Source organism: Amphiura filiformis, chromosome 17 (genome assembly GCF_039555335.1).
Source record: "Amphiura filiformis chromosome 17, Afil_fr2py, whole genome shotgun sequence".
Classification (NCBI taxonomy): domain Eukaryota; kingdom Metazoa; phylum Echinodermata; class Ophiuroidea; order Amphilepidida; family Amphiuridae; genus Amphiura; species Amphiura filiformis.
Window position 1 is genome coordinate 10,946,644 of NC_092644.1, and position 259,902 is coordinate 11,206,545.

Genomic DNA, 259,902 nt, shown 5'->3' on the forward strand with positions numbered 1-259,902 from the left:
TTTCCCGATTTTACTACGAAAAAAGAAATATTAATGATGATTCTTTCTGGACACATATATTTCCAATTTTAAAATGAAAATTCCTTAGAACCCTGACTTGATGACTGGGCTAGATAATCGTACTCATTTAACATGCATGTGGTCAAATCAGAACACCTTTTCATGCTCAAAATTGATGCATTTTGGTCGATTATCGGACCAGCATGTTATGCTGGTTGTGTCGGGTTTTTGCGTTCAAAAACTCTCGTTTTCCTCAATGAATATTACCTTAGTAAGAAGTATGTAATGTGTATTATTAATCAATGAATGATGATGTTTGAGATGATGCTGGACTGATGTCGTATAGGCCTATAGTATATACTCTAATATCAAGTCATGTTTAAGTCAAAAATTGAAGCAAATTTGGGTCAAAGGTTTGATATGAACCTTTTAGCTGTATCCTTTGGCTTTGTGCGGCCGTCAGTCGGGGTGGACTTGGGGGTGGGGTGGCAGTGGGGTGGGGGAGGTTGGGTGGGGTGGGTGAGTGTGTGTATGTATTTCCTTGGGATAGGCCTACTAATTTAGTCCCAATTTGTAGTGACATCACTCTGTATGTTTAACATACCGAATTTTACTATCATACATGTATTCTTGATGCACATTAGTACCCCCACGTGGGCCCCTGCCACATACCCGAAGAGGTGGGGGTTCAAAAATTTGATGAATCATTGTTTTTATATTGCGCATATCAATTTCAGTCATGTAGGCCATGTTATTAGGCAAAAAAAAACTTTGAAGAATGTCTCTCATGTACAAAAGTATAGGAAACTCAAAACTTGCATGTTTTCTGGAAGAACGAAGCACTTTTTATTAAAAGTGTAAAACAAGCCAGGAGCTTTGAAATGTACCACTACATCTTGTACCTCCAGGTCCCCCACTGTAAAAATCGCACCAGCCAAATTTGCACGCCAGACAGAGCCTGAAGAAAAGATCCCATGAACCACAAATTGACACACGATGGGCGCTGCCATGGGGTGCTAACGGCAATGCGGGGGGGGGGGGGTCGCTGGGGTGCTAACGAACACGTCGCCAGCTCAAATGTCCAACGCGATCCGTAACGCGATAGGGCGATTCGCGCCAACGCTGGCCGGTAGTTCCTGGGCACGCGATTACAGCATACAGGGTCAATGGCCGCTTCCACGCAGTAACATACTTCTGAACTGAGTACAGCTTGTCTGTACACAGTGCGCTAATACTCATACATGAGGCCAGCACTAATAAGGAAGAAGAAATTTAACTACATAGGCTGCATATTAACTGAGAAAATTAAAAAGATGAACCCCAAAATGTCGTGCGCATGAAATATCTCCACCTACATGTATTTACTGGCCCAACTCAAAACCAATGGCCAGATACAATACTTCCAAGCACGCCCCAACCTCTTGAGACAAGCCTAATCTTAATCCCTGGTTTGTGATTTTCTTGAGTAGGTTACAGCTGCCAATCAGCCAATCAGAAACATTTATTGTGGGCGAATATTCGCATGAGTTGAAGAAAATCCAACTCAAGCAAATTTATTGCACAAAAGGTTATTATATCGCCTCAAGATTTAACATTTTTCAAAACATTTTATTTTCATATGTACATTTTCTTTATATAATTAGCATTAATCAAAATCACTTAAAATCTGATTAAAATCAATCTATAATTTTCCTAAATTTTCAATTTACATATACATGCTGTATCAAAATGATTGGTACCCATCAGTTTCCAGTGATATCAGGGTCTTAGCTAGAAATTGAGGGTTGCCCGTCATTTGAATAAAATTGCTTGTCCTAATTTGACCTTTAAAACATTTACCAGACATCTATAGCCCATTGGGGGTTCAAAGAGTTCAAATATGTGCTGATATGGCCTTGTTCTACAAATTGGGTCTACTAAAAAGGTCAATTAGCTTCTCAAAACATGCAATTTATAATATAGCATCTGTCAAAGGCATTAATTTTGCCCGTCCCAGGAGCAAACTGGCCGTCTAAAATGACGGCTAGACGGGTGGCTAGCTAAGACCCTGAGTGATATGGATATGACTGTCACATCAAAATGCAACATAGGATTGACATAATTTGTTAATCAATGTGATAAATAGTCATAACTATACATTACGGCCATTTCAAGAAGACCCTATGTTGCATTTGGAAGAAATAGGCTTTTATCCCGCACCCTAAGTTCTTCGTTTGGTATGGTCATCACTTTTTCTTCACTTTCACCTTTCTGCACTTTGCCTGTTGACGTCACTTCTGCACCATCCTAGTTTAGCTTTTATAGCTGCATAAGGATTCACCATTGAAGAAGATTGAAGATTCAATAACCATCAAAACTGATGGGTACCAACCATTTTGATACAGCCTGTATATCTAACCTACTATGCACTGACAATAGATATTGGTGATTTTAAGCATAAATGTTACCATTCATCCAGGCTCTAATTTTGTTTTAAAAGTGCATTGCACATTTAGGTTTTCAGGCTATCTATACTAACAAACTTGTTTGTTTCTTTTTGTCTTAATAATTATTATTATTATAGATGGAGTCAGGGTGGGCCAAGATTTGTTCTGGTGACTACTACAAAGGATTTGATGAGCTGTGTTCTGTGTCTCCATTAGCTAAGGAAGCACTTGTCAGTACTGCTATGCAATACTTGGGCCAAGGTTAGTGAGTGTACAACCCTTGTTACGTTCATATTTTTTTAAAGGTTTGCGTATCAGAAATTGATTTGATTGCACTTGGTAAGTTGGCCTGGTAAGTTGGCCCAATCCTTATGACATTATAATAAAAAGAGCCAGAAGTGGTGTTAGTGGATTTAGGAACACAAAAATTTTGCACACAGTTTCTGGTACTATATTGGTGCACACTTGAAACCCAAGATAGTCTGGGCCAACCTCATTATAAGTATCAAAAACATGGTTCAGCCCAGACACGAGCCAATTCTCTTCTGTCTAAAAGTGGGTTTTCTTATTTCTAAAGATTTGTTGCGCATTCATGAGATGCTAATTTCTATTGTGTTGATTTCCTTTGTGACAAACACGCATCTATTCAATTCTCTCTCACTTCACTGGTCATGGTGTATAGAAATGATAGCCATCAAGGTCGCGTCACTGAAGTCATGAAAAGATTATGTGTTTGTATTGTTCTCAGAAAAACACAGATTTTCTACCTATGGTGCTCTAGCTGAAATACAGCAAGAAAATGTAAGATAGTTAAATGTAAATCTGTATTTTAGATAGAGTATCTCAAGCTAGTGCAGCCCGAGTTATTTTGCCCTATTAAATAAGGAAATTAAGATCATTAAATCATCTCCAATATGGATCCAAATTCAAAATGAATCTGATAACTTTGCGCAATTTGTAGGCCTGCGTTTACTCATTTGCTAATGTTTGCTGTTACCTCATGACTAGCCCAGTTCCTGGTGAAACCTATATTAATGTTCTGTGTGCTGGTATTTTCTCAAAAAATCAAAAGCTATCTCCAGAGCCTCTGAGCAAAATACTAGGTTTGTTTGTACTCATTTTAAAAGAGTATTTTGTGATCCTAGTATCCTCTTTTTATGACATTTTTCAGTAGATATCCACAAAAAGATTATGTGTATTACACTGCTCCATAGACATTGTGTTGTAATTTTGTTCTGGTATGCCAGAACGAAATTCAAATATCACGATATCTTTGCTAAACGAATTAATCGAATTAATTAATTAAGAAATTTTTTTTTACATATGTAGCCAGAGGTTTCCAGTGATATAAAAATCTCAAATTTTTTTGAGAAAAGTGTGAGGATGATGCTGTGGATCACGAAATGCCCTTTTAATGCATTTTTCATGTTTATATAAAAAGAATTGATTTTTACATCTTTTTTTACACATGAAGCTCATACTAGTATATCATATGCAATATACTCTGTCACATATTTGTTTTTCTAGATATGGCTAAGTTGCTGAAGTACAGCAAAAGACTACAACGGTTAGAAAATGCACAAGATCTGCAGAGTTTTTCTTGGGAAGAGGTCCTTCATGAAGCCAATGACCTTTGCCCTGACCTTGTGACCGTAATAGATCATTTGTTGCAACAGGTAAGTGGATTGCTACCGTATTTCCTTGAATAGTCGCTCCCTCAAATAAACGCCCCCATCACTTTTTCAACCAAGATGTTTAAAAAATGCTGATATTTCCATGCTATCTAGCTCGAGATACTCTAGCTAAAATACAGGTTTACATTTACTATCTTACATTATCTTGCTGTATTTCAGCTAGAGCTCCAAACGACAAGCTTCCGGGTTTTTTGGAGAACAATACTGTTACGTAAGATGAAGAAGAAACCTTCCTCGGAGCCCGCGCTACTCATTATTTCATTGTAATTATTGCAATTTGCCTCCACGCATTACGTAATCAACACAAAGCTTTTGTGAGGATTAGTGAGTGGATAAGAAATTGACAGTGGAGGATACGAAGGACACGCCGATTGTTAGTTGTCAATCACGAATTGCCGCAACGTATTAATATTTTACTGCATGGCATTCCGCAAACACCAAGACAAATTATGCCGTATTTTTCCAAAGATCATCTCATATGAAGTAAGCTGAATGCGATCTGCTCTTTTGTAACATTCCGATCGCTTTTGATCACCTATTATCGGCGAATTTGCTTAAAAACACGTGAGTTCATGTTGTGTAAACATAATTAGCATAGACACAAATGAAATTACGATGCAATACAATGCAATTTGAATGCGCAGCAGATCTATAGAAATAACGTTGCCCGGTTTTATGCAGAATTAGACCCTGTCTGATGCTATCTTGTGTAGTAAGCTTACCAAGTTGCCCACATGGTCGATAATAGCGTCTATAACTGGTGAAAATCTGATCGGAAACCCTGAAGTAATGCCGGAAGTGAACCAGAAGTCAGTGATTCTAATTCATAGTTTGTCATGTCAACATGAATTTTAAGCTTACCTAATGATTTTAATGGGAATTATCGTTCTAAAATGACCTTAAATAAATGCCCCCCGCCTGGATAATGCAAGGCCCCGGGCGTTTATTTGAGGAAATACGTACACAGTGTCAACACCCTATATAATAAATATTTTTTTCATACCTGCTCCATACTCCGTTGGTGATCAATATTCTATTGTTGACACAGATAAAGAAAGTTTACATATGCATTGTGACATAGACGTGTGATTGAATATATTCAATACAAGCACCTGGATTTATAAAGGTGAATGGGCTAATGTGTTCCTTTATATAATTGTAATTCTCAAAATTAAATATATCACAATTTCAACTTACGATTTAAAAATTGTTACTCCAAAAATGCAGTAAAAATGTATCCAGAGCAATTGCCAATGGCCGCTAATTAGTGTATTTAATTTCAAGTTAGTGTATTAAAAACAAAACCTGTGTTTAACCTGAAAACAAATCGAATTTCCTTGTAATAACAATACTACATGGGGTACAAGAGCATGTACGCAAATCGTAATCATGTGTAGAATAGCGTAATCATGATAGTCGTATGATGCTTAGCCTGAGTCGCTCGGCCCATCTCGAACAAAATCGCCATGCTTAGCTATTGAAAAACGAAAGGATTCGCCATACTATCGCGGCAATTTTTGACACGAAGATATAGGGATGATGACACTGTGCGGTATTAGGTTAATGAGCACAGAGAACCAACTAACTTGGTTTGGAGGTGGAGACTACCCCATGTGGAAGGGGAAGTTATATTCCATGTACTGTGCCTGGAAAATGTAATCCTCAGATCCTGCCCCACTGAAGGGGAGGCACCTATACTAGTGATTAGAACAATGTGAGATGTAGGTTGTGAGACTCCACCCCCTTGTCTAGACAGGGGCAAAAATGGAGTGCGCACATGCGCGCAGACATTTTCACTGGGACTCGGAGCACATACATGTACACTGCAGAGAAGGATGGTTATCAGTTCTGTCATGTGTATGGTCAGGGTTTTCTTTAAGCATTTTGCTTAAGGGGTATTTTCAAATTTTTTGGACCCTTTTAATTGTGAATTTTTACTCTGAAGGGGTCCAAAACATTGCCCAAGGGGTATTTTTATAATATTATTTTTGAAGACATTTTTAACAATGTGCATGTGTTTTTGGAGCAGTGGCGGATCTAGAGCAGTCAGAAGGGGAGGAGAATTTTAGAAGAAAATAATATAATAATAAAAAAAAACTTTTGCAAATTGAAGACCTAATTGAAGCGATTTGGTGGACCATTTTGGCACTATTAATGTGTAAAATTTTAGTTTAAAAAAAAAACAAAAAAAAAGTGAAATGGGCAGTCCATGAAGCCTTTCGTGAACGGCAAGTTTTCCCTATTATGGTAGGCCTATAAATTGTGTTAAACATAAATTGGCAAATGTTGAAAGCAGAAGTGAAAGTGGCCATTTGTTTATCCACTACGCATGGGGGGATGTACCCCCTCAGAACTTGGAAAATTGTGCAATTATGAAGACCTAATTGAAGCGATTTGGTGGAACATTTTGGCACTATTGCTGTGTAAATTTAAGTTTGAACAGTTGAAAAAGCCGAAAATTTGTGAAATGATGGTCCATGAAGCCTTTCGAGGGCACTTTTTTGGGCCCTGCATATCAGGAGTAGGTCCTAAATGCCAAAAGCAGAGAAAAAATGCACAATATCTGGTGTTTGTCTATTCAAATCTTGCAATTATTTGAACGCGTACGTTTTCAAGATTTTGTATGCGTTGGACTTTGAGACTTTGTCTTTGGATTTGAAGGGGTCCGCAAAGTGTCCGAACACGTTAATATGTGTGTTTTGTGCATTAAAGTAAACCCTGTGTATGGTCCAGTGATTTTGGCCACTCCCTTTTAATTATATGCCCGGGATCATCAAACTAGTGCTACAAATAGCCCCAAAATCTTGTGTACAGATTCTATGGTGTTTTGGTGGTCACTTTTTAACAGTATTGGCCTTGATAACCCTAGCATCATCAGAGTGGTTTGGTCAGGGGTACCCTGATCCAGGCTGTAGCAGGGTTATGGCTAATTAATCCAAGTGCATGTTTTGCTGTGATCTGTATGTACATCCTATGTTATGTTAATTATACCCACTAATGCCACATGTACTAAAGTGTGTAGCACACATATTTTGAGATATACAAAAAAAAAATGTACCAATTATCATTTAATTTTGGGTCTTTGCTAAAAATGTTGGGGATAGTTGAGGATACACATCTGATTAATAACTTCTGTATAAGATGTCATAAATAATAAACAAAACCTGAAATAATAGGTTATATTTTTTTCTCCTGCACAGGGTAAACGTATGCATGGTAGGCCATCAGCATCCCAAGTGAAGAGACCCAATGTTGCTGTAGGCATGGTGTTATCTCTGCTACTGCACTATCAAGATCCTAGTAGTTACAGAGCCACACAACAACTAACATCACTGCTCTTACATCTGTCTGGATGCAAAGAACAATTGGTAGATATTATTTGTTATTATAGTTTGTCGGGTTCATCAGATAGTGGCGTATCATAAACAAAACTGTAAAGTGCATTTTGGAGAAAAACGAGTTAGAAAAAATGGTGATTTGTAACAAACTTGTGTTGTTGTGTTCTTGCAATAATTTTGAATTCGTTACATGAAAACTATTCCCAAGTGTTCAAAGTACATTATTGTCCTATATTTACTGCATATTTAATAGCTTTTAAATGGGTAAAAAAGGATTCCAAATTTATATGTTAGTATGTGAAACGGAAAAATACCGTAAACATAGGACAAAATGCATCACATAGTGGCGTACTATCCACTATACGCCACTATATGATACGCTTTTTATGAAAAAGGTGCATCACATAGTGGTGTATCTTGACCACATGATCATGATACACCGTTATGTGATGCGCTTTTTCGTAATAGTAGATACGCCACTATGTGATGCTCCTTTTTCTACTTTGTGTACAATTTTTTTACTATACAGGGTGTAACAATAAAATTTGTACAATTTTGAATATAGAATGACACAAGTATGCCGCCTATTTTTTGGTTTGATATTTATATCTCTATCAAGATAATTTCTTTAGCCACCAGATAAGCTTTGTCCCAATAAAATTGATGGTATACAAGTGAAGATATAGCCAATTATGTAACCTAGTCTTAAAACCGCTTGGGCCACTTTTGTCTAAGTGTTACAAAAGTGACTGAATAGAGTTGAGCCATGGACCAGTTGGACGGTGCTCTTATGATAGGTCGATTTAAACAATGGGGTATTCTAAGTGGTAGAAATGATTACATAATAGAATATCTCCTTGAGGTTTTGATTGAAAGTCACAACTAAGCACTGACATAACAACTTCATTTACTAGAAATTGTGGCTGCAGCTCAACAACTTCAACCCCAATTCACGTTGGAAGAGCGTATTTTTATGGTTGTGACATTCGGTAGCACATGGAGTCAAGCAGAAACCATAAGATTGTTTATAGCTCATTTTCCAAACTCACCTCTTCCATCAAGGCATACAATTAAGTATGTCAAATTTGTTGACAGACATGCTTGCAATAGGGGTCGCCCCAGAACAGCTAGAAGCCCAGCTGAAATTTATTTCAAATTTTTATTGTTTTGTACTTATGGGTGCAAAAACTGTTCTCAGTTTTACCAATGATATCTCAGGGATATGAGAAATTACTTTATTTATAAGATAATTTCCCGGGATAATTTGAAAGCAATTTCATGACATTTATAGATTTTAAAGAAATATCATATTATTATTAAGTTCGTGTTAATTATAATGAAGAAACACCACTTATAATTCTTTTTTGTTAGTTCTTTGATGTTCAATGCACAATAAGCACAATCTACGCGGTTCAAACATTATATACGCTAACATGGCAAAAGTGGCCCAACACGTTTTCTGGACGATTTAATTAATCGGACATAACCTTTGAACCCAAGCCAGTAAAGAAACCAACTAAACGTCTTCTTTTAGCCAAGATATTACTGATTCTATTGCATTAAATATTTGTGCCGTAACTCTTTTAGTTTTTCCCTGAGAAGTCAAAATGCAATTGTACAAATTTTATTGTTACACCCTGTACACCAACTTAATTATTTAATTACTAGTTAATTACAGGTTAATTTTCAGCTTTGGGACTTATAACGATATTTAAAACCTATAGGCCAAAAAAAAAAAGTGTTTGTTTGCCCAGACATGGGGTAGCAAGGAGTGGGTCCGTGAGGGTCGACTTCCTTCTTTTTTTTTTTTTTTTTTTTTATAGATCTATGCATGTGTTGCAGCAAGTGGGGTAAGGGAAAATATACGGAATTCAGCCTTACATTTTGTACTTGTGTCAAACTTTAATTATAGGTTAATGAACACGTATTTCTTGTTGGGAGACGCGGAAATATAAATGCATCAACTCGCCCGAAAAATGAATCAATCCTACGCGACGCGAACACGTGCAAAAGCACCGCGCATAGTATGCGGAGTGCACTTTATACACAATCAATGCACTCAGCGTACTTTTCTAACCGCTTTTTGATTGGCTGCTTTGATATAGGATTGTATGAATGTATTTCAACCTTACCATATAAAGATTAATCTCTTTTGCAAAATTCAGTATTTAAATTCAGTATAAATGCAAGCTTGTTGCAAGGGTGTCGGGCTGGAGTACAAAATCCCAAACCCTACTTGTCATGCTTGGTTCTGTATATTGATGATGTTGATTGATGGTAAAATATTGTTGGGGAGGACTAAATGGGAAAAAAACATCATTTTCTTTATTTTTATACCATTGTAAAAAAAAAAAAAAAAAAAAGTGTTTGAAGTTTTTTGATTTTTTGAGTCGGTCGTGTCTGGGCAAACAAACACTTTTTTTTTTTGGCCTTAATGAAAATTGCAATTGCCAAAAATCACGATTCGTCACTATGTGATGAACCCGACGAGTTCATTGGAGACAGTAGCGTCCATGTGTGATACCTGTGCATGTTCTTTGTAATTGCAAATATAATATTCTGTACTCTGTATTCAATTCTGTCCCCATTCACAAAGGACATTGACTATAAAGAACATCAAATCAACAGTTGGAATATCTCAAAAACATAGGCATCAAAATTGGCTGATTTCAGTTAGGTGTTTAGGCAACATAACAAATATGCAGGGCAAATATGCCAGAAAAAAATATGTTTAAAAAAGATACAGTACATGTACATCATGGTCTTTTAGTCTTGAGGAGAGCGAGTTGGCACAACTCGAGGTCCTGTGTTCAAGCCCCGGCCATTCCCAAGGACTGTATATGCACTTTGTTTATCCCGATTTATCCCAATATTCTCGCAGGTTTCCAGGATCTCTGGTTTCCTCCTGCTTTCAAACAATCGGTGATTAGTTGTTTGGTTATCAAAAATTTCCTTCACCCAATGGAATTTGGGGAGCTGAACAGATAATTGGTGGATGTTACAATCTAAGTGCGGATAGGTTTGCGCCGTGTTCAGCTGCAACTGGCCTGGTTTATGCAATCTGATTGTGATGATTCACCATGGCAGCGAAATTACAGCGCTTTGAATCCTCCAACCTCTTTTTACTGACATACGTAACATTTTCTATTTTGTGTTTTTTGATAGACATACCTATCCCTAAGTCATCTTGGTGTCTGCCTGGGTCCAGCTAGCACACTGGATTTTGTCAGCAAATTCAGGGGACACCCTGGCGTATGTGAAATCTTCAAAAACACTGATCTAGGAACACTAGGTAAGTGGTTTCCCTCTAGGTAAAAACCACAAGCATATGTTTGTCTCAGAAGAAGCTGGAAAACTGTTTTCCATCTTAGGTTAAGGCCTACCATTAATAAAGCAATATGTTTACAAATTTTAGGTTGTATTGCTCCAGCAGTTTTGATATGAGAAGCAAAATTGTGTATAACTATGCCTCCTAGAATAGTACATACACTTCAGTGTGGTTACCACAAATCACTAATTTTTGTTCACACCAATAAAACCAAAAATGATGTTAAATTTCACTGGGATAATCAGAAAAATATGACCTTTCTTCTGATACGGCAATCTCAGTTTTAATGAAGAAAAATGGGGATGAGGCTGTTGATCGGGTCAAGGATGCAACTTTTAGTTCTAATTAGTAGCAAACTAGAATTACATGGAATTGTTAGTTGTGATTTCTTACGACTAGTCCAATAAAATATCCACTTACTTGCAGACGTTTCGGAAACTGTCAGTTTCCTTTATCGATGCTATTGATGTAATGACGATCTGTATACAGCTGATGTTGACTGCTGCTTAGCAACTGAGTTGCCAGTTGCTCAGCAACTCAGTTGCTAAGCAGCAGTCAACATCAGCTGTATCAGATCGTCATTACATCAATAGCATCGATAAAGGAAACTGACAGTTTCCGAAACGTCTGCAAGTAAGTGGATATTTTATTGACTAGTCGAAGAAATCACAACTAACAATTCTACTATGAACAGTCCTGATGAATTTGTTCAAGAATCTAGAATTACATGGTTCGCAAGGTGTGTAAATAACAAAGGTTTGTAAATACTAATAATAAGCAATATGCAAATAAGCTCATTGATATTCATAAATATGTAAATAATAACAACACATCAGCCCACTATATACTACCGGTATCATAATACTAGGCCCCGGCAAAAAACGCAATTTTTGGAAGTAAAAAACGAGATCCAAAATTTTAAAAAGCGAGAAAAGCGAGATTTTCCCCGAAAAATGGCACAAGAAGCTTTAAAAACGCCAGAAAATACGAAAATCAAATAAAAAAAATAAATAAATAAAAAATGTTGCCTGCCCTCTATTGTTCAGATTAGGTCAGTTTAGATTGTATGTAAACAGAACTGTCGATGCTGGCGTGAGTCGAAGAAAAAGTGACAAAAATTTGACCTTGAATTATGTTTTATAGTCAAAATATTCCAGTAATTCAATAAATATAATGATATTTGGCCTAAACTTGAACTCATTTGCAATGAAATGTCATTTTTTATTAAGTAAAGCATTGGCTTTTGCAATTGCAATGTGGTTGCAATGCAGCTGTTGAATTCTGCACACTTTTCCGATGGAGAAGTTCATTTCGTGGAATTCGGTGAACTTTTATGGCATAAAGCAACATTTTTATAGTAAGTATACTGCTTGGGAACTTTCTTAAAAAGCGAGATAATTGGTTAATAGCGAGATTCGCGGCGTGAAAAGCGAGATCTCGTTTTTTGCCGGGCCTTACATAATACCAAGTGTGAAGTTGATCGGTTATTAGGTTTAAGCTGCAGAGTTGATTAATGAAAATATAAGCAAAATATGCAAATGATAATAATATCTTATTTCTTCTATAGCGCATTGATATTCGCTCATTAATAAGCTCATTAATATTCATTTATATGCAAAAAATTGCATGATTTCTAGGTACCCGCAAATAGAGTAAGAAGATATGATATGATCTGTGACAATGAAATTATTCAAGTTCAACACATGTTTAATCAAACTCACTGTTCAGTAAAGCTTAGAGAAGGACCAAATTCATGTCAGTAATATGTAGCCCATAGTTTCAACTTGGTAAGAATGTCTTTAATGGAAGCTCCTGGACACCTTTTACTCTTACTTTAAGTAAATTACAGAATAAACAACAGGAATTTTTGTTTTTACTATCCTCTACTGTGTGATAGATGACAGACAGGTCCAATATTTTGAATAGTGGATGCCGGCATACCCCATCAGTGTCTTAGCTAGCCACCCATCTGCCGGTCATTTTAGACAGGGTATTTGCTCATGCAAAATTAATGCTTTGACAGATGCTACATTATAAAAAAAAAGTGCAGTGATTTATAGTGCGCTACGCATAGGCACAACGCCTAGACGTTGATCCACAAGCCTCAGCACACTTTACATTAGGTGTTGAGAAAGGCTATTGACCTTTTTAGTAGATCAGATTTGCAAAACAAGGCCATAGCAACACATTGTCGGGCATATCACATAGTGACGTATTGGACATTTTCATGAATTTTGGCAGAATAAATGGGTAGATAACACTCTTCAAAATTACCAAATCCTGGCTAGGGATGATGTTAATTTATTACTATTAGTGACATAATTAATTAATTAATTAACCTAGTTGTATTTGCTATTTTTACTATTGCCTGTTTCACATAGAGGCGTATTTGTAAAGAGCTGTTCAATTACACATGAACCGCCGTTTCACATACCGATGTATTTACATGGTGTATATTTTGTATTTTTTGCGTACAATTTTGTATTTTTTGCCGCTTCACAAACCGACATACCGTAAAACCTTGTCTACAAGCATATAGAGTGTTTTTAATTCAAGCTAAATTTAATAATACAAAACTACCGCAAACATGCCAATACAATAGATTGGTCTTGCAATATTACTTGTTTGTATACACTTGTATAAACTTATTTGCTCAAACTCCATAATGTTATAGTTTTGTTTATAAATGGAGGGCTCCTGGATTAATTTAGCTTGAATCAAATACACTATAATATGCTTGTAGACAAGGTTTTACGGTATTTTGTCGCATTGAAACACAACAATGTCCAGTCAGATTTTGTGGCCGTTAGTCTGCAATCTAGACCACACCCATTAAACAAGAATGTCTGATAGATTTATAAGTCCACTGAAAAGCTTACCAAATAATTTGAATATCTTCTCCTATTTAGGTAATAATTCCATTAAGTTAAAGCAAGGATGCCTAGCACAAAAGCGAAAAGAGAAACGAGAACAGGAGGAACTAGAAACACTGCTGAAAGAGGAAGAGATGGATGTAGAAGAAGAATGGAAAGAGCAACTGAGACAAGTCGCTGAAGAGATGGGATTAGATGAAGAAGATACAAGCAGTGAAAGCGATGATAGTACAGACAGTACAGAATATTGCAGTGAAGAGATTAGTAGCAATGAAGTAGTGGAGGAAGGTAAGACTATAGTCCTGAAATGCCCTGGCCTACGGGTGTCTCTCTACCTTTTCTGGCTTTCCTTGTTCACATTTTTTATATCATTGATTGAAATTGTGTCTGTCAATCATTTCACTACAATTTTGATTCCAAGAGCTCTTTGATTTCTTCAAATAATAATGATAGAGTGAATCAATCCCCTGGCCCTCTATAATTATGCAGAAATGGTCTTGATCCTGTTTACATGATGTGATAATTATAGGTTAATAAATGCGTATCACTTGTTGGGAATGAAATTGTACAAAATAATGCACTCGTACTGAGATGTTGATGTGTCTAATGCATATACATGAGAAAAAAATCCAGTGATTTTCGCTATTTTTATAACAAAGTTGTCACTATAAAATATGTTGGAAAATGCAAGCAAATATAAATGCATCCACCCGCAAGAAAATGAACGCGTCTGAAAGCACTGCACATACTACGCTACGTGCGCACCTGTGCAATTATACAATATTTATACACGGCTAGTAATTAATTAATGTGTGCTCTGATTGGTTCTCACTATCTAAGAGTGTATGAATTGTTTCACAATGATCTTACGGTTTATTTACTTTGAATCAATATTATTTTATTTTTTAAGGTGTTGGAGATGACCAAGTGGATGAGCTTGAATTTTATGAACAGTGGAAAAAAGAGCTGAAAGAAGCAGCAGAAGCAATGGGAGTGGATAAGGCAGATCTTCTGTCAGGAAATAGTCACCATGGAAACACAGATGAAGATGGTATCAAAGATGACGAGCCAGATGTACAGATTATTGATGATAGTAGCGAGGCAAAACAAAAGCTTGATGAAGATGATGATGAGATGGGAGTAGAAACGATTGATATCACACAGAGTATAAAGTTGACTGAAATCAGTATGGGTGTAGATCAAACAGAACTGCATCCAAACGGAGGGAGTACCAACGGTAACAGCAATGGCAGTAGAAAGGACTGGAATGTTGCCACTAATTTTTACAGTAAACGTTCAAAACCAAAGCAAGGCGTATGTAAAGAAGTGAAAAATACTGGAAACGGATCGGCAGCAATGGTTGATGAATCAACATCACCTACGAAGAACGCTAGATCCTTATGTGCCAAAATAACACAGATTGATTTGACGCCTGCTGAGGAAGACGACGACGATGATGATGATGGTGGCGATCGGAGTAAAACAGATGAGGGAGGAGGAGATGAACCAAGGATGGAAGTTGATGATGTTGGAGATGAGACTGGGAGAGGACGAGAAGATGACAACTCAATGTTTTGCAATTCTTGTGAGTAGTGGTAACAAATTTACTTGCAAATATTCTTTTCTATGGTGAAAATATTAAACTTGTGTCTCTTAACCACGTAGAACTGAAGCAGTGCGCAGACAAGGGGGGTTAAGGGGGTGCGTTACCCCCAGGCCCAGGGTCCTAAGGGCCCCATAGAAATAAAGAAAACATACATTAATGGGCCCATAACAGCAAAGAAAAGACACCTTGGGGAGGGGCGTAAAAAAGGGGGTGTGTGCGTACATTTTACCCCCGAGCCGGTAATGGCTCTCGGCAGCACTGAACTGAAGTGATCATCGTGACATTTCTCATCTTCTGTATAGAAAAGTATGGTTACAATATTGTTTGTTACAATACAGTTTGATCACTGTTACATTAGAACTCATCTTGAACATTTTTTGAAAAAAAAATTTAAATCTCTGTTTTTCATCTTTTACTCCTTATACAAAACTGTAGAATTAAAATGTCTTGGACACATAGCTAATGTCACTCTTAGAACATCAACTCTTTTTTTGTGGGGGGGGGGGTCCTTTTTAAGGGGGTAAGCACCCTATTATAATACAGGGTGTAACAATAAAATGTGTACAATTTTGAAAATAGAATGACACAAGTATGCCGCTTATTTTATGGTTTGATATTTATATGTCTATAAAGATAATTTCCTTTGCCATCGGCTAAGCTTTGTTTCAATAAAATTGACAATATAAAAGTGAAGATATGGCCAATTATGTAACCTAGTCTTAAAACTGCTTGGGCCACTTTTGTCTAAAGTGTTACAAAAGTGACTGAATAGAGTTGAACCATGGACGATGCTCTTATGATAGGTAGTTTTAAACAATGGGGTATTCGAAGTGGTAGAAATGATTACATAATAGAATATCTCCATGAGGTTTTGAAAGTCACAACTAATATAAGCACTGACATGGCAACCTCATTTACTAGAAATCGTGGCTTCAGCTCAACAACTTCAACCCCAATTCACGATGGACGAGCGTATTTTTATGGTTGTGACATTCGGTAGCACATGGAGTCAAGCAGAAACCATAAGATTGTTTATAGCTCATTTTCAAACCCACATCTTCCATCAAGGCGTACACTTACATAATTATAACTATGAGAAGTATGTAGAATTTGTTAACAGAAATGTTGGTAATTGTTTTAATTAATTGGACATAACTTTTGAACCCAAGCTAGTAAAGAAACCAACTAAACATCTTCTTTTAGCCAAAATATTACTGATTGTATTGCATGCAATATTTGTGCCATAACTCTTTTAGTTTTTTCCTGAGAAGACAAAATGCAATTGTATAAATTTTATTGTTACACCCTGTATAATTCCACAATTTTTGAATTGGGTTAATTAAATAGATTTTCATTTTACTTTTCTTTCTTTTACATAGACTTGAATAACAAGAGATTCTCTACTAGAATGCCAGCAAGCCCACCGAAAAGACCCAAAGCCAATGAAGACTCCATGGAGGGGCCCAGGTGACATGGCCATGGTGAATACTGTGCATTGGTGAACAATTTTATTCCATAATTAACATATACATCAAATCCATATTACTTATTTGTGTATCATATCATTAAAAGACGATAATAACTTAAAGAATGGGTTGTTCCAGTTGAAATTCATATACCCACTGTGAAAGACATGAACTTTAAGATGTAAATTTCAAATGGAGTCAGTCTTCCATAGGGGGTGTATAAATTTCAATTGGAATGGCCTGATAGCATATTGAGACTAACCAGGGTTGTATTACTAAGTTGACTATTACAGACATAGTTACAAATGCCCCCTCCCCCGGGGATGTTTCTGTCAATGCAATTTGCCAGGTGGTATTTATTCATGTACAGATAAATCACTTTTAAGCTGAATTTATACTCGATCGCTTTTGCAGAAAAGCGATTCTCACGCATGCTCAGTGTTTACATACATTTCAAGAGCGTCAAGTCGATCAATCAATTCAAATCGTTGAGGCAAAAACGATGTCGGTTTTGCAAGTTGAAAAAATCTCAACTTCCCAGCGATATCGCTTGACACATGAATGCGTCAACCAATCATATACAACCAACTGGATCTATTATTTTGCTATTTAATTTACCTTTCTCGATTATTTTAATAACTTTTGGCGATGAATTAATTCAAAGCAATAATTATTGACAGCAACTGATGTTTTAAAAATGTATCTTGTGGTATTTAGAATATTTTAATTGTTGTCTGCAAACGCAATCGCCGTGATAAATGTATAAATGCAAAAGCGACGAGCGATGCACCGTAAAAATCAGCGATTGCCCATCGGAGATCAAGTATAAATTCAGCTTTACAGTAAAAACAGCGAGTGGCGATTACATCTTCATGTTTTTTACAGATTGCTGTTAATAAATCCTCCCTATCGACAGTCTATTAGGTTTCCTTGAGAGAGTCATGTCAGTGTGTACTCCAGTGCGAGTAATAATAAATTGCATGCATTGACTAAAAAAATTGCCATGTTTACAGGCATGATTAAAGGCAGTACATCTGCACATGCACAAAATAACTCTGATAAAGTACTGACATCAATCTCTAGAAGAAGCCAAATGGACTATAATGCATGAAGATCTTTACGCCAACCACGAGTATAATATGCCCAAGACAAAAATGATGTTTCAGTGTTAAAAATGGTAACATAGCGCTCTGTAGGCAAAGTAATACAGCGGGATGCAGACGCAGATGTTTTATTGTGATACAGTCGGTCTGCACTTGTGTGAAGGGACACCAAACTCTTTGCCTGGTCCATGGTTCCAAAATCTGTAAATGAATTCAGTCTTGTTTTTTTTTTAATGTCAAGCATATGCTTCTCTATACTAGTATTGTCATCTTCATCTAATGGGTGGGGGGGGGTGAAAGGAAAGTGATGGTGCCAACTTTCTATGCCATGTCAATTTTTTGTTGATGAAATTTAAAGTTCATACAAGATACTGTAAATTAAATTTCCACATTTCAGTACCCTTTTGTTTCCCCACAAAAGCAATACAAAGATGTATGCAGAATCTTGTATTATTTGTACCTATTAAATTATGATGCATCACTAGCAACAAATCTTTAGAGCAATAACATCTGCTGAAGACGCCGATTGACCCGGTGAAAGCGCTCCGGTGAGTGAAATTTGAGTAGCGTAGAAGTCTTAAATTGCTTCCTATTATGATGATGTTTATATATTTTGAAACTTAGTGCTCTTAAAGTTCAGGATATGCCTTGAGATATACCTATATGATGTAAACTGCAATCTTGGTATCTTCTATGAACCAATTTCTAATCATCATCATTGATAATAGTTACATTTTAATAAATAAATGTAATTTATTTAAGGAACAGTCTCGCCAATATCAGTACCAAAAAGCCCACCATTCGTCATGCAGGATGGATTTTTAGTGTGTTTAAAGTTCCTGTTGTACAATGTCTTTATAAAATACGTAACCTAGCTGTGACAATAATCAAAATCTTTGGAAAAAACACAACCCATGTTTTTATTGGTCACAAAATATTGACTGCTTGGAGCCCAAAACAGTTTAACTACTAAAGCTGCTTGGCACACAGACAGGATAAACAGCCTGTGTTTCATACATTCCTTTTATAGCGAATACCAATCGGAGCAGATTGATTGCTCAGTGCCACAACTGGGTAAGTGCAGTAGCTGCCATGTGTAGGTGAGTACAATATACTGTGTGTAAATTGCCAAATGTTTACAGGGCAGCTATTGCACTTAACCCACTTCTGCTGGCACTGAGCAGTCAAAATGTTAGCAAATGCCATGAGTGTATTAATAGTTTGTAATTGCTAGGGCATACACTACGTGCAGTGTTTTCGGACACATTCATTTTTGATAATTTCTGTAATTTGAAGAAGTCAAAAAGTGATCATTTATTATCTGAATGACCTAGATGATAGCTATTGAAGAAGTAAAAAATTATTAAAAGTAACCAGTTACAGGCTTGAATTTCAACCTGCTTAATTATGAAACTCTAATAGTTGAGTGGTTAAGGCATAGGTCTTGTAAACCCGAGGTCCTGGGTTCAATCCCAGTGCTGGATCACTTTTTCTACTTCTCTCCTTTATCATTTGCTACAGCAAGATAATTAAGGCACAGGGCACCTAAGTAAAGCCATCTGAAGAGGGTGGTTAATAATTGCTATATTTTGGAAATCAAACGGGAAATTTTTTACCTGTAAAACTATGTTATATTTTAAGAAAAGAAACATTCTTGCATTCATATTTTATTCATCAATCATCAGAATGAATACATTATTTGTTGCAGTATTATTGCAAGTATCAACAGAGAAGTCATTGATCTTCTTGTAATGCCAGTGGCAATGACTAACCGACATATGATTTTTAGCTTGTTTTGTTGTTGAAAGGGATTCAATCATGTTTAAGCGTTGTTTATCACCCTTTAACAACTCACGTCTGGTGTGTCTTGTATTTACCTCACTAAGTAAACCACGCAGACGACTCTGACGCATCATTGTTAAACGGTGCACGGATAACGCTGAAACATGATTGAATCCCCAAGTGATTCAACTACACTGTAAAACTGGACATTTTTGTGTGTGTAATTTTTCACACTTTGCCAATTTTGAACTGTTTCCCTTATTTTTAAATTCACATTCTATGCATTAAACTATGCACACAAGCAATATATTCACACATTGTTGTTGTTGAGGTAGCTGCTGCTTAGAAAACAAAAATAAATGTATCATGAACATTTCCACTTTTCCAGTACTTAAAATCTTTTCAATTGAATGGGATCACTTAAAAAGTGTGAGTTAAAAAGGCACACAGGGGACAGAATGTTATAATTTATAGGGAAGGGGGTGCTATTGACGGGGCTATTGGATCGAATACAGTATGCTGGATGTGTGTGCAAAACTGTAATAAACCGTAGTTATAGGTTAATGAACGAGTATTACTTGTTGGGAGAGAAATTAGACAAAATAATGCACACGCGCTGATGTTGATGCGTCTAATGCACGAGCCCCGAAGGGGGGGGGAGTGCATTATTTTGTCTAATTTCTTGAGCAACAAGTAATATGAGTTCATTAACCTATTTCATACACAAGAAGAAAAAAACACGACCGTGATATTTGCTGTTTTTATAATAAAATTATCACTTAAAATATTGGAAAATAGAACCAAATATGAATGCATCAACCGCCCGAAAAATGAATCAAGCCTCACGACGCGAAGCAGCTGAAAGCACTGCGCGTAATGCGGAGTGCAATTAGACACAATCAATGCATGGTTTGGATTGGTTCTCGCTATCAAAGAGTGTATGAATTGTATATAAATTATGTTAAGAAATTGTACATTCATAGTAGCTTGTTTCAACCTATTGTATTGCAATGTTTTAAATAAAGGCAGATGACCTTACTTTACATCGTCATCAAAATTGCCATTTTGGTATCTGAAGTAAGCTCATATTTGTTCATATAACCCCAGTAAATATTTGGGTCCAAGATCTTTGCTTCAGATGGTATGTGAACAAAATGTGGTAGCCTCATCCTCCCATGATAGTGTTCTAGTAGGTCCTGCGTTTGAAACCAGAGCAGGATCCCTTTTTCTACTTGTCCTTCCTACAGAAGTCCCCCCTCCTTCAACAGTATGTACCATTTTATGGACCATTTTATGGACCATGTGATACACATGTTTGCTTCTATTATCCAAACCACTTGCTCTAATGCCGTAGGTGTCAACATCCAAAGTCCAAAGTTTCAAGATATTTTCTCAAAATATCAAGAGCTATCTCAAAAACCACTGAGCCAATACTAGGCTTGTTTGTACTCATTTTAATGCATGCTGATTCCAAATATGGCCATGAAAATGTACAATTCTGAAATGTTAGAATTTTCAAAGACAATTTAGAACTTATCGTTTGCATTTGAGAGATTTAACCCAAAGTTGGGAATCGGATTGTTTTGGTGATAGACCCTATGCATGCAAAACACCAGAGTACATACTGTTGGGGGAGGGCACACCACCATGGAAGGGTGAGGGGAACTCCATCATGGGAAGATGAGGCTACCACATTTTGTTCGTTACCAAATTGGTAATTTTGATGAGCTAAAGTGGGGTTGAAGCTGTCAATCAGGTCATCCAACTTTAGAATTGAAAAGATAGGAGTACCCACCTTTAAAATTTAATTGATGGAAATTATTCTAAAATGATAAGAAAAATTATCATTTCAACTAAGGGCAAATATGTTACTGTAGGGTATTTTTAGTCTCATGTATAAAACATAATGCTATTTCAAATTGTGTTTAAAAGTGTTCCGAGTTTATTTGTACTATTTTCTAACAGAGTTACACTATTTTTTTGTTTTGTTATAAATGTAAATTTCTTTTCAGCAAGCCAGTATTAAGCAATTGTGTTCTTGTCTTCCATTTTAAATTTGTATAATTATGTAAATATATTGAGTGCACAAATATATACATACATTGTACATAGGTAAATCTATATATGTGACGTGTCATGTCAAAAGGAGACACTTTTGGGCAGGTTATCAATTCTGAGGTTTTTATATATCTTAAATATGAAGATATTTTGCTCCACAACGCGCGTTTACCCAAATAAAATCGGACGTTCCTAAGCGAAGATATTGAGTTCGTAAGTTATGGTATTATAAAATTGGAAATTGAGATATCAGTCTTTAAAAATATTATTGACAATGATGAGAGTAGGAATTACCTTGAAAAATGTCTCAAAAAATACAAGATGCCAGTTATATTCCGGTCTGAAATTATCAGACAATATTTTTAACATTAATAACGTTACAAATTCGCAACAATCCCAAACTGTGAAAAATTCACCATCGGGCAGATTTTTGGCTATATCTCCATTTGCGATCCTGCCCAAAAGTGTCTCCTTTTGACATGACACGTCACATATGTGAGGACAATATGTATGTATGTAAAAACATATATGAGAGGACATTTTTTGACACCATAGAATATATATATATGCACTTTTGCAACACTGTAGAATCAAAGATTAAGGATTTTTGGTAGAATATAATATAATCTATTATTTTTATCAGTAAATTCCAAAATGGGGTATGGGGCTGGCTGGGGTGTTAAAAAAAGATCCAACTAACTGCTAAATTTGGATATCCAACTAGATTGCCCCGCAGGGGAACAAACAAAGAACCACTAACCATGAAATATGTATACATCCAAGAAGCTTAAACTGTAAATTAGCCGCCCCCACCCCGATAGAGGGCAGGACTTGAAAAATGAGGGAAATTATGGGGTAAAAGTTTTAAAAGGTGGAATATATATATTATATGGTGTCAAGGCCAGTGACCTTGACAGCATAGAAATGTGAGGACATCAAAATTGTCCATACATTTTTTACTGTCCTCACATTGTACATGTAGTGTAGAATAATGTCCTCACTTATGTTGATTTACAAATACAAATATGTATGTGTGGGGAACCAAAAGTTAATATTAGGCCAAAAAAAACACCTTGGTCTCAGCTCCTTCAGTTCAATGCAAATGCGGTTTTTTTTCATCTTAATGTGACACCACCACAGTGCAATGAAAAATACAATAAATATAAAATATGTAATTTCTTCCCTTTGTATACTGTATTTAATCTACAAAAAAATCCTTTAAAAAGAGCGACACCGGTGTTATAATTTTTTTCTTCCAGTTTTTTTTCTGGCAATATTAAAAAAAATGTGGAAAAAGAGCAATTTTTAAAGCTATGTGAGCGGGAAGCAAAGGCTTTTTTTTTTGCCTTAAGCAGATAGCACTCCAATGCAGGTGCAAGAGATGAAATGCTGTACCCACTGTTCCAGTACCAGTAACCGCAAAGGTGCAACACTCTGCATGATTTTTCAGACACGGTCGATAGAATTAATGGCCCTTTAAAATTCAAGAATTCTTATTGCACACAAAGTGGACTTTGCCTGTTGGGGTGGAGTGCCATCTGTATGTTAATAATGGGGGCCCCCACTTGCTTATAAACACATACACCCATGCAAATGGTATCGGTAATAACTTCTTATCTTTATTACTTACAAATCCAATCTAAAAATTATAATGTACAGTCTGACATCTTGTTGTGGCAAATATGGCGCCAATTTTTAGATTTGAGGCAGTTGCGGTAAAAATTTGCTGCAGCAATACGTCAAGAACAATTTGGTGATATTTTATGGCAGCATAATCCATGTGTTAAAATTAGCTGTTAATGTATTGTTACTCTTGATGTGTCAGTAACGTCACATCCGCACACATTTCATTAGGCGTAGTTTCAAATTTAGAGCATTCGTTCAAATCTCTGGCGTATGTGTACAAAACAGCTGTTTCAATGCATTGTTGTTCCTGATTCACCAAGAGTAAAAATATTATAATAATAATTAGTATTGGCTTATTTTGCTGATTTCCCCAGCACCTCTGGATCCAGTCATGATTTAAAGCCATAATGTGTGATTTGCTTCACAGCGACACCCTCAATTTTACTCTGATTTCTACTTTTTGCATAATTATAATGCCCAGTGGTGTACTAAAATACCACGTAAAAGACTAAGCCTGAGCCTGAAGTGCTTTAATTACAGTAAAATTAAACTTTTTATATTAAAACCGGGTCGACCCGGTTTTATTCAGAGTTCATCGATCGACTGCTTGCTAACATCTCCCGTGGTTGTCAGCTTTGTGTACACACGTCAAGCGCGATGTTCTGTGTAGTATTACATGTTACGATCACCAAGCGTGGTACACGCATTGTGGGCGCTGGATGAAATCGCAGGTTTCTTCGTTATACCTCATTTGTTCGGCTCGATATTAAAAGGGGGATAATGTGATCAGTGAAAACAAACATTTAAATAGGAATCTATTCTTTATGCAAATCACACATTGCTTTAACATTGGGTTATTCTAGTTGAAATCCATACATCCAACGTTTGAAATAAGCCCGATCGCAGTGCAATTTGCACCCCAAAATTAGCCTGTTGCGATACAACTTTAAGTGTGGTGCAAAATTGCAATACCACAAAATTGGGCATAAGGCAATGGACAATCCTGTTCTGCAGGCCCAACTGACCCAGACTTTCCGTTTACCAAATTTACCAATTTTTGGCCAAAATTGGCAAATTTGAGGATTTTGGAGTCATTTGCTAATACAAATAAAACCAAAAAATGCCTGACCGACCAACCACCCCTACTTGAAAAAGTCTGGCCACTTGTAGAACAGGGTTTTTTTCAATGCCTAAGGTACAAAAGGAGAAAACTTTTTAAGGGTGTTGTAGAACTGCTTGGTTACAATGTGTACACATACCTAATTTGTGTATAATTTAACTATGAACAAGAACAAGATCATCTATAAATATGCCATTTGAATAGTTATTAAAGTTGATAAAATCACAAGAACCACAAGAAATAGTGACATATTCATGCTTAATGCAGTTATTTTTTAGTTAAATAAAATGAAAAAAAAAATACAACCGGTTTTCATCTCTGAGCTGACTGATTCTTTTGTTTCAAAAATTCTGTTACCGTATTTCGTTCCATTAACCGCCCATGCCCCTTAGCGCCCACCCAATAACTTTACAACAAACTGCCCATGCAAATCTGGATCATGGCCCAGAACATATGGCACACTGGTGATGATGATTGAATATTCAATTATGTAAACAATGTAAAAAAAAGCGCCCACCCAAAATGACTTTGTTAAGCGCCAGGCCTGGGCGGTTAATGGAATGAATACGGCAGTTGTTTACTTTAATGGGTTAAGGGCTCGGTCACCCATCAAATGTCAAAAATGTCAATTTTTATATCGCAAATTTAAAAAACAAAAATCAAAATTAATTGATATCAGAAAGACATTCCTCGTATTAAGAATGCAATTTGGTGTGTCTGATGTGCTCTCAGGTCCCACAAAAATACTGTGCAAAGGTGGGTGACAGAGCCCTTAAATACACCTGTTTTTGTTGAAAACTGGATTGTTAGTCTACTGAACAATTGAATACCTGACTGGAAGAAGGGCCAAACTCCATCAAAACTGTTTCTGGCTCCTCCTGGCTAGCCTACTGGGACAATCTGTTATAATTTTTATTTTATGACATGCTTTGTATGTGTATTTTTGATGTATTTTAGCCAGTTATGTAAATAAATAAATAAATAAATAAGCTTAAAAAGTTACCTTTTCAGAGTCTGAGTTGAGCAAAGACGTAGCTTGCGACACCCTCACGGCGTCTTCATTCAGCGTAGTGATTACCGGTCACCTGACCACCCGATCGTGTCCTCCCGATCGTGAGGCGGACGCTCTAATATGAGTTTAATATAAGTGAAGAATAAATACAAAGAGTATGCTGTGATGGACTTGCCCTTTTGTTGATCATTGGCGAGTTGATCATTTGTTGATCAAAGGGCAAGTCCATCACAACATCCTAGGACTTCTTCTGATGAAGATGTGTGTCACACATCGAAAATTCAAGGTTAGTTGGATTTTTGTGCTGAATGTCAGTTTAAACTTTTAGAAATTGTTTATCACCAGCACGTATGAACTTACATTCGAGAAAATGAATAATAAATAATACAGTATAATAAATTAAAACACTATACACTTTGTAAGATTGCATTTTAAGCAAGTACACTCAATATGAGTTGGGTAATAAACTATTGACCTAATTAATAAAAAATTAATTTTAAATCAAAATATCAGTATCATGTAAATGAAGTATAAACAGCTGAAAAATAAATATATTTCTAAGACAGGTACACTCAATATAAAAGTTGAAGTAAATCCTTCCCAAGCCTTTCGGCCCATTGGGCAGCGCCTATCTCAGTTTCATAACCCTAGGCCACATGTCTGCAAGCAGAAAAGCTACAGCAGGGGGTTAGTCCACTGGTAGCCATGTGTTTAACTTTCCCTATTCCATTCTTGATGCCGAACGCCTGGCAAGAAGGCAGTAGGTACCATTTTTAAAGCCTTTGGATTTGAACCCGCGTCCTCCCGATCGTGAGGCGGACGCTCTAATATCAGTTTAATATAAGTGAAGAATAAATACAAAGAGTATGTGATATCATAGCAAAAAAAATATATAAAATACAAAAACTATATACTAGGCCTTAATAGTAACTCAATTTTCAAAAATGCCTCCTTTGGTCCCCATGCATGGAGCAGATTGTGTTACATATTAAACCAATAAGAATACTACTGCCGTCAAGAGGGATACTAATTTTTATTTGAAATTGCTATATTCAGCAGATATAATGTTATGTGTCACAGAATACCTTCAGAAGAAAATGCTGTTAAATGTGGGAACATTGTAAAATTATGATAATATTTCAAAGTATTGAGAATGTGCTATTACTAAATGAATATACTATCTCCTAAATGGCTATAATACAGACCATCGAAATAAGTTTGCTTTTCTGGGAACTAACAAGCCAATTTGAGCAAATGTCAGAAATTTACTGCAAGTTAAAACACTTTGTTTAAGGAATCAGATATTAACATTTGCACAGTATATTTTGTGGAAACTGAGAGTACACCAGACATATCGAATTGCATTCTGAATACCAGGAATGTCCTTCTGATATCAAATAATTTTGATTTTTTTGAAATTGTGATATAATATTTTGAAATTTGTGATATAATACAAATTTTATGACAAATTTAATATTTTTCAATTTTTGATATTTAACAGTCCTCGAAGTAAACTTTATAAATATAATGATGTGTACTTAAAGTGTATATAGCTGGGATGAAAAGCCAACAATCAATTTAAAATTTTGACCTTTCATATTGAAGATATACATTTTCCCCCCAAAAGACCTTCTTTTTGTGTGTGTTTTGGGGAAAATTCATATCTCAGGGGTGTGAGTGACTTCTATTGAAAAAAGAGGAACATTGTTCAAAAAAGAGGAAAAGCACCAAAATATGCTAAAAATGGGCTGAAAATGAAAGAAAAAGCTAAAATTTTGCCTCAAGAAATTTCCAAAAAAGAGGACTTCAGCTTAAAAGAGGAGATATCACACCCCTTCAACAGGGTCTGCCTTCAATAAAAATGGTCAAAATGTTCAATTTAAGCTACATACACACATACGTACATATCGGTATGAATTCGGTAGATGGCCGAAACCAGATTCGGCTTTTGGTAAATTCATTTTACGCATGCATTATTTTTGAATTAGAGAACAAGGGATCTATGCTTTATCTATAGAGGGCAGCATATCGATTTTTTAACGGTTATCGTCGTTGACCGCACTGCGATGCACCGTTAGGTAACCCTGTATGTCGCCCTCTTTTGATTACTTAAATATTATGCTGTTATCATTTGATCTCCTTTAAAAAATTGACATGCTGCCCTCTATTATGTACATCATTGATCCCTTGTTCTCTAATTCAAATGTTATGCATGCGTAAAATGAATTTACCAAAAGCCGAATCCGGATTCGACCGTCTGCCGAATTCATAACGATATCATTAGATTTATAAAGTTTACTTCAACTACTGTTAAATATCAACAATATAAATTTTTAATCATTTGCCATAAAATGTGATTTAAAAAAAAAAAATTCGTGATATAATACATATTTTATGGCAAATGATCCAAAATTGATATTTAACAGTCCTCAAATTAAACTTTTAAAATGTAATGATGTATGTAGCTGGAATGAAAAGCCGATGATCAATTGCAAATTTTGACCTTTCGTATTGAAGTTATGGATTTTTTCCCCCAAAACACCAAAAAATTGTTAAGTCTTTTTGGAAAAAAACCCATATCTTCAATATGAAAGGTCAAAATTTCCACTTGATTGTCAGGTTTTCATCCCAGCTACATACACTGTAAGTACATATCATTATTTGCTCCCATTGAGTTGAGACACAGCTTATTTTGCTTTGAGCTTGCTGTCTTGTTTGCTTCTGAGTTCTATATGAACTTGCCTTCAGTTTTTGACTTGAATTTGTTTTAAATTACAGCATGTAGTTTTTGTTGTTTGCTTTTATATTTTGTTGTCTGTCCCTGAAGAAGAGCAGTTTATCTGCTTAAAACATCAATTGTTTTTTTGTCTGTTTGGCTTTGTTTGTCTGCTACATGTATGTGCACAGTGATTTTCATCACTTCCAGTGTATTTTTGTACTGTTTTCCTGACACTTCTGTGGATCCGCGATTAGGGTCTCAAAACACTCATTTTACTGGAAGAAGGGGTGTTTTTTTAAAGAACAATCCTCACTTAGCTTAAAATTACCCAATTAACGGTCATTAGTGATGACATTTGTCAAGTTTTTCTGCACAAAAAAAGTTGTTTCCGAGCGATTTCACACACCATATTTAATAAATTCAGAGCCGACTTCAACAGCACTTTGAATAGCCGATCATCATCACTGAATGACACTCATACCGACACGCAATGTCTATCCTTGCTTAGGGGCAAATTTCAAGCCAATTCCTTGCTTAAATTTCAGCATTTTTGAAAATCAATTCATGCGGATGCTTACAACTTTTATACATGAGTGGCCCCCGGGCTCTTATCTTCCACAAAAAATACTGAGCAAATGTTAATATCTGATTCCTTTTTACACTTTATTTCTGTAGGGTAATACATTAATCAATAGCCACTGATTTGTACCATATGGCATGGCACTGTGTGATATTAGAGTGAATCATCCAGTGTGCTTCCATTACATCATCGATATGCTGTTCAATTGATTATTAAAGGGATGCGAGTGAGGGGTAATATTTGGATGCATGTTCAAGGCTGTTTGCACATATGGGTTCTCTGCTTATTATAGTGCTAGCTCACTAGCATCGGGTGAATACTGCTCACAGGATGAATCATGTCATGGGATGTATAATGCAGGCACAATTGAGAAGATGAAGATGAGTTGGTATTGATGACATCATCTATTATAGTAAGTGCCTGCAATTCTGAGCTTTGGACCATATCTATTCCATTCAGCAAATGTTCTTGGAATATATATTATATTTACTCTTTAAGCGCATGGGAGAAATGTGATATGACGGACGTAGCAGTAACTTTATTGATATTAAAGTCATAATGTACAATCTTATAAAAATATGAATTTGGTCAATTTTTTTCAAACCTGATTTTTTTTGCATATTTGTAATGTTTACACATGTCACAACTTGCACCTAAATGGAATCAGCCAAATTTGTTGTGTTTGTAGGTAAACAGAGCAAAGTTCGACATAAAGCCATAATTCAAGAAATTATGACTTTATGTCCGCCCATAGAACTGCGTGTTAAACGGTCAAAATAACAAGCAGTGTTTCTTTCATGTTACCACGTTATTTCAGCTCAAAATGGACAGAAACCATTCTCGATCATTATTACTAGTATTATTTCAGCATTTGGAGTATATAATGACAAATTTAAAATTGGAAGGAAATCGTACATTAAGCCTTTAATAATTGCTAGCTTATGACTATGTCTTCATCATCAACTCAAATAGGAAGTGGACACTTAGATCAGAGCGATGAGATTATATTTACTCTTTAAGTGTAGGTAAAAGGCAGCTGCAAGTAAGCTGCATGGTGCTACGAACTGATACATGTGCATATGCATGTTCTAATACTTACTTCAGTGGTGGCTGTTTCTACTTGTATGATATTTTACAACGTACAAGCTGATGCTGTGTGAACATTGTGAAAATGTCACAAGATTTTAAATTAAAAGGGCATTTCGTGATCCACAGCCTCATCCCCCACTTTCTCAAAAAAAGTTGAGATTTTTATATCACTGGAAACCTCTGGCTACATAATGTTTATGTACAAAATATTTCTTGCAGATAATTTGTTTAGCAAAGATATTGTGAAATTTGAATTTCGTTCTGGTGCACCAGAACGAAATTACAACGCATTGTCTATGGAGCAGTGTAATACACATAATCATGCATAATTCATGAGCATAAAATCGGAATCAACTGAAATTTTGGGAATAGGTTTTTTCGTGGATATCTAATGAAAAATGACATAAATACAGGATGCTAGGATCACGAAATACTCCTTTAAGTCAAATACTGGAACTAAATTTTTGCAACTTGCTTTACGTTGCATCTGAAACCATCAGACTTCATCAGGCAAAACAAATGAAATTTGACTTAATTCAAAATCTTGTGATTCTAACGACTGGATGACTGAGAATAGTATACAAATATATACTGCCATGAGAGGTTCTTGTTAAAACTATGGGCCCGAGGTGAGATCAATAGTACTATTTTCCTGAGGGGCGCAGCCCCGAAGGAAAATTGTGTTTCTCGTTTGTTTGTTATGCTTTGTTTTGTTTTTTACTTTTTTTTTTTTTTTGATGGTAACATTTCTTTGTTAAGGGGGGTGACTTCCTCTGTCCTTACTGGCCTTCTGGTCATCCCCTCCATAATTCGTTTGTTTGATATTGCCTTTGTTTTTTAAAATATATACTTGTGTGATTTCATGTGAATTATGGGAAAATAAAATATCTTGTATCTTGTATCTTGTAAAAATATCTTGGAAAATAGTATTAATTGATCTCAAAGAACTTCGAATAAAGGCAGTATATATTTGTTTTATATACTTCATTAATATATTCTTTGTTTATTGATTGGTTAAAAGAAAATTATTTGACGTTTGGACTCTCCAGCTTCTATCCTGAGTGAACAGCACGACCAATTTAAGCACAACCTATATTTTGCCCTTCAAAAAAAAATCGAATAGGCTAAAATCGGGCTAACCAATTACAGCAGCGAAATCACGCTATGGCAGTTTCAAGCGTGCGTGAACCGTTCCGTCGCGCATCGAATCGCGCTTTTCGGAAGGCATGGTCAAAAGTACTATTTACGGCTTGGAGGTACTATTTACGGCTCATCCGGGACATTGAAAATACTATTTACGGCTTAGAGGTACTATTTACGGATAGGAGTACTGATGGTAGAACTATTTTTGGTCATGTGATCCACTTTTAACCAATCAATGAACAAGAATATATTAATGAAGTATATAATATTCACTATTTGATTGTATTTGTGAAAATGTGACAATCATCAAGCCCAAAGACTTGTATGAAGACTATTTCAAGTCATGTATTCTATTTTGGGAAACATTTTTTTGAATCTATTTCATAACCAATTGTTAAAAATAACATAAAATATTAAAATTACGAGCCAACTCTTAGCCTATATACTCAAGATTTTGAATGCTTAGACTTTTGTTAAATCTTAGAATTTTGTGACTACAATTGTATTTTCCCTAAAATCAAAAAAAAAAAAAAAAGACTTTTATTGTCATGCAGTTAGATTTAAACTAAATGATGACTAGGATTTAGCTCATGATGTTTCATTTGGCAAAACAAGTTTAAGGTTTTTTTAATTAGTGCTGTATTTTTCGGGAAATAGGAGTAGAAATAACTTGAACTGCTTGAAATAATCAAATTAAAATTGCTACTTTTCATTACCCTGAATATGACCTCTATTATCAGCATGCATCACTGATCCAGACTGTTAAGCAAATAAGCAGCACCTGCTTGACTCAAAGAGATTATACTCGCTTTGACCTGACCTTTGTTTATATTCCATGCTTCAAGTTCAACAAATCACTTTAACCATTGGTCACATTTCAGTGATTCCAAATAATCTGACTTGTTTTCTTCATTTACCTACACCAAATTTTCCATTTTCAGAGTGTGCACACATATATTCTGCATAGTACGCTTTTGTTAAATGCCAGATACCGACACTGTTAAGCTTTAATAATACATGTATAGTATCTGGGTCATTTTGTTGACCAGTCCATCCTTTGCTGTGCTTTTAACCTGTAATTGTAAAAGGTGAGTTTAATACATACATATCTTATGTGGTAATTGCCATCTCATGACCCTGATTTTCAAACAGAGTTGTGCATGCATAATAAGACCATCATTCACACACAAGGAAGAACAGTCTGCTGGCAATAAAATGCTAGGTCTAACTCATTTTTGTAAAAAATTGGAGTTGGGCCCTTCTTCCACTCAGGTATTCAATTGTAAAATGTCTGCTTCAAACAAAGTTTGATTGGGGCCAGAGGAATGGGCCCTGATGAACACTGTTTTTGCAAATTGTTAAATTGACAGTTTCGCCCAGCTATTCATAGTGCCATACAGACCAATATAATTAATTTTTTGCCAATTAGATCGTTATAAAATTGAAATTAACACCGCTTCACAGTCCCTCGTGCACGCATCTATGGTGAAATTGATTGCCGATATCTTCAAATTTGAGCATGTTTTAAACAGATTAATTGAGAGCAAAGCCCATGCACTTACTAATATCAATATGCCTTTTGTTTGGAGCAAATCAGACATACGGTTTTTATATATCAAATTAAATGGAAATAAAAGTAAATAGGGCCAATAACTACGCATCTAGTCATTTATTTTCAATATTGTGGCCATTTTGACTTTTAAACCTTCCGAATTCGGCACATTTGCAGTACATGCAATCATAAGAAAATGGTCAATTTTGGGCTTGTCGTTTTATATAAAGTCAACCTATAAAATTACTGGGATTAAGCAAAGTTGTAATTTAAGACTAGTAGTCTTATAAAAGTGATGTTTTATAAATTTTGAAGGTTGACCACATCGACTTTGGGCCCCCATATGGAAAAGTAGTCTCTTTGCTCAAATAAAAGGGGTTCCACAGTTAAGCAATGGGAGAAAATTGTCTTTTTCATTTTCAACTTCAATTATTATAAAGGGAAAGTCTTTTATTTTTTTTTTTTTTTTTAATTTTGTCATGTATATATTAAACTTTATTTTCCCCAATTTTCAAGGAAATCTGATGAAAGACCCTCTTCGTACAGGAGCACTAAACACTGAAAGGTATTCCCAAAATCTCACTTTCGATTCTGGTGAAATACACTGACATGCACCCGTGTCATTAAAGTAGCGTGCTATAGATGGCCCTCACTTGATAATAGTCAGTCCGATTGACTTGGCTCAAACGGTATTCCCTAGAAATACTTTGCCAGATTCTACTCTCTAAAGAGGAATCTGATTGGTTACAATATGTCGTCGTACCGTACGAAAAACCATGCCCTCTTCCATACAGCCCTGCTTAGTGTGTTGTGTGGTAATGTATGCATTGTGCATTGACCTCGAACGCCTCTGTACACACAGTGTGCACACCCCTACTCGTAGCGCAGTCTAAACGAGGAGACAGAAAAGCATAGTGTGTGAAGTGTGTTAAACTGTGCACACTTTATAGTAGGTCAGCTATCTACTGCCACCGTACACCCCTAGCGGGATCCTCCGACTTGGTCAGGGTGACATGCCATATGGCCTGGTAAACAAGAAAAATGATGTACAAAGCAAAAATTTTGGGATGCATAGGCGCAGTGTGGCGTCATTTTGATGGCGTCATCAAATTTTGAGAAAAATGTGTCAAATGTACCGAAATATTTTTTTTGCCTGATAACATAGCAAATGTACTCATCTTTGCATTTATTGGTATTAGAAATAAAAATTTTGTTTTTACAAATGTGTTCTGAGTGTGCCACTTTCTCTTTCTTCATTGACTTGTGTACAAAAGTCTAAATTAAAACGTGATTTTCTCGATTCGCGAGTTTTTGTTGTTTTTGGACACAGAAAAGTTATCTATTTTCTCTGACGCAGATACTTTTCAGTAAATTATTCAATCATTTTAGCTAATTTTACAAACATTGGGATGTATTAACCAAGAAAATGTCTGAAATAAAAAAAAAAAATTACATAAAGGGTTCCTTTCGGTGAAAAATGATGGCGTCATCAAATTTGGCCAATAAGGGAAAAATTACCGAAATTCAGTTTCTCACCAGAATATGTAGATATTATAAGAATCTTTCGTTTTAACATCATTCGGAGTCATTAATGCAGTTTATAAAAGATAGGCAAGCTTAAATATAATTAATTTTACATAGATCTGTATACAAAAATTGAATTTGAAATGCATATTTCTCGAATTCTTATTTTTCATCCCTAGAACCACTGCTAACCCAGTTTTCCTTTTCCGCTTAGTCCTATAGACTGGAAGAGGCCCTTAAAATCAAGCACAGAGTGTTTAAGATGTGAATGAACACGTTCAGGTATTGGAGAGGGGCACAGTTTGGTACAGGAGCATTGATGGCGTCACCCGCTTACCTCACATATTAAGCTCCAAGCTCCTTTTCATCTACATACCTTATTACCGTAATATTATTTCTTTCTTGCGCGATCGATCTCATCTCTCATATCCTGAATTTTATCTCATTTCTTGAAATCGTCTCATATTACATAATAAAATTAGATACATATGACCCTTACAGCTTTCCGTATATTCAAAGACTGTCCGCTTCAGTGCGATAATCTCTGGACATGTATGTAGACCTGGGCAAAATATATAGTTCATCAAAATGTGTGTACTTACATTAATAACGTAACATGTTTCATAGAAAATGATTAAAAACACCACGCCTGCTTTATATATGAAGTAGCATTTATTATATGAAGGATGTTTATAGGGTTTGAATTAAGTAAAATAATAACTAATGCTTATAAGAGCACAAATTGATGGAGTTGATCATCGTGATGAAGGCCAGCGATTGCGCCCATCATTTTGTGCCAAGAAAACTTCTTCGAATGAAGAATTATACATGCTGGAAGGTGCGAGTTGGGGAGAAGAGTTTGGGTCCTGGACTGGAATTTTGGATTGAAGATCTTTGCTATTCTCTGGTAGGAATACAGGTAAGCCTAAGCACAGTATTCGTGGATTATAAATTACAAGAGATAATATTCTTAAACCCTATTTGCGTAAATCGATACACAGTGTGCATGTGCTAATATAAGTAATACAAGTTCCCCTAGCGGTCTGTTAGCTATAAACATGACCATTTGCAGTTGAAATATCGTATTATGAGTGATTAATCACATTTTTTTGTTATTGTTGAGCATTGGCTTAAGTGCATTAGGCCTACAAAATAGTAATCATGATGGAAACGTATATAAATACTGGAGTCCCAAATAATTTTTTTATTACGTTAAGCCTTATCGGACAATCAAAGTGTGACATATTACAGCAAAGCGGGTTTGATTAACTGAAATAGGATTGATGTACAATTTAACCAGAATATTTTCTAAGATACTGTTCGCGATTTTATATTCCAGAATGTTACTACCCAACTTCTAGTGGTCTACCTTCATTGCAATCATAATGGAACTTAGAAGTGGGAAAGTGTCCAGCAATGTGCCTTCAAGAAAGCGTAATAGTGCATATGATAAAGATTACGATATTGACGAAGAAAAAAGACCTCGTAAGATTAGTCGGCGAAACAAGACTGATCCTGGTACTTCTACGTCAGAACCAACTGAGCCATCAAGTAGACAAAGATCGGCCCGTCGAAGTGGTGAATGTAAAGAAAGCACCATATTTAAACCTGACTGTATATTTTGTAGGAAGCAAGACCGGAAGCATGTTAAAGTTAAAGGAGTGTGGACAACAGAACCTACAAGCAAGTTTGAGTTCGGTGGTGGAACAACGATAGAAGTGGTTGCCAAAAACACAGGAGACGTAGCAATGATGACCAGAATAAGCGGGTATGATCTTTTTGCCTGTGAGGCGCAGTTTCATCCATCATGCGGAAAAAATATCTTAAGAAAGATACAGGGTACAGAGCGAGGCGAAGTGCTGAAGAATCCTCAGAGCAAAATGAACTGATGGATGCCCACAGGACGGCATTTTCTGCTGTTTGCACTGTAATTGATGATGACATATTGGGTAACAGTCATGTGGTGAAATTAAGCGATCTGCAGAAAATCTATATTTCAAGTCTAGAAAAAAGTAAGTTCCCAAATCCCAAATACCGAAGTGAAAAGTTCAAACGTAAAATTGAAAACAGTGCTGAATATTCTACCAAGGTATCGTTCACCCAACTAAGATCAAGAGGAAAGTATCAGTCATATTTGGTATATAACTCTACAGATATTGGTTCAGCAGTAGCATCTGCTTATACTTTAGCCAAATATGATCCATATAAGACATCCAAAATTGAGCCGTCTTTCCAAGCTTTCCACGTCTGATGTCGTCTTTGTATCTGTTGAAGTCATTTATACATACTCCTGTAAGAGATTGTCATTAAGCACTGCATCCAAGGCCTCTTTGGACGGTCGTTCGTCCAGCCTCAAGTAAAACATTAGCTATGCCAGACCCGTACATCTTCTTCCCTACCATTTTCAGGTAGGCACAGAAAGTATGGAATGTGCCGATCATTACAATGTGGTTTGTGTATCTAGTTGGGTTGCTGAACAACAGAGGATACGCTTTCATGCAGACGCCTAAGTCAAAAGTAGTAATGACGTACTTCTGACCTACTTCTTGTAGCCTCTGAATATCGAAGACATTCTTGTACTGTCTCATAATCTGTAATGGGGTAGTTGATTACAGGATAGTAATCAATGGTCGTCAGATTAGTCGGTCTTATTCCAGTCGACGAGACAAACACATTCCATCTTGGTATGGCCTGATCTTGTCCAGCTTTCCCATTCAATGACCTTAGCAGCATCCAAACTTCATTTTCCATCATTGCTGACATCATTGCATCTTTACCGTTTGGGTACTCCCATTGCTCCACTTCATAACTCGGGCTCTTTCGGCGTGTTACATAACATGCGGGAAGAGATTCAGCAGGCTGTATGCATTCATCGACCGGGCACCGGTCTTGGGAATAATTGATGCTTCTAGACGTGTTCCACCAGAACTATCAACGTCTGCAACTTCTTGAAGCATGATACCATGCGCTGTGTGTTTTCCTGATAAGGAATTTAGGTTTTGGTCAAAGTTGTCAAAATCTGAATGAAATAGGGATGTGCATTCTGGGTTTCTTACAATCTGGTCAGACACCAAAGATGATGACTGTTCTAACGCCTCTGCAATAGCCGTTTCCAATAATCATAATTCTCGGAATGACATAATCTATTCAACATAGTGATAAGTTGGGCACTTCTGAATAGATGTCTCAACGTCATGCAGATTAGAACATGCTTGGGCATACAAACAGCAGAAAATGCCGTCCTGTGGGCATCCATCAGTTAATTTTGCTCAGAGGATTCTTCAGCACTTCGTCTCGTTCTGTACTCTGTATCTTTCTTAAGATATTTCTTCCGGCATGATCATGATGGATGAAACTGCGCCTCACAGACAAAAAGATCATACCCGCTTATTCTGGTCATCATTGCTACGTCTCCTGTGTGATTAATCACTCATAACACGATATTTCAACTGCAAATGGTCATGTTTATAGCTAACAGACCGCTAGGGAACTTGTATTACTTATATTAGCACATGCACACTGTGTATCGATTTACATAAATAGGGTTTAAGAATATTATCTCTTGTAAGCGAATTTATAATCCACAAATACTGTGCTTATGCTTACCTGTCTTCCTACCAGAGAATAGCAAAGATCTTCAATCCAAAATTCCAGTCCAGGACCCAAACTCTTCTCCCCAACTCGCACCTTCCAGCACGTATATTTCTTCTTTTGAAGAAGTTTTCTTGGCACAAAATGATGGGCGCAATCGCTGGCCTTCATCACGATGATCAACTCCATCAATTTGTGCTCTTATAAGCATTAATTAGTTTTTACTTAATTCAAACCCTATAAACATCCTTCATATAATAAATGCTACTTCATAATATAAAGCAGGCGTTGTGTTTTTAATCATTTTCTATGAAACAGGTTACGTTATTAATGTCGGTAAGTACACACATTTTGATGAATTCACTATATATTTTGCCCAGGTCTACATACATGTCCAGAGATTATCGCACTGAAGCGGGCAGTCTTTGAATATCTGGAAAGCTGTAAGGGTCATATGTATCTAATTTTATTGCGCATATGAGACGATTTCAAGAAATGAGATAAAATTCAGGATAAAAGAGCCTGGGGAGAGATCGATCGCGCAAGAAAGAAATAATATTACGGTAATAAGGTATGTAGATGAAGTGGAGCTTGGAGCTTAATATGTGAGGTAAGCGGGTGACGTCATCAATGCTCCTGTACCAAACTGTGCCCCTCTCCAATACCTGAACGTGTCCATTCACATCTTAAACACTCTGTGCTTGATTTTAAGGGCCTCTTCCAGTCTATAGGACTAAGCGGAAAAGGAAAACTGGGTTAGCAGTGGTTCTAGGGATGAAAAATAAAAATTAGAAATATGCATTTCAAATTCAATTTTTGTATACAGATCTATGTAAAATTAATTATATTTAAGCTTGCCTATCTTTTATAAACTGCATTTATGACTCCGAATGATGTTAAAACGAAAGATTCTTATAATATCTACATATTCTGGTGAGAAACTGAATTTCGGTAATTTTTCCCTTATTGGCCAAATTTGATGGCGTCATCATTTTTAGCCCGAAAGGAACCCTTTATGTATTTTTTAAAAACAAATCAGACATTTTCTTGGTTAATACATCCCAATGTTTGTAAACTTAGCTAAAATGATTGAATAATTTACTGAAAAGTATCTGCGTCAGAGAAAATAGACAACTTTTCTGTGTCCAAAAACAACAAAAAATCGCGAATCGAGAAAATCACGTTTTAATTTAGACTTTTGTACACAAGTCAATGAAGAAAGAGAAAGTGGCACACTCAGAACACATTTGTGAAAACAATATTTTTATTTCTAATACCAATAAATGCAAAGATGAGTACATTTGCTATGTTATCAGGCAAAAAAATATTTGGTACATTTGACACATTTTTCTCAAAAATTTGATGGCGTCATCAAAATGCGTCACTGCGTCTATGCATCCCAAAATTTTTGCTTTGTACATCATTTTTCTTGTTTACCAGGCCATATGGCATGTCACCCTGACCAAGTCGGAGGATCCCGCTAGGGGTGTACGGTGGCAGTAGATAGCTGACCTACTATTACATACAAAACGAGGAGTTTTCACAGGAATGTGAGGAGGTGTGTGAGGAGAACTTAGCACAAATACAATTATGGATCTCCTCGAATTGAAGGCAAAAATGCCAGAAAAAGACGTCCTAACCCCCCTATAGGGTTCTCCACTTTGAGAAGCTTCTCGAATTACTGCTTTTTGGGTCTAACCTCCTCAAATTCCTGTGTTTGTAAACACTCAACTCCTGGTTTTGCACGCGCTACACACGCACACTGGAGTCAAGTATAATTTATTTAAAGAGACTTTCATAGGAAAACTTTTCCATATGTGAAAATGGTGAATTTGCATTAATTTTCATCTTCGCGAGGGCGCTGTTGGAAATGTAAATAAATGGTCACCTCAATGTTTTGGATATACATTGTATTTGTCCTATATATCGCATCAGTGACAACAAAAAACAATTAATCCGACAAAAAATGTGAATTTAGGGGGGGCTAAACTTGCCAGTATACAAAACATTACATTTTGTTTGCATATTTAATGACCCAGTGACACAACACGCAATTACAGTCATTTATTTTTTTTACTTGTTGACAAATTGGGCATGCAATTAGTGTGTATACAAGGTTTCAGACCTCTCTCTCTTTTTATTATGAAGGTACAGGCTCCCAAAGATGAAATTTATTCAAAGGGAACTTTTGGGTCCAAATTTAGATTCCCCTACTCCAACTTCAAATAGCTATACCATAGAAAATCTGTATATGAAGAGCTTATTTCCAAACCGTGTTAAGTCCACAAGATTCACTGTGAAGAAAATCAGGAATTTTCTTTATGGCAATGAAAAAAAGTTCGATTTCTATAAAATTACAGTGAAGTGAAGGTGACATATATAGGACTATAAAAATATGTTAAGTTAAAATCTAGAGACTTATGATTTTTTTTAATGAATTAATTTGTTTTAAAAATAGCATGGACTTAACACGTTTTGACACAAAACACAATTTCTGGCATGGACTTAACACATTTTGACACAAAACATAGCATCTGTAACACAGAACTAATCATATTTTTCTCAAATTAGTCTTAAAAGATAACAAATTTATTAAAAAACATATAAAATGCGATTCTCTCTACTATAAAACACAATTTTGCCACAAAACACCTTGCATCTCAAACCCCCTCCTGCTGACTATTTTTTACCAAAATTTGATGTTTAAAATAGTTCAAAATTCGAAACTGAGCACTTGCATTTCTCAGAATTGAATAAACATCATTTCACTGACAATAAGTGATGACCTGAAATATCCACTTGTTTTATCACATCATAATTTCCCCCTCCCCCATGCTGCACCCTGAGTTTTTTTATACCTTTAACTTTAAATAATACCTTGAATTTATTAGCACATTTTGATAATCATACTAAATGATAATATCAAAAATTAACTCTACCACTATCCTCTTACCATTAACCTCTCCCTCTCCCTCTTCCCACCCTGTTCATGTCTTTTGGAGATATCTATCAAATATTTAAGAAATCTCATACAAACTAGGCCTACTAATATTTAAAAAAACAAAAAACAAAAACAACAACTTTTTATGCAGGCCAAATTCAGGTACAATGTATAGTCTCAGGACCAAACCAGGGACCAAACAAGAACGAAGATGCAAGGCAATGTTATCAATTATGCAGAACTTGGGCGATTAACTATTGGAAGCCCTATGCCGTGCTACTTGCCTACAAGCTGCCCACAAGGGCATTGTTTGTGGACTTAACACAGTTTGGAACCAAACTGGATTGGACTTAACACGTTTTGGAAAAAAAATCGATACTTTGTGGGTCAATATTTCGGGACTTGACTAATTTTAGGGAAAAAACACACATTGCTGGATAGCCCTAGTTACTCACAACCCATTTTCATCAAAATCTCAATTTTGAAGGTGGGTGGACTTAACACGGTTTGGAAATAAGCTCTTCATATATTGAAAATGAAATGGAAATAAAAGTAAATAGGGCTAATAACTACTCATCTAATCATTTATTTTTAATATTGTGGCCAATTTGACTTTCAAGCCTTCCGAATTCGGCACATTTGCACTACATGCAATCATAAGAAAATGGTCAACTTTGGGCTTGTCATTTTGTATGAAGTCAACCTATACAATTACTGGGACTTAACAAAGTTGTAATTTAAGACTAGTAGTTATATAAAAGTGATGTTTTATAAATGTTGAAGGTGGACCACATGGACTTTGGGCCCCCTGAAAATGTTGAATTTGCAATAAATTTCATCTTCGTGAGGGCGCTGTTCCAAATTGAAATGAATAAGTTATGAATGGATTTCGGTCAAGGGGGTGTGTATTTACCCAATGCTCATGATGCAAACTAATACACGCATTGTAGACGCTAGAATGAAATAGTAATTTTTTTCATTTTACCTAATTTGTTTGGCTGGAAATTAATAGGGGACAATCTGATGAGTGAAAAGTAACATTTGAATAGGAATCTATTCATTATGCAAATCACACATTATGGCTTTAAAGTTTTACCTTTTTGTAAAGCGTGATGATCTTACGATCTTAGCTATGGTGACCCCTTACTGGACAAATTCCATTCAATGTCAGAGGAGGATGGGTGTAAATGCAATGGAGCAAATAAACAAGTAATCGATCAAAACAATGATCATTGAGTTGCTAAGAATTGAACAGGGCACCTGTCTCATCAAATCATTCTAACACCTCTTTGAAAGTGACAGAGGTGTCATCAAAACTGGAACAGATAATAGCTAGTACAACTTCTATTATTTGATTCAATCACACAATAACAGATAACTTGTTTGTTGTCATTCTCTACAGGACATGGGTGCCAAAGTGTGGCTATGCTTGGTTATTCTCAGGTTCATGGTTTGTTTTTACCCAGGACAGATGAAAGGATACATTCACCCTGATCAGTTCTTCCAAACTGTTGAACCTTTAGCAGGTAAATAGTGTTGATCATTTGATCTATCAATTAAGCAATCAATCAATCAATCAACTGCCCATTAAGTGTTAATGTTTGCTGCCTTAATGCCCTTTTTTTTGCTAAAGGAAAAGGAAATAAGGACGGAAGAAAGCAAGGTTTAGCTGTTTGCTTCAGTCCGGTAACCAGGGACAAGACTGGGTGTATCCTTCGTGTAATACCAAACAAATCCCAACTCTAATCCTAACCCTAACCCCAATCCTACCCTAAACCTAAACCATACCCTAACCCCAATTCCTAACCCTAACTCTTATCTTATTAGAATTTTATGCTCTCTTACACTAAGAATAAACCCAAGACTGGGGATAGCAAGCCATGAGTGTAACAGATTTTACTGCTGTCCAATCACCCTACACTTCCAATCAAACTTTGCCTACAATCTATTTGTATGTTATTCCCAATCTGGAGTAGTACCATCCAGAAAGCGTAGACATCCACTGTTCCTATGCATTGACCCCATACAGCCATCACTAGCTTATGTGTGTCTTCCATTTTTGCCGTTTAAACACACACCCACAGACACACACCTCCAAACATGGACACCGTTTACGACTATGCAAACACAGTCATCTGAATCTGTATTCGATCAACATACCGAGGACATTTTCGACCATTTTTTTGTGTATTTTATCCAGCAACTGCAGATGTTTCATTTCGCATACGATAAAGGGCGTATTTCGTAAATACATTACACATGCAATTATGGCCATTTGCAGACCTCCTTGAACTGAGAACGATCCCCCATTGCAGAGAGGTCCACGGTTTAAACGTGAAATGCAAATATACTGCTAACAAAAACAAAAACATCAAAAGCAATATAACAAGAAATGTTAACCCTTGTTCTGCCATAATAATTTTGTAATCCTGGTTTCTCATTACAGGGGACATATTTGGATTTGACCACTTGCGCACTTGGGACTGGAATGCCACATCACCAGGACCAATCCGCAACATTCTCTTTCCATATGCCTCTGTTGGTGCCAGTTTCTTTGCCTTAAAACAACTCTCCACATCTGGATATATTGACATCAGTGGTTACACCCTCCAAGCTTTTCCTAGATTAGCAATGACAGCAGCTTCACTGATAGCAGACATTGCTGTATATAAAACAACAAAATCATTAGATCTAAATCCATGGAACTGTCTTACAATCCTTGCCAGTTCTTATGCGACGTTGGCTTTCCACACACGGACATTTACTAATGTCTTTGAGTGTGCCTTGTTTGCTCTTGTGCTCATGTTAGTTGTTATGTCTCATAAAGATGATTTATTGCAAAACAAAAGGCATTTTGAGGGAAACACAACTAATACGAAATCAGATAACAATAGGCATGTTGGGAAGAAAAGAAAGACAAAACCAAAATCATCGATAGAAAAACAAGCTGTGCCACATGCAGCCATATCTTCGTCTCCAAATGAAGCTCTAGTTGGTTTCTGTCTTGGTTTCATAGTAATCTTAGGCAGCTTCTGCAGACCAACATTCCCTGCATTCTTCATCATCCCTACCTCATTTTGGATAACTGGATCAGTCACCAGTGGTGACATCAAAGCTGTCTGGGAAATTTTCAAAAGGGTTGCATACATCGTACCAGGAGCGTTCATGACATTTGTTGTATGCGTAGTAATGGATTCCATTTATTATGGGACTTTAGATGCCGCCATTTTGAATAATCCTACCCTTCTGGTACAGAATTTGAATCTAGATTTGTTACATAACATTACCATCACACCACTGAATTTTATTAAATACAATATACAAAATAGTAATCTCTCGCCGCATGGAATTCACCCTAGAATCACTCATTTTCTTGTTAATGTCCCAATGTTATTTCTGCCACTCTTTGTTTGCTTCCTCAAAGATGCTGTCTCATTTTACAAGACATGGCATGATCGGAGTCTAGAAAATGAGATAAGCTTAATTACAAGTCATAAACTCTTTGTGTTAATGTTTCTGACTCCCATCATGCTCCTGTCTCTCATCCCTCATCAAGAACCACGCTACATATTGCCTGTCATCGTCCCTTTAGTCCTTCTCTACTCGGACTCTCTAATGAAGCCACTTTCCTCTATACCAAAGATGTACTGGATCCTATTCAACCTCATTGGGTGCATCATATTTGGTCATTTCCACCAAGGAGGCCTTGTCCCATGCATGGAGTACCTCCACAAGGTAGCCACAAGACCTATCGAGAATAACCCTACATCTTTTCACTTTGTGTTTTTCCATACGTACATGCCACCACAACATTTGCTGCATCTTCAAGATCAAATCTTGCCTCCTTTTGCCAATTTCTCAATGGAAAAATATCAACACATATTGCCAAAACAAGAAAATGTTGTGACAATTCACGATCTCATGGGTAGTGACCAGCTCACAATGTTTGATAGAGTCGATAAGATTCTATCTGATATCAAGACAGTTACACCCAAACCGTACCAGAAAGAGATATACGTCATAAGCCCCGCATCACTTGACACCATCTTCTGTCGGTTGAATGTGAAATACAATTTTAAGCTCATCAATCAATTTACGCACCACCTAAGCATGGAAGACCCACCTGAATGGTTTCCATCTTATGAATGTGTTGCGCAACCAGACAGAAGTTATAGTCGTATGAATTTTGGTGACAAATTTCAAGCAATGTTGTCTTTATTTGTGTATAAAGTGGAGCATGTCACTTACTTGGATAATGCAGCCAAGTCCTAATTTGCTCCATGTTTGTGAATACCGCAGAATTCCATCTACAAGCATATATGCCTCTAAATGAGAGTTTTTTGACAAAAGACCCTCCACAAAAACATTATTTGGAGTTTGAACAACCATGTTACTGATACAGGTGGCTGTACAAACATGTATTATTGTAAAACCAATCTATTGTAATGGTTTTGTAGAGTGTCTGCCTTCCGTCTCTTTCGTCAAAAAACACTCATTTAGAGATATTTTGCTTGTAGATGGAATTCTACGGTAATAGATAAGAGGTTTACATGTACTGTATTCATTCCAATAAGCGCCCATGGCCTAATAAGCGCCCACCCAGGGTATTTTCAATTTGCTAAAGGGTACCATTAATGTTGAAGTGACGGATAGACATCGATACAGTGAAATAGCTGGGGGATTTAAGTCCTGTGTAAACTTGCAATACATTTTCTGCATCAGAAAAGCTACTAAATAAGTAGCTAATAAACGCCTGTTAGGAAAAAAGTAGCAAACCATGTAAAAAAATAAGCGCCCACCCAAAATGACTTTGTTAAGTGCCCTGGGCGCTTATTGGAATGATTGACAGCACTTGGGAGTTTTCATGACATATACTGTTGCATTAAATTTTTGTCATGTCTTTGTACTCTGAAACAACATAGGTGATAAATGACGATGTCATTTTTACTATTTCTCACTGCCAGAGCCATAGCAAGGTTGAAAAATGTGGGGTTGTCATCACACATGTGGGGCAGCCAAAATACAAATATATGCTCAAATTGAAATAAAGATATAAAAAAAAATATAGCCAATTTCTCATGCCCCGCTTGCTCACTGCTGATATCTTTGATGCTATTAATGTTTCTTTAACATAGGTATTCTTACTTTCACATAATAATTATCCTAACTATTAGAATGACATAAGTGCATGCGTAAAAAGTTGTATCACAAAATAATAGATACAAATATCCAGTTTGTCATTCATAACATACATGTAGGTGCATTCTATTGTTATTGTGATATCCATGGGTCATATCATCCTTTGATATGATGATAATTAGTCCTCCAAGTTATCCTGGAAGTTGTAAGTGCATTGATCATTATAATCAATCCAATAATATCAGTAAAACCGAGTAACAACTTAACATAAATGTTACATGCTGACTCACATGCAAGGTTCATCTCCTTGTTTCTGTATAGACCTTTTTCCCTCTTTCCCATCATGCACTATTCCAGGGGGTATGAGTGTATAAACTACATCATCTCCCGGGGAGTACAGAGTTAAGTTCATTACATTCTGGAATACGGATATTTCGGCTGGTGCCTTCATCACAAAAAAGGAATCCCTGATAATCACGATAATGGCGCCGCGATCACTAATACCTTTCGGGGGCAAAAAACAACATTTTTATGCCTTATGGACATGGTGTCATCACTCAAAAAAGTTTCCTGCTATTGAAACCTAACTTTGTATACATTTTATAGACCTAATGGTGATAAACTAATGACGGGACACGCCGTGATATTTTGTCGGCGTCCGTTTCACTTTTTTTTCGGAGATGAAAATAAAATATAAACAAAATCTCTTACACAGATGTTCTGCATCGCTCCGTAACTGCATCACTCGTGTATTCAATAATTGCATAATTAGTAACATAGATGGCCTTTACGATAATCCGCATATATGGAATCAGTATGCCCATATTAAGACAAAATAATTGCAAAGGTATGGCAAAGACCATCGGATGGACACGATCTATGAGGTTGATGAACTACGTCATACCCCCCTGGAATAGTGCATTGTGGGATAGAGGGAAAAAGGTCAATTGACCAAGGCAAATGTGGACCAAAAATGAAAGCCACTATTGAAAAGTCAGTATTGAAAACATACCTGTCACTGTTATTGTTGATTATTTGGCCTATACTTTAGTTAGTTAGTTCTTGTTAGCAAACAATTTTCTTTGCAACATAATAATTGTATTTATTTCCTATTTAGTTTTAGATTAATTGTGGAAAGTTAGTATATAAAAATCAATATTAAAAACAAATACCTGTCGCTGTCACTGATTGATTATTTAGCCTATTTTAGTTTTAGGTCTTGGAAGCAAAGTAATAATTGTTTTCTTTGCAAGGTTAGTTGTATTTTATTTATCCCCTTGTTTAGATATTTGTTTACAAGCACATGTAGTTAGCCAGGGAAGGTACTCCTACTTTGGAGGTAATGCATACACATCGATGTCACTCAAGACCCCATATTTTGTTATGAGCACATGCTCTTGTCACCTAAAGACAACTTTTATTGTTTTTTCCTCCACATATAACCCATTTCTGATATCTAGGGTCCACGTTAGTATTTAGCATAAGTGACATAAAAGCAAAGCACTGGCCTGTGTGGCTTGAAATTAGAGTTGTGGAATAGTCCCTGTACATATAACCACCAAAGTGAGGTTGGCTTGACACAATATGTATCACAGTTTTCCTCTTTCCAAAATATGGAATGCAAAATAAATGCTTTTGCTGAATATCAAACTGACCATGTTTCCTATGCCATCACCTACACTAGCTATGACCAATACAAACAATTTTCACCACCATGTGTGACCATAGGTAAACAACCTTGATAACCCCAATAATGTTTGCTTAACCAGTCGGTCTGGGTGGACACACACTTGGGTCCTGATGGGACCATGCTCAAGCAAAATGCTCAAGCCAAGCTTAAAAGCTTATATAAGCATGCTGGCCTGTATGAAGAGAAAACTAGAAAGAAACAGAATTTTCAATACATAGGCCTATTTTCATGGACATTCCTTTGCTCACCCTTTTCCTTTTAAAAAGATTTTTTGTTACACAACATGATGACAATAAATAAATAGGATGTGTACACTGTTTTGCTTTTTCAGGGGTAAGAACCCTTTATAAGTAGGCAATACTGTAGCTTGGCTTCTGAGCCTTGATATGAGTCCTGAATAAAGTTATTATCTTAAAAATAAAATGGGTGAAAACCATGACCTACACTCTCTGAGCATGCCGAGCTGTTCTAGATATGCTAGCAGCAGTCAGTAAATATAGCATGATCAGAGGAGAGGTCTCAGGACCTGTGGTGGGGAAAGAGTGAATTTCGGGAGCAAAAATCAACAAATTTTCATTTTCATAATTTGGATTTTCACTTGGGGAATCTGGGAGGGGGTGGGGCAACAGTTCTGATGAGGGCAACCCCTCTCCACCGCCACTGATTGCTGTTGGCAATTGAGTATAATTTCAGCTTTATTCTGCCATGTACCATGAAGGCATAGTTCAATGTACCTGATGCTCATCAATCTGTACACATCTGAGTCTACCATGCTATACTATCGTCATCTGTTACACAAGGACATCTTTGAATGCTTAGGCATGTAGGACATGATGGTACCTGGAATGCACATCTCATTCTGAAATGAAATATAAAGAAAAAACTTGTTTATTTCACAATTCATTTTTAAAGTTTTATTACCATTACAAGTTTACAGGTATCTGACTGATGATATATAAAACTATGAAGGGGAACAAAAGATCTTTTATATGATTAACATGACAACACAATTAACTCTAAACTTTTACAAAAATTTAATCAAACTTTCATTGACATAGTACTCAGCTTCTTAGATTTTCACTCACCTAGAATAGTGTTACGAGTCGTATTTGACTCAAGGCCAAAATCACCTTTTACCCGAACTCACACGAATGCACAACACAAATACACTGTTTGATTATGCTAACAAAATCTAAGTCTTTAATTGAAAGCACGTTATTATTGGTACAATATATGACAACAAATGCACATACACAATAATCAAATATAATCACTATTTATCTATTTTGTACTTAGCCAGCATTCTTCTTCTTGGCGATCATAAAGTTCTTGCAATGTTCTGGACGACTGATGTAATATATCCTTATTCACTTGTCCCGCGAAAATCAGCGAAGTCCTTTGAACACTTGCATTGATAAATCCTTCATGTATAAAATCCTCATACTGAAAATGGTGTTACTTTCTCCCAAGTACTAAACTCCTTGCGTCGTTCTCCAAACACATTCGTAACTCTTTGCGCAGCTCTCCAAATCACTTTACTCCTTGCGCCGTTCTCCAATATTAAACTCCTTGCACTGCTTTCTCCAAACTTGGTGCTATTTCCACCTTTCACACAATATCTTCAGGAAGCAGGACTGCGATGCAGTTGTCCCCACTTATTTTGACAGTTGCGTTGAATCAGAATACCAGACTTCAGCAAGTCGACAGAAGAATATATTTCCTTTCTTGGAAGAAGTACGTTCTTTGGACGCATTCTAGATCTTCTCCGACAACACTGGCAAACAGTAGTACTTTGACCACATAAAATATTTCTGGTTTGCAATTTCCTTTCTTTGAAGGAATTGGACTGGAAGCATATTAGCTAGCTAGCCCAGATCAACACTATCAACTGTGTCAATAATAAAGGCTATTGCAGCCTGTCAGATCTGTATCCAGATGATAATAATTGTAACAAAATTTCTTAAAGTCGCCTCTACAATCCGCAGTAGACCCTGATGTCTTACTTTGGTCCATTTTAAGTAGCTCGAAATAATAATCATAATTTCAGTCAAGGCTGAACTTGTAGCACTGTAGGAATCCTCCATGGCCACACTTTGTAATACTCTCTGAGTACCCAGCTTAATTATTATTGATCTCTCTTTTTGAGAGATAACTACACCAACCACATATTACAATCACATCGACACAGGTCTGCCTAGAATTATTATTAACATTGTGTTTTATCCCCCATCTGGGATTTTCCCAATGTTCTAATCATAGACATTAACATTTCACCTTACATCACTTCCTGTGGGTTTTTCCCATGATGTCATCATCTTTCTTTACAGTCTCAGGGATTTCCCCTTGACATAAATAGTCTTGACAAATGATGTTGTTATTGCATTCATCTGGGTTTTCCCTAGATGTAATAATAAACAAACTATTGCATGATTATAAAGGTAACTTCCCTATTTCATGATACACAATTATACAGGGTACATCACACCCTCCCCCTTAAAAGAAGAAAGTTTGAATGTAATGAACACTTTCTTAAAGTCTTTCTATTTCACATGAACTTATAACAACATCAACTTGCAACTTGGAAGTTACATTACAACTCTTACACTTTGTACAGTGACTACTCGCCACACACATGTGTTCCTTTTTAAAGGAATTTTTTGTTTATCAGTTTTTATGCAATTCTGGACAAGGCATCAGCCATTACATTCTTTGTAACATCAAACCCTGACTTTGAGGAGAAACTTGATGAGTATTTGTCACCTAGCTTTGCCAACTTCTCTTGTTCAAACTTGTACTTTTCTTCAATTTCTTTTTGTTTCAAATTTTCTTCCATTTCCAACTTTTGTTTTTCAAGTTCCAATTTTGCTACCTTTTCCTTTTCTTCTGTTTCTAATTTGTGGTGCTCAAGCGCCATCTTTTCTTAAGCGTGCTTTTTCCTCCATTTCTAATTTCTTGTTTTCCATGTCTAATCTTTCTTGTCTTTCTTTATTTTCCATATCTAATCTTTCTTGTTTTTTCTTTATTTTGCATATCTAGCTTTTGCATGTCCAACTGCAATTGCATTTTCATTTTTTCCATTTCCACCTGAACTTCTAGTTCTTTCAACTTAACTGCATCCCCGATTTCAGTTTTGACCTCTTTTCTCTTCTCCAAAATGGATTCTTCAAAATACTCTTCATCAACCAAAACATCAATTAAGGCATTTTTGATTATTTGTTTTCTGTTGGCTTGCTTTACATCCAATTCATAGTACTTTGCAAATGCTAATAAATCAGGTTTCTTCAACTTATCAAACTTCTCCCAATCTATAGTTTCAAGAAACTCTTCTGCTTTGAACTCCATACTGTACTTTCACTTTTAAGACTCAGTAACTTAATGTCAACTTTTTTACAGTGTATTTCCGGACGACAAGCCCCCAATTTTATTACTGAGTCGTACTTGACTCAAGGCCAAAATCACCTTTTACCCGAACTCACACGAATGCACAACACAAATACACTGTTTGATTATGCTAACGAAATCTAAGTCTTTAATTGAAAGCACATTATTATTGGTACAATATATGACAACAAATGCACATACACAATAATCAAATATAATCACTATTTATCTATTTTGTACTTAGCCAGCATTCTTCTTCTTGGCGATCATAAAGTTCTTGCAATGTTCTGGACGACTGATGTAATATATCCTTATTCACTTGTCCTGCGAAAATCAGCGAAGTCCTTTGAACACTTGCATTGATAAATCCTTGCGTATAAAATCCTCATACGAAAATGGTGTTACTTTCTCCCAAGTACTAAACTCCTTGCGTCGTTCTCCAAACACATTCGTAACTCTTTGCGCAGTTCTCCAAATCACTTTACTCCTTGCGCCGTTCTCCAATATTAAACTCCTTGCACTGCTTTCTCCAAACTTGGTGCTATTTCCACCTTTCACACAATATCTTCAGGAAGCAGGACTGCGATGCAGTTGTCCCCACTTATTTTGACAGTTGCGTTGAATCAGAATACCAGACTTCAGCAAGTCGACAGAAGAATATATTTCCTTTCTTGGAAGAAGTACGTTCTTTGACGCATTCTAGATCTTCTCCGACAACACTGGCAAACAGTAGTACTTTGACCACATAAAATATTTCTGGTTTGCAATTTCCTTTCTTTGAAGGAATTGGACTGTAAGCATATTAGCTAGCTAGCCCAGATCAACACTATCAACTGTGTCAATAATAAAGGCTATTGCAGCCTGTCAGATCTGTATCCAGATGATAATAATTGTAACAAAATTTCTTAAAGTCGCCTCTACAATCCGCAGTAGACCCTGATGTCTTACTTTGGTCCATTTTCGTAGCTCCGAAATAATAATCATAATTTCAGTCAAGGCTGAACTTGTAGCACTGTAGGAATCCTCCATGGCCTCACTTTGTAATACTCTCTGAGTACCCAGCTTAATTATTATTGATCTCTCTTTTTGAGAGATAACTACACCAACACCATATTACAATCACATCGACACAGGTCTGCCTAGAATTATTATTAACATTGTGTTTTATCCCCATCTGGGATTTTCCCAATGTTCTAATCATAGACATTAACATTTCACCTTACATCACTTCCTGTGGGTTTTTCCCATGATGTCATCATCTTTCTTTACAGTCTCAGGGATTTCCCCTTGACATAAATAGTCTTGACAAATGATGTTGTTATTGCATTCATCTGGGTTTTCCCCTAGATGCAATAATAAACAAACTATTGCATGATTATAAAGGTAACTTCCCCTATTTCATGATACACAATTATACAGGGTACATCACAATAGGCCAATCAATTGAGGGTGTTGTTGTACTGATTTTATTACCTTTTTTCAGCTCTCAATATAATTATTGCAAAAGATATCATAGCATTGTGAAACATTGCATCGTGATATTGGAATTAATTTTATTGCCAGGTTCGATATTACAAATGTTTATAATCCATAGTTTACTTAAAGCTTCCAACAAAACATGAATCAACTTACTGTGTCTTCTGCTAATTGTTGAAATGCTTCAATTAACACTCCTGTATCAATGAATTGTCCATGTACCTATTAAAACAAAAGAAGAAAGACAATAAGATTTGTTAATTCATATAAAAGCCAAACCGCTTGAATTAACAATGAGGTCGCATTGAAATACTATATGGGTCAAAAACTAAAAGTTCTACAACTCAGAGCTGTGATCCAGTTTTAAAAAAAGCCAGAAACACTGCCCAAATTGCTAATTTTCCTGTAACTTGCATGCAGAAATAACTAACAAGAGCATGGATTGTACAATAGCCACGATTGAATTGAGCATTCACAAAAATGCATTGTTTGCTCTAAACAAGAGATTGCCAACCCCATAATGGACTGATGATCCAGGAAATTTCACACCTGTACCCAGTATCAAAGAAATCCTCCAGAGACTGGCCGGCCCAGGGCAAAAAGATAATTCTAGCATGTTCTCTTCATGGTAATTTCCACTAATATTAAGCTGTTCAATATTGGATATGCCTGGCTTTGTGCCAAATGTTATAAAAAATTGGAATGATTTACAATTTGACCTCTGGATGACCTTTGATCTTGGATGACCCCTGGTTGTTTTTAACTCATCTCCCACACCTTCAAAGTTATTTCAGAAAATATTGGCCCAAATAAAGCCATTTCATGTAATCACACCAAAAATTGTTTACGACTCCTGGCTGGGACTAGTGTTAAAGGCATGTCCATTACGTATTGACAATAAACATGTGGTTCTCTAGAAGTTAAAGAATTAGTGTCAAAATAAATAGACCAAAATGACACAAGATGCTAGGACCAGGTAGATATGGACAATGAGTATACAGGGTGGAGGAACAAGTTGCTGCCTGGTTCTCTAGAAGTTAAAGAATTAGTGTCAAAATAAATGGACCAATGAGTGTCTTATTAGGGTGGAGGAACAAGTTGCTGCCTGGTTCTCTAGAAGTTAAAGAATTAGTGTCAAAATAAATGGACCAATGAGTGTCTTATTAGGGTGGAGGAACAAGTTGCTGCCTGGTTCTCTAGAAGTTAAAGAATTAGTGTCAAAATAAATGGACCAATGGGTGTCTTATTAGGGTGGAGGAGCAAGTTGCTCCCTGGTTCTCTAGAAGTTAAAGAATTAGTGTCAAAATAAATGGACCAATGAGTGTCTTATTAGGGTGGAGGAACAAGTTGCTCCCTGGTTCTCTAGAAGTTAAAGAATTAGTGTCAAAATAAATGGACCAATGAGTGTCTTATTAGGGTGGAGGAACAAGTTGCTCCCTGGTTCTCTAGAAGTTAAAGAATTAGTGTCAAAATAAATGGACCAATGAGTGTCTTATTAGGGTGGAGGAGCAAGTTGCTCCCTGGTTCTCTAGAAGTTAAAGAATTAGTGTCAAAATAAATGGACCAAAATGACACAAAATGCTAGGGACAGGTAGATATGGACAATGAGTGTCTTATTAGGGTGGAGGAGCAAGTTGCAAAGACAAACTGGAAAAGCTGATATGATTATCTTGTGTAAGTTTAGGGTTTTTCCCAAAATAAAAACACACCGGGACAGTGTAATATTATTCTCATGTGTCCTGCGTTCGAGTCTATGAGTCTTATCTTGTTACAATTGCAAGTGATTTAATCTATTTAACGCGTTAACGGGAGATTCTATTCAATTCACTCGATAGCCTTATTAATTCTTTGTACATATTCGTAATATTAATAATGAATATGTAAATAGTCATGTAACACCATAAAATATATATTTATCTTTAATATACTTATACAACAAATGGCCTGAACCAAATCAACGCATATTCCTGGGTACCCTCCTCGACCTATTTTGGTTGGGGTTAGGCCGCGGATTGTTGTAGTTACTAGTTTTTCTACATCTAGTCTTGTGGCCTGTAATGTAAAATATCCTTGGTTGAACTTAATTTGTAAGACCTTGTGGCTCTGTTTTGTTACCTACTTTGTCGGAATCTGCGTTAGTTGGGAAAGGGGGGGGGACAAAGGTAGATTGACATCCCCGTCATAATTATACAGGCTTTAAGAGACATAATACAAACTTCATAATGTACTTTGATGCATTTTAAGTTTGTTGAAATGTCCAAAAAATCAAATAATGTGCCAGTGTTTCTAAATATGAACATTTATTGATCTGACCAAGATTATCTTGACCTGTCCACATTATCTTGACCTGTCCACATTACTTGATATAATCGACAGTTGACCAGACTTTGAACAAAAGAAATACAATAGATAATGGAACAAAAGAAGAGGGCTAGACGTATATGGCCAGATAGATATGTGACCATCCACCACAACTGAGCCCGGATGTCGCCAGTGCCACTATTGAGATATGCTCCATTGAACCGTAGGAAACAAAGGTTTTTTTTGGTTTTTTTTATGTCGGGCATATCTAGGCATTAACAGCTGAAATCTAGGAGATAACGCTGTGAAACTTCGCCAGATACAAGTGACCTGGTGAGCGAAGGGGTCGCCGTGAGATAGCTGGTCGGGTATTTTTACAGGACAGGCAAGTGTAGCCGACAATCGGGGTTACCCTGATCGGAACCGCCTGTAAAGCGAGGTCTTTTATCATGGATCATCTGCCCGCCATTAATACCAGATGAACCACGGGAGAGCGGAGTTTGTTTTTTTAATTTTTTTTTAGGTCCTGCGGGGAATCGAACCCGGGACCTCTCGCACCAAAGGCAAAGACCTTAACCAGTTTTATTGCTTTTCACTTCTTAAATGTCAAGTACTATAGACATGATATAAATCATTTTAAAGCTAATTTCAAGCAGAATATTTTGGTTGAATTATCTCATAAATGATGATTGGCGACTTCAGGGCTCAGTTGTGCTGGATGGTCACATATGGAAAATAAGTGCCTTATTAGCATACAGGTTGGAAGAATAAGTTGCTCCTGGTTTAACTTGATGGATGATAGTGTGCATCTTCCAAAAGGTCTGGTTCAGACTGAAATTCACCTCTTTTTTGGGCAATATGAGCATCTACCAGCCTACATCTACCAGCCTACTAATATATGCCATGGAGAGCATGGATGATTGGAATTTAACGGTTATAATCATTGGTCCAAGTGAAGATTGAAGCACTAGAAGGTGTGGCCTAATGCAGTCAGTGACATTACGTGTTGTAGAAGATGCATCTATGCGGTGTCTCTAAGTTCATTGTTATGCACTTTGTGCGAACGCAAGTGATTTCAAAGTTGGACCTAATGAAATTCATGTCAGTCACTGCACTTGGCTAAAAGCACTATGGGCTTGATTGTCCCAGCATATGAAAAATGCCCTAAAAATGCATGTGTTTGGCCCTTATTTCTAAAATTTGACTTTCATTGCCAGTTAGAACTAACTCAAGGATTAGGATGTACGGAAAGCAAGGCAATAATTCTTTAATCCCAAAAATTAAGTGCTGTATCTTCCTGGAATAGGGAGTAGTGGTACAAAACTTATCGATCCAAAACGAGATCTAAATCCTTGCCTCAGTTTGTGAGTCACAATGGCACGTCAGCTTCCCGGGGGGGGCACTCACATTTCCCAGCTATACGGGTATGTGCCGCGGCGACGACCCCCTTTTTCAGAGCCGCTAGCCGTTCCTTAGACCCTCTGAATTCATTTATTGCCCGCTCTGAAGCCCCGAAATTTTTCTAGCCGTTCCATAGACCCTCAGATCATTGATTTCCGCTCTCATTGGCATCTTAACAGGCGTGTTTTCTGTCCTACTATTTCAAGCCCAAAAGCTACTTTTTTGCGAGCCCAAAAACTTCAAAGGGAATTTTCCATAAATTTCTTCCCCATTGAAACACATTGTATTAGGAATAAGGTGAACTTTGGGCGGGATTTTGGGCTCCTTTAGTAGTGGCAACACTGGTTTGTTGTTATAAACAGCACTGCGCTGCTGAGTGCCGATGCCTTCAGCCGATGAACATTTTGTTAGAAATAAATGATTTTGAGATCTCTTTTGGGAATAAAATTGCCAAATATGAGGAAAAGTACCTCAAATAATTGTGTGCACATCTTTGCAGCTGGCCATAACAGTGAATTAAAAGGTAATTCACGATCTACTGGTCTAGTGGAATGGTGTCAAATTCTGCACACTTCACACAATCATCTCATGCAGTTCAATGTAGTCAAAATGTTTTTCTTTTCGCACTGAAAAAATATTCTTGTGAGTTTGTTTTTATGGAGGGCTTTTATGTAATACTGCTAGCTGCTGCTATAATTATCAGTAGGCTAATAGCATAGATTGTAGGTCTGCAGGGTCTAGTAATTTTGATTCGAATGCTCGGCTAGCTGTTTTGCTTTGCTGAGATTTTCATCGTAATGAGGCTCCTGATTTAATAATTTAATGCACAATTCAAAGTGAAATCGATTCCTTCAAAAATCTGTGGCAAAAACGCAACAAAATTGAACCATGGTTTGGCCTGCATGGTTTAGTTGCCGAGATTTTTCAGATTTTGGCAGCTGATCAGTTCCCAAGACCCCCCCTTTTGGCCGGTCAAACAGTTCCCAAGACCCCCTTTTGACCGGCCGATCAGTTCCCTAGACCCCCCTTTTTGACCTGCCGATCAGTTCCTTAGACCTCAAGTTGAAACTGGCGGTGGCACACCCTACCCAAAAAAAAACTTGAGTGCCCCCGGGGTCAGCTTCCACTCCCAGTGAGAAAGCCACACTTTTCAATAACTATTTCTTCTCTGTTTTTACTCAACCTAGGGTCCGTGCTAGTCTTCCTACAGTTTCCATCCGTCACCATGATCTTTTGGGTACTACAGTAATTCAGGAAGATAAGGTGCTTAAAATCCTTAAAAAGCTTGATGTATCAAAGGCTATTGGTCCGGATGGATTGTCACCTAGAGTGCTTAAAGAATGTTGCCATCAAATTGCATATCCTTTATGTTATATCTTTAATGTATCTCTAGCAGAGGGTAAACTCCCCAGCCAGTGGCTTGATGCTAACGTTGTCCCTGTGTTTAAGAAATCTGACAAACAGCAAGCCAGTAACTATAGACCTGTCTCATTACTATGTATTTGTGGTAAGGTTATGGAGCGTGCCATTTTTGATACTATTTTTCCTGTAGTCAAAGACCAGATTTACCATCTCCAACATGGGTTTATTAAGGGCCGCTCCACAGCTACTCAGCTTATTGAGGTATTCCATGACATTAACTCTGTTCTTGACAACTCTGGGCATATCTAGGCATTAACAGCTGAAATCTAGGAGATAACGCTGACGAAACTTCGCCAGATACAAGTGACCTGGTGAGCGAAGGGGGTCGCCGTGAGATAGCTGGTCGGGTATTTTTACAGGACAGGCAAGTGTAGCCGACAATCGGGGTTACCCTGATCGGAACCGCCTGTAAGCGAGGTCTTTATCATGGATCATCTGCCCGCCATTACCAGATGAACCACGGGGAGAGCGGAGTTTGTTTTTTTTAATTTTTTTTTTAGGTCCTGCGGGGAATCGAACCCGGGACCTCTCGCACCAAAGGCAAAGACCTTAACCAGTTTTATTGCTTTTTCACTTCTTAAATGTCAAGTACTATAGACATGATATAAATCATTTTAAAGCTAATTTCAAGCAGAATATTTTGGTTGAATTATCTCATAAATGATGATTGGCGACTTCAGGGCTCAGTTGTGCTGGATGGTCACATATGGAAAATAAGTGCCTTATTAGCATACAGGTTGGAAGAATAAGTTGCTCCTGGTTTAACTTGATGGATGATAGTGTGCATCTTCCAAAAGGTCTGGTTCAGACTCAAATTCACCTCTTTTTGGGCAATATGAGCATCTACCAGCCTACATCTACCAGCCTACTAATATATGCCATGGAGAGCATGGATAATTGGAATTTAACGGTTATAATCATTGGTCCAAGTGAAGATTGAAGCACTAGAAGGTGTGGCCTAATGCAGTCAGTGACATTACATGTTGTAGAAGATGCATCTATGCGGTGTCTCTAAGTTCATTGTTATGCACTTTGTGCGAACGCAAGTGATTTCAAAGTTGGGCCTAATGAAGTTCATGTCAGTCACTGCACTTGGCTAAAAGCACTATGGGCTTGATTATCCCAGCATATGAAAAATGCCCTAAAAATGCATGTGTTTGGCCCTTATTTCTAAAATTTGACTTTGCCCTTATTTCTAAAATTTGACTTTCATTGCCAGTTAGAACTAACTCAAGGATTAGGATGTACGCAAAGCAAGGCAATAATTCTTTAATCCCAAAAATTAAGTGCTGTATCTTCCTGGAATAGGGAGTAGTGGTACAAACAGGTAATTTAATATTAGAATCTTACCGTATGTACAAATCTTCTGTTTGATTTATGTTTGGTTAGATCTTCTCCCTCACCGATATGACGAATCTTTAATCTCCTGCTAATGTAATCTGTACAGCTGTACACACTGGCAGCCTAGTAACAACAATAACCACATAATTCAGTATTACACAATGGGTCATATTATTGTTCATATCATTATGAATTCGGCTGTGAATTAGTATTCACCTTTTCGTAAATTCATGTTATGCATGAATTATGAATTATTAATTAGCGAATTAGGAATGAGGTAACACATTACCACAAAACGTAAACTGGCAGTTTTCAGTTAAAAGCTGTTAGCAGATACATCAGTACCATTAAAATCTGTCAAATTTAATGGGTATTCAGTGCTATGTAATTGGAGAAATGTGCTATTCTGGTTGAAATCCATACACCCACTATGGAAGACAAATGACCTTAATCTCCCACATCGGGAGTGTGAATTTCAAATGGGATTATCCAAATGGGCGACTCCATTTGGAATCTACACTCCCTGTGTAGGAGGTTAAGGTTGTGTCTTCCATAGTGGGTGTATGAGTTTCAACTCAAATAGCCCAATATATTGCTTTATTTCTCAGAGTTTGCATTTTTTGGATTTTAACCAACCAACTGGGGACTGATTTTTATCTCAACATTATTATAGAGGACACATTTTAAGGCTGTTTGCAGTCACTTGCACATCTCAGCTAAACAGGAGCGGTCCCGGTTGCAGTAACATCTATATTTGGGATGTAAAGTTTCATAAAAACTTGCTAGCAAACACATACACACATGCACACACCCCCACACTATTAATTTCCTTACCTCTACATACTCAGCAGTCTTAGGTAGCCATATTTCTAATGTACACTTGCGATACATGCTTGGAAGTAGTTGCGATGATGGGATCTCTAACAGCCTGTGAAATTTGAACAATATCATATTGGGAGTTGACTACTCATAATAAACAAACAAACAAGCAACTCTCTTTAAGCCTTACACCACCTGAGGGCTTCCCCGTGGAACCCCATCAGGACTTTCCCCTGGCCATCTCTAAAACATGCCAGATGTATACTATTTGTTCTCCAAGAGTAACAATTCAATGTGGTATGTTTATTGTCCATTTTCCTATACAAGCCACACAGTGCACTTGCAATAGACCTTTTCAAATCGAAGTTTTCCCTAGTTTGTTTATGGATGACCCTGTTTACAATTTCGGGTCATTGACGCTAACGCAAATGCAACTATTATGTCTGAACACAAACTGCTTGAAAGACACGGTCAAGCGTTGGGTATGGCTTGTGCAAGAGATTGATATTTATCGGAAAGATCAGAAAATCCACAGTATTTATTCAGTAAGCTGGGGGGGGGGGTCAAATTGGTGCACAATGAATCAAGTGGAATCACACACCCTTTTGAGTGAAAATACAACATATTTAGCCAAAATCAACAGAGAAATATTTTCAAAAGTTATTGAACTAACATTCCACTATTTGGCACTTCACAATGTGACAGTAAAAGATAGAAAAATGCAAATGTTTGTCGACTGCGGCACATTTGATTTATTCTCCAAGAGTAACAATTCTATGTGGTATGTTTATTTAGAGAATAAATGATAGGAATTTTATTTTGCCTATCCTCTACCGTGTGATAGGCGACAGGCAGGTCCAATATTTTGAGTAGTGGATGCGGCGCAGCGGTATCCACTACGATAAAAATATTGGACCTGCCTGTCATCATAGGTAGAGGATAGGCAAAATAAAAATTCCTATCGCTTATTCTCATTCTTAATCAGTTAAATATTATTTTAATAACTGTAAACAATGTTTTTAAAGCAAAAACTAAGTTACCGTCATAAAAACTCCTCTCATTATAAAATGAACGAAACTTGTTTACAACTTCACGTATTCTGTTGCGGCGTACTGCTATCGCGTCAGCGTATTTCGCACTAGTCACGCATCCAGCGCGATACATACGCGCACCTCTACACGCGTGAGACGCATTATCAAGACGCATGATGGCGTGGGGGTGGTATGCGGCCTGATAGGCGGCACCGAAATCATGCGATTGTCCAATCAGAAATGTGTCTACGAACTAGACCACCCCCACTGACTAAGAATGTCCTATACAAGACACACAGTGTGTCTGCAATTGACATGTGACCTCAGCACACAGCTCTGTGTTGTAGATATAAAACACTTTCTTTAGAATGTTGTGGAGGTGTCAATTTAAATTCAAAATCTTAATAACTAAGACCAGTATTTGCATAAATTTGTTGTGGTTACTAATATCTTTTCAAAGAATAACATAGAGCATGTTTTCAAGGTACCACCATGGTTTATACAACACGTAGTGCAATAATCACAGAGAATCGTGTACTTATTTTAAGCCATATTATAACATTTGCTGAGGAAGACGCCCTCACTGAATTTTTAAAATTCCTTTTTTTACACGATTAAATTGTACTTTATTAAACCAATATACCCTGCAAAAATCAAGACTCTAGGTGCTGTAGTTTTGTCAAAATCCGAGATTTTGAATAAAACACTGGATTCGGCGCTTTATTATTACGATGGAATTATTAGTCGAACGCATACACGATGTTCATAACACACAGTACGTACACGGCGTGCGTGACGGTGATATACACAACATAGGGTCGTACCACAACATGACCGAAGGAGTGGTACGTATTGGCGACATGTGCGCTGGTAGTAAATTCCAATTTTCTTTGCTTTGTCGTAGTTGTTCGGCTTAAAAATAAAAGGGGATATATCTGACAGTAAAAGCTAACATTTTATGGCAAAGAAATGCTAATCTATTTGGTTTGAAAATGTTATAATATGGCTTTAATTGAATTGTGATTTCATGCCTTATTTGGTCTGCATTTACAATAGCGCCACAGGCGAAATATTAATAATACAAACGATACCTTAGGAACACAGATGTCATTCATCCCTCTTTTCTTCTTTATCTTGTGTCCAAAAAGCAATTCCATTGGACACTGGATTTTTGGTACCAAATCGATTTCTTTAATTTTGGGCTAATCTGGTGATATATCATGTCATATTATGAAATCTTACCTGCATTTGAGAGGTAGTTCAGAATACAGATCTTTGAGTAAGCTTACATACTGTCTGAATATCATGTCACTAGTTGCAATGGATTCTTCACTTAGGCCACACACCTCCACCTACAAAATACAAAATAACATTTTTAATAAATGTACCGTATTTCCTCAAATAAACGCCCGAGGCGTTGCATTTTCAAACAGGGGCGTTTATTAGAGGTCATGTTTAGAACGATAATTCCTGTTAAAAATCATTAGGTAAGCTTAAAACTCACGCTGAAATGACGAACTACGAATTAGAAACACTGACTTCTGGTTCACTTCCGGGTTTCTGACCAGATTTTCGTTGATTATCGACGCTATGTGTGCAACTTGGTAAGCTTACTACACAAGATAGCATGGAAATATCTGCAATTTTGAAACATCTTGGTTGAAAAAGTGGTGAGGGTGTTTATTTGAGGCATATGGAAAAGTAGTCTCTTTTGCTCAAATAAAAGGGGTCCCACAGTTAAGCAATGGGAGAAAATTGTCTTTTTTCACTTTCAACTTCAATTATTATAAAGGAAAGTATTTTATTTTTGGCTCACTCTTAATTGTCTCATGTATATATTAAACTTTACTTTCCCCGATTTTCTAGGAAATCTGATGAAAGACCTCATCGTACAGGAGCACTAAATCCCAAAATCTCACTCGATTTATAGCGAAATACACTGACATGCACCCCGTGCTATACACGGCCCTCACTTGATAATAGTCAGTCCGATTGACTTGGCTCAAACGCTATTTCCTAGAAATACTTTGCCAGATTCTCCTCTCTAAAAAGGAATCTGATTGGTTACAAAATGCCGTCGTACCGTAGGAAAAACCATACCCTCTTCCGTACAGCCCTGCTTAGTGTGTTGTGTGGTAATGTATGCATTGTGCATTGACCTCGAACGCCTCTGTACACACAGCGTGCACACACTGGAGTCGAGTATAATTTATTTAAAGAGACTTTCATAGGAAAACTTTTCCATATGGGGCGACTATTCGAGAAAATATGGTATTCGAATTTCACAGCAGGATTGTTCTTGAAGCTTGTGATGAGACTTTGAATTTGGTTTAAGTTGCCAAAATGTGAATGGGGGTGATATTGTGTCCCCAATATTTTCTTGACTCCCCCAGTTTGGCCCCACTTTCGAGGCAAAACTGCCAAAATTACGTCAATTTCCACTTTTTCCCCCCTGAAATTCACTTTTCCCCCCATCCCCCCGAAAAAATTCCTGGTGCTGCCACTGAAGAAAAGACCAATGCCAAGTACACAATATGGTGGGAAATTGTTTTGGGTGGGGGTTTACACCTCAATCTAGCTGTAAAGGTTCAGGATAAGGAATAGCTGATAAAGTCTTATGATACGAAGGGAGAAGAGGAAATATATAATAGAGAGTCTTTCAGCATTACCTTATTGGTCTGAAAGCTGTTGTGAAAACCATCAAATCTCCCAGTGTCTGAAATACAAGAAAACAATCTGATATAATAAAGATATTATATTTGTATTGCTATTGACATTCAAATCCCAATTCAAATTGACCAAACAGGGAAAACTCTTTTAAAAGTGCATATTTTTCACATCCCAATCTTATGAAATAAGGTAGCACTATGTTCAGCATTGTTTTGGGGTGATATTTGTTGATACTATACACACTGTGACCAATTTTGACAGACACCCTATTGCTTACCATTTTTAGAATTGTAATGTTTTCCAACTGTATAACACCTGCAAATAGACAACAAATTGCATAAATTTATTATCTCTAGGAGAACTGTGAACAATCAAGATGAATCTTGAAACCTGATTTGATTTTATTTGATTCAGCATATTAAACACAAATATACATTTACAGACATTATATTGCGCTTTCAGATATAAATTAATAATATGTGACCATCCACCACAACTGGGCCTGGATGTCTTCAGTGCCACTATTGAGATATGCTCCATTGAACTTAACAATAAACAATAGGAAACAATGGATTTATTGACTGTTTTATTGATTTTTCACTACTTAAATGTCAAGTACTATTGACATGATATACATCATTTTAAAGCTAATTTCAAGCAGAATATTTTGGTTGAATATCTCAAAAATGATGATTGGCGACTTCAGGGCTAAGTTGTGCTGGATGGTCACATATAAACAATTCATACACTCTTAGAACCACATAGCCAATCAGAAAAGCCATTATTTCGAAAAATATGCGGAGTGCATTAATAGTGTATAATTGCACGGGCGCACACACCTTTTCAGGAGCCATCGGAAATGTTCGCAAAGTAATCACATGGACGCGAGCATCTTTACATGCCCGCATAAATACACATAAACGCTCCTCAACTGTGTGCATTGATGCAATGCACAACTGACGTAAGTGTGCGCCCAAGGCCTGTGTGTATGATGACCGGGTTTTTAAAACTGGGTCATCACTTCGGAAAACTTCGATATGAAAAGGTCTATTGTTCACTGATAAGTCTTACCTCTGTGGCAAATTAGTTGCATCAACAACAGTCATCATGAAGTAAGCTGTAAACAATGAGGGTAACAAACATCAACAACAGTCATCATGAAGTAAGCTGTAAACAATGAGGGTAACAAACATCAACAACAGTCATCATGAAGTAAGCTGTATAAACAATGAGGGTAACAAACATCAACAACAGTCATCATGAAGTAAGCTGTAAACAATGAGGGTAACAAACATCAACAACAGTCATCATGAAGTAAGCTGTAAACAATGAGGGTAACAAACATCAACAACAGTCATCATGAAGTAAGCTGTAAACAATGAGGGTAACAATCATCAACAACAGTCATCATGAAGTAAGCTGTAAACAATGAGGGTAACAAACATCAACAACAGTCATCATGAAGTAAGCTGTAAACAATGAGGGTAACAAACATCAACAACAGTCATCATGAAGTAAGCTGTAAACAATGAGGGTAACAAACATCAACAACAGTCATGAAGTAAGCTGTAAACAATGAGGGTAACAAACATCAACAACAGTCATCATGAAGTAAGCTGTAAACAATGAGGGTAACAAACATCAACAACAGTCATCATGAAGTAAGCTGTAAACAATGAGGGTAACAAACATCAACAACAGTCATCATGAAGTAAGCTGTAAACAATGAGGGTAACAAACATCAACAACAGTCATCATGAAGTAAGCTGTAAACAATGAGGGTAACAAACATCAACAACAGTCATCATGAAGTAAGCTATAAACAATGAGGGTAACAAACATCAACAACAGTCATCATGAAGTAAGCTGTAAACAATGAGGGTAACAAACATCAACAACAGTCATCATGAAGTAAGCTGTAAACAATGAGGGTAACAAACATCAACAACAGTCATCATGAAGTAAGCTATAAACAATGAGGGTAACAAACATCAACAACAGTCATCATGAAGTAAGCTGTAAACAATGAGGGTATACTAAAATGCAGAAAACCTTTTACGAGCGCGACTACCGTGATGTTGCAAATTCGGCGCTAACAACGCGTACGGCGCACAGTTCATTCATAAATTTCCACTCGGCAACAACAGATCGCCTCAGCAGCCAATCAGAGACAAGTGCGTGCAACGCAGTAAATACGCGATGTATCCTTACAATATGCGCTCGTCTAAGGTTTTCTGCATTTTAGTATAACAAACATCAACAACAGTCATCATGAAGTAAGCTGTAAACAATGAGGGTAACAAACATCAACAACAGTCATCATGAAGTAAGCTGTAAACAATGAGGGTAACAAACATCAACAACATTTATCATGAAGTAAGCTGTATAAACAATGAGGGTAACAAACATCAACAACAGTCATCATGAAGTAAGCTGTATAAACAATGAGGGTAACAAACATCAACAACAGTCATGAAGTAAGCTGTAAACAATGAGGGTAACAAACATCAACAACAGTCATCATGAAGTAAGCTGTAAACAATGAGGGTAACAAACATCAACAACAGTCATCATGAAGTAAGCTGTAAACAATGAGGGTAACAAACATCAACAACATTTATCATGAAGTAAGCTGTAAACAATGAGGGTAACAAACATCAACAACAGTCATCATGAAGTAAGCTGTAAACAATGAGGGTAACAAACATCAACAACAGTCATCATGAAGTAAGCTGTAAACAAAGAGGGTAACAAACATCAACAACAGTCATCATGAAGTAAGCTGTAAACAATGAGGGTAACTAACATCAACAACAGTCATCATGAAGTAAGCTGTAAACAATGAGGGTAACAAACATCAACAACAGTCATCATGAAGTAAGCTGTAAACAATGAGGGTAACAAACATCAACAACAGTCATCATGAAGTAAGCTGTAAACAATGAGGGTAACAAACATCAACAACAGTCATCATGAAGTAAGCTGTAAACAAAGAGGGTAACAAACATCAACAACAGTCATCATGAAGTAAGCTGTAAACAATGAGGGTAACAAACATCAACAACAGTCATCATGAAGTAAGCTGTAAACAATGAGGGTAACAAACATCAACAACAGTCATCATGAAGTAAGCTGTAAACAATGAGGGTAACAAACATCAACAACAGTCATCATGAAGTAAGCTGTAAACAATGAGGGTAACAAACATCAACAACAGTCATCATGAAGTAAGCTGTAAACAATGAGGGTAACAAACATCAACAACAGTCATCATGAAGTAAGCTGTAAACAATGAGGGTAACAAACATCAACAACAGTCATCATGAAGTAAGCTGTAAACAATGAGGGTAACAAACATCAACAACAGTCATCATGAAGTAAGCTGTAAACAATGAGGGTAACAATCATCAACAACAGTCATCATGAAGTAAGCTGTACACAATGAGGGTAACACACATCAACAACAGTCATCATGAAGTAAGCTGTAAACACCCCCTCTTGTAAATGCCGCCAAGTGTGGAGGTGTGTGTATATTCCAACTGGGGAGATTCACACACCCACATTCAAACTGGGGAGATTTTTTTACACAAATCTCACAGCAACCACCATACTGTGGAGGTTGCTCTAATCAGAAAATGACAGGTGGTATACCCCCCTCTATGGCCCCAAAACCCCATTTTTGAGCTTATCTTCAACTGTGGAGCTCCACGGTTGTTAGCAGACTCCACAGTGTGAATGTGACAAGACACACACACCTCCACAGTTGGAGGCATTTACAAACGCAATGAGGGTAACAAACATCAACAACAGTCATCATGAAGTAAGCTGTAAACAATGAGGGTAACAATCATCAACAACAGTCATCATGAAGTAAGCTGTAAACAATGAGGGTAACAAATATCAACAACAGTCATCATGAAGTAAGCTGTACACAATGAGGGTAACACACATCAACAACAGTCATCATGAAGTAAGCTGTAAACAATGAGGGTAACAATCATCAACAACAGTCATCATGAAGTAAGCTGTAAACAATGAGGGTAACAATCATCAACAACAGTCATCATGAAGTAAGCTGTAAACAATGAGGGTAACAAACATCAACAACAGTCATCATGAAGTAAGCTGTAAACAATGAGGGTAACAAACATCAACAACAGTCATCATGAAGTAAGCTGTAAACAATGAGGGTAACAAACATCAACAACAGTCATCATGAAGTAAGCTGGAAACAATGAGGGTAACAAACATCAACAACAGTCATCATGAAGTAAGCTGTAAACAATGAGGGTAACAAACATCAACAACAGTCATCATGAAGTAAGCTGTAAACAATGAGGGTAACAAACATCAACAACAGTCATCATGAAGTAAGCTGTAAACAATGAGGGTAACAAACATCAACAACAGTCATCATGAAGTAAGCTGTATAAACAATGAGGGTAACAAACATCAACAACAGTCATCATGAAGTAAGCTGTAAACAATGAGGGTAACAAACATCAACAACAGTCATCATGAAGTAAGCTGTAAACAATGAGGGTAACAAACATCAACAACAGTCATCATGAAGTAAGCTGTAAACAATGAGGGTAACAAACATCAACAACAGTCATCATGAAGTAAGCTGTATAAACAATGAGGGTAACAAACATCAACAACAGTCATCATGAAGTAAGCTGTAAACAATGAGGGTAACAAACATCAACAACAGTCATCATGAAGTAAGCTGTAAACAATGAGGGTAACAAACATCAACAACAGTCATCATGAAGTAAGCTGTAAACAAAGAGGGTAACAAACATCAACAACAGTCATCATGAAGTAAGCTGTAAACAATGAGGGTAACAAACATCAACAACAGTCATCATGAAGTAAGCTGTAAACAATGAGGGTAACAAACATCAACAACAGTCATCATGAAGTAAGCTGTAAACAATGAGGGTAACAAACATCAACAACAGTCATCATGAAGTAAGCTATAAACAATGAGGGTAACAATCATCAACAACAGTCATCATGAAGTAAGCTGTAAACAATGAGGGTAACAAATATCAACAACAGTCATCATGAAGTAAGCTGTACACAATGAGGGTAACAAACATCAACAACAGTCATCATGAAGTAAGCTGTACACAATGAGGGTAACAAACATCAACAACAGTCATCATGAAGTAAGCTGTAAACAATGAGGGTAACAAACATCAACAACATTTATCATGAAGTAAGCTGTAAACAATGAGGGTAACAATCATCAACAACAGTCATCATGAAGTAAGCTGTAAACAATGAGGGTAACAAACATCAACAACAGTCATCATGAAGTAAGCTGTAAACAATGAGGGTAACACACATCAACAACAGTCATCATGAAGTAAGCTGTAAACAATGAGGGTAACAAACATCAACAACAGTCATCATGAAGTAAGCTGTAAACAATGAGGGTAACAAACATCAACAACAGTCATCATGAAGTAAGCTGTAAACAATGAGGGTAACAAACATCAACAACAGTCATCATGAAGTAAGCTGTAAACAATGAGGGTAACAATCATCAACAACAGTCATCATGAAGTAAGCTGTATAAACAATGAGGGTAACAAACATCAACAACAGTCATCATGAAGTAAGCTGTAAACAATGAGGGTAACAATCATCAACAACAGTCATCATGAAGTAAGCTGTAAACAATGAGGGTAACAAACATCAACAACAGTCATCATGAAGTAAGCTGTATAAACAATGAGGGTAACAAACATCAACAACAGTCATCATGAAGTAAGCTGTAAACAATGAGGGTAACACACATCAACAACAGTCATCATGAAGTAAGCTGTAAACAATGAGGGTAACAAACATCAACAACAGTCATCATGAAGTAAGCTGTAAACAATGAGGGTAACAATCATCAACAACAGTCATCATGAAGTAAGCTGTATAAACAATGAGGGTAACAAACATCAACAACAGTCATCATGAAGTAAGCTGTAAACAATGAGGGTAACAAACATCAACAACAGTCATCATGAAGTAAGCTGTAAACAATGAGGGTAACAAACATCAACAACAGTCATCATGAAGTAAGCTGTATAAACAATGAGGGTAACAAACATCAACAACAGTCATCATGAAGTAAGCTGTAAACAATGAGGGTAACAAACATCAACAACAGTCATCATGAAGTAAGCTGTAAACAATGAGGGTAACAAACATCAACAACAGTCATCATGAAGTAAGCTGTAAACAATGAGGGTAACAAACATCAACAACAGTCATCATGAAGTAAGCTGTATAAACAATGAGGGTAACAAACATCAACAACAGTCATCATGAAGTAAGCTGTAAACAATGAGGGTAACAAACATCAACAACAGTCATCATGAAGTAAGCTGTAAACAATGAGGGTAACAAACATCAACAACAGTCATCATGAAGTAAGCTGTAAACAAAGAGGGTAACAAACATCAACAACAGTCATCATGAAGTAAGCTGTAAACAATGAGGGTAACAAACATCAACAACAGTCATCATGAAGTAAGCTGTAAACAATGAGGGTAACAAACATCAACAACAGTCATCATGAAGTAAGCTGTAAACAATGAGGGTAACAAACATCAACAACAGTCATCATGAAGTAAGCTATAAACAATGAGGGTAACAATCATCAACAACAGTCATCATGAAGTAAGCTGTAAACAATGAGGGTAACAAATATCAACAACAGTCATCATGAAGTAAGCTGTACACAATGAGGGTAACAAACATCAACAACAGTCATCATGAAGTAAGCTGTACACAATGAGGGTAACAAACATCAACAACAGTCATCATGAAGTAAGCTGTAAACAATGAGGGTAACAAACATCAACAACATTTATCATGAAGTAAGCTGTAAACAATGAGGGTAACAATCATCAACAACAGTCATCATGAAGTAAGCTGTAAACAATGAGGGTAACAAACATCAACAACAGTCATCATGAAGTAAGCTGTAAACAATGAGGGTAACACACATCAACAACAGTCATCATGAAGTAAGCTGTAAACAATGAGGGTAACAAACATCAACAACAGTCATCATGAAGTAAGCTGTAAACAATGAGGGTAACAAACATCAACAACAGTCATCATGAAGTAAGCTGTAAACAATGAGGGTAACAAACATCAACAACAGTCATCATGAAGTAAGCTGTAAACAATGAGGGTAACAATCATCAACAACAGTCATCATGAAGTAAGCTGTATAAACAATGAGGGTAACAAACATCAACAACAGTCATCATGAAGTAAGCTGTAAACAATGAGGGTAACAATCATCAACAACAGTCATCATGAAGTAAGCTGTAAACAATGAGGGTAACAAACATCAACAACAGTCATCATGAAGTAAGCTGTATAAACAATGAGGGTAACAAACATCAACAACAGTCATCATGAAGTAAGCTGTAAACAATGAGGGTAACACACATCAACAACAGTCATCATGAAGTAAGCTGTAAACAATGAGGGTAACAAACATCAACAACAGTCATCATGAAGTAAGCTGTAAACAATGAGGGTAACAATCATCAACAACAGTCATCATGAAGTAAGCTGTATAAACAATGAGGGTAACAAACATCAACAACAGTCATCATGAAGTAAGCTGTAAACAATGAGGGTAACAAACATCAACAACAGTCATCATGAAGTAAGCTGTAAACAATGAGGGTAACAAACATCAACAACAGTCATCATGAAGTAAGCTGTAAACAATGAGGGTAACAAACATCAACAACAGTCATCATGAAGTAAGCTGTAAACAATGAGGGTAACAAACATCAACAACAGTCATCATGAAGTAAGCTATAAACAATGAGGGTAACAAACATCAACAACAGTCATCATGAAGTAAGCTGTAAACAATGAGGGTAACAAACATCAACAACAGTCATCATGAAGTAAGCTGTAAACAATGAGGGTAACAAACATCAACAACAGTCATCATGAAGTAAGCTGTAAACAATGAGGGTAACAAACATCAACAACAGTCATCATGAAGTAAGCTGTAAACAATGAGGGTAACAAACATCAACAACAGTCATCATGAAGTAAGCTGTAAACAATGAGGGTAACAAACATCAACAACAGTCATGAAGTAAGCTGTATAAACAATGAGGGTAACAAACATCAACAACAGTCATCATGAAGTAAGCTATAAACAATGAGGGTAACAATCATCAACAACAGTCATCATGAAGTAAGCTATAAACAATGAGGGTAACAAACATCAACAACAGTCATCATGAAGTAAGCTGTAAACAATGAGGGTAACAAACATCAACAACAGTCATCATGAAGTAAGCTGTAAACAATGAGGGTAACAAACATCAACAACAGTCATCATGAAGTAAGCTGTAAACAATGAGGGTAACAAACATCAACAACAGTCATCATGAAGTAAGCTGTATAAACAATGAGGGTAACAAACATCAACAACAGTCATCATGAAGTAAGCTGTAAACAATGAGGGTAACAATCATCAACAACAGTCATCATGAAGTAAGCTGTAAACAATGAGGGTAACAATCCAGGTCAACTCAGAAAACTTAATTGAAACGTACTGGCATAGAATCAATTACACCCCATCCCTGGAAGTCACCTTGTCCCTGCCAGCCACTGCACTAAGCATCATTATATACTGCGCCAAAAAAAAGCTTCATTGAAGAAACTGTGTTGCCTCTTTGTTACGCTTGTTGGAATCTTTTTGCACCTTGTATAGGCCAGTTTGTCACTTTTAAAACTGGACCTTCGTCTATTCAATTGCTTGTAACTTTACTTCTTGAGGTCATATTGGATTCAATGTGGTGTCATAATGTGCAGGATTAGATAGTACATCTATTAAAAAAACAAATTTACCCCAATATGGTTCAGATTTGAAATTCTGATTATTTTTCCAAGTGTTAGGACACTTTTTTGGTGCAGTATATTAGTCATTACAAATCCTAATATTTATCTTAACCTAAACCTAGACTCCACTCTAGCCAATATAAACCTAAAGTCCTTACCCTTAACATACCCCTGACTTTAATCCTAACTCTAACCCTAACCCTATCCGTAATAATAACCCTAATGTTAACCCTAACCCTAACCTAATGCTCTAAAGGCGTTATTAGTTTTGTTTTTCTTATACCTTCATTCCAAATTTTGCACAAAGATATATTTGACTTCTCATGATTTTTCCCTTCCTATTGCCCTTTATATGCACCAACTTCTAGCTTTGCTTATGTATGTGAGCAAAAATTGTTGAATCAGTGCAATTTCTTGTCCTGTTAGGGCTAAATAAGTTAAGATAACCTGAAAGAAGAGCCCCTAATAATTGGAAAAAAGTGTGTGACCACACAGCGCCATTGTTTGCTATTTTATAATAATTAAAAGTTGAAGATATGAACACACTGGAATTAGGTACATTCATGTACAGGCACTCTATAAATGAGCTGCCCTGTTCATTTGATAATTATTTTACCAAACGTTCTGACATACATAACTACAAGACACGATATGTAAATGACCTAAATCTAACCAAAAATAAGAAAGTCTTTTCTGATCATGCAATACGTACAAGAGGTCCCATTCTTTGGAATTCTTTAGATAAAAATCTAAAAGCTTCAAAATCTGTTAAACATTTCCGCAATCAATTCAAAACCAAACTTATATTTAAATATAATTAATCTTTTCCGCACATACTCCCCCTTCCCTTGTCTTGTCTTTTGGTTATGTTATGTAAAGTTGCTTTGTTTTGTTAATTTCATTTGATTTTAGGGAAAGGCTAACTTTCAGACCTTTTGGTCTTCTAGCCTTTTCCTCCATATGTACAGTGTTTGTATATAATTTTTTATGCAATGCCTTTGATTTTTATGAAAATAAAATATGAATGCATGAATGAATGAATGAAAATGAATGTGAAGTTACCTGCAAAAGCAATAGGACTCGCCCCTGTCAAGTATGTTGAATCTTCATTGGTCTTTACTGCATAAGTCTAAAACACATATAAAAATGAAAAAAAAGCATCACTGATATTGTTATGGCCAAAATACGTTTTACATATGATTTGGCATGGCAGCGGAAAATGAATTGACTAAATCCAGCAGGAATATCACGCAAAAAATTGGCAATTTTACTAATGGGAGCGGTGGCTTCGAGAAAACCTATTAAAAAGATTGCCTAAGAGGCACAGTGTTGGTTATGTCATATATGATGGTGTTTGAGATATGATTTTTTCGATGAATTCTGTTGCAGTAGGTAGCACAAGCATTGTTTTTGCTTTGCATGTCTTGTGATAGCACCCAGGATTCATTCATGTCAGGTAGTAATTCCTCTAGATTACATGTATACTCAATGTCTAGCTTCTACTTGGGCAATGGGAGATGTGTGTTGGGTATAATATTTTGTCCAAAGTTGAACAGAAAAATTGAAATGAATAAGTTAAGACATTCCATATTCTGTGGGTCGGTGCTACCATAGGCGTAGATCCCGGGGGATGGAGGGGATTTATCCCCCAATATGTTGCCAGGGGGGTGGTCCATACAATCATACCCCCTCCCCCCAATGTTGATGCCTGAATATGGGGTTCTGATCAAATTAACCTCATATTTGCCCATTTTAGCCCCCAAAGTGCATATTTTTCACATGCATTTATTCCACTTTTGCACCATATTTCATCAGTTTAGCTTCAAAATAGCAATTTTTTTGCGCGCTTCACGCGCATTTGTACCATACTTATTTTGTCGCCAAAAGGTGTTGGATTCACTATACTTCAAGAATGTTTTTCAACTCCATCCCCCCAATGTCAAAAAGAAATCTACGCCACTGGGTGCTACGTCACTTCCGGTTGATGATGCGACTCACTGTCGACTGAAAACATGTCCTTAATTCGATTTGTTGTTGAAGATTGTTGTCATTGCAAGGTGTTGCGTTCATTTCGATCGCAAATAGTCAGTAGAATCAAACAAGTTTCTAAGTCTGCAGAGTGGAAGTTACTTACTTGATTTACCATTAAATTATACTGACAAACTTAAAACTTTATATTCCATGGCCCAGTGTTGGTTTTTCCAAAATTGAATTTGAGTTGAACAACATCGCTATGTAGCCTCCTTCACTGCCAGTTTCTGTCATGCATAACAAACTGTGAGCCATGCGCAGTTTGAGCCTGAGACTAGCAATAGCCCAGATGTCGGACCAACAGAATAAAAGTTCATCAAGTACATTGACCATTAAAGGTAGATGATCAGATTTTTTATATTGTGTTTTGTACCTCACATTGAGGCGGATGAAGCTATCACTTTTTCATTCATAACATCTAAATGGAATATATGTGATGTGTCATGTCAAAAGGATACACTTTTGGGCAGGATTGTAAATGGAGAAAAAGCCAAAAATCTGCCTGGGGGTGATTTTTTCATAATTTGGGGTTTGTTGCGAATTTGTGATGTTATTAATGTTTAACATATTGTCTGATAGTTTCAGACTGGAATATAACTGACATCTTGTATTTTTTGAGACATTTTTCGAGGTAATTCCTACTCTCAAAATTGTCTATAATATTTTAAAGGCCGATATCTCAATTTCCAATTTTATAATACCATAACTTACAAACTCAATATCAAAGGAATGTCCGATTTCATTGGGGAAAATGGTGTTGTGGAGCAAAATATCTCTATATTTAAGATATGTAAAACCTCAAAATTGATAACCTGCCCAAAAGTGTCTCCTTTTGACATGACACGTCACATATTTCAGGCCTAAAATTTTACTGGGATTATGAGAAAAATATGAACTTTCTTCTGATTCCAAAATCTCTTATTTTTATAGGAAAAAGTGGGGGATGAGGCTGTTGATCATCATATCACCCATCTTTAAGGGTCAATAGACAATTGGTATGGATGTTTGTATGTTAGAGACATAGAATTTAGTGCAGAAAGTTACATTTGAGCCTTTACTGAAGGCATGGAGTGGATGAACTATCTGATTTATTTCCATTGGGGTCCATTTGAACACCGGGACGGGTTGGGAACAGTCAGGGGTTAACCATGTTAACACCCTACTCTTTTCGAAACCAGCTGCGACATACATGTACAGGTATGGCTCTCTGTACATGGGACCGACGGCTTAACGTCTCCTCCGAAGGACGGAGTACTTTCATGATTCATTTACCTAATTCTAAATGAACCATGGGGAGAGCAGAAGTCTGAATTTAATCTACAGAAGTTGCCAATTAATTTCAGACTTTTTTTTTTCCAAGTAAATATCCCAGCAAATCGCCACCGCCTAGAATTGAACCCGGAACTCATGCACTAAAGGCAAGTACCCTAACCATTGCACCACGCTCTCCTGGCTATGAGCTTGTCATGCCCAAAGCTGTTATCATACAGGATGAATACACCAAATGTGCACTGTACATGTCAACCACAACAGGCTATTCCATTTAAAATCAACACTACCCCTGTGGAAGATTTTGGAAATATCTTCAACAGAGGGAGTATGAATTTCAAATGGAATTTTCACATTAGCAGCTCCATTTGAAACTCACTCTCCCTCAGGGGAAGATTGATGTTGAATCTTTCTCAGAGGGTGTATGAAATTCAAATGGAGCTACCTAATGTGCTCATTCCATTTGAAATTCATACTCCCCCTGTGGCAGATATTCCCAAAATCTTCAACAGGGGTAGTGTGGAATTTAAATGGAATAGCACATTACCACAATATTGCATTCACTACAAGTCTTAACTACAGCTTGTAATTTTCAAGACGAGAACTGAGTAAATTGTTTCTTACCTGGTTAGTCCCATCTGGGTCTAGACCTAATGCTTCCTGTTAAAAAAAAAAAAGTTCATATTAATCAGAATTATATTATCCATCAAGTCAAACTTGTTAACTGTAAAATAATCCCTACTCAACAAGCTTTGCTTTTTTTGTTACCCAATTTAATAATTAGGTACCCTAATCAACGCAATGAGACTAATCGGTACAGCCAGATAAGCCTGTGATTTTTTTTGTTCCCGGGTACCTTCTGTAATTTACGGGCGGGTACCCAGGGTAAAAGTATCACCAGTCAAAGTGGAGTGCCAATTTTGCACTAACTATTAAATGATCTCCAAACAGTTGTGTGCGTGTAGCAATGATACCTGCAAAATATTGCATGTAAATAACTTAAACAACAGCTTTCTTTCACACTGAACTCTGGCTTCATTGTAATTTGAGTATGTGGCTACTATACACCACAGGGACCAAGTTTATCAACTCTCTATGGTGCCACTGAACTTTGTAAGCAAACTTTTCAGACAAACTGGGTAATGGCAAGACTTGTTAATACATTAAATAATGTCCTTCCGATATCAAGCAGCTGGGCATCACAAGTTTTGAGCGGGACTCGATTTCCTGGTTATTACTAAACCGTCACAGCCAGAATCAGCTACTTACCAATGCAATAGGTTTGAATTTGTCAGGACTAGAGAATCTTATGAAGCCTTTCTTGTTGAGTTGATGTGCAGCCCATCTTAGTAATGCCTGCTCCAAGAGTGCGCCCTCATCTTCTAGATAAACAAACCCAGGATGTGCAAGTTCATGGCTACAATAACAAAAGAATAGAACAAGAAATATTACTATCATATTTCACTAGGTGTGTCATACTAATGTTCCCAATTTTAATGCAATATGTTTTGGTCTACACAAAAAAAGGGACTAGTTTGATATTTTTATATTAGATGCGAGCAGAATAGCATTTCTCTTTCAAATAAATATTCGCAATACCTCTGACCTGTGTCTTACCTCTCTTGCTTTCCAAATCTAACTGTCTTCAACTCACCTGCCCATGGACATGTAAGAAAAAAATGATTACAAAAACATGATAGAAATTGTCAAGAAATAATGTCAACTTAATGCTATAAATGGCAGTCTAAGTCATTTTTAAAAATATCACAGATTATCCAGTATTAAACTCTGGAACACAAGTAATCTTATATGTGACATGATCTGGTCCATGGGGCCAAAGGTGGCAAATTTGAAACTGAGATAAAGGTAAAAATATGGGAGTAAAAAAACAATAAAATACATAAGAAAATAGAAAACTTCATTACTTTAGAACCAAGTATGTTAGACCTCAGTAAACGATTGCCTATTGTATGTATAATGTATAATTTTCAAAAATGCCTCCTTTGGCCCCCATGGACCAGATCGTGTCACATATATAGATTTCATCAGCAGTAGAACTTCATAACTTACTACATTCTTCACAATAAGCTCCTACTACTAATATTTTGGTAGAAACATCAATTTTAGAGAACAGGATTTAAAAAACTAATTGGAAGCAAACAACAGAGACAGACAGAGAGACAGAGATATCAAAATATCCTACCTACCTCCATGACCTGTGAATGATTCAAGTTCAACTGGGTCAGTGCCAAGAGGCTGTAGGAGAAAAAATGAGGACAATGCTACAATCAATGCCTACAGAAGGGTACTGTGTAATAATTATGAGGCCAAAAATTGCTTAACCCCCTTGCCCACTCTCAGTCTGCCAAAAATCTTTGCCCCCCCTCCCCCCATTGCGCACTATGCCCAATTTTTGGGATCCCAATTTGCAAATCTTAAATGGTCTATACGAGGGGGTATCGAAACAAAAAGTTTTTAAAATCATCCAGAAGTGAAGGAGCTATATCGATGAAATTTTGACAGTGTAATCACTGGTCCTTATGTCCATTATGGTCCAAAAATGGTCTCATAAGTATGTTTACTTTCTTTATAGGTGGCGCTAGATTGGCGGTATGCGCATAACCTGCAAGATGGAGACAATTGAGGCACGCAGTGTGATTAAATTAGACATACTAACGAGGCCATTTTTGGACCATGATGTACATAAGGACCAGTGATTACAGAGACAAATTTTCATCGATATAGCTCCTTCACTTCTAGGCGATTTCAAAAACTTTTCGTATAATGCAAGCACTGCAAGCTGTTTTCCGGATCTAATAGAGTGCTTCATTAAAAAGGTGCCCCAAGAATGTGTGCCAAAAATAGCCCCCTCCTCTTTCAGCTTGCCAAAAATTACTTGGCAGTTTGCCAAAAATTACTCCCCCAATTTTACCCTCCCCAAGGGCTCATAATTGTTGCATAACCCCTTAATTGAACAACGTGAAGTATGAATATTCTTTAATTGTTTGTTACACCATCAGATTCTAAGAAATCTATACTGATTTGTGATTTGTATTATGAGACTTAATATGCTTTCCAATAATTCAAATATTTGCAAATGTTTTGTTATTATTTGTCTTGAATTTCAATAATTTTTTCAATTGAACATATTAATAATATGCAGTGTGTATGTGTGGGGGTGTTCATGTCATGTCCAAATATAGTAATTAGTAATCATCATCAGCTCACATTGGTTGTGGTTGGTTGTTTTACTTGTTTTAATTTATTTGTTTACTCACCACATCACCGTGCAGAAAGTTTGGTAATCTGAGGGCCATAGGATACAGCTGATCAGTAAGCTCAGATATTCTAGACTGGAATGCAGAAAATAAACACAGTTTCATTAAAGCAATCACTCTCTACTGCTCCCCTAGTATAGGAAAGTGATTTTTAGCTCGCCTTAGTTGACCATTCTATCCTTACATTCTATTTTAAATACTCTAAACAGCTCTCCATGAAGACTCCAGAAGAGCTATTTAATGCTCTCCTGCAAATTCCAAAAGACAGTCTCTGTTAAAGTAAATAAGCCATATTGTTTTGATCTAAAAGGTCTACCCACATCATCCCTGTGATGAGTAATAAAGTTGAGCCTCAACATATTTGTTCTTATCATTTCAAATTGTTAACAATTCCCTTGCCATTGGGATATTTCCTGTTTGAAGCATACATTTTGTATGACTCTATTTATTATTAAGAACGCCGACATCTTAGAAAATTACAGAACTGCATCAAACATATCATTTGTCAAACATAATTGAGAAAAATCTAAAAAAATAATTCTGACATGCTATGTGCACATTTTTAAAGAAAAAAGTTGTGGATGGCAGCAGGCCTCGAATTTTAATTTTTGTGGGCAACTGGGCAAAGACAAAGAAGGGCCTCAAGGCCAACAAGTGATGAAGAATGCCTTGGAGTGGACAAAAGATCTGGGGCACCAAGACCAAAACTGCAAAAGGGCAGGCAATAGCCTTAGTGGCCTCCCTGAAATTCGAGCCCTGTATGGCAGAATTTAACAATTTGCCATTTCATATCAACAGTTGACTGCAAGTAGGTTATGTGTAGTAAATTGAGACATTGAGATTTCTTATGCCATGATGCTTAGACCATGATGTGACAAACAGGAGAGTGCTTCAGAATAGTTACATGGAAGCAAGGCGACGAAAAAAGAAAACCCTGTTCTACTGGCCCGACCAACCCAGATTTTGAACAAATTGGGGATAAAAATTTTCTTGTACAAATGAATGCCGACCCAAATTTCAAATTTTTAAATTTTTTTTTGGATTTTCTCAAATTGCAAATTATTTACAGATGTTGGTTATTTTTGGGTCATTTCCAAAAAAACAAAAAAAAAAAACAGGCCGACCGAATGTCGCCTAGGTACCAGGGCATAAGAAATTACAATTTGCCGCCCCTTGGCTCTGAAAAGTTTAGCAACACTGTATCGTATTAACTTACATTAACAGTACGGAGCTCTTCTCTCAATGCCCTGCCTTGTGCTTTTGCTTTCTTCATGTCTTCATCACTCACTTTGTCCTGGTGTGTACAGAATTCAAATTACTCTATTATAACTTGAGGAATATGTTGACTGATTGTTCACAACAATGTTCATAGCACCTTACGGTATTATAGCAGTAAATTATTACATTATATCAAGGAAATACTTTATTTCACTTGAAGCTACTTCACAAGTGTCTAAGATTGTCTAGGATTTTCAATATTTCAGAGTATTAACCCTAACTGAACACAAGGGTTTTTTGCTATCAGAAGGGAAAGAAGAAACAAAAAAGGAGAGAAGATGAACAAAGAAGTCACTTGGTACCCCAGGATTCGAACCTCAGACCCCTCGCATTCCATGCAGAAGATCACTGACCTGTAGCCACATGGGTGACGCTGCGATTCCGTGGGTATACATGTATGACTTGGGCTAATTTCACCATCACATCACATGCAATGAAAGCATGAGCAGTGGTTTTAATAGCGAGGTTTAGTGAGACCTGGTTCAGTTAGGGTTAACATGCTTTAGGGTTAAAAAAATTATTTTAAAGATATCAATACTAGTAATAATATTTGATTGGGCCAATCAAAGGTGAATCATTGCTTCATGCTCGACCAATTTTTTTCCATTTTGCCAACAATATTTTTCATTATTTCATTGTTCCTGAAGAAAAATGTGGTGATTATGTCATGAATTGGTACAGCAAATAATAAGGTGGCATAGTTATTTTTTGTGTTCAGACATCAATTTAAGTTGGAAGTGCTTAAACTATTGCATGAAGTAAGGTATCATTTTGTAGCTAATATTGTCTTCCTTTAATTAAAAAAACCCAGATCATTTAGATAACAAATAAAAAAAGTTAGACCATTAAAAGTCCAAATCTGATTTTTTTTATGATACACCCTGTATAATTCATACACACCCTGTATAATAACATTTAATGTTAACATATTCTGCATCCTTATAGAGTAAGCTTTTTAAGTATCTCATGTCAATTGGATGTATAGAACAAAAGTTATGTTCATTTGAATCCAAATTTGGCGACTTTTCTCTCAATTTGCAAAGTGTAACTTTTTTCAAACATTTTTGGGTCGATCCTTCATGTAATTATTTTGTGTAATCTAATCCTAACTCTAACCCTAATCCTAACCCTAACCCTAAGCCTAATCATAACCCTAATCCTAACCCTAACCCTAATCCTAACCCTAATCCTAACCCTAAACTAACCCTAACTCTAACCCTAATTTCATGTAAAATTACATGAAGGAATAACCCATTTTTGTACCATACCAACTTATGGCATATGACCATACCATACATATATTTGTCAATATTACTAAGTCACACCTCTCCTCTGATTTATTTTAACAGAGCTTTGTATCAGTGGGGACTTAACACAGGGTTAATAATGAAAACTTAAGGTATACATGTATTTTGCAAGAATGAACACAAATTACCCAGCTCCAAAAACAAACAAAAATGAATGCCACTTACTCCTTTCCTGAATTTGATCTTCTTCCTTTCATTTTCTAGTTGTTTCTTTTGCTCTTCCATTTGCTGGATCTCATCCCACATGGATATCTAAAGAATGAAAAAGTTAATAATTTTCTGTATTTGTAATGTTGGATAAATTGTAAACTAAACATTAAAAAATACTCAATTGCAAATTCTGCTCATAGAAGTCAATTTTTAAGAGATGTTGTGATTTTTTGTTATTTCTGAATGGTTAAAATTGCTTTACAACTTAGAAATGGTCATTAATTTCATACCAATCAGGTCAACATAATTCATATCATTCAAACTGTTGAATAAATTATGGCTGAGATCATGAGACATCTTCCCATTCTTTTAATGTTATTAATTTTGTTAATTGTTTACTGCCTTGTTCTATTTTACAGTGTTGAGGACTCGGGTCATGGATCATGCAGGGGCCCATGACCCATTTTTCGAGGACAAGGACTCGGATTTAAAGGACTTGGACTCGGGCAGGAATGACTTGATGACTCAGCTTCGAGTCCTCTACGAGTCATGCAAAATGTGATATTTTAGGCCTTTAAATATTTGAATATTTACTTTACTCAGAAGCTGATGACTCGTACTCAGAAGCTGATGACTCGGACGTTGATGACTCGACTACAACACTGCTATTTTATAAAACCAAGCATTTTAATTTTGTCAAAGGCTCCTCTTTAGTAAAATGTTCTAAAAGCATTGTAAATCTGAAAAGTACATATTTCCTTTTTAAAACCGGTTGAATTTGATCTGGAGGCAACTTTTTTCAACAAATTGTCGATTATGCTGCCAGTGCTTGATTTACCAGAAAAAAGTTACTTGCATTTGTGCAGGTAACATAAAAAAATCTACCTGCACAAAGTGAAAGTAACTTGCACAGAATTTAACTATAAAATAAGAAGTTTGTGCTGTGAAACTAATTCAGTTTTTTAAAGTTGCAAATCTTTTAAAAACTAGATTGTCTCAGCAGCAGGGGACATTAGGCTGTCATGTGCATGTAGAGGCTTATATCCTCTTATTCCCACTTGAGCATTCTCAAGTACACTTGAAGTTTTTGGTCTCCTGGTCAAATCAGTTTTAATTTAGGGGTTGTTGTTATTTTTTTTCTGTCCAGTCAGCTGTCACTTTAGTGGCGTGCAGCCATTCAGGTCTCCCGTCTTATTTTTTCATTCCTTTGTTATGTCCATAGTTCTCCTAGTGATGCACTTGCAATTGTTCCTTCGATCTTGATGGACCAAAAAATCCCACCCACCCTCCCCAAAGCTGGAAGGGTGAATCAGTTAAATAAATATGGTTAAAGATACTACAATAAAATGGTATGTCCAAATATGCTGCTTTATGCTTAAAAATAGAGGTTTTGTTTGGAATTTCTTCAAATCTTGAAGAACATCATAAGTAGATTGTCTCCACTTTCTACTGCGTTTTATAGAAGGGGAATGAATGCTTTGTATGGAGTTTCTTCAAAACCTAAAGAATCTCGTCAGTAGATTGTCTCCACTTTCTACTGTGTTTTTATAGAGGGTGGTGGAGTTTCTTCGAAACCAGAAGAATCTCGTCAGTAGATTGTCTCCACTTTCTACTGCGTTTTATGGTATTGATTGGTTTTATTGGGCTATTGAATGCTTTGTATGGAGTTTCTTCAAAACCTGAAGAATCTCGTCAGTAGATTGTCTCCACTTTCTACTGTGTTTTATGGTATTGATTGGTTTTATTGGGCTATTGAATGCTTTGTATGGAGTTTCTTCAAATCCTGAAGAATCTCGTCAGTAGATTGTCTCCACTTTCTACTGCGTTTTATGGTATTGGTTGGTTTTATTGGGCTATTGATTGCTTTTTATGGAGTTTCTTCAAAACCTGAAGAATCTTGTCACTAGATTGTCTCCACTTTCTACTGCGTTTTATGGTATTGAATGGTTTGGGCTATTGAAAGCTTTGTATGGAGTTTCTTCAAAACCTGAAGAACCTCGTCAGTAGATTGTCTCCACTTTCTACTGCGTTTTATGGTATTGGTTGGTTTTATTGGGCTATTGATTGCTTTGTATGGAGTTTCTTCAAAACCTGAAGAATCTCGTCAGTAGATTGTCTCCACTTTCTACTGCGTTTTATGGTATTGGACTATTGGTTGGTTTTATTGGGCTATTGATTGCTTTTTATGGAGTTTCTTCAAAACCTGAAGAATCTTGTCACTAGATTGTCTCCACTTTCTACTGCGTTTTATGGTATTGGTTGGTTTTATTGGGCTATTGATTGCTTTTTATGGAGTTTCTTCAAAACCTGAAGAATCTTGTCAGTAGATTGTCTCCACTTTCTACTGCGTTTTATGGTATTGGTTGGTTTTATTGGGCTATTGATTGCTTTTTATGGAGTTTCTTCAAAACCTGAAGAATCTTGTCAGTAGATTGTCTCCACTTTCTACTACGTTTTATGGTACCGGTATTGAATGATTTTATTGGGCTATTGAAAGCTTTGTATGGAGTTTCTTCAAAACCTGAAGAATCTCGTCAGTAGATTGTCTCCACTTTCTACTGCATTTTTATTGAGGGTGGTGGAGTTTCTTCAAAACCTGAAGAATCTCGTCAGTAGATTGTCTCCACATTCTACTGTGTTTTATAGTGGGCTATTGGTTGCCTTCATGCTTTCCTCCCTTTCTACTGCGTTTTTATACCAGGGTTATAAATGCTTTGTTGCTTATTTGGAGTATCTTTATTTACTTGGTTGTAAATACCGGTGGATTTAATAACATCTATATATCAGTAAATGGTTTAAGCATTGATGCCGGCTCTTGCTGAATACAAAATGAAGGTTCTCGTCACTAGATTGTCTCCACTTTCTACTGCGTTTTATGGTATTGAATGGTTTGGGCTATTGAAAGCTTTGTATGGAGTTTCTTCAAATCCTGAAGAATCTCGTCAGTAGATTGTCTCCACTTTCTACCGTTTTATGGTATTGGTTGGTTTTATTGGGCTATTGATTGCTTTTTATGGAGTTTCTTCAAAACCTGAAGAATCTTGTCAGTAGATTGTCTCCACTTTCTACTACGTTTTATGGTATTGAATGATTTTATTGGGCTATTGAAAGCTTTGTATGGAGTTTCTTCAAAACCTGAAGAATCTCGTCAGTAGATTGTCTCCACTTTCTACTGCATTTTTATTGAGGGTGGTGGAGTTTCTTCAAAACCTGAAGAATCTCGTCAGTAGATTGTCTCCACATTCTACTGTGTTTTATAGTGGGCTATTGGTTGCCTTCATGCTTTCCTCCCTTTCTACTGCGTTTTTATACCAGGGTTATAAATGCTTTGTTGCTTATTTGGAGTATCTTTATTTACTTGGTTGTAAATACCGGTGGATTTAATAACATCTATATATCAGTAAATGGTTTAAGCATTGATGCCGGCTCTTGCTGAATACAAAATGAAGGTTCTCGTCACTAGATTGTCTCCACTTTCTACTGCGTTTTATGGTATTGAATGGTTTGGGCTATTGAAAGCTTTGTATGGAGTTTCTTCAAAACCTGAAGAATCTCGTCAGTAGATTGTCTCCACTTTCTACTGCGTTTTATGGTATTGGTTGGTTTTATTGGGCTATTGATTGCTTTTTATGGAGTTTCTTCAAAACCTGAAGAATCTTGTCAGTAGATTGTCTCCACTTTCTACTACGTTTTATGGTATTGAATGATTTTATTGGGCTATTGAAAGCTTTGTATGGAGTTTCTTCAAAACCTGAAGAATCTCGTCAGTAGATTGTCTCCACTTTCTACTGCATTTTTATTGAGGGTGGTGGAGTTTCTTCAAAACCTGAAGAATCTCGTCACTGGATTGTCTCAACTTTCTACTGCGTTTTTCATTGAGGGTGGTGGAGTTTCTTCAAAACCTGAAGAATCTCGTCAGTAGATTGTCTCCACTTTCTACTGCGTTTTAGGCCCAAAAAAAAAATTGTTTGTTTGTCCACGTCCGACCGACCGTGTACCCTGGTCCCGACCGCTTTTTTTTTTTTTTTGGAATTTTTTTTTTTTTTTGGAATTTTTTCAAAAAAAAAGTTTTTTTTTTTTCGGTTTTGTAGTGTCCCAGGACATAGACCTAGATGCTAGGATCATTCATGGTAAAAAAAAAAAAAAATTTCAAGATGTTTTGTATTTTTAATATGAAAATTGATAATTTGTATTCATGTCATAGTCTATTAATGATTTCAAAATGCATTGAATTTGAATTTTTTTTTAAATTTTTTTTTTTAGATCAACCATGAATGATCCTAGCGTTTAGGTCTAGGTCCAGGACACTACAAAACCGAAAAAATAAAAACTTTTTTTTTTTTTTGTGCAATTTTGGGTACCGGTTACCGCGCCGAAAAATGCGCCTGGTACCGGTACAAAATTACCCGAAAATGCCAGGCCTATGCAGAACCATCTCAAAATGAAATTGCACCCTCCTACCTCAATGATCTGTTTCGTCCAGTTAATATCATTCATTCTGTTAACACTAGAGGTAGTGTAAATGGCGATCTATATGTTCCAAAGTGCAATACAAATTATGGTAAAAGCTCTTTCCAATACAAAGGTAGCGTATTATGGAATGTTATTTGAAAGATATTCGTCAAGTCAACTCACTAATGCAATTCAAAAAGAAACTCAAAGAAGACCTGAAATTGTAGCACAACTAATTCTGCAGCTCATACATGTCATATGTTTTTAAATACTTCGTGTAGCTTTTGAATTATTTTTAATTACAAAAACTTGGTTTTCATGCTGTATAATATTTATATAAGGTATTTTAATGCTGTGTAATATTTATGTAAGCTCAATTTTGTATGGTTTTTAATAATGTATAATCTACGTGTATTTAATGCTTTTATATGTTTGTCTCAGGGCCCTACTGAAAATCAACATTGTAATATTTGTTGAGTAGGTTACCCTGTTTAAATATGGTTAATAAATAAATAAATAAATAAATAAGAGTTAAACCAGTGAAGTGCTGTGTGTTTGGACTTATTTACCAGTCTTGTCAGTTGTCAGTTTCAAGTGCAATATCTGTAAAAAAAAATTTAAAAAAAAAAAAATCCGACCTACCGACCCAACTATTTCATAAGCCTTTATGGACAAACAAACAATTTTTTTTTGTTGGCCTTATAGTGGGCTATTGGTTACCTTCATGCTTTCCTCCCTTTCTACTGCGTTTTTATACCAGGGTAAAATGCTTTGTTGCTTATTTGGAGTATCTTTATTTACTTGGTTGTAAATACCGGTGGATTTAATAATATCTATATATCAGTAAATGGTTAAAAGCATTGATGCCGGCTCTTGCTGAATACAAAATGTTCGTTTGCTAGTGTTGGCATTGTTTATTCTTTTCGAGATTTCTAATTATTTAATTGCGGTTAAAAATGCTGTTTTCCAATCCAATCCTCTGTTTGATCCAAAGATGTATCTGTTTAAGATATGCTTAAGATTTGCTTAAGATGAAATTTGGTAAAATGTGATTCAGAAGTCAACTTTTGTTTGTTTGTCCAGCCTGTATGGTTGCCTTGTACACATTTTCCCAATAATTCTTGTATTTATTGATTTATATGAAGATAATAAATAATTTTAAATGCTTGCTGCAATTAATTATCTCAATGTACCGTATATAATTTGTATTTAATTGATATGAAATCTGTTATTATCTTAATAGTCTTAATTTCTATGAGATTGTGAAATTGTTATAAATAAGCTTATGTGTATTAAATGGTCCTCATGATCGTGGGGGCAATGCGGAGTCTATTCTTTGCGTTGATGTGCTTCCCTGCTGTCTCGAGACAATCATTTTTTTACAGATGAAAAGTAAAAAATGGTGTCATTTTGCTTTGATTTGGAGGCACATTGTTATACAATGTATTATACATGTGTATGTTTCTGATTCCAACTGTGTACATGTAATTTATGACTAAAATTCTACATGCACTTGTGCAGAGTACATTTGAAAAGTTACCTGCACAGAATCAAAGTCACCTTTATACATGTACGTGCAGGTGGTAAATCGAACACTGTAAAATTTGCTTTGATGAAGCATGACACCGTGTAAAGCAATGGAAGTTCGGAAGTAAACATACATACATGTACATGTAGGCGAGTCACGCGGTGGGTGATCATATCAAAAATGTTGCTAAATTACATTTCACCTAAATTTTAGACTATTCAAAATAAGCAACCTTTGCTTAAAGTTGACTCAGCAAAATAAATTTCATCAATAGAATGAATTTACATCCGTTGCAAAATAGGCAAAAAATATGCTAATCTACCCCAAAACGGACAATGGACTCTACATTCACATTGTAGCATCGATTGTCACTTGTGTTCTAAGCTAGAGTTCTTGTGTAACTAGGAAAGTTTAACCCTCCTGGTCTCGAGAAGATGGATTTATGTGCCAGCCACTGTCTTGTCTTGTGTCAGTATCCCAAGTTTGATGTACCGTACATCATACTACATGTACATATATTTCATTTTTCAAAATCAAAAAGCCTGTATTGTAAAAGATGTAAAACTATTTGCCCAAATTTGCTTATTTAACTACTTATTATATAATTTTATATCTAAACCAAGTGAGAAATGCTTACGACTACTTCTACATTGACATCCATACTTCGAAACTTTACAGAATCTTCCATTTCTTTCATTTTGATCCGTAAAGTTTCAAAATCTATTTCTGGTTTCATAATGAATGCTGCATGTTCTCCTTCAGCCGACGGTGTAAACAAATATGAAGAATATCTTCTATGAAAGGCTGCAAAATTAACTCTTCTCTTCAAAAAGTTTTCACTTTTCAGTGATTTGTGGTGCGAAACACATGTACAAGTGTGGCAATTGTTGAGCTGAATTTCAATGTTGTTGAATTCAGCACTGTTTTCAATGGGCGATGTGCTAGGAAAAAGTCGTAACTTGGTCGACCTATTATTCCACTTTTGACGAATCGATTGAGAACTCCATATGACCCGTTTAGTAGCAAACCGAGTTGCAAACATGTTGCTATATGTCACAGAAGTCTAATATTAGTAAAATACTCAAAAAACCCTAATGAAATCAGGACTAAATTTCGTTTTTCTTGTTTACTGGCCAACACGTGAGCTGACCTTTGACCCTTTCTTTCCGATATTACAGTCTCTTTTACAAATTAAAATAATTTCATTACGCGCTGAGGCGCTGTGTGCAAAAGCCCGGCATGCCTACGACCGATTGTATGTTTAAGAGGCTATCAAAGAAAGAAAACATTTCTGACAGAATCGCAAGCAGAGATGGGGTCCAAAATTGACTTAAAAGTTGCCAAGAAACGATTGTCCGATGTCTTAGGAGAAGATGCACCAAAGTAAGTAATAGGTGATAGAATCTTGCTGTGGTAAGTGAGAATGATTTGAGATCTTCAGTCATGCTAGCATGTATTCCTTGCTTGAATATTAAATTTAAGCTTACCGTACGGTCGTACCAGTATCAGACTCAGTATAACAAGTTCAATACAGTTTATTTACAATCAATGCTTATCATAATACTAATCATGGCGTGTCCGTCCGTCCCTCTATCCGCGCGCTATCGCATGCGCGTGGTTCGCTAATGCGTGCTCGCGGTGCGTATCGCGTGCGCACGGTGTGTATCGCGTAGTGAGCATCACTGAAAGCATTACAGTGACAGTGTTAGGCATGTTCATAAAATTTTTAAATTTAATAAATTCATCTAAAATTGCTTTCATTAAAAAGAGAATCATTTAACTTAAAAAATGAGGGGTCAATCATGTATGTAGGCCTATAATTGGCAATGTTATGAGGAAAAGTATGCTCGCCTGAATGTCCCAAAATGGGCCAAATTGTGTGTCCCAGCATTATCAATGGTTTCCTATGTCATAACATGTGTGTATGTATTTTATGGCTAAATTTTTGAGCACGAAGGGCCATTTTACAAAACGTTCGCAAATGTTTCATGAAATGTGGCTTTCATAGTATCAAATATTATTCAAATGCAGATTTTCTAAAATTCATGCTACATTGGAGTTTTGAGGGTTAAAATCCAAATTTTCTTCATTTTCCTATTGGATTACACAGTTAAGACAGGATCTTGGTGCACAAGTAAGCTTAATGAAGCCCGCCCTCACATGTTCAAAATGTGATCATGTCTAACAGTGTCAGTGTGGTTAATCGTGCAGGTGCATCTCATCGGATCAATAGCGATTTTGTAGTTTTTGCGTATACTAAAAGTAATTAAGATTAAGCATGTTTAAACAATTTTATAACATTAGTTTTGATGCACAAAAACTCCAATATCGGAGGTTTTTGACGGGCATAAAAACTCCGATTTTGGAGTTTTTATGATACTAAAAGTAATGAAGTTAAGCATGTTTAAACATTTATTATAATATTAGTTTTGATGCTAAAAACTCCAATATCGGAGGTTTTAGTGACGGGCATAAAAACTCCGATTTTGGAGTTTTTGCGTATACTAAAAGTAATGAAGTTAAGCATGTTTAAACAATTTTATAACATTAGTTTTGATGCTTAAAAACTCCAATATCGGAGGTTTTATGACGGGCTAAAAACTCCGATTTTGGAGTTTGTGCGTATACTAAAAGTAATGAAGTTAAGGGGGTACTACACCCCTGCCCAATTTTGTGCCTATTTTTGCATTTTTCTCAAAAATTATAGCGCATTGGGAACAAGTAAGATATGTATATTATTGGGGCAAGGACTACAACTACTGCACTGGAAATTTTATTTCAGCACAGACAACAGTTGTGGAGTTACAGTAAAAAATGAGGGAATACCAATATTTGATCAATAAATCAATAACTACTTGCTTTGAGTTGCTGAATTTTCAGTACAGTAGTTGTAGTCCTTGCCCTATAATATACATATCTTACCTGTCACCAATGTGCTCTAATTTTTGAGAAAAATGCAAAAATAGGCACAAAATTGGCCAGGGGTGTAGTACCCCCTTAAGCATGTTTAAACAATTTTATAACATTAGTTTTGATACGCAAAAACTCCAATATCGGAGGTTTTGCGACGGGCGCAAAAACTCTGATTTTGGAGTTTTTGCGTATAGTAAAAGTAATGAAGTTAGGCCTAAGCATGTTTAAACAATTTTTATAATATTAGTTTTGATGCTTAAAAACTCCAATATCGGAGGTTTTTGACGGGTATAAAAACTCCGATTTTGGAGTTTTGCATGATAGTAAAAGTAATGAAGTTAAGCATGTTCAAACAATTTTTATAACATTAGTTTTGATATGCAAAAACTCCAATATTGGAGGTTTTGCGACGGGCGCAAAAACTCTGATTTTGGAGTTTTTGCGCACGCTGTGGTGGTTTATTAACTATAATAATAGTCACTGTAGTCCATGCATAAAACCTCAAAAGCGGAGTTTCAAGACGTTATACATGCAGAACCTCCGGTTTTGGAGGTTTTGCGCTCGGGCACAGAACCTCCGGAAATGGAGTAACTACATACATGAAATGTAACATGTCAAGACACATGACCTTCAGGCTGTCTTGGTATGAGTATTAAGGATATGATGTAGTGTCAAGGAAACTGGTCATGCTCATGCGCGGTGCAAAGTCCAATGTGCCTGTGCTTTATTTACAAATGACAGTCGTCGTGCGAGTAAAAAGTGAATGTGCCTTTACATGGCACTTGAGACAGCTCCCTGGAAGGCCTCTACTGACAAAGAGGTCAGGATTGAAGCGGGAGGGCATTCCCAGGTTATTGTTCTAGGGAAGGAGTACTGGTAGAGTTGAATACGAGCAGGAATGATCTGGAATTTGTTAGGGTGGTAGTACCTGGTGTTTGAAGATGGCATCTGGATAAGGATATGATCTGCATTGATGGCCACAGACTTGGTGACGATTTTGAACATCATAATAAGGCATGCTGTTTTGCGCCGGTTTTTGACCCCACTGCAGTTCATGGAGCATACATGTAGATGACACACTCTCCCGATGTGGATGTCTTTTTTGGTGTGAGGATTCCATACTGTGTTGGTGTACTCAAGATGAGGGCGGACAAGAGAGATGTAGGCTTGCTGTTTGAGTTTTTGTGGACAGCCTCTGAGGTTGCGTCTGAGCAGGCCTAAGATCTTATTTGCCTTTTTGGTGGTGTTTGATATTATGTACCTCCATCCGTTTGTTTGTTTGTTTGTTTGTACTCAAATGTGTTCAATACCATAATTTAATTCCTTTGTTTTTATTTTGTTTCAGGTATTGGGCCAATATTAAACTATGGTACAGAGCAAAGGTAGGTATTTAGCTGGTCCAACAGTGTAAAGCTTGCTTCATATATAGTTCTCATGCATCAGAAAGCCTAGATTTTTCTATCTTCCCGATGATATTGGATCCACTTCATATGATTTAATGGTGCAGCTGTATGGGCTCTGCCTTGAAATTGGAGGATTGCGAATAAGAGCCCTGGTGGTGCTATCGTGTTATGCACTTGGGCAAGGCGATTAACCTTACTTGCCTACCTCTACCCAGGGGTGAAATGGGGAGCTGTTATGAATATTGTCAATTGAGCGCTGCCAAAGGTATCAGCATGCCATTGTATAGCTGGCAGCTGACATAACAACAGCAGAATAAATGTAAAGTGCTTTGATACACGTGAAAGGCGCTGTATAAATGCCATTTTATGTATGCCAACATTTATTTTGTTTTTATTATTATGTACCCATACATGATGGAGTGCTTGTAAATAGATCAACATATATGTAAATTTTGAGAGAGAAAAAATCAGGACTCAGTGGGGATTGAACCCCGGTTGCTGGATTACCAGTCTAGAGTCTTAAGCACTGTAAGTGGCCAATTACAATATTGAATAATGAAAAAGGAAGCAGCCTATATGCTACACCCTGCTGCAATGCCAGACACAATATGCGAGGATCGGAAATAAAATGTTTTCTGTTTGAAAGAGTATACTTCCTGTTTAATATCATAACCATGAATAATCACAATTTTTTAATAAATTTGTTTTAGATCTCCAAAGAGGAATTTGATGCTGAGGCCAGACGGCTCTTGACATCTGAAAATGGTGGGTATTTTCTTTTCAAATTAGTGTTTAATTGTTGTTTATTTGTACCAGCACCAGAAATTGATTGGTACTTTTCTGTCAAGTTAGTGTTAAGTTGGCTTTATTAGTGATGTGGTACTTTGCATTGTGGGAGATGCTGAAACCAGAATTGTATTGATTATTTGTTTCTTCAAGTTATGATTGTTTCTTGTGTAATATAAACAGATCCTTCAAGTAATGGAAATAATATCTACTAAATATGTTGTGTTTATGGGTTAACATGCAAACCCGGCATGCAAAGCATATTTCATCAGTGTAAATGTGATACTGGCAACATATTGAATAAAGAGTTTGTATTTTACTTGTCAAATAGAAATTACAAACATTACCGCAAGCTCAGGTGCTCATAATCTGCAATATTTCCCCAAAGGGCTAATCCATGTGAAATCCACACCCCACTGAGGAAGATTTCCAACCAAATTCAAGAGTTTCAATAATTCCAGATCAACCATTTTCATCCATGAAAAGTGTGAAGGATTTTGGAATCCCAAATTTAATTGAATTTTATACATTTGATTTTCAACAACTTTCAACCTGAATTTTTAAACATCACCTTACATCATCATCATCAGTCGGCTGCAGAGCAGGCGACTACAAGCTTTTTCCAACTATTGCGATCTTGGGCAAGCGAAACAATTTTGTTTGGCTGCGCAGCCTGCAGCATCCCTTCAATATCTCCCAGAAGGTGCTGGACATACTGTTAAGTACAGTGTGCACGGCTGTCTTCCCATGTGGTGGAATATCAATCAATCAATCAATCAATCAATCAATTTATTTATTTCATCCATTCATTATACAACAATATAATTATGATACAATGAGATACAATAATGATGTATTTTATATACAATAATATAATGGAAAAAGCAACTATTTTTATGAAAAACGTCAATGAGATGGATGAGGACACTGCGGTGCCCTCGGCCTAAAGTTACAACATACAACATTTAACCAAAAAATAAAATACGCTCGGTACAATTTTCACTCAAAATCGTGCACTGAGTGCCTATGGACGAGATAGTGAAAGCAAGCAGTTATGGCCACAAGGCTGTCCATGCACTGGGCACACAATTTGGAGTGAAATGATACATAATTGGAAAATATAAAACTGATGGTAAACTAAATAATGTACCAAAAAATTAGGGTGCCGACATAAAGCTGACCTGATAGCAAGAAATGAGAGACCGTTTTAAAGTAGTAATGAAACATGAATGTAATTACGATTCACTTGGCAAATACTTTCCAAGGAGATGTTTTTTCATGTGTTGTTTAAAAACAGCTACCGAAGGTGCGCTTTTCAGGATTGGTGGTAAATTATTCCAAAGTAATATAAATGACCGAGAAATTTGAGTTGATGAAACTTGACTCTGGCAACCAATGGAGTGGTGTTGGTCAAATTGTAGATGGTTTCATTTGGAATCCGATCCACACGCTTGATGTTTAACATGACTCTGTTGCAAGATGTTGCAAAGGCATTGATCTTGTTTTCCACATCCTTCGTGATTACCCATGACTCACACCCGTACAGAAATAGCGTTAACCCCGATCAGGGGTGAATGACCCCCTAAATTTAAAAAATATTAATTTTCACCCTCCATATATTGGGAATGTGCAATCTCGGGGTGAACTCTGACCCTCTACTTTTGGACCTTACTCCTACCCCTAGATATTTTTCACCCCCGAGATTTAATTTTCACCCCATGTATTTGGATTTTCTGCAAGCTCGGGAGTGAAAAACACAGGAAAACAACCCCTGACTTTCGGGCCTTAATGCTACCCCTGACAGAAAGACAGTAACACACATTGTCTCATACAGCTTGATTTTTAGGAAGCAATTTTAGACTTCTTAGCTTGATTTTTGTTTTAAACATACATGCATAAAAACTTTTTAAATATATTCCAGCTGGATTGGTCATAACATGCAACTGAAACTGAGATGGTAGTGAAATATTCCTCATGGGGTTTATAGATTTTAAATGAATTACATTGTAGCTGGTAATTTCCAATAAAAAACACTCCAATTTCAAGCGGAATAGCCCAATTGCAGAGGATAAAATGGAAGATATGACCTTAATCTCCCATACCTTCAAATAAGGTTACTTGATTGAATCACATGGTCACTCATTTGAAATGGAATAGTCCATTTTAAAGTTGTGTTTTAAAGTTGATTCATTTGAAATGGAATAGCCCATTTTAAAGTTCTACTCACAAATTCTACACACCAAATACAGGAAAGTAGAGGACAAAATACCATCATCCTGCAATTGGGTCTTGCATTCACAACATAAGTTTTTACTTGCTAATTGCTATCATCTCCTTTTTTTTCAGTTCATTATCACAATGAGTTCCTTGTAGCAATACTCACAAAGTGTCAGGTTTTGGCAGCTACCTCAACAGGTAAGTATTAAGGCTTGCATCATAACGGCTAATTATGCACCCGGGTACCCAATGGAATTTTCAGACGGGATCCGGGTACCTGCAAAAAACACAAAAAATAAGAAATAATTTAGTTATAGACCCTAAATTACTTCCTATTCAGGGTTGGAAACCGGCGAAATACTGCTACTAAAAACAATAAGGGGGGGGAGGGTTCGAAGCTGAATAACGACTAATTACTGTTTATTTTTAGACTTTGTTTGTAAGTTTGACTCTCAGTTTCATCCTTCATTGGGATATGGACATTACTTGATACTTGAGTTGTCAAATGTCTAACTTTATTCTGTTAACGGAAGGTTAATTAGAGTCATGCGGTAGCATGACCAGCAAGTTTTAAAACGACTGATAAAGAAGAATAAACAGATGCACCGCAAGACTATATTTACACGGAACAAAACGCTATTGTTCTATGATATTTTTCGCTGGGTACAAAATATATCTAAAACCATGCTAAATCTTATTTACTGTCCAAAGTGTCATATTTTAATAACTCATTATTTCAAAAAAGTTACACCAATCTTACAGTCAATGCGATTGTTTGATAATAAACAAACATTCTTGCTTTATTTCAAGCGGTATTTCATAGCCAAAATTAGTGGCAAAGTCATAACTAATCATACTGATATCCACAATCTTTCGTCACTGCTACAGCCATACATGGCTGTAACTGTCGCACCACTTTTTCAGATTCACTTTCAAATATACCCTAGCATTTTCCTGGATACCCTACATACAAATTCTGGATCCCATTCGCCAACAAATCAAGTTTTTCACAATTCTTTTATTCTTTCCGGACCACAGCATAAATTCATATTAATAAATACTCCACTTTCACACCTCGTTATAACGGGACGTCCCTGTGGCGAAGCGGTTAAGGTCATGCACTTCTAATCCATTTATGAATTTTTGCTCAAGTTCGAAACTTCTCACCACTTTTTTTTTAAATGTTTTATTAACCAATTTATTGTCATAAATCAAGAATAACACCATTTCGAACATCCATTGCTATTGTGATTATTATATATTTTTTCATCAAACAAACATGTTTGATTTTTTATTCACATTTAGGCCTAGGCCTAGGGCCTACTTTCACCATCCAGATGCTTTCGCGGTTTGTGATTATTAATTTGTGACAATTTATAAGCAGGGCTACAAAGAACCACAAACTGCGAAATTTGGATATCCAACCAGATTTCCGCAGGCCTATCGATTATAAAGAACCACAAACCGCTGAAATATGGATATCTAACAAATTAAGACTTCAAACCATGAAAGATCGGCAACAACTGCCGCTCAATATTGATATCCAACTATACCGGTATTGCCCCGTAGGGCTATAAAGAACCACAAATCGCGAAATTTGGATATGCAACTATTACCCCACAGGGCTTCAAAGAACCACTAACCACGAAATATGGATATCCAACAAGCTTAAACTATAAATTAACTCCCGATAGAGGGCAGGGCTTGATGAGGGAAATTAAAACCGCAAACCACGAAAGATCGCCGATAACCGCCGCTTAATAGGGATATTCAACTAGATTGCCCGCAGGGCTATAAAGAACCACAAACCGCGAAATTTGGATCTGCAACTAGATTTCCCCACAGGGCTACAAAGAACCACAAACCAAGAAATATGGATATCAAACAAGCTTAAACTATAAATTAGCTCCCGATAGATGGCAAGGCTTGATAAAAACCACAAACCACTTAAAGATCGCCGACAACCGCCACTTAATAGGAATATCCAACTAGGTTGCCCGAAGGGCTACAAAGAACCAAAAACCGCGAAATTCGGATAGCCAAGTATATTGCCCGCAGGGCTACAAAGAACCACAAACATTAAAACACGATTATCTTGCCTAGTCGGGGCATTTAGACGCTTATGCGCATTTACCAGTTCCGACTTGAAGTAGGCCTAAATCGGACTCACTCTCTGTGTCTCTCTGGCATTGTCAACATTGGGTGTGTGTTGTTCATATTTACATTTTCTTTACATAATTATTTACGTTGCCGTGAATAATTAAAGTATATTAAAATGTATATTGATCATTTGTACGCCTCATTACATTCCAGTCACGCGTGGCGATCAAGTTTTTAAACGACTGATAAAGTTTTGTTTAATTATTTATTGCCATGAATCAAGAATAGCAACTTCAAACATCTATTTTTCGTTTTATTCGTTTTATGGAGCACTTCGTAACCTGATGACTTTCCAAGCTTGGAGCTGCTTGGCTACATTCATAAAAAGAAAAGAAATCTACCAAAAAACGTTGACAACGTAAAGAAATCAGCAAGTTTAAAAAACCCACCTCGGCTCACTTTTTGAAACTTGGTCCCATTTTGAATACCAACAGCAAATCAGTGTTTTTATTTTATTTCAACAGAATACAGCGTTTCCAACAAGATTACCAAGCCTACTTGTTATTCGTTTAATTCAATCATTAATCATGATTATTATAAAACAAAACACAATAGGATATTGGCTTACCATGCAAGAACAAGATAATAACCTTTCGGTCGTTCCAGAAAGCATACAAATTAATATCGCATCTGCACATTAAAGATACATAACACTTCTGGAAATGTTTTAGATTTATATAAATATGATAAAGTTTAAATCAGTACCTTTTACAAATGGGACCAAGTTTCAAAAAGTGAGCCGAGGTGGGTTTTTTTAAACATGCTGATTTCTTTACGTTGTCAACGTTTTTTTGGTAGATTCCATTAACAGAATAAAGATACTAATGAATTTGATTATGAAAGTGTAATTTTGGTTGAAGTGTGGGGATTCTCAATTTTGATGTAAGTCTTAATATCTCGGTAGAGATGTTGGTCTAGTGATGCAAGGTTTGGTTGTCCATCCATACATTGGGGTTCTAATTAGTGAGGATGCAAATACAAATGAGAACAAATCACACAAGATAGTCATTCAACCACTTTGCATATGTTGAGCTTTTGATGAGTGATTACAAAATGTGCTTCTCCCAGCTCACATACCATCTACCATCTCTCACTCTCTCTCGCCTCAACCCCAAGACATCTTCTTCAAATGTTCTGAGCTGAGACTCAGGAGAGGGAGGACCTTTTGTATACGAACACTGCCAGTCAGCTACCTATTTGACCAGTTGGAAAGGGGAGTATTTATTTGATAATAGACCCTTCACTCCCCTGACGTGCCTGATACAGGGTAGTCACAGATCAATGACCAGATCCCACACATGATCTGTAGAAGTCCCTATGCATATTAAATGATATTGTGATATCTTAGCCCACAGCCTAGACCATCTTTCAGTGACTTGGCCTAAACTCTTTTTGTATGGATTGTTTGATCAATGAGAAGGTCAGGGCATTTTTTATCACTCCAGTTCATATTACTATAAATTGACTCTCTTGGGTGTTAAACAATAATTATTTCTCACAGATGGTTCCTCCAAGCCTTCTGCTCCAACAAGTCATAAATCTTCTACTAATAGCAGTAGCAGCAATAACAACAGTAGTAAACCGCCGACAAAGAAAGCAAAGGTCGCCAAGAAGAAGAAGGTCATCGTCAGAGCAACATTTGAGGTAAGAAGCATGTGCAAAGAAGAAGTCAACATTTGAGGTTCTAATCATGGACAAAAAAGATAACAGACAGTATACAAGGAGTCAAAGTTTCAGCATCACCCAATAATGAGGGCCAATTGTTCATGAAATGCGACAAGCAAAACTGCTACGCACTTACCGTGTATTTTTATGGTCTATCGCGTAATCGCGAAGGCACACAAAGCTCTATCGCATATACGCGAAGGTACACAATGATTGTTAGACACAGCACGATTGAACAATCGGCCCTCATGAATATGCGAGAATGCACAGCATACAATGCACGGGGATGGACTGTTGATTTGTACTCTGTAGTACTCTGTGGTTATAGAATACCCATCAAATGACCTTTAACCCATTGCAATTTTATAAAAAAAATTGTGTGGAGTTAAGAAGCAAGTTCAAATTTTGAAATAATAAATTCTCTTGTTATTTTGTCAGTCAGAAGATTGAAGTCTCTCATTTTCACACGGTCTCTCGCTCTCTCACTCTCTCACACCCTTTCTCTTACTCTCTTGCTCACTCTCTCAACTAGAGCCTGGCTACCAACATATAAATTGGACTATTCCAGTTGAAATCCATACACCCCTGTGGAAGACATGACCTTAATCTCCTACACAGGGGTGTAGATTTCAAATGAAGTAACCCATTCTGGTAACCCCATTTGAAATTTACACCCCCTGTGTGGAAGAATAAGGTCATGTCTTCCACAGGGGTGTATGGATTTCAACTGGAATAGCCCATTGACTAATTAGATTTATTTCCAGAGAACAATTTGCTCTGTCCTCTGTTCAATCAATTTCCTCTGTCGTTTTTTACTGTCGTTTTTTACTGTGTTTTGCATGCCCTAACTAATACCATGTTTTTCGTTTTTTTGTAGAATCGTTTTATACCAGCAGATCCAATGCAATACCTACCACCAGTTGCCATCAGAGGTTTCAATGATGAACACGACCAGGTGGAATTCTGCAGCAGGACAACCTTCCTGCCGGATATATCTATGTTACATGGCCGGGTGTTTGTCACCGCGTGGGAGTGGGGGCTGGAAGGTGTTGCAGAGAAGGCTGTGCCTCTTATTATGAATGCAGTTCAGGTGGGTTTATTTAGAAGCTTATTTTGAAAGATATTTTCTACAGGCTGTAGAATTAGTGATGTAACGGGATTAATTACCAAAGCAATGGGTTTACACTATTTTTGAATGTATTCCCCAACACTGTAAGCAGGGTACACTTATCACCTGCATATGTGTGCAATGATAGATTGACTAGGATACTGCTCTTTTCAAGGACATTGATCTTACAGGTGCGAATGATCAGCATGATGGAAAAATTCTATAGAATCCAGGTATTTATCTCAGTTCTTTGAAAATCTATGTGCAATGTAGAGGTATGGTGTAACATCTAGTGCAGAGCAATACATTCACAAATATTGTAAACCCATTGCTATATGGTAATTAATCCTGTTACATCACTACTTTACAGCGAATAGGCTTATGTATATAGACTAAAGACATGTTTTCCCCAGAGAAAAAAATGCTTCAGCACTAAAAGCAGGTGATTTGAGCAAAATGATTTACACAAGTTTTTGTATGTTGCTCTGCTTTATCCAACAGTATATGTAGCACTCAAATTCAAACAAACTCAAAGTTGTTAGGGTACTATTTCTGGCCAATTTATACCTATTTTTGCATTTTTCTCAAAAATTATAAGCGCATTGGTGACAAGTAAGATATGTATATTATAGGGGCAAGGACTACAACTACTGCAATGAAAATTCAGCAACTCAAGGCAAGTAGTTATTGATTTATTGATCAAATATTGGTTTTCCTCATTTTTGACTGTAACTCCACAACTGTTGTCTGTGCTGAAATAAAATTTCCAGTGCAGTAGTTGTAGTTCGTGCCCCTATAATATACATATCTTACTTGTCACCAATCCGCTATAATTTTTGAGAAAAATGCAAAAATAGGCACAAAATTGGGCAGGGGTGTAGTACCCCCTTAACCGTTAGACACAGAACTTTGCTATAGGGCTTATAGCCTTATTCACAATGTCCTTATCATATCAGGTCACCTCTTGGAGGTTAGGCTTTCCTCCAAGAATGCTGGAGTACAATACATTCACCTGCTAGTCTGCCACACCTGCACATGCTGTGGTATTTGTAACAGGTGATTGTATTGTTTGCCATGCACTTCCACTCCCAGAGGCACTTAACCTTATGACCTCTTGTGCTATGGTGCATGCATAGTTCCTTGTACATGTTAGGAGTATGTAAAATGGAAGTCCCATTGACTACAATTTACAGTTATCAGCAGAGATGTAACTTTTCTGGATTTATCGGATCTGGGGCTATAAATAAAATAAAATCTGGATATTTTTGTAAAACAAAAGATTCAATTTTTTGAACATTTCTGGAATTGGATGATATTTAGCATAAAAAATTTACGGGTGTGATACCCCGTAGCCCCACTCATCAATTTTCAGGATTTGGACATGTACACATGTTACATCTTTGTACCAGTCAGTCCTGATAAATAACTTTCCTAACCCAAGTGCTCTCAAATTTTGTTTTCAGCAATTACTCAAAAACATCCTGAGTGGCATGATTGCTAGGCGATGCGGCTATGAATTAAGAAATGACGGCTTCAGACATAGTATGGGATTGGCAACAGAGACTCCAGCATTGAGAAGAATAAAACGAGATGCAAGTACCTCAACTCAAAGGTAAATAATAGTTCTATATAAAGTTGATTATTCCTGCTCAAGGAGGATTGGGAACATCTTTTACTGTACCCGGGCTGTTTACCAGGGTTTAGTGCTTGGATTTGGGTTGGGGGTCATGCTCCTGGCTCTGCAACCACTGTTTCAAACCTTTTCTTAACACTTTGTGTACACAACTCATAAATGGGAATATTCCCCTCCCTATGCAGCCAAGATGACCGCCATGGCATGAGTGGCCATCTTGGATGTGCAATAAAGGTGACTTTAAAAATTGTTTGAAATGGTTATGACATAATTGTAGTACATGTTTTCCCACATTCGCATATCCAAGATGGCTGCCGAGGGCTTGAGTGAGCAAGGAGTGTGACTTTTCTGTTGGTACATTCATGCGCTCTGAGCGAAGGAAGTAAAGCCATAGTTTCCTGATTAAAATCAAAATGTTGTTCTAGGTAATTTTAATAATATGTGTGTGTACAGTGTATTTGTAATTAATTCTTTATAACTATGTGCTTCAGTTCCTCAGGCTCGAACATCGACTCCGTCCTTGGTCAAGGCCCCAGTGTTCGTCCAACAGAAGAGGAGAGTGATGATAGTGCAATAATGAAAATGGTTACATCGGCATATCCACCACCACTACCACCATTGTCTCTCTATGACCTCCTTGATGCACTACAGGTAGAGTAGATCCATGATTATTTTAATAAAATGTGACGTGTCATATCAAAAGGAGACACTTTTGGGCAGGATCGTAAATGGAGAAATAGCCAAAAATCTGCCTGGGGTGATTTTTTCATAATTTGGTTTTGTTGCAAATTTGTGATGTTATTAATGTTAAAAATATTGTCTGATAGTTTCAGACCGGAATATAACTGGCATCTTGTATTTTTTGAGACATTTTTCAAGGCAATTCCTATTCTCAACATTGTCAATAATATTTTTAAAGGCTGATATCTCAATTTCCAATTTTATAATAGCATAACTTTCGAACTCAATATCTTCGCTTAGGAATGTCCGATTTCATTGGGGAAAATGGCGTTGTGGAGCAAAATATCTCTATATTTAAAGATATGTAAAAACCTGAAAATAGATAACCTGCCCAAAAGTGTCTCCTTTTGACATGACATGTCACAAATGGTTACTGTAGTGTGAAGATACTTTGCTACAAATCCTATTTAAACATTCCAGCCTGTATGGAAAGGAAACTTAAATCACCAATCAGAATGGAGCTTTGCTTAATAATTCACCCCAATTTTTTTGCGTGGTGAAATAATTCTAACAATGTTGCTGATTGGTCCAATTGATAATGAAAACTGCTTTTTGGCCAATCGGCAGGTAGTTCTCATGGGGTTAAGCATGATTCTGTAGCAAGATAAGGCCAAAGCAATGGTTTTGCTATGATTAATTAAAACTTTCCACACAAGTGTCTACTGCAGATGACAAGTTTCAAATTTTCAAAATTGTACATTTTCATGACCATATTTGGAATCGGCATGAAAAATGCATTAACATGAGTACAAACAAGCCTAGTATTGGTTCAGTGGTTCTTGAGATAGCTCTTTATAGTTTGAGAAAATATGTCGTCGTTGGGCAGGAAAAATCTCATATGTGTTATTGGCCCCTGAACATGTTTAAAGCAAAACCTCCTTTGTAACCTGTTGGCAGTTTTGTTTTAAACATGTTCAGGGGGCCACAAGCACATAGCAACGACGATGTTAAAACTTGTATCTTTTTATGTTGAAGCCTATGGTGAGCACACAAATCCTTTTGTTTTCCCAATGCAGGTGCATCCAAGTGTTATCCCCTCCCATGAAGTAAGCTGTCTAGCAATGGAAAGAACATTAGCGGGACTCTGGCATCCAGACTGGGATCAATTAATGCAAGATGATATCTATAGACAACAACTTGAAGACAAAGCACAAAAGTCTAAAGAAATATTCTTCAGCTACATGTAAGACTTCTTTATTCAATATTCATGAAGCTCATGTAATATGGATGGTGATGAATATTTATGAGATATATCCAAGACTGGGATCAGGGTGACATCTAGAGACAACAACTTGAAGACAAAGCACAAAAGTCTAAAGAATTATTCTTCAGCTACATGTAAGACTTCTTTATTCAATATTCATGAAGCTCATATGGATGGTGATGAATGTTTATGAGATATATCCAAGACTGGGATCAGGGTGACATCTAGAGACAACTTGAAGACAAAGCACAAAAGTCTAAAGAAATATTCTTCAGCTACATGTAAGACTTCTTTATTCAATATTCATGAAGCTCATGTGATGTGGATGGTGATGAATATTTATGAGATATATCCAAGACTGGGATCAGGGTGACATCTAGAGACAACAACAAGAAGACAAAGCATAAAAGTCTGAAGAAATATTCTTCTTCAGCTAAGAATATTGTACTGAATATTCATGAAGCTCACATGATGTCGAGAGTGTTGAATATGCATGACTCTGGCATCCAGACTCAGATCACTTGCTCCAAGATGATATATAATGACAACAAATTAAAGACAAAACACAAAAGTTTAAAGAAATATTCATGAGCTAAGAATACATTATTGAATATTCATGAAGCTCTTATAATATGATTGAGTTTTGATGATATTTATGAGATGAATTTAGGTATAGCTTGTTCAGTTTATAATTGTCGAAAATTATTCAGTTTTTGTTACTGCGTGCGTCAATAAATCCTAATATGCATTTGTAAATTCAAATAAGCAAGTGCAACACGCAACCAGCTTAAGTGCTGTGCCCAACTCTGTTCACGCAATTCTACATTAAATGCTATGAGCATCATTTTTTACGCCAATTATAAGCCAAACAAACTATAGGAATCGCCTAGCCTAAGACATTTACTTGCAGAGTAAACTTCTCCCAGAAAATATCCACTTTTAATAATAATTTGCCCCACACTGAGGATAATTTTGGTCTGAAATAAGCCTAAACATCAATATTGGTCAATTTTATCCGGGTATGCCACTGCTGAAGGAGATCTACATGTAGCACCTTGGATGATAAAACAGTGAATTCAAGCGAAAAAATGGACCATATTACTGTGGACATAGACTTGCAATGACAGTTGATGAGGCCAAGAAAAAAAATTGTTTGCTTGCCCTCAATTGAATTTTAACAATTGGGTCGGTCGGTCGGGATTTTTTTTTTTTTTTTTTTAAATTACTAACAAACTCTACTGTTTGTAATTAATTAAGGCTCAAAATATGAAAAATCAGACAATTTTGGTGTCAAAATGAATCAACTAACATTACAAAACAACTAAAATGTTGAACAAAACCTCTAAAATACATTTTTTTTACATCTTCAGAATGCAAAAATTTGAAAAGAAAAAAAAAAAAACTTTTTCAGGAATTTCCAAAATTAGGGTCGGTATTCTTTTGTACAGTAAATAGAAAAAAAAACTTTTTTCTGATTTCCAAAATTAGGGTCGGTCGGTTGAGGGCAAGCAAACATCTTTTTTTTTTTTTTTTGCCTGAGATGGCCATTGAAATGTAACATGTGGAATTGAATATTCATGAAATGCTGATCAAGAATAAAGCTCTTGTGGTAATATTCTGGACATGCATGTAGCCATAGATGAGTTGCTAAGTTGACATAGGATATTATTAAGTTATTTTTACATAAATCAAGTAATATAAGAAATTGGTTTCTTAATTTGAATGGCTTACAGAAGTTTAGTTTTTGTCTCGCCTGAATGTTCAGGGAGAGACTTAGTAATCACTATGGTGTGTGTGTGTCCGTGTGTGTGTGTGTGTGGATGTGTGTGCGTGTGTGCGTGTGTGTGTTCGGAAAAAGCTTGTGAACGCGTTATCTTGAGAACCGTAAGAGCTATGATGATGAAACTTTATAGGGGGTAGCATGACCAAAGAGTGTCGACCTGATTCGATTTTGAGCGCAAAATATGGTAATTAAGTACCTAATTTGCATAATTTATGCGTAATAAGCAAAATACCTTGTGAACAGATTATCTGGAGATCCGTATGGGGTACAGTGACGTAACTTGGTGGGGAGTAGCGTGGCCAGATGTTCTCGACCTGATTAGATTTTCAGCGCAAAATATGCTAATTAAGTACCTAATTTGCATAATTTATGCGTATTTGATGCGTATCAAGCAAAAAAACCCTTGTGAACAGCTTATCTGGAGATCCGTATGGGGTACAGTGACGTAACTTGGTGGGGAGTAAGCGTGGCCAGATGTTCTCGACCTGATTAGATTTTCAGCGCAAAAATATGCTAATTAAGTACCTAATTTGCATAATTTATGCCTATTTGATGCGTATCAAGCAAAAACCCTTGTGAACAGCTTATCTGGAGATCCGTATGGTGTACAGTGACGTAACTTGGTGAGGAGTAGCGGGGACAGAGGTTCTCGACCTGATTAGATTTTGAGCGTAAAATATGGTAATTAAGTACCTAATTTGCATAATATATGCGTAATAAGCAAAATACCTTGTGAACAGATTATCTGGAGATCCGTATGGGGTACAGTGACGTAACTTGGTGGGGAGTTATGTGGCCAGAGGTACTCGATCTGATTAGATTTTCATGAGGTCAAAGGTCACATACAAGGTCAAAAGTCAACTGAGGTCACCAAATCTTTTAATAATTAATTTTCAACTGTGCATCACATATCCCAATAACAGCTTGACCGGTCATGTAATTAAGGAAATATGACGACTTAAAGATAGTCGCTTTCTTTGTAAAGTATAGCAAAGTAGCACTTTCAATGAGTGATAACTCTTAAAGGAAGCATCTTTCTGTTTTGATTTATTTGATGAAATAGTTCTTTGGTATTGCCAAATTTGATTTTTCAGCGCAACATACTTTATCCAATTTCGTGAGGACAAAGGTCACATACAAGGTCAAAGGTCAACTGAGGTCACCAAATCTTTTAATAATTAATTTTCAACTGTGCATCACATATCCCAATAACAGCTTGATCGGTCATGTAATTAAGGAAATATGACGACTTTAAGATAGTCGCTTTCCATGTAAAGTATAGCAAAGTAGCACTTTCAATGAGTGATAACTCGTGAAGGAAGCATCTTTCTGTTTTGATTTATTACTTTGATGAAATAGTTCTTTGGTTTTGCCAAATTTTTGGAAGGTCATTACGGGGTCATCCGAGGTCACTCAGGGGTCATCTGAGGTCAAGTTATTAAAAACTCGTATGGGCATGACACTTAATGGGTACAGTCAACATTTCAAGGCAAATTTTTGGAAGGTCATTTTGGGGTCACCAGGGTCATCTGAGGTTAAATTAGTAAAACTGTTGTATGGACATGAAACTTGGTGGGTACAGTCAACATTTAAAGCCAAATTTTTGGAAGGTCATTTCGGGGTCATCTGAGGTCAAATTAGTAAAACTGTTGGATGGACATGAAACTTGGTGGGTACAGTCAACATTTAAAGCCACATTTTTGGAAGGTCATTTTGAGGTTACCAGGGGTCATCTGAGGTCAAATTAGTAAAAACTGTCGGATGGGCATGAAACTTGGTGGGTACAGTCAACATTTAAAGCCAAATTTTTGGAAGGTCATTTCGGGGTCACCAGGGGTCATCTGAGGTCAAATTAGTAAGAACTGTCGTATGGTCATGAAACTTGGTGGGTACAGTTACCATCGGCCAGATAATCGTGCCCAGCCGATAACCGCCAAATTCATTTACCTCTCTACCAACAGTTATCGCAAAAGCAGGCGGTCACAAAAGCAGGCGAGACTCGTGGTTCGAGAACCGCCTTGTTATTATATTTACTCATACGAAGTTTCTTGTCATTTGATTGGCCAATTCCTATTGATTATTTCTGCTATTTTTAGCAGCCAACTGGAAAAGGAATACTGCACTCTGCGCCTGTGCAATAGTCATTTTTCCATTGCACTGACGCGGAGCTACCATAGCAACCGTGTATAGCGTGAAGTTTCCACCTCAACTTGCCAATTATTTTGTATTCCTGCTGATTTATAAAATCATGTGGAAGAAAGGTAACTTATATACGAGTTATTTAAAACAAATATTGAATGTTTTTATTCGTTCAATGGAAAGAATATTTCCATGAGGTGAAATATGAACTGTTCCATTCAACTCGACAAAGCCTCGTTGAATGGAACAGTCCATATTTCACCTCATGGAAATATGCTTCCATGGAAATATTCTTCCATGAACTCATTAACATTCAATATTTGTATACTAACTACTAAAAATATATATTTGTGTCTTTGGAAAAAAAGGAGAGTGCACCGAACAAGGAAGCAGGCAAGAGTGGGGATGAAATTGAAAATATTTTATTTTACCTGGCTTCATTAAAGAAAAGGTCACAACCCAATAAAGGCAATTGTAATAAATGTCATTTAAGATATAACCTATGACTATACTACATATTCTTTAACTGTATTTTTTCTCAAACTATTCATGCCACACTAGAGAACAGTTTACCAAACTTCCTTCTTTCTTATTCAATATATTCAGTTTCCTCTTGTAGCAAGCAATCATTCCCCATTGTGTTTAAATTTGTTCTTGTGCAGGATACCAAGCCCCATTACCTACTTTGTACACCACTTCCTCATCATATAAATTATTTGTTGTGATCTTTTTCTGAAATAAATGAGATCAAATTTGTAACAAGCTTATTATGTTGTTATTATGTGTAGTTTAACTTGTATTCATTAACAGTGACCTGCCAGTGTTAACATGGTTTGCACCCTGGCTTAGGCCAAAAAAAAAGTTCTTTGCTTGTCCTTGTCTGACCGACCGTCTTGGCAGTCCCGACCGTAGAACTTTTTTTGAAGAAGTTTTTTTTTTACAATTTTCTCGCAAATGTCATGAACTTTTCATTTGAAAAACTGAAGCTTTAAAGCCTTAATACGATCTTTTTTCAGAATATACCTTTATTTTTTCAAAACCAATTTTTTGGCATATTTGTAATACTTATACATGTTCCAACTTACATCTATGAGCAAACTGTCAAATTTGCCCTATTTGTAGTAAAAAGGGATGATTTTCTGTTGGTCTGACATATTATCATAATTTTCAGATTATGATAATATATCAGATGATGATAACGATCACAAATCTTAATCTCCTACGAAGCCAGTTTGGTTATACTAAACTGGCTGCGTAGGAGACTAACTCTGAGGCCGCACTCGTCGTCAATCCAAAAAGTGCGAGATATTTTGAGTGATAGAAGTGAAGTTTGTGATGTTGTTTCTTTGCAAATTTCCCATGTTTTTCGCTTCCAAATGTATTGGGAACTTTTATAATGATTGCATATTATCATTTTGGAAGAAAAAAAGAAGAATCTGAAAATTTAAAAAGATCGTACATTAAGGCTTTAAAAGAAATTTTGTAAAACACCATTTCCTGCATGTTTCTCCTGTCCAGTCATACCTGGCTGAGGTATTTTGTATTATCATTCTCAGAGTCTACACAAGTAAATCACTTTTGAACCTAAAAATGCAGTATTTTAAGTCCGCCAGACATGTATGTGTCAAATAAAGTAGGGTTTACCTTGACTTTATCTTTGGTGGAAATTCTGTGGTCAGTGAGTGTTTTACATAGTACTTCACATTATACTTTTGGTACATGAAGAAAAAAAACTTTTCCTGACTGACCGACCCAACATCTGAAAGTGATCTATGGACAAGCAAACAAATTTTTTTGGCCTTATGGTAGAAAAATATTACCATAATTTCCCTAGAAATTTCTACTAGTATATGCATGCATAGATATCTGTGATAAGTCGCATCTAAAGTTCAGAAATGGAATAATGGGCTAGCTAAACATTGGGCCAGCCAACAGCAGATTGTAATGAACCAAGTTAAATCAAAGAGCTAACTTTCTGCTCATATTGGATTATTTTCAAGTCACCTTGTGTACTTAGAACTATTCACCAGCAAAGTGTTACGTGTAATCCGATTATCACTATGTTAACTGGATCACGCTTTTGAGTTCTGCAGTGCACCACAATCGAAATCATCGCAACACAAAGTCCATGACATGTACTACCAATTCCAAAATGTGCGTGATTCAGTTACCAGGGAGTTATGTAACCACTCAACAAAAGTAGCATAGCCGGGACTTTTTGAGAGGGAGGCAAAGGGAGGGGGGTTGACACTTTGATGGGCTAAAAAGTACACATTAGGTCGGAGGCACTCTATTTAGCTTTGGACATTAAATTATTTTATTGATTTTTCACCTGGGTAAGTTGGGTGGAAAACACAGAATTAGAGAAGGAGAACCGGGACTCCCTATAGATGAGGTGACCTATGATGTCACATGTTTACATTCAGACCGCCCTCTGTTGTTTCAAAGCAGGCAAAATAACACAGAAGTGTCTATGACAGACCACATAAATCTCTTTAAAACTCAACTTTCAAAAACCTTAGAAGTTTTGTGTGATATTATGTATATGGCTTGGTGCATTTATAAACAAGATTGATACCATTTTTGTATTATTTGCTTTGAAACTAAAGTTAATGAATAAAAATCAACTTCTTCCATGTAAACTATAGTGTTTTTTGCCTGACAAATTTGATCACTGACCAACAGAGGGCGTATCAAATGTAAACACATGTCACCTCATCTATACCACCACGTACAATCGCGCCGTCAGCTATGGGGAGAAAATTGGGGGTTTTCGGGTCCTTGCCGACGGTGCGCGGAGACGAACAAAAACAATTCTGCGTCTCATCTGTAGCGTCTTGATACTTGCGTGCAGGTCGCATCAAGTGCGTCTCTCAAATGCAAACATTATCTATGTCGCGCCTGCATGACAACGAATGTCTCAAGCGCATTCCGAGGGAAACCGAATACCCCCAATTTTTGCTCCATGCCTGTATCAAGATGGCGGTCGAGTCCTGGTTCTCTGGTTTTAATTCTGTGGTGGAAAATAAAGAAAACAATTAAATATCCAAAGCTGACACTAAATAGGGCACCTCCGCCTAATGAAAAGGATCTAAACATCTTAAATAGGGCAGCCAGCATCCCACTTCTCACATGGGGTAGCTTCCCCCTGGCTTTGTTACTGCTCAGCAACTTCAATGTGATAATAGCCAACACTTGCTCAATGGGTTTGTCTCACACTATGCCACTGAGAATGTAGTCAATTATGAATTCCCTCATGTTCCAGGTGATTACAAAAATTGCAAATTCTTTTCATTTCAATCAAAAACAAATCAATCTATTGCAAAATATCTTTAAAGATTATAAGCAATATTATTAATCCCTGTTTGATAAGGTCGTAAATCAACTGCAACAATATAGGTAATAATGAAACAATCAAAATAACAAAAGAGTTACCTCGATCACTTTAACAATATGTGATGATAAACCAACTCTCATTAGGGCCTGTGGAGTTCTGTGGAATAATTATGAGTCCCCGGGCATAAAATTTCCAAATTGGATGCCCGGTCCCCTTCAGGCCGCTGCCTGCCAAAAATCACTTGCTCCTCCCCCCCTGCTCGGCCTGCCAACCCCCCCCCTTTGCACATGCTAAATTTGCAAACCTTAAGTTCTAGATGAATATTATAATATTGCGAGTGCAGCATTTTTATATATAAATGTGTTCTAAAAATCAGCTGGCCAAAAATTCTTGCCACCTCCCCATTTTACCCTGCCCCCATTGCTCATAATTATTACACAGCCCTATGCCTTTTCACTAGGTGAAGGGGCCCTATTTAACATTAGCTTTGAACATGGGAAAACAGTGGCATGATTGACAGGAATTATATAAATAAACATTATTTTTTCCCAGGTTCACTGTGATCCCACCTGGGAATCGAACCCAGGACCTGCGGTTAACGAGACCTGTGCCTGAACCACTCTTTGGTCATTTTAATCAGGGAGTGTTCATAACTACTTTGGGGGGGGGGCTGGGCAAAATGGAGGGGTCAAAAAGTTTTAGATCTCCAAATAGGGGGTCAAATAGAGGGGGGCAAAAAAAGTTTTAACAAGAAAATACAAAAAGAAGGTCGTACAAAATGTTTGCACACTACCAATAAAGGCCTTTTTTATCCTGATCATGGCCAAAAATAGTGTAAAATACAATTTTTGTGCACGCCACACACGCTCATTATCACATTAAAACCTTTACATGTATTGTACACTGTACAAAAATTAAATTTCATAATTTGAAATTAGACTTCATACAAGTCACAGCATGTGAAAAACACTTTAAACTTGGGGACTGTTCACAAACAATTGGGGGGGCTGATGCAAAAGGGGGGGTCTGAAATAATAGGCCTATAGGCCCCTATACATAAATAAATGTACAAACAAACATGAACAATAATAAAGTTTGTTGGATTGTTTTTTAATCTCTTGGAAATGGGGGGGGGGGGGGCAAAAAGTTTTGTAAGTCTAAAGAGGGGGTCACAAAAGTTTCAGGTTCTCTAGGGGGGTGGGGGATCAAAAAGTTTTGACTCCAAAAATTTCCAAGTGCCCAGTCCCCACCCACCAAAGTATTTTTGAATGAATACTCCATTATTTTATTGATTTTTCACCCGCATAAGCCGGTAAAAAATAAATAAAATAATTAAATATCCAAAGTTAAGGCCGTATAAAATTAATGTTTTGGTTCTCGTCAGAGGATTTTCATGAATTGATGAGGGAGGAGGTGTTTTTTTTTTTTTTTTTTTTTTTCCAATGTAAAATTAGCATTGTCAGTTTTTTTTTTTTTTCTCCCTGTTTTTCGGGAAACCATGAGGCCCTTTTTTTTTTTTTTTTTTTGAGATTGTGAGGGATAAACCTTTCTAATGTTCCTCTAAAAAGACTTGGAAGTGATGCTTGTTCTCTAATAAACTTATTTATATGTATGAAGATTTCATAAATCATTCCAAAGTCTTAAAAATTGAAAAATCTAAAAAAAAAAAAAATCTGACAAATCCCAGAAATTGAGGCGGGAGGGGACGAGAACCAAAATATTAATTTTACACGGCCTAATGCTAAATAGGGCATCTCTGCCCAATGTGTTTTTACTCAAAAAACATAGGCCTACTTTTAGCAGGTCAAAATATTATTAGACCATTTAGTGCAAAAGAGATTACAATACAGCTTTTTTTTTTTTTTTTTTTTGATAGCTGCTCATTCCAATAAATTATTCCCAGTTTCCCACCATAAATAGGCCTACCATAGCTTCTTATAAATAGGTTATTTTGCCCAATACGGGAGGACAAAAAAGTCATAATAAACTCAAACAGGTATAAAAAAAAGTATAGCTTTATGTCGAACTTTGCTTTGCTGACCTACAAAGACAACCAATTTGGCCGATTCCGTTTAGGTGCAAGTTGGGACATGTGTAAACAAAAAAAAAAAAAAAAAAATCAGGTTTGAAAAAAAAAATTCATTTCATAATATATATTGGAATGAAAATCAGATCTTTCTACCCCTGGGTAGTCTCGCGGCCAGACTGTATGTGGCTATCACGAACATACAGTCTGGGAAACTGAAGGATCTACGTGATTGTGATTGGACAGTCGATTCTGAGTGTCAAGTCACGCAATTGATATAACATCGTTCGCAATTGGTCAAGATACCATGACGTAATTTAACCCCGGAAGCCGTTCGTCAGCTGGCTGCAGTGTATTACAGGGATTTCCGGGAACTGTTTACGGTTATGTTTACGAGGATTTTATGTAAACAAACAAGGTGTTAAACATGAACAAAAGAAAGTATAATTAAAATGCTGTGTGGCGATCCGAGTGACACTTTATGGATACAATTTGTATGCACCGTGACCGGCGCGGCAGACAGCTGAAGCACGATCGCGACAGAGACAGGGCAGTTTTGTGCTGATCTAAGAAAGCTTAAAAGTGACGTGAGTATATTTATATTTAATTAAATAAATAGGGGGCTGGCATTTTCTTCGGAAGGGGATGGGTCTCAAATATACTTGAGGGGGGGGTCATACAATTTTTAGACCAAAAATAGGGGGTTATAATTTTTTTTAACACCCAAAATAGGGGTTTGTAGAATTATTAAGGTCAGGGCTGGCGACTAAAAATGTTCACGTTGGCGCATGCATCATTCTTTAACTTCACAATCAAAATGTGCATACAATCTATAGCTATATAATGCAAATTTTTATGCACTTCACGCGTCTTCATCACTCTTAGCCTTTGGCGCACTCCGCTTTAGTTCCGGCAATGAATGATTTGTCTTGAGTGCGTGTAGGTGGAAGGGGGTGGGGTGGGGTTGGTCATAAAAATTTTTTGACCCAAGATAAGGGGGATGTTAAAAAGTTTTGGCCGCGATAGTCACTGACATATTTGGGACCCCCCTTCTGAAGAAAATGCCAGCCCCTTTACATGAATTGAATCCTACAGTCTGAGGGCCGATGACACACATTCGATGGGTGTAAGGTGCTTGCATGGAAGGTCATTAGTTCAAATCATCCTCCACTGACCTCCAGACCCGGCGCTCCAGAAGACATGCAAATGCATTTGCATGTCTTCTGGAGCATGTCTGGAGGATGACTTGAACTGATGACCTTCCGTGCAATAATTAGGGCTGTGCAATAATTATGAGCCGGGGAGGTAAAATTTCGAGCAGTTCGCTAAAAATTGCTTGCCCCACCCTCTCTCAACCTGCCAAAAATTATTTGCCCCCCCTTGCGCATGGCCGCATGCCAAATTTTGGGATCCTAATTTACAAGATACATGTTGCGGCGCAGCAAGCAGGAATATTCTATGTATTTAAGCATTTCCGCACTGTTTTCCCAAGCCTTTTAGAGCGTTTTATTTAAAAGCGCCACATGAATGTGTGCCAAAATTCCTAGCACCCCAATTTTACCCTCCTCCAGGGCTCATAATTATTGCACAGCCCCTTATATGTACCGCAGGGTGGTGAATTGGGGGGGGGGGGCAAAGTTTTTTTGGTAGGCCAAAGGGAGGTTTGATTTTAACATAGGTGACGAAAAAATAAAACCCTGTTCTATGGGGCTGACCTACTGAGATTTTTCCAAAATTGGGAAACAATTTAAGTTTACAAATGAATGCCACTGAGCACAGAGTAAACCAAATGTTGGGAGGGTAATTTTTAAAGTTTGACTAGCTATAAAAATGTACCTACAGTCCACCTGATCTGCAACCAGTATGTGACCAGTCACAGTGTATCATTTTCAATTTACCAAAAAAATTGTTTGATTTTAAACAATAAAAATATTTTATTCTTTTTCCTTTAAAATTTACAGGTTGAGGTGGTAAGCAGAGTGGTTGACCAAGCCTGGGAAACTTACAGAAGCCACCTGGGAGTCAGCAATATGAGGTTCCACATTCTGCGTTATTAGTCCGATGTACACTGGTGTGGCTACAAGCACTCCACAAACAACTTTTAATTTAACACATTCCAATTTAGAAACTAAATTTATGCAGTGAACTGTGGCAACAAATGAATAAGGATTGATATTATGAAGCTTTGTTAGACTGGATAGACAGAAGCTGAGAATCATGTTTATTCAGTGATTCTCAAATCTCCAATGAGTGCACCACTGTGAACTCTTTAAATTACACCATAGTACCACTTCAGTGCACCTTAATAGCATGTAATTGGTACAAAATTCACAGCGAAATCATCTGGTCATTCTTACATTTGTTCACAGCTCAACTTATTGTCAGAAAAATGCAAGTATTTTCATACCCTATGAAATACTTCCACTAACTCATTGTGTGGCAATAGATGGCCTTGAGGTCTACATGAAATGTGTAATTTCCACCTCTTGATAGGAAATTTAGTTTCATCTCTTTTAAAAAGGGTCAAGGTTCACTTGTTTCATTTAGACTTTAAATGTGTTTATGTGTTTCTGGTAACATAGGTCCTGGAATTAACTCTCAGTTGGTCAGCCAAATATTTTATAGTGAATTGTGATCACATGTACATGCTGTTGAGGTCTGTCAGGAACTAGTAAGGACATTGATGAGAGATGAATGACTATAATCTGACTTATAAATGACCATGGTATATAAAAAGTACATTTTATTCAACCTCTTTTCATGGTATCTGAAGATTTACTTTTCATACACTATTGAAAGAAACTATAATTATATTTGATAACACAAGCACTGGTAATACTGTTGGTAATTACAGATGGCATTTAATAACAATCATGACTTTGTATTTCATGACTTTGTATGTGTAACAATGGAAAGAAAGAATAATAATTACAAGCATAATTATTTTAGTTTGTTTGAATTTGCTTCAGTGTTAATACCTGGGGAACCACTCAGAATAAATGTGTTGTCATCATCGAGCAACAATCTGCAGGAAAGGGTACTCTTTTCATGCATCATCGCGGTCTGCAATTTAATATACAATCCTACAAACCTATGGGACAAAAATATTTTTGCAGGCAAAAATATAAATCATGACAGATCATGGGTTTTATTTTTGCCTGCAAAAATGTTTTTGTCCCGTAGGCTGTAAATGTTTGAAACTGTGAATACAAGAAACTGCAAGTTGAAGGGGTTGGAATATGCGATAGCCCGATAGCCATGCCTACCAAATTTTCCATTGGGCTATTGGGTTTTATCTCCATGTGGCCCGTCGGGCTATTTAAAAAACATTTAATCAATTTATTTAGTTATTTATTTTTTCGGTTTTGGAGTGTCCCTGGGCCCTAGAGCTAAGGCCTTAAAAATTGTTTGATTGGCGTAACCCGAGCGACCCTAAACTTAAACACACAAAAAAAATAATAATAAAAAACCCTTTTTTTTGAAGTTCCAAGGCCTTTATCATACGCAATTTACAGCTTAAAAAGCGGGTGCAAAAACGAAGAAAAAAAAAGGAAAAAATGCTGACCGACCTACCCTAAGTTTTCAAATGTCAATCAAACAATTTTTTAGGCCTAAATGCTAGGATCATTCATGGTTGATATTTAAAAAAGAAGAAGAAAAAAATAATAGGCCCTAGTGTTTTTAATATGCAAATAGTTATATATAATGTGTTCATGTCATACTCTATTAATGATTTCAAAATGGATACAAATGCATTTTGAAATCATTAATAGAGTATCTCATGAACACACCGAATTATAGCTTTGCAAAAACACTGGGGCCTTATTTTTCTTATCTTTTGTTTTAAATGTCAATGAAGACTGATCCTAGCATTTAGCTCTAGTACAGAGACACTCCAAAACCAAAACAATAAAAACAAAAAAAAACTTAAATACAGAACTGTACTCTCTGAACTTTAATTATTGTTCCTAGTTTGGTTCCTGAACCAAACCGTTGATTTTCAAAATTAAAAAAGTAAGTGACAGATGCTTTACCACGTAACAACATACACCTTTTTAATTTCTTTGTAGCAAAATTAATTACGGTACTCAAAAATTAAATTTTCTGACTGCAGTTCTTTCAGAGGCCCTGTATTAAATCAAATTCCTGTGTCATAATCTTTGAGTGTTATACATGTGTACATTGTTTATGTAATTTTCAGAGTAATACTGGAGCCCTTTTAGTTTTGTTCTCCATGAACACAATCATTTTGTGTTCTGTGTTTCTGCACAATTCATTTTCATACAGGCCAAACAAGTGTTTTTGTCTGATTTTTCTCAATTGCTGAATGCTGTAACTTTACATCTAATTGCTATTTGAGAAGTATGTGACAAATCAGTAGGCTACATAATCCACTGAATAATCAGCAATAATAGTTCTGTTCTGTCTGTTGATTCAAAAATCAGTTGTTCAAGGTGGCCATCACAAGGTCCAATTTCCAAATCATCATGCATGCTCCTGTAAGACAATAATAACAATTAAACATAATATATTAAATGGGTCTGATAAATGTCTGCATGGAGATTTATTCACCAATAAAGTGAGTACCCAGGGAGCAAACCCCCATATTTTGATGCAAACTGACTTGGCAAGATATAAAAACGTGTCCTATATAGATGGATTCTATGGACTATAGGCTACATCACTAGGGTGGACACGTTTTGAAATCAGCTGCACAGGGGGTGTTATAGGGGGTCAAAGTTTGCCCCCCGGAAACCCATTTTTGCAGCGTAATACTTAATATAGTGCACTATAATGTGACAAAATCGCCTTTTATTTGCACAAAGATTAGTAAATTAATGATTAAAATTATGCCATACATTTGATTGGACTGGGCCACCATGTGGGGGGGGGGGGGTGGGGGGCACCCTGGATAATGGGTGGGTGGGGGTTATCAGATGAAGTAGAGCTGCGCATATATATGGCATGTGTGGTATCATATTTCGTTAAATTTTGCAATCAATACACTGATCTGATGTGCTGTTTCACATTCTTTCCATGTTGTTGGATAGATAACAAGTAGCTAGATCCTCTTCACGATTCACGTTCTTGTAGACCCACTCCTACTTTAGAATTGACACCTTTTCCTATCCTGAGTACCCTCTGCCTATAGTAACAGAGACCCGACGCCAATGACCTTACCCAACCCAGTCCTTGACCCAGCTAGCCATCATCAGTGGCGTGTCTGGGGGTGCTTTGCGGGTTGAAGCCCCCCGCACTTTGTTAAAAATCATGTAAAATCAGCCGTGTTATGGCGATTTTAGCCATTAAACCCCCCGCATAACCCTGAAAGCCCCTCTGAGCCCCCAGCAGGAACAGATCCTTGACATGCCGGTGATCATATAGCCTAATGTAGCAATGCAGCATCATATCTGCATCTCTCAGTATTGGTCACCTCTCTCTCTGACCACAAGCAAGCATGGACCCTGAGTTTGAGTCTGAGAGCTTGGGTCAATACAGAAAATCCTGCCTTGTGAAGGCCCTAAAGGAGGAGACTGGAGTGCAACCTGCTGAAGATATCTGGCGCCCCACAGATTCCATTGTTAGCACCATTCACAAGTGGTCATTTGACAGAGATGCTCCTTTTCCAGATATTGCTGGCCAATACAGATCACTAATGTCCAATCTATCCCAGCGTACAGAGAGCATACACTTCTGTTGCGACAGATTATAACAGCCTGAAGTCTGCAGAGCGTATATCAGATGGGCTGAAACAGGTGGAAAAGTGTATGAAGTGAGCAGCCAATTTTGTGCGCCTGATCCCAAAGCTTTTTCAGCGTATCTAACAACAAATCAGCATTGCGGTGTACCTCTGTGAGAAGTGGGTCAGTGATGAGATGGTCAACCCATGTCTAGGATCGATGAAGTTGTTTCTTGCAGGAGGTTTCCGTGTGGAACAAAAATGCACCCTGTTGACCAATGGAAGTGAGATTGCAGTTGAGCAGAGAAGTTGTAATTACTTCCTTACATCTTTTCTGAGTTAAGCAACTAATGTCAACTCATGAAGAAGCGGATACACGGATGTTGCTACACGCTGTCTTTGCTACTCAATTGGGAGGTGTGAAGCGGGTAGTAATCTACTCCAATGACACTGATGTTGTTGGGTTATGCATCTACTACTTATAAGACCATGCTTCAGGAAATGGGGTTCAAGTTGTGGATGAAAACTGACCAGGAGAGCTATCTCCCTATCCATGAAATAGCAGGCAAACTACAATCTCAGAAAATATTGTTCGAACACTTTAAAGGCCTTATTGGAAATAGTCCCCCTTCTACCCCCATACAATGTTGGCATACCCAATATGCTCATCTTCACATATCTTCTCCCAACATTGATTGGTGGGGAAAGGGGAGGGGCTATGCTTAAGATGAACATTGAGAGAACTCTATTATAAATCTTAGTTTCCAGTGACTCATATAGCGTGCGCGCTATACTAAGATGAACATGGGAATTACAGTGGGTGTTCGAACACATTTTTTCCGGGATTGTAGATACAGATCTGTGTAAGGCAGGGGTAGCGTTAGGTTTTCAAACAAGGGATCAAAAATTGCACATTTTTAAAACTATGGAGCCAAACAATAATAGATATAAAGGGTTAAATTGACCCTTTAGCAACCTCTAAATGGTAATTCTTTGCGCCAAAAGCTAAAAGAATGCGCCTATGACCCCATGGGCGCAAGTTAGCGCTACCCTGGTGTCAGGCCCTTCCACTGATCCACAGTATCAGTGGAGGAGAAATGACGGCCAGCTACCGTTTCTTCATAGGAAAACCTATACATGGTTAGAGAAAAGCAAGACTGTTCCAATGGATCATCTTGCTAGTTTTGCTGAGGCTGACCACCATTTGACAGATGACGTCATTGACCAGGCGCGGCAGTTGTTCATTTCAGTCTACTCTTCCAGCAATGACATCGCCCGGTGTAATAGTCTTACAAGCTCAGGGCTCACAAATTTCTGAAAAACGATACTACTACTTATAGAGATTACCACCCAACCGAGGATGCATTTCGCCTTCACCTGACACTTGCAATGCATGCATCATAGACAAAACAACATATTTCGCAAAGGAATGCGGATGTACTTTAGAGGGGGGAGATCGTAGTTCCACAAGCAATGTGAAATCCACCATGGCCACCAAATGTGTCAAAAGGAACCAACTGCTCCTGCAGGTGAGAGAAACTGCAAGTGTTCAAAAGCATCCAGACGCTGCAATATCGGCTGAATCTGCAGAGGACATCCTGACGGTAGTCGAGCAAGGCTGCCTGCAAGAAGACTTGGAATGGAACTGGCAGGTGAACTGGAGTCAAGTGATGAAGAAGAAAGTGGATCTGAAGAAGACATCCAATAGGATATTATTGTATGACTTCAACATTGCCATGATAACACAATGTAGCTAAGCTTAGTACGTTTAATGGGCTCTAAGACATAAGGTACAAAGTTGGCTTTGATGTGCATGTGAATGTACATGTAGTGTCATCCATATATTATAGATGATGGTCATATTGACAAAGGATTTACAGAAAGTAGTTCCTATAAGAATGAAACATTCCACTGAAATAGCTGGAAGTGTTAAGGCACCTTTAGCATTTTCTAGTATTCTAGATGGGGACAGTAATATACACGATGTATAGCCTCATTAACCATGTTAGCGTTTTAATCATCCGTTACTATATACCGGTTAGTATAGACCTACATGAACACCTTAAATCAAGTGTAACTCTTTGCAGGATGATAAATTGACAAAACGAACACCACTTTCTGTGTTTGAAATTAAATTTCCTTTCATTTGACACCAAACACGATATACTTTGAGCAAAAATTACTATGGACCCCCCCCCACATGTGACCCCCCTGTTGTAGGCCCCGTGCAGAAGATTTCTTTACGTGTCCACCCTAGGGGTGTTTATTTGACCCCACTGAACTGTTTGACACCCATGAGGTTTTTATATCTTCCCGATGCAGGTGGACCATCCCTGCTCCCTGGGTAGAGAGCTGAGACGTCTCATTACGTATCATTGAATCAGTGACATTATGGGGATTTAGTATTTTTTCTTTCAAATCAAAAACAAGTAAAAAGAGCCATTTTTAATGTGCTGCCATAGATTATGTTTTTCACATTTTCAAGCCTTTCTGTGATTGTTTAGCGTAATGTAGCCTCTTCCAGTTTTTTAGTTGCTTGTCTTATCTAGGCTTATTTATATTCCACCATTCTTAATTTCACCAAAATACTCTATGGTGTTTTGCTGTTGGCATGATTCTAAAGGAAAAAATGAGTTGACATTAAGAATGTTTTTACTTACAAAGTAACAGGTCACTGTCTGTCAGAAACCCAAGATTGTGTTGCATCAAGCCACCTCCATTACTGTTGTTCATCAGATGTCATCTTGGTCAACTGCAAACCAAATACACAAATTAATGATTTAATAAATAGCAGTTTTTTCTCACAAATGATGTTTTCATCATAAAATGAGTAAAAAACTTTTTAGGGTATATCCCCATTTACCAATTCCTCATGTTTGCTAAAAAATTGTGCCCTGAGCTGGCGCTCTAATTGGATATGGTATATTAACCGGCACTCAACTTGAGCTAGCTAAACCTGATTTATCTCTAGGCCTCAACCGATATGGCAGAACTGTCTACCCATTGGATATCGAAGTAAATAATACCGGCCAATATCTGATCCGATCAGATATCAGTTTAAAAAAAAAATTTAATTCAATTAAAAAAAAAAATTCCCAAAGTTTTCCAGCGACTTTGAAGAACCACTGGACCTATTCTGAGGTGCTAAGATCAGAAACAATTACAATTTTCCATGCATTTATAATAATTATGTAGGCCTAATAGATGAAGAGCTAAGAGGTAAACATTTGTTGATAGTTTGCATATAATTGGATAACAAACTGTAATGTTTTCGTAATTTTTTTCCAAATTTTTTTCTTCAAATTAACTATGCTAGCACCTCAGAATAGGTCCAGTGGTTCTTCAAAGTTGCAGAAAACTTTGCAAAAAAAAATAATTAAAATTTTTTTTGGACTGATATCCGATCCAATACCAATATCGAAAATATCTGGCCGACGTCACGGTACAATATCCGATTTAATAATACTGAGATAAAATTGTTACTAATTTTGAATTAGATTCAGAATGCCAAAATCGGGTACTTCACAAGTGAAAAAAAAATATTCCCACCATACTCCCATGGGACCAGGATTTGTACCATTCGAGAATCGAGACAGTAACGTTTGCTTACTACTTACTTGAGAACTCTAGCTTCAAATTTGCACACAATAGTTTTACATGTACAGCTTTGTACGCATTCGATGCTATCATGCTCGAGTCCATTTGCTATCATTATTTCAGTGGATCTGCCAATCAGCACTGACATGTAATATTTCTGCTGATTTTGATGCAAGTTAAAATTTGATTGAGTCATGCAACTGTGTATTTTAAGGAAATGCTGCCTATTTTTAACAGTCTAATATTTAGTTGAAGTGCAAACTGCAATTTTAGCAACATTTTTGATACAATCTCCAGCAGTGATTGGCTGTATTTACTTACAGATTCCCTAGCCATTGATTTCTAAGTACTAGATTTTGATAGCTCAGGACTCGTCTTTAAATAGTGTGAAGCTATCTGTGACAAATTGAAGCTACACTTCTCGTACAAGCGTTCATGTGTATTGTGTAATTACACACACACAATCAAACGTTTATAAATTAACACTGTTTGAAGGCCGCAGTCACCTCGCACCACATCCAGAACCCCGAAGAATCCCTAAGTATAATATGTTGTAGTAAGCCTTTGATGAGCCCGTACGTACCGTGATGTTGCAAAGTCAGAGCTAACAATGTGTTATGTACGGCACAAAGTTAATTTGTAAATTTCCACTGACTCCACATCAGCAGATCACCTCTGCAATATCAGACAAGTGTGTTCCAACAAATGACTGAGACAGACTGAGTAAATTTTGTTTACTCATGTACTCCAAACGCCATGCCATCAGACAGAATCAGTATGTAGAGTATCATGCATGCATGCAATGGCTAGTATTATAATATATTTATAATATTCCAGTGTAATAGTATACATGTGTGCCATGTACAAATGTGAAATGATGTAAACATTGTAATGTACAGATGTATCATGCAGGAATTTTAGACGGGACTATGGACCTAGCCTGCGCCTGTCGAGCTGTATCAATAAAATCAACAGAAATCAGTTCGTTAAGTACTTACTTTCTCGTCTTGAGATTTTCTTTCGTGCTCTAAATTACCAAATAGATGTTGAAAATTCGTTCAATTTTCAATCAAATCTGCTCGCGTTGACAGATCGTGCTGCGGCGAACGAAATCAATCAGCTGTTCAAAGGTCAACTCAAATTGATCAGGTCAACAGTCACTTCCGTTTCCCCGAAATATGGGGAACCAATCAGAAGAGTCGTTATATGTGCTCTTTTGCAGACTGTTTGTTAGGAGGATCGACGAGTGTCAGACCGACGCAAACTGGCTGTGTAGGAGACTAACCCCTGGGCAGTATTGAACTAACTGCGCATGTGCAAAACACATGTGTAAGATTTATTGCGAAATCGCAGGAAAACAACTTGATCAATCAATCTGGAGTAGAAATTTCGTGTTTTGGAGGCCAGTAGTGAAAAAATGCCGAAGAAAAGGGAGAAAAAAGGAAAAAATCGAGGTGCCGACGATGATGCAGATTTTGGGGTAGGAAACGAACAATTGGATGATGGGCTTGGCGCCGGCGAAATGAACAAAAAAGGTAAACAATGCATTTCATGTAATTTAAGCTTAACAAATTTAAGCTTAACCAATTAATAGTAAGCATCATTACTACATTAGCATGTATTGTAACAACGTTTGTCATGTTTGTGTGTACAACAGTTTGTCCACTCGAAGTACAATGTGACAACGCGCGCATATACAGCGCAAAAACAGTGCGCAGTGTAGTCCGAATAGTCCCAGAACAAATTATTAATTTCTGACATGATTGTGTTCTGGGTCTGAACTAGTGCCGTACTATTACGCTGCCTTTCGTATTCGCAGAGGAGGACAATTTCGACCTCCTCGTTTGTTTACAAACAGAGAGGTAGACAAAGGGCCTGTCAATTTTACTGTTCCGCTTGTCCAAATACTCAACTCAAGTATCAAAAGGATGGTCCACAATTAGACTGGCTTAATACTAGCCTGTATCACGTTTCAGGGAAAGAACGTCTAGCTGTAGTACATACCTGTTTTTAATGACGTTGCCACAACGTTTCTATTGTCAGCAATAACACCTTGCATTCATACTTTTGAGTTTGTATGGTGGACGTTCGAACACATTATAAATAAATGAAATCAGAATATCCTGAAAGGAATTTAGGTATAAACGAATTGAACGACACACATCGACACCGCCTGGCTAATAATTATTTGGTGCAGAAGCGACACTAAAATGAATACACGGGATCGATACACGTGAATTGCTATGCACGATTTTGATATCAGACGAAAATCTTCTGATACCGGGTTAGAAAATGATGAATATCTCCGTCATGATTTTTTTCTCAAGAAACCAGATTTGGTCTCATAAACTTGGAAATACGTGTTGAACAGATATGATAGTCGCTAGAATGCGCTTTGAAAATTGGCCGTGCGCTTTGAACTAAAAATTTGACCATTTTATATTGCGTTGGTCCTGAATGGACTACAGCGTGCAGCGTGTAGTACAGCTGCACTCACTGTAGGCAGTATAAAAGTCGATGACCATTGACCTCAATGGGGTATACAAGCTTAATCACGCACAACCAAGATCGATTACCCGGCTATTGTGAGTAGCCTTAGTTATGTCCCTCGACTAATTATTAGTTTAAAAGAGCTTTAAAGGTTTGAACCAAATGGCTAATCGTGGCTGTGGATTTAACCTACCATGGCGATTCCTGCCATGAAGATATAGGGTCGAAGACACTGTGCGACACTGACCTCGCAGCAGCTAATGTTTTCATGTAAACATGGCGAATGAATGACGTCAATAGCGGTCAATAGACATTTTTAGCCTACGTTTCGTATCCTACTATCGGATCGTTGAAACAAGAAAATCTCATTCCCGGCCTCATTCACGAATTCACTCACCTTCCTACACCACCAGTTGAAATAAAACTCAAAACATCCCGTGTTATTCCTCAAAACTACATGCACCTTCATTAATAAAAAATTGAAATCCTAGTAGAAATCCGTTATCGAAAATTGTTTGATATAAAACGTCAACAAAAGTAATTTTTCTGAAGAGTAGATACCACGTTGCAAAATGGCGGCTCCCAGTCGCATCCACAGTGTACTCAGGTCACGGTCTGACTACGTGACGAACACTCAGGGTCAGAGGACAGCGCAACCTGTCTGCTGCCATGCCGTAATATATGCGTGACGTGTGCACAACAACAGCCTCTTATGCAGGTAAGAGCTCACGCTGTCCTCACTTTAGCGATTAGGATCGACGAGCGTCAGGCTGACACAATCTGGTTGTATGTAGGAGACTATCATCGTGATGCCCACGTTGGAAACATTGGATTAGGGAAGAAATATTCATATCAGGACTGAAGCAATGCGGCCATTTCTATGTTTGTACCGGGCAAGTACCGGACATTTTTCAACACGGAGCTAGCGGAAATTACAACAAATTTCGGCCCAAAGGTAAGCAAAGGGTTGGGGATCGCATTTTAACTTTGACTAAACTGTTTCGGAGTTAAGGCACGCTAAAAGTAGACCATTTCGGGGGCTGTATTTGGTGTACATGTGACGTTTTGAACAGAGTAAAAAACGACCATTTATTCGCTATTGCTGATATATACTCGCCGAATCATGTAGCAATACCAAGGTATTGCTACATGAGATCAGGTATAGTCCACATGAGGTGACCCCGGAGGTGACGTCACAAGCATTTGACAACAAATCCGATTCAGAAGTCAAATTTGTAGTTTTCTGTGGTTTGTCCCTTTTCAAATCGGCCAAAATACTACCATTTCTATAACTTCTCGACATGGGGCCTCCAGCCAACAACAAAAATAAAGACTCTCCTCTACATGTACATGTATGTTCATGTGTTCAGCTTCACATAAAATGCACTTTTCACCAAGTATTTAACCTTTATTTTACCGAAATCGGCCCAGAATTTGCTCGATTCGCGGTCAAAACAAAATGTAAACAGACTGAACAGACTCTGCTACAAGTCTTCAACTAGTCGCACTGCTCCACGGTCTATTGTGGGTTGAAAAGCGGTAAGTGTAGTAGGCACTGTAGCGTCATGTAAAAGAAGTACCTGGATGGCCGGGGTCACCTATAGAGTGATTCACGCAACATGAATAGGGGATTAAAAAACTGTGAAGTACATGTAGGACCATGTGCTTCTTTTGTCCAATTTCGCATCAAGATTTTGAATAGAAACAGTTCAGACCCAGAACACGATCATGTCAGAAATTAATATTTTGTTCTGGGTCTGATTATTCTGACTAGTCTGAACTCTGAACTGTTTCCATATGAAATCTTGATGGCAAATTGGACATGGTTCTACTTGACAGCTTTTTAATCCCTATTCATGTTACGTGAATCATGCTATTGTGGACCATCCTTCTGATACTCCAGTGTTTGGACAAGCGGAACGGTCTTTTGTCTACCTCTCTGTTTGTAAGGTCGAAATTGTCATCCTCTCCGAATAGGAAAGTCAGCATAATAGTACGGCACTATGCGCAGTACTGCGTCTCTGCTGAGGTATGCATGCCTTCAAAGTCGGCACAATCATGACAATCAGTGACAGTGTAATGAATGTATGCGTCTGCGTCGGTACTTTGTACTTCAGAGCAGACTGACTGAAGCTGAGCTGTATTAACGGGTATCCTTATTCAGTGGTATTCTGCGCAAGGCCCAATACTTGTGCTGACAGCCAAGTTGGTCACTTCTCGCTCACTGTTCAAAATGTGACATGTACACCAATTACAGTCCCCGAAATGGTCTACTTTTTAGCCGACCTCAATTCCAAAACATTTAGTGATAGTTAAAAATGCAATCCCCAACCCTTTGGTTACCTTTGGACGATTTTGTAGAAGTCTCTGTGTCTGAAATTCCCCGGTACAAACATCGGTCCCGGTGATGAATACTATATCCGCATCACTGTTTAGCCAGCAGCCATTTAAACATGAATATATATTTATATGCATATCTCTGACCACTGTAAGGTCAAGCACGTCGCGTTAATTCCAACCACTCCGATCCACCGATTGTGACCACATGGTCAGTTTCATTAATATTTAATGAGCAGCTTGATACTGACGTCATTACGCATGAGTGATATGAATCTGAGGTAGTTGTAGTAAAGTCTACAAATTTCGAACGTTTGAGGACTAACGTGAGTTCCAATTATTGGAACTAGAATCTGAGGTGACCAGGAGCTACCATTTTGGTCAACTGAACTCGACTCGTATAGTGTACTTTGCATTGTTGCTGCATATAATTTTCAAAATGCTTTGAATCTTGCCTCTTAACAGTTGTTTACATGTAGATACATAGACATTAATCAAATGTTTTTTTTGTTCATTTTACATATTTTTTTTAACCATTGCAATTTATTTATTTTAACATTGTTTATAATGCTAGAATCCAAGAAGAAAGACAAGAAGCGTGGTGGCAAGGCTAAGAATCAGGTAGAAGAAGATGAGAACATGGATGATGCACCAGAAGGATTGGAAGACGAAAATAATGAGGAAATGAGTGTCAAAAGTAAGTAATTCTATTACCCTCGCATCCCATTATTCAAAATTTATATGGGTTGCAATGAATCCATATAATTTCAATTATTATTTTTGTCGAAAATTGCGCGAAAAATCAGGCTCAGGCCAAAACGTGGACAGCGTTCAAGTTTCCTGATCAGCAGTCAAGTTAGCTCAATCAATAAGGCGTTCGACTGTGGTGCGAGAGGTTGCGGGTTCGAACCCTGGCGGTGCATAGTGCGCTCACGTGGAAAAATTGAATTAGCTTGACATTCCCCTGGACAAGGAACTCGCTGCTAATTTGTCTCGTTGTAACCTGTACGAAACTCGGGGAGCTGATCCTGCGATGGTCATTTGTGGAATGCCTAGGGTGTGCGCTCTTGAAGCAGCAAAGTCCCTGATTTGTTGCTTAATGGTTTGTGGAATGATGTGGGGCCGTAGTGGTCAGCGACAACCTGTAAAGTGTGCTGAGGCTTGTGGATCAACGTCTAGGCGTTGTGCCTGTGCGTAGCGCACTATAAATCAATGCGCTTTTAAAAAAAAAATTTGCCGCAATGTAGCACCATGGAAAACCTTGGCGATCCTTAAATTAAATGCATCAGCAGCAAATTCATTTGTGTATCTAGTACAATTATTGTTTCTTTTATACCATTGTTTACTGTAATAGAGTCCAAGAAGAAAGACAAAAAGCGTGGTGGCAAGCTGAAGAATTGGTTAGATGAAGAATTGAATGATGCACCAGAAGAACCGAAAGAACCCGAAGAAGAAAATGACGAGGATATGACTGTCAAAAGTAACAGTAAGTAAACATAACACTTTGTGACTGTTGCAACAAATGCTACTCTTTCCCTTCTGCTATTTTTGGCTTTTTTGCTGCATTTGTCTCATCAACAATGAGCTTAAATATATTTTTATTCTAGCACTCAAAAATATTTTGTGTCGCAGAGTATGTGATGGGGCTGGACAGGTAATCAGAAACACTGGGTTGCAGGGTATATAAGATGGGGTTGGTCAGGTAATGGGAAACACATAAATATTTTCATCCAGCCTAATCCTGTTTGTGAATTTCAATTAACGCCACAAATACTTTATTCATGTTATTTTTAACTCCAGAGAGCAAGAAAAAAGACAAGAAAAAGAAAGGGAAAGGTCGTCGGCAAGATGATGATGATGATGAGGATGACAAAATTGCTAATAAGTTTGCTGCATTAGGACTGGATGATGAGATGGAGGAGGAGGAGGAAGAAGAAGAGCAACCGGTAGTGTCAGGAGCATCTAAAGGTCAGTATCATACATAAATACATGTTAAATCTGAGTGCTTTGAGGGAAAAGTTAATGCAAATTTTGTCACTTTTGAAAAGTTCTTTTTTTAACAATTGATTAAGTTATGAAAATCAAGTCGTATTGTACCAAATGAGGAATCAAAATACACAGAACAAAATTCTCCATGCCGTACTTTATTTTGTAATTTAGTTTTAGTGTCCTTTTGTTTTAAGTGTTCAGATACTTTTTGTGCACAGTATATATGAATTGGCTATTTTGACTCAGCAGGTGGCTTTGCGGTATTGGGTGATATGGATGATGAGGAGATGGAGCAGGAGGAGGAGGCGGCAGAAAAACAAGATGAGAGCAAAGAATCAAAAGAATCCACACAAGGTAAAGCAACAATAAACAAATCCAAATCGCTATTTTAATTTTGTTGGCATAATGGCATTGTCAAATTACAACAAGAAAGTGAGAAAACTTATCCACCCCCATCCCTCCGATTGATTGATTGACAAACCTATGTGTAATTTTTAAGACAGATTATCCTTTTGGCAATTAGGCAGTTCAACACAGTTGTGTCCTAGTTAACCTCACAACATGTTTCACATATTTAGAATATTCAGCAACAAAAATGTTGGCTTTTCCACAATGAATAAGATTCTGATGAGTTTGATTTTAAGGAAAGCATGTGGAGCAAATGGAATGTTTGCTTCCTTGCTTGCTTTTCTCTCTAACAAAATGTTAACAAAATGTTTGCCTTTCCTTTTTTTGGGTAGATGAAAAGAAAGAAGCAAAACCAGCTAAAGAAAAGAAGATGAGTAAAAAAGACCTGAAGAAACTCAAAAAGCAGGTATGTATCATTCTTTCAATTTGTAGCTGAAGTTTTATAAAAACATCAATTTAAACTTTAAGTTTCGAAAATGTACTTATCTGGTTTATTAGTCATGAGTGATGACTTGACACAGTAGCACTGGTGGTGTTTCTAGAAGATGTAGTGTTTCTAGAATTGTTTTGGATCAAAATGGTTATAAAATGTGACAAAGATTGAATGCTGTACTGTGGTTGTTTTTATGCATTCTTTGATCCATCTGGGATATCTTTGATTGTCGCAGTGGAGGAATCAATAATTTGGTTTGTTGCAGCAACATGATCTGAATATGGTTTAAAGATGTTTGGTTTGGATTATGTGAGCCAGCCAAAATATATCCATGTGGGTTAACTCATTTCATTTTTCACACAGCAATGGGACATTCAAATGCACAATTTTGGCTTTGGTATTTTTTTTTTCAATCATAATCAGAGCATGAAAATAAGACATTAAGACATTACTTATTTTCCATTTCAGGAGGAGTTTCGTAAACAAATGGAAGAAGCGGGTGATTTGTCACAGTTTTCTGTCTCGCAGCAAGAGAGCGGTGCCAAGGGGGCTGTGCTGGATAACGCTACTGACATCAAGGTACTATTTAAAGTCAGCATGACATAATATACAAATACAACATGTTCCACTTCGGAGAAGTATTCAAAACTACTGGTCCCTCGATGTTGGATGATTTGACTACTTCCCGACACGTCAGCGGAGGGAAGTAGTCAAATCATCCAACATCGAGGGACCAGTAGTTTTGAATACTTCTCCGAAGTGGAACATGTTGTATTTGTTGTACTATACCTCATAAATATTTTCACTATCACGGTAAAATCGTAAACAAAACACACTGGTACCAGTCCGAGTGCCAGCCAGTAAAATTAAGCTTAATAATAATATTTTGCTTACCTGATTTTATTGGAAGATTACTGTTGAATCAATTTACATTTAGGCCTATATTATTACAATTTTTTTTAACACTCCATAAATAACATTTTGTTTCATAAAACGTCAAATTTGTGTGTTATTATCCATCAGCAAAATAACTGCAGCCTTTTCATGATAAACGCATCTGCAGAATCGCCGTTGTGTAGCATAATGCTACGTCTGAAGGAACGGTGACATGCGGAGTCGAGATGCAGTGTGGTAGTAGGGGTGCGGAAGTTTTACTACTTCCCCGCGTGAGCGTAATTGCACAGGCGCGGGGATGTAATGTTGGATCGGCAGGTAATGCTCATGGGGTTAACATAGCAAAGTAACAAGAGATGTTGTGTTGTTTGTAGGTTGAGAAGTTCTCCATCTCAGCTGCTGGTAAGGACCTATTTGTCAATGCTTCACTTCATATAACAGCAGGCAGAAGATATGGTCTAGTAGGACCCAATGGGTATGTACTGTAGTTATATCTCAAAGCCCAAAATGAATGTACAAGAGTTCACAGCATGTATATGATTGAAAGTACAGGGTGAGTCAAACAAAGTGCAATAGAGAAAAGAATCCATTTTTATTTAAGAACCGATTTGAACCTTTTAGGTTTTAAAACATTTTATAAATGATATATCCATTAGTGACCTTGTGTGAAAAAACCAATGAATTAGCATTTACCGTTTTGTTTTTATGACACATTTTATAGCGATACCCAATTTTAATATATGTCCAAGAAACATCTAAAATTTGAATGTCAGCCCACTCTGTGTAAGGTAGATTTGGATCAACTGCTATTTTATTAACCTCATTGGCATTGAAATAAAATGGAGCACCCAAATTGTTATTTTTCTTGGTCTTGTTTATGGAAAAGAAACATTAATTGTTGTTATTTTCATTTTACCTTTATCTCTATTCTCTATCAAAAACATACACATTTGAAGGCGGATTTTTTCAAATGTCGAAATGAAATGCGCGCAAATTGAAGTGGAGTGAATTATAAAATATCCAGTAAGTTGGACATATTGGGATTTAAAAAAACTGGAGTTGAAGTCGAGTGAGGTATGAATGACTTAAAGTAATGTTAGAAAGTTTGTTTGAACAGAAAAAAAGTTAAAGTCAGTTTCAGAGCTGGTGCCTTTATCGTGCATTGTGTGCTCTCATTCAAAATACATGGTACCTCGTGGACAAATAATGAAATTGGGTATCGTAGCAAAAGGACTCATAAAAATTAAACGGTAGATGTGATTGACTTCATTTTTTCACAACGGGTGCGTATTGAGTGTGAAATTTATAGAAACTTTCAATAATTGGAAAGTTCAACGTGGTTCTTACATAAATATGGATTCTTTGCTCTATTGCACTTTTTTTGACTCACCCTGTACAAATATCAATTATTTTATACCTATAATCAAATCAAGTAAATTTTCTTCAAAATATTTCACAGAATTCATGATTTTTCGACAAAAACTATAAAAAAAAAAACAAAAAAATGAATTAACTGTTTCAGCTGAAATGGACATGCTAAGGAAAAATGAATGTGTGTTGGGGTTTTGATACATGACTTTTTAGCCTATAAATATGTTATTTTTGTATTCTATATTCAATCTAATAAGCGCCTGATCCCAAATTATCACCCCCTGAGAACTTTTTATGTATTCAAGTACTCCTTTCAGTTATTAGGTGCAGCGTTTATCCAACAGTTCTATTTATAGGTTAATGAACGCGTATTACTTGTTGGAAGAGAAATTAGACAAAAATAATGCAGCGCTGATGTTGATGCGTCTAATGCACGAGCCCGGAAAGGGGGAGTGCATTAGACGATCAACATCAGCGCAAGTGCATTATTTTGTCTAATTTCTCGAGCAAAAAGTAATACAAGTTCATTAACCTATTTCATACACGAGAAAAAAAAACCATGTGATATTTGCTGTTTTTGTAACAAAATTATCACTAAAAATATTGGAAAATAGAACCAAATGTAAATGCATCAACCCGCCCGAAAAATGAATCAAGCCTACGAGGCGCGAATGCTGCTGAAAGCACTGCGCGTAGTACGCTGGAGTGCAATTAGACACAATCAATGCATGGTTTGGATTTTTCTAACGCTTGCTCTGATTGGTTCTCGCTATCTAAGAGTGTATGAATTCTTTATATTGAATCACAGCATTATTGTTGGGCAAATATAGGCCTAGGTGTTAAAATGCATTAATCATGGTTTTGCTCATATCATCTTACATCTGAATGTATATTAAAATAAAAAAAGAGGATTAAATGAGAAGAGGACTGCATATGATTTTTGAAAAACATTTTTATTGAAATTGTGGGATAGGCTTTTACGGGTTCTCCGTCGGACAAGTTTAGAACTGTCAAGCTTTCATCAGGAGTAGCTTTGACTTCTTCAGGACAAAGTACCTAAGAATGAGACATGTAGGCCGCCCCTTGCCTACTGATGGCTCTGAAAAGAGCCGTTCAATGAAGACTGCCCTTTGTCAACAGAGAATAAGCAGATCTCGCCTATTTGCTAATTTTAAAGGTTTTGGTGGCTCTGAAAAGAGCCGTTCACTGAAGACTGCCCCTTGTCTACAGAAAACAAGCAGGGAAAATAACTTGGAATTAAATGCTGGTTACTTCCTTTGCCATTTTCTATATTCTGAGGATTTTAATAAAATAAACTGAAAAATAATTTTGCAAAATAATTTTATCCGTTGATCTCATTTACAGACATGGAAAGACCACATTACTCAATCATATAGCCAGCAGAGTGTTAGCAATTCCACCCAATATAGATGTGTTACTGTGTGAACAGGGTAAGCAAGCAGTCAGCTTTATAATGGCTTGTTTTGGAGTGAAACTGTAGTTACATAATTCATCACAAAAAACTATATGCTGTTGATAGTTTCAAGTAAAAAGATAAGGGAAAAGAGGGGGAAAATACATTGAGTGTTGTTGGGCAGGGAAAACCTCCTATGCACTTATGGCCCTTGAATATTTTAAAACAAAACTGCCAAGAGGTTACATTTAAACATGTTCAGGGGCCAATGACACATACTGTATTGCTGTAATAAACACTACCCCTCTAATAAATACCTCCTCTGATTTTTCTGTGAAAAATTGGCAAAATGCAAACATTTCCATGCCATAATGTGTGAGTAAGCTTAAAACTTTCATCAGTCATGTTTGTGACTATCACTTTTAAATTGAATGGACAAAAGCTATTATGACTCAAACTTTCATCCATTTCATTGTCTAATTATGATAGAATTTCAACAGATTCTTGCTTGATGATGCCCTTACAGGTGTAATTTTGTTGCATTTACCACGAACATGCCATTTTCCACTCTGTTTTGTGGGTGCCACAATGGTAGTAGTATAGTCGTAAATCCCTCCTTTCTACAGTAGCACCATCGGGAAATAGAAGATGATTATAAGTTTCATCTTTTTCAACCCCCTTTCCAAGGTGGTGTGATTTATTGTATATAGAGAGCTGTTAGGAAAGTGGTCATTTGTTTGAAAATTGAAAAGAAATGTAGTGGGTCCAGTTTTTTTTTTTGGGGGGGGGGGACCTAATCTGCCATTGATGTTGTACTTCCTGCGAAAATGACTGGAACCAATGACCACAGCTGTGTTTATTTGTTATTTCAGAGGTGAAGGCAGACAGTACACCTGCATTTGAGTCAGTGCTAAATTCAGATAAGAAGAGATTAGATTTACTAGCAGAGGTAGGTATCAAAACTCGACCAACAGCTGACCGCCAGTTCCCCCTGGTTCCATCCGGTAGCCATTGTTTAGAACAATAGGAAACCGGACGGAACCATCAGGCAACCACTGATTGAGTTTTGATTTCATCCCCAAGTAAGAATTACGGATTCAAATTCACCTTCAATCAATTATAGGTTAGTTTCAAGAACTTTGTTTTAATTAGTAAAATATATATTTAAGTAAACAAATGATAGGTTTGGTTAGGAACCTGAATTAAATTGCAATTTTGTTGACTTTATTGACTCCCTGACATGCCCTAACAAAGAATTGAACTGATGTCACTGTGTCATCATTGAGTAATTTACAGAGTGACCAAAAATGGCTGAAATTGACCCAAAATTTACCAAATGATATACAGTAAAATTCCGTCTACAAGCATATATATGCCTCTAAACGAGGTTTTTTTGACACAAGAGACAAGAGGCAGACACTCTCAACAAAAATGTTATTTGGAGTTTGAACAACTATATTACTGATAAAGGCGGCTGTACAAACATGTATATTTGTAAGACCAATCTATTGCAATGTTTTTGAGAAGGGTATTGGTCTTTCATATCTTTCGTTCAAAAAAAAACTCGTTTAGAGGCATATATGCTTCTAGACGGAATTCTACGGTAGTACAGCTGCTAAGCTCCCAAACAGGGAGCTATTGTGCACTTTTAAGTTAGGAGTATGAGAATTTCCACACATGAAGTAGAAGGTCCAATGTTGATTTTAAGATGTGAGCCATTTTGGATTTGACTCCTGGTGACCGCTAGAGGTCATGTACATTTACAAATGGCATGGGCACTATTAACTGTTGTGCGCTTTTTGTTTTGCTCTCGCCAATTGAGAATACTCATCCTGTACTATATATTGTGCATGATTTTATTTTGTTTGTATTTTACAGGAAAAGAAGCTTCTAGCAGAATCAGAAGCAGGTGATGACTCGAACAGTGAGAGGTTAAAACAAGTGTATGAAGAAATGGAAGCAAGGGGAGTCCACTCAGCAGAAGCAAGAGCCAGGAGAATCCTTGCTGTAAGTCTTATAGATAGATTATGGAATGGATAGTTCCAGATGACAGATGAATTGCTGCTGTTAATTGAATGACACAATGGGATGAGGGTATTAGAGGTTATATGACATACATGGGGATTATACTTTCAGGGCAAATATAAATGCTATAAGTGAGCGTGGCCTAGCGGTTAAGGCGTTGGACTGTGAATCCAAGGGTCAAGGGTTCGAATCCCAGGTCCACCTGAGCTCGGCTGGCTCTTTGTGTCCTTGAACAAGGCACTTCACTCTACTTGCTTAGTGCTTCGGAGGGCACTTTAAGCTGTCGGTCCTGTGTACATGCATATTTTCTCACATTAATGTAGTGTGCACGTTAAAAAATGTCACAGACTATTCGAAAAGAGCGGGGGATCATCCCGGTACTGTTGACTGTACTTCAAAAATACACTCATCTACTCTAGGTTCCAGAGTAAAAATAAGTACAGCTTGTCTGTACGCAATGCGATAATACTCATACATATGAGGGAGGCACTTATAAAGAAGAAGAAGTGTGATGGTGAGGGTCAAGTAAATAAAACAAAGAAAAGAAATGGATTAACAGGAAAGAGGTGGAGATCAAGATAGAGGGAGAGGTAGAGAGATAGAGACAGACAGACACCCAGACAGACAGACAGACAAAGTAAGAAATGTGAGTTACATTGAAATCGTCAAGATGAAATTGAAACAAAATTGAAATCAACAAATCATTGACAAAAATCCGTATGTATCACAAAGTTTTGAATTAAATCAAATACCGGAACTTACATTTTTGGCAACTTGCTACGTTGCGTCTAAAACCATCAGACTTCATCAGGCATCTGACTCGCTGGGCTGGTCATATGACACTTTGAGATGGCTAGCGGGTCAGTTGTCTGATTAAGTCTGATGGTTTCAGACGCAACATAGCAAGTTGCAAAAAAAAATTTTATTTCCAGTATTTGATTTAATTGAAAACTATGTGATTCTAATGACTGGATGACTTGAGAATATTCACTATTTTATCCGTGTGTATGTTGTACAGGGTCTTCAGTTCACACCACAAATGCAGAAGAAAGCAACTCAAGATTTCTCTGGAGGCTGGAGAATGAGAGTATCATTAGCAAGGTGAGTAGCACACGTACAGGAGCCCAGACAAACAAGTACATAAACCAGTGACTTTGGTTCGCGTAGTGAAGCCGACACTGCTTAGCAACGACTTTGACAAGGACGCATACCCGGACCCAAGCAAGCAGATAATGTTTGCGTCTATGGAACATGTTGCATTTGACGCGAGCGATCACGCAAACGAGCGCGTCTTTCTCTCCAGGCATGAACGCTTATTTCTCCGCGTCCGACCGCCCGACCAAAGTCATCTTGGATACGTGGCTTCGCCTACTGCTATGGTTATGGATGGGCACTCATAGGTCTAGGTGGTATGTCTATGTACAGGAGCACATACACCCCCAGTCCCCACTCACAAGCAAGGAAATATGTGCCCATACAGTGGCGAAGCGGTGGGGGGCACTGACCATGATTGGGGGCACCGACCATGATTGGGGGGGCACAAGCCGTTTTTCTGCAATTTTATAATTTTTGCAATCAGTTGGGGGCAATTTGTTCAATCAAATTGGGGGGCATGTGCTCCTATGACGTTACACCACTGTGCCCATATACCCCCCCCCACACTACACACACACCCCCCATACACCTGCTTGCATTATGCATATTATATATATCCAAGGACCTGAATAATGATGACCAAAAGTTATCGGTATATCAGTGTGTATTCATACCAAGTTCTCACACGAATGGTAATACCGTATACATTTTGCTGTAACATAAAGGAGAGGACCTGCCATTTTTGAACCGTTAAAACAAAGTAAATAATCTGAGGACCCATGTTTAGGTCCTCGGAACTCTTGAGGTCCTAACATGCCTGCCAACCGTTCCGATTTAATCGGATTTGTTCTGATTTTTGAGGTCAAAGGTCACAAAAATCGGAAAAATCCGATAGGATCATAAGGATCATTCACAGTTAATTTTAAAAAAATTGGAAAAAATTATGAACAAATTACAGTTTGTTATTTTTAATATGCAAACCATTAACTAATATTTACCTCTTCATGTAGCACATATTATAAATGCATGGAAAACCAGTGCATCTATAATATGTGATACATGAAGAGGTAAACACTACACTACGGGATTCTCATGAGAGTAGCAGCGCTGCTACTCTCGAGTACCCACGTCCGCCACCAGACCCTTGTGGCCCAGCAAGCCGGCTGCAACTCACTTAATACCTCGTGGCGTAGGTACTTTGAAGGTACTCCGAGTACCGACATTGGTACTCACCTGCCAGGTAATATGCAGCTGAGTACCGACGCCGGTACTCCAGCCGTAAACAATGACGTCACCCATGAGTTCGGGCAACCTTTTAACCTCATCGTAGAAGTAAAATTCCTTTTATATGTGGATATATGGAACTTAGTCTTTCACTATGATAATAAAGAGTTCAAACTCGGATATTTATCAGTAGCGTGATATTTAATAATTTATTGCTTTTGAATTTCAGTATTTAATACACATTAGTTTATATAGAAAAACTTATTATAATGTACAGAATTATTACAGTTATAAAAATAGATAGATTTATTTTTATTTTTCAATCAGTGAATGGGTTTTAACAACATTTTTAAATATAACATTGGAGCTGAAAAAGAACACTGAAGAAGATTCAAGGGCACAGAAACCCCGCACATAAGCTTGACCTTTGACATCCATGTGCGCTCTGACATTGTGTTTACATTTGATTTCAAGACATGGGGAGGCCGTCCGTCGGAGGAGAATGTCCCGGACGCTTTATTTTTTTTTTTTCTGCAACCATAACGGGATGCAAAATATTATCAACCCAGAACACATAGGAAAGGGTTAGGGTTGGTTAGGGCGCACGGTTCGGTTTAAGTGTTCGGTTTAGGGTTTAGCGATTACGCCCACGACTATGGTTGGAAAAAATATGCGCCCGGCCTCGGGTGGACTAACTTAGAATTGCAAGTTCGTCACTCAAATCACAATGCAATATCGCCGCGATTTGAGACTTTTTTTAAATACTGAGGTTTGGTGGTAAAATCATTTAAAATTTTGTGTTTAATATTTTTGTGCTTGATATAACATCCGACCGCAACAAAATCAAGGATCGAATACCTTCCAAAAATGGAAGCGTCAAATTTTTTTATTCTGCACCCTTGGCTTGCGAAGGTTCACACGGAATTCGAGTCAGGGGCAGAAATTTAAAAAAAATCTTTTTTTCAATCCAAAACACGGAATACAGCTATATCGGCAGAGGCAAAAGAAACAACCACTCAACAAATACTAAATAGAACATTCGACGTCAAGTTTACAAATAAAGATGCAATTTCACTTTCTAAAATTTAGAATTCTCACGACGCCCATAGGCCTTCACAAATGTTTTTTTGACGGCCTATGACGTGACGGACTTGCAACACTCTTGCAAGTGTCTTTAGGCGTCTCTGGGTGTATATTTACTGGTTTGTTACCAGAAAGACAGTTCAATATGACAAACATCATTTTGGATGACTGATGGGGATGGATCATTTTTCAATATGGGCCCCTTGTACATTAGCACTATGCCGGGTATATTCGTATCACCAGAATTGCTGTGAATCTTATTTTTTTCCTTTTAGCCTAGTATAAACAAACACATTGATTTGGGGCTTTAAAATATTGTAAAACTGCAAATTGGCCAAGTAAACACAAAGTTTCACCTTGATTTGTGGCTAGTGTAACATTGAAAATATTCTCACAATTGTTCGAGTATTAAAAACCGGGCCAGAATTAAACGCCACCGCAATATTTGTTAACCATTGACCTCTACAGAGATGCCACTCAGTTTCACTCAAAAACCTGAAACTGGTGAGAAAAACCTGAAAAAGCATGTGAATGCAGACCACAAAGCCCCAAAACGGGCTGAAAATGAATAAAAAAGGAATTTGGACTCACTAAAAACCTGGCTAAAACCTGAAAAGTGGCATCTCGGCCTCTATACTCATTAATTTGGTGTAGGCCTAATGGGGTCTATGCCTACTATACATTTTACAGACCGACAGTCAGTGGGAGAGGGGGTCCTTATAAGTTTTCCTGGATGTTGATTTTTTTTGTTCAATCTTCCGTACGACAACGAAAAAAGAACCCGGGCGACCGACCCAGAATTTGCGTTTTGGAGAATTTTTTTTAAATTTTGTCTAAAAGTATGTAAATTAAAATCAGCCGTTTTGGGGCTAAATTTTACTCATTTTGGCTGAATATTTTTAGAATATGTTTGCAACGGCCTTCCGCCCGTAGAACATGGGGCTTTTATCATCGCCTATAAAGGGGTCAGTCATTATTTTGACGGGTAAGTGCGGATTCTCCAGCCCCACAGTATTACGAACAAAGGATATACACATGAATTAAATATTAAAATGACCAGAAATTTCCATGATTTTGGCTCATTTTGTCATGTAATTGAGCCCCGGAGGTAAAATGGGCGTGCCAAAATTGCTCCCCCTTCCATTGACCAGCCAAAATATATTTGCCCCCCGCCGCATATATGCCAAATTTTGGGAATCCCGATTTGCAAACCTTAAAATTTTATGGTCTAGATACATAATGCGGTAGCGGTGAACAGAAAAATATTTCGCACGTCACTAAGTAGATTCATCAGATTTGTTGTTAAACATAAAAGATTTCTTTTGAACAAAACCAAAACATTTACTCATTATTGACCGTTTTGCCTATCATGGTTGTAGACAACATCAGAAGGATCAACAAACATCATTCTGATGATGCCTACCGACCATGATAGGGGAAACCATTTGTGATGCGATCAAGCAAAATCAGTCGGAAGTCGGCAATATTGATTTTGAGATATAGCCAAACAAAGTAACTATTTCCTTTTGTTTCCTATTGTTTTGGAAACTCTTAAATTGGTCATATCTTTGGAACTGCATGTTCAATTTCAATGGGGTGTTCTGCAAAATTCAGCTTTGTATAGAATGCTTTTTACTATCGTATACATAACTGAAAATTTAATGTTGCAGACTTCCGACTGACTTTGCTTGATCGCATCAATAGTGCAAAAGTTTCAAAAGAAATCTTTTATAACGTTTCCGTGCGCGTACTGTTTTCCTAAGCCTTTTAGTGCGTTCCTCATGAATGTGTGTCTAAACTAAAATCGTTTGTCCGGGACCCTTTCTGCCAAAAATTACTTGCCCCTTTTTAGCTTCCCAACCAAAATTCTTGCTCCCCAGGGCTCATAATTATTGCACAGGCCCTTAGCCTTACTCAGAGCAGGCAGCACACATAAACGTTGAAAAAATAGTGCATTTGGCCTGGTTCGAACCGGCGACCTTCATAATACTATAATGACGCTCTAACCATTCTGCAACATGCCTCTGTGGCTCAGTTGGTTAGGCATCATGCTAGTATTACGAAGGTTGCCGGTTCGAACCTGACCAGATGTACTATAGTCCATATACCTTCCTCGAGTCAGTAAAGTGAAATAAAATTTTGAGAATTTCTCAAAAACTATTAATTTTTTCAGGAATCTGTTATGCTAGTTGGATTCCTTGCATCATTTCCTTTCTGAAAATTTATACTTTTGTATACTTCTCATCATTACCTTTAGAGATACAATAAAAAGCAATACCTAAATTACTGACTCGAGGAAGGTATACAGATTATAGTTGTTTGCTATAGGTGGGGTTTTTTCAACGATGTGCGCCGCTGCTCTGTGCACTGGCTGCTCTGGGTAAAGATTAAAATGTGTACATCTCATCAACCCAGAGAACTAAGTATAATAATTTCAATATTATGTATTGGTTCATATTGCAGCCGAGAGGCTGAATTAGCCTACATGATTTTTACACTAATTGCAATACTGAAAAACATGTTTAATTGCACACTAGAAATATGTAAAAACATTTTAACATATAAAGATAAAACAAGATAATAAGAAATTATTCTCAAATGGGAATGTCAGATAAATGCTAATATGGGGAGCCCAAACAAATCAAAGCCTATAGATTGGAAACTACGACTTGAACAACACCTGACAGCCTCCATTTGTTTTTATCAGTCAAAGTGTACATAACATCATAGACTGGGGCTTGTATTGTGCTGGTGCCATCATAGGCTCTGTTCTCACCAACAGTCAAATCAACCACATACTTATCCGAGGCATCAGTGGAATGAATCAGGACCAATGACATTGCCTTGAGGAACACCACCATTTAAGTAAGACCCCTGGTCTGAATATTCATCTTTATATTTAATTCAATGACTCTTTTCATTAAATTTAATTTTTTATCAGTCATGGTTTTCCCTCCAACATTTGTAGATAAATGATGCTTGAATTTCAAACATTGTGCGATATTTGTCGTTGGAGCTTGCAATTTAGTTCTTTAAGACTTTAAGGGATCAGAAAAACTTTGGTAGAAAAAATACACCTTACTCAGAAAAAAGTTAAAAGCCCTACAAAGTATTCATCATGTACCGAAACATCTTAGATGGTGCAAACTATTCATTATTTGAATTGGTATCAAAAAACCATACAATTAGAGTAACTGTTTAGGAAAATCTTAAAGAGTGTTTGAAATTTTATCCCCATGGAGCCAAAAATGTGACCCTTGAAATTTTTGTTTATATCAAAATAGAGAACATAGTGCTTATGGTCACGTGTCATATGGTGGGACCCCAAAATAGTGGGAGCCGTTACATTTTTCTCTCCTCTTTCAGATTCAACTTGTTGGTACAGAGCTATTCTTTGTCCAATTGCATAAAGTTTGGGCTCATTATACAGCTTGATTATTCTACTTTTCAAATATGTTTCACAATTTGAAATTATCATTTGTTTAATTAGTGAAAAATATTAAAATGTTAACGAGGATAAACCTGGAGGATAAGCGGTGGAGGATAAGCGGTGGAGGAGTATGTGCAATCTCTATGAGAAATATTGTGGAAACATGATATCTTTTTGAATTTTAAATTTTATCATTGCCAAATTTTGTGCTGTACATGCAAATCGTATCTCAAATCAAAGCTTGTTTATTCATTATTCATATTCAACTATTAGTTTGATCTATTTCATGTTTACAAGTATTCACTGAGAACCGCAAGTCACAATACCCACAATTTTTCCCTATTCACTACACACAAATGCCAAGATTTTCAGTCACAACACACGTTTTGGCTTTAAATTGTTTATCTTGAGAATTATACATCCTAAGATAGGAAAAGTATACATTTTTGGAATGCATTTTACCTCAGGAATCCAAATATGCAGTTAAAATAAATGTAGGATACACTCTAAAGAAAATTTTTTCAAAAATGTAATCAACATTTGGTGCGTAAAGTTACGTACATTTTTATACCCTGTATCACCACTTTGGTCAATCATAACATAGCAAAAGTATACAGTTTATTAAAGCTCATAGTGTTGCCTGCCACAAAATTAGATTACATTAGAGATATTCCACACCAGTAGCAAATGCAATAAATTATCAATTTTCTAGTAAAATTAATTTTTTTCATGATATCACCCTATATATTTTCTTACACACCCTGTATACCAACATCAATTTTGCATTGTTAGATTCCTTGGAACATAAGCTTTCCAAAAATGTATAGTTTTGTTGGTGTGAGATGTATAGTTTTAGACATGTATCAATTTAAGTGAAAATGAGGACAAATGATCAAAATCAGTGTTTGTAACGCAAATGTGCCCCACCATATGACACATGACCATATATAGATCAAACAATACTTTTTCAGATTCATTATGATCAGAGGAATACTTTGGTGTGGTTTTTAACAAGATATGAAATTTGACGCCTGTTTAACCTTTAATTCTTTTCTGACCAAGATGCATTGTTGTCACCAAAGTTTTTCTTATTCTTTGAGGTATGATATTAAAGCTGATGGGTTGGGTTCTTGATGTCTTGATATTGTGCAACTGTGCCCTATAGGTCAGTTTCACTGTGGTACAATATCCAATTGCCAAATGAAGATATTTCATGTAGGGACGATCCATCCTATTCTCTGGTCTTTAGCTTGTTGCTGTATAGGCCAGTTCCTTCCTGTGCAATGTGCAAATTTTAAACTAAAAAAAGGAACATAATTAAAGACAAGTTTAGACAAGACATTTTAATACTAAAAACTAAAACAAGTCTAAAATGGAAAGTGCACAAAGACTGTTTAAAGATGTTTGTTTGATTCAGTATTTGTATTACTATTTCATTAATGGGACATTCAGAGATGCTGAGTTTTATGATTCTAAAGATTTTCAGGAAAGATCGTTTTCATATAGTCACATGAGATCATAATCATCTTTTAGTAAATTGTGCATTCCAAGGGCACTTGTTTGTTTATTATTATTAAAGGGACATTCAAGAGATTTTGAGTTTTATTGTAAATACAAATTTAGTTTTATGGCGACCTTACATACACACATCAAAAGTAGTGGAAAAGTCATTTCGGCATGTCACGTGGAACATTATCGTTTAGTGCCTTGTCACATGGCAGGGATCATTGTCTTTTAGTGAAATTATGATTGTACCACTACCACATCATGAAATCAAAATATTAGCATGTGCCTTAAAATCAAAAAACTTACACATACCAGGTCTTTTATATGGAACACAATCTGTTCGTTCTGGACTAAACTCTGTAGAGCGTGAGACGTTAGTTGCATCGACACATTCTCCTCACAACTATCATGTGGCTAAGTTGCTGCAACAGTTCACTTCAAGGCACCGACCTAATTGAATGAGGAAAGTACAAGAAACATGATTTGTACCGGTATGTTGTTATTTTATTAGCCAAGCCGATAGTAGGCCTAACTTTTCAGAATTTAATACTGACCTGACCCGTGACCTGAATAGTCTTTAAAAATTTAAGATAGGCCTAAGCCTTATATAATAGCCCGCCCTATTATTTATCAATTAGCCTAGGCCTCAGTGTTTTTACCCTTCAATCTTTTAATGACATGTCATTTGACTAAAATAGTAAGCCCGGCCTCAACTTCCTATTCGAGAAGCCTAATCTGTGCAAGCCTAGCTGCCCTAGGCATGTGCCCTCTACACAAGGTGTATCTTCTTTGATCCAGACTACACACACATACATACATTGATTGTCACTGACAGGCCTATTGTGAACCAAAATTGCTGACCCTTTTAGACTAGTCCTAGCCTAAGTTAGGCACAGATCGTAGGCTATGTTTATACTGTACTATCACCTGTTTGCCAGACTATGACGTGTTTATTTATATTCTGAACTGAAGTTTTAGTAGATTTAATAACGGCCTCTCAGTTTGCCCCGATCATATTCATTTTTTTGCACAATTTCTTATGCTTGCATCGTATATGTCCAATCCGCACACATATATCATTTGTGTCTCGCATTGTCTTTAATACGCCCTGCTAGGCCACGGTGGCACTGTAGTGAGGGGCACGGACAAGGTGGCACACGTACAGTGGCCTAAAACTGTGACCCTCCCCCCAGCAACATTACATGAAGGAAGGAGTCTGCCCCAATCACCTTGTCCTTGAAAGAGAGATGGGCACTCCGGCCTGTTTGGTTACCCAGGTTGGTCCGTGAGGAACACATGCTAATGTTAATTAACACAGGCGTGTCCCCTTTTTTTAGGGCGACAAATCCGGCATAGATAGGCCTCTCACTCTTTTTTTTATTATTTAATTTAGTCTAGCATGTCCAGATATTTAATTACGCCTAATACACATTTAAACTGTCACTGAACAGAGAATACTCCCCGGGGATGACTCGAATCACAGTGACAGTATGCTTTTAAAGTTTTTTATCATGTTTATAGGCTAGGCTAGCCTGGCATTAATCTGCATTTTACATCTGTCAACATACAGTTTAACACTAACAAAGCACCACGCATGCACGTATTCATGGTATTATAAATAATATTAATTAGCACGTTTTTTAATATCAAACTGGTGATGAATTGAGAATAAAGCTTACTTAAGTTATCGGCTTCAGTTACTTACCGAACATTGAGACAACTGAAGTGGTTATACTGTGACGAAAAATGCCAAAAACACCAACGGAAAATCACGGAGTATGCAACCCACATCACGTACAGTCCAATAGGAAAATTGCGTGTGTTATCTACGGTGATTTGGCGAACCTTTCTTTCCAAAATCTTTACAATTCAAGAGTTACTGTGTGCCCAATATGATCTAAGTCAGCAAATCTTTACATGCACAACATTTGAAGACATAAACATCAGGAAATTTTGACTTTTTTGGTTTAAAAACTGAGAAAATGATGATGTTTCTTCAGTAACTTTCGTCGTCACGGCCAAATATGAGTGAGTCGCAGCATCACGGTGATCGCTGGGCGATTCGATTAGGAATGCAAAAACACGACAAGAGTACCTTCATTGCTACTTCACACATGGGGTACACAGTAGGTGACACATGAGGTACACAGTAGGTGACACATGGGTACACAGTAGGTGCGGCTACTGTGCAGGTACTTCCATGGAAGGACTATTAGAAGTACCCACACTATGGTGTGCCTATAAGTCACCTACCGGTACACGCAGTTGACTCGGAGGTGGCGCATGGTGGAGTACCGACATAGGTACTCAACTACGGGAGTATCTACAGTATGGTGGCCGACGCTGGTACTTTGGTGTAGTACCAGCGTCGGCTACCACGGGATGGGGTACTCGGTAGTAGCAGCAGTAGTACCTGCAAAGTACCAGTGCAGCAGAGGTACACCGTCGCCAGGAATCTTGTAGTGTACACTACAAGATTCCTGGCGACGGAGTACCTCTGCTGCAATTGTACTTCGCGTCTACTACCGCTGCTACTACCGAGTACCCTATCCCTTTGTGGCCGACGTTGGTACTACACCAAAGTACCAGCGTCGGCCACCATACTGTAGATACCCCGTAGCAAAAGTACTTACATCGATACTCCACCATGCGTCACCTAAGAGTCAACTGCGATGTACCGAGTAGGTGACTTATAGGCAGACCATGGTCGGGGGTACTTCGATGGCCCTTCAGCGGAAGTACCTGCACAGTAACCGCATCCATGGTGTACCCATGTGTCAGCAGTGAAGTAGCAGTGAAGGTACTCACCGCGAGGTACTCCGTCGCTAAAGTCCTTTGATCGTAAAGTTCATTGACTTCAAGGCGCGCGCGCCCGTGGTACAACTACGCAGCCGACTGCGCGTTCAACAAGGCTTGCACACGAACGCGTTGAAGTGGAATTATTAATTTGTTATGATCTGGATGCAATTGCTTGTTGCACAATGCAGTTTTTCCGTACGCCGGCGACAGTGTTATAATTCCGTTGTTTTTCTTTTGTTTTCCGTTTTGTTCTGTTAGGAAAATAATACGGTTTTATGTTTGTTTTATTGTTTACTTGCATGGTTGGTTAGTTAGCTGTTTACTTGGCTGATGGTTGCTCAGCTTGGTCGTTTTCATTTGTAATTTTTATCTTATTTAATTATTTAGTAAATTTATTATTTTTCAGAAATGTTTAAAAAAGATTGCATCATTACTTGCTTTAGTTATTTTACTGATTTATTTATTACCTATTTATTTATTTAGTTGGTTACTTATTTATTTACTAATGTACTTATAAATTTACTTAGTTCTTTATTTATTTATTTATTTATTTATTTAATTGTTTATAATAATTATTTATTATCTTCACTTATTTATTTACTTACTCATTTAGATATTTATTTATTTATTTATTTATTTATTTATTTACTTCTTTGGGTAATTATTTATTTAATAACTTGCTTACCTATTTCCTTATTTATTTACTTACTCCTTTAGCTAGTTATTTACTTACTTATTTATTTATTTACTCATTTACTAATAGGCCTACTTAACTTATCCGCTTAAAAATGCCCAAAGAATAAATAAGAAACACAAATCAAGAACATATTAAACAACATGGCAACAGAAACAAATAAGAAATGGCAACTCGCTTGCCTCATTTTTTTGCAAGAGAACCCACGTCGGTACACAGCTGCGGAGTACCTGACAGGCGAGTACCAGTGTCGGTACTCGGAGTACCTTCAAAGTACCTACGCCACGAGGTATTCGCGAGTTGTAGCCAGCTTGCTGGGCCACAAGGGTCTGGTGGCCGACGTAGGTACTCGAGAGTAGCAGCGCTGCTACTCTCATGAGAATCCCGTAGTGTAGTTAATGGTTTACATAACGATAACAAACTGTAATTTTTTCGTAATTTTTTTTAAAAATTTTTTTCAAATTACCTGTGAATGATCTTAGCACTTCAGAATAGGTCCAGTGGTTCTCTAAAGTTGCCAAAAACTTTGAAATTTAAAAAAAAATTAGAATAAAAAAATTTATTTAAAAAAAAAACATTTTCAATTTTTTTCCAACCTTGAATAACAAGTAATTTAGGGTCTATAACTTCTTTTTTCCAAAGTTTTGTTTCGCTTCTCACTTCACTCTAATTAGACACCGACCTAAGTTTCAAAGGTTGGCAAGTATGCGCAGTTACGGGTGAGCGCGTGCTTCGCGCGCCCCGGGTCGCGCGCACCCTGTACAGATTTTTATTTTTACATTGTTGGCAGGTATGTCCTAAGTGTATCAGAGTCCTCGAAAAGATAGTGAGGTCATTGCACACACACATAAACCCTCATGCCAACTTCACTTAGAATTGTTAGTAATTTAGACCCTTAATCAAGACTTTATTTTCATAATCAAATGTTTTAACAGTTTTCCCATATGAAATGACATCTGTTTTTACATGATTTGGTTGATGTTGTGGACCTGCGTGCCATTTTGATCTCACCTTGTATTTCATATTTTGTTTCTCATTATTCTCATTCTTATTAGGGCTTTATTTATGGAACCAACATTATTACTACTTGATGAACCTACAAATCATTTAGATCTCAATGCAGTTATCTGGCTTAACAGGTGAGTATTATAGAGCACATGACTAGTAACTTGGAGGTCCAGGGTTTAATACTGGATAGTAAATTTGTAATGAGTAATAGCAATATCAGTTATATATAAAAGTGCACTCTGTGATCTTAATGTCAATAATGTTCACTCAAAGCACTGGGGTACATACACATTCTAGTGCTGGTGTGCACCGGTATATTTAAATAGATGTGCACACAAAACAGATTTGATGTAGTGATGCCACAGACTGTCCTAGGCTCAAACACTGTACATGGACTGATATGGGACTTGGCATTATGACTGCAACTTTATTTTTGGAGGCTCATGTCTTCAACCATTCTTGACTCCTTTTACGTCTCAACCCTTCCCTCTTTGCATACCAGCTTTTATTTTCCCATCCATTTCTATTCCTATAAAATATGATCATCCACGAAAAACCCACAATGAAATCAGAACTTTGAGTGTTTGAGATTATATACTGTATTTCCTCAAATAAACTGCCCCACCACTTTTTTCAACCAAGATGTTTCAAAAATGCTGATATTTCCATGCTATCTTGTGTAGTAAGCTTACCAAGTTGCTCACATGGTCGATATAGCAGCAATAATTGGTGAAAATCTGCATCGGAAACCCGGATGTGAACCAAACGTCAGTGTTTCTAGTTCATAGTTCGTCATTTTAGCGTGACTTATAAGCTTACCTAGTGATTTTAATGGGAATTGTCGTGCTAAAAATGACCTCTAATAAACGCCCCCGTTTGGAAAATGCAACGCCACCAGGGGCCTTTATTCGAGGAAATACGGTATTACATATATATTCAAAATCTCCATGAAACGGTTAAAAATGATACATCACTTCTCATGATTCTTAGGTAAATAAGTACCCCCCTTTTGAAATTCCTTTGTTTGCTGTTAACTGTTATGTTTATTGGTCCATATCTCTGACAACTTTACACTGGGTTTATGGTGGATAGTCACAAATATGTTAACCCCCTCAGCATTACGTGCCGATCTAACATTCTCTCTGATTGGTCAATCACATAATATCTTTATTTTAATCACCGATCAGAATGGAGCTTTGCAAATAATTCACCCCAATTTTTTTGTGTGGTGAAATTATTCTAACAATGTTGCTGGTTGGTCCAATTGATAATGAAATCTTCTTTCTGACCAATAGGCAGGTAGTTCTCATGGGGTTAAGTACCATATTGTTGGTATTTTGTGATATTGAATGATGATTAGGCCAAAGAATAAACTTGTGTGCACACATATCCTAGTGGTAGTTTTTTGCACCTTAAAAAATGTTTTAATAGAAAAAAAAAATTATTGCCTGTATGTTTTCCAAGAAATATCAATAAAATATGAGCTTTTTTTATTGACCCTCTTGCAACATTCTGTTTTATCAAAATGAGTAATTTGATTTAATATTTGCGCCAGCTATTTACAAGGTTGGAAGAAGACGCTATTAATAGTCTCTCATGACCAGTCCTTTTTAGATGAAGTGTGTACTGATATTATGCATCTAGGTGAGTCTCATGTTGAAACTTAAGTTTAAGAATCAAGAAATTCGAATACTGTAAAGAATGAAATCTTCGTGTGCATGACAATTTCAAGACTGCAGTTTATTAGCGACATTTTCATGCGCACAAATATATTTTCTTCCTATAGGCCTTTAAGGGAATCTACAAAATGCATGATTTTAAAGCCCCGAAAATATTATGCTTTACAGTAGGCCTATCACATTACACTAGCTATCACAGAAATTGGGCTCATCTTGCTCCTTTAGCGTATACACTGCTGCATAAATGAGATTTTAATTGGCTGATTGAATCACATCTTGTATTGTTATGAAACATCAGTACCTCATTTGCTGTTCATTTTTACGAGATAAACAGGGTCAGGACACATGCAAGTGGCAAAATTTCCTGGTAGCAAGTGTTGAAAAAGAGGCTGTTGTATTGTCCTCCATGAAAACGGACCATAATGCTTTTGAATGTTTTCATTAATCAACTATAAGACATAAAAAAAAGAAGAATTGGGTGAAATTCCAAATACACCCTTTAGTTTGGTGAATTTAAACAATATCTGACCATTATGAAAAGAATATAATAATATTAGTAATTATATTGATAAAACAAGTTTTCCGACTGACTAACCATTCCAAGGTTTTTACAGTCAACATTTCGAGCCAAATTTTTGGAAGGTCATTTCATGGTCATCCGGGGTCACCAAGGGGTCATTGCAAGGTTATTTTGGGGTCATCGGGGTGGAGGTGTCCCATTTGATGCCTTGCGTTGAAAACCGCGACGTTTCTAGTTCAGTTCAAATCCACATGCCCCTATAGATATGACCTTAATTTTCCACACACCGACTGTGAATTTCTAATGGGGTTACCTGAATGGGTGGCTCCATTTGAAATCTACACCCCTGTGTGGGAGATTAAGGTCATGTCTTCCATAGGGGGTATATGAATTTCAATTTTGTTTTTCTTTGCCTAACTAACCTTTAATGGAAGTATGTCTTCTTCTTCCCCAGAACTTCAAAAACTGCATTACTACAGGGGCAATTACAGTAAGTATGCCAAATGCTATTAAGATTTAATTTTCATTCAAATCATTTCCTTAGAAATTTGTCTGAAAGAAATTTCACAAATATTTGCAGAAAATACCCACAGTATGGTGATATAGAAAGAAAGTTGAATCAATTGCACTTGTATAGTAATATCATATTGTGAGTAATAAATGCTCCCCCCTCTAATAAATGCCTCCCTACAATTTTTGAATGAAAAATTGATGAAAATGCAATAATTTCCATGCCATATCGTGTGAGTAAGATAAAAGCGTATGCAACCGTAACTTGTCATGTGCGTGACTTTATAAGCAATGTTTAATTGAGCTTCAATTTTCTGTTCACAGATACATTTAAAAAAAATGTTGAAGCAAAAAAGAAAAGAGCAACTGAAAGAATATGAGAAGCAGGAGAAAAGACTGAAGGTGCTCAAAGCCGGTGGGAAATCATCAAAAGCTGCGGTATGTAACAAGTTTCTCTACATCAGAATAGTAATATCATTTTAAACACACAAATGTTTTGAAACGTTACAAACAGGCTATATATACATGTTTTGGTTTTGGTCAAGTCGTTTTAATAACATATAAATGTTTAGTGCGATATATTTGAATAACTTTGCGGAATGCCAATTGGCAATGTCTTCCTCTGCTCCTTTTTCCTTGCGTGTGCTTTGTATGCAAAACTCTGCTGGTTGGCTTCAATGTTATATTTGTTCTTTGCCAATGAAAAATATATTTGTTGTGCTGTTTTATGAACAATAAAGATGGCTACCTGACAGCCTGGGAAAAAAACCACATGAGTTATTGTAATATTGCTTGGGGTAAACCTGCATCTTCACGCCTAAACAGTGTCCGAAGTAAGGAAAATATGGAGGTTGTCATATTTTTCGAGGTAAAATATAGTGGTTGTCCAGGGGATAAGTACATAGCTCAATTTGGTTGTCCCCAGTGATTTCTGGACAAGAGGATAAAAAGTGCTTATTTCGAACACTGCGCCTAAACCCTCTCTTTAGACTTTAGAAACATGCATTCAGATATATTACCAATGCTGATTTTCGAGCACATACTGCTGGGCCTTTGTTTGCCAATTTTAAAACTCTTCGTCTGGATGATATCTTAATACAGTCAACATAAATAGGTCTTACATTGTTCTTGGATGATAGGGAAGTAAGAGTACTAATGGTTACAAAGAAAGAAATTCTGTCTGTTATTCCAACAACACAAAATAATTACTAAAACCAGAGCCTCCACAAAGGTTAGGGTTAATGAATGCTCCACATATGATTTTTTTTCTCCACATCTATACGTTTATAACCATTTCATATTGCAGGAAGCAATCCAAAAATCAGCAGCTACTAAAAAGTCACAGAAAAAAGGCGGTAAGAAGGGAGACCCTACAGAAGACGAGGCAGAAGCAATTGAATTGTTGAAGAAACCTAGAGACTATGTGGTCAAATTTACATTCCCACAACCACCATCTCTCACTCCGCCTATATTGGGTTTATATAGTAAGTACATGCCAATGTTAGTTTGTGTGTGTGTTTAGTTGCTAATGGTTGTTTATTATTTGTTGAAGAAGGTTACAATTCTCTGTTACATTCTCTGCCTCAAACACCACCTCGCTCACACTCTGCCTATACTGGGCTTGATATCATTGCGATAGAATCAAGAGAACCGACTCATCAGTCCATCCACCATGTTTGCATCTCTAGGATCCACAACATGCTCATCTATCAGGGCTCAGTTCTATAACCCCAATACATTTGCACATTTATTGTATGACCTTTGAAAATTTGAGTACAAAATCTCATAATCTGCAACATGAGGTCAAATTTTGCACCCTGATTGTTTAATTGAGGTTATTGAACTATGCCATTGGGTTGAGGCTATTGTGGTCCATAGTGCATCTTGCTCATGGAGACAACTTCATGTACCCCTGGATTCATAGTGTGATTGTTTGCACTCTGCGTGTAATGTGTTGTGCCAAAAATGCACACTAAACGCTGCATGCGCAAACCTTTGAAATGCTCAAGCTGAAAGATGCAAATGATTGTTTGATTTGAGGATCTTGCAGGCAAATGCCGCAGGTACATTACCTGCCCTCCATGAGCGACAAACCAAGATGGCGGATTTAGCGTAGCATTACGTAATACGTATGGCGCTTTTTTGTGTCTAATATTTGGTATAATATCTTTGATTCATTATGCTAATGTTTGTTTGTTTGTTTAAGAAAGCTTAAGATTATGTTGTCGTTAGTCCATCAACCATCACCGCTTAATACACCTATTCGCTGTTGTAGTGCACGTTAAGTAACCATTGGTTACTGCTCCATGCCTGGGCTCATACACCTGTTCCGAATTTTCATATGCCATAGGCTTTGTGTTGTGATCATTTTGATCAGTGTTTCTTAACAAAGAAAGTGTGATCCAGTTGACCTAGCAACGGCCATATTCTAACATGCACTACGACATACAGCGAATAGACCCTATCAAATAACCAACTGGAACGGCATAACAATTGAAATGACAGCCATGTTGGTGGACAGTCTAAGATCACACTGACAGGTCTCTAGTTCAATTCCACAACCATTCATACCTATCCCCTGTTTTATTGTACTATAATGCAAATTGCCCCATGGAGGCCTCCTGGTGGACAGAATTTTATTTAAATGAGGATGGGTGACGTCATATTTGATAGGGTCGATACTTAGTTTACATAGTAAATAGATGCTAATGGTTGTTTTCTTTTTGGGCGAGAGAGGGGTTACTAATAAAATTTCAAATTCAAATTGTTTGTTCAAATTGTTTCTTTGTAGCTGTTGATTTTGGCTACCCGGATCAACCAAAACTGTTCAAGGGATTGGACTTCGGTATTGACATGGACACTAGAAGTAAGTATGCTGGGAAATTTTTACTATAGTATCTAACTTTATTAAAATTAAATGAGAAAAGTGTTCATAGAATAATTGCATTAGGATTGTAACATCTATAATAATATTAATAATAATAGTGATAATTTTATTCTTCTATAGCGCATTACAAACAAATCTCAATGTGCTTTACAAAACATATAAAAGCAAACATAATGCAAACAATATTTAAATATACAGAATTAAAATACGAACCAACGTTTTAAAAACGACTAAGGTAAAAAAAGGTTATTATTATTGGCTTACAAGTAAAATTTACCATAGTAATAAATGGTTTTCAAAGCGATTTACAAAACATACATAAAAGCATAATACATGGCAACAATATTTAATATACAGAATTAAAATACAAACCAACATTATTAAATGACTGAGGTAAAAAAGTTGATGTATATTCCACAGTTATATGATGTGTGAGAGTGCACATCAGTGGCGAGCAAAATAAGGGCAGAACACTATCTAAGATTTCTTGATTGACATATCCAATGATATTGACCTGAATAAGACTTTCACCATCTGGGTGTAGCTTCCACTAAATGTCTTTGTTTGTGAGAAGACCAGGGCTCGGTTAGGAAATAACTTCTTGAACTTGTTATTTCTAACTCGTGTCACTAAATTGCACCCTACTGACTGAGGTAAAAAAGTTGATGTATATTCCACAGTTATATGATGTGTGAGAGTGCACATCAGTGGCGAGCAAAATAAGGGCAGAACACTATCTAAGATTTCTTGATTGACATATCCAATGATATTGACCTGAATAAGACTTTCACCATCTGGGTGTAGCTTCCAATAAATGTGTTTGTTTGTGAGAAGACCAGGGCTCGGTTAGGAAATAACTTCTTGAACTTGTTATTTCTAACTCGTATCACTAAATTGCACCCTACTTTAGAAGTTGAGGTACAATGCAATTTGAAAATGGGAGCATGAAGTACAATTGAATGCTTTGCGTTTAAAAGGTTGTATTGTAATTTTGCACCCACCTTGAAAGTTGCATCGCAACAGGTGAATTTTGGCATGCAGATTGCCGTGAAATACAGGTTAATTGGTCTGCCAGGGCTGTAGTTTAGCCTTGTTTAGAACAAAAACTGTTAATTCTAAAAAGTTAACCCAACTATACGATTAATTTTATACTGATCACATTGTACCACATTGGCCCAGACTAACAAATTTGCCTATCACAGGGGTGTGGGTGGATATTAAGCTACAATCCAGCCTGTGAGAGAAAATATGGTTCTTTTGCATTTTGAGAACTGATCTTATGAGGAATTTTGCCTAATACAAGTACTATTTCTTTCAGTTGCTATTGTTGGTCCTAATGGTGTCGGGAAGAGTACGTTACTAAAACTTCTCACTGGAGAACTACAACCGGTAAGATGTTTTATCAATACAAATTAAAGAGCTAGTGTCAATTCCAGAAAAAAAGCACAGTTTTGAAATGTTCTTAAAATATTCTGTGTAGTGAGACAACGCATTGCCAGAGAAGATTTATAGGCGATCCCATGATACTTGTGAAACATCCGGGTACTTGAGAACCAGTCTACTAGAAGTTTCAATTGAATGAACATGGCTGTCAACAGCGTGATGATTCTCTGCGTACATTGTGTGATGAACGTCTGTGTGTGCGTAACGCTGAAGTGAATCCAACCTTGCCAACTCACTCATGATTAGTTAGTATTTTCATTATCGTATCCATTGTTGTGCATTCGCGTTGTACGTTGAAATAAGCGATGTATGATCGCGGTTGTATCGCGTACAGCTGTGTTCATTCAATTGGAATTTTTACTTTTAGTGAATCGATTTCTTGTACTTTCAGACTTTTATTATCGTACGCCATGAAATAGAGTAAAGATTATAAGAACGCTTCCGTCTGAAGATCCGTCCGTCAGTCCGTCCTTCCTTCATTGTGAAAAATTATTTCTCAATAATTGTGTTTGTAGTCGCTATTATTTATAAACAGGAATAAATGTAATAGAGTTGGTATCATTGTGTGACGTTTTTGTTAAAGTTTGTTCAACAGAAAAATTATATCGGATTATGTTTTACTTTTGATGTTATGTTTGTTAATTGGTTTTAATGGTTAAAGTTTCTTTTAGTAGAGAGAAACTGTAAAACTATACCATTGATTTAGAAACACTGTATATAATTGTTCCTGATTTTTCAATTGAGTACACACTCTGTTATTAGCACCTTTTGTTATGTCTTTGACTAATATACTGTGAGTAAATAAAATGAGAGCTATAAAATACAATCAATTAGGCCAGGCAAATATGTTGGGGAAATTGTAATATATAATACACTTACCCATCATGCACTGGGAGTTTTAATGATATTTTGCCAAATGTAATCACAACTTGCACACAGAAGGTCACTAATCAATTTGCATTGTGGGATATGATGCCATCAATCCCATGTCTAGCCACTAATCTACACTCATAAAACTAATATCATTAGATTGAATGGCCATTAAAATTGATAAAAATCTAGATATTTGGGTTGCCTTCAATTCGAAATTGTCACAGTTGATGAACATAGAACGTTATATATGCAATGTCAAATGGGGGGGCAATGGGTATCATTTTTTCAATCAATTTAGTATCTTTTGTGTCGTTATCATTATACAATAAAATTCCTTTAAAAAAGGAATGGGGCCCCCAATGGGAGCTTTGATGTGAGATGCCGAAATCCGAGGGGGGAGGGCACTCCCACTGTGAAGGTGACGCGTATGTGTAGGGCTGTTAAGACCCCCTTTTTCACCATCGCTGTCACCAAAAGACCCCATTACCAGTACATGCTGTGTAAACTAAAGACCCCATATTTTTCCTTTAGATCTATCACCCAAAGACTTTGAAGTCATTTAGAACTAGAAATTCAATTTTCGAGGCTTATAGGCTCTCACACAAAGACCCCATTAAAAAGTCATTCTCACCCAATGCCCCCCCCCCCATAATTTAGATCCAAACGGATCTACTTTCTCAACCAATGACCCCATATTCTGACCACTTATGTATTTTGTATTTCTGTGCTTAGAACCAGGGTGAAAAGAGAAAGAACCACAGGTGCAAGATTGGTTTTTACAGTCAGCATTCAGCGGATCAACTCAACCTGGATGAAACATCAGTAGAATATCTAAGAGTAAGTAAAGTGTTTTCTTTTCCAGATTTATTATCCTGTTTTGCCATACATACACTATAATGTTGTGCTTGCTCGAAATCAATCGACTGATTAAATAATGATTAAGTTGCAAAAATGTAGGTGGGGGCCATCTGATTTTGAAAAGTGGATGGGATGTGTCCCTCTATCATCCTCACCCCTTTGATGCTCTTGTAATTTTTTTTCAACCAAAATGTTTAAAAACTGCTTTGTGTATCTAAGATTTTTGGTTAAAATTTGGTTTCATATGAACAATTTTTATTTTTAGAACCTTTCATGGAGAAAAAAACATTTCTAAATCCCCCTTGCCATAAACAAATGAGGGCTTTTCTTTTTTCAGACGACTTTTGTAAATTTGAATTTCAGGACTAGCAGAATGTTATTGAAAACATAATCTTTGAAAATGTAGTTTCCAAAAAGAACCAAGTTCTGAGTAAAAAAAAACCAGTTGCATTCAGAATACTGTTAATCCAGTTTTGGAAATCTTTCCAGTATTCAATAGTGAATTTACAATCCCAAAATAAATGAACAATACTTTCTTCAATCTCATTGAAATTCTTGAAACACCTAGTTTTAATAACCTTTGGAGGAACCTTAACTTTTTTGTTTTTACGAATAACATATATCAATGAATGGTCAGAAAGTCCTAAGCTATGTACACCTGAACATGATACTTTGTCCTGTTTTGATACAAATGCCAAGTCAATGATAGTTTTAGTAGACTCAGTGATTCTTGTAAAATCATTAATTAATTGACAACGGTTACTGTGTGTTGAAAGTTTTTTGATCTTCCTTGCATTACATTGTTTATTTACATCAACATTAAAATCCCCAAGAATAATAACATCATCATAAAGAGAAGTATTATTTTGAAAAATCAAGTCTAATTTGTCCAAGTAATCTGCTGTTGAGTCAGGTGGGCTGTACACAGTGCCAAGTAGGATAGGCTTGGTGTAGGGCAGGTTTAGCTCTATCCAGAGTGCTTCAACATTACTTTGCAAATCAGACTTTTCTTTAAAAACAATACCATCTTTTATATAGCATAAAATCCCACCACCATTTAAATCAAATCTGTCATATCTACTAATATTGTAACCATCTATGTGAACCTCACCATTGCCTATATCATTATTTAGCCATTTTTCAGTTAAACATAGGATATCAATGTTATTTTCATTCAGTAAAATTCTGATATGATCAACTTTATAACGAAGACTTCTAATGTTGACATGAGCTATTTTAAAACCTTTAGAAGTACAAAATTTATAATCAATAAAACCTTCATTGAATGTGAGCTCATTCTTGCACATTTTAACTTAGCAATGATTACAGATCCAAGAATCATTGGCATTTTATTGCTGTCACCGGAAGAATTCATATCAGTGCAGGATACATGGAAATCAAGGTTACACTTATTACATACAATATATTTACAGTTTTCAATTTTACAAGTACATTCACCACATTTAATAAAGTTTTTAGAAGATCTTTTCTTATATACATTTTTATCCTTGGTGCATTTTCCACTTAATACTTTACAATTGATGAATCATCATATTGATTAAGTTTACTACTAGACCCACTTGAGTTCAATTGCTTATTGTCATCTTTTTGGACATGATACTATCGAGAAAATGGCGGCGTGAGCACATGGTCTTGTATTTCTGCTAACCAAACCAGGGATAATATGGATTCTTCTTCACCAATATTCCTTGGACTTGGCAAGCAGCTAGCCACCGTGTTGGAGACATTACACCTTGAACAATTGGACCAGCCTGTATGGACAATTAAACAAACCAAGGGGAAAATATTCTTGGATATTGTGTGGACAAAATTCAAATCGTGCCTGGAAAGTTAAAGAAATGCACCAGGTGCGGTGTGGCTATGTATTGTAGCAGGGAATGCCAGGCCCAGCATTGGCGTATTCATCGCACGGCCTGTGGAAAGGAACTTCTCTAGTCTACTTTTTGCATTGATATCATCATTGACCGTCATTGACTGTACATAATAACTTTTTCTGTTTCAAGTGTTCTTCATGTGTGGACTGTGATGGTGTATTACGTAACTCGGATTTGTGCGGGTGTACCGAGCTGTAACTTTGCTCCACTTCATAAGTTCATCCGAATCATTGACTATTATTTTTTTTGCTGTATTGTATAAACTGTTGAGCTCTGCTAAACTTCATGCTGGTCTTGTGCTCCAGTCTTCAGTATTGTATCTATTTTGACTGTTGTTTGAATATATAAATTAATTGTTTGTTGTTTTAAATTCATATTCACGCTGTTTAAGCGGTGCGCCTGAAATAAGAGGCGGGAACTCCATACTACTACTACTACTACATGGCAAGTTTTTAAAGTTGTTATGTACACTTGAATTTTTACATTTATTGCACATATTATTATATTCACTACAAATTGAAGAAACATGATTATTAACATTTGAATTAGAATTTCTTAGCATATGGCGATAAATTGCACAATCAGGATTTGAAGTATCATCAACATTGTAAACACTATTAACATTTAAATCAATCCTTTTATTACGTGAGTTCATGTCCATAGGATTTATGACATTATTTGCATATACATTTTTATCAGCAGAGTTCATATGTTTGTGACTTACTTTACAGTCCTGGTTCCTTGGCAAACATGAAAATCCGTATTTCTAATAGAGTGAATCAAGTGATGATGATCATCATCATCATGCAAATGCATGGTCAGTACTGTACATGGTATGCACTCTCTAATGTGATCTCTTCATTTTCTGATCCATTCTTTTTTTCTTCATCCGCCATCACAGAGATTATACAACTTGGATTACCAGGATGCCAGGAAAACACTGGGCCAGTTTGGATTGGTCAGTTATGCCCATGTGATCAAGATCAAAGACCTGTCGGGTGGACAGAAGTCTCGTGTAGCTTTTGCTGACATGTGTTTGGGACAACCCGATGTCATCATATTGGTATGTAGTTGTCATCATTATACACAATGCGTAGCTGGCATTTTTAGCTAGTATTTTTGTGTCTAGTGATGTAAATTTCTTTTTGACATTGGGGGCGATTGGGTTGGAAAAAAATTCTTGAAGTATAGTGAATCCAGCACCATTTGACGACATAAAAAGGTTGTTTATTTTTGTTTTGTTTTTACATTTCCGGAATTGGATGATGATAATTTGTCATAAAAAGAGCAAAAAAACTTTTTTTGGAGGGGGTTGATACCCTGCAGCCTATTCCCTGGACAAGCCCCCTTGCACCCCCGGAATTCCAGAATTTTTTTTCAGGGAGTTGATCGTTACCTCACTTACACCTCTGATAATGTGTTCAAATTATTCTTTTGATATATTAGGTGAGATTGCAAGATTCTTCATATCATTTGAACATCTTAATATATCTTTTGCCATGGCCACATTCAATTTGTAGAACATCAAACCACTGAAATTTCTACCAATAATTTACCTCTCAGTTTTTGCCTACATCCCCTTGGGGGCATATCAATATTTCAGGGTTTTCCCATTGTTGACATAATACAAACATTGCCCATGTCAATGACAACATGAGAAAGTGCAGAGTAAAAATCAAAGAGGTTTTTACTGCTTATAGTAGAAAGTAGGTATGAAATGACATGTATGTTATTACTCTAGGAGATATCTCAGGCATTAGAATTTTCAGGTTTAAACCTGAATTCAGGCTTTTTTGTTGTCCAAATGTCCGCACTTTCTTTTAATTTCAACCCGTTTTTGGCCTTTTTAGCCCAATTTCATGCACTTTTTCAGGATTTTTTCAAACACTTCAGTTTTTTCATGGATGGTCATTCTCATGCCTGATAACTTGTTGTGGTGGCAAAGGATTGACAAGCCTATCCTATGTAAAAAACTGTGCTGATTCCACAAAAAAAAGCAGTCTTATTGACCCCACTTACAACATTTTAGGCATTTTTTTGGGACAAATATGACCAATCACCATTTTGGTAATTTGGTAATATGTGACACGATCAAGGGAAACGAGTCGGATGTCGGTAATATTGATTTCGAGATATAAACAAAGAAAGTGTTAAAATTCTTTTGTTTTATACTGTTTTCAGTGATTGATAAATTGATGTAAATTTGCAAAGAAAGGTTGTATCAACATGGGGTTTTCAGTCTCTGAAAGCCCTAAATGTCCTTTTTAGAAACATGTGTAGAACTCATTTTTGACCAGGGTTGACATGCGACTCATTCCTCTTGATCATGTCACATATGCTGTTTAAACAATAGATTTGATTGGTTAATTTGAATGTTTTGTTTCAGGATGAACCAACCAACAACCTGGACATTGAATCCATTGATGCCTTGGCAGATGCTATCAATATATTTGAAGGAGGTAGGTGAAGCCATAAATATTACCAACTGTCAAAGTCCCTGCATCATCTGTTAATGAGGGCAAAAAAACACAAAACTTTGTCAAATAATTATTATGGTGGCGAAAACAAACCCCTGTTTTAGTGCCCAAACAACACAGATTTTGCGTTTTGGGAGGTTTTTTTTAATTTGGCTAAAATCATGTAAAATCATCCATTTTTTGGCCTAAATATTGATTTTGACTGAAAATTTTGAAAAAAAATTCTGAACATTTCAAAATATGTTTGCAAAAAAATAATGGAATTTTGCCAGATTTTTCAAGATTTCTTAGGGTCATTGTAGCTTCCAGAGTACAAGTTAATAATGAAAAAAATCCTGTCCGACCGACTCAACTTGACCCATAAAACAGGGTGTTTTTTTCGTCACCTTAAATATGTAATCATTTCTCACTCAAAATCCGTTAGGAGTGGGATAAGAACTGTTTTGATACTGTTTTTAATAAAACTGTTAAAATACATAGCCATCCTGATCTGGCTTGTTGCCACAGTGACTAAAGGTTACTGGGTTGGCCTGCACCCTCTGACATGAAATGTAGTAAGTAGAGTATAGCCCTCCCTCACTTTTGTCAAAAGTTGCCATCTTCTATGTTAGTACTTAAAAGAGGGCAGTTGAATGGTAGTCAAGTTGTGCAGTTAAAGTGGCACATAGTAAACCTGAGTAAAACCTTCTATGTTAGTCAAAAACTAAAAGTACTCCCTATTTTAACAAAAATATTGTCAAATTTGTGTATTTGCTTTGTTTGTATACAGGTGTTGTTCTAGTGAGCCACGACGCTCGTCTCATCACAGAAACCAAGTGTCAGTTGTGGATCGTTGAGGATGAGACCATCAATGAAATTGATGGAGAATTTGATGACTACAAGAGGGAAATTCTGGAGGAGTTGGGTGAAATAGAGAAACAAAATCAGAAGTAGATTATTAGCTGGTGGCCGGGTGGAATGCACTCTACAATGTATAAGCATTATTGTGGGGATATGGTGCAGGGGCGTAGCAAGCAGGTGGACAAAGTCCAGGAGCCCAAGAGTTCATGGGCCCGAGCAAAAGCAAAAATGAAATAAAGCTGATAAAGACGATGTTAAAATGGCCCCTTACTGCTCCTTGTCCATGGGCCCCCGGGGCATGCCAGACCCCTGTTCAGAATTGAACTAAGACCTATTAGAATAATATATGGCGCTTGCTATAGCCCAATGCCAAACATGTTCATTGCGCTTTACAAAATAAGAACTTACACTACAATGACTTATGCTACTAGCAATAAAACTATACACACACAAAAAAACCCAGATTAATACAAATGAGTCTTGAGAGAGTGTTTGAAAATATGGACAGATGAGAAGATCTTATTGAAAGCAGTAGGTTATTCCAGAGGCGTGAGCGGAAGACACTGAAGGAGCCATCACCAATATATTTCTGAGATCTTGGAATGGTAAAGCGGCTCTGGCCTTTTGATGAGTGTAGTCCGTCCCGTGATGTTATATTATATTCATGGACTAAGAGATAAAGACGAACTCCAAACGGTTAAAGTCTCGGCATCACCCGATAATGAGGGCCGATCGTATCTGAGCAGCTCTGAAATGTACATTAAACATAGCAAAACAGGGTGTATTTGACACAGATTTTTAAACATGTGTTTGGCCCTCTGTGGTCCACAAGCAAATATAATCGAGACCCCCAGTCCTATGGGTCGGACTAGAATCTCTTGAACATGTGCACCAGGCCCGTAGCCAGTTGGGGGCAACACATCCCTCATAACTCTGCAAAGGTCTACTTTGTCTATAAAAATAATAAAATTGGGCCAAAAGTTTTGATACATATACCCCACATCACAAACTTTCTGTTGTCTATAAAAAATAATAAAATTGGGCCAAAAGTTTTGATACATATACCCCAAATCACAAACTTTCTGGGAAATTTGTTAAAAAAATAAGATCCAAAAATCAGTTGCAGAAGGGATGAAGGTCTACTTTTGGGTAGAATGAAGATTTAAATAAAAAAAGGCCTGCATTTGGAAAATCCGCACCCCATAATAAAATTCTGGCTATGGCCTGACGTGCATAAATCTCATTAAAATCCTTTGGCTCTTCTAAAACCAAGAAACTGGCAACATCAGCCTACCTCCCTTTTTAGGGATGGGACCCAATGTTGCCAGTTTGATAGGGTGAAACAGACCATGTTTTGATTTGATGAAACATGTAAATGGCAGCTTGGGCATGCCACGGTAATCCAGTGTATGTTTAGCGCATACGTCTGGCGCTTCTTTGTTGAACTTGATGGGTCAATAGACAGACTTGTCAGATGAAATATTATTGTATTATTTTAAGACAATAGTCAATAATATTTGGAGTTTCAAAACTATTTCTTCATGTGTCTTATGTTTGTTGATATTGTAAACAGGTAAATGGCATTGTGGTCGTGTAAATGACTAAACATTTAAATATTCTCAACTACTATCAACCCATCATGTTTTCCTATCATCTTATCAAAATATGATCATTAATGCAGTTGATTGAACATGAGACAAATATTAATCACTCGCTGGCAGCAATTTATGTGATGCGGTGAAAGATATTGCAAAGATTGTTGAAGTCCGGGGGGAGGGGGACTTGACACAAATTATCAAATGTTCCCTCTCGTGACTTTAAATCAAAAACCACATGATGTGTCATTTACGTGCCAATTGTCTCTATTCAAAAGGGACTGTCCCTAGTTCTTCCCTATTTTGGAAAAGAATTGGAAAAATGTAATAATAAATTCACTCATAAGAATGATTTAAATCATTTTAATCAAGGTGCCACATCATATTTAAAAAAATATTTGATCATCTTTATGTTGGGTGTTGGATTCCCATGTTCATATCAGAAGTGCCAAAAGTGAACATTTATGAGACAAAAATACTGAGAATGACCCTTGTGAGGGACCTCAAGATAACAAAAAGAAGAAAAAAATGGTGAGAATTGCCCTAATGAGGGACCTCACTATAACAGAAAGAAGAAAAATGGTGAGAATGACCCCAACGAGGGTCCTTAAGATTTTCTTATCCTTTCCGGCACTTTTGCAAAAGGATGAAACAGTCAATTGGGACGAGAATTACTCTCTAGACCGTGTATACAATCCACTGTTAAAAGAACTAAGCAACCCAGGGATGAGGAAATCCCACAGGAAATACAGTGGCCATTCTAAGGAAGTCATCAGTTACATGTAAGATGGCAAATGCTTAATATTTTAACTATTTTCTGAATTTGTCACTCCAAAAATCACTGATATTTGTATCTACAATCTTACAAATACATCTATTAGCCTATATTTTACAAAATTGATGCCCTTTTCTGAACTTAAGGGCTGGGGTATGAACGTTTGGACGGTATTTATTTTGGGACATTAGAACACATCAGACATATCGAATTGCATTCTGAATACGAAGAATGTCATTCTGATATCAAATAATTTTGATTTTTTGAAATTCGCAATTTAATACACATTTTATGGCAAATCATTAAAATTGATATTTTTGATATTTAACAGTACTTGAAGTGAACTTTATAAATCTGATGATTTATACTTAAAGTGTATGTAGGTGGGATGAAAAGCCGACGATCAATTGAAAATTTTGACCTTTCCTATTGAAGATATGGATTTTTTTTCCCAAAACACCAAAAAAAAAAATAGGTCTTTTTGGGAAAAAAATCCATATCTTCAATATGAAAGGTCAAAATTTTCAATTAACCGTCGGCTTTTCCTCCCTGCTACATACACTTTAAGAATATATCATTAGATTTATATAATTCACTTCGAGGACTGTTATATATCAAAAATTTGGAAAATATCAAATTTTTATAATTTGTCATAAAATTTGTATTATATTGTGATTTTCAAAAAATGAAAATTATTTGATATCAGAAAGATATGCTTCGTATTCAGAATGCAATTCGATACGTCTGAGGTGCTCTCATGTCGCACAAAAAATACTGTCGAAACGCAATAAAAGCTCATTTTAGATCCCTTAAGTGATCAGATAGATATGTTTGCACAGTATTTTTTGTGGGACATGAGAGCACATCAGACACATCAAATTGCATTCTGAATACGAGGAATGTCCTGATGATATCAAATAATTTAGATTTTTTTTAATATAATGTAGCAAATTATTAAAAATTGATATTTAACAGTCCAACATGCAATTTGGTGTGTCTGATGTGCTTTCAAGTCCCACAAAAAATAATGTGCAAACATTGCTATCCGATTAACCCAACCCATGGGGTTTTTTTTCTATCGGAAGAGAAAGGGTTAGGGTTAAGTTGTGATTTTTATACACTATGCATTTCTGCTGAAGTACTGTAATCTAGCATAAGCACACACATCCAACCAAAATCATGTGTCAATATAATGTACTTTTTCACGATACAAAGATTTAATGTGTCAACCTGTATAACGTGAAGATATTTGTGACATGATCAAGGGGAATGAGTCATATGTCGGCAATTTGAAGGGTTTTACCTCATTTTCTGGCAGTATACGAATACTACATTTTGATGCAAACCCCATCAAAATAGGACATCTGGTTACCGAGTTATGAGCAATTTATCAATGGCTGAAAACAATACAAAACAAAAGAATTTGAACACTATATTTGCCAATATCTCAAAAACAATATTAGCGACATCGGACTCATTCCCCTTGATCATGTCACATTTGTGTTCACTATATTTATGTGGGAGTAAGTTGCCATGGCGTGTTCATCAGGCTGGTTTATGGTTAGTAATCGCCATAGATGAATTGCCACAGAGGTGGAACTTTTTAATGGAGATACGGCATAAGTCCCTGTCACATTTCAATACACAACCATAATGTTTATTTATTGTATATTTGGCTGCTGTGAAGCCAAAATGATTGCATGTTTTATCATTGTGAGAAGTATAACCATTAAATGGCTCAGGTCCAAGTGGGCTTTAAGTGGAATGTTGTTACAACCTTTTTGGTGTCCTGTTCTGGGATGGTTTTAAAATCATGTCAGGTGTTGATTTGTACATCTCAAGGTTTAGGGTAAGAAAGCCATATCTGTAACCCGGTGGGTTCAGTCTTCACTGACATGATGGCATGATGGTTCCAATTAGGGGTACTATTCAAGAAATGTCCGCAGAATTTTCAAGGACAAAATTATTCGCGATTGTCCAAATTAGGGGTGTTTTGGAGCAAAATTGTCCTTGAAATGGAAAATAGGATGTATTTCTAGGACTTCGTCGGTGTTTTACTGCTACAGTTTTCATTATTGTTCTCATTTCCCCGTGAAATAGGGGGGGGGGGGAAATTCAAAAGTGTCCTTGAAATGGTCAAAATAGGGGTATTTATTTCAGAAAAATGTCCTTGATTCCTCGTGATAAGGGGGTGAAATGAAAATGCGTCCTCAAACTGATAAAAATAGGGGAGGTATTTGGGGGCAAATTTTCCTTGATTTCGCACAAAATAGGGGGTAAAATTGCTGCAAATGTCCTTGATTCCCCGTGAAATAGGGGTCATTTTCAAATCCTGGAACGGTCATATGTCCTACCTTTAAATACAAACTGAACCCACCGGGATCTGTAATAGCTGCCAGGTGTCGTATTTTTGGATTGCAGAAATGATCAATATGTCTATGGGCAGCTATAATTGCAGATAAGGCCTTCTGGCCCAAACCCTTGGTATATGTGACTCCTCGGCACAACTGAGCCCTGAAGTCGCCAATCATTATTTTTGAGATATTCAACCAAAATATTCTGCTTGAAATTAACTTTAAAATGATGTATATCATGTCTATAGTACTTGACATTTAAGTAGTGAAAAATCAATAAAACAGTCAATAAATCCTTTGTTTCCTATTGTTTATTGTTAAGTTCGATGGAGCATATCTCAATAGTGGCACTGGCGACATCCGGGCTCAGTTGTGCCGAGGGGTCACATATCTGCACTGTGAGTTAGTATACCAATCTTATGGTGGCTGATACCTTGCATATGAAGACTATCATGTAGAGTTGCATACCAACCAAGGGGCAGGCAATAATCCAACTTTTCAAATTGATTCATTCTGATTCAACCCTAAGCATAAAATAATTTCCCGAGTACTCGCGTATAAATGCAATGCAGAGTTCCATTGCGTAACATGAAAGAGAAGTGTGGGTATGTCTTGTGTAAGAGATATATAGATGATGTTCAAATGTCCAAATCTTGTGCACAAAAATTACAAAAAATTACAAACATTTGCAGTTTTCTTTCCATTATGGTCATATTGTTAAGTGCTAAATAGTGGAGATGTTAGTTCAATATGTTAGGAAAATATTTTACCTGATGATCCCATGTTGACATTGGCTAAATAAGGGTAGCCATTTTGACCAATTTACTGAATAAGAACTGCTCAGGCGACAAAAAAGAAAACACTAGCTGTTAGCTACAGGCAGACGGACCTTTCAAGTTTGTTTTGATTTGTTTGTTTTTATTTTTTAGCAAACGGTGGCATAGTTAGGGGTTGTGACCCTCTCGGGGGGGGGGGAACAAATGAAATAATTTGTGCACAGAGATTTTCACTGCTTGGAGGGGGTACAGAATTAATGCTGAATTTGTCAGTTCAAGATGGTGCCCAGAGCACATGCTTGCCCTCACATAGCTACACCACTGTTAGCAAATGACTCTAAAATTCACCAAAATCTGGAAATAAATTACTAACCTTTTTTGGAATTTTTCCCCTCATACATTTTGCACACATTTATTCAGTCAAAATAAGTCTGAATTATTATGTTTTGATGAGTCCAAGTGTGATGAATCCAAGTGTGTGAAAATATTGGATTTAAAACATAATGATAAAATAAGGATGCTTTACACCAAATATTTATTACTGTCATGAGTTTTAAAATATTGGACTTGAATATTGGACTCGACTGTGTCTTGTCCAATATTTTACAACTTGTAGCTCAACCAATAAATATGGGCTCAATCTATCAAGTTTTTTATATAAAAATGCTGATTTTACATGCAGTGCATACAGCAATTTTTAAAAATCTCAAACACAGAAAATCTGGGTCGGTTGAGCCCATAGTGTTGTGGTTTGGTTTTTTTTGTCTCGCCTGAAAAGTCTTGACGATAAGAATCAAGAAACAGTATAGCACTTAGCATCTAAAATGTACTTTTATGGAAGTCAATGTTCAACAGGGCCCTATGGCCAGCCAATGGCATTAGACATTTTTAACCTCCATCTCAGTAGGTTAACACAGTAGATATGCAAACTATTCTTTTTATGATTTGTGACACCTGAGCATAAATGTTCAGGGTACTTTGATTTTGCATATTTTTGCCTTGAAACTTGGTCAAAGTGTTTCGAATATGTTATAATTTATTATGTAGTGAAGCCGTCCTCTAATTTGCAACATTAATGAGCTAATTTGCATAAATATTAATTATGCAAATTAAAGGGAGGCTTCACTATATAATACATTACAACATATTAGAAACACTTTGACCAAGTTTCAAGGCAAAAATATGCAAAATCAAAGTACCCTGAACATTTACGCATGGATTTTCAACAAACTATTGGCAAAATTAAATATTAATGAGCCTTTCATAAGGATGAAAACAATTAGATTGATGTATTATGAAGTCCGTATGTCCGATTTACTTCAAACAAAACGCATATTGATCAGTGTACTTTGCCCTACTCAATTAATCTGTTGCAAACATGCTCAGAACATTTCCTGATTTCCAGAAATATCCTCATATACCACCTTAATCCATACCCTAGTTTCCAATGTGGATGTTTCCACTTCTTTGACTGGGTAGAATCTTTTTCATAACTAGCAAAAAAGGGCATTTGCAGGCCAACAATGGTATCTGACCATGCACAAATTGTTAGAAGTGCAGTCATGTGTATACTAAAATTGATATTATTTTATTGGTAGGGCAAAGGAAATGAAATATTGCGTGTTAAATCAAGCAAACAATTAATCAAACACGGGGGTAGTTTGCATACTGGGTGTGTGTGTATCTAAGGTAACCTATATATATATGCTGAATGTAAGATTAATTTCAGTGGACTTATTTTCTCATAAGATATAATGGCCTGATGCCTCTCAAATGGGATGTGTAGAAATAGTGCACTAGTACAGGAGAATGATCCAATTGGCTATTCCAGTTGATAAACATACACCCTATGAAGACCTGACCCTAATCTAATCTTCCAAAGGGGATGTGAATTTCAAATAGGGTTACCTGAATGGGTTGACTCCATTTGAAATCTGCACACAATGTGTTGGCTGTCCTGTGTACCTTATTTATAAATACAAATTTATAAATTGTTGATAGAGGGAACTGGAGGTTGCCATTATGGCTGGGTGCCAGTATGTCTGGAGAGTTGACCTCTAGCACAGTGGATGGTCTTCCTGCACATCTTTGGCTCCTGTTTCAAAAGAAGCATGAAATGGGGCACACCGACATCGCCTGGCTAATAATTACTTGGTACAGCAGAGATACTAAAATCAATACCTGGGATCGATACACGTGAATGTGCACGATTTTGATATTCAGACGAAAATCTTTGGATACCGGGGTAGAAAATGATGAATATCTCCCGTAATTGATTTAGTCTAAAGAAGTCAGATGTGGTTCCTTGCACTTGAATATATTTGTTGAACAGATATGATAGTCGTTAGCTTGCGTCTTGAGAAAGAAGCTTGCATCTTGAACTCAAAAACTGACAATAATTCTGATTTTATATGTGCCGAACTATATAGCGCAGTGTATAGGCCAATCGTGGAGGTAGTCTAAAAGCGGATGACCTTATTGACCTATGGCGTACCATGCTCACTCACACACAGCGAGGTCAGTCACCGGGCTATTGTCAGTAGCCTTAGTCAGATGTCTTTCGGCCCATTATGCGTCTCAAAACTATTAAACAGGTCGGAACAAAATGGCCATGTGTGGCGGTGGATTCAACCTACCATGGCGATTTCTGCCATGAAGATATCGAGGCGATGACACTGTATGGGGTGGGAGGAGTCTTGCTCATGTGATGAAATATGACCATCATTTATCTGGGCATTTTTTTACATGGGTGAGTGCCAGGTCCCACTTTGTTAACAAGCACATGAACAGTAACTAGGAATATTGATTATAAAAATGCTGTATCAAGCTATGAAGTATTAAAGGGGGGTAACCCTATTGGTTTAGGATATTGGGGGGGGGGGGGAGTAGGGCAGCGATGCATGCGAATGTATGCCTTATTCCCGGACCATATTAAACTTCATTAGAGACGAAACAGTGATTTTTGTTGATACACAGCTCACTTACATGTTACAGAAAAACATTTACTGCACTTAGCAATAATATCAATATCAAGGACATTGCTCATATTGAGGATGTAATTTGGTGTGTCTGATGTGCTCTCAGGTCCCATAAAAAATACTGCTCAAACATTGCTATTGATTCTCATTATCTAAATCAATATATTATTGAAAAATAACACTTTGATGTTTTGCAAAAGTTCATTCTACAAATCATATACTTAGAAAAACTTGCTTGATTTATTGTTGTTAATGAGTTATGTACGTTTTACAAAAGTGTTGTTGTTTCGGTCCTTTTTACAATATAACTCAAGAACCAGAGGACCTACAAAGTACATGTATATCTGTGATATTTGAATTCCTCTACACACTCGCTATGAATTGATCAAAGCAATTTTTGCCAAAGCTCACTACCATTCGCAAGATACTGTGAACTACCAAATCGCAACAGTTTAAAATAGTTGCTAACCTTAAAAAGGAAATTTTCGTTGCTGGTATTATCAGACCTTGTATTGCAATATCTTTATTGTTGAAACAAGTTCAAGTTTTAGTCAAAATTATGCACATTTCTGGTTTACAATCTGATTAATTAATTGTCTTACATGTTTCTAAAAAACAAAATGGGGTAGATTGTGTTTGAACCAGATTTCTGTTTGGTGGTGAGAAATCAAACATATCAACATAATTATGCTTGGTGTGGAATAGCCACGCAGAGTGTTGTTACTATAGGGTGTAACCAGTTTAGTGTAGCAAGTGAACAGGTCCAGACAATACATGTATATTGACTAAATAATTACCCTGGGGTTTACTTTTATTTTGCTGCAATTACCAGTGTTACCGACACTCACACTATAGACTCAATACACTGACTTGTTATTGAACTTCAGTTAATAACTCTTTAATCCTTACCATGCTGAATATGGAGAAACATTACACTCCAAGACTTTCATCATAATTATAAATAAAAATTCCTTTAAAAAAGGAATGGCCCGCTTTGTAGAGGGTACTCCAAAAAGCAAAGAGGCTATTCCTTTTGAAATCCCCTTATTATATGGAAGAGAGGGGGTTTAGATTTCAAATGGAGTTGCCTATTTAGGTGTCAGATGCATATGCCTGGTAGTCTTCCTGCTTCCAAAAAGGGCTTTACTGAGAAAAATGCAAGAAAATTTGGGACTTTTCACTAAGTGTGGCTCAAGATTGGTGTGAACGAGAAACACCGATATAATAAGTACTGAGTTTTAGGGCACTTCTTTCCTTTTTCCGTCTTTCCTTTTTTTTCTCTCCTTTCCCTTTGCCTTTCCTTTGTCTCTGCAGCACAATGGCCTGGCAGTTTGGTTGGGGTATTTGGGTATAAATGAAAGTCAAGGCATGCCATTGATATAATTATACATGCTTAATGTGCATTTACATGCATGATACATAACTGGGTGCTGCATACAATATTTTGTTTACACTTCAGTGTTTTATTGACCCACATACACTCATCTGTTTCTTTGATTGATCCACACTTTTTATTAAATGTCACAGTTTTTTCATTTGAAACAATAAATCGTCACTCGGATGTGTTGAAAGAGTTGTGTCACCTGTCTCTGTTATCGTTGCTCAAAACCAGGTCTGAAAAATGAACATCAAATAAAAATAAAGATAAGTTACAGATTTGATTGACATTGCTATTCCAGTTGAAATCCATACACCCCTTATTGAAGATATGACCTTAATCTTCCACACAGGGAAGTGTGAAATTTACATGGGGTTACCTGAATGGGTGGCTCCATTTGAAATCTACACCCCCTGTGTGAGAGGTTAAGACCATGTTGTTCATAGTGGATATGTGGATTTCAATTGGAATAGCCTAAATTCAATTAAATGGGTTGGAGAAGGTGTAAAATATCCTTTTTTATATTTATATGTTTCTAATTTCTCTGGGGTCAGCAACTTGCTTGACTTTCTTCAGCCCCAATAAACCCTTTTCATGTTGTTGAGAAACCAGTAAATATTTGCTTAAAAGGCTTTATTGGGATGATGTGCACGCGTAGTGCGCTAAAATTTGGTATTTTACATTATTTTTGCCCATTATCAGGATGGAAATGGCTTTATCTTTACAATGTTTTGTATTTTACGCTATTTTGACCCATGATCGGGCTGAATTTGGATAGAAAAGGGGCTCCTTGCCCCTTTTCTTTTCCTTTGCAATCCTGATTTTCACTTTCATTTTTTGTCAGAGGGTACTTTTTTCTTTCATTTTTTGTCAGGGGGGCACCCAACACAGATAGCGTGAACCAAATTGGCAATGATCAATTTTGATGTCACACTTATTTAAACAAACAAACAAATAAACAGTGAAACAAACCTACAGCTTCGCACACTGTCAATCTCCTATCAGGCTCTGCCATGATCTTTCCATTATGATCTTTCAAGCTAACACGAAATGTTGATACATTATCAACAAATACATCTTTCCTCAAAGGACCATGATCTCCTGATGAGAAGTGACTGATGTTCTCAGAAGAAGATCCTGTCCTGGAGGTGACATCATGAGTTGTATCAAGAGAAGTCTGTGAAGAAGTTGCTGAACAGTCCTGTTGTAGTAATGATAACCTCCGGTGTTGACTTTTGACCTTTGACTTTTGTCTTTTGCTAGTAGTGCTTGACCCATGTGAGGAGCATGTGGACCTGGAGTCAAAGCTGTGGGAAGATTTTGTACTGTTTCTGGTCCTGCTGCTGCGGGTTCTTTTATGTTGTCTCTGTGGGCTCAGGTTGAGATTGTTCTGTGTTATGCGATGAAGTTTGGCATTTTGCGTTGTACTAGATTTCTGCTGGAACAAATGGACAGAGAAAACAGTGGATTGTTAAAGATGTTTTATCTCTGAATGAAGAGTCATGTTTAGAATAATGAATTAATAATCTTTAGTGCATAGTTCTAAAAAGCTATGTCATCCAGAAGATAACATGTTATGAACAAATAATGTTATCTATGGAAGAAAGCATGTATTATCAACTGAAAATGGTATGGTATGAACAGTAATGCTATTTACTGAAGATAGCATGTTATGAACAATGTAATATTTTATGAACAATTACTATAATGCTATCTACTAAAGATAGCATATTATAAACAATATTGATATTTACTGAAGATAGCATGTAATGAACTATATTGCTATCTACTGTAGATAGCATGTATTGAACATATATCTACTGTTATGAACAGTACTGCTATCTACTGAACATAGCATGTTAGTAACAATGTTGCTATCTACTAAAGATAGCATGTACAAACATTGCTATCTGCTGAAGATAGCATATAATGAACATATATGTTATCTGCTGAAGATAGCATATAATGAACAATATTGTTATCTACTGGAGATAGCATGTAATAAACAATATTGCTATCTGCTGAAAATAGCATGCAATGGACAATAATTGCTATATATTGAAGATAGCATGATGAATAATATTGCTATCTACTGAAGATAGAATGTAACAAACAATATTGCTATCTACTGAAGATAACATGAATCAACAATACTGCTATCTACTGAAGATAGCATGTATTGAACAACATTGCTATATACTGAAGACAGCACGCAATGAACAATACTGCTATCTAATGAAGATAGCATGTTAGAAACAATATTGTTATCTATTGAAGATGACATGTATTGAACAACATTGCTATCTACTGAAGATAGCATGCAATGAACAATACTGCTATCTACTGAAGATAGCATGTAACATACAATATTGCTATCTACTGAAGATAGCATGCAATGAACAATACTGCTATCTACTGAAGATAGCATGTAACAAACAACATTGCTATCTACTGAAGATAACATGTAATGAACAAAATTGCTTTTTCTGAAGATAGCATGTAACAAACAATATTGCTATCTACTGAAGATAATATGTAATGAACAATATTGCTATCTACTGAAAATAGCATGTAATGATCATAATGCTATCTATTGAAGATAGCATGCAAATAAAATAGCATGCAATGAACAATATTGATATCTACTGAAGATAACGTGCAAGGAACATTGTTATCTTCTAAAGATAACATGTAATAAACAGTATTGATATCTACTGAAGATAGCATGTACTGAAAAATATTGATATCTACTGTAGACAGAATGTAATGAACATTATGTGATGCGATCAAGCAAATTTAATCAGTCGGAACTCGGAAATATTAAATTTTCAGTTTCTTACAGGATAGTAAAAAGTATTTACAAATCTGGATTTGGCAGAAAACTCCATTATTGAACAACCTGTTCCTAAGATATGAACAATTAAAGAGTTTCCAAAACAACAGGAAACAAAAGGAAATATTTCCTTTCCTTTGCTATATCTCAAAATCAATATTTCTGAGTTCCGACTGATTTTGCTTGATCGCATCACATATATACTATGTACTGAAGATAGTATGTAATGAACAGTATTGCTATCTACTAAAGATAGCATATTAGGAACAACGTTGCTATCTACTGAAGATAGCATATGTAAACAATAATGTTATCTGCTGAAGATATAATGAACATAATATGCTATCAACTGAAGATTAACATGTAATGAAAACATGAATGAACAACACTGTTATCTGAACGAACAATATTGATATCTACTGAAGATAGCACGGAATGAACAATATTGCTATCTATGGAAGATGGCATGTTAGGAACAATATTGCTATCTACTGAAGATAGCATGTTAGGAACAATATTGCTATCTACTGAAGATAGCATGTTAGGAACAATATTGCTATCTACTGAAGATAGCATATATAAACAATATTGTTATCTATTGAAGATGGCATATAATGAACAATATTGCTATATACTGAAGATAGCATGCAATGAAAAATATTGATATCTACTGAAGATAGCATGCAAGGAATATATATGCTATCTATTGAAGATAAAATGTAATAAACAATATTGTTATCTGCTGAAGATAGTATGTAATGAACAGTATTGCTATATCTACTAAAGATAGCATGTGAGGAACAATGTTGCTATCTACTGAAGATAGCATGTATAAACAATATTGTTATCTGCTGAAGATATAATGAACATATATGATATCTACTGAAGATTAACATATAATGAAAACATGAATGAACACTTATCTACTGCAGATAGCATTGAACGAACAATATTGATATCTACTGACGATAGCATGTAATGAACAATATTGCTATCTACTGAAGATAGCATGTATAAACAATATTGCTATCCACTGAAGATAGCATGTAATGAACAATATAGGACAATATCTTCTGACGATAACATGTAATGAAAGCATGAATGTTATTAACACATATCTGCTATCTACTAAAGATAGCATGTTAGTAACAATGTTGCTATCTACTGAAGATAGCATGTATAAACAATATTGCTATCCACTGAAGATAGCATCTAATGAACAATATTGCTATCTACTGAAGATAGCATGTTATTTTAAACACATATCTGCTATCTACTAAAGATAGCATGTTAGTAACAATGTTGCTATCTACTGAAGATAGCATGTATAAACAATATTGCTATCCACTGAAGATAGCATCTAATGAACAATATTGATATCTACTGAAAATAGCATATATAAACAATATTGTTATCTGCTGAAGATAGCATATAATGAACAATATTGCTATCTACTGAAGATAGCATATAATGAACAGTATTGCTATCTGCTAAAGATAGCATGTTAGGAACAATATCGCTATCTACTGAAGAAAGCATGTATAAACAATATTGTTATCTGCTGAAGATAGCATGTAATAAACAATATTGCTATCTAGGGAAGATGGCATCTAATGAACAATATCGCTATCTACTGAAGATAGCATATTAGGAACAATATTGCTATCTACTGAAGAAAACATGTAATGAACAATATTGCTATCTACTGAAGATAGTATGTAATGAACAGTATTGCTATCTACTAAAGATAGCATGTTAGGAACAATATTGCTATCTACTGAAGAAAGCATGTATAAACAATATTGCTATCTACTGAAGATAGCATATAATGAACAGTATTGCTATCTGCTAAAGATAGCATGGTAGGAATAATATTGCTATGTGCTGAAGATAGCAAATAATGAACATATATCTACTGGAGATTACATGTAATGAAAGCATGAATGGACAACACTGTTATTTATTGCAGATAGCATGGAATAAACAATATTAATATCTACTGAAGATAGCATATAATGAACACTTGCTATCTACTGAAAATAGCATGTTAGGAACAATACTATTATCTGCTGAAGATAACGTGTAATTTTATTCAATGGCTTTGAGTGTGATACTGAACAATATTGCTAATATTGCTATCTACTGAAGATAGCATGAATGAACAATATTGCTATCTACAGAAGATAGCATGTAATTATATTCAGTGGCTTTGAGTGTGATACTGAACATCGTTGTAATGAACAATATTGCCATTAACCGAAGAAGATATGTATCTATGTATTTATATTTATTAATTATTATATACTTCTGAATTATAATGTACTTACATGTATATTTATTTCAGTTATTGGTATAGATTTTTCATCCAACCATAAATATGAAGATAGAATTAAAGTACTAGTTGATACAGAAAAATAAGTTGCAAGGCTTCTTATTTATTTATTTAATTTTAAGATATTTTTCAATATAAACTTGGTAGTTTGGTATGTACATCGTAAAACAAAACTTTTGATGTGGACTTGCACGTAGTTTATGCTCATAAAATTATGTTAGCCAAAGTAAACATTCATGTATTGCTAAAGGGTCGAAACAGTGCGTTTTAATGACACTACATGAAAGTAACCTGGTTTTATTAACATAGTCTCCTAAGTTTGTTGCGAGTAGTAACAAATCAAAAATTTTATGTGAATCAATCGTGAAACAAAAATCGGAAGGCATAACATTAAAATTGGCTTCCTTGTACGTGCGAATGTTACCAAACGTGACGCTTTTGCTTCTATATACGAGGGTCGGTCAATATGTAATGAAAGTTGACCTTTGACCCCATATATTGAATATTTGGATGGAATTTCTTTATGATCACACAAAGACTGCACCTTTGTCTTTCCAACCATATATGTGTAAATGATATCATTAATGCCTTAATGTACGATTTCCGTCAAATTGTAATTTTGTTATTCTCTATTTAAAATGTTGAAATAATATATATTAGTAATGACTGCCGGGAAGGGTTGCTGACCATTTACACTGGTTATTTTGGACATTTAACATGCAGTTGCATGAATATCATAAATATGCAGACATAGGCCTACCTTAATATTTTCAGTAAGTTGGAGGTTGACAGCGGCATGAACTAACTGCGAGTAGAAATCTTTGAATAATTTGCTGGTGTTATGTGTAGCTCCAGTCGTACAGTTTCTGGTGCTGTGAAGGGAAAACGGAACAAGACAACGGTTATTTAGAGGCAAAATAGAACAAGGAAACAGTCATTTATAAAGGTAAGGGCTAAGGAGCTGTGCAATATTGATCTTCCCTTGTGGGCAAAAAGGGGGTAAGCAATGTTTGGCAGGGCAGGGGTGAGGGGGAAAAGCAATTTTGTCATGTCGAAAGGGGGAAAAGAGATTTTTGGTAAACATTGTTGGGATACCTTTAGAAAACTGCTTAAGGCCTAAAAACCGTATACCGAGACGATCAAAATATGTCTTGCTCGCATTATCTAAACCATTTCAGGTCTTGCAGAGTGGGTTCCCAAAACTTTGGCATGTGTAACGCGGGGGGGGGGTATATAGGCCTATATATATTAGGTATGCCGAAATTACTTGCCTTATCATAAATTCACAAAGTTTTAAAACGTTTTAATAACATACAAATGTCGGGTTATATAAAGATCATGAAAACATTTTAAAACGTTATTGGTAAAATATTGCGGGCAAACAGTTTTGCAAAATGTAGTGTAGGCCCTATATTGTTTTATGGTAACCTCTTCGAACATAATGAATAATGACCAACATTGTTTACTTTAATGTAATGTGCCATTGTGACCTTTTCGTAGAAATTATGCACACAATTAATAATTGTAACGTTTTTCAACATGCCCATGTATAGGCCTAAAAAAAAAAAAAAAATGTCAATGAATCAAATTAATAATGTTAATGACATACACCAATTCCCCTGCTTAGTATGGTAGTGCGATCATTATACAAGTAGGATAATAAAGGTTTCATCGAGTAAGTAATATGATTTAAATTTGATGCATGTAGGCCTTATCATAGCAAACAAAACCATAGAAAATATAATGAGCCGATGAAATGGCGATGGCGTGCAAATGAAATGACAATGTATTAATCATGCAGAAATTAAAGCCATAATGTACAATTTTCTTCAAATTATAATTTTGTTATTCTTTACCAAACATGCTGAAATAATATTAGTAATAACTGCCGGGAAGGGTTTCTGTCTATTTAAGCAGAAATAACGAGGAAACGTGGTTATTTTGGCCGTTCAACATGGATTTCTATGGGGATTTAAAGTCATTATGACTCTATGTCGAAATTGCTCTGTTGATCTACAAACACAACAGATTTAGCTAATTCCAATTAGGTGCAAGTTGGGACATGTGTAAACATTACAAATATACCAAAAGATCAGGTTTGAAAAAATTAACTAATTTCATATTATACATTGTAAGATCGTATATTATGGCTCATAATATGACTTTATGTCAAAATTGCTCTCTTGACCTATACAAACACAACAAATTTGGGACACGTGTAAACATTTACATGCCTATGCCAAAAAAAAATCAGGTTTGAAAAAAATTAACCAACTTCATATTATAAGATCGCACATTATGGCTTTAAGGGATTGATAGCATTTTCAAAGAAACTGAAAAAAGTAACTAACTTATGACAACAAGAAGAGGAATGTTAAATGTTGTGGTATGAGCACGTATATATAACGACGGTTTCTGACAATTAAGTCCTATCTGCATGCAATAGCTGCCTTATATAGATTTTAACAATTTCTACATTCTAAATTGTATACATCATAAATATGGCAGTTATCGCAGATAGGGCATTCTGGTCCTAAACCCTCGATAATATAATGCCTACATTGTATAGGATTAAATATAGAGCAGGGATTTTTGTTAATGCATAATTAGACAAGACATTGCAAAATTACAGTGAAGTACAATGTATGCGAGTATATTGGCTTTAGACCCGGGGCTTTAGAAAATAAAAATGCGTTTTACAAACGAACAAACGGCATTTTTATATTAGGATGGTACACAATAATTAAAGTCATACATGCACGTCAAATTCTAGATACCGTATACTGCAAATTGACCAGTAATTGAATCACAATTGAAGAGGAAGAAGGGCCCAACTCCATCAAAACTGTGTTTGAGATATTAAGAAAAAACTGAATAATTGGAATAGTTTTAGAGACATAATGTTTTCATCTTCCGGGGACCCATGCAACTGTTGGGTAAAATCTCTTGTGTTATCACTGGAACGTTTTTTCCCCGACAGTAGAGTTACCGTGGTTGAAATAACATAATTACATACGACGTACATGTAAAATGGTTTATGATGTTTCCATGGCAACGGTACAGGTCTTAACACGAGCGCGAGCTGGAGTTAGGCCCTTCTTCCACTATACTTCCAAGTGTTATGGTAAGCAGAACGTGTAATAAATAGCTACATTAATTGTTAAGTAGAAGCTAGTGATTATTGTTTTCTCTAGTTTTAGTTAGAATTAGCTGTGTATCCACAACAATGTGTTCAATACTTCATAGATTTCCATATCCTAGAGTGTCAAATGTATGAAACGGATGTAGGCCTACATAAGTTGGTAGATATTTTTTTTGTCTTCGAAAATGTCAAAAGCAATCATTGAAAAGGCATATCTGAGTGTGGTATTTGCGGAGAATGTTAGTCGTCCGTCCCGCCCAAACATAGGGCCAACATGCAACGTACAATGTATATCGAAAACTTTTTTTTTTTGGAGATCGATGGAAGAATTTTTGAAGGAAAAAACACACCACAAACCCCTACGTTATTGTGGTAAAAACTTTTGATAGCTCTCCCTTTCATCCTAAAAATGTTATTACAAACATTAAGTAATTTAAACATTTCAGTCTAGAGCAATGAATGCTCCGTGCAGCTATAATTAGTCTACCATTCTACGTACATTCTATTTATTTCTATCCTAAAACTCATTCACACATCAGCAAAATAAAAATAGAAATACCAACCCCAAAGAACTAACAAACAATAGCGACTTCAGGCACTTTGCAAAACCACGACATATGGTGCAATTGGGACATTGCTGACTAGGGAGGGGGAAAGTGTAGCGTGAAAAGAAAAAGGCCAAAAGCTATGCGTGGAATGACCATGCGATGTGGTATAATATCCTTGTCAAAGCCAAACAGTGCTGCATGAAGAAGAATGGGCGCTTGCATAAAAAGGGTGGTTCATTTTAAACTAGCGGTGTAATATGAGTGAGTGCCTGGCGAGATGGTGTGCAGAAGCATGGCGGTCATCTCCTGTAAGAAGTCAATCGAAGTAACATTACCCTTCTGTCCAGGCGGAATGTGGTTGGTCTTGTATGCATGAAACTGGATGGAGAAGGGGAAAATGGAAAGTTAGTATGAGAGTAAACACTGCACGATGGAAACATATTGAATATACATATCAAATTTGTCAAATATTGTAGGCCCACAATAATGGGCCTACTGCATATATAAGGTCTTGTGGCGCATCTGGGACGTGAACAATGGACACGTGTCCATGCACGAACGGTGACGAACCTCTTCGAGAATATATCGTCACACTAAAACAAATGGTATTGGCCTAATATCCTGATGAAATTCAAACTTCAATGAGTTCTACAGATGAAGAAATTTTTTTTTTTCTGCATTTTCATCCAATACCAATTGATTTGCGCAAGATACGAAATATTACATGAATAAATGGTAACAATTTCAAAAATAATGACAAAATTAAACTAGAGCTACTGTGGCTCATGAGCCACGAATATCAGGCGGGGGCTTCTGATTGACCTCATTTAACCTTTGACCTCGGGTAAACTCGGGTTGACTAATCATGCTCTCTCAAATCAAGAATAATTTGCATCATCATGCAGTTATTATTAACTGTATGCACACAATACAGGGGCACTCACAATATGCAATTGACCCCTACTGGTAGCGCTGTGTTGCAGATATAGGAGATGAACTAGTTAGCGTCATATATGAAAAAGTATAAAAGCTATGATTTTAGTACTTGCTCTATGTTTCAATTACTTATTCTTTTCACAAAAAAATCTGAATTTTCAACCCGCTACAAGCTTTAATAACGGGGGACCATACATTTGTGGTCATTTTTTCAGCCCCCCCCCTTAGGAGGGTCAAAACTTTTCAGTGCCCCCTTTTTGCATCAGGCCCCTAACAAGTGTTTGTGAACGGTCCCTTATGGTTTCATACTCCCCAGGGATCATTTTCCACAAGTTACAGCCTGATTGGAGCAACTTAAAATTTGAATTGACCTTTGACCTTAGATGACCTTTGTGGTGTCATACTCCCCAAGTGTCAGGGATCATTGTCCCCAAGTTGCAGCCAAATCAGAGCAACTTTGAATTTGACCAGACCTTTGATCTTTGGATGACCTTTGTGGTTTCATACTACCCAAGTGCCAGGGATCACTTTCTACAAGTTACAGTGCGATATATAGAGCAACTTTAAATTTGACTTGGCCTTTGCAAAATGTGAAAAAGAAACATTGTAGACTGCGTTTTAAAATTGTCTGATTGAGCGCTGATTTAGTGTAATCATACATTTTGTGTGCAGTTTCCTTTCCTTTTTTGTGTGTGTTCTAAATCACGAATTGCGTGGCTTGTTATTAGAAGTCAAATATTGCGATCCCTAATGTTCATTTCTCAGATACACATGCATCGACTTGACATCAACATCATACTTGGTTTAGTGTCAGACAATTTGTCGGCCCGATGAACTGACCGGACACCTTTTGATTTTTGATGAAAAATAAAGAGATAATGATTGAATTTAAAACAAAATGAAAATGATTAAGAATATTAAAATGATAATGACATTGTAATGTTAAAGACAAAAGCGTGCATTAGTGGAAACGAGTTGATGATGATGGCAGTGATGATTGTATGAATGAATATGAATCGCGCTGACTTGGTTAGCGATTTGTGACCCCACCCCTTAAGACCCGCTGTATACTTTTTACATAGAATATTCGATGCATCATGTTGCCATTCATCTATTCCCGTTCCATTTGCAGTCATGTTTCACTTCTAATGATTTTTTTAATGACGTAAAATCGATAATATGTTTCCATCAGGCATTCGACATCAATTGATTTTCCGTCAACAAACATTCGTTAGGAGATAAAAATGAACGAAAATAGATTAAATACTTGTTGAACGAATATTCTATACTGCGCCAAAAAAGTATCCTTACACTTGGGAAAAAAAACCCAAATTTAAAACGAAACCATATTTGGGTGAATTTATTTTTTAATAGATGCGCTATCTAATCCCGCACATGACACCCCATTGAATCCAAGGTGACCTCAAGAAGAAAAGTTACTAGCATTTGATTAGACGAAGGTCCAGTTTTGAAAGTGACAAACTGGCCTATACAAGGCGAAAAAATTCCAACAAGCGCAATAAAGAGACAGCACAGTTTCTTCAGTCAAGCTTTATTCAAAGCCAGTAAGTTTTTAATCCAGTTTTTTCTTCTCAGTACTTTTCACAACTTTTTCACTTCATTTTTCAGTTCATAAGTTTCAGTTTTCTTTTGTTTTAAATTGAAAGTAAAGAAGGCGCGCATAAATGAGCCACCCACCAATGTCAAACCAGAAGTCTAGTCAGTGGATTTTTGAATAGGCTATTTTGTCACTCAACCCGGACTCGTCTAATCAAATGCTTGTAACTTTATTTCCTGGGGTCACATTGGATTCAATTATGCGTCGTAATGTGCAGGATTAGATAGTGCATCTATTTAAACAAATAATTTACCCAAATTTGGTTTAGTTTTCAAATTAGGATTTTTTTCCAAGTGTAAGGATACTTTTTTGGCGCAGTACATCGATATAGCCCTTTGAACACGAAATACTGTTTTGTGATTAAAATGGTCGCCGCCTCTAATAATTTATGATGTTTCTTTCCTAATTTCTTTCTTAAAGTTGGTTTATGTAACTGAAGTAGAAATCGAGATAATGTACACGCATGTAAAAAAGCAGAAAATAATTCAATAAAATTTAAAACGGAAGAGATACAATATTGTTCTAATCTTACCCGATTGTTCTGTCAATTGAGAATCCACTAGATACTGGAAGATTATTAGGTACATTGGGAGGAGGGGAAATATCGAGCTGCTTTCTCTTCTGCTGAAGTCCTCCTGGTGTCATTACTTGCTGAGATGGAGTAAAGAAAGGTAGGAAGGATCCTTGAGATGGGGCATAAGCCAAAGGACTCACTGCAATGGCGTCCTCTTTGTGGCGGAAAACAGATGGAGATTTGTCGTGGTAGATGGTTAATCCATGTTCGTTGATTGTCCATTGCATAGGGCTGTCTTTATTGGTGTTGGTGGATTTTCGAGGAGGTGGTTCTCCACAGACAACGCCTGCTGGAATATTAGACCACCCATTATTGGTGTAATTGCCTATAATAATGGAAACCAGACAACAACAATAACAATGCTAATAAAATTTAACAATGTGACAAATACAAATGATGATGCATGCTGATTCTAAACTATGGATTGAGCTCCCTACTGAAGTCAGAGAGGTGGAGTCGGGATGGGTTCAAGCACATCCTCAATACCATCTTTATCCAACTTAGTACATGTAATTAGTTAGTAGGCCCACTGCTTGATTTTGTATTTTTTTACTTTATTTTGCTTGATTTGCTTAATTTATTGCTTGATTGATTTTGTATGTTTTCTTGTAAGGCACTCTGTGCTTTGTAGAACGCCACAGAAATGTTTTAATAATAATAATAGTACTACTAATAATAATAACATTAATAATAATAATAATAATAATAATAATGATAATAATAATAATAATAATAATAATAATCATAATAATGATGATGATGATAATATAATGACGATGATAATGATAAACTTTCAAATCCATACAATGTGAATGTGATCTTCAATCACTTTAGCCCAAGTATGTCATTTCTTAATGAAATCATTTTGCATAATTATATTTACCTATGACCACATTTTGATTTTGAGTTGATACTGAACGTTTGCGTAGCATTGCATCTGTAAGGGAATGGTACCGAGGAGCTGTGGCTGGTGGTGGTTCCTCATAGGTACGTATCAGACCACCACGTGGTGCATCAGGTAAATGTTGCTGAGATTCTGTTCGTGTATCAGTTCTTCTGTCCACACACATGTATCTGCTGACTTCGATTGCGTCTTTGCCGTTCTATCTTCTGTAGCACCAGATTCATTTGTATAATATATCGTTTTTGTTCTTCCGTATGCACTTTGAGTCAATTTTTCTAACGGACCTCCACAGGTATGGAACCTTCTGTATTGTTCTATATATTTTCTTAGATTTGTGTGATGTTTAAACTCATAATCAGTCACTGCAGGACCTTGGTTGTCATGTCGTCCTGTTCGTCGTGCAAGACTTCCCCAATCTGTGCGACCACCTGGCTTTCCATGACTCTTCTGTGTTGTTTTACCAGTCTGCGCAGTTCCATGTCTTCTATATTGCACGGTAGGATCAGGAACCCAACCGCACATATCATCTAGGTACTTGATGACATTTTCTGTACAAGTTCTGTCATCAAGTTCCTCCTCCTCTTCTTCAAATGTTTGAAGAGTTCCTTGAATATAATTATCCCGAATAAGGGTGGTGCAATCCTCCGAAGATGAATACGACATCTCCATATAAACCATGTCAATAGCCGGATGAATTTACTGGTACTGCGTTCAAATTTCAAATCATTCACTCCTTGCCGCTTTTGCTCTCCATAATTTGTCTTCACCAGATGGTATGTATCATTGCAGATAAGATGATCACGATCATAATGAAGATGCAGCACTGTAGTCCATAAACACTCAATTATGTATACACGCTATCCTCCATGTTTGCTTACTTGTATTATATACAAACATGAAACAGTAATTGAATATTTTCATAATCCACTTGACTCACTCGTCGATTCCCCTGAAAATCAATTTTATTAAGATGTTTATGTTGCTAATATCTTCTTGGCGTGGACTAGTCTATAAAGCTGCTTTTCATCCACAATTTTAGCAAACAAATTTGGCAAAAATCAACTTCGTAAATTCAGTCTATCATGTGTAACCAAAAGTATATAATTCCAATACTATTCTAAAGTGACATCAATAAACATGAAAAGCCTTTTGAATCAAATTGAATTATTAATAGGCCTATGTAGAGCATATTCACGTAGTCCGTAGCAACTAGACGCTATCGTGTCGCCGTTCCTGAAACGGTGTGGTGCTCACACAACGACCTGATGATCGATTTTATTTCTCTGCGGGTGAGCACTGCGCTGCTACTTTCACCTTATACAGGCTGAGTCAAAAAGAAGTAAACTCATGTTTGAGGGGCTACAAAAATGGGTGGTTGTATTCAAATGAGTATAACTTAAGTTTGCTGTGAGCAATTACAACAATTCTTTTTATTATTTAGACATGTAGAATTTGCTCTTTACAATGACATTTTCTAGTTACAGCCCTCAAACAAGGGTTTACTTCTTTTTGACTCAGTCTGTATTACATGCATGCTATATCATGAACGTTATTTAAGCCAAGGACTATAATACTGAATTAATTTAAATACTATGGCACGGCAAGAGTTATACTCTACTATATTATACTATAACTATACTATACTATACTATACTAATTACTATACTATACTATACTATACTATATACTATAATATACTATACTATACCTATACTATATACTATACTATATACTATACTATACTATACTATAGGCCTACTATACTATACTATATACTATACTATATTATACCACGTAATTTTTCGTAATTCATTTTATTTCCATTTTCATTTCAAAAAATAGTTAGTTCCTGTCGTTTTGCCACTACTTTTAAAGAAGCAAAAGTCGCCGAAATCATTTTGGAAATCAGTTTAATAGCGAGTACATCCATAATATTATTAATAATGAATGCTTCAAGTTCATGCATTCTATATGATCGACTTTTCTTAATAGAAACATTTGAAGCAAATCTACTCTGCGTGGTCTAAAACGACCTGATCAATAATACTTATTATAGGGGAGTAAAACGGAAGCCAGATCACCTGCACCGATAAAGGTACCAGGTACTACTAATATGATGCAGTAAACCATCTTCAGAGTCTAAACACACCGCTATTCGTTATGTATAAATTCGACTAGCCCGATTTCCCTAAAGTAAAAATTTATCAAACTATCGAAAACAAAAATCATCAAAATGGCTATTTACAAAATTGGGACGGAAATGGCAATCGAACCCAGGGCCTCTGTAATCCATCCACCTGCGAGGAATGCGTTGTCCGATTGTGTGCTCTTCATCTTCAGGGTATAGGCATTACATGGTATCATGACGTTTAATATACATGCCTTTTCAATGCGCATGCACGCCGGCGAGACTGGATCTGCATAACCGCATCTCAATTTATGCCCTATATAGAGAAACTCACAAATATCCGAATAAGTAACACGCGTCAGAAATTGATATTCAACAGATATCTATAAATAAGGCCAAGTAAAATAAATAACATGTATCGTCCCCGCCCTTACCGATTTTTGGAGATTTTCAAATATTTTTGTTATTTTTTCTTTTCTGCTAACTTGTTTCTAAAATTGTTGTAATGAAAAGACATAAAGACGTTCTTTTTGGTTATCATTAATAAACACATTGAAAACACTATTCAAGCTAGGGGCAAGGCTTGGGGAAATAACAAAAATATTTACATGATTTAGGGGCCTCCCCATTTTTGTGATGTGTTGACAAACACTTTGTCAACACATTGCAATTGCAATTTTACACAGAAATGAATGGTAAAAAAACATAATAACAAATAATAAGGGCCTCCCTCGCCGATTTTTGAAAAAGTCCGGACGATATACATGTTAATTTTTTTTTACTTGACCTAAAAATACATGACTGTGCAAATCCACTCCATACAAAAATCTTCTAATTTGCAGTTTACCAAAACAAAGAACTATAGGGATATTCAATGTTATTACATCTATAGTGTTGTTGTGATCTTGTACTTTTGATTGGTTGGCAAGTCAACGACAACTTGAACTTTCAAACAATACTCCTGTATGTTAATATTCACTTCACGCCTTGAAAAACTAGGTGAACTTTGCCAAAATAAATCCACCCATTTTGACGGTCACGTGATCGTATAGAGGAATTTAGTGCAAAACCGAAGCAAAAGTTGGTTGCATGGCGGATTGAGGCTCACGCAGGAGTAAAAGTGAGCGACTCTTTGTTGTCCATCGGTTTTTCCTGCATTAAATCTTTCTTGGAATCATGGAGTATTTATTTGTTTGTTTCGTTTGGATTTTTATCAAAGTCTCAGGTAAGACATAAAGTTCAAAATTATGAAATTTATTAAAATAAAAGATAAACTTGGTTTAATTTCCTGCAAATCGTAGGCGTTGTTTCAACGCGAAAACCATACACCAATGGTCCGAGACTAGTGGGCCTATACCATTTGTATACTAGGCATACCAAATGGTAGATACCTCTCTCAGAAATTCAGATTTGTAAAATATTAATTTAGATAATGCAATTTTACCAAAAAGAAAACTGTCCGGGAATTTTGTCTCTAAAATCATAGGCCCTAAAAATCCTGATAGAAGAAAAAATAAAGCAATAATTGCACGTGTATCTTCCTTTTTAGCCAGAAAAACAGAGTTTTGGGCAGGGTTTTGGGCCAATATATCGACAGTTTTTGGTGCGCTTCGCGCATAAATGTCCAAGCAGGACTGGCAAAAAATGCTCTCGACTCCCCTAAATTTGTATGCTTCTGCCGCTACTGTTTAAATTAGTGCATCAACGATATTCGGGAACTTGATCTTGGGAAAGTAAAGGTATATTCCCACAGCTTAAATTATTTTAGAAATACCCTTTTTATACATCATCTCAAGTCTTAAAGACACTAGCTGACAGTATTATGTTATAAAACAAAGTGATCGAAACAGTCTGCTATACTCAAATATCAAAGTATCAACACTCGGATCATTCATGTTCAATATTGCCGATATTGCATGATATACAGTAGCATCTATATTATATATTGATGTTTTCGCACTTAGCTGGTTGTATTTTCCAAATTCACTGATTTATTAACAACAAGTCCACCCTGCAATGTTCTGAATAATTTTTTTCATCATTTACTTATAAATTTGACTCTTTCGGAACTCCTTATTGCAATTCATGTTGCTCGTCTTAACCAATATCACGTCGAGTCGACACTCGAACTATGTCTTTTGTACATTTTTGCATTTGTATTTAATGTCATGCACAGAATAGGCCTATAGTCGAATCCCGGGAGTCAATTATCTTATTTTTGAATCAACGTCAAAATGCGTCAAAGCAATTTTCTGAAATAAGTCTAGTAGAACCGAAGCGGGACTTCTAGCAATGTGCCGGCCACTGTTTTCCCGAAAACAAAAAAACTATATTTGGCACTAAATTGTGTTGCAGAACCTCCAGTTCATTTCATAACACCAGTGGCGTGGGGGTGTATATGTATGGGGTGTGGGGGCGAAGCCATATTTTCGTCCCATATGTCAACATTTGTCAATATCCCAGGGGATATGTTTAAAATAGCATTATATTAACGCCACACAAGATACTCTAACTCTAACTTTGAAAACTGAAAAGAACATACATTACGACGTATACGTAACATATACCATACATTTTTAATTTTAAGAAAAAGAAATTATTTTCTCGTGGAATAGGCCTATCATATAAAGAATATAGTATTTCTGAAATGCAAAGGTTGGTCAAAAATGGCACCTTCCATGAATTAAAGGAGGATTTCATGATCCTAAATCCTCTTTTTCTAACATTTTTCAGTAGATATCCACGAAAAAAGCTTATTCCCAAAGTTTTAGTTGATTCCGATTTTGCGTTTGCGAGTTATGCAGGATGATCATGATTATGTGAGTATTACACTACTCCATTTACAATGTGTTTTAATTTCGTTCTGGTATATGCCAGAACGAAATTCAAATTTCACGATATCTTTGCTAAACGTATTAATCGGCAAGAAATATTTTGTACATAAATATTATGTAGCCAGAGGTTTCCAACGATATAAAAATCTGAACTTTTTTTGAGAAAAGTGGGGGATGATGCTGTGAATCACGAAATGTAGAGGCTATTCCCTGAACACAATATTAAACTGTAAACTGTTTTGTTTTGTTTTGTTTTGCAGTATTAAACTGCCTTTCGTTTTTACTTCTGTTGACCAAAAAAAATCAAAACTCTCTTTTAAAAATAAAATTAAAATTAAATTAGATTAAAAGATATTTCTGAAAGATATGAATATAATGGTTATTGCATGGGTATTGATGTAGTTCTGGCGTCAGGTCAAATTCCCGCTTAATATAACTGTAATAATGTTCAATCGTGAGTTTTACTGAAAATAATTCAATATTTATGCCCAAAGGGCGTGCATTCGTTAGCATAAAACAGTGTTTGTTTTACAGCCAAATACACTGAGGTCTGTACGCATTGCTGACTTTATTTCCTTTCTCACTGCCACGTTCGTACCTCAAAAGTGCCCTATATCCACCGATAAGATATTTTGCTTGGTGGGACCCGGAAAGCCTATAGTAAATATATTTATTGTTGAAAAAATTGACCTGTATTCAGGAGCAAAATTTAAATGGGTCACAAGAAAGAAAAAGGCAATGATACGACGTCCTTCTAAACTTAAAAAAAAAAAAGTTTTAAGTGACCAAAATGTACCCTATTTTATTTGACAATGTATCAGATTCTATTTAAATAGGAGTATAGTGTATATTAAATGCTCAAAATTATTTGTAAGCATGCAATGACTGCAATGCCGATGCCAAACACATAAATAATTATACTTAAACATGTTAAAGGTGGGTAACCTGATTGACAATCTGACCCCCCCCACTTTACCTCATCAAAATGCTGATTTTGGTATCAGATGAAAGCTCATATTTCTCTTATAAACATATTGAAATTTGGCGTTCCAAATCGGTATATTTCCGAAGAAATCATCAAAAAACTGTCGAATTAGGCACTTTTTTGATGATATCTTCGGAAATACACTGTGTTAGAACTTCTAATTTCAATATGTTTATGAGAAAAATATGTCCTTTCACTTGAAATCAATATATTACATGATGATGATTATCATTAATAAAAACACTGTAGACTACCTATTTCACGCTGTATAAATGTCGGTAATTCCATTAGGAATTAGTCACATTTACGAAAAACATTTACATGTTCTTTTTGCATGAGTGCTTGAAAGGGATAACATTTTATGTTATACGTAAGTTTTAAAGAATTTGATTTTCCAAATATATCAGGTCACCTTCCTTCAATTGAAGATCACGGCATTTTGCTCGTCTGTATTTTTATGCATGACTTTTGTCGATTTTATGCAACAACGAGGAAAGAAACTAACGACAATAAAAATGGCAAATCAAATTTCCAAATCACATTGATAAGCAAATGAAATGGGAGGAGGTACAAAGAAGACCAAGAAGGTATGTCCCTTAAATCAGCCTCGGGGGGGGGCAAAGTGAAGGGGAGGCGAAGGAGGCAAAATCAACAAATTTTGAGTAAAAGCTGGCAACCAAATAATTATTTTGCTTAATTTGGGTATGCTGAATTCAGAAATTTTGTCTGCCAAGCTGTATTTGAACCCCGTGACCCTAAAAGACCCCCAAAATCCATATACATGATCATACCTGGGGAAAAATTAAACATGCTCTAAATTCACAAAGCATGCCAAATTATTCATCTTTACCTAAGCCGGGGGGAGCTGTCACTAAAAATGGGTGACGAGGATGTGCGGCCACATTGACCCCCATTTTTCAACTCCCTCTCACCCAATGACCCCCTTTTTTGTTTTACCGAACTCCCTTTCACCCAGGTTTTTACGGTCACCAAAAGACCCCCTTTTTGAAAATTTTGTATCAACCTTTTTCCGGTGTCTAGGCTCTCACCGAAAGACCACTAGTTTCGAACTGTTGTCCGCACATTCCCGTCTCTTCCAAAGTCGAGTGCCCCCCGGAATGTATATATGTCGTAACACGCACAAACATTACATTTCTAGGATCCATGGGGCCAGACGCATAATTTAACATTGTAATGTATGAAAGAGTTATTGAAATTAAATTAATTTTGCCCCCTATACGATCCTATGGGGTCATTTGGGGTCCTTTTGTAGGAGCACGGTCTCAATAGCCTATACTGCTTGGCCATGTTGGCATACCCAAATTAGGCCTAATAAAAAATAAGTTGGTTGCCAACTTTTACGCAAACTTGCCAGTTGGAAGGCGATTTTTCCAAAATATAACCAGTCTAGAGTCAGAATTAATTGGGTATTAATATCTGAAAGGGTTTAGCAAAAGGTATACCGACTGATCTTCTATAATCTGTGGAGTGATATTATGCCAAAATTGAATTTTCACCCAGTGGCTATATGCAGGTATTTATTTACCAATAGAATATCGGAAACATCAATCTCAAAATATGCAATATGTCGTACGCATGTACAGTACAGTACAGTACAGGGTGTCCCTGAATGAACTGTATCTTCAGAAACGCCACAACAAAACATAATTAAATAATTTTTGAATTTTTTGAATTTTGACAATTGACCACACCGTTCGTGAAATATAAGAATTTTACGAAACTCCCTCATTTTCAAACCTTTCCACCGATTCAAATTTGAAATATCAATCGATGATCTGTATCGGATTATAATCACTGCGCATGCGGCGTCTATTGTCATTGACAGAGATTTGACTCCGTGGAACGTGCTGAAAATGAGGTAGTCTCGTAAAATTCTTTTATCTTAAAAACAGGGCGGTCAATCGTCAAAATTCAAAAAGTGTGTGATAGTTGATATATTCTTCAACCACATTATTTATTTAGTTATGTTTGGTTTATTCGTTAAAATACTCAAAAAATTCAGTTTCCGACGATTCAGTTCTTTCAGAGATACCCTGTAGTCGGGCGGAATAAAATATATTAGTGTACGAAAATTAGCATGGTAATTACGTATCAATTTCTATGTTTTCGCCACAGTAATTCTATTGATACGCTGTAAACACTGGAATTCTTGACTTGCTTATTCTTTGTTATTTATCACGTAATTGGTGAAATTGCTTTGTTGTCCCGTGTGGGTTTGTTGCGAATAACAATGGACAAATTTGCTTTTCAAGTATAGTTACAAACAAAAGTGTTTAAATACTGGCAGAACTATTGAATTTAATTAATTGTCAAAAATGAAATTGCTCAATTAAATAATCAAAGTGCAAAACCTTTTCACCTTTTTTCATAATTATTTTGACATAATTTGACGCGAGCTGAGGTGATATAGAATTTGTTCGGTTTAATACTAGTATACAGCATTTTCACTATACGACTTCATATAAATCATAAATCATATAGGCTACCAAACGATTTATAATTATTGGGAGAAATCTTGAAATGAATATCTGTAGATTTTCCCTCAAAATAAAAACACGGTAAACAAGACGTGTTAATACTTTACGTACAGCCTTGGGATCTAAACATCTCAAAAAGTAACTACCCCCATTAAATAATGGCCATTATTCAAGAACGGGCTATTCAGTGGCGTAGCTGCCGGGGGCCGGGCAAAAATGGCCTATTTGGGCCCCCGTCCCCTAGTGCAAGGAAAAAAGAGGAAAAAGGAGGGAGAGAGAGAGGAAAAAGAGAGGAGAGAGGGAGAGGAGGGGAAGAAAGAGTGAGAGAGGAATCCATACGACATGCAATACCATACGATTATTATCAATAAACCTGGCAAAAATTGTCTATTTGGGCCGCCTCCTAGTGCAGGGAAAAAAAGAGAAAGGAGGGAGAGAGATGAAAAGAGGGGAAAAGAGGGGGGGGGGGGGAGGGGAGGGAGAGGGAAAGAGAGAGAGAGAGGGAATCCATACGATATGTAGTTCCATACGACGATTATTATCAATATACTCGTAGATGCCAGGATCGTTTTTGACTTCTTGAAGACAAAGAAATAGAAAGCTTTTGAAGTGCTAATTGCACAAAGCACTATAGGAGCAGTAAATTATAAAAATAAAACAATAAAAGGGCCAACCCACAAAGAAAAGTCGAAATCGTTTTCAATCGTAAAGTTCTATGTAATTTTTGTATAAGAATTGTGTCCATGTTTTAACATTTTTTTTACATTTTATTATAGTTATAACATTGGATGAGAGGCGCTTTAAATCAATTTGGGGTCCTAAAACCATCACGGATCCATTAATTGCACAAATGTGCAACATACGCATCATTTTGGACAAAAATAAATTTTGGGTCATTTTCATCTAATTTTGGTTACATTTCAAAATGGCGTCAGCCGGATCCTGTGTCATGAAGTATCCAACTTTCCAAAAATGCAAAAACAAATCGCAACTATACTCCAATTCCATGTTCCCCACCCAATCTATTGTTCCCTACCCCGACTGTGATGTCAATGTCGGGTTTGCCAAATTGAACATTAAATTACATTTCAAATAATGGATGGCAGAATGTGCATATTTGCTCTCTCAGTGTTCTATGCTTATTATTATTTTCCGCCTCTACGTGAGAAACCTGAGGTTTAGTGCAAACTTCGTTACCATAGCGATTATTAAATAAACAATTAAATAATCAGTCGTGCGTACCTTTCATGTGGGTAATTCTACATAGCGAAATCGGACGGGGAAATCTGCATCGACCAGGTTGACCCACAGAGGTTGGCCTATAACTTTCAGGAGTGAATTCGGGATAATTATATTCAAGGAACTCCTCAAACATTGGTGAGGTGTTTTAGAATAAAACCAGTGGCGTAGATTTCTTTTTGACATTGGGGGGGATGGGGTTGGAAAAAATTCTTGAAGTATAGTGAAAGCAGCACCTTTTGGCGACAGAATAAGTTAATGGTACAAATGCGCGTGAAGCGCGCGAAAAATTTTGCTATTTTTAAGCTAAACTGATGAAATATGGTGCAAAAGTGGAATAAATGCGCGCGAAGCGCGCGAAAATTTGTACTTTTGGGGCTAAAATGGGCAAATATGAGGTTAATTTGGTCAGAAACTTATATTCAGGCGTCAACATTGGGGGGGGGATGATTGTATGGAGCATCCCCCCTGGCAAAATATTGGGGAGGGGGGGGGGATAAATCCCCCCCATCCCCCCCGGGATCTACCCCTCATTATGAATAAAACTAAGTCTCCAAGCAAGCTTACACATCACAACGTACCATTAGTGTATTCATTTGGAAAATCAAAATATTAATTACCCCATATTTTTTCACACGAAAATCATAAATTGGTATTTCAACGGGTATTATTATTAATTCCTGACCCGGATGTTTCAAATTTTAAATTTCAATCGTGCTTTTTTTTGCAACTATTTTCTGCTTGTTAATTCAAAATGTGACCTTTGAACAAGTTTCGATGTACAGTGTTTGGTCTTGTTTGATCACGCAGCGCATGAATAACCTCATAAACCTATTTAGTATTTGGTTTTGCAGTACCTCGCCGATGCATGGAGCGTGTTCACCGGTCACCACTTATAATATATTTTTCAGGAAAACAAATAAAAGGAAAATGAATTAGAAAAAAAGCAATATTGTTTGGAAATTTTAAAGAGAAGTTAGAACACGATGAAAGACAAAAAGAATGGCACAAGAAAATAACTCAAATCATGCTAATTTAAGATGATATTATTTTGAATATTATGTTTAAAGGAGGATTTCGTGATCATAGCATCCTCTTTTTATTACTTCAGTAGATACCCATGAAAAAATCTTATTCCCAAAATTTCAGTTGCTTCCGATTTTGCGTTTGTGAGTTATACATGATTATGTATTACACTGCTCCATAGACAATGTGTTGTAATTTCGTTCTGGTATACCAGAACGCAGAGGATGATTTAAGGAAGCCCAATCATGCACTGCAAGAGTTTCAACGGCCACTTTACTTTTCAAATCCCATTGAATCAGTGGCGTAGCCAGGATTTTGGAACCGAGGGGGCACAACTGGTAAATGTACCGACAGAAATATATTTTGCCGACGGAAGTTGTGATTTGTTGACCCTATTTTTTTTGCATGGTTTGAAAAAGTGAAGAGCAAAAAAAAAAAAAAGGATATTTGGCGGCACCAGCTTAAAAACACACAAATTGTATGTATAATTAACAATTTTTCATTAAATTCTCCCCTTTTTTCTGTCACCCTGGGTAATAAATAGTCTATTGTTAACCCAATTTTTTTTAACAAACGCCTACCGTCTAACGACGACGGCCTTACATCTACCGACGGCCATGACGAGCGGGGGGAACCGGCCCCCTGGCCCCCCACTGGCTACGCCACTGCATTGAATTCTGTGCAAAAGATGTTGTTTAAGAATTGTGCGTGTGTCATTATTACTTGGTCGATTTCAGAACAAAAGTGATGTATACAACATGCATAAAGGACAATTCACACCTTCTGTAGGTAACATAAAATGTGGAATCGACTAGCATTATGAATGCGTTTTTATTGTAAATATATCAGTCCAAATTCAAATTTAACCATGCCCGTCAATGCAATGTGCGAGCAGTGGTGTCATGTTAACTCACACAGCTGTGCTGACCGCAAGTCAACACAGTGGCGTGGTGGAAAGTGCTTAAATCATGCATCCTCTGACCAGAACGTAATTCAAATTTCACGATATTTTTGCTAAACGAATTAATCTGCAAGAAATTTTTGGTACTTAAACATTGTGTAGCCCGAGGGTTTCAGAGCGTGTTTATAGTGGGAGCAGATGTGCGGTACATTGCGGTACAATTTCTACCCGGTTAGAGATTATCCAGATACTTGCCCACTATAAACACTAGCAGTATATGTATGTACGGTACATCGATATCCTTCTCAACCGAAGGATATTGTGGCTAGATATTCCCACTATATTAACACATCAGTATAAATTGTGTGCGGTATTACCGGAAGTAGGAGATTCTTCATGATGCGTTGAATGCCCGCAGGACATTCGGAACGATTCTCACCCCAAGAATTATCAAAACAGAAGCTACATGTATGCCGCCATGATCATATTGTTGAATGGGCTGTTTATAGCTCGCGCCACAATATTTACACATTCCCCGTGTGACCTCGGGGTCATTGTAAATGTACGATAATGTTAGTTGGTATATATTTGTACGGTAAATGTGTCTCACTATAAACAGCAAGAGTATCGGTATATATACAAGGATTATCGTGTACGTGTTTATAGTGAATATACCGCATTTTGAGTTATTTTGGGGTCATTTGAAGGCTGCATAAAAGACATTAAAGCCTGGGCTTTGCAAAACAAAATGAAGTTCAACGACAGCAAAACTGAGATCTTGTACTTTCACTCACGCTTTGTTAGTTCCAATCCCCCTTCCACTGTTACCATTGGTGACTCTGCAATTGATCTAACGCATGAAGCTCGGAACCTCGGCATTATATTTGAAGACAGCCTCGATATGGAGAAACACATCTCCAATGTTTGTCGTGCTGGATGGGCATGTATTCGCCGCATTGGACAGATAAGGAAGTTTCTGGATGAAGCAGCAACGGAAAAGCTCGCGCATGCCTTCATTACATCCAGAATTGACTGCTGCAACAGCCTTCTCTTGGGACTGCCTGAGAAACTGATTCAACGTCTCCAACGCCTACAGAATGCCACGGCTAGGCTTGTCTGTCTTGTAAAGCGCAACGAACACATAACCCCAATCCTCTACAAACTACACTGGCTCCCCGTCCGTCAGCGGATCAAATACAAAACTCTCCTTCTGACTTTCAAATGTCTTCACAACATGGCTCCCACTTAAGCAAACTAATCTCACGACACAAACCGAAGCGTAACCTACGTTCTTCATATCTCACACTACTCGAAATACCAGCTGCTCCAAGGACTGTCACATATGGCTCGCGATCTTTCGCCTCAACTGCCCCATCATTATGGAACGAGCTTCCGGAAGCAATTAGGAGCATCCAATCCATCAACCATTTCAAAAAATCACTGAAGACTTTTCTGTTTAACCAGCACTTCAACTGATGTTCCTTTTTTGAACTTGCATGGCTCATGTGTATGCCTTTTTAATCTGTTGTCTTAGAAGATAATATTATTTTATTACTGATACTGTGTTAACTTGCCTTTTTAATGCTATGTGACATGTGAATATTTCGGTCACCTTTTATAATGTTGTGTTTTTGGTTAGTACTTTTAAGTTTGTACCATACTATTTAGTTATAATTCTGCTCAAGATTATTGCTTTGTAACCTGTGAATTTTCAGTCACTTGTGTTTGGGGAATAGTAGTTTTTAAGTTTGTAATGGTAGCTTATATACTTTGTGAACTCCACTCTTGTGTTTTTATAATGTTTTTATCCTTTGTATAACAGCGCTAAGAGGCTTTCTTGCATACTAGCGCTTTATAAATGTCTTTATTATTATTATTATTATTATTTGCAATGACCCCGAGGTCACACAGGGAATGTGTAAATATTGTGGCGCGAGCTATAAACAGCCCATTCAACAATATGACCACGGCGGTAAACATGTAGCTTCTGTTTGGGGGTGAGAATCGTTCCGAATGTCCTGCGCGCATCCTATACGCATCATGAAGAAGCTCCTACTTCCGGTAATACCGCACACAATTTAGACTGGTGTGTTTATAGTGGGAATAGCTCGCCACAATATCCTTCGGTTTAGAAGGATATCGATGTACCGTACATACTTATACCGCTAGTGTTTATAGTGGGCAGGTATCCGGATAATTTCTAACCGGGTAGAAATTGTACCGCATTGTACCGCACATCTGCTCCCACTATAAACACGCTCAGTGATATAAAAAATCTCAACTTTTTTTGAGAAAAGTGGGGGATGATACTGTGGATCACGAAATGCCCTTTTAATTTGGCAACAAAGCTTTTGTAATTTAAAATTGAAGCCATCATGCCCTTAGGTCAGGTAATGTGCGTCCCAATGACCATCTGCAAATTGTCCGTTCCCGAACAAAGACCTATGGTGAACGGGCTTTTGCTGTTGCCGCTCCAATACTGTGGAACGCCCTCCCGGAACAGATCCGCAAATCACCCAATCTTGCTCAATTTAAATCGCAGCTAAAAACCCACCTGTACAGAATTGCTTTCCTTGTTTAACTTTTGTCATGTTTTTCCCACATTATTTATTTTGCAATGTAATGAGTACTCTTTGTTTTGTTGCTTTTGCCATTTTGCTTGTTAGCGCATTGAGATGTTTTTTACGTTTATGCGCTTTATAAATGTGTTATAATAATAATAATAATAATAATCATAAAATGGTATAATGACAATGGAAATAGGAAATATCCTGTGTATTATTATAATAATTCTGCGGACAATAACAATTAATTTCAACCAATAAACAAATACGCATACAGATACCAACCCCTACTTTTAAAGCATGTCACCTGACTGTGCTTTTGACAACCGCGGTTAACCGTGGACATATGATAGCACCCGCACCGTAGACCCATGTAACTGACTTTTTATAAGGGACGCACCATTAGATTCTCAGGGGGGGTGGGGGTAGGAAGTTGGTGTGGGGGCAATTTTATTTTTCGCCGCCGAACGAAGTTTTTTTTTCGCCTTTCGCCGCCTTAAGTTTTTTTAAAAATTTTCATGCATTTATACACTGTGAGTTAGGTGGGGAAAGTTTTTTTAGTGTTAGTGGGGAAATTTTTTTTTTACTCATGCAGTGGTTGAAGTTTTTTTCAAAAAACTGCCTACCCCCCTCTGGGAATCTAATGGTGCGTCCCTAAACCAACCGAGATCTGATGGTGTTATTATAAAAAATGTAGGTTATTTTACGTCGTTTGCGATAACCTATAAAAAGTACACTAGAGACAATTGTAGACGTCCACGGTTGCTGCACACTGTAACGTAACGTAACGTAACATAACATAACACTTAAAGCAATATTATAACATTATCATACAAAATAGATTAGCATTTCTTTGACATAAAATGTTAGTTTTTACTGTCAGATATATCCCCTTTTATTTTTGAGCCGAACAACTACGTCAAAGCAAAGAAAATTGGAATTTACTACCAGCGCGTATGTCGCCAATACGTACCACTCCTTCGGTCATGTTATGGTACGACCCTTTGTTGTGTAGATCACCGTCCCGCACTGTGTGTTATGAACATCGTGTATGCGTTCGACTAATAATTCCATCGTAATAATAAGACGCCGGTTCCGGCGCTTTATTCAAAATATCGGATTTTGACAAAACTACAGCACCTAGAGTCTTGATTTTTGCAGGGTATATTGGTTTAATAAAGTACAATATAATTGTGTAAAAAAATGAATTTTAAAAAATCAGTGAGGGCGTCCTCAACAGCAAATGTTATAATATGGCTTTAACTTAACTTAACATAACGCTTTGCCAAATGATTGAACAAGACGCTTTGCAAAATTTACAAAATCTACTACTTCTTCTTCCTTATAAGTGCCTCCCTCATATGTATGAGTATTGTCGCACTGCGTACAGACAAGCTGTACTTATTTTTTACTCTGGAACCTAGAGTAGATGAGTGTATTTTGAAGTACAGTCAACATGACAGGGATGATCCCCTGCTCTTTTCGAATAGCCTGTGACGTTCTTTAACGTGCACACTACATTAATGTGAGAAAATATGCATGTACACGGGACCGACAGCTTAAAGTGCCCTCCGAAGCACTAAGCAAGTAGAGTGAAGTGTCTAGCTCAAGGACACAAAGAGCCGGACCTGGGATTCGAACCCTTGACCCTTGGGTTCACAGTCCTATGCCTTAATCGCTAGGCCACGCTCTCCTCAATCGCTAGGCCACGCTCTACTATTTAAGGCGGGTCTGTGCAATGACAAAGCCGTGTTTGCACTCAAATATTGAAAAAATGAATGGCATAGGTTCTATAACCTGATCTAAGATTTAAGGAGTGTCATTTCCACCCCATGTGCATGACTTTTCTCGGGCGGAGAAAACGCTCAAAACTTTCTTTTGGATATATTATTGGCCTTTTTACCAGTTTACTCAAAATCTTCATGACCTAAGGAAATATAAATGCGAATATTTGATTCCGTGATCTTTCATAAACGGACAAATACACTGCAGGTTTTTTTTACTTAAATGGCTAAACCTTGAAAATGTGCTATTCCAGTTGAAATCCATACAACCCCTTAAAGACACAACCTTAATCTCCCACACAGGGAGTGTGAATTTCAAATGGAGTTACCGTGAATTTGCACAGTATTTTTGTGGGACCTACAGCTAATTGCATTCTGAATACGAGGAATATCCTTCTGATATCAGACAAAATTATAAAAATATACTTGATAAATTTAATATGTATGTAGCTTGGATGAAAAGCCGTCCATTATGACAATTTTGACCTTTTTCGTACTTGAAGATATACAAAATGTATATCTTCAATAATTTGTTGATTTTGATCAAAATGGTCTCAAATTTTTCCGCTTGCAAAAACATTTTAAATAAAGAATATAGTTTGCCATATTTGATGCTTTTTTTATGTCGAACTTTATTATTATTATTACTATTATTATTATTATTATTATTATTATTATTATTATTATTATTATTATTATTAGTGTTATTATTATTATTATTATTATTGTTATTATTATTATTATTATTATTATTATTGTTGTTGTTATTAATTATTGTTATTAATTATTATTGTTGTTGTTATTTCAGTTGCTCAGGATTATACAGTGCCCATGCAGGCTTTGGCTGGAGGTAAGAAAACAAAAGAAACTAGATATATTGCATCCTCAGAAGGCTGCGAAGTCCAGCCGTGGCCTTGAAGTGACCTCTTATGACCTTGAAAAGATTTGTAACAGAATTGCCTTTTCGTGAAAAATGTTGGCATTACGTTTGATAACAATCTATCTAATAAAATAATTTGACCTTTGTTGACCTCTGATGACCTTGAAATGACCTCCATTTTGTTTGAAATCATATCAATATTACATATTCTAATTTAGACTTAAATTGGACGAATTTTGGAAATTGACCCATTTGGACCTTTGGTTGACCTCTGGTGACCTTGAAATGACCTCCATTATATTTTGAATCATACCGTGATTACATATACTAATTTTCGTTTGAATTGGGCAAATTTCAAAATGTTACCCCTTTTGACCCCAAAACAGACCCCTCCCCATGTTCAAGCCAAATCTAATTATAACCCTATATGCACCCATTGCTATAGTCATTTTGGCATTATTCTGATGATCACAGCACTTAATATGCAGGAAAAAGTGAACTTTAAGGTGATTTTCAGTAATCCACCATATTTTACCCCTTAATGACCTTGAACTCAAAATCCGTGTTTACCCTATAGACACCAGCTAATGTCAGTGCATATGTGTCAATCTCATCTCTGTACTATGTAATCTGTAGGAAAGGAAGCATTTTGAAAGTATTTGGTTATGTGCAGAAAAATCCCTTAATGACCTTTGACCCCAAATCTGTGTTTACCCCATAGACTCCAACTATAGTCGATGCCGATGACCAAGTTTCATTGCGCTACCATGTAATCTGTAAAAGAAGAAGCATTTTGGTAAAATTCGCATTTTTAGCCAAAATTACTCATGCGTGACATTTGACCCCAAATGGGTCATGTCAAATGTAAAGGCTGGGGTAGTGGAGCCTTTGCCCAAGTTTGGTTAGAATCGGTCAAATAATTAGGGAGCTAGAGCCAATTATGTCAAATGTTGACAGAAAGAAAGAAGCAGAAACCACTGGGATGCAAGCGTCCAGCCGTTGCTCGGCTGGACTAAAAACATGATCAATGAACAGTTGTCAAAGTACTTTACATATATCCATTATCCAACAATACCGGCACCAGTAACAATAACGGACTACTCTTTACGACTCCCTATTTTACACCTGGGTGTACAAGCGAGACGATGAGCCGGTTTTTGGCTAGTCATGCTAGTGGATCCACGTTTTGGTAGAGCAGAGAAGATGTAAGCTCTGGGTAAAGTGCATAAAACTCCATTCCATCCAAAATGCCACATCCACAAGCTCCTTTTTCTGTTCAATCGCAGACCCTTCAATGTTTTCATTTTTTTTGTACTGTTTGCCGGCAACCCGCACCCCACGAGCTTGCTCCGCGCGTGTTGCCCCACAATTCCTTTTCAGGTTTTACATTGATGCCACTCGGTAGTCTATATCCTTATCTCAGGCCCACTTTTGTCCTGTCTCTTGCCCAATCACATGGTTGTTTGTTCTACCGTGATCGCATTTGACTGTCAGCAGTGGGCTTGTGATCGGATAGACTACTTGCCTAAATAATTTTGTATGCTATTGTTTCGCCAATTCTGGCATTTCAAGTGTCATTATATCATGTATTATTGAAGTTGTGAAATAAATGTTTCTTGAATTGAATTGAATTTGAACCTGAACCCCTCAGATGGGGTGTTGGTACCAGGGGGGGCAAAGCTGCACTGTTACCATAGGTAGTTGACATCACACACTGACATCGCCTGGCTAATAATTACTTGGTACAGCAGAGATACTAAAATGAATACCCGGGATCGATAAACGTGAATGTGCTATGCACGATTTGATATTCAGACGATAAATCTTTGGATACCGGGATAGAAAATGATGAATTTAATGATTGATTTAGTCTAAAGAAGCCAGATTTTGTTCCTTGCACTTGAATATGCGTGTTCAATGGATATGATAGTCGTTAGCTTGCGTCTTGAGAAAGAACCATTGCGTCTTGAACTCAAAAACTGACAAAAATATTCTGATTTTATATGTGCCGAACTATAGTGCAGCGTAGGCTAGCTGCACTCACTCGTGCAAGCAGTCTAAAAGCATAATGACCATTGACCTCATCAATGGCGTATACATGATCACTCACACACAGAGGGATCAATTACCAGGCTATTGTCAGTAGCCTTACTCGGATCCCTCGGCTCATTATGCGTCTCAAAGGTCGGAACAAAATGGCCATGCGTGGCTGTGGATTCAACCTACCATGGCGATTTCTGCCATGAGATATCGGGGCGATGACACTGTGCATCATGGGCAACTCAAAAATGCATGATATCAATTGAACCGAAGTAGCATTTGGCGGGGAAAGGCCATCGAACTTTACACAGGGTCGTATTTCAAATTTGCTATAATCGGGTTAAAAACCATTCTAATGTATTCCTCTAGTCGTAGGGATTCAGTAAATGTATAGTTTGACATATCTAGGACGTACCTTTCTTGAGCTATTACCGGAAAGGTCAAAGGTCACGTTTGTGGCTCTATGGGGTCAAAAACAATAAAGTGCTCCGATTTTGACAACCGAGATGTCAAAATTTTCGTTTTGATAAAACAAATCAAATAAGGATAGGGTTGCCCAATCTTATGAATCAAAATAGGTCAAGGTCAATAGGCCTCAATGGTATTTGACCTATTTTCCCGAGTTACCTAGGTAACGAAACAACCTGGATTGTACAATTATATCCTTATTTGATTTTTTTTTATCAAAATGAAATTTTTGGCACCAATTTTGTCAAAATCGAAGCCCTGCTCGTTGGAGAATTCGAGGAGATTATCCTGGCGTCGATGGTTTATTGTATTACGTGTGCATTTCTTATGATAGCTGTTTTATACGGCGTGTCTTGGGCCACAATGGTCATTTGCAAGATGCCTAATTAATGGGTTATTGATCAAAATAGGAGGTCAAAGGTTATAAACAAAATTGTACAGGGGTAATGTTTCAAGATGCTCCAAAAGCAATGAAAACAGCCCCAAATTATCCGTTGTGACATAGTATACAAATATTGGCCGATATGAGGGTCATGGTTAATATTATAGGCCCGCGGTGATCTCAAAGCCATGCTATGACCCGACGAGGCGCAGCCGAGGGTGATAGCAATAAACTTCTGCAGCAATGTATCGAGCTCCATATTAGATAGGTTTGTAGCTGCGTCATCGCCCCGATATCTTCATGGCAGAAATCGCCATGACGGTAACTTCTTCAACAGCCACGCATGGGCATTTTGTTCCGACCTGTTTAATAGTTTTGAGACTATTGGGCCGAGGGATCTCCGACTAAGGCTATTGACAATAGCTTGGTCAGTGAGCCTGGTACGCCATCTGCCTTAGACTACCTCCTGCTTTAGTCTACACTGCGCTAGTATACAAATATATACTGCCATGAGAGGTTCTGGTTAAAACTATGGGCCCGAGGTGAGATCAATAGTACTATTTAAGGAAAATAGTATTAATTGATCTCAACGAGGGACCATAGTTTTAACCAGAACTTCGAATAAAGGCAGTATATATTTGTTTTATATACTTCATTAATATGTTCTTTGTTCATTGATTGGTTAAAAGAAAATTATTTGACGTTTTGACTCTCCAGCTTCTATCCTGAGTGAACAGCACGACCAATTTAAGCACAACCTATATTTTGCCCTTCAAGAAAATCGAATAGGCTAAAATCGGGCTAATTACAGCAGCGCGAAATCACGCTGGCAGTTTCGCGTGCGTGAACTGTTCCGTCGCATCGAATGCTCGCACGCGGAAGGCATGGTCAAAAGTACTATTTACGGCTTGGATGTACTATTTACGGCTCATCCGGGACATTGAACATACTATTTACGGCTTTGAGGTACTATTTACGGATAGGAATACTGATGGTAGAACTAGTTTTGGTCATGTGATCCACTTTTAACCAATCAATGAACAAGAATATATTAATGAAGTATATTATCCGTGTTATGTTCTGTAACCCTGCAGGTCCTGACGAATGAGGGCAGCAGTTATTTGTTCTGCACATATAAAATCCTAATTTTTTTCAGTTTTTGATTTCAAAACGCACGGTTGTTTGTCAATACGCACGCTTACGGCTATCACGTTCTTTCAACACATATATTCAAGTGCAAGCCTTGCAAATGGTTTCTTTGGAAACCAAAAATGACGGGAGATATTCATCATTTTCTACCCCGGTATTCAAAGATCCATCGTGTGAATATCAAATAGCAGATACACCACCCTACGCTAGTGCTCAACTCAGCTGCCCAATTGTCCTAAACCCACCTGAAAAGGACAAGACCGCGAGCGGTTACTTCAAATGATCTCATTGCCACCATGTGGTTTAATCGTTCAGGAATTCTATAGAGACGGCGAGACACTGTTTCTTTTATTGTCCCCTCAACAATGTAGGATTTTAAAGTCGTTACTAACAATCCCGGCTAACAATAGGGTAGTTACCATTGAATAGGAGAGAATAGAAACGTCAACTCTATTTTGTATTATTGTTATCGGCGGCGTGATAATAGATACATGTGTATTGATTTAGTTTCCCTGCCTGTATAATGGACATAGGCTGACGTTGTCGCTGTGCGCCGGTCAAATCCATGTCGATCACTTTCAAGAAAAAAATTGCGACACAACCAACACGACCAACTTTGACCCGGAAGTAATATCTATCTCTTACACGGACTGATTATCAACACCCAATACGCTAGTTAAATGGATGTACATGGATGTTGCGATTGCGTAGTGTTTGATCGGGACGCACACTGGTCAATAGTTCGTTTCCACGACCGGGCATACTTCATTTTGATGAAATTCTCTCAAATACAGGGCATAGTTAAAACAATGCCCCCACTTTTACCCAATCAGATGACAGGAATCTATAGATGAGTTGACTTCTGACGTCAATGCCTGGCAGTATGCGCACGCATCGTCACAATTTCCATTGTTTTTGTCTGTCAGTATACGCGAGCATCATATTTTGTTTAGGGTCCGTGATTCGCAATAAGGTGAAGTATTTGTATGCGGTTCACTCAAGCATATCAATATACCAGTCCCTTGCCTTTGGTGATAAACACTGAAGTCAACTCATCTATAGACGAATCCAACGAGCCAAGTGATGGTCAGAATTCAGCCATTACTGGTTCCAGTCTGCACCAAACTGATGTTGTTACTGCCCAATTATTGGATGGATTAAATCCGCTTAAAAAATCGATGTGGAATTGTATTGTGTTGTAAATTTCCATCATTCTTTTGTCTACGTGTACGTGTAACACGGGTGATGGAATGCAATTTAATATCCCCGCCAAGGCCACGTCATTTCACATTTTAGGTGGGATATACCTAAGGGGACCCAGCTATGGCTGCCATTGAGGTGTAGGAATGCGTGAAATTGGATTCGTCTATATATGAGGTATATAATATGCCATTGCCATATCTATCGATGTAACATAATGGTCAATTGTTTCGGGCTATAATACCTGTATCAATCTTTGTTAATTTAGAGGTTTTGGTAGCAACGTGGTATCAAATTAGAGCTAACAAGATGCTGTGGTCTCAGATATGACTGTTTTAATCGTCACACGATAAGCAGGTGTATATTTATGACGGGTTACGCAAGTGAGGACTTCCTTTTTGTGTTGTGTTTATCTGAGAAATCATCTTGTTCTAAAATTTTGTAATATTCACCGTTTATAAATTATATGACATTTGGTGCATTTTTGAAAGTTGCAAATTAAAAAAGAGGAGCACTCAGAGCTATAGATGTGAATAGAGGTTATCCGTGTTCTATAAGCTGCATATCCTATCAACGACTGCTATACCTTGTTTAGGATTTTCAAAAGAAGTATCTGCATGTGCAACCATGACTCTTTCAAAAGAGCCCGCCAAACTCATGCAAGTAACTCCGAGGTCGTGCATTGAATTGGTTTAAATGAGGAATACTACGGAACCAGCGTCTTTTGTTAGACGTCACACATGAGTTACGTCTCATAATAACCTCTATAGCAGAGCACGACTCACTCGGTCATAGCCCAAAACAATTGACCTGACATTACTGAAGAAAAAAAATTATTGCTTTATATTTGACCGAGAAAATTAATTTCATAGCAAAAAGGCGTATCTCTGAATTGTGCTGATTTCAACATTGTCTCGGTCCCAGCCGGTTTGTGTTCCTCCGTCACTAAACAAACCGTTTGTTTAGTGACGGAGGAACACAAACCGGCTGGGACCGAGACAAATTTCAACATGTATCAATCGAGTTTTAGCGCGACTATACATAACAATAGAAACTGAGTAACGTACTGAGTGTATACTGGAGAATAATTGAATTTGTTATGGTCTGTTACTGGCCAAATTTTTATTTAACATACTATTCTACAGTCCTGTGTCAATATCAGCTGAAATTAGTCGCAATTATAGTCTGTTTTATGTATGTGTGTTTGATATCAGTAGATCTAGATATATAAAGTTGTCCGCGACTAACAAAAGCGGTGAACTGAAACCCCAGAAACCAGAAACCATATCGCACATTTTCAACGATTGAACCTTAGGATTGGAAATAAAATTATTTTGTAGATTTTTGTCAAAAGAGTTATTGTACACTGTAAAAATTTGACCGTAATTTTTACGGTAGGATACCTGGTTTATATAAAACTACAGCGCCAAAGTCTTGATTTTTGCAGGGTATGTTAGTTACAATCGCGTGAAAAACAGAATTTTGAAAAATATTCAGGGCGCCCTCAGACCTCCAGATCCATGAACTTTACTTAATCATGTGAATGTTTATGGATTCCTTGTTGAAGTATATGGGGTTGTGCCACGGCTTATGGGTGCTTTTTCAGCGATTTTGGCATATTGATTATTGAGTTTTCAGTAGGGACCAATGCGCCCAACATTTGGGCAAAAGTGCCTTTAAAAGCACCCAATTTGGGCAAATATGGATGCTTTTTGTTGGGTGCTTTTTGTAAAAGAAATTGGTATACTATACCAACAATCGCTGCGGAGAACAGAAAACACAACGTCGGTCGATATCGTAACCTTTAAGGCCAAGTCCGACGTTTATGCGCACGGTTCGCCGTTGCGTCAGACGTCCCGTTTTCCGTCAGCTGCGATTTTCAGCTGTCCGCTGCGGCCTTCACTTCTTTCCGTTGAAATGATTAGATTTGTTTGAAGCTTTGTTCGTTTTACCGACGTCTTTTGCAGCGGACAAACGCAACGGAAGAAAATTAGCTGCTCCCGCCCGTCGTAGCGGGGAAACGCCCGCAAGAGACCAAGACGTCGGACTAAAATAATTTGCCTTTAAAGTACATAGTGGGACGTCTTGCGGACGTTGCGACAGACGCAGCTGCAGAGGCATAGCAAGAGCCTTGGGCCCATTGGTATTGAGCAGTGCGGGCCCTTTTAACATCTCCCTTACCATCACTATATTCGTTTTTGTTCAGGGCCTCGAAAGGCGTCAATAAGACGATCATAGCCCCCCCCCCAAAAATGCTGATCATTTGAACATAAACCGAAAAGGGTGTCAGTGGGCAACGGAAAGTTCCATCGGACCGTCGAGAACGTGACATTTCACAACGGAAATAAGCCCGCAAAATTCGGACTAAACTTTGACTTTTAAAGCCTGAGATATTATAGTCCGACGATTTTGCAGGTGTTTGGGCGCTGCGTCAGACACCGCGTTATCACTTATCATGCTTATTCGCTTATGAAGGGAACATACGGGGTTTTGACAAAAAACAATCACAGATGCCGTATTTTCCACTAGTCACCAGCTAGAAGCTCACACAGCTCTTATGATGCCATGACTCAACCGGGTAGTGTAAACACAGGCTGTGTAGATACAAGGCATTGGTAGGCGCTCTGGGAACCAAGGGAGAACAGTGCCAGTGCATTGATTGGTCACCCCAGGTTAAACAATAAATGAATAAATAAATAAATAAATAAATAAATAAATAAACAAACAAACTATGCTTTTTTTCAATTTGTGGACGTCTTCTGCAGTAGAAGACGGTACGGAAATTTTACCCACGCGCTGCGGAAGGCGCTACGGAGTTTAGATGCTGCGTCTGTCGCAACGTCAAATGCCCGCAAGACGTCCTATGTATTTTGACCTTAAAGGCTGAAATAGTCCTACATGTTGCCAGCATTTAACATTTGCGATGGACATACGGGAAGCATTGGATTATATCTCCGCCTCGGATTATATCTCCGCCTCAGGAGTGTCCAGGGCGATTTGCTTATCTCCTGAAGACGGTCCATATGGATTGTTTTGTTAGAATTCTTTAATACTAACAATAAAGTACGTTTTTTAATTCATATACAGATGCGTGTGCTCAGAATGTTCAAACATCGTCTATTTCCACTTCATCGGTGACTGTCAGCTGGGATGTCGCAACTGGTGGTTGCTACGCTAATTCGTACACTGTCACCTTTACAGTAACTAATCTTAGACAATGTGGAATGACGGGCGCTACGACATCACACACTGCGATAACTGGCAATTCGTTGACGGTATCTGATTTGCCGCCATTTACAAGTTACATCATTACGTTAACTCCCGGTATAGTGGATACGATGACTGGGGATGTAGTACCGGGAGATAACCTTGTAGACGAGACGATGACACTCCCTGATGGTAGGTCATTTATCCAGTCACACTTCATGCATATTTGCCTGGGTAGGATATAGGCAGGTGTTCACTGGTGGAGGGGCATGAACACTAGCACTGCATCACTCTTATGGGATCACACCACTAAATCAAGTTCCTATTCTTTTATATGTTAAAAGGTACCCGAGAAATCGTCATTTTCTCATGGTTATAATAGTAAAGGACCAGTCAGTAGACCCCATGACCAAATCATAGAACAAAGGTTTGAATTGATTCTAGATAAATTTAGCTTGGGCTCACCTCCTGAAACTTCCGGGCATTTCGGGAAGGGGTCAATCAAGGTCACATGGGGTCAAATTCTCAGAATGATCCAATTATGTCAGGTAATATATCAAATTACTCGTATGGTCATGAGGATTTCAGCGCCTCTATGTTGTGACATCAGTTGGTCCATGGAACCATAAAACCTTCATAAAATTTCAGAATTGTAGTATTTTTCATCTTTTATACTCAGATGATGAGAAAAACATCCACAGATCACAACTATCACAAAAAAATTGGCATATCAGCCTTCATTTCAAACCTTTTTTTCCATTCTCTCTCTCTCTCTCTCTCTGGGTCAGATGGCGCAGGATTGCGCTGCTGTGGTCTTCACAAGAGTACGCCATCTACTTCTATCAAAAGTCAAACGTGTTGTACCATACATTCCGTGTGATGAAACGTTCTTCACATCATTTGTCCAAGATGTTGATGGACGTCCCCTTCCATGATGGCCTTCCACAGCTCCCTGAAGAATCTGCTTCTCAACTCCACCACCCTTTCTTACAATGTGGCCAAAGTAGCGCAATTTCCTCTCAATGCTGGACTTTCTGATGTTTAAGTCTGTGCCAATCTTATTCAGGACCCATATTTTTGTCTTCTTGTCTTTCCAAGATACTCCCAATAGCCTCCTATAGCACCACATCTCAAATGCATCTATCTTCTTCCTGTCATTCTTTGTCATTGCCCAGGATTCGCACCCGTATGTAGCAATTGAGAAGACTATTGCACGGAGTAACCGTACCTTGAGGTTGATTGATAAACCACGACTCTTCCAGATCTTTGAGTTGTTGTCCTTGCCTTAGCTAATCTTCTTTTGATCTCAGATGTGCTATCACCTTTGTTGTCTATCATTGAACCTAGGTATTCAAATTGTTTAACCTCCTCGATCTTTTGACCATCTATCACAAAGTCCTCTCCAGTTCCATTTCTATCAATAACCATTACTTTAGTCTTCTTGGCATTTAGCAGAAGGCCTTTCTCCTCACTGGCTTCCTTGATGCATTTCAAAAGGGCCAGCAGTTCCTCTCTACTGCTGCATATTAGGGTGGTATCATCAGCATAGCGTAGATTTGTGATACTGCTACCGCCGAATTTGACTCCACCAGTAAACCCGTCCAAAGCTTCTCTCATGATGTCCTCTGAATAAATGTTAAGCAGGTTTGGTGACAATATGCAGCCCTGTCTCAGCCCTCTTCCAATCTTGAACCATTCAGTATCTCCATTACTTGTCCTGACTGCAGATTCCTGGTCCTCATATATATAGTTGACTAATAAGATCAATAATGTGACCAGGGAATCCCATCCTTCTCATTGTTTTCCACAATTTTTTCCATTAATGCGAATTAAACACTGGTTGTTATTTCTCCAGTCAGATAGGGTTGGAGCCGATTTAGTGGTGTGATCTCTTAAATTGATTTTTAGTGACGTCGCTATCCGAGCCTTTGAATTTATTTTTGAACGAAAAGCAAATGTTGACTCTCCTTATATACGCTTTTGTAATTATGATGCATAACATTTTATTTTGATTGGGCATTATTTTCTGAGTATAACTTCTTTCTTACAGCTCCTGGAAGCATAGACGATTTATCTGCCAGCCCTGCATCAGACGGATCTAATGATTTAGATGTTTCATATTCTTATAACCCATCGCATATGCAGTGTGATTTATTCGTTGTGAAATTTGAACTTACTTTCCAAGACCAATGTCTTCAAATATCTGGAGGTAGGTATCTCAGCTGTTCCCCGTGGCAGCACCAGGGATTTTTGTCGGAGGGGGGGCATGGGGGGGGCAAAGTGAATTTCAGGGGGGGGCAAAATCGACCAATTTTGGACATTTACGTAACTTTGGGGGTTTTCCTCAAAAGTGTGAGTGGGACCACTGGGTGTTCCTAGGTAGATATTTTGTCTCAAGTATCTTTATTTCCTGCGCCCTTTGAGGCTTGTGGCATGGGGTCGACTCATTAACTTTTACGACGCGTCGTAATGCATACAATTACAAACTAGCGCACGAGATCAAATTAATGTTGCGTAATCGTTATAAACTACGCAACAAAGTTTCTTTATGGTTAGGAAATTTACCCACTAATAAAATCTAGCAACTAATTTTATACATTTGCTAAATAATCGCATGTGGGGTATTGTCCTGCGCATTTTGACACCTCAATCACTACCCTACGACACTCCTGAGAAAAGATATGAATGTTTAAGTAACACGAGGTTGAAAAATAAAAATGGCAAAGAAGCATATTCAATGGTTTTAGAGCTGATTCACTGATCGAAGACGGTTTCATTATTCCCGCCTTTTCCATTTGAATTTAAAGCATTTTCTGATACATGTTGGATAATCCTTTGCTTATTGTGCAGATGAATGATCAAAGACAAAGGTGAGTGGGTACTAAGAGATTTACGTTTTGAGAGATGGGTTAAAGGGATTCAAAACAGGTCATGATTACAGCAGTTTAGAAGATACTGTATGTTCAATATGTTACCAAAACTGATTTAAACCCCTTGGAGAACCTTTGGGACCAGCTGAAGAGAGGAGTCAACAAGAAGATAAAGGCAGATACTCTGGTGGGATTGCGTCGCATCGTTATCAATGAGTGGAACGGGATTGACCAAGGTAACATTCGACGCCTCATTAGGAGTATGAGAGTACTGAAAGAAAAAGAGATGAATCTCAAGTGAAGTTGGAAGCCAGAAATAATGCCAGAAATGTGCTCAGCAAGTAAACAAAAAAATGTTATCTGCATGTTTTTTGTGTGTGTGTTCTTTTATGCTGAAAACTTGAATAGGACTTTTTGCAATTTTGATTTTTCGACCTCGTGTTACTTAAACATTCATATCTTTTCTCAGGAGTGTCGTAGGGTAGTGATTGAGGTGTCAACATGCACAGGACAATCACCCGCATGCGATTATTTAGCAAACGTACACAATTAGTCGCTAGATTTTATTAGTGGGTAAATTTCCTAACCATAAAGAAACTTTTTTTGCGTAGTGTACATGTATTAATATATCAATATACAGGGGAAAGAAGAATCAGGAATCGCCGACTAGCACAATTAAACATGTAATAACAATGGAAACATGACATGCATAGGCAGGTAAATAGAGAAAAAATACTCCGGACATACCTGGCTGTGCGGGAACTTGAACCCCAGACCTCTCTCATACGAGCGCTCTAAGCTACACAGACTGTGCCTGATAAACCGGACTGAAGTCTGGTATTTATGGATATGAGCAGTCGGGATAAACAGTAGGGCTACAAACAACACAGCATTATTAATCATACAACCAAGGGTCCCATTATGCAGTTATCTCTACAACAGAATTCACCACTACCTTTGCAGGACTTAAACCCCATTAAACCAAGTTAACCCTCATTGAAAACAGCTCAACTATGTTAAATCATAGTTAAATCAGGGATGTGTCTCATATCCCTGGTTAAATCCATAAACATATGTTTCTGAGTTACCTGTGCGATATCGCAATGTGCTGTGATGCAATGGGTATTATAATTTCAGTTGGATGAACCATTACAAAGCAAACGCATAGTAACAATACTGATCGTGGCCTGTTTCCGAAGGGAGAACAATAGTCTGCATATTGTTATCCAGCCATGTTGACGGTACAACTCATGTCAAACTTGCCACAGCTATTGTGATCGTATCACACAAGTAAATGAGAAACATGTGGTTTTAGACTTAACACAGTTTGGAAAAATTTTTTCCATTTTTTAGCTCCCTATCGGGTAGTCAGAACTCCGTATTTGGGAGGCTCGACAACAATAAATTACGTTACAATAAATCTTAAGTTGACCCATGCTGTAATTTTGATCTCTTCTTTCTCTTCCAACAGGTAACAGGGTGTTACACACAACAACTTCTTCTAAAAGTACTACTATACCAGGTCTCCTCGCATATTCATCATATAAGGTGTATGTGAATGCTATGAATGATTTACAATCTGGTGCTATAGCTACTACAACTGCCACCACTCCACAAGCAGGTAGGCCTATATAATAATATGTATTATAAATTAGGTTTCCTTGTTGTTTGTTTGTTTGAGTGTCTGCTGAATTCAACACTGTAAATTTCACGGATAAGTCGACGGTAGTGGTAGTGTCAGAGGTGCTCAAAAGCAGGGCGTGTTTTACGGTGTTTATAATTTGTAGTTTTTTTGTTACTTCTGTTAGATCTCACCCGGTGCCATTCTTTTCATTCACAACTTACTGGTTTTGTAACCTTTTAACCTTTAACAAAAATCTATAATATAGTAGGGTCCAGAATCTATAATATATTGAAAATGTCCATACATCACGTATTACTATTTTTCTATTGTCTGAGGTCATACTGGGTGATGGTCAACGCCGCACAGAAATCGTCAAAACAAAAGACCGGTGTTGACAGTAAACTTTTTCAGCCACCAACGTTCCATGGTTGCAGTCAGTAATCAGTATTGTACAAATTATTTATGGATCGTCAGCATACAAAAACACGAACGATATAGTATGTACATGAGTAATAGTCAACGTAATGTCATGAAATATAATTTCTGTCCATGCAGCTCCATCAGGCCCCCCGGGAAATCCTCGAGCTGTTTCTGCAACTGATTCATCCATATCATTTGTTTTTGATGACGTGCCATGCACTTCACGGAGAGGGGTTATCATTGGCTACAGGTAACAACAGCTATAACGTATTCACACAAGCTGAGTAAATTTCACGATATAAACTAACAAAATTATATATTTTATGATACCGTAAAACCCCGTCTACAAGCATATAGTGTGCTTCTGATGAAAGCTACATTAATCCAGTCGCCATTATGGAGTTTGAGCAAATAAATTACGGATCCAAGCATATACAAACAAGTATTATTTTAAGACCGATCTATTGTATTGGTATATTAACGCTTGCTTCGAATTAATTAAGCTTTTATAAAAAACACTATATATGCTTGTAGACGGGGATTTACGGTATCAGAATAGTAATTGATAAAATGGAGCCATCCAATGGCGACGGTCTTCAAATGATTAAAGAGTTTAACCTCAACACAACACTATTTTGAGCTCACCTGGAACGTTTCAACTACAGTCTCGGTTCGGTTCCATCTCTGGATATTATGTAACAATAAATAATTACATAATGCCCCATGTAACTCCCCCCCCCCTTAGTTTTCTCAATGCCAAAAACCCATTCCTCTTCATCCACAAATCGACGCACACCGATTACACACACAGTCAGTCATCCATGCAGCAATATAGAAACATACCCGTATTATTAGTGAACGCGAAAGTCCAGTGAGCAATGATTCCTCGACTGAACCAATCTGTTTGAGATCTCCCTTCCAAATAATCGTTCAACGAAGCCCGGTAATTCCGATGTCAATTACGCAAGCCCCGCCTAGTCCGACGAGTAGGACCTGTTTTTTTCTTAGTTTACCAACTATACTCTAACTCTGATCGCTCAAGAAAGATTAACCACAAAAGTCCACTATCCTCCCGAAATTTTTTTTTATTTTGGGGGGCGCGGTCACTGGACTTTCGCGATTCGTCTTTCTTGCGCCATGTGAGATAGTGATCATAGTGTGAAAAGTGTATAGTCTGGTAACTTAGAAATAAAAGGTCCTACTCGTCGGACTAGCCCCGCCCCAGTTTCAATTCAAATATGGTAGCACAAAGCTATGCCGCGGGATGTGACGTAAGATCGGGATAGGACACTTGTCAACAACTGAGAGGTATGAGCTCAACTGGCAAGCGTCTGATAGACCCATGGTACGCGCAATATAAAAGGCAATTGCGTATAATGCGGTGCACATTATTTATCTAGGGAAGCCTCTTCAAATATCCCCGCGCTGCCAAGCTGCGTTGATTGGTCGGATACAATATCGTTGTTTTAGTCGCTTACACAAACGTTAATGCAGTGAGAACATGGACGTGGTATATAGACAGATCGCGTGACCCAGGATCGGTAAAAGTAAATTCCCACACTGGGAACTGGAAGGCGTATAGCCTACAGATTGGAAGGGTCCATGTATTGAGTTGATTTTTAATGTTATATAGTCTACAGTACCAGTGATTAGCCATGGACCCGAGAGAGGGTCTAGTCAGCCCACAGCCGCACACCGACATCGCCCGGTTAATAATTACATTATACAGCAGAGACACTGAAATGAATACCCGGGATCGATACATGTGAATGTGCTATGCACGATTTGATATTCAGACGATAAATCTTTGGATACCGGGGTAGAAAATGATGAATATCTCCCGTAATTGATTTAGTCTAAAGAAGCCAGATTTTGTTCCTTGCACTTGAATATATATGTGTTGAACGGATATGATAGTCGTTAGCTTGCGTCTTGAGAAAGAAGCTTGCGTCTTGAACTCAAAAACTTACAAAAATTCTGATTTTATATATGCCGAACTATAGCGCAGCCTAAGCTAGCTCCAATCGTGGTGGCAGTCTAAAAGCAGATGACCATTGACCTCATCATGGCGTATACATGCTCACTCACACACAGAGAGTTCAATTACAGGCTATTGTCAGTAGCCTTAGTCAGATGTCCCTCGGCTCATTATGCGTCTCAAAGGTCGGAACAAAATGGCCATGCGTGGCTGTGGATTCAACCTACCATGGCGATTTCTGGCATGAAGATATCGGGGCGATGACTGTGAGCCGCTTTAATGGCAGCCGGCAGTCCAATATCCATAAACGCAATTCATGGCATAACTGCTCGATTTGTGGTTATAGGTATGGTCTATTATGCGGTGTGTGTTCCTCGATCCTTGGGGAACCTGAATGTGTCTACTTCATGGTCTATTATAAATTGAGGAAGATAACCGATTACACACACTCTAATAAAAAAATTGTAACAATTGTAGTAAGAGAGCAAATTTTTTTTTTTTAAATGAGTCAATGGAATGATTTAAATGTACTGAATAGAGTACAATTTATTCAATATTGAGTTTCATATTATCGCTCTCTTCCCTTATTACTCAAAGGAGTATTTCGTGATCCTAGCATCCTCTTTTTATGTCATTTGTCAGTAGATATCCACGAAAAAAGCTTATTCCCAAAATTTCAGTTGATTCCGATTTTGCGTTTGCGAGGTATGCATGATTATGTGTATTACACTGCTCCATAGACAATGTGTTGTAATTTCGTTCTGGTGCACCAGAACGAAATTCAGATTTCACGATATCTTTGCTAAATGAATTAATCTGCAAGAATTTTTTGTACATAAACATTATGTAGCCAGAGGTTTCCAGCGATATAAAAATCTCAACTTTTTTTGAGAAAAGTGGGGGGATGAGGCTGTGGATCACGAAATGCCCTTTTAACTAGCAATTAAGGAATGTTGTATTTGCAGAGCAATAGTAAAGTATATACATACTTAAAACTAACACGAACAAGTAAATTACTGAGGTGCACCACATAAACAGATGTTACTGACGGTACTGTGTACCAAACAATCTTGTATAAAGTTCGCTCTAGAGCCACATCAGGAAGATCATATTTAAATACTCGGGTAAATACTATGAGTATGATGATCCATACGTATCAAAACAACCGAATTGACAACCACTGCTACCCGCCCTCTTCCACTATGTTCCTGACTGTTTACAACCTGTGCCTCGACCTCCTACATGTTTTATCTCAGTCCAATCACCTCGGGTACTGTGTGAGTGGATCTGACTTTACATCAACTGTCAAGCCAAAGCATATGCAGATGGCCGTCCTCTTAGCTAGGAGCTTAAGGGAAGGGGTATGAACGTTTGGACAGTATTTATTGTGGGACATTAGAGCACATCAGACATATCGAATTGCATTCTGAATACGAAGAATGGCCTTCTGATATTAAATAATTTAGATTTTTTGAAATTCGCAATGTAATACACATTTTATGGCAAATCATTAAAAATTGATATTTTTAATATTTAACAGTACTCGAATTTAACTTTATAAATCTGATGATTTCACCTAAAGTGTATGTAGGTGGGATGAAAAGCCGACGATCAATTGAAAATTTTGACCTTTCGTATTGAAGATTTTTTTCCCAAAACACCAAAAAAATTAGGTCTTTTGGGGAAAAAAATCCATATCTTCAATATGAAAGGTCAAAATTTTCAATTGATCGTCGGCTTTTCCTCCCAGCTACATACACTTAAGACTATATCATTAAATTTATAAAATTTACTTCGAGGACTGTTATATCTCCAAAATGTGAAAAATATGTTTTTAATTGAGCAATATCAAAGACCCTAGATACAAAATCTACCACTGTGAACGTGTTTGGGCCGCATAACATAACATTATGAAACATTTGGCTATCAAATATTGACAGTCTCACTCCACTGATTTCAAGTGGACTGTTATATATCAAAATTTGAAAAATATCAAATTTTTATAATTTGTCATAAAATTTGTATTATATTGTGATTTTCAAAAATGAAAATTATTTGATATCAGAAAGACATGCTTCGTATTCAGAATGCAATTCGATAGGTCTGAAGTGCTCTCATGTCCCACAAAAAATACTGTCGAAACGCAATAAACTCTCATTTTAGATCCCTTAACTTAACTTAAAGCCATATTATAACATTTGCGGAGGAAGACGCCCTCACTGAATTTTTAAAATTCCTTTTTTTAAACGATTAAATTGTACTTTATTAAACCAATATACCCTGCAAAAATCAAGACTCTGGGTGCTGTAGTTTTGTCAAAATCCGAGATTTTGAATAAAACGCCGGAATCCGCGCTTTATTATTACGATGGAATTATTAGTCGAACGCATACACGATGTTCATAACACACAGTACGTACGGCGTGCGGGACGGTGATATACACAACAAAGGGTCGTACCACAACATGACCGAAGGAGTGGTACGTATTGGCGACATGTGCGCTGGTAGTAAATTCCAATTTTCTTTGCTTTGCCGTAGTTGTTCGGCTCCAAATTAAAAGGGGATATATCTGACAGTAAAGCTAACATTTTATGGCAAAGAAATGCTAATCTATTTTGTTTGAAAATGTTATAATATGGCTTTAACTCAATATAGGTCGTTTAAATGTGTATATTTTCAATATTTGTTTCAATTTACTAGATATTCCTTTGTTGGCCAAGGAGGGAATTTCGACGGTAGTAATACATTTGACACAGGCAACAGCCAACGAGCAGTCACGGTCACAGGTTTGAACTGTCGTAGGCCATATATCTTCCGGGTTGCAGCTGTCACTAGCGCTGGAGTAGGTCCTTACAGCGGAACAATTGTAGCAACATCTGGTTATTCTAGCGGTATGTACAATATGTTTGCGCTTGACTATTTTCAGGAGTATGTTTCTCTTGACATGTTTTTTTATGTGTTACGGATAAAATCAAAACTCGACCGCCATTGACCGGCGGTTGAACCGCGGTCCATTGTTTAGAACAATGGAAACCGGCTCCAACCGGACGGAATCGCCCGGAACCGGCGGTCGAATTTTGATTTCATTCCTTACAGCTTTCGAACCATAGATAAAAGAGATATATGTTTCGAACACATATAAGCGTACACAGAAATTGTATTTTTCTTTCAAGTTTAATAAATGTTAATGAACGCGTTATATTACTTGTTGGGAGAGAAATTAGACAAAATAATGCACGCCCGCTGATGTTGTCCAATTTATTTTGTTATAAAAATTGCAAAAATCACGGGATTTTTTATGTGTATGAAATAGGTTAACATATGCGTATCACTTGTTGCTCGAGAAATTGTACAAAATAATGCACTTGTAGTGAGATGTTGATGCATCTAATGCACTCCCCCATTCGGGGCTCGTACATTAGACGCATCAATATCCCGGATCAATATCTCAGTACGCGTGCAATATTTTGTACAATTTCACTCCCAATAAGTGATACGCATTAACCTATAAATATTATGCCCTGACACAATGTTGATGATACCAGACTGACGACTTACCGAATAGCCCTAGGACATGATCATGTTTTTGGAATTAAAAAGCGGGGCTTTGGGTAAAAATACCAAGGAAAGTGAAAATCTGCGTAAGGCCTAATATTTTACCGTCCGACCTCTATGTTGTCGAAAGCGAAGTTGTGTGACCATTTTCATTATTATATTATAAAATGTAACCATTACCCATTATCAAATTTTTGATTTTTCTAAATAATTATAACAGCATCGTTCATGGCCAACGCTGCTCTTACCGTAACCAAAACGTCGACAACAGCTCAAGTGAGCTGGCCAACCTCAGCGTGCGTATCACCTACCACCCAATTCAGGGTAGAATACCAACTTACTAACCGGGACCAATGTCAGCAAACAACGGGCCCGCTACAGTCATTAACGCCCATCACAGGAGGGCAAATGACTGCTACCGTAGGAACTTGGTACCTTATTCCTCATACACGGTAACTGTTTATGGAACTGACGTATCTGGCGGGGTCTCTGGTCAGACCACTAGTGTGTCTACTACGTTTCAAACGGCACAGGGAAGTAAGTAATCCAAATTTGTTGAAATTAGCTGTTAAACAAATTGTCATTGGCTTAGGAAGATTTTCAACATGAGGGGTGGGGGGGCTGAAAATTGAAAAAAAAAATTGGTAGGGTCTCCCCCCCCCCCATCCCCCCCTCGGAGTCAGAAAATGTTGCAAAATATAAGTCACAAACACCCATTTTCCTTCTATTTGATCACAATTTTTTAATACACCTGGGATTATTGGGGGCTGAAAGGTACAGCCCGCACCAAAATTATTGAGGGGGCTGAGCCCCCAAGCCCCTCGGTTCCTAAGCCTATGATAGTTTATTAAATGGCTTCATTATTATAAACTGTGCACAAAAGTATAGTCAAACATAATTAATAGATGCAAGGATTCTTGCAGAAATTCAGATAGCAACGTTTGCACAGTATTTTTGGTGAAACATGAGAGCACATCAGAAATATCGAATTGCATTCAGAATACGAGGAATGCCCTTCTTATATCAAATAATTTTCCAAATTGGCGATATAATACACATTTCATGGCAAGTGATTATTTAACCGTCCTCGAAGTAAAATTTATAGATCTAATGATAACAACATATATTCACAGTTAGACTACCTTTTGAATAGAGTGCTCAATCCCAAGAAGGGAGAGCATATAACAATTCAAAATTTGGCTAGACAACCATTTGGCTGTTGGAAAAAAAAAAAGCAAGGTACACCAACTTGATGTGGGGAAACAAGTAAAATTCAGACTAGACAGTATGCAGGCAGAAGAAGTAGGCAAAGTTCGATAGCCAAAAATTACCAGTTCCAAAAGGCCCACAGAAGTAAGTGCTGAACCTGCAAAAACAACAAGGATCAATGGTAATACAAAACTGCACTAGAACAAGTGATGAACATCACTGTGCATATAAACAGACACGCTAAACCAAACATCCAGAGTAGGCACAAAACAGGCAAAGTTCGATAGCCAAAAATTGCCAATACCAGAGCCCACAAAAGTGTCAGGAAAACAGTACACTGGAAGTGATGAAAATCACCATGATCACTGTGTACATAGCAGTCAAACACTAAACAGACAAAAAACAACCGACGTTTCGACCAGATAAACTGCTCTTCTTCAGGGACAGACAACAAAATATAAAGCAAACAACAAGAACTACATGCTGTAGTTTAAAAACAAATTCAAGTCAAAAATTGAAGGCAAGGTCAAATTGAAATAAGTAGCAAACAAAGACAGCAAACTCAGAGCAAAATAAGTTGTGTCTTCTCTCATTGAGAGCAAATTCACTACGTTGTTTGACTGTTGTTTATTCTTCCATTCCAATGAGATGGTTGTCCAGCCAAATTTTCTCTACCGTGTCGTCTGACGATCGCCTTTAGGCGTGAAACTCAGAGTAACGACTTCTATTCTGGAAGGTCTACTTTGAATTTTATACGCTCTCCCTTCTTAGGCGGGTTCCATTTTGGAAAAATTGCGTTCCTAGCGGCAATTTTGCGTAAAAGTCGGCAAACATCTTATTTTAGTTAATTTTGGTATGCTTAACTCGAATCTGATGTCTGCCAATCAATATTTTGAGACCATGACCCTCAAAAAGACCGGCAAAAAGACCCCAAAATGAACACATAGGACACGGTTGTTTGATGTATATAGAATTGGCTTCATTATTAAGAAAATGCAAACTATAGATGGCGCTATTTACCATAAATCATATTTCTTAATTTGCAAGGGGTATGTAATCAATACTACCATTTAAACAGGTGGAATAGGTGAAACAAACAAGAAAGAAATTTTGTAAACATATTTCATCAAAAAATAAATAGAATTATTATTATTAAAAGCCTGAAAGAGTAATTTCCAGTATCTAAATAGCGCCACCAATCTTGTCATAAATAGATACATTTTTTATCCGAAAAAGCTTTAAAAAATGCTGTAAAAGTGAATAATGTTGAAAATAATGGGAAATTAAAGTTGAAAATGACTCAAAAGCATCTGTATACATTAATATTGACCGCTTTAAACTGTTTAAGCCTAAAAATTGGGTTGTACATTGTGTTTTGTTTCAAAAATTAATAAATGATCACATCAAACAACCGTGAGGATCGTATAGGGGGCAAAAATTACTTAAAACTGTTGTATGGGCATGAAACTTGGTAGGTAAAGTTGAACATTTAGAGTCAAATTTTCGGAATGTCATTTCGGGGTCATCCGAGGTCACCCATGGGTCATCTGAGGTCAATTTTCTAAAAACTGTCATATGGGAATGGAACTTTGCGGGTACAGTCAACAGTTAGAGTCCAATTTTTGGAAGGTCATTTCGGGGTTATCCGAGGTCACCCAGGAGTCATCTGAGGTCAAATTACTGAAAACTGTTGTATGGACATGAAACTTGGTAGGTAGAGTCAACATTTAGAGGCAAAATTTTGGAAGGTCATTTCTAGGTCATCCATGGTCACCATGAGGTCAAATTACTAAAAACTGTCGTATGGGCATGAAACTTGGTGGGTACAGTCAACATTTAGAGCCAAATTTAGAGCCAAAAAAGGTCATTTCGGGGTCATCCAGAGGTCAGATGAGGTCAAATTACTAAAAACTATCTTATGGGCATGAAACTTCGGGGTCACCATGGGTTGTTGCAGGTTGCAGGCGGTGGCGAAAGCAGGCGAGACTCGTGGTTCGAGTACCGCCTTGTTATGAAAATCAGAGCAACTTCTAATTTTTCACCCCTGTATAGCATGCAAATTGACCTAGGACCTGTTAAGCTTCATAACTTGATAACTATATGTCCTACGTGCAAATATGTTACATTTTTGTAATCATTAGACCCAGGCAAATAATTTGACATGTTTTTTAGTAAGCATGTTTAATTTTTAACCCCTATTGGAGCATACAGTAGGGGATTTGTGAGTCTTTTTTAGGGTCACGGAGTTCCAATAATAGCTTGGCAGACAAAATCTTTAAATTCAGCATGTCCGAATTAACCAAACTAATTTGGTTGCCAGCTTTTACGGGAACTTGCCGCTATATGCTTTAAATAAGCACACATTTCCAAAATAGAACCAGTCTATCTTGGGATTGAGCAAGGATTCAAAAGGTATTCTAACTATGAAAAATGTTGTTATTACGCTCCTGTTATGCAGTTGAACATTCTGTGACTATCTTAGCTATGATAGTACAGTAGTTTGGCTGTTGACACCAAGGAATGTAAATTCTTCCATTCAAAGAGATGGTTATCCAACCAAATTTTCTTAAAATCATGGCTGGAGTTCATCAGCGTCAGGCCAACTTACCACATACAAAATATTTAGAATCCTACAAGCCTTATTCAAATACATGTAGCTAATTTGTAGAGAAATTATAATTTCATGTAAAATTTTGTGTTTAACACATGGCTTTCGGCTTTACTTTTTTTAGCAGACAATGTTAGACATCTATGACATTTGATGATTTTCCGGATCACTGGATGGGCCTTTAAACAATATACAAAAAATTATGAGCTTTAATGTGACTTTTCTGATTGCAGAAGGAAGTTTAAATACGTTTTTTTATTCCATTAAGTTAAACAAAGAGGAGAGAGAGCGAGAGGAGAATGATAAGAATGACATAATAGAAAGGTAATAAAATGTTCATTTTCATTCCATGACGTTTGATTTTAGCACCAGCCGTGAGTCCAGTTGGTTTAAGGCTTTTGACGGTGTCGCAAAATAGAGTAACCTTCATGTGGGACCCGCTTACGTGTGGTAATCGGAGGGGCGTCGTAAGGTACCGGTATGAGATCAAACAAGGAAGTACGATTTTCATTGCTAGAGAGGTCAATGCAGTGAGTGCCAACGAGGGCGGCCTATCTCCGGGTACTACGTATTTCATCACTGTTGCAGCATTAACAGAAGCTGGAGACACCGGTCCATCAAGTACGGCGCTGAGTGTCACAACCGACTCCGGTACGATATACCGAACATTCCTATTTTGGAATAACTACCACTACCTACCACACTAGTATCAGACTTACCCTTGCCCTAACCATACCCCCTAACTCTAACCCGGGCTCTAACCCTAGCCCATAACCATGATAACCCTAAGTTCATTATGCGGGAATTAACCGTAGGTATCCAATAGATATGCCTCTTTTTTCTGACAATATGTTTTGTAATCAGATAAATCATGTTTGTGGACCGGGACTAAACATTATAATTTAATCGGGTTATCGTAGCGGTTCTGTCCTTGTATACACCACCGGGTTCGAACCCGGCAGTTCCCGACGATATTACGTTTCACTACCTGGAGAGAATTGATCAAAAATTGAATTCCCTCCTGAGGCTCGTATCTGTCAAGTCCGATCCTGACTCCACTTTGCAGCGCGATGCGATGCTTTTCAAACATAGCAGCATCGCGCGATGAAATTAAAATGTACATTTTAATTTCATCGCGCGATGTTGCGATGTTTGAAAAGCATGTGGGGTCTGTATCTCCTTTTAAGGTCATTCTACCGACCAGAAGCGTGCACGGCTGCGATGCGACGCGAAAAAGTTGAACATTGTTCAACTTCATCGCGGACCGGAATTTCCACCGCGCGATGAGAATTTTCACCGCTGAGCTCGTAAAACCTGGTCATGATGTAGTCATGTCTACAGTAGAATTCACCACGACCTTTGCAGGACTTAAACCCCATTAAAAGCTATTAAACCAAAATCATCCTCATTGAAAACAGCTCAACTATGTTAAATCAGATCTTCTCTGATTAAATCCACACTACACATGTTTCTGTTTTACTTGTGCAATGAGCAATGAGCTGGTATTATAGTTTCAGTTGGGTGAACGATTATAAAGAAAACAATACTGTGTGGGCCTTTGTTTACGAAATGAGACAATAGTCTGCATATTGTTAACCAGCATTCTTGAAAATAAGAAACATAATGGTTGCAGACTTAACACGGTTTGGAAATAATATCTTCATATTTTTGGTGTTATCTGTCGTTTACATATCCTTCCTAAAACACCAAAGTGCGAATATTTCCAAACACCTAAATTAGCTAAAATTTCGGACATGTTACAAAACTATTTTCTAGAATTTCAGGGAGTACTTTAAATATTGGCCGGTTATTTTTTACACAGTGACGTTAACTAGGCAATGCCCATATACCTATAACATGCACTGTTTGTAGAGGTCACGCGTCAATGGTGAGAGTACTGTGTATTATGTATAGGAAAATGGACAGTAACTGCAGTATGTTCAGTTTTTATAGCATCGCAGCATCGCATCGCTCTGCGATGTGGAGTTAGGACCGGGCTTCAATGAGTTAACCAGATCACAAGGATGTCATAATAGCTAGAGGCAGTATAGACCACTTGGCATCTGACGTCATTGCCCGGCAGTATGCGCGCGCATTATGGCAATTTCAATTGTTCTTTGCCCTGCAGTATGCGTACGCATCGTAGTCTGCTAAGGGCACATGCATTTTAAATCGCCCGCCACATTTCATATAGTACAGGAAAGCCATTGAACAGTGTAGCGGCTCGTTCGAGCATATCGATAGACGAGTCCCTCGCCTTTGTTGATAAACAGTGATGTCAAGTGGTCTATACACAAATGGGTTAATGAGTTACATAAAAATGACCTTGTGTGGTATTAAGTTCCCAGGAAGTGAGTTTGCCTGAGGCAATTTGTGGTTAAATGTTGATCCCTCACTACAAGAGTTATTACCGTTGATTTGGTTTAAAAAGGAGGCGAGACATGATGAAATCTCTCCAGGAAACAAAACGTAATGGAATTTATGCGCATTTCTTCCATCATTATAAAGTTTCTGGCCAATTTACGTATTGAATAATAATTGAAGATACAATATGCAGGTATTGATAATGACGTAAATAGCCCCAGAGGAGCTGAACAGCGATTCAAAACTATGGGGATCTTTTGTGAGAGATTTGACCACTATAAAAGTGGTCATTGGGTGAAAAGCCCCTGAAAATGTTGGTCATACAGTGAGACCTGTACAATGTTGGGCCCTAAGCATTTTAAGAATACTTTGAACAAAAAGAGGTTAATGCATGAAGGCTAATTATCATTTCGTTTTGTTTTTTCTAGCACCGGGTGGAGGGTTTCAAAACCCTACCACAGGCGCCATATGCAGAAGATGTGGAAGTGAGTGTCGTTCAATGTATTAATAATATTGTCAAATAAAAAACCCGGAAAAATCACAAAAAATAATATAAAACACTACTGGAGTAAACATTTACACATACATTTTTCCAGATGCAAACCTTTTCAAGAGAAATTCTGATCAAAAGTAAACCTTTACCCCCTCTGCAAATTATTTTTGGATCCTATTTTTTAAACAAATTTCACAGAAAGTTCATGTGGGGTATTTTGATCAAATTTTTTACATTTTTTGGCCCAATTAACACTCATGATTTAAAATGACCTTTCCATTTCTCAGGAAATCGCCGTATTAGACTGAGAATACTTTTGGCACGTATTGCCATAAACATTCCAGCCGTCTTCACTCCAGCACTGAACAATCCTTCTTCGCCGCAGTACCAAGTGCTTGTTGTTCGAGTCTCCATTGTGGTAATTATAATATAGTTGTAAGGAAGTAGTGATAGTGGCAATATGTAGTAAAGGTAGTAGTAGGTTATGGTATGGTATGAGCCTCAAGGTTTTCTTTCTGGACATTCATCATGTTCAAGAACAAGTTGCCGAGATGCAGTGCATGAACCAGATGAGTAAATTGACCTGCTGCCACGAAATGAGCGTAAAGTCACAAGTTGGTAGTTTCGAAACGCCCTTGGCTACTGCGTTGGTGTTCTTTGTTTCACACACACCTGTTCAACTTCAAGCCAAAATATGTCCTTTAAAATGGGGGCATAATGGGTCATTCTCGAAGGACATAACTGGATGCGGAGGAGCTCGGAGGCAAATAAAGAACATCAGTTCATTCAGCTAGGATGTCTCGAAACTACAAACTTGCGACTTTATACTCATTTCGTTGTAATAGGTCACAAATGGGCCACATGAGATGACCTTAAACAGCCATGAAGATCTCAGGTTATCCAGTGGTCAAATGTTGGGTATGCTACAGACCCGGAAGGGAACTCCAACTTTGGAGGTGACGCGTATGTAGGGCTGTTAAGACCCCCCTTTTCAGCATCGCTGTCACCCAAACACCCCATATATTTTACAAACACATGCTCGCTCCGCGCTCTGTCACCCGAAGACCCCCTATTTTTCCATTTGATCTGTCACCCAAAGACCCTTTATAAGTTCAATTTGAACAGCAACTTTCATTTTATATAATTGCTATACTTTTGCCAAATGAAACATAGCTAAATCCTAATCCTTTAGATCTAACTAACAATAAAAGTCAAATTTGAATATTTGGTCAATGTTTGGAATGCGGGTTATTTTTCGTATGCTGTGACAATCAAGCTCTAAGACTTATACTAAGACTAATTTCAGATTATGCATTTTTATTGTGGAAAACGCGTTTACTAATATCAAACATAAAATGTTAAAATTATGAGCAGACGCTTAGCCCATAACCAAAATGTTGAATGCTTTGATTTGTGTCAAGTCTTTGAATTTTGTGACTGAAATTGTTGGAAAACATGCCAAGTTTCTATCCCATTTTCCGAAAAATTGACTTTTATTGCCAGTTAGAAGTAACTAAACATGCTAAAGGATTAGGATTTAGCCATGTTTCATTTGGCAAAATAGGATAATATCCCCCACCCCCTCCAAAAAATAGTGCGGTATTTTTCTGGAATCAGGCAGGCACTGGATTCAAGAGTACATTGATACAACTAATACATTGTGAATAATAAAGTGGAATTTTAATTTATTGTAGTAACTTATTTAATTATACAATTGTGAATGAGTCGGAGCTCGGGCACCAGTAGACAGACACTTGTTTGGTCAACATAAACAATTATACACAACTTTGTACAAATTGTGTTATCGTATATTCAGTGATTTTAATGATTTCAATCAAAACAAAGTCGTAACAAAACATACCATTGATTATTTGTGTATGTGAGCACTGATAATATTATTGCAATTTACATAAAAATTACGCATTAATGTCAACACTTTCAGTTTTTATTTGTATTGTAATTTACGTTATCGTTGCATATTTACCGCGAATTAATGTTATTTTTAATTTTCCCTCTCTATCTCATTTTAGTTCCAAATATACTGCAATCGGTTTGTGGGATGCATTGGTGTGGTCATTATCCGTTTCTTTCCCGGGAGTATTGGCGTAGATATGGACTACATATTTGAAGAGGATTCGCCAGTAACGGGTGCTATGGTAATGGAAACGGTCTTAGACACTGCTAGTGAAAACGATGATGGGGTCGGTGATGGCCTATTCATAACACCTGCTGCCACGACAGTAAACGGTAAGTAAACCAATACTTTCCAGGTATTTTACAATTTTTAAAAAGGTGATTGAAATTTGATATTTCTTTGATCAACTTTTGTTAGTGATTTTTCCATCTCAGCAGTCAATTGACCTTGATTTTTGAGAAAATAAACAGAAGGATAATTATGTCATCTGCTGTTACATCTAGCACCAAAGTTTGGGTTCTGAGTGGTGTGTCTGATATTTTACGGGGGGGCAATATCATAATTATTGAAGAATTCGCAATTTATCATTTTATACCCAAATCAAGGTGTTTAGTTACCGAATGTGTTTGTATTTAAACAGTCCTAAGAACAAGGCATATCAAGTTCTTTTCTTATCTTTGAGTTGTCGGGGGGGAGGGCAATCGCCGGGTAAGACTGACCATCAAAATGGACCAGGGGGTGAGGCCCATAGGTTTCTACAGTAAAATCCACGATTTTTATTTCGCTTCTTTTGTAAACTTATCCATTTCCTTTTATATTTAGATGAAAATACGGTGAAAATCCCATGTTCATAACAATTTTAGCCGTTATAATTGAAAAGTAGGGGTGCAACACCCCCCTCGTAGTCCGTGTTACAAACCGGGGTTACAAAATATGGCTCAGTATAGTTCTATTGATAGCAATAACTATAATTAAAGACAGAGATAAAAAGAATTTATCGCGTCTGACGTCATCTGTCAATCAAATTCGAGCACGGTTTGTTTACAAGTGTCGTGATGATGACTTGCTGAACGCGGCGGTACAACCGGGCGCCTTATTGTTATTTTGCACCTTCAAACATGCAAACCATCTCAAAGGTTAGGTATTGATAGTAGGAAACTTTCTTTGGCGAAGGCACCATGTCAACAATGCCTAGAAAAGCTGCTTTTTGCCTTTTGCTGCTGTTCCTTTTCTCCGATCAGCACCAGATAGATCGGTCTTCCGTTTACGCGCTATTAACCTGTGTAAACCAATCAAAGATCGTAATTGACAGTGACATCAGACGCGATAAATTCTTTTTATCCCTGTCTTTAATTATCACAATCACGTTTATTCTCATCTTGATTGATTCATGCAGACCTTTGCCCGCCAAATTACTGTAGTAACGGCGGTACGTGTATCAGTGACTCAGAAGCTAATGATGGATTTTGTCTGTAAGTATATCGTTGATATTAATTCATGTTTCACATAGACCAAAAATATGCAGATCATTCACCAACAGGCAAAGTCCTGTGTTTGCTGAAAATTCTCCCATATTTTAACCCCTTGAATCTCTAGGCAGTCAACACGAATACTTTGGCCAGAGTTCTAGGGCTATGAAGGAAATTTCCCATTTTGGCTTCAGGTTTTGGCTTTCTGCAACGAGACTCGCACATTACTTTAAGCGCCAAATTTAAATCGTAATTCTACAGTGCAGTGTGCTCGATGTGATCAGATGATCTATGATGTGATACATAGCTGATACACTGTGAGCTACAATCTTAGAATTATTGTGTTGGGACACGTGGTCAATTTTACTCCTTGTTTCCATCCCCAGTCACGTAAATTTTGATGAACGTTTTTCAAACAATGTTCTACGTGCAGCTTCAACCCTCCTCTTCCCCCACCAACCCTCCCCTTCCCCCACCAATTAATGTTGCAGAGTCCAACACGGAGTCTGATGATAAGACCCAGATCAACATTGTTACGGGGGGAAGGGAGATCGATTTTAGTTCATGGTCCTAAACTGTCCCAAGACTAAATTCTATGAGTCTTCTATGATTGTAGCTCACAGCATAAAATGTCGCATTATCGAGTAGATTGTTGCTTTTGGTTCTGGTTGTTGAAAGTTCTGCTCTTTTATCACTATTTGTTGAATTCAGCACAGATATCCTGTTTTGTAGCAGATTGTGTGGCAATTTTAGCAGATTGATCAAAATTTGAAACATTTTGGAAAATTACTACAATTTCCTGTGATTTATCAAAATATCCTGTGACTTATCATCAAATTATCAATTATTATCAAATTATCAATCAAGCCAGTAAGCTAATTAACCATTTGAGCAAAAATTACAGCTGAGAATCGAAGCTCGGCTAGCTCGCAGTTGAGAACTGAAATCGTCTGTCACAGCCAACCCGTATTAAAATCAAACGCACATTAACAGTTACTGGATGCGCTTATTATATTCTAATTATCCGCAAACCTGTTTTCTCAGATGTCCAGACGGTTTTGGTGGTACTACTTGCACTGATATTGTTCCAGGCGGTGTTGACCCCGGACCGGGTAAGTTATCAACGGGCCTATTGTCGGTCACACTCAGCATTGAGGCCAACTTGCGCTGCCCTTTTGGGCTTGACAATATAAGTTATAATAAGTTTTTATAATAAGTTTTATATAAGTTTTATTATTATTATTATTATTGTTGTTGTTGTTGTTGTTGTTGTTGTTGTTGTTGTTGTTGTTATTATTATTATCATCAATGGCTCAGCAGGAAAAAGACGTACAGTGGTGTAGCGTCATAGGGGCACGGGGTGGGGTGGCATGTGTCCCCCCAATCGATCTCATTGCGATGAATCTAGTATATGGATAATATAAATGTGCTTTTTCATTTAATGACATAAAATTGGCAAAATATTGTAAGGATCAACCGGGGTTTTGACTTTTTTTAAACCTACATCTTGGTCAAAAATTTTGCGTGAATCTAGGCCGTTTTCAATAGATTTACCACATTGGCCTTGCTATAATTGAATTATGTCATCTGAATGAAAAAAAGTGTTTTTAACTTTCGTTCGATATAGAAACTTTTCTGATTGGATGAACGGAACATTCGGGGTTTTGACAAAACCAATCACAGATGCCGTATTTTCCATTAGTCACCAGCTAGAAGCTCACACAGCTCTTATGATACTATGCACTCAACCGTGTATTGTAAACATACTGTGTAGAGACACGGCATTGCTAGGCTAACTTTGCTTCGACAAATGCGTGTACTCAGGTGTATCGAAGTGGAAACTGGGGAAATTGTGCATATATGCGTTTATAAGAGAATCGTTTTGTAGCCAAACCTTTCAATATGGACATCAGAGGAAGGTGTAACATAAGCTGTAGCAAAGCTTGAAGACAGTTGGGGCCAAAGTGCATATTTGGATGTCCAAATGTTGTCTCAAACTCAATGGTGAAAAAACTGAAGATATGGCGATCGGTTTTAGAGCACAGTTGGCAAAGTTCAATTGCCTTCAGTGAATATTGCTGGTACCAACGTTCCCGTTCAGAGAAACCCTGTTAGAAATCTTGGGGTCATGTTTGATCCTGGGTTGATAATGAACTCCCATGTTGCAAATGTTATCTAAACTGCCAATTACCATCTCATCAACATTAGTAGGGCGAGCTCACAAAATGCTTACGGACAGAAGCAGCTAAGTTCGCCTTGCACACCCTTGTCAGCAGCAGATTGGGGTATTACAACAGCTCTTTGACAGGCATTAGCAAATCTCTCATCACCAGACTTTAAAATATTCAACGCACTTCAGACAGGATCATTGCCAAGCGTAGAAAATTGGACTCAATCACTCCTGAACTTGTTGCGCTCCACTGGCTCACCATACAGCAATGCATCATTTTTAAAAGACCTCCTTTTGGTTTACAAAGCTCACCACAAAGCTCCACAAACTGTCTCCCATGTTACATCTCTAAATTTGCTTCAACCACAACCAGTTCGTCGGTAACTACGGTCATCAACGTCATGATCTCCTCAGTTTCTTGAAGTCAGAACCTAAAAGTGTGTCATTCGCCCGGGGTCATTCGAAGACATCGTGTAGACCAAAAGAATGGGAAACAATCTTCCTAACCATATTAGAAATACTCAGACTGTTGGCATTTTCAAGAAGCTGCTAAAATCCCATTTATACCAACAAGCCCATCAGATTTAGTTACTTGTGTATATGCCTTTCAGCGCCTTTGAACAGCTGACTTTTTGTATATTGCCGCTTAATAAATTGGTATAGTTATTGTTGTAGCAAAGTGTGTGTTCTGAAGCCAAAATTCAGCTAAGCACTGAAGATTAATAAGGGGCGCACCATTAGATTTCCAGGGGGGGGGGCATGGGAGTTTTTTGAAAAAAACAAACTTTGCCCACTAGTGAGAAAAAAACAAACAACTTTGCCCACTAGTGAAAAAAAAAAAAAAATTCCCCCACCCAACTTTGTATAAAAATATACATTAAAATTGAAAAAAAATAACTTCGGTGCTCTTGGAGGCAAAAAAAAAAAAATTCCGCCGCCTTCGGTGGCGAAAAAAAAAAAATTCTGCCTGACCCAAACTCCCATGCCCCCCTGAGAATCTAATGGTGCGTCCCTAAGCGTGAACAACTAAAGGAACTGCAGTGCATACTTCAGCTTTTATAGTCTCACATTTGTTATACAATACAGTGATATCATCACAGTACACGTTCCCCCTTTCTGTACATTGGCCATTGGCCATAAACTTACAACAATACACGTACTGCATGTTTTAAGATTTGAGATCTCCACCCACACATGATATGTTAAAGCTATCCTATGTATTAAAACTTCCACGCCCTCAATTAAAAAGGCACTTTAAGCCTTCCTATACAGTAATCACTATGTCATCAATTACAGCTAACAGAAGAAGCTGCATTTTCAACTGAATATCTGAACAACTATTTCAATTATCAACCCCAGTAAATATAAGCTCTGATCTGATAGTGTGATAACTTTCATGCACATCTCAATCATTTGGAATTTCCCCCATTAAAAGTAACAGGCTAAAATAAAAACTCCGTCATGTTTTGTACAATGTTTACCCGATAACCGGCTGTTCATACATCTATCAAAACCAATAATGCAACGGGCCAAAATCGTGGTCAAATCCGGCTCGTCCCACAAAATGTTTTCTGGCATTAGGCTCGTCCTGTTAAAATACTGCTTTTTGATATCGGAAGTCAAAGAAGATACGAAAAAGTCAAGAAGACTTGGCACCCCCGGGATTCGAACCTTTGACCCCCCGCATGCCAACCACACGATCACGGACCGGTAGCTACACGGGTTATTGCAGCCCGGCCAGCAATTCCGTGAGCATATAACACTTGCCTCATCTGCGTCATCGCAGACCCTGGGATTCATGCATGCGCAGATTTTTTCATCGTGGTATTAACAGGTGTTAGGGTTAATGTTTAAAATATTGTCTAAGTTGTTTATTATTGTCTAAATTTGTATTATATCGCGAATTTAAAAAAGATCTAATTTTTTTGGATATCATTAGGACATTCCTCGTTATCAGAATACAATTTAATGTGTTTGATGTGCTCTCATGTCCCATAAGAAATACTGTACAATGTTGCAATCCGATACATATACGTCTATTTGCCACTGTGCAAATGAAATTTTTGTTTTGGATATCATCCGCTATAACCTTACTAATTAGTGTCTACTTCTTCAATACGTTTGTGTCTATATCCATAGGTATTCGTGATGACTCTCGTACTTTGGCTATCACAATTGCCATGACGACAATTGGTATAGTGCTCATCGCCGTGCTTATTGCGACGGGTTTCGTCATTTACATTCGAATACTCCGACCTAGAATGCTCGCCAAACGTCAGATGCAATTCAACGGGACACCCCACCCAACGGACATCTTGGGAGAGGATCCATTGCTTGTGGATCCGGTAACTCTGGCGTCTCCATGGTCATTCCGACAATCACTTATGGGCGGTGAAGCCTTTGTGGTAAGTAGATTTAGTATTACAGGTGCCTACATTACAAGTGCACTGCGTTTTTCTGCATAATCGATGTTATGGGGGTCTCAACTTTAGTTATGGATATATCCATATGGGTATGGATGTGCGGTAGGGATTCCAAAAAACTACCCACTTTTTAAACCAAGTTTATCGGAAAAAAACAGACCTGAAATACACATTTTTAGAAATATTTTGCAAATTTTGCTAATAAAAATGTGAGAATTGACACTTCTTCGAGAAAATTTTGGAATGAAACTCTTTTTGAAACCAAATGTTCATGAAATGGCTGAAATGCATCCGAGTCTAAACTAAATGACTGAAAATACACAGAATATGCATATATCAATAATAATAGTTTTATCATGTGCAAACAGAACATTAATAATTGGCTCAGCACCCATGCACAACTGAGTGGGAGTATTAAGGGTCCTAAGTGAATTGCATGGCGACAGGATGACCACTGGTCATTGACCAGGTTCGGTCTTGTTTGATCCTTGTTCAATGCCTGGGTAGATTCCCCCTGAGTGTCTGAGGTCTGCGAGCTAAATTGACCCCAAAGATTGAATGAGCTCCTGAATCTATGCAAATTAAGGCAGGGCTATTTTAAACCAATGAGATTGTCTGCATTTGACAACTAAATACCTCGGGTGTTGGTTGCAACATGGATATACAGTAGTAGATATTTGCATGGTCTCAAGCATCCCTGACCAGATCCGGATTAATGGTGTAAAAGGTTATGCAAGGGTCATGCACCTTCTAGGAAGTAAACATCTGCACAAGATTATAATTCAAACATTTTTGCTTGATAAATCCGTTAAATGAGTACTCACGACTTCAGCTTTCGCAAGGGTATGTATAGTAACCATTTTGTAAGTCATTGTATTGACCCATCTTGTACGTACTTCCCCTGCTATGTGATAAGCTGTTTAACCCTAACCCGACTGCGCCTCACTAAAGCTCACTATGAAGTTTAGCAGCAAGATTACATATTCCTGGCACGTGATAGAGGTTTAAACAACACTTGGTGAATCCGTTATGTAAATGTATGATGTCACGCGGTGCCGTTATATCCAATCGGCACCCCGGATCGGCACTATTGTCATGATTGTACGTCACCGTTTATCGACTCATTGCCGTCTGCTCATTGCCATTATTCTGTTTGAGGTGATAAACCTATTCTCCTTTGCCCTTCATTACATGGGTTGGGTACTGCTTGGGTGATCAATATAATTCCATATTGTATAAGAGGGAATGTTTGTTTTGCATAAAATACAGCGAAAAAGGAAATAGAATTTTTGATTTCCCTCGGCTAATCCTTGTGAAAAAATATGACGGCTAAAAATGGTGAGTTATGAATCTATTAAAGCACTACCATGATTTATAATGTGAGACAAAAATAGTGAGAGCAATGTTTATTTTGTATTTCACTTTGCAGGGACAACGTGTATAATGAATGGATTATGCTGAACTGATGCCGATAATATGTGAGGATTAGGCATTCTTGAAGATGACGATTCGATGGCTTAGCGGCAGATAGACTTATATGTGACATCCCATGTCAAAAGAAGACACTTTTGGGCAGGATCGTAAATGGCGAAATAGCCAAAAATCTGCTTGGGGTGATTTTTTTCACAATTCGGTTTGTTGCGAATTTGTGATGTTATTAATGTTTAAAATATTGTCTGATAGTTTCAGATCGGAATATAATTGGTATCTTGTATTTTTGGAGACATTTTTCAAGGTACCGTACTTCCTACTCTCAACATTGTCAATAATATTTTTAAAGGCCGATTTTCTCAATTTCCAATTTTATAAGACCATAACTTCAACTTAACTCTATGTCTTCGCTTAGTTAGGAATGTTCGATTTCATTGGGGAAAACGGCGTTGCATCTCTATCTTGAAGATATGTAAAAACCTCAAAATTGATAACCTGCCCAAGTGTCTCCTTTTGACATGGGGCACGTCACATAATAATGTCCATGATTGAATTATATTATATTACCAATATATGGGAGTGCCCCCGGGATTATATTACTTTGTTTGGAAATAAACACATGTAGGACTAGTAGCCTATTATTTTATTAAAGTGCAGTTTTGTGTTCCAGAGGTATTCAATTTGATTAGATTCGTACTATATAATTGAAAATAATTTTGCCGTTTTACGCCCAGGAACACTATTCGCTTTTCAGGTTTCCCTGTATGATGATGATGATAATAATAATAATAAAATCACATATAACTATATAGAATACATGATAATGAAGATAATTGAACTAAAATCATATCCATGTACGTAATCGGTTACAAATATTTCACACAATGAATCATCGCGTAGACAATTTCAAAAATTCAATTTTTCCCAATTTTGCCAAATTTACCATACAAATTTGCTAAAATAAGAGAATTTGAAAGTGTCTGCATTAAGCCTATTTTATGGCTTTTTGATGGGAAAATTCTAGAACAAAGGATCAAAGTCATTGGGTAACCGTACTAAAGGGTGGTTCGATATGACTCTGGATATGACTTTAAGAAAAGGGCGGGTCATCGGGTATTCTTAAAAATGATGGGGGGGCAATTCCTGCAAAATAATGTAAATTTGTTAGGCCTGTCTATTATTGATTTTGATAATATAGGGGCCTAAATATTTTTTTATCTTATATCGGGAAAGTTGTTTTTTGTTAGAAATATTTATTGTACATATAGTTTTATCTTTTAGGAATAGTGGTTCTACGTACATATTTTCGACTATTTAGTTATGTCTACAAATTGTTTGATTAGTGTAGATTCGCGGAGAGTCTTTATCTTTACCTCAATCAAACAATTGATTAGGCCTAATTAGCGGTATATGCGTATTTGGAAGTGGCTGTTATTTACAGAGCGCGGTTTCCTTGATTTGGATTCGCACGGCTGCGTCATGAAACCCGCGCCTTGCGCATGGCATCCATATCGGTTCTTTGTACGCATTGGCCAATAAATAAACATGCTAAACATGGGTAAACCGTAACTCTGTTTGTGAATAAGAAAATGTTCGATGACGTTCTACAAACGCTATTTCTATCTCTAAGAGGCTGACCCCTCATTCCCTCCCTGAAGTGTGAAATGCTGAAAATTCCAACCTGATTTTATTCCAAATGTAATAGGGCTTTTTGATACCCATCCCTATCTAAAAGACTTTCGTGTATATGACGTCATCGAACATTTTGGTTTGTTCCCTTTAATATAGACGGTATCTATAGTGTTACTGTGACAATACGTTTTTGCTGTAAATTGAAAACATAAACTGGCCTCAAAAGCAACTTATAATTTTTCACAAGGTCATATCCTCCTGTCCATAAAAATGAACCAAAATTACATACAGGATTCCTTCAATACTCTACTCTAAACACATGTTAGTAGCCAAACAGTTGATACAACTGATACAATAGCAAAATGCACTGATATGGAACTGCTTCCTGGACCACATTCACAGCTTAATAATTGGCACCCAACACACAAAAATCTGTGAGTAAGTGGAATAGTGTGGAAAAAGACCTGTTTCTTGAAGAAAGTGTGTGAAAAGCAGAAGCAGCCCGTTCCACAATATTCCACCTACTCTTTGGAAATTATCACCTGTTTAAGGATCTTGTATGCATTCTTACAGATTTCTTTTACTGGGTGCCCATTATTCGCCTGTAAATGTGGTCCATGAAGCTGTTCCATGTCAGTGCATTTTGCTGTTGTGTCAGTTGGACAACTGCTTGGTTACTAACATGTGTTTAGAGTAGAGTATTGAAGCAATCCTGTGTGTAATTTTGGCTCATTTTTATGGACAGGATTTTAAGATATGAAAAATTGTGAAAAATTAGAAGTTTCTTTTTGAGGCCAGTTTAGTTAAATATTTTTTTAAATATTTTAAATACCTAAACTGTAAAGTTGTAGAGCAAAGGGCTATTTCTATACTAGTTATTATTTTTGTATAAAAGTTCTATTTTTGTATTTCCTTTTCAGGTAATCACATAATATATTGTACATTTGGAATATGGTCCTAAAATTAATATGAATGTGTAAACTGTAATAACATGACTGTATACAGCTCACCTCACATGTTTGCTTGTTTTTTAGTAAAAAAGGGGGTACATTTGACGATCTGATATTTGCTATATTAGTAAAAATGTAAATCAAAGTATTGTACTACAGATGAGTTGACTTCTGGCGTCAATGCCTGTCAGTATGTGCACGCATCATCACAATTTCCATTGTTTTTTGCCTGGCAGTATCGGCGGGCAGTGGCGTAGGGGCACAGGGGGCACGTGCCCCCCAATCGATTGCAAAATTTAGAAAATCCCATATGAAAATCCCCAAAAAACTATTTGTGCCCCCCCCCCATCAGACCCGGTGCCCCCCCCAATCGGATGACCCACGCTACGCCACTGTGCGCGGGCATCATATTTTGTTCAGGGCTCGTGTTTTTAAAATTCCCGCCACATCACAATAAGGCTATTGAACAGTGTAGTGTTTGCATGGGGTTCAATCAAGCATATCGATATACCAGTCCCGAACCCCCCAAATTTGCAAAAGTATACAAAAAGTCCCAAAATTTCAGAATTTGCGAGCGTAGCGAGCCAACAAAATCAGGTTTTTACGCTTTTTTGGTCAAAAAAGGTCAAAATTTTGGTAAGAAAGTCCACTTTTCACAAAATCGCACTCCCTCTTGGGAAAAAAACTTTCAAAATCAGCACCCCTCAAAAAAATCCTGCGTACGGGCCTGCCAGTCCCTTTCCTTTGTTGATAAACATTGATGTCAACTTATCTATACCACAAACGATATTAGTTTGTACATGTAGAAAAACACAAGTGCAGTACCATGTTGATAAGTACATTTATAGGTACCAGGGTACCAAGACTATGCCATAGTCGTCTTCGAGAAATAAAACAAAAATATTCAAACACATTCAGTGAAATTAGACTAGTAAAGTGTTCAATAAACCACTGTACAAATGCTGTAAGAAACACAATTGTAGAAACTTGCTTACGCACAACTATAATAGCGCAAAGGTATTCAGGGGAACCACTTTGGTAATGTTTTATATAAAGTATAGTCAGGAAGGGCAAATGTACTTAAATGCAGTGGCGTGGCCAAATCGGAAGGGGCAGGGCCGGACATCGCGACCAGTCGGTACATTTTTACCACTTGCCAGTGAAATAATTATCTGATTTATGGCCTGTTTATAACCAAATTTACTTCAATTTGGCTCATTTTAGCATTAAAATAGCAAATGTTTGTGCGCTTCGCCCGCACTTTTCCAAGTGAGGTAATTCTGGGAGTGGGGCAGCAGAAAGGCTTTGAATTTGTGGAGTTCACCCTTTCAAAAACCGTCAAGCTTTTCATTCAGTCCGTCGGCACAGTTTGTATCAAAATAATTGGTACCCATCAAGTTTCCAGTGATTATGGACATGATTGCCACATCAAAATACAATATAGGATCTACCTTATTTGTTATCAAAATATTATGGTCATTTCAAGAAGCTATGTTGCATTTGGAAGAAGCGTTTTAGTAAACACCAAAACTAATTGGTACCAATCATTTTGATACAGCCTGTACGTCTCATATTGTGTGCCACCCCACCCAGTCTCGAAAAGGTAAAGCCACACCACTGCCTAAATGAGTTGTTTGACACCAAATTTGATAGAATTATATGCATTCATTTTTCACTGTGCTTTTCATGTGTACCAGTTTTCACAAGTTGTATAGAATACAGTAAATTTGATTTTTGATCAGTACTAAACTTTATCATTTGATCAGTACTAAAGTATATTTGATCAGTACTAATATAATATGATCATTCTGATCACTACTGATATTAATACTTCTAATTTTGTATTATTTCCTTCTCTTAGAGGCTGTGGAATAATGGGGGGGGGGCAAGAATTTTTGGGCCAGCCAAAGGGCACGGTTGTTTGATAGCATGTAAAACTGAGTCATTTTAAAGAAAAGTTGAACTATGATGGCGATCTAAAATCTTGTTTGCATCTTAACAAGGGATAGACACTTGTATAATGGTATTAGAACATCAGAAAAAAGACTCACAAATGGAAATAAAATTTAAAACAAACTTCTTATCATAAAATGTAAGGAATAAGTTATATTATTTGGCTTATTTAAATTTAAAATACATGTAAATAGCGCCCTCAATTTTTAAACAAATATACAGTTTATAGAATAAAAATTACAACAAAAAAGCATAAAAAGATGAATAATTTGAAAAATATTTGGAAACGAAAATCTATATTAAAATAGCTAAAAATATATGTGTATAAGCTGTTGATATTGTTCAGGTCTAGAATTGAACATTATATGTTTTGTTAGAAAAATTAAAAAATGATCACATCAAACAACCGTGAGGGAGGGGGCAATTTTTGGCGAGCGGAGAGAAGGGCGGGGGGGGGGGCAAGCAATTTTGGCGCACATTATAGGCCACCTTTTAAATAAAACGCTCTAAAAGGCTTAGGAAAACAGTATGGAAACGCTCAAATATGCTAATTTTCCTGTTCGCTGCGCTCGCAATATATAGGCTTGACACTAAGTATGGAATATTAATTTCTTCACGAAGTGCCAAGACTATCTTAAAGGGGTTTGCATAAACCGCACGGGTTAAATATCTATTGGGATGTGTCGGGAGATGGTGTCAAATAATATTTGACAGAAAATATGCTTTTCATGGGTTTATGATAATATAGTGCATTTGCCTAAAATGGCGGATTTAAAGAGACTGAATTGATATTATCAAATTGATTGAAGTTTGAGGTGATATGTACTGAACGTAAATACCAATAAGTGTTGATCAGAACTGAAATGCACTTATAATGTACAAGTTTTGGGGAGGGCGAGTTAGCGCAGCGGTAGTTCCCTCGCTTTGCACCACTGAGGTCACGGGTTCAAGCCCCGGCGCGGCCCAAGGACTCATGTGCACTTGGTTTATCCCGATTCCATGCTCGCTCTCGCAGGTTTTCTCCGGGATCACCGGTTTCCTCCTGCTTTCAAAAAATCGGTGATTAGTTGTTATCAAAAACTTCCTTCACCCAATGGAATTTGGGGAGCTGCACAGATAATTGGTGGATGTTACAATCAAGTGCGGATAGGTCTGCGCCTGAGGTTCGGCTGCAAGTGGCCTAGATGATGCGATCTGATTGTGATGATTCACCATGGCAGCGAAATTACAGCGCTTTGAATCCTTCAAGATCTAGCTGGAAAAAGGCGCTATATAAATCCGAAACTTTTATTATTTATTTGAATATGGGAGGAACTTTTGAAAAAAATCGGGGGGACAGGGGGACGTGTCCCACCTTTCGGCAAAATGGCTCATTTTTTGTTCTTTCAATATTTAGCCCGTGCGGTTTATGCAAACCCCTTCCTAAAGTCGTGGCACTTCGTGAAGAAAGCCAGGGGAAGAAATATTCCATACTCAATGTCAAGTATGTATAATGTAGACCATTGAGTTTGCAAACTGGGATCTCAAAAATTTAGTATGTGGAAGGGGGTGACCGGCCGAAAGGGGCAAACAATTTATGACACGCCATTTGGAAATATTATAACCTCCTTCTGTTGGCTCATAATTATTGCACAGCCCCTTAAAGTTTGGGCGATATATCGTTTTTTATTATTACCTTGTACTATAAGATGGAATCAGTGGCGGTACCAGGGTTTTTCGGTGTGGGGACAAGTTCTTTTTTCGGGCGGGAGACAATTCTGGAGGTCAAATCTGGGTCGTGCCAAATATTGCATACTTTGTCTAAGTTCGGCATTTTGTATTAAACAGTGTTCAATGGTGTGATTTTCTGTTTTTGTTCTGGCAAGGAAGGTGCAAAGCTCAAGTTTCGTAGAATGCCCCTACCCCCCCCCCGTGGTGCTGCCACTGAATATTTTTATAATCATATAATAACTACAATTTACTCCATTTCTTTGTACAAAATTATTTTGAAATAAACTTTATAGAAAGGTCAAAGAAACAATGTTTATAATTCACTTATTACTAAATGTTTTTGTTGGAAATAAGAGTTAAGTTAAACATTGACGGGTAAACACTGCACCACAAACACCATTAATTTTCACCAGATTCTGTGCGAATAGAAATAGGGAGAGTTGTTGATACAACAAGAGCCTGGACATTCCGAGGAGAGCATAGTGCGCCATCACCGCCTTATCTGAGACAGTAATGCCCCAGCAAACACAAAACGTGTTCGACATCATTCGCAAAAGGTTATAAAAGGTTGTCAGAAAACGTTTAAATGTCGGGTTATATAAAGGGTATATTAAGGGTATAAAGCGTTTTCATAACATTAAAAATCATTTTTTTTTAATTTTTTGCTCAGCAAACAAAAAATGTTTTACAGAAAACGTTTAAATGTCGGGTTATATAAAGGGTATAAAAACGTTTTAATAACATTCCAAAAACATTTTTGAAAATTTGATACAAAACATTCTAAACAGAATGTTATTTTGGGGTTGAAAAAATATTTTGCGAAAAATGTTTGCCCAAAATACTTGCAATAACGTTTTAAAAACGTTTTCATGACCTTATATAACCCGACATTTAAATGTGATTAAAACGTTTTGAGAAAAACATTTTAAGAACATTTCTGTGCTTGCTGGGTGCAAATATTTTAACATAATGTTATTTAAGTGTTGACAAAATATTTGGCAAAACATTTTTGCAAAAATAGTTTACAATAACATTTTTGAAAACATTTTAAAAATATTATTGTAGTGTGTTTTCAAACAAAACGTTTTAAAACGTTTTCATGACCTTTATATAACCCGACATTTTAATGTTATTAAAACGTTTTTATGTAAACCAAAAGCCAAAATATAACTTATTAAAAACGTTTTTAAAACGTTTTTGTGTTTGCTGGGGCATGACCAACCAACGGACTGCAGCTTCATCAATTCGCCGTAGAAGTAGTAATGTAACAGGATTATTTACTAGAGCGATATAGGTGAAAACAATGTATTGCCCGACACTATATGTAGGTTGCACGTATTACCTGTCATGTCTATGTAGATTGAACACAGTACCGCTCTTTTCGAAGACACTAATAGTACGGGTATATCCTAAACGGGGGGGTACCGCGTGAACGTTGCATGGAAGGTCATTAGTTAAAATCATTAGTTAAAGACATGCAAATCCAGCGCACTGCATGATTTATTGTTCTGTTGTGTCCGATTTGAGCGCTGACATATTGTAAAATGTTGCCAATCAATATTCATGAGAATATGCATTCAACGTCCAATTTTCGAAATTGGGTGACTTGTGTTTGGCAGGTGTGAAATACATCTGACTGGGCGTATCAATTACGTAACGCATAAAGGAATTGACATCATCGAATGGCTGCCTAGTGTTGTTATGTCTTTGGTCTATACACTCACTGCATAAATAACGAAACATTTTAATACAACCCAAGAATATTGTAAAAAGCGTTTTCGCCACACCCTACTTTACATACATGTACATGTACATGTAAAATAAAATGTAAAATAGCATGGTATGGTAAAAACAACAACATTATACTTTTGTGTAAAGCTCTATCTGCAGATATTATTAGCGACCTCTGGGAAGGTCACAGGTCACAGGATCATTATAACAATTCGCTATTTTAATAAAAATTGAACATATGCTAATTAAAGGGTGTCTTTTCCAGGATATCCTCTTTGGTACTTAGCAAGCCGCATCACAGGTCAATCCAGTACAGCATCGATAATCCGCATATAAATAAGTTACGCAATGTTGCGATGAGACTGAACACCATCCACCTGTTGAACAACAGCTTGCAAAACATTTTGCTTGCTGCCCATTCTCTGCAGTAAAAGAAGATCCACATCGGCCATCTGGACGACAGTAATTACCTGTATTTTAAAAATGCAGACAAAGTGAAATGTATTAGTGCGCAATGGACCGTTTCAAGCATGTGGTTATGGTTTTTCAGTGTTCCAGCAGCGGTTATCAACATTTTTGTTTCATTTTTACGAAGAGCAGTGGTACTTTTGTTTTACAGTTACATTTGTTTGTTTGATTACTTGGATTGCTGTTATTATATAAAATCCTGGATGACCCAAGAAATTCACAAAAGGGCGACCTATTTCCATTGGATCCATAATAACAAACAGCATCGATTGCGATTGGGACAATCCCAGGGTTAATAGAGTACCGTAGTGATGACGTCACAGAAAACCCTTTTTTTTTTGCATTTCAGCGTTTTGAAGACCATGTATCGGTGGAGCATGATGAAAAACATCCACAGTCCAAATTTGGTGGGAATAGAGGTTATCCGTGTTCTATAAGCTGCATATCCTACCAGCGACTGCTATACCTTGTTTAGGACTTTCAAAAGAAGTACCTGCATGTGCAACCATGACTGTTTCAAAATAGCCCGCCAAAGTCATGCAGGTAACTCCGAGTTGACTTGAATTCAAACTCCCAGCGATGCTGCCGCATGGCGCTTGGGCAAAGCGGTGAAGTGATCGATATATCGGCTTGCCGCTGGTCACCACTGCACTAGCGTTTCTGGCGCGACTGCAAAATCATCTTCAAAGCGGGAAGCGGCATGAAAGTATGAAACCAGCAAAAGAGTGCATAAATGAAATGCAATCGTTTTTATAGTACGATTTTACTTTATTATCCACAGAATTAATCGCGTGTACCCAAGTATGATTCTCTGTAGACGGGATCGACGGCTTACGTCCCGTCCAAAGGATGGATTACTCTCATGGTCCATTTACCCAATTATAATGCAACATGGGGAGCGACTTTTAGTTAGTATCCCAACAAGTTGCCACCGCCGGGAATTGAACTACACAGAGGATACACGAATCCATCATACCTCAACATATTACATTAACCATAGGCTTAGGAATCAGGGGGCTTGGGGTTGCTCAGCCCCCTCAATAATTTTGTTGCCGGTATTCCAGCCCCCTCCTCCCCCAATAATTCTAGTTAAAGTTAAAAAATTGTGATAAAATACAGGGAAAATGGGTGTTTGTGAACTATATTTTGCAAAATTTTCTGACTCAAAGGGGAACCCCCACCCCTTGGGCACCCCAGGGTGGCCCACCAAATATTTTTTCAAGCTTCAGCCCCCCCCCCCATGTTGAAAATCCACCTAAGCTAATGTTAACCCCTTTACTACTTACGTAATACACATGACATTGTCTCCTCAGAAGTCCCCGAACATGTAGAATTAGTAGGTTCTTCCAATTGGCAGACCCGTGTTCGAGTTTTTGTTCCAGTTCCGCACACTTGACAATCACTCCATGGGCCCCAGGCGCTCCAAAATGGTACTTTGATAAAAACATGAGTCAATAAGTTTTAATAAATATCACGACGTTAACGCGTAACGTTGTCACAGCGCGAGGAAGGAATAACACAAAATAGTTTAAAACATACAGAAGTTAATGGTTTCTTAAATTGTCTGGTACATTGACACAAACGCAACGATAAAGTGTCTCTCAAAATTCTGTGCATTCCATCTAAAGCACGCACACAACTCACATAACAGTAAACCAGTCAGTAGCGTTGCCGGGGGGGCAAAAAATGAAGGCAAGGAGCCTCTTTTTTGCGCGCTATGCGTGCACATTGTAAAGATAAAGTAATTTTCATCCTGATAATGGGCAAAAATAGTGTAAAATACCAATTTTACACATTGTCCTAACAAAGCCTTTATGGGAAGATAGAAGACGTACAGTCTCTATGTATGATGCAACTGTAATTTTTTTTTCGTCTGTGCCCGCGAAATTTTATTTTTTTCCCTGACCAAAAAAGCTGGCTACGCCCAAGTAACCAGTATAAATTGTTTACTACTGATGCCCAAGTAACCAGTATAAATTGTTTACTACTGATGCCCAGTAACCAGTCAAACAGTTTGTTGTATAATACACACAATGGTTTAACCCTAACACCCAAAAATCTTACAAAATCTTACGATGAAAAAATCTGCGCATGCATGTATCCCAGGGTCTGCGATGACGCAATCACCCTAAGTGTTATATGCGCACGGAATTGCTGGCCGGGCAGCAATAACCCGTGTAGCTACCGGTCCGTGATCGTGTGCTTGGCATGCGAGGGGTCAAAGGTTCGAATCCCGGGGGTGCCAAGTCAAAAATTCTTCTTCTCCTTGACTTTTTCGGATCTTCTTTGACTTCCGATCCCAAGAGGCAGGGTCCAGTGTTAGGGTTAATATAAATACACGACGGTCCTTTACCTTTGTGAAAGCAACCTGATACCTAATTATTTTGTGATGTTCAGCGGTCTCGTAAATAAAACATCTTATGCGCTTCGATCTGACGCTGCTGTCACATTTGAAGTGCCTCGTTCCAAGAAACAAGCTGGCGATCGCGCCTTTTCAACAGTGGGGCCGCGCCTTTGGAAGGAGTTGCCAACCACTGTCCGAGGTCAAGAAAATATTACCACGTTCAAGAATCTCCTTAAAACTCACCTCTTTCCCACTGATTAGCTCTTTTTCCTTTCTAGTCTTTCTCTCTTTTAGCGCTTTGCCTACTTTTGTAAAAGGCGCTTTATAAATCGCATTGTTTATGTTTATGTTTATAAACATTAAACTAAAAAGAAATAAAATACAAGTTGCGTATCTGTAAACTAGATATCATACAGATTTACTCGATTTGTAAACCCAACATTTAGTGGGTTATACCAAAAGAATGGCAAAAATAATTTATTGCGTGTCAAAATTGCTTGCACTTTCTCCTTTTGTTTAAAATGCCCCAAATTTCATAGCCATTTGATTTTATATTCCCAATAGATATGCACAAGTTATAGTTAGATATTTCGAGCTACATTATACACCACTTACATGGAATCACCAACACATAAAAATCCTCATATATTTCATTTCCAGAATCATCGATAGCCGTGTACTTTACTTTTGTTACTCCGATGGAAAACACTTCTCCCGACAGGTGTGTCGATGTAAGAGAATGAATCCCAGAATTATCGGTAGCAAACGGTTCTGTCCAATTAACAGTTGTATTGGTGTATCCGCCAGCAGCGTATGCTGTAATGTTCTTAGGCATGTTGATAATCGTCGGGCTATGCGTATCTGCAAACGTAAAATTGAACTTAAGTTTCTTGTTTTAAAAGGTCATTTCGTGATTCACTGCATCATCCCCCACCTTTGTCATCCTATATAAGAGGCTAATTAGGGACGGGCCGAGAACTTTCCAAACTATGATTCTCTTCCAGTAACAACATCACAAACGTCAAGAAGGACGTTGTCAACATCTACTCTAGATGTTGACTGGAGAACCGGGCTAGAGAATCACTATTATGACGGAGAATGGTTTCTCTGGAATAATCAGTTCAAAAATTGAATATTGTTGACCAGTGTTAAAACTACTTTTAAACTCTGATCTAATAATTTTATCACATGATAGCCTGTTAAACACTTAAAACATTGATTAAATACAATTGTTCAACAAATTGAATTAATCGGTTAATGTATTGTCACCTGCTAAGTTATTTTCAGAACAACGTACATGGTTCAAGCATGGATCAGTTAGGTAATCGCCCTAATTATTTCTGATTAGTCCCTTTAATTTGTCTCATTATCATTTGTTCTTGTGCAAAGATTGGTGAATATGCATGTTTGAACCATGTACTTCAAGGTCTCAAACTTAGAAAAAGTGACGTAGGCAATTATCGTAGCAGGCTATAGATATAGATCGTTTCATATTTCAACTCACCATTTTGGCAGTCAACGCCTTCAAAACCAGTAGGGCATGCACATATATACCCACCAATTCTATCATAACATGTAGCTCCGTTACGACATGGCTCTGGTGAACACTCATCAACATCTAAATTCAAATATAATATTATAAAATATATAATTATATTCCTCATTACTTTCCACGATCATCATAATACAAATTAAAGTTTTCGTCTAGGGTTTTTTCCTTTCTTACCACAGAAGCCAGTTCTTTCCAAAAGCACATCTAGTTTCTCAGGCGTCCAATTTTCTCTCTGTGTAAGTTCTTGAGGGTCGCTCGTATACCAATAAGAGTCTTCTTCTTCGTTTCTTCTATGACAAGTAGTAGTAGCTACTTTCCTCGGTGCACGTACAACCTGGCAAAAACAGCGTCCTTTGTAAGGGAGTGACCAACGCACGTGACCATCAGGTGCTTGCCTTTCTGTCAGTAGGCATACTTGTCCTACCGTTACACCTGTTTAGAGAAGGAATACGTTGCAATAAAAGAGCGATGTCGTCCTTTAAAATTATATTAAACTCTGATTCTTGCACAATCATGGATATTGCAATAGAATAATCAATTTCGAGATATCATGGTTGCAGGGGCGTAGCCAGCTTTCTTGGTCAGGGGTGGCAAAATAAAATTTCGAGGGCACAGAGGGAAAAAAATTGCATCATACATAACCGATTTTGTTTTTTAGAGAGACTGTATGTCTTGGAGCTTGCAAAAAAGACTTCACTGGGACGATGTGCGTTGTATTTTACACTATTTTTGAACATGATTGGGATGAAAGGTGGTTTATTGTGGCAATGTGCGCGTTTTACACTATTTTAGCCCATGATCTGGTTGAATTTTGGTGAAAAGTGGGCTCCTTGCCCTTTTTTCTTTTCCTTTGCCCTGCAGATTTTCTCTTCATTTTTTTTTTTTATCATAGGGAACCTTTTTCTTTCATTTTTTGACAGGGGTGGCACTCTGCCCCTCTGCTGGCTACGCTACTGCACGGGGTTGCCTGATACTATCGATCAGCTATGCAAAGTAGGTAATGGTATGGACGTATGGTGTCAAGGATCACAATTTAAACAAGAGGATACCTAGAACATATTAAAACAGGCAGATTTGAGCCAGTTATAACAACTTGATTTAAGGAACACAACAAAGGCACGAAATTAATGCAGTATGCAACCCGTGGAAGTGTATACTAGCACTACACTAGTAAAATTCAAAACCACCGGGATACATAGACAAAAATTAACAAAAAAACATTTTGTTCATTTTTGTTTATTTCAATATCCCTGTGATTTATAATTTTATTTAACCTTTTTCTATTTATCCCTGTGGTTTTGGATTTTTACTACTGCAGTGTTATAAGTTAATTTTTATTCTGGCTTATGAGTGATAAAGGCATAAGCCGAATCAGGAATAAAATGAATGCGAAAAGCCCAGCAAATGCAATGATTATGATAGAAGCAAGCATTTCATTGGCAGTAATTGCTACTCTGCAACAATTTTTGTCATCTGACGTTACATATATAAATGAATTTATCTGAAAGATTTGAGAAACTTGGGTTAAATTTAACCATGCCATTAAAGCAATCGGATCGGATGTCATTGTATGTGATGCGATCAAGCAAAATCAGTTGGAACTCGGAAATATTAAATTTGCAGGTACTTATAGAATAGTAAAAAACATTTACAAGGCTGCATTTGACAGAAAACTCTATTGAACAACCAGTTCCAAAGATATGAGCAATTAAAGAGTTTCCAAAACAAAGGGAAACAAAAGGAAATATTTCCTTTGTTTGGCTATATCACAACATCAACATATCCGAGTTCCGACTGATTTTGCTTGATCGCATCACATTATGTTGAACAAATTATAAAATAATGGAACTTTTCAATACAATTCATATTACAAATTCGGTTCTGGTATACACTTCCATGGTTTACATACTGCATTAATTTTCATCTTTCTTTGTCATTGTCTTGTTCCCCACATCAAGTTGGTATACCTGGCTCAAATCTTTCTGATCATCTATGCATCAAATTATGTCTCGATTATATTACCATGATATCGGTAAGGTATCAATTATGTTATTATCAAGACCCATAATTAAAACCATGTAATTTGGACAAAATTATGGCATGTTTGAATGCAGCATGTTCTTTTATTGTTTAGCGCAAGTAGCCATAAATTACAAGGAATAACATACCAAACCCAAGACTTACCTAGAAATGAATGAAATATCACAATATTTTGCAGAATCTTAGCAATCAGAAACCTCGGCATAATTATTCCTTTCACTGTCTCGCATCGCTGGATGAAAATATTTAGTTGAGAACTGTGCTTGTTTTTATAACGCGGAATTTTAATTATATTAATGGCAGAGTGCGATTCGACTACCCAAGCATAATAATATTTATTAATCTTGAAATACTAAGTAGTATCTGAATTAGCAGAGAAGATATTATGACCCTTCCCAGAATCCTTTGCAACATGATACATTGCCTCATTTGATTAAATGACACTCCCGTTTATATGTGATGCGATCAAGCAAAACAAGTCGGAACTCAGAAATAATAGATTTTCAGTTTCTTATATGATAGTAAAACATTTACAAAACTGCATTTTGCAGAAAATCTCATTGAAATTGAACAACCAGTTCCAAAGATATGGGCAATTAAAACGTTTCCAAAACAACAGAAAACAAAAGAAAATATTTGGCTATGGCTCGTTTTATCTTTTCTGTTTCGGGAGCTCTATTGTTCAGAAACGAAAACGCAAGGGATTGTGTGAATTGATCTGTTCCTTGAATTCATTGTTAACTTTGAAGTAACAATCAGCTTATTTCAATAGAGGTAGATACCTGTTGTTAATCAACAAGGATGGATAAGACGAGATTATGGGACACCCACTGTGTGTGGAAGACCGGTGTATTTAGTGGTCTAGCGCCCCTTTCGCTTGAATGTCCTCTAATACCGATATAGGCCTTTGATGTTGGTAAACTTTGGGCTTTCTTCATCTTTTTGTTGCTAATTTTACCCTGCTATGCAGTTGGAAAACTTAAGCAGTTTGCCTATCATCAACATGGACAAATTTTAATAAACTGCTCTCCTCTCCTCTCCTCTCCTTTCCTCTCCTCTCCTCCCCTCCTCCCCTCCACCCATCCACCCGATCATCTCCTCGTCTCATCATCCCCACTCTCTCATTTCCACTTACTTCGCAATTTGCCATCTTTAAAGAGGAAAGAAAGGAAGGAAAAAGAAAAGAGAAGAAAGAAATAAAGAAAGGAAAAAGAAAAAAGAAAAGGAAAGAATGAAAGTGGGCCTATGAAAGAAAGAAAATAAGATAAGAAAGAAAGAAAGAAAAAAGAAAGAAAGAAAGGGAGGAAGAAAGAATGAATGAAAGAAGGGGAGAAAGAAAGGAAGAAAGAATGAAAGAAGTGAAGAAAGAAAGGAAGGAAAAGGAAAAGAGAAGAAAGAAATAAAGAAAGGAAAAAGAAGAGAAGAAGTCATACTGGACGCCTCCAACTAACGAAAGTACTACCCTGGACCTTTACATAGATAAATGCCGTCATGAGATCGAGAACATAGACCTCAAGAAAACTACATCAAACCCAACAACAATATCACACCCGGAGAACGTCGAGCAATCAAATCTCTCCGCAACAACCAATACATAATAATCAAGAGAGCAGACAAAGGTGGTGCTGTTGTTATTTGGAAGAAAGACCTGTACATCGCCGAAGCAGAACGCCAACTCAGTGATAGAACTTTTTATGATCATGTTGATATTGATCTCACTGATAAACATCAAGCTAAAATTTCAAAAACCATCAAAGAATTTATTGAGACTGAAGATCTACCCGCTACTGCTTCCCATCTCATTCAATCAAACCCAAGAACCCCGCGCTTCTACCTCCTTCCAAAAATTCCCAAACCCGAAACCCCCGGGCGTCCCATTGTTTCAGCTTGTAACTGCCCCACAGAGCAAATCTCTAAATACCTTGATCAATTATTCACTCCTTTTGTTCAATCACTTCCCACTTACATCAAAGATACTTCTCATGCACTTCAAATCTTCCGTGATTTTGAGTTTACAGGTCAACACGAAGTCATCTTTAGTATGGACGTCAAGTCACTCTACACCTGCATCCCACATGAAGACGGACTGAAAGCCATTGAATATTTCATGGACATAGAACGCAAAGAACCATATCCACCAACTTCGACCATTCTTCGTCTGACTGAACTAGTCCTAACTCTGAACAATTTTACGTTCAACGGTACACAGTGACATCGCCCCGATATCTTCATAGTAGAAATCACCATGGTAGGTTGAATCCACAGCCACACATGGCTATTTTATTCGGACCTTATGAGATGCATATTATTAGCGAAGTGACCTGACTAAGGCTATGACAATAGACGAGGTAATTGATTTATCGCTGTGAGAGCAAGCTTGTATACGACATTGCGGTCAATGGTTAATATACTGTCTCCACTTGAGTGAGTGCCGCTATAGCCTGCTGCGCGCTGTAGTCCATAGGCCTACAGGACCAACGCAATATAAAATTGAGAGTTTTGAGTTCAAAGCGTACGGCCAATTTTCAAAGCGCACGCTAACGACTATAATATCTGTTCAACACGTATTTTCAAGTGTATGAGACCACATCTGGTTTCTTGAGAAAATTCATTTACGGGAGATATTCATCATTTTCGAACCCAGTATCCGAAGCTTTTCGTCTGATATCAAAATCGTGCATAGCAATTCACGTGTATCGATCCCGTGTATTCATTTTAATGTCTCTGCTGCACCAAATAATTATTAGCCAGGCGATGTCGGTGTGCGGTAACAACTACATTCAACGCAGAGGAGTTTCCATGGGACAAAAGGTAGGCCCTGCATACGCATGCCTGTTTATGGGATACCTTGAACAGAAATTTCTCGCCTCATACCAGGGACCTAAACCAGATCATCTATACAGATACATCGATGACTTCATCGATTTTGCCACCACCTGTTCTGTGAGTGATATTACGAACTTTATTAATGCTTTCAATGAATTCCATCCTTCCATCAAACTCACACATTCCATATCTGAAGTCAGCCTGCCGTTTCTCGACATCAACTCTCTATTGACCACTCCAACCCTAATTCCAGGATTAGCACAACGATTCATTACAAATCTACAGACTCTCACTCATACTTGTCATACGACTCAAGCCATCCTCGCAAATGCAAAGACTCGATTCCGTACTCTCAACTTCTACGTTTACGACGTATTTTCTCAGATGATGATGACTTTGTCACCAAGGCAGATGAGATGATGACATTCTTCAAACTTCGTGGATACCCTGAACATGTCATTCAACATGTTCAAGCAGCACGGAGGAGGATCTCCAACAGCTCCAGTACTGCACACACGGAAAACGCCAACAACACCAGAATCCCGCTTGTTATAACATATCATCCCATCAACAGCTTGGTTGTCAAAACATTGCTGAGTAATTTTAAACTACTTCAGCAATGTAGAGACACCAAGGACATCTTCAAAGACCCACCACTTGTGGCCTATCGAAGGGACAAAAACCTGTCAGATATGTTGGTTCATTCGACAGACCCTAAACCTATTTACCAACCAGGTACCACAACATGCGAAAGACGGGTCTGCAAGACATGCGCACACATTAACTACGCCCCTAGTATTAATGGAACAACTGGATCCTTCTACATCAAAGATTCCTTTAACTGCACGTCTAAGAACATAGCATACGCAGTCACTTGTTCCAAATGCAACAAAGTATATATTGGAGAAACCAAGCGTCGCCTTGGGGACAGATTTGTAGAGCACCTGCGGTATGCTACCAAAAACAACCGTGACACGCCCATCACTCGCCACTACAACGAGATTCCCCATATTCCGTCTGATCTCAGAGTCTTCTCAGGTTCAGATCACCAGCTTTGGTTGAAGGAACAACATACTATATACCATTACGGCACCCTTGCTGGCCCTGATAGCATCGGACTTAATGTCCAATTTTCTGCATTCAAACTTTAATTTCCTTTTGGTCACGCCCTGCCCATTTGGTAGATCTTCATTCTCTGCAAAGCGCCCTCACATCCATATTTGGACGTAAAACAGCCATTTTAAGAAAACGACAACTCCAATTTTTATGCAACTTTCATAAATGGAATTCTAGACATCAATTACATACAAATCGGCACCAACTTTAACAGAATTAAGCATATAATAGTGATTATTGTCAAAAATATTGATTTTCAGACCCCCCACAGACCCCCCTGTCCAAATACTTGTTTTGGCCGGCACCAACTCATTTTTTTGGCCGATTTGGATGAAAATGGTGTCAAAATGCTCAGGAGATCACACTGCATCAAATAAGCCTGTTTCCTAAGAAATATGAAACATCACCCTTTTTAAAAGGCTGTTTAACCTACCCCTAATTAAAAGGAATTATTAAAAACACGAGACCTAAACAAAATATGATGCGCTCGCATACTGCCAGGCAAAAATACAAAGGAAATTATGATGATGCGTGCGCACACTGCCAGGCATCGACGGCAGTAGTCGCGGTCCCAGCCGATTTGTACTCCTTCGTCACTAAACGTGACAGAGGAACACAAACCGGCTGGGACCGAGACAACGACGTCAGAAGTCAACTCATCTATAGATTGGCTCTGAGACCATAATAACTATGGTCTCAGGATTGGCTAAACACGATAGTCAAGAAATAAACACATTTTGCAAGATCTGGATATTTGCTATGTTCATTGAGATACATTACGTCAATATCGTCACATGCTCCACTGGATAGCAAATCAGCACAATAGGAGTATTTATTTATTTATTTATTACATCATATTTACCCAGGGTAACCCGATCAGCAAAAATGCTGTTCTTACACGGGGCCCTGCATCATATGCATGTAACAATTGCACAATAGAAATTTAAAATTACATATAATACAACAAAAATTATTAACACATATCAAATCAAACCAGCATGACAAACAAATATAGCACCAACTAGAGGAACAATTATTTGACCAAAAAAAACCCAACCAAACAAATGAACATCTCTATATATAAATACACTGTTAAATACATATGACACCACTAATGACATCATATTAAAGCTTAAACCATGGAAGTACTTCTAGTACTTCCTTGCTTAAACTTATACATATTCTTAAAACATTGTAAATTTGAGGCGTTCCTTACATCATAATCAATTTTGTTCCACACCTCAACACCGCTGTACGAGAAAGAAAATTTGAAATATTCGGTATCATTACCATTAGAGCAAGGTGGCAACGCTAGCAGACCAGCTGCAGCTTGTCTTGTATGAATGCCATGATTATCAGATACATATTTACATTTGGAAGAAAGATATGATGGCGCCAGGCCATTTAAAGATTTAAACATCAGCAGTGCTTTAAAATAATTGCAACGATCATAAAGTGAATTCCATCCTAATACTGGAAACACAACATTAGACGAGGTTTAGGAATTAACGCTCAAAATAATTCTAGCACATCGTTTTTGTAAGACATTGAGTTTGTGTACATCATTTTCATATCGACCAAACCATACAACACAGCAATAGTCAAAACAGGGATGAATCAATGACTTGTACAAGATATTAAGGGTGTTACTATCAAGAAATGTGCTCAGACGTCTTAAAAGAGATATTTTACAGAACAATTTCTGAATAACACAATTTACTTGCTTATGCCACAGTAATTCATCATCAATTAAAACACCTAAACATTAGCCTTGTTAACTCTCTCTAGTTTACAACCATTAACAACTACTGAAAAAGAATCTTCATCAACTTTACGTAATCTTGCACTACTGCCTAATTACATTACTTTAGTCCTATTTGTATTGAGGAAAAGCTTGTTTTTATGCAGCCATGAGTAATGAATTATGGGAAGCGTAACATATCTTCTCTGCTTCATTAGTTTCTTTAGTGTGTTCTTAGAATAAAAAGCTAAAGCCTGATTACCTTTTAATAATAGCTGAGTAGGAGGGATTTCAATTATAGATTTTTGTGTAAAAACTGTAGTATCCGATGTATAAAGGAATATATACAAATATGTACATCATATAAACAAGATAAAAGAGTATTTATTTTTTTTTTATTTGTGCCCAATATTTTTTGAATCAAGTGATAATGAAGACTAAAAGGTTAGTTAAATATCTATATAAAAAATGCCATAGTGCCCCAATAAAGATAATTATTCTTGAAGATGGTGTTTTTAACAGACTTGAAACATTATTTGAAACGTAATTCCGATATACATTACTCATTCCAAGTCTTTGATTTGAGCAAAATAGGTAGTAGTATTATAATTAAGAAAATAACTTCATTTAAAATGTTGAAAGAACACATGGTCTGTTGTTGTTTATTTCATTAATATTTACACCTTTCGACTGTGATTCTACCTGGGTCTTTCTTATTTTATGCAACAATGGGGTGTATGTTATTTACTTCAAGAATAAGCAAAATAAATGTGAATTTTAATTTATAGTTGGGAAATAGGCTAAATTGACCTATTTCCCAGCAGCAATTAAAATTTATGTTTAAATTCAATGTCATTACCAGCTTGGGCGAAAAATAATGGAGAATACCATCATACAGCCTGTCTCAAACAAAATTGTGCAAATGAAAAGCGCCCTCTTTGGCGATTAGAAAATACCGGTGTGACATGATGCTTACATCAACGTCAAGGGCACAGTCTTAGCTCTCAAGTACTGTTTGTTCTGTTCAATTTGCGCTTTTAATCTCGAGATATGTTTAGTTAAGAACGAAAGGGTGAAATCACAATTGTGCCACTTTTACTAGGGAATAGGGCTGTACATGTAAATCAATGATAGCTGATGTTGATACGTCTAATGCACTCCCCTCTTCTGGGCTCGTTCATTAGACGCATCAACACCTGCCAGCGCGTGTGCATTATTTTGTCAAATTTCATGACCTTGTCAAAGTTCATTACCCATAAGTTTGTAATATTTAATTGTCTTTTAACATGTCTTGAATGACAAAAAGAACAGTGTTTACCATGGTCAAATCATTGACATGCACATGTATTTAATTTTACAGCAGAATGTGAAATATTTATTTATCATTTAATTTGTCGTAGGAGGAAAAAGAGAATCATTATACCTTTATCATGATAAAACATTAAAAACAATTTTGTATTGTTCTGTAATTGATGCATTCTTTTGATTTCTCTTGATAAACTTGATGCTATCATTTATTTACATGACTTTGTACAGCCCCCTTCCCTAGTAAAAGTGGCACAATTGTGATTTTACCCTTTTGTTGTTAAGTAAGCATATCTCGAGATTAAAACAAGCAAATTGAACAGACTAAACGGCTTATAGGAGCTAAGACTATGTCCTTGACGTCGATGTAAGCATTATGTCACAAAGTTATTTTCTAATTGCCAAAGAGGGCGCTTTTCACTTGCACGATTTTTTTTGGAGACAGGCTGTATATCGCAGAGATGTCATTTAGGGCCACTTAATTTAATTTTGTGACTACAATTGTAAGAAAACATGCATTGCATGACTTTGGCCCATTTCCCCTCAAATTGCAAAGTATCAAAATTGGACTTTTATTGCCAATTACACATGTTAGAACTACCTAAAGGATTAAAATTTAGCTATGTGTCATTTGGCGAAATAGTTTTTTTTTAAATTCCAAAACTTTATGATTTAAAACGTTGTCTTGATTTTTCAAAAGCTTTCGATAGCGCACAGCGTCATCATCACTATATCTTCGTGTCAAAAATTGCCGTGATAGTACGATGAATCCTCTCGTTTTTCAACAGCTACGCATGGCGATTTTGTTCGAGATAGGCCGAGCGACTCAGGCTAAGCATACCATTTACAGACGATATGAGATATGATCAGTATCCCATATGGTATTTCTATTACAAGAAAATTTGATTTGTTGTCAGGTAAATCCAAGTTTATTTTTAATACAATAACTGGAAATTAAATACACTAATTAGCGGGGACCGGTATTTTGCCGTGGATTTGTTTTACTGCATTTTATAAGTAACGATTTTGAAATCAAAAGTTAAAATTTTGATATATTCAGGAACCCGTGTAAGATCCAGGTGCTGTATCTATAATACAATGTACATTATCTACTTTCTTTATCTGCGTCAATAATAGAATATCGAATACATGTCTCCATTTTGAGTTTGTACTACACCACTGAGCGATCAAGCGATCGATTTTTAGCCAATCAGATAGGCCTCCCTTTCGTTCGGTGAAATACCAATCGCCCGTTGCTCACCAACGGAGTATTAAGTTTATATTTATAACACTGGGTGTCGACACTGTGTAGCGTCTCTCACAAACTTCTTTTGGACAAAATGCAGTGCTTTGGTATTCATGCTAACATCCTGAACTGGTTTAGAGCTTACCTTACTGGACGAGCAGAGAGTGGTTGTTGATGGGGTAAACTCTGACTGACTCCCTGACATTTCAGGTGTCCCCCAAGGTTCGATCTTGGGGCCTTTGCTCTTTGTTCCTTTTATTAATGACATGCCCAGCGTTGCCAAACATGCAAATAATGCTCTTTTTACGGATGATTCCAAGTGTTACAAAAATATCAGCAATACAGATTTGGTTGCCTTGTATAATTAGAGTTTGATGTGGAGCCTCAACTTCCATCCCTCAAAATGTCAGGTAATTACCATGTCCAGGCGCATAAATCAAGTTCAAGTTGCTTATAAGATGAACAGTATTACCCTTGAGAAAATTGATGCAATTAAAGATCTTAGTGTTGATGTTTCAGACAGGCTTGACTGGAGTAATCATGAAAAACAAGTGGTTAAAAAGAGCATCCGAAAGATGGGGATGATTATGCGTACAGTTGGTTTTAATGCACCAGTTAAAGTGTCTAAGACTGCCCTTGTCAGACGTGGCCTTTGTTACGAGTCGCAATGTCTCAAGGCCAAAATCACCTTTTACCAAAGTTTACACGAATACACAACAATAATACACTGTTT

At 37.1% G+C, this 259,902-nt stretch overlaps 9 protein-coding genes and 1 long non-coding RNA gene across 15 annotated transcripts in view; 7 read left to right on the top strand and 3 right to left on the bottom strand.

Moving 5' to 3' along the window:
- Nucleotides 1-20,260, top strand: part of LOC140136921 (uncharacterized) — a 25,768-nt gene extending 5,508 nt beyond the window's left edge. Inside the window, exons 2-8 of the mRNA XM_072158572.1 lie at nt 2,564-2,687; nt 3,954-4,102; nt 7,321-7,488; nt 10,624-10,750; nt 13,696-13,947; nt 14,570-15,244; nt 16,645-20,260. Coding sequence (XP_072014673.1) covers nt 2,564-2,687; nt 3,954-4,102; nt 7,321-7,488; nt 10,624-10,750; nt 13,696-13,947; nt 14,570-15,244; nt 16,645-16,736 — 1,587 coding nt within the window. The 3' untranslated portion in view covers nt 16,737-20,260. The remainder of the gene's footprint in view (nt 1-2,563; nt 2,688-3,953; nt 4,103-7,320; nt 7,489-10,623; nt 10,751-13,695; nt 13,948-14,569; nt 15,245-16,644) is intronic.
- Nucleotides 20,261-28,786: 8,526 nt separating this feature from the next.
- Nucleotides 28,787-45,409, top strand: LOC140136922 (GPI mannosyltransferase 4-like). 3 transcript variants are annotated; one of them, XM_072158574.1, is made up of 4 exons: nt 28,787-29,143; nt 31,905-32,051; nt 41,974-42,097; nt 43,018-45,409. In XM_072158574.1, exons 3-4 carry the CDS (start codon nt 41,977-41,979, stop codon nt 44,841-44,843), a joined length of 1,947 nt encoding a protein of 648 aa, XP_072014675.1. In that variant the 5' UTR covers nt 28,787-29,143; nt 31,905-32,051; nt 41,974-41,976; the 3' UTR covers nt 44,844-45,409. The 3 variants fall into 3 exon arrangements, with proteins under 3 accessions (XP_072014675.1, XP_072014674.1, XP_072014676.1); XM_072158575.1 differs by lacking the exon at nt 28,787-29,143 and adding an exon at nt 29,473-29,752; XM_072158573.1 differs by lacking the exon at nt 31,905-32,051.
- Nucleotides 45,410-46,866: 1,457 nt separating this feature from the next.
- LOC140136924 (serine--tRNA ligase-like) lies at nt 46,867-88,575 on the bottom strand. Its single transcript, XM_072158576.1, has 17 exons — nt 88,062-88,575; nt 81,460-81,546; nt 79,926-80,003; nt 78,710-78,784; nt 77,639-77,687; nt 77,049-77,085; nt 76,701-76,848; nt 76,056-76,091; nt 73,194-73,260; nt 64,314-64,359; nt 63,520-63,557; nt 63,242-63,288; nt 61,815-61,924; nt 59,557-59,650; nt 58,732-58,845; nt 52,414-52,479; nt 46,867-48,259 (listed from the first exon to the last, which is right to left on the bottom strand). The coding sequence occupies exons 1-17, from the start codon at nt 88,464-88,466 to the stop codon at nt 48,185-48,187; spliced, it is 1,572 nt and encodes a 523-aa protein (XP_072014677.1). The 5' UTR covers nt 88,467-88,575; the 3' UTR covers nt 46,867-48,184.
- Nucleotides 88,576-88,671: 96 nt separating this feature from the next.
- On the top strand, nt 88,672-103,378 carry LOC140136925 (transcriptional adapter 1-like). The gene is made up of 9 exons (XM_072158577.1): nt 88,672-88,807; nt 91,683-91,719; nt 92,451-92,505; nt 94,873-94,941; nt 98,405-98,547; nt 99,446-99,658; nt 101,140-101,288; nt 101,801-101,960; nt 103,067-103,378. The coding sequence occupies exons 1-9, from the start codon at nt 88,737-88,739 to the stop codon at nt 103,235-103,237; spliced, it is 1,068 nt and encodes a 355-aa protein (XP_072014678.1). The 5' UTR covers nt 88,672-88,736; the 3' UTR covers nt 103,238-103,378.
- A 9,534-nt stretch (nt 103,379-112,912) lies between these two features.
- On the top strand, nt 112,913-115,629 carry LOC140136926 (uncharacterized). Its single transcript, XR_011856788.1, has 2 exons — nt 112,913-113,126; nt 114,501-115,629. It is a non-coding gene; the product is annotated as an uncharacterized lncRNA (long non-coding RNA).
- A 7,512-nt stretch (nt 115,630-123,141) lies between these two features.
- LOC140136927 (ATP-binding cassette sub-family F member 1-like) lies at nt 123,142-163,529 on the top strand. The gene is given in 24 exon segments (XM_072158578.1): nt 123,142-123,351; nt 127,218-127,340; nt 127,998-128,129; nt 128,444-128,611; nt 128,882-128,986; nt 129,373-129,446; nt 129,942-130,052; nt 130,742-130,842; nt 133,104-133,189; nt 134,025-134,101; nt 135,031-135,159; nt 136,196-136,278; nt 148,064-148,147; nt 149,572-149,660; nt 150,670-150,705; nt 151,050-151,057; nt 151,059-151,163; nt 152,032-152,209; nt 153,517-153,591; nt 154,931-155,001; nt 156,661-156,765; nt 159,583-159,744; nt 161,068-161,140; nt 161,928-163,529. Coding segments are annotated over 24 exon segments (2,457 nt in total). The 5' UTR covers nt 123,142-123,233; the 3' UTR covers nt 162,092-163,529.
- A 7,750-nt stretch (nt 163,530-171,279) lies between these two features.
- Nucleotides 171,280-185,016, bottom strand: LOC140136929 (uncharacterized). Of its 3 annotated transcripts, none has more exons than XM_072158580.1 (5): nt 184,721-185,016; nt 183,796-184,162; nt 177,780-177,891; nt 172,827-173,289; nt 171,280-172,090 (listed from the first exon to the last, which is right to left on the bottom strand). In XM_072158580.1, the coding sequence occupies exons 1-5, from the start codon at nt 184,905-184,907 to the stop codon at nt 172,056-172,058; spliced, it is 1,164 nt and encodes a 387-aa protein (XP_072014681.1). In that variant the 5' UTR covers nt 184,908-185,016; the 3' UTR covers nt 171,280-172,055. The 3 variants fall into 3 exon arrangements, with proteins under 3 accessions (XP_072014681.1, XP_072014682.1, XP_072014680.1); XM_072158581.1 differs by having other exon boundaries at nt 172,831-173,292; XM_072158579.1 differs by having other exon boundaries at nt 172,827-173,292.
- A 12,084-nt stretch (nt 185,017-197,100) lies between these two features.
- On the top strand, nt 197,101-197,601 carry LOC140138376 (uncharacterized). Its single transcript, XM_072160283.1, has one exon. It carries the CDS (start codon nt 197,101-197,103, stop codon nt 197,599-197,601), a length of 501 nt encoding a protein of 166 aa, XP_072016384.1.
- A 3,912-nt stretch (nt 197,602-201,513) lies between these two features.
- Nucleotides 201,514-237,661, top strand: LOC140138187 (uncharacterized). 2 transcript variants are annotated; one of them, XM_072160109.1, is made up of 9 exons: nt 220,713-221,010; nt 224,657-224,941; nt 227,083-227,139; nt 227,435-227,565; nt 229,178-229,394; nt 230,459-230,534; nt 231,576-231,643; nt 234,841-235,106; nt 236,554-237,661. In XM_072160109.1, exons 1-9 carry the CDS (start codon nt 220,827-220,829, stop codon nt 236,566-236,568), a joined length of 1,299 nt encoding a protein of 432 aa, XP_072016210.1. In that variant the 5' UTR covers nt 220,713-220,826; the 3' UTR covers nt 236,569-237,661. The 2 variants fall into 2 exon arrangements, 1 of the variants encoding a protein (XP_072016210.1); XR_011856964.1 differs by lacking the exons at nt 227,083-227,139; nt 227,435-227,565; nt 229,178-229,394; ... (2 more) ...; nt 234,841-235,106; nt 236,554-237,661 and adding exons at nt 201,514-201,550; nt 209,907-210,218; nt 212,077-212,235; ... (1 more) ...; nt 215,076-215,190; nt 219,619-219,809 and having other exon boundaries at nt 220,694-221,010; nt 224,657-224,762.
- Nucleotides 237,662-244,683: 7,022 nt separating this feature from the next.
- LOC140138377 (uncharacterized) lies at nt 244,684-251,140 on the bottom strand. The gene is made up of 6 exons (XM_072160284.1): nt 251,080-251,140; nt 249,070-249,327; nt 248,848-248,961; nt 247,959-248,204; nt 246,286-246,432; nt 244,684-245,001 (listed from the first exon to the last, which is right to left on the bottom strand). Exons 1-6 carry the CDS (start codon nt 251,138-251,140, stop codon nt 244,814-244,816), a joined length of 1,014 nt encoding a protein of 337 aa, XP_072016385.1. The 3' UTR covers nt 244,684-244,813.
- Between the last annotated feature and the right edge of the window lie 8,762 nt (nt 251,141-259,902).

Excerpts from the sequence above, each read along its gene's own strand:
- LOC140136922 (XM_072158573.1), top strand. Across the intron at positions 42,098-43,017 it reads AACTGTTGAACCTTTAGCAG|GGGACATATTTGGATTTGAC; the intron begins GTAAATAGTGTT and ends TTCTCATTACAG.
- LOC140136924 (XM_072158576.1), bottom strand. The coding sequence starts at position 88,466 with ATGTTTGCAACTCGGTTTGCTACTAAACGGGTCATATGGAGTTCTCAA. Across the intron at positions 73,261-76,055 it reads ACCCAGATGGGACTAACCAG|ACTTATGCAGTAAAGACCAA; the intron begins GTAAGAAACAAT and ends TATGTGTTTTAG. Across the intron at positions 52,480-58,731 it reads ACAGAAGATTTGTACATACG|GTACATGGACAATTCATTGA; the intron begins GTAAGATTCTAA and ends TTGTTTTAATAG.
- LOC140136925 (XM_072158577.1), top strand. The coding sequence starts at position 88,737 with ATGGGGTCCAAAATTGACTTAAAAGTTGCCAAGAAACGATTGTCCGAT. Across the intron at positions 94,942-98,404 it reads TTTGGCAGCTACCTCAACAG|ATGGTTCCTCCAAGCCTTCT; the intron begins GTAAGTATTAAG and ends TATTTCTCACAG. Across the intron at positions 101,289-101,800 it reads GCAAGTACCTCAACTCAAAG|TTCCTCAGGCTCGAACATCG; the intron begins GTAAATAATAGT and ends TATGTGCTTCAG.
- LOC140136929 (XM_072158579.1), bottom strand. The coding sequence starts at position 184,907 with ATGTGTGTGGACAGAAGAACTGATACACGAACAGAATCTCAGCAACAT. Across the intron at positions 184,163-184,720 it reads AAATCAAAATGTGGTCATAG|GCAATTACACCAATAATGGG; the intron begins GTAAATATAATT and ends CCATTATTATAG. Across the intron at positions 173,293-177,779 it reads AACTTACTGAAAATATTAAG|CAGAAATCTAGTACAACGCA; the intron begins GTAGGCCTATGT and ends CATTTGTTCCAG.
- LOC140138376 (XM_072160283.1), top strand. The coding sequence starts at position 197,101 with ATGAAGTTCAACGACAGCAAAACTGAGATCTTGTACTTTCACTCACGC.
- LOC140138187 (XM_072160109.1), top strand. The coding sequence starts at position 220,827 with ATGTCAGCAAACAACGGGCCCGCTACAGTCATTAACGCCCATCACAGG. Across the intron at positions 224,942-227,082 it reads GAGTGTCACAACCGACTCCG|CACCGGGTGGAGGGTTTCAA; the intron begins GTACGATATACC and ends TGTTTTTTCTAG. Across the intron at positions 230,535-231,575 it reads GCTAATGATGGATTTTGTCT|ATGTCCAGACGGTTTTGGTG; the intron begins GTAAGTATATCG and ends CTGTTTTCTCAG.
- LOC140138377 (XM_072160284.1), bottom strand. The coding sequence starts at position 251,140 with ATGCCGAGGTTTCTGATTGCTAAGATTCTGCAAAATATTGTGATATTT. Across the intron at positions 249,328-251,079 it reads GATATTTCATTCATTTCTAG|GTGTAACGGTAGGACAAGTA; the intron begins GTAAGTCTTGGG and ends TTCTCTAAACAG. Across the intron at positions 248,962-249,069 it reads GGAAAGAACTGGCTTCTGTG|ATGTTGATGAGTGTTCACCA; the intron begins GTAAGAAAGGAA and ends ATTTGAATTTAG.